We start from the raw sequence: 244455 nt of genomic DNA, 5'->3' as shown, positions 1-244455 counted from the left end.
TCTGTATGGAGATGAAATATCAATAAGTTAGTTTGAAGCGACTCCATCGGGCTCTAGCAGTGCAGTGGTGAAACCTTTGGCACACAAACAGGTCGTGAAGCCATCGTAGAGGAGATGTTGCTAGAATTACAGATTCAGAATGATAGTGAGACAGCATAATCTTCAAAGACGTTTCAGCTTAGTCAGACTTAGAAAATGTTATAGAGATTATAAAGCATAGGCTTGTAATATGAGCAAGCATTATTTTGACACCTTGCCGAATTAGTAAAATCATGTGAATCCTGCACTTCAAGGATAATAGTTGCGTTTTGATCAATGTGTACTGCCCACCACCATCACTCTGCCTCCTTGAGTCTAGAAAAATATATATATTTGTACATTGTGGCGTCATTAGCCCAAGTCTGGACCTCTTGCCTGAGACCTTGGTGTAGGCTACTAGCCGTCTCCTCTTCCTGTCTTTCTCTGTATCTCTCCTTGTCCAAGGACTTCAACTCTTCCGGAGTCATTGAATTTCCTCAGGACACCTGGAAGACTGTGTTTTCTCTCAAGACCCACCATGACAGCATCCCCTGGTCTTTTCCTCATCAAACACTAGCCCACTAGACAAACACTGAGGATAATGCTGGGGTAGCCAGACAGTCAGGACAATGCTGCAGAATCCCTCTTCTGTAACTGTTCCTTGTTACACACATGTAATGACAATCCATCATTTGTTAGTGATTCTAGATGGATTACACACTTCACAGCATGATAGAAGGTCAAATCAAATCACATTTTATTTGTCACATTCCCCGAATACAACAGGTGTTACCGTGAAATGCTTACTTACAATGCTTAACCAACAATGCAGTTCAAGAAATAGAGTTAAGAAAATATTTACTAAATAAAGTAAAAAATATAATAAAAAGTTACACAATAAAATAACAATAACGAGGCTATACAGGGGGTACCGGTACCGAGTCAATGTGCGGGGATACAGGTTAGTTGAGGTCATTTGTACATGTAGTTAGGGGTAAAGTGACTACATATAGATAATAAACAGCGATCGTCACCATAGTGCTTTAATACACTGCTCAAAAAAATAAAGGGAACACTAAAATAACACATCCTAGATCTGAATGAATGAAATAATCTTATTAAATACTTTTTTCTTTACATAGTTGAATGTGCTGACAACAAAATCACACAAAAATAATCAATGGAAATCCAATTTATCAACCCATGGAGGTCTGGATTTGGAGTCACACTCAAAATTAAAGTGGAAAACCACACTACAGGCTGATCCAACTTTGATGTAATGTCCTTAAAACAAGTCAAAATGAGGCTCAGTAGTGTGTGTGGCCTCCATGTGCCTTTATGACCTCCCTACAACGCCTGGGCATGCTCCTGATGAGGTGGCGGATGGTCTCCTGAGGGATCTCCTCCCAGACCTGGACTAAAGCATCCGCCAACTCCTGGACAGGCTGTGGTGCAACGTGGCGTTGGTGGATGGAGCGAGACATGATGTCCCAGGTGTGCTCAATTGGATTCAGGTCTGGGGAATGGGCGGGCCAGTCCATAGCATCAATGCCTTCCTCTTGCAGGAACTGCTGACACACTCCAGCCACATGAGGTCTAGCATTGTCTTGCATTAGGAGGAACCCAGGGCCAACCGCACCAGCATATGGTCTCACAAGGGGTCTGAGGATCTCATCTCGGTACCTAATGGCAGTCAGGCTACCTCTGGCGAGCACATGGAGGGCTGTGCGGCCCCCCAAAGAAATGCCACCCCACACCATGACTGACCCACCGCCAAACCGGTCATGCTGGAGGATGTTGCAGGCAGCAGAACGTTCTCCACGGCGTCTCCAGACTCTGTCACGTCTGTCACATGTGCTCAGTGTGAACCTGCTTTCATCTGTGAGGAGCACAGGGCGCCAGTGACGAATTTGCCAATCTTGGTGTTCTCTGGCAAATGCCAAACGTCCTGCACGGTGTTGGGCTGTAAGCACAACCCCCACCTGTGGACGTCGGGCCCTCATACCACCCTCATGGAGTCTGTTTCTGACCGTTTGAGCAGACACAAGCCACATTTGTGGCCTGCTGGAGGTCATTTTGCAGGGCTCTGGCAGTGCTCCTCCTGCTCCTCCTTGCACAAAGGCGGAGGTAGCGGTCCTGCTGCTGGGTTGTTGCCCTCCTACGGCCTCCTCCACGTCTCCTGATGTACTGGCCTGTCTCCTGGTAGCGCCTCCATGCTCTGGACACTACGCTGACAGACACAGCAAACCTTCTTGCCACAGCTCGCATTGATGTGCCATCCTGGATGAGCTGCACTACCTGAGCCACTTGTGTGGGTTGTAGACTCCGTCTCATGCTACCACTAGAGTGAAAGCACCGCCAGCATTCAAAAGTGACCAAAACATCAGTCAGGAAGCATAGGAACTGAGAAGTGGTCTGTGGTCACCACCTGCAGAACCACTCCTTTATTGGGGGTGTCTTGCTAATTGCCTATAATTTCCACCTGTTGTCTATTCCATTTGCACAACAGCATGTGAAATTTATTGTCAATCAGTGTTGCTTCCTAAGTGGATAGTTTGATTTCACAGAAGTGTGATTGACTTGGAGTTACATTGTGTTGTTTAAGTGTTCCCTTTATTTTTTTGAGCAGTGTATAATAACATAATATAAAGTGCTACCCACAAACATCTAGAGATAGACCAAATTGCTAATCTTAGACGTACCCTTATGAAAAAAAGATTGCAGTATAACTCCAGTTGGACTACAGTATAACTCCAGTCAGGTTGCAGTATAACTCTAGTTAGAGTGCAGTATAACTGAAGTATGCTGCAAATACTGTGTCCAAAATACCACCATTTTTTTTACTGCAGTAATTTTGCAGTTATTTGCAGTTAGAGTGCAGTAGAACAGCAGTTCAACACTGCAGTTATTCTGCAATTACTGCGTCCAAAATACCACATTGGACTGCAGTTACTGCACTTTTACTGCAGTTTCAAAACTGAAATATTATTTTTGTAAGGGTACACGTAGCATAAGAAAACCCAAAGTTGGATTTTCCATCATTATCAGAAATTGTACTGTACTGTACTGTGAATGTTGTCAGTTCTCCCTAGGAGAGGTGTGGTGTGTTTGGGGGGGGGGGGGGGGGGGGGGGGGGCGTGAAGTCAGGCGCAGGAGACCAAATATGCAAGAGAAGAACGTTTATTCCTGAGTCCAACCAAAAATGAACAGGCACATGACCCGAAATAGAGTCCACCAAAAAGGTCCGGAACGTTCGCCTGTCCACATAAAGACACAGAAAATACAACACAACCCAAAACCACGACAGGTAAAACAAAACAATCCCGCACAAACCCAGACTGGTAGTGCGAGAATAAATAACCCACTAATGAACCTAAACTCAAAACAGTTGAGACACAAGACAGACAAAACCAAACGAAAAGGGATCGGTGGCAGCTAGTAGACCGGCAACGACGACCGCCGAGCGCCGCCCAAACAGGGAGAGGAGCCACCTTCGGTAGAAGTCGTGACAAATGTACTGTACAGCTCAACAATGTCTGAGAACTTGGATGTACTGCGCTGCACCACACTGGCACATAATGTCCCCAGGAAAAAGAGAGAGAGGATTGTAGAGAATTGAAACTCTGTCGGGCCTTTGTTAAGGTTCACCTTGGCTTGGAGCTGTTTTGAGTTGGTTGTGTGTATCGTATGTAATGAGGCTCTGGGATTTTGTGTGGTTTTGAAAGTTTCTATCGCTACTGAATCAACACCGCTGGAGGTCTCAGAGTTTTTGTTTTCCAGAATCAGTATGTCTACAAGTCTGTCTGGTAGGAGAGAGATAGGGAGAGGATGCAACTGTAAGAAGGTGGTTTATTTGATGCGGATATTATGCATGTACTGTATGCTTCATGCATGTGTGCCCTGCACTCTGACATGTACTTTAAATGTGGTGTACCATTCGCATTGTTCACATCAAATATACTGTAACAGAGGCTGCATAATGTAACTGTCTACAGCTGGTACAATAGCCTAATATATAATTCATCCTCTACATTCTTTCAATGTCTGATCACATTTACGTCAGCGGAAATAATAGATTTTGGGATGTTGAATAACCAACCTGCCTTCGGACTGAAAGAACATTTTATTTCAAGATCCATTTTGTACTTTCCTCAGAAGAAAACGTTCTGAAGAAAATGGACACCAAAACAAGTTTAGGCATCTCGATAGCTGATTTTTTAGACACTAAAGTGCATGTCAGCTGCACAATTTAGTTTAATACTAGTAGTGGCTTGACGCCTGTCCTCTCTCTTTTCTTTCTTGTTCTTATCGTCTGTGTGCTTTGATGCCTTTTTCACCTACTTGTTTTTTAAATTCAATTAGCTATTTAACCTTGAGCCTGTGTATCAGCTGCAGACACCTGAATGGAAGTGCAGGGTTTTTTCCGCTCTCTCTACCTACAGTATCTCCTCCATTGTTGCCTAGTATCCAGGAGACGATTTCAAACTTTGGAAGGTCAGAGAGAGAGAGAGAGAGAGAGAGAGAGAGAGAGAGAGAGAGAGAGAGAGAGAGAGAGAGAGAGAGAGAGAGAGAGAGAGAGAGAGAGAGAGAGAGAGAGAGAGAGAGAGAGAGAGAGAGAGAGATGGTATGTGTGTTCTCTTCCTGCTCTGCCAGTGAATGTGTCCACAGATGAGGAGAAATTGAAAAGTATTTGCAGAGCAGTGAAAGAGGCTTTAGAGACTCAAGGCCATGCGAGGCACATAGCGGACTGTGCCTGTTAAAACAAGAGTGCTTTTTATCATGCTGCAATTCACTGGGCCACAATGTCCGACTATGAGGATAAAGGAAACGCTCAGGACATGTCGTGCCTTTCAGGATTCATGCTAAATTGCTCAAAGACATAGCTACATACATGATGTGTCTTGTCCTTTGTAGAAACCTTACAGAATAATTTGAGATATTTTACATATGACACATGATTAAGGCAGTTTTTTCCTTGTTAACTGACATTGGTGATAATACATACAAGTAGACAGGTTGCCTCACTTAAAACAAACAAAAAGACAGACAGATACACACAGGCAGAAAATAGCACCATTTTTTTCTCTGACCGGGGGGAGATTCTTCCAGCACAAAACAACAATACCCCTATGAGAGTGAGGGAGGGGGAAAGAGAGGGAGAGGGTTGAGGAAGGAGATAGAGAGTAAGGAGAAAGAGAGCGAGAGAAGAGACAGGGAATGATAGAGAAAGAGAGAGAGGGGGAGAGGTTGGAGGGGTGAAAGACGGGGGAGGGAGAGATAAGATAAGGGGGGTTAAAGAGGGGGTAAAGAAAGACAGAGGGAGGAGAGAGAAAGAGTGAGGGTAGAGAGAGAGAGTGAGGGAGAGTGAGTTTAGAGAGAGTGAAGGTAGAGAGCAAGGGAGAGTGAGGGTAGAGAGAGAGGGAGAGAGAGGGTGAGGGTAGAGAGAGAGTGAGGGTATAAAGAGGGAGAGTGAGGGTAGAAAGAGGGAGAGAGAGGGAGAGAGAGACTTCTGTCTGGAGAGAGAGTTTGTGAGTTTATGTCTGTTTACGTCTGAGTGGATATGTCTGCCTGCCTGCCTGCCTACCTGCCTGTCTGTCTCCCTGTCTGAGTCTTTCACCAATTTACCCATTGCAGCTTTATCACCTACTTTTTTGCCTTCAATGCAATGTAGTGACTGTATATCTATGCGTCAATATCCTGTCTGTGGAGGCGGGAGAGAGGAGAGCGAGAGGTGGAGGTGGGAGAGAGGAGTGAGAGAGCATGGAGGGGGGAGGAGGAAGTGACAGAGAAGGGGGAGAGAGAGAGGGAGAGGGTGAAGGTGAAAGAGGGGGCAGAGAGAGAGAGCAAGAGAGAAAGAGAGAGAGGAGGGAGAGAAGGGAGGAAGAGAGATATAGAAGAGAGAGTGAGGGGGTTGTTCACCAATTTACCCATTGCAGCTTTATCACCAACTCTTTTGCCTTGAACGCAATGTACTTATATCTGTGTCATTATACAAGGTATTGGCACATACAGTATCTTTTGGCATTGAATGCAATGTATTGACTTATACTCCATTGACTTATATGCCAAAGTAGACAGTGGTATAAAGCAAACACAGTGGTTTAGAAACTCTAAAACAATTGACACATGGAGGAGAATATGAGAGGTGACCAAAGGTCATTGAAGAATGACAGGAAACACCTAAATGACCTGTGTCAGATCCAATTGGCTGGAAATAGAAACAGAAGTTACTTGGCCTTTAGTATGCAATTTGAGAGAAAAAAACTATTTGCAAATCGATTTTAAACTCAGCCTTAGTAAGTGACTTGACGTGGGAGCGTAGATCATCAACAAATTTACTCCAGAGGGATCAGTGTTGCACAGTTTTCAGCAATGTTCCTGCTTTCTTCAACTCTGACTTTCTTGGTCACTTGTTAATTTGTCTTGAGCTTAATTTTTTATCTTGATTGATTGTGAGGCCATGCATGTGTCACATGTTACATGTGGCTGAGGCTGTCACTGAGGTTCCTGGGAGATTTTTGTCCCGTGTGGTCCTATTGGTTGATTCAATGGCGACCTGCCTACAGTGTCCCATGGATCCATTTTACAATATAGATTAATCACAACAAGCACTTTGCTCCTCCGAATCCAGTTCTCCTCTGGCCTTAGATCAACATCATGTTCAGTGCTTGCACAAGAGCTCTCTGGAGCTGAGTACCGGCACCTCAAACTCCTGTTCCTCTTATATAATATTAGCTCAAAAGTATTGTGGAACTCCTGCACCTGAATGTAAACAATACTGGCACCTAAAATGAGTACCGGCACCTATTTCAGTCCAAGTCAAGCACTGATCATGTTTTTACACATACATCAGGAGATACTCTGCTGCCAATGACTGTTCTCTGCTCCCAATGACTGGAACAAATTGCAAAAATCGCTGAAGTTGGAGACTTATATCTCCCTCACTAACTTTAAGCATCAGCTATCTGAGCAGCTTACCGATCGCTGCAGCTGTACACAGCCCATCTGTAAATAGCCCATCCAATCTACCTACCTCATCCCCATATTGTTTTTATTTACTTTCTTGCTCTTTTGCACACCAGTATTTCTACTTGCACATCATCATCTGCACATCTATCACTCCAGTGTTAATTTGATAAATTGTAATTACTTCGTAAACTATGGCCTATTTATTGCCTTACTTCCTCACACCATTTGCACACACTGTATATATACTTTTTCTATTGTGTTATTGACTATACGTTTGTTTATTCCATGTGTAACTCTGTGTTGTTGTTTGTGTCGCACTGCTTTGCTTTATCTTGGCCAGGTCGCAGTTGTAAATGAGAACTTGTTCTCAACTGGCCTACCTGGTTAAATAAAGGACGAAATAAAATAAAAAATGAATTTTAAAAATCAGTTTTTTATAAGGCTTGTGATTTCATGCATGTTACATTACCAACACATATAGTCATACGTTATGCACATACAAACACAAATAAAGTAGAATTAGACCTACAACCAGTACATGCAAGCACGCACAGTATACATTATGCAAAATGCATACAGTATAATTCACATACTGTAAATCGACTACCTACTCATAAGGTACATTAGCTAAAATATGTGATAATAATGTAAATACTAACACACATTTTCCAGGAACTACATTCCCAGAGAACTTGTTTATAAATGGAAGTGATCATTTATTACATCTTCATTTATTTTCTATGACTGTGTTTGTACCAATATACACTGCCAAGTCAATTATCACACTAATTGTTTTCCCATGCCTAAAGTGGTTCCTCCTTTAATAATTGCGAGCTTACGCCGCGGGACTCAGACATAATTTGTGGTTTAGTACGGTACCCTGCGTCACCACTTCATTGCTTCAGACCAGCGCTAGGGGGAGTTAGAGCACTGATTATGCTTTTGGGTCCTACGGTGTCTCTAACTGACAATGAATGGGCGACATAAACCTAAATAGAAACTGATAATTGTGCACGACTTCAGTATTACTTACTAAAACTGCTGTTACACTAAGGTTTTTATTATTTTATTTTGTTATGAATATTTTGCTGTTACTGTAGTACTGTAGCCCACTCCCGACCTGTCATGTGGAATAGTGCTTGAGTGGCGCTGTGGTCTAAGACACTGCATAGCAGATCAAGCCTGTGCCGGCCTTGACTGGGAGACCCATGAGATGACTGAAGGTTCTCGGTTTTTCTCCCTCTAAAAACATAAATAAATTATTCTAAATAACGAACTGGCTTTATTTACAAATTAGTAACAACGTCTCTCCCTATGTTCAAGAATGGCCTTTTTCTCGCTCATTTTACGTTATTTGAAAACAAAATAATCTCCAAAATATTTAAGGGGCATTGCACTAATAATGGCACTGACTTGGGAAACGTTCCCGCTGTTCTTAGTGCCAGTCTGCACATTCAAACTAAAACAATGTAACTAATAATGGCATCTTTATGCTTTCATTAATAAAATAAAGATAAAAATACTCTTTCAAAATGCCGATGTTTATTTAGTTATGGATCTATTACGAATTACTATGGGAATAAATATCACTGAATTACAGAAATATCCTCCTATCCTCTATAAGTAATTATTGGCAGAGAGTCAAGTCATATTGTTTTGAAATACTGTAGGTCTACCGTAGGTGACGAGTCTCACTAGTGTTGAGTAATGTGCTGTTAAAAGTGGTGTAGGTCTTATTTATTTAAAGAGCATATTGAAGTTAGAAGCAATAGCCTACAATTATTTTAGCACCGTTTCACGCTGCTCTGAGACAAGGATGGGGACTGGTCTTGATAAATCAATGAGATTTTTATTTTCACTTAATCTCCATTTGCGTATTGGTTAGACTAGAATTAGAAATTTAGGGTGCAGAAACATTATGCTCTTAGTGTAACCTTTATTTAACTAGGCAAGTCAGTTAAGAACAAATTCTTAATTACAAGGGAAACCTACTCCTTCCTCCCCTGTCGGGGAATTGAACCCAGTCTCTCGTGTGCCCTGCCCACACAACATTTGGACTCTTTAGCTAAATAGCCCAGTACTGTACTGCCGACTGTCACGTTGTACAGCACCATATCTTCCGTTCCATCCTAACGGAAACCCAGAGGGTTTTTTGTTTTTCATGGAATAAAAACACCATAATATTAGCAAGTACCAATCAAAAGTTTGGACAGACCAACTCATTCCAGGGTTTTTCTTTATTTTTACTATTTTCTACATTGTAGAATAATAGAGAAGACATCACAACTAACACATATGGAATCATTTAAGAACAAGCTCTTATTTACTTCCTCCCCATCGGGGTATTGAACCCCAGTCTCCCGCGTGCCCTAGCACAGCCATTATTTAAGATACTTGAGGTTACCGAGGAAGTCTGAACATAGCCTTCTCTCCCTTACGCAAGGAATTAGGCACTTTCCCATGTTTACTACAGTATGTATTGCAGGCTATGTTTACTTGTCAGACTGCACAGTAGCCTAATAAACAAATGCAGGTGGCTTATATCTTCTAGTTATGGATCCATAACGAATTAATATGGGATTAAATATCACTGAATTACAGAAATATTGGAACAAAGTTGTCTAATGAAGGCAAACAAATTGTTGCTTACTGGAAAATACGATTTCAAACACACATGGTCACATTGTACAGCGTCATTATGGCTATTAGCAGGGCTATATTTAGGCCTTTGTAAACATTATTTTGGTCTTTATTCAGATTACAATCACTCACTGTCGTTTAAAAAAACCCGAAATAATCTCAAAAATATCATTATATATAGCCTTATATATAGCCTAGAGACAGGCATGGAGAAACGAAAATGTTCAATTATATTCCATGATACTCTTAAGATATATGTGTTTACTGAATATAAGCAAGTGATGTCTGCTAAATAATCAAGTTAGGTTTCTCCAGAATTAAATAATTCTAAATAACAAACTGGCTTTATTTACAAATGAGTGAGAATGTCTCACCCCATGTTCAAGAATTGCCTTTTTATCGCTCACTCTAGGTTAAATGAAAATGAAATCTCCAAAATATCGTTACTTTTTAAACAAAGCGATTATTATTATTATTAATTAATAATTAATTAATTAATAATTAATAATTAAAGTTAGAATTATAAAAAAGCCCCTTAGATATTCTCACAGATCCTAACGGAAAATGCCCTAATTTCGAATCCTCCAATCCTCTAAATGTAATTATTGGCGGCGAGTCAAGTCATTTCATTTTTTTGTTGTTGATATAGTGTAGGCCTATCATAGGCGAAATGAGTATAGGTTACACTAAAATTAGGGTGTGGAAATGTTATGCCTCTTAGATATTAATTTAGAATCCTCAAATCCTCTTATGCTGTAGCCTACTATTATTATTATTTGACCCTGCTGGTCATCTATGAACATTTGAACATCTTGGCCATATTCTGTTGTAATCCCCAGCTGGCACAGCCAGAAGAGGACTGGCCACCCCTCATTGCCTGGTTCCTCTCTAGGTTTCTTCCTAGGTTCTGGCCTTTCAAGGGAGTTTTTCATATCCACCATGCTTCTACACCTGCATTGCTTGCTGTTTGGGGGTTTAGGCTGGGTTTCTGTACAGCACTTTGTAACATCAGCTGATGTAAGAAGGGCTTTATAAATACATTTGATTTGATTTGATACTCCCGGCCATCACGTTGTATATTTTTCATTCAGGGCTTTTCATTTTCACGTATAGAAACACCATAATATTAATCAAATTAATGAAGCCAAATTTCTTAAAATCAATCCCATGTACTATGTTATTACAAAAAAGTTTTTAAATTCTCTAGTAATGCCAATATGGGACACTATAAAATGCTTCTCAAAGTTGTCCTCTGGTGGTCAAACTAGCACTAACTTGCATTAACGTAAAAAATGTCTGACAATTAAATAACGTGCCATAGAATGCTGCTGCAGCAGCCCGCAAGGTGTGCTGCAGCATGACACAAGTTTTTAAGGAGGAACCACTGTAAGTGGCAACAGTGAAACAGTATCAGGATCATAGGCCTGATCACCGACAACGATGAGACAGTCTATAGGGAGGAAGTCAGAGACCTGGCCGGGTGGTGCCAGAATAACAACCTATCCCTCAACGTAACCAAGACTAAGGAGATTATTGTGGACTACAGGAAAAGGAGGACCAAGCACGCCCCCATTCCCTTCGACGGGGCTGTAGTGGAGCAGGTTGAGAGCTTCAAGTTCCTTGGTGTCCACATCAACAACAAACTAGAATGGTCCAAACACACCAAGACAGTCGTGAAGAGGGCATGACAAAGCCTATTCCCCCTCAGGAAACTAAAAAGATTTTGCATGGATCCTGAGATCCTCAAAAGGTTCTACAGCTGCAACATCGAGAGCATCCTGACTGGTTGCATCACTGCCTGGTACGGCAATTGCTCGGCCTCTGACTGCAAGGCACTACAGAGGGTAGTGTGTATGGCTCAGTACATCACTGGGGCTAAGCTGCCTGCCATCCAGGACCTCTACAGCAGGCAGTGTCAGAAGAAGGCCCTAAATATTGTCAAAGACCCCAGCCACCCCAGTCATAGACTGTTCTCTCTACTACCGCATGGCAAGTGGTACCGGAGTGCCAAGTCTAGGACAAAAAGGCTTCTCAACAGTTTTTAACCCCCAAGGCATAAGACTCCTGAACAGGTAATCAAATGGCTACCCGGACTATTTGCATTGTGTGCCCCCCCAACCCCTCTTTTTACGCTGCTGCTACTCTCTGTTTATCATATATGCATAGTCACTTTAACTATATATTCATGTACATACTACCTCAATTGGGCCGACCAACCAGTGCTCCCGCACATTGGCTAACCGGGCTATCTGCATTGTGTACCACCCACCACCCACCAACCCCTCTTTTACGCTACTGCTACTCTCTGTTTATCATATATGCATAGTCACTTTAACCATATCTACATGTACATACTACCTCAATCAGCCTGACTAACCGGTGTCTGTATGTAGCCTCGCTACTTCTATAGCCTTGCTACTGTAAATAGCCTGTATTTTTACTGTTGTTTTATTTATTTACCTACCTATTGTTCACCTAATACCTTTTTTGCACTATTGGTTAGAGCCTGTAAGTAAGCATTTCACTGTAAGGTCTACACCTGTTGTATTCAGTGCACGTGACAAATAAATGTTGAATTGATTTGATTTAATCACATAACCATCATCCTGTTTATGTATTTATGATGGTTAATTGTCCATGTTATATCACATTACTGTCATGACTTGATTTCACTTGTTTTCATCAATACACACAACTGCATATCTTGTTTTCATTTGTATCCTAAACTCACCAAACAACATAGATTGAATGTTCTCTTGATTACTGGTTCACATTTTAAAAATGTCTTGCCCGGTCTGCTTAACTCTAACTGAGTTCTTCGAGCCCATTAAATCCAGAGATGCTACAACAAAACACTCCCAACCTAACTGTGATTTCTTCTTCCTGTCCTGTGGGAAATAGCCCTCCATTACATGTAACTCTATCGACCACACATTCATTAATGAAATTGTTCCCCCTGGTTAACTTCTCTTGGGTAGGGGGCAGTATTTTCACGTCCGGATGAAAAGCATGCCCAAAGTAAACTGCCTGTTACTCAGGCCCAGAAGCTAGGATATGCAGATAATTGGTAGATTTGGATAGAAAACACTCTAAAGTTTCTAAAACTGTTAAAATAATGTCTGTGAGTATAACAGAACTGATAAGGTAGGCGAAACCCCGAGGACAAACCATAAAAAAAAAAAATTCAGCCTACCACTATTTTCAATGGCTGTCACTTTTATTATAAGGCGAAGTCCTCCCAGATTGCAGTTCCTAGGGCTTCCACTAGATGTCAACAGTCTTTAGGAAGAGTTTCAGGCTGGTTTTTGGAAACATTAGTGGCTCCCATTTTGACTGTAGTGTTTCCAAGCGCGTGAATGAGAGCGCGTTCTTTGGTATTTTTCTCCGGTAAAGACAATAACGATTCTCCGTCTTAAATTTTATCGTTTATTTACATATTAGGGTACCTAAGATTTGATTATAAACATTGTTTGACTTGTTTGGAAAAGTTTATTAGTAACGTTTGGGATTCATTTTGTATGCATTTTGATGGAGGGAAACTGGGTGGATTATTGACAGAAGCGCGCCAGCTAAACTAAGTTTTATGGATATAAAGAAGGACATTATCGAACAAAAGGACCATTTGTGATGTAACTGGGACCTTTTGGAGTGCCAACAGAAGAAGATCATCAAAGCTAAGGCATTTTTTATATCGCTATTTCTGACTTTCGTGTCGCACCTGCCGGGTTGAAATATGTTTTTCATGGTTTTGTATGTGGGGCGCTGTCCTCAGATAATCGCATGGTGTGCTTTTGCCGTAAAGCCTTTTTGAAATCTGACACAGCGGCTGAATTAATAAGAAGTTAAGCTTTATTTAGATGTATTATACTTGTGATTTTATGAAAGTTAAATATTTATAAATTCTGTAATTTGAATTTCACCGGATGTTGGCCAGGTGGGACGCTACCATCTACCGAGCTACCTTACCATAGAGAGAAAGATTACCCTTTGCTCCGGCATCTCTGAGTCACAGGCAGCTGTGCAGAGCCTGGCTGTCACAGGTCTTGTCCAAACATGGCATATTCATATGTATACATAAATCCTCATTTTAGCTTCCAATCTAGATGTTATAAAGTCTCAGCAGAAACTGAATGAGTCAATTATTTATCAACACCAATTCTAAAGTTTTCATTTAGCTAGGCAAGTCAGTTAAGAACACATTTTTATTTACAATGATGGCCTACCCCAGATGACACTGGGCCAATTGTGCACCACCCTATAGGACTCCCAATCACAGCCAATCACATACAGCCTGGAATCGTACCAGGGTCTGTAGTGATACCTGTTAGGACTGAGATGCAGTGCCTTAGACCTCTGTGCCACTCGGGAGCCCAAGAAAAATTTACTTTGACTTTGACTTTGATAACGGTCAAAGTCAAATGATGAAGTCCTCATACTAATCAGAGGACACTGGCACTCCACTTTGCATGTATGTATGACGTTGCTTTATTTGATATGCTCTGGTCTTGACTTAAAGGGTGATTTTGTTTGTTTCCTACTCCAAATAAAAGGCTAAATGGATCCACCTCTTAGATACATTCGCTCCCCATGGTTTAAACGAACAACTAGAGCTAACCTATTTTCTCTAGTATCTAGACCTTCCTAGACTTGACCAGTATATAGCCTTTTGTGTATTTTCCTTGGTTTTTGATAATCACCATGGTGTGAGTCTTTTTCTTTATGCATTAGTGCATATACCATTTTTTTACACAAGCAACTCTGATAGATTATCCCTTTACGCACTTCCTTTGTATACATTCCTGTGCTTTATTTTTCATGTTTCCTCTATACACTGACGTGATAATGTTGTATATAGTTTATTTTCGTGTCATGTGACATTTACTTGTCCCCACCTCTTATTTCTAGAGACACGTCAGTTTATGTCCACAACGCTAGTAGTCGAAAAGGATTGCGGATGTGCGTCCTGGTGTACAATGCCGACTGTTCCTATATGTATTATTTTATTGCAGTGTACTGTCTGCCTACTCCTCTTCTTTCTTGACTTAAAGGAAAAATCCACCCAAGAACTATCTTTTGGTCTTTTTTTCATTAGTCCACTGTTGATACTGTCCCAAAATGTTTTGCTTGTCAGCAGTCAAGTTTTCAAGATATTGGACTTTCAAGAAGCAAAGTGTCACTTGCCACAACATCATGAAGATAGTTTTTGAGTGGAGTTTTCCTTTAAGGACCATGAGGTGACCCAGACCTAGCTCATGCTATGTGACAGCTGACGTGTGGTGCCATTCATACCAGATATGCCTGTGCAAAGGTTGATGTATTACCAGGCCTGGAGGTCACAAAAAGTCTTTACTCCACCTAGTTTGTTGTCTTCTTTTACTAAATCAGAAGTTATTATCCTGGGTGACCTAAATTGTGATTGGGAAATGCAGACTTCAGACCATCTGTGTAATGATCTAAACCTAACCCAGCTGGTGACTAAGCCTACAGTGCCCAACCCTAAAGATCCTTCAAAGTCAACTCTGAATGTTTTAACAAATACACCAGAGAAATATGCTTCTAAAGGTGTCTTTGCCAAAGACATTACTGACCAATGCCCAGTTGTTTGTGTTAAAGATGTGAGAATGCATAAATCTAAGCCTCGTTTCATCACAAAGAGGAACTTTAAAAACTTCAGTGAACAGGCTTTTTTACATTATATTTATTTTAGTGACCTTGATTGTATTTAAGATATCCTGAACCTGATTTAGCTTTAAGCATTTTTGTAAATGTCTTCAACACTATGTAGATAATCATCATTGAATACTCAGAGAGTTAAAGGTATCTCAAGTGCCTGGTTCAGTCCTGAATTATCTGAAGTCATTCGTAAGAAAAATGTTGCCTGGGTACAGGCCAGGAATCCGGGCTTAGGCCCGGATTGGCAATCTTTTAAGCAACTGAGGAATCAATGTATAAAACTAATCAGAACGGCTAAATCTGTTTATGTAACCACTTTCAGATTGTCAGGGAAATCTGGCTAAATTCAGGAAAACTGTCAAATCTCTGAAGGGTTGTACTTCCTACACTCTGGCCCCATTACGGACAAAAATGCCAACATAGATGCATTTAATCGTCATTTTATTTCAGCGCACTCTCTCTGAGATTGCACTCTCTTTCAGCACAATCTCTAACATTTTGGCAATTCACAGAAAAATAAGTCCTTGCCTTACTTGCTATAGATACCAAGAAATCCACAGGGGCTGAACAATTGGAGCCGGGTATGCTCAAGTGTGCTGCCCCCTTCATTGCTGGCTCAGTAATCCATATTTTAAATCTAACATTGTTATCAGGAAATATTCCTAAAGTATGGAAAACATCTTATGTTCTGCCACTCCATAAGGGCAGGGACAGCAGAGATCTTAATAATTATCGTCCCATCGCCAGGCTTCCCTGTCTAGCTAAGATTATTGAATCTTTGGAAAATAAGCAACTTTGCTCTTTTTGATCTGAGCATTGTATTTTGAAAATAAATAGGCCAGGGCACAGCACTATCACAGCAACCACATTAGTTGTCAATGTTTTAAACGTTAAAATTCATTGTGCTGCCTTGTTTGTGGACTTGGTTTGACCTTCTTTTGATCATTTTACCTTGTTTTTACTTTTAGATTTGTGTGTTTTGTTGTGAATTGTTAGATACTACTGCATTGTTGGAGCTAGGAACACAAGCATTTCCCTACAACCACAATAACATCTGATAAATATGTGTATATGACGAATCAAATTTGATTTGACCTGTCAAAGGCATTTGAACTGTTGATCATGCTATTTTATTGAACAAGTTGTCCTCGATTGGCCTGAGCTCTGACGCCTGCTCATAGTTTCATGATTATCTTAGTGACAGAACTCAGGCCATTGTGATTGATTGGGCTAAGTCTGAAATTCTTGACGTACATAAAGGTGTTCTGCAGGGGTTGACACTAGGACCTGTTCTTTTGACTATTTATATAAATGCCTTTGGTCAATCTTTTAAACATTTTACATTTCATCAATATGGGGATTTATACTATTATGTACGCAATTGCCCTGACTGCTGACCTGGCTGTGACAAGGCTACTGTCTGACTTTGGAGCTGTACAGGAAGCCCTTCGTTATGTCCTTTGTTGGAATGAGACCAAGGTGCAGCATGGTAGGCGTACATTTTACTTTTATTAATAATGACACCGGAAAAAACAACAAAATACAAAAACGAACATAAAGATACATGCAGTGCAGAAAGCAACTACACACAAACAAGATCCCACAATCACAGCTGGGAAGAAGGGCTACCTAAGTATGATCCCCAATCAGAGACAACGATAAACAGCTGCCTCTGATTGGGAACCATACTAGGCCAACAAAGAAATAGAAACATAGATATGCCCACCCAAGTCACACCCTGACCTAACAAAATAAAGAATAAAAAAGGCTCTCTAAGGTCAGGGTGTGACACCCTTACTGAGTTAATATGGGAAAAACTAAATACATGATGTTTTCAAGTTCTCATAAGATTGTCTCAGATGGATTACACCTTCACTAATTGGATGATTCTGCATACAATACCTTGGTATTTGGATGGCCAATGATTTAAAGTTTAAAAAGCATACACATGAGCTTGTTAAGAAGCTAAGATTCAAAACAGGCTTTTATTTATAGAAACAGATCTGGCCTGTTTCAGCAGGAAGCAGATTGTGCAGTCAACCTTTCTACCTGTTCTTGATTATGATGATACTATTTATCAAAGTGCAGCTGCCTTTGCTCTTAAACCCCTGGATGCGGTTTATCATAGCGCCCTTTGTTTTATCACAGGATACAGTTTTATTACTCATCACCGCATTCCTTACTTAAAAGGTTGGATGGACCTCTTTAAATTCATGTAGATCACATCATTACGCTCTTTTTGTTTACAAGGCCCTGTTCCATAAGCTTCCGACTTACCCAACATCACTGTTAAGACTTAAAATGACAAGTAATCAAACCTGTTCACAGGGTTGGTTAACTTTGGAGACTCCTTTGGTGTCTACAGAATTAGGTAAATCAGCCTTTAATTTCTTTGTACCATACTGTATGTTTGGAATAATCTCCAAAATAGGTTTATAAGGCAATTTAAACAGCTGACAGAGGATTTTTATAATGATGAATGTGTTCATTTTAATTGACTGTGTTATGAATCTTAATGTGTATTTAATGTGTATATTGTCTATATTTATGTTTATCTATACTTGCCTGTTGTATGTGGTTAGTTTTGTATTGGGCAGGGCTCATTTGTAAAAGAGACTTCAGTCTAAATATGACTTCCCTGTTCAAATAAAAGTAAATATAAATATAATGATATATATTTTTATTGTTTTATTTTATTTCACCTTTATTTAACCAGGTAGGCCAGTTGAGAACAAGTTCTCATTTAAAACTGCGATCTGGCCAAGATAAAGCAAAGCAGTGCGACACAAACAATACAGAGTCACACATGGGATAAACAAACGTACAGTAAACAACACAATAGAAAAATCTATATACAGTGTGTGCAAATGTAGTAGATTAGGGAGGTAAGGCAATAAATAGGCCATAGTGGCAAAATAATTACAATTTAGCAATTAAACACTGGAGTGATAGATGTGCAGAAGATGAATGTGAAAGTAGAGCTACTGGGGTGGAAAGGAGAAAAAATGATGTTTAAAGTTAGTGAGGGAGATGTTTAAAGTTAGTGAGGGAGATATAAGACTCCAGCTTCAGTGATTTTTGCAATTCGTTCCAGTCATTGGCAGCAGAGACATGGAAGGAAAGGTGGCCAAAGGAGGAGTTGGCTTTGGGGATGACCAGTGAAATATACCTGCTGGAATGCGTGCTATGGGTGGGTGCTGCTATGCTGACCAGTGAGCTGAGATAAGCCGGGGCTTTACCAAGCAAAGACTTCTAGATGATCTGGAGCCAGTGGGTTTGGCAACGAATATGAAGTGATGGCCAGCCAACGAGAGCATACAGGTCGCAGCGCTGGGTAGTATATGGGGCTTTGGTGACAAAACGAATGGCACTGTGATAGACTACATCCAATTTGCTGAGTAGAGTGTTGCAGGCTATTTTGTAAATGACATCGCCGAAATCAAGGATCAGTAGGATAGTCAGTTTTACGAGGGTATGTTGGGCAGCATGAGTGAAGGATGCGTTGTTGCAAAATAGGAAGCCGATTCTAGATTTAATTTTGGATTGGAGATGCTTAGTGTGAGTCTGGAAGGAGAGTTTACAGTCTAACCAGACACCTAGGTGTTTGTAGTTGTCCACATATTCTAAGTCAGAACCGTCCAGAGTATTGATGCTGGACGGGCAGGCAGGTGTGGGCAGCGATCGGTTGAAGAGCATGCATTTAGTTTTACTTGCATTTAAGGGCAGTTGGAGGCCACGGAAGAAGAGTTATATGGCATTGAAGCTCGTCTAGAGGTTAGTTAACACAGTGTCCAAAGAAGGGCCACAAGTATACAGAATGGGGTCGTCTGCGTAGAGGTGGATCAGAGAATCACCAGCAGCAAGAGTGACATCATTGATGTATACAGAGAAAAGAGTTGGCCTGAGAATTGAACCCTGTGGCACACCCATAGAGAGTGCCAGAGGTCCGGACAACAGGCCCTCTGATTTGACACACTGAACTCTATCTGAGAAGTAGTTGGTGAACCAGGCAAGGCAGTCATTTGAGAAACCAAGGCTGTTGAGTCTGCCGATAAGAATGCGATGATTGACAGAGTCAAAAGCCTTGGCCAGGTCGATGAAGACGGCTGCACAGTTTTGACTTTTATCGATGGCGGTTATGATATCGTTTAGGACATTGAGCGTGGCTGAAGTGCACCCATGACCCACTCGGAAACCAGATTGCATAGCGGAGAAGGTACGGTGGGATTCGAAATGGTCGGTGATCTGTTTGTTAACTTGGCTTTCAAAGCCTTAATAAAGGAAGGGTAGGATAGATAAAGGTCTGTAACAGTTTGGGTCTAGAGTGTCTCCCCCTTTGAAGAGGGGGATGTCCACGGCAGCTTTTCAATCTTTAGAGATCGCAGACAATACAAAAGAGAGGTTAAAAAGTCTAGTAATAGGGTTTTCAAAAATTGTGGCGGATCATTTTAGAAGGAGAGGGTGCAGATTGTCTAGCCCAGCTGATTTGTAGGGGTCCATATTTTGCAGCTCTTTCAGAACATCAGCTATCTGGATTTGGGTGAAGGAGAAATGGGGGACATTTTTTGAATGGGGCATGCTTATTTAACATGGTGAGGAAAGCACTTTTAAAGAATAACCAGGCATCCTCTACTGACGGAATGAGGTCAATATCCTTCCAGATACCCAGGCCAGAACGATTAGAAAGGCTGCTCGCTGAAGTGCTTTAGGGAGCGTTTGACAGTGATGAGGGGTGGTCATTTGACCGCGGACCCATTACGGACACAGGCAATGAGGCAGTGATCGCTAAGATCCTGGTTGAAGACAGCAGAGGAGTATTTAGAGGTCAGGTTGGACAGGATGATATCTATGAGGGTGCCCGTGTTTATGGATTTAGGGTTGTACCTGGTAGGTTCCTTGATAATTTGTGTGAGATTGAGGGCATCTAGCTTAGATTGTAGGATGGCCGGGGTGTTAAGCATATCCCAGTTTAGGTCACCTAACAGTACACACTCTGAAGATAAATGGGGAGCAATTAATTTACATACGGTGTCCAGGACACAGCTGGGGGCTGAGGGGGGTCTATAACAGGCAGCAACAGTGGGAGACTTATTTCTGGAAAGGTGGATTTTTAAAAGAAAAAGCTTAAAATGTTTGGGCACAGCCCTGGATAGCATTTATTTTATTTAACAAGGCAAGTCAGTAAAGAACAAAATATTTAAGAATATTCTTATTTTCAATGGCAGCCTAGGAATGGTGCCTTGTTCAGGGGCAGAACAACAGATTTTTATCTTGTCAGCTCAGGAATTTGATCTTGCAACCTTTACAATTACTAGTCCAACACTCTAACCACTAGGCTACCTGCCGCCCATGACAGAACGTTGCAGCAGATTGCAACTCCAACCCCTTTGGCAGTTCTATCTTGGAGGAAAATGTTGTAGTTGGGGATGGACATTTCAGAAATTTTGATAGCCTTCCTAAGCCAGGATTCAGAAACGGCTAGGACATCAGGGTTGGCGGAGTGTGCTAAAGCAGTGAATAAAACAAACTTAGGGAGGAGGCTTCTGATGTTGACATGCATGAAACCAAGGCTTTTATGGTTACAGAAGTCAACAAAAGATAACGCCTGGGGAATAGGAGTGGAACTCGGGACTACAGGGCCTGAGTTAAGCTCTACATCACCAGAGGATCAGAGGAGGACTGGGATAAGGGTATGGCTAAAGGCTATAAAAGCTGGTCGTCTAGTGCGTTGGGGACAGAGAATAAAAGGAGCAGATTTCTGGGCATGGTAGAATAGATTCAGGGCATAATGTACAGACAATGGTATGGTAGGATGTGAGTGCAGTGGAGGTATACCTAGGCGTTGAGTGACGATGAGAGAGGTTTTGTCTCTGGAGGCACCAGTTAAGCCAGGTGAGTTCTCCGTATGTGTGTGGGGTGGGACAAAAGAGCTATCTAAGGCATTTTGAGCAGGACTGAGGGCTCTACAGTGAAATAAAACAGTAAGAACTAGCCAAGACAGCAGTAGACAAGGCATATTGACATTAGAGAGAGGCATAAAGCAATCACAGGTGTTGATCAGGAGAGCTAAGACAACAACGGGTAAATGGTGATGAATGGGCAGAGCGGGTTGGTTAGGTACATACAGGACCTGAGTTTGAGGCTGGAGCCGACAGGTAAACAAAATGAGGTACCGTGTTATTAAAACAGTCCAGGGGGCATCAGCTGTGTAGCCGAGTGATCATAGGGTCAAAAGAGCAGCAATAGGTGAGTCAGGGTTCTGTTCGGTAGTCACTACTACGTTAGGTGAGCAGGGGACACAGCGTTCAGAAAAGCTAGCGGGCCGGGGCTAGTAGATGGTTCTTCGACATCATCGTAACAGAATAGCCTGTTGAGACCCCCTCGGACGGTTACGTCGGTAGACCAGTCGTGATGGATCGGCGGGGCTCCGTGTCAGCAGTAAAAGGGTCCAGTCCAATTGGCAAAATAGGTATTGTAGCCCAAGAATTGGCTGAAGGACCTCTTCGGCTAGCTGGGAGATGGGCCTAGCTCCAGGCTAGCTCCAGGCTAACTGATGCTTGCTTCGGGACAGAGACGTTAGCCAGGAGTAGCCACTTGGATAGCAGCTAGCTAGCTGCGATGATCGGGTGTAAAGGTTCAGAGCTTGCGGTAGGAATCTGGAGATGTGGTAGAGAAAGCAGTCCGATATGCTCTGGGTTGATATCGTGCTGTGCAGACTGGCAGGAATTGACCGGGCTGAGGCTTACTGATGTCCGAGTTAACGGTGATGACCACTAGCAGTGGCTAACTGTCTACTAGCTAGTAGCTAGTTAGCTGGCTAGCTTCTGATGGGGGTTCCGGTTCTAAAGTGTAAAAAATTGCAGATCCGTACCACATTGGGTGAGGCGGGTTGCAGGAGAGTATGTTCAGTCCGTAGATGGAAATTGAGATAAAAAATATTAAAAATATATACTAAATATTTTTCAAAGAAAACGATATATACATGGGACGGAAGTAAGGGACAGTGTCCCAGGGAGTTTGGGGTGAAGTTGTGACAGTCTTTTCATCACATAAGTTCTAGCTCCCTGACAGCTACTTGATGTGAAATGCAACAATATCACGGTGATCCTCTAACATTTTTATCCAAAACAAAACCGACAGATTGAACAATTTTAAACTTAGCCGTGTTCAGCCATACCCTCTCCAGATCTCTCTCCCTGGTACCCTGTTAAAATATGTTGCATGTATTACCAACTCCCTATAGTACTGGAATAAGATCAGCCCTTTCTGACCATTTTAAATATTAAAGCAATCAGACTCTCATTCTGTCCTTGAAGCTTTTATTGAATTTTAAATAAGTGTACAGCCTTTAATACACACCTGCATGTATAGCTCAATTTGGATCGGTTGAAATGAAATCAAAAGATTTACATACGGAGCTACCAGATGAAGGTTGTTTGCACTTTCTGTTTTCACGTCTGACTTTCCATCATAGGCCATTACACCTTGGCAGGACTCCCTCAGGCAATCAACACTGTGAGTGGATTTGGGTTTTTATCTGCTGAAAAGAAAGTGCCAAAGTTGAGAACGTGATATGATTTTCATTAAACAATGTCCAACTACCAGACACATTTCTTTAGTCAATCAGAGTGCATTTAACGTTTGTATGCTATTACAATGTAACAATATCTGTGTCAGTGTGAATGTGACTGACTGAGTGAGTGAGTGTGTGTGTGTGTGTGTGTGTGTGTGTGTGTGTGTGTGTGTGTGTGTGTGTGTGTGTGTGTGTGTGTGTGTGTGTGTGTGTGTGTGTGTGTGCGGCTGTGTGCGATGTTATATAATGGCTATTTTCGGTTTCAGTTTCCTCATGTCAGTCCAGTTATATGAGCAAAGCTGACGCTTTAAGCAACTCTCTAAAACTTGGAGAGATGTTTAGGTTTGCTGTCTCAAAAAAAGTAAATCTGCCGATATTCTCTCCATAGGGAGATTATAACGATTAATACATTTAAACATTTTTTTTATTAAATAAATAAAAGCTTAGCCTATTTCTCTTCACTGATGATATATTGTCCATGACTTCAATGAAAGGTGAGGACCTCCAAATGATCATTTTGGGATGTTTAATCAATGAAATAGTGGACTAAAAGAAATAGGTTGCAGCTATAACATGGCTACATGGGGTTCCAATCAGTCTGACTCTTGTTGATGTGCTGTGGTCTTTTCAGGTTGTTTCGCTCTTAAGCCTGGGCTGTCTAGTACATTTTAGGATGACAGGTTCCCATCAAATTGAGCCTCATTACTTCTCTCCTCTCTCTTTAAACTAAGCTAAGATCAAGTATTTTCTTCTCTGTCCATTAGGTTCAACTACTAGCCACAATTCTGATATGAAAATATCTCTGTTGTATGGCTATTCCTATTACTATAAAAAAAGGTATGAAAATCCTTTTTAACAGCGTTCTATTTTATATGCAATCTGTCCAACATTCTATGAATAGAACACTAATCTATGGTATTACAATGTTTCCCAAATCTCTCCCAAAAAAAAGATCCTTCAGCAAGAAAAGTATATTACCCCTGGAGTTCACGGAGAAGTTTTTCTGCTTTTTCTGTACTAAGGGTCATAATTGAGTTTTTAAGTTTTCTACAAATCTCTGCTAATGTTGTTCTAATACCCGAGGGATTGGAGGAACTTGATTAAAGATCCAGGGACCCAATGGCTTGGGCATTGTGATATAAATGAATGTCTGTAATGCAGAAAAGATATTGAGGACTTCATTAAACCCTTCTGACCTAGGATTTTGACTTGATTAAAATTATCCATTAGAAGGCAATTGATGTTCCAGAGGAGCTAATTTTACAGAGATATGGATACAGTAAAAGTAATTTATTGGATAAATATCAGATGAAAATGTCTCTGATGTACATAGGAAGAGGGCCTCCATAAGCTAGTTGCAGCTAGCCTACTGCCAGAACTGGGAAGTCAAATCAAATCAAAGTTGATTGGTCGCACACACAGTTTTGCACAAGTTATAGCGGTTGCAGCAAAAATATTATGTTACTAGCTCCGAACAATAAAGTAAAATGTCAACAAGTACACAAATAATCTCAAATGTTTTTTAAATATTATTTGTATACTTTTGAAATGTCAAAATGAATTAACCCAAATAGCACTATAACAGTAATCCAATTGCAATCTATACGTATTTACTGTACACAGGATGAATTTACACAAGATTTACTAAGAATGATATGTGCAGCGGTAGATATATTAGAGTGAGACATGTCAAGAATCCAGTATGTAAATAAATATGCGATGTGTATAAACAGTGAAACTACAATGCAATGTACAGTAGTAGAAATAATAAAATGAGCTATGTCGATAATAGAGTATTTAAATACACAGAACAATACCCCACGGCAAAATAGATAGAATTGCAATAATTTTGCTTCTGGACCAGAGTACAGAACATAAATATATATTTATGTGAATGGTATGTATATACAGTATGGACAGTATATGAATATAAAAGTTATGTTCAGTTATATAAAATGAGCCATGCCTAGAATACAGTGTATACATATAAAGTGGGTAAAACAGTATGTAAACATTATTAAAGTGACCAGTGTTTAAATGCTAAAGACACATTTCATTTGAAGGCATTCAGTTGTACAACAGACTAAATATCCCCTTTCCCTTCCTTCAATGACTCTACGGACATAGGGCAGCAGTTTAACAACTGTGTTTGCAGTGCCGTGAATTACAGGGCAAAGGTGAGACAGGCATCAATGTTACAGTAAGCTGCCTTAAGATAATTAGCACAGTACAGGGCTGACTCAGTCTCCATACTTCACATACTGTACCTCCTTTTGAAGCAGCTACAATGTTCTTTGTAGCATATAGTAACAATGGCCCCCATTTAGGAACCACTCTGCTCCATGTTTTGTACGGTATCCTTGTTATTCCTAATCATTGTACAGTAGCCTTTAGGCTCTAGAACAGGGATGGCGAACTTTGATGGGGGTGGGGCCACAAAACATCTGAACTCATCATGAGGGGCCATTGTGGCTCGAGGGTCTGCGTACCCACATCCATACCCACATCCGTATCCACATCCCCCAACCCCTCTTTTTACACTGCTGCTACACTCTGTTTATCATATATGAATAGTCACTTTAACTATACATTCATGTACATACTACCTCAATTGGGCCGACCAACCAGTGCTCCCGCACATTGGGTATCCGGGCTATCTGCATTGTGTCCCGCCACCCACCACCCGCCAACCCCTCTTTTACGCTACTGCTACTCTCTGTTCATCATATATGCACTGTCACTTTAACCATATCTACATGTACATACTACCTCAATCAGCCTGACTAACCGGTGTCTGTATGTAGCCTCGCTACTTTTATAGCCTCGCTACTGTATATAGCCTGTCTTTTTACTGTTGTTTTATTTATTTACCTACCTATTGTTCACCTAATACCTTTTTTGCACTATTGGTTAGAGCCTGTAAGTAAGCATTTCACTGTAAGGTCTACACCTGTTGTATTCGGCACATGTGACAAATAAACTTTGATTTGATTTGAAACATGCAGGCAAAATTGCAAAACCTTCTCTTCGCCCCATGGCAAACTGCAGAATTGCAGAAAACTTTATTTTAAAGTACAACATTTTCTCTACGCCCCATTGCAAAATATGTCGAATTTCCGGAAATGTACTCTAAAAAGTATATTTTTTCTCTCTGCTGTCAAGAGTGGGGCGGACAAAGAATATTTTGCTCGCACTTAAGGCAAGGGCCGTTAAAACTTCTTAGGGCTAGGCCACTTTTCTTCTCCATTTCCGCCTGAATGACGTGCCCAAAGTAAAATGCCTGTTGCTCAGGCCCTGAAGCCAGGAAATGCATATAATTGGTACCATTGGAAAGAAAACAATTTGAAGTTTGTAGAAATGTTAAAATAATGTATATAACACAATATACAGTTGAAGTCAGAAGTTTACATACAACTTAACCAAATTCATTTAAACTCAGTTTTTCACAATTCCTGACATTTTATCCTAGTAAAAATCCCTGTCTTAGGTCAGTTAGGATCACCATTTTATTTTAAGAATGTGAAATGTCAGAATAATAGTAGAGAGAATTAATTATTTCAGCTTTTATTTCTTTCATCACATTCCCAGTGGGTCATAAGTTTACATACACTCAATTAGCATTCGGTAGCATTGCCTTTAAATTGTTTAACTTGGGTCAAACGTTTCGGTAGCCTTCCACAAGCTTCCCACAATAAGTTGGGTGAAGTTTGGCCCATTCCTCCTGACAGAGCTGGTGTAACGGAGTCAGGTTTGTAGGCCTCCTTGCTCGCACACGCTTTTTCAGTTCTGCTCACAAATTTTCTATAGGATTGAGGTCAGGGCTTTGTGATGGCCACTACAATACCTTGACTTTGTTTTCCTTAAGCCATTTTGCCACAACTTTGGAAGTATGTTTGGGGTCATTGTCCATTTGGAAGACCCATTTGCAACCAAGCTTTAACTTCCTGACTGATGTCTTCAGATTTTGCTTCAATATATCCACATAATTTTCTTTCCTCATGAAGCCATCTATTTTGTGTAGTGCACCAGTCCCTCCTGCAGCAAAGCACCCCCACAACATGATGCTGCCACCCCCGTGCTTCATGGTTGGGATGGTGTTCTTCGGCTTGCAAGCCCCCCCCTTTCCCTCCAAACATAACGATGGTCATTATGGTCAAACAGTTCTATTTTTGTTTCATCAGACCTGAGGACATTTCTACAAAAAGTACGATCTTTGTCCCCATGTGCAGTTGCAAACCATAGTCTGGCTTTTTTATGGCGGTTTTGGAGCAGTTGCTTCTTCCTTGCTGAACGGCCTTTCAGGTTATGTCAATATAGGACTCATTTTACTGTGGATATAGATACTTTTGTACCTGTTTCCTCCAGCATCTTCACAAGGTCCTTTGCTGTTGTTCTGGGATTAATTTGCACTTTTCGCACCAAAGTACGTTCATCTCTAGGAGACAGAACGCGTCTCCTTCCTGAGCGGTATGACGGCTGCGTGGTCCCATGGTGTTTATACTTGCGTACTATTGTTTGTACAGATGAACGTGGTACCTTCAGGTGTTTGGAAATTGCTCCGAAGGATGAACCAGACTTGTGGAGGTCTACAACTTGTTTTCTGAGGTCTATGCTGATTTCTTTTGATTTTCCCATGATGTCAAGCAAAGAGGCACTGAGTTTGAAGGTAGGCCTTGAAATACATCCACAGGTATACCTCCAATTGACTCAAATTATGTAAATTAGCCTATCAGAAGAGTCTAAAGCCATAACATAATTTTCTGGATTTTTCCAAGCTGTTTAAAGGCAGAGTCAACTTAGTGTATGTAAACGTCTGACCCACTGGAATTGTGATACAGTGAATTATAAGTGAAATAATCTGTCTGTAAACAATTGTTGGAAAAATTACTCATGTCATGCACAAAGTAGATGTCCTAACCGACTTGTCAAAACTATAGTTTGTTAACAAGAAATGTGTGGAGTGGTTGAAAAATTAGTTTTAATGACTCCAACCTAAGTGAATGTAAACTTCCAACTTCAACTGTATATGGTAGGAGAAAATCCAAAGAAAACCAACCTGAATTTTTTTGAGGGACCTTCCTCTGCGCCGGTGCCCAGGCCAGGCACGGCGTCCAACCCAGTTCCATGTCCGGAGCCCTCCTCTGCGCCGGTACCCAGTCCAGGCACGGCATCCAGTACCGCTCCAAGGCCGGAGCCTTCCTCTCGCCGATGCCCAGTCCAGGCACGGCGTTCAGCCCGGAGCCATGGCTGGATCCAGGGTCTGGGCAGGGGCGGTGACCCGCACCGGAGCCGCCACCGACACTGGTCACCCCCCTACACTCCCCATTTGGTTTCAGGTTTTGCGGCCGGAGTCCACACCTTTTGGGGGGGGGGGGGGGGAGTACTGTCACGCCCTATTATTCTTGATTTGATCTTGTCTTTACATATACTAAATAATATATGTGTGACATTTGTTTTGATTTAGAATGGACTATTTTCATGAGCCTCAAAACAGTGTCAGCAGAAAACAAATACATGTCTGATATGCACTTACAGTGCCTTCTGAAAGTATTCAGACCCCTTGACTTTTTCCACATTTTGTTAGTTTACATCCTTATTCTAAAATGGATTAAAGAAAAAAAAACTCTGTTGTAGGTCAGGGCGTGACTAGGGGGTGTTCTAGTCTTTTCATTTCTATGTTGGTGCTCTTGGTATGGTTCCCAATTAGAGGCAGCTGATGTTCGTTGTCTCTAATTGGGGATCATACTTAAGTTCTCCATTGTTCCCACCTGGGTTGTGGGATATTGTTTGTGTTAGTGTGTTTAGCACTACGGCTTTCACGTTCGTTTTACGTTTGTTTATGGTTTTGGTAGTTTCACTATATAATAAAGTATGTGGAACTCAACTCACGCTGCGCCTTGGTCCGCTCTGTACGACGAACGTGACACAATGCCCCCTAATGACAAAGCAAAAACAGGTTTTTAGAACGTTTTGCAAATGTATTGCAAATAAAAAACAGAAATACCTTATTTAAATAAGTACTGTAATTAGCCTTCCCTGTAGCTCAGTTGGTAGAGCATGGTGTTTGCAACGCCAGGGTTGTGGGTTTGATTCCCACGGGGGGCCAGCAAAAAAAAATGTATGAAATGTATGCATTCACTACTGTAAGTCGCTCTGGATAAGAGCGTCTGCTAAATGACTTAAAATGTAAAAAAAAATGTAAAATGTACTGTGTTCAGCCCTATTGCTATGAGACTCGAAATGTAGCTCAGGTGCATCCTTTTTCCATTAGTCATAGTTGAGATGTTTCAACAACTTGATTGGTGTCCACCTGTCATAAATTAAATTGATTGGACATGATGTGGAAAGGCACACACCTGTCTATGAGGTCCCATAATTGACAGTGCTTGTCAGAGCAAAAACCATGGAATGAGGTCGAAGGAATTGTCCTTATAGCTCCGAGACAGGATAGTGTCGAGGCACAGATCTGAGGAAGGGTACCAAAAAATGTTGGCAGCATTGAAGCTCCCCAAGAACAAAGTGGCCTCCACCATCCTTAAATGTAAGATGTTCGGAACCACCAATACTCAACCTAGAGCTGACCGCTCAGCCAAACTGAGCAATCGGGGGAGAAGGGCCTTGATCAGGGAGGTGACCAAGAACCTCATGGTCTCTCTGACAGAGCTCTAGAGATCCTCTTTGGAGATTGGACAATCTTCCAGAAGGACAACCATCTCTGCAGCACTCCACCAATAAGGCCTTTAAGGTAGAGTGGCCAGACGGAAGCCACTCCTCAGTAAAATGCACATGACAGCCCGCTTGGAGTTCGCCAAAAGGCCCCTAAAGAGTTGCAGACGATGAGAAACAAGATTCTTTGAACTCTTTGGCCTGAATGGCAAGCGTCACTTCTGGAGGAAACCTGGCACCATCCCTACGGGGAAGCATGGTGGTGGCAGCATCATGCTGTGGGGATGTTATTCAGCGGCAAGGACTGGGAGAATAGTCAGGATCGAGGAAAATATGAATGGAGCAAAGTACAGAGAGATCCTTGATGAAAATCTGATCCAGAGCACTCAGGACTTCAGACTGGGGTGAAGGTTCACCTTCCAACAGGACAACGACCCTAAGCACACAGCCAATACAATGCAGGAGTGGCTTCTGGACAAGTGTCTGAATGTCCTTGAGTGGCCCAGCCAGAGCCCAGACTTGAACCCGATCGAACATCTCTGGAGAGACCTGAAAATAACAATGCAGCAATGCTCCCCATCCAACCTGACAGAGCTTGAGAGAATCTGCCCAGAAGAATGGGAGAAACTCCCCAAATACAGGTATGCCAAGCTTGCAGCGTCATACCCAAGAAGACTCAATGCTGTAATCTCTGCCTAGGTGCTTCAACAAAGTATTGAGTAAAGGGTCTGAATACTTATGTAAATGTGCTATTTAAGTTTTTTGCTTTGTCATTATGGGGTATTATGTTTAGATTGATGAGGAAAAAAGGCGTCTGAATGCTTTCCGAAGGCACTGTAAATTGCAAATGGGGGACACTTTTCTCGTGGTTCATTATCATGCCAGCCAGTTCGGCTATACTCCTGTTTTAAAGAGAAGCAATGTGCTTAATATTAGGAAGGTTGAGAAATAAATATAGTAGGCCTAGCCTATAGAAAGTTGATGGGATCCTCCTCTTTTTAAAAGAGGCCATCACTCTGTTTTCTCACGCAATTGCATAGCCTATAGAAATGTTGCACATCATGAGCTCATGGGCACTCATGAAGTGTTTGATTCAATTTTCAATTACATTTGCATTGATGTCAGAGTGATTTGAGTGACAATAGAGTGCTCAGTACCAGGCAGTTAGCAAGTTTGGTAGACTACTAATTACCATCAGCAGCATCAGAGCTTGGAGAAGCTTAATTACCGTGACTAAACAGTCACTTGGAATTTGACTGCTATCATGACTCATGACCGCTAGTGTGGCGGTAATACGGTCACCATAACAGCCCTACCTCCAACTGCTATTGGGTTTTACTGCAATACTGTCGCAGCCTCTTACAACACAAGCACTGAGCACGATCCTGACATAGCATCTCCCTCAGTGACAGGCTGGTCTGTGATTCCCTGTGTGACCCCCTGTAAGCATGGCAGCATGGCAGTAACCCCCATCAGCTTGCTGTGCAGGGCCACCAGCACAACCAGTGAGCCAGAGCCAGAACCAACGGCAGCAGCTAATCTAATTACCATGGCCGCTGTCAGAGAGCCTCATGTCAACCTGAGTCTCCACACGTCTCACCATGGAGTTCTGTGGAGCTGGCTGCCTGCTGGACGCATTCAGTGTTATATTCCTTGAACCAAATGGTGTTTTAACAGTGTAATTCTGAAGGTAGTGGTACCCTATGTTTTTTTGCAATCAAGTATTTTCTACGAATGACAGGTTTGTATTTATGTATTAGTTGAATTGTAGTGTGAGCCGTAGGAACAGTGTCTTTTGGATAGTACTTTATTCGTCCATTATACAAGGGGAACGTAAATGTCTTTTGTGCGATCTAGATTTTTGAGTGTTGCCTCTCCACTGGGCTGGACGGTGAGTCCTGAGGCTCCCAGCAGCTGTCCAGTAAACAGGAGAGGAATAAAGCCATTCTAGCTTGAGAAGGTAAATGGGAAACTTTAATCATGAACATTTAATTGACTCTCTCACCGCTGGAGGGGATGATTAAAACAGGGATGGGATGGAGGTCTTGTCTTTGTTCAATAGAGTCCAATTAAAGTGAAACTATGCTATAAATAACATACCAGGGATAGACCACCAAAGTCATTTGGATGAAATAAATGAATGGTCTAAGTCACTGACAACAACTGAGATCTGTTGACTAGTGTACCATACCAAATAGTGTTCATGTGTTTGCCCCATTGCAGTAAGTCTTTTTTTTTTTTTTTACATTGAAGCAGACAAATAATGTTATTGTGTAGGTGGTGTTTAGTAGTGCATCAATGCATAAATCAGTGTGTAAATGTGTGCATGCGCGCCTACTTATGTGAGTGTTTGCCTACAGTATGTGATGTGACTGTGTGTAAGAGTGTGAAGCAACCTTCCAAATGATGTTTCGTTGTTTATCCCAGTACCTGTCAAAACTGTCAAGGTGAATTTAGACTCAGAGGGGGGTAAAGGAGAGTTCAGTCAAGAATTCCTTCAATCCTTCCCTCTAGAAACTGATCCTCCTCAAGGTCCTGTCAGAGATAATTTCCAACAGTGCTATGCCCTCTTGCAACAGACAAGCAAGAGAAAGAGAATATCTACAAAACTCATCTTATATTTTAACATCCCTGGGCAAGGTGGCACATTGTCCGATTTCAAAAAGGCTTTACAGCGAAAGCAAAACAGTAGATTATGTCAGGAGAGTACCCTGCCAAAAATAATCACACATCCATTTTCAAAGCAAGCATATATGTCACAAAAACCAAAACCACAGCTAAATGCAGCACTAACCTTTGATGGTCTTCATCAGATGACACTCCTAGGACATTATGTTATACAATACATGCATGTTTTGTTCAATCAAGTTCATATTTATATAAAAAAACCAGCTTTTTACATTAGCATGTGATGTTCAGAACTAGCATACTTCCGGTGAATTTACTAAATTACTAACGATTAACGTTCACAAATACATAACAATTATTTTAAGAATTATAGATACAGAACTCCTTTATGCAATCGCGGTGTCAGATTTTAAAATAGCTTTTCGGCGAAAGCACATTTTGCAATATTCTGAGTAGATAGCCCGGCCATCACGGCTAGCTAATTTGACACCCACCAAGTTTGGCCCTCACCAAACTCAGATTTACTATAAGAAAAATTTGATTAACTTTGCTGTTCTTCGTCAGAATGCACTCCCAGGACTTCTACTTCAACAACAAATGTTGTTTTGGTTCCAAATAATCCATAGTTATATTGAAATAGCTCCGTTTTGTTCGTGCGTTCAGGTCAGTATCCGAAGGGTGACGCGCGAGCGCATTTCGTGACAAAAAAATTCAAAATATTCCATTACCGTACTTCGAAGCATGTCAAACGCTGTTTAAAATCCATTTTTATGCCATTTTTCTCATAAAAAAGCGATAATATTCCGACCGGGAATCTGCGTTTAGGTAAACAGACAAAGGAAAAGAAAGCATTCGGTCGACGCGGGCACGCGCCTAAGCCCATAGTACTCTGAGTGGCCACTTGCCAAAAGCGATAAAGTGTTTCAGCCAGAGCCTGCCTCGATATCGTTCAGCTTTTTCCCGGGCTCTGAGAGCCTATGGAAGCCGTAGGAAGTGTCACGTTATTGCACAGATCCTGAGTCTTCAATAAAAAGAGCCAAGATGAAACACTACTTCTCAGACAGGCCACTTCCTGCATGAAATCTTCTCAGGTTTTGGCCTGCCATATGAGTTCTGTTATACTCACAGACACCATTCAAACAGTTTTAGAAACTTTCGGGTGTTTTCTATCCAAAGCCAATAATTATATGCATATTCTAGTTACTGGGCAGGAGTAGTAACCAGATTAAATCGGGTACGTTGATTTTTTTCGTAAAATAGTGATAATATTCCAACCGGGTGACGTTGTATTCATTCAAAGACTGAAAGAAAAACACGGAGTCGTCTCGTGGACGCGCATCTCCAGTGTCATTGTTCCCTGCCTGACCACTCACAAAAACTCCTGCTGTTTTTCGCCCAGAGACTGCAGAGACGTCATTCCACTTTCTGGCGCCTTCTGAGAGCAAATGGAAGCCTTAGAAAATGTCACGTTACAGCAGAGATGCTGTATTTTTGATAGAGATGCCACAGAAGGAGAACAAATTGTCAGACAGGGCACTTCCTGTATGGAATCTTCTCAGGTTTTGGCCTGCCATATGAGTTCTGTTATACTCACAGACACCATTCAAACAGTTTTAGAAACTTTAGAGTGTTTTCTATCCAAATCTACTAATTATATGCATATTCTCGTTTCTGGGCAAGAGTAGTAACCCGTTTAAATCGGGTACGTTTTTTATCCGGCCGTGCAAATACTGCCCCCTAGCCCCAACAGGTTAAATTAAAGAAATCAACAAAGTTTGATATTCCCTTCATATTCTTAACATTGGCTCTGACAAAAAATCTCAAAGTTAAAATATAACGAAACAGATTTTGATAGAATAAAATACATGAACCAAAACAAACACAATAGTAAAACAACTATCTTGCTGATCACAGGCCAGTGACAAAGTAAGTGATGTAAATACATTAGTCCATAGGCCTAAAGCATGTTAGTCTCAGTGAGAGTGTCTATGTGACCTAGAAGTGCTTCCAGACAGGGAATGTGTAAGAGATAAGAGAGAGTAATTCCATTACACTGATCCCTAGTCTGCTGAAAGCACCTCACAGCCACTTGTGTTTATCTACCGGGCCCCTGTTGCAGCTTGTGAGCTTGTTGCCACGGTAACCAGAGTTTGACGCCAAGGCTGTGTAGGAAGACAGAAGCGACACTTGAAAATGGGCAAACCATTGTAAATATGTACATGTTTACTGAGATACCGCGGCTTATTCATATTTTCCTCCTATGGCAGCTGTTTTACCTGTGCACACACACACCTGTTGTTGTTGTCATTTTCAACTCTCCTTTAAAGTTTGGAAGATTTGCATAAACTTGTGCATTTTGAGAGAATTAGCAAGTGCTTAGACAGAGACCCATGATCATGGAGAGGGAACTGATTAGATTTTTGAATGGAATTGGATTGAAGTGTGTGGGTATTTGAGTTGGAGTATAGGCAAGGGAGAAACATAATCATGCGTTATCTTTGGCCTTTCGACTTCCCTATACAAAACAGACAAAATGGGTGAATGATCAGTCTTCCAAGTGAAATTATTTTAAATCTAGAACTCACATGAAAAAAGATAAAAAGATAAATTTCATTCCCCAAGCAAAATTGTCAGTTAATTGTGCCTGAGGAAACCTTTATTTAGAAATGTTGTGTTATGACAATACATCCTATTTGATTGGGTAACATTTAACTTTGGACAGACCCTCTCTTTCTGTTTGTCTCTGTGTCTCTCTATACCCAACAGAGTCCTTGAGGGTGTTTCCATACACAGTAGCAACAAATGATACTGGATAAATAAATCAACTCTACTAACACATCTGTTCAATAATGTATATATTTAGAGGATAACTGATGTTTCAAACGTATCATTGAGCTAACTTAGGAGTGTTATGTACCTGAGGAAAATCAGTACCGCATGCTATAACGCAGATCTTCTAAATCAGGGGTTGCAACAGTGATTTTTTTTGGGCCCCCCAACATTTTTTTTGGTGTGGATTTTAGTTTTGGGTAAAAAAAGACAGTAAAATCACCAGGAATTCACCTAAAAATGTATTTAATTTAGGAAACATGTTCCTAAGTATTCCCACAAATAGAAAAAGAGACGTGATCATGTCTCAATGTAATCAAGGTATTTATTTTGAAGGTATTTATGTACAAATTAATATAATTATGTTCTGGCTCCCGACCATCCGCTCTGACAAAAATCGTCTCACGGCTGAATGTAGTTGCCCACCCCCATTCTAAAAGCTTGGGGAAAGATGATAAGAGTGGTGTTCTAAGAGACTATAAAGTCTGGGTCAAAAATAAACAGACTTGGGACTGATCAATGGGACTGAAGATTAGTGGACCTGAGTGGGTCTGTTCTCATAATTGCTTTTGTATAGTATTGATTTCGGATTGTGAGTGTTCACACAGTCTTGGGTCAGGAGAATGAAAGAAAGACTTAGCATTGTGTGCATGTTCCAGACATCTGAAGTCACACCTTGAGCATAATTGTCTATAATGCAAATAAGAAGTATAGTAGTAGTATTATATTTATACTTTACCAATGACAATGTATTTATATTGAGGACAGTTGACCAATCAAAATAGTATTTTGTCTTTGTGAGGAAAATTACACAGAGATGCCATTAAGTTGGTATGTCACTTCAAAAACCTCTCCTCTGTCCATTGTCTTAACACACACACACACACACACACACACACACACACACACACACACACACACACACACACACACCACACACACACACACACACACACACACACACACACACACACACACACACACACAAACAATTGTTGATGGAAGTGATAACAAGCAGCATGGGCCCAAAGGTGGTCCACACAAACTCTACATTAGCACAGAGAGTGGACTCTACATTAGCACCAGAGAGTGGACTCTACATTAGCACCAGAGAGTGGACTCTACATTAGCACCAGAGACTGGACTCTACATTAGCACCAGAGAGTGGACTCTACATTAGCACCAGAGAGTGGACTCTACATTAGCACCAGAGAGTGGACTCTACATTAGCACCAGAAAGTGAACTCTACTTTAGCACCAGAGAGTGGACCCTACATTAGCACCAGAGAGTGGACTCTACATTAGCACCAGAGAGTGGACTCTACATTAGCACCAGAGAGTGGACTCTACATTAGCACCAGAAAGTGAACTCTACTTTAGCACCAGGGAGTGGACTCTACATTAGCACCAGAGAATGGACTCTACATTAGCACCAGAAAGTGGACTCTACTTTAGCACCAGAGAGTGGACTCTACATTAGCACCAGAGAGTGGACTCTACATTAGCACCAGAGAATGGACTCTACTTTAGCACCAGAGAGTGGACTCTACATTAGCACCAGAGAGTGGACAGATAAATCACTATTCCACAGGAGCTGTGGTGCTAATTAAAGGGATATGAAACCTTAAAAGCACATGGAGTCTTTGTTGACTATGCGCCGTAGCTAACACATCACTACCGCTGTGTTTAACTGGCAGGCTGATAGATGATGAGCTTCATGAGAATACTTCTCACCAACCCTACTAGAGGAGAGACAATAAACAACATAGCAGTGAGCTGCTGGGCTGGACACTGTGCTTACAGTAAACATTTCTTAACAGGGATTAATATGAGGATCTGGCCAGTCATCCAGGAATGTAGTATCTAAAGGAACAATCCTGTCTTGAGTTAGGAGCTTTTCACAACCCAAGAGGTGTGCAGAGGGAAGCACATCCTGACTGATTCTATCTCCCCTTTCCTCTCAGCGAACCATACTCATGTGAAAAGATGAGAAAAAAAAGTCCTCCACATGATATCAGTATGGCTTTGGAACCTAAGCAAAACATGTGTAAAGTACTTGAGTGTACTAACAATACCTCTTATTGTAAATCTGATTGCTCTTTAGGTATGCCATATAATAATTCACAATTCACAATGACAAAGACAACCATGTTCACAATGACAAAGACAACCACGGATATGCCACCACTAGTGATGACATCGAACTGAACTAGGGCATCTGGTCTAGCTGTGTTGTGGTAACTATGGCAACGTGTGTGTGCAAGATTATATTATTGCTGAGAGCAACAACTGCTTCTGTTGGAAGTGTGAGGTTATCCTCCCTGATGTGCTGCCTGCGCCTCTTACCCCAAGTCCTCCATCTCTGAACTGAGTACCCTGGCACAAAGTTGATTCGCTACATTCAGGGGCCCCGGAGAAACTAACCCTTTAACCAACATGGTGTGTAGGTCTGAAGCACTCCCCCACATAATAAAGGCAGGTCATGTATGATGACTGCGGCCCTAATGATGAGATTTGTTTTTGTGGCCCCTGCCCTCATCAAAGTTGCCCATCCCTGCCTTGAAGAATATATCAGATTTTCAGAATAGTGTCGTGTCTTTGGGCACCTTTAAACTGAAGACATGTTTATCAATTAACTCCCTGTAATTATTATTACGCGATTAAACTGATTAATCGTTTAACTGTAATTAACTAGGAGATCGGGGCACCAAGGAAAATATTCAGATTACAAAGTTATAATTTTCCTAATATAACTTTCCTATATTATAACATTATATATTATATTATATTATAGTATAGGCCGATTATCTTCTGGTTTAAATGGTGTATTTTACCTCGCGTCCAGTCTCATTCCAAACGTCGTAAATTGTTGTATCTGCACGAATCCAGCCTTTACTAAAGTCATCCATACATCAATTGTCTTAAAATAATTTATTTACTAAACTAAGTAATTCACAGAAAGCATACAAACAGTAATTATCGTCACAAAGAATTGGTAGAGTAATGTGCCCTAGTGGGCTAAACAGGCATGGCTGGTGTCTTGTCAAACAAAGGGTCATAAAAGGGCAGCTGAGGAGGCACACAGAGTTCATTAATATTAACAATTGATATGCTAATCCTTTGCACATGAATGCTCACTCATTCGGGAACAATTGCAATAAATATATATTTACGCTCAGTGTGTCGTCGGGATCCTTGTTGGAGAGTCGTTCTGTTGGAGAGTTCTCTCTCTCTCTCTCTCTCTCTCTCTGTTAGAATGGATCTTTCAAAGCGACATTAATTAATGTCGTTATAGAATGGATGTTTCGTTGGTCTTCCCGTTCAATGATATAATTTACTTAGCTGCAGACTAATAATTAATATCAAAGACTTGTTCTTATTCTGTCGGTCTCGATAGTCTAAAAGTTTAACTTTCAGTAGAGGAATTGGGTGGTCAAACCTATTGTCCAACTCGTCATGGAGTGGAGGCCTGGTCTGAAGAAAGTAAATCAGGGTGGGGTTTTATACGTGAACATAGAACAGGCTTGTCACATGACGCCTGGTCCTGTCTGTGTCCCTGGGGGGCGTGCCGATGACTGATCTAAGCTTTTCAACAGAAATACATTCTATCACATTAACATCAGTACATGGCATCTCAACGTATTCCATATAGCTTTATCCTTATTAATACAACCATTGGGATGCAAGTCCCATAGCTGAGGCTATTATATAAACAGTTTTATGGTAATATGGCTATATTGTCTATTCTGAGTATCACAAAATTGTACCAAGCGGAGCAGTTCGTAGCTGGATTCTTCACCAATCTTTTATACCTTCTCCAGAACATAAATGTCATTCGGTTCCCCAATTCTGTGAGTTGGAAGAATTTCCTGTCTCTCTATGGGCCATGTGGCAGGAGATTCTTCCCTAGAATTTTACCACCCCTTCACACAGGGTCTGGGTGGGGGGAGGTAGGTTGGGGGATGGTGCAAGGGGGAGGGGGTCAACTGTCCTCCCTGTACTCAAAAAGGGCAACGTCATGACAATAGCTTGAAAAAAGCTTCTGTCAGGATTGCAATGGGACAAATGAGACCTTGCATAGTAATCTATTGTGTTGAGAGAGTGTCACCAGTGTGACATTTGAGGAACACATTTATTAGAAATGTCTTAAACATGCACCATTATAACTAGCTTGCCATTGGGTCGCGACTGACGCAATGGTTAAATTAAGATCCTGAGGTAAGACCAGTTGAGAACAAGTGCTGAAGGAGTTACTGCACCAGGAGTTACTGCACTGCTCATTCAGTCACTGATGAATTATAGAGTGGCAAGACATGTACCTAGAGAGATGCCGTACTGCCAGGTAGTGCACTACGATTCTTATAAAGATGAACCTGAAGCACGTGAGTTGATACAGGTACATAAGACACTAACTGGAGCTCATCAATCAATACGTGGACTAATGTTTCACACACAGGGATACAGACAGGTATACATTGAAGGAAAGCAAACACAGTTTCTGTGGGACAAAATAGTATTGATGTCTCTTCTGTGCTTCAAGTCTTCAATCATGTTTATAGAGATGCCCATTTTAACGAGGATGTCTGATCCTTTAATCAAGCTCTCTCTCCCATACACAACTGACCCACATAGCCCCCTCTTCACAAATCAAACGTCAAGATTCACTGTCTGTTTGATGTGTTTTATGGATTTACAGAGATGCTAATAATCTTTAAAAAGGGCTTATCTAAAGTTTTCTTTTAAGACCTCTTCAGAAACGGCTTTGATGGCATTGAAGGCCACCATTGACGCTTGCATTTACAAGCATGGCTTCAACCAATCAAAGGTTTCCTTTACAGACACTGGAAAATACTATTGGTTTCTATGACTACAAAGTTGACACATCTGCTGTGAGCATCTTAACAGCCTGGAAAATAAATAATCCTCTTAATAACAACAAATTCAAGCTCGGATGAGAGCTATTACCATTCTACTACACATGTGCTTCAATCCATTGAATACACATTGTGTGTGAGAGAGTGAGAAACTGTCACGTCCTGACCAGTAAAAGGTGTTGTTTGTTATTGTAGTTTGGTCAGGGCGTGGCAGGGGGTGTTTGTTTTATGTGTTCCATTTTTTGGGGGTTAATGTTCTATATTAGTATATTTCTATGTTCGTTCTAGTTTTTCTATTTCTATGTTTAGTTTATTGGGTTGACCTTCAATTGGAGGCAGCCATTACTCGTTGCCTCTAATTGAAGGTCCTATTCAGTAGGGGTGTTTTTCCATGGGTTTTTGTGTGTAGTCTTTCCAAGTGTAGTTGTGTGCCTCACAGGACTGTTTTCTCGTCGTTGTTTTTTTTTGTGTTTATTTTGGTTTTCTTCATAATAAAGAAGATGAGTACTCACATTCCCGCTGCGCCTTGGTCCCATCTTTACGACGAACGTGACAGAAACGGGGATAAGAGAAGAATTTAACTTAATGCTCTCATCACCATTGTTTGTGTCTGTAATTGTCATCAATTTTTGATCATTTAGAATTTGAGCAGATTCAATAAAAAAATAAGAACTTACAGTACTATGAATGGACACACATGTAATGAAAAAAAAGCCTGTGTTGACTGGATGCATGCAGCCATGGTAACATACTGACGCAACAGCAGAGCTAGAGCTGTTTAGTTGAGCCGTCACAGCGGCTGAGTGATGTAGATAGATCCCACTTTCATGTCCACTGCTCCAGCAACACAGACAGCCAGCTCATGGCTAATTAAAACGGATATATTGTAGATCACATTAAAGGAACACACTGCATGGATATTGATGGAGACAATTCCCAATGGGGACAATTGAGCTAAGGGTGTTCTTCATCGTAATGATATTTTTTGTAAATCTCCATGGAAAACCATTCGAACATTCTAGGAAAACATCACTCGAATAATGTGTAAGGAACCGCAGGGAAAGCAGATTGCATATCATATCATCACTCAAAGGGCTGTCGCATCAATTAATCGATGGTGATCGATTAGCGATGTATCAGACATTAGCAGGAAAGATTCAAGCTGACTTTTCACATGAAAAGTGTGTGAATAAAGTAAAAGGAACAATAGGAAAAACACACGATGTGACAAGCGATGTGATTTTGAATTATCATCAGAGAAATTTCAAATAAGGAGAATAAGGCTCACTATTTATTCCAACCTACTCCCCATCTATCGAGCACAGCTGCCAACGTTGGGAGACAGGCGTTCTAATTGAATTATGGCTGTGTTAATAAAGAGCAGAGAGAGAGAAAGAGAGAGAGAGAGAGAGAGAGACATCTCCAATGCAGGTTGGCAAGCACGCTCTTTAGAGGAAGTGGATGGCAGTTTGTACTTCGCCAGAGAAAAGCATCACCCAACATGGGGCTCAAACACACAAGCCTGAGATTAGGAGTCTAATGCTCTACCAACTGAGTTAGCTGGCTGTTCAACTGCAAACTGGCTTTGGACCAAATATAATACAACTGTGTTCGTGCAAAAAAATGGTGTTCAGCGAGAGTGCTTAAATGTCTCCAATGGTACAATTGGTTAGCGTGTGGTACTTATACCGCAGTATGCATCAAAGCAATGCTGAGCCTCACCAGGAGCAGGGATCTTTCTTGAACCCTCTGCCTGTCTGTTTCTTGTCCAGAAAATTTGCACTTTTCACTCCATTTAGGAGGACGTTTCATAAGTAATAGGTATGTCATTTTGATAACAGGTCAGAGTGCAGGCATTGCTGGGATTCAAACCCAGGGACTCCTGTTTCACCAGCAAACCCGATATGTCTGCAATGCAGGTTGGCAAGACCACTCTTTAGAGGAAGTGGATGGCAGTTTGCAAAGTGAGTTGGTGTTTCCTAGGAGAAAAGTATTTCCCAACATGGGGCTCAAACCCACGACCCTGAGATTAAGAGTTTCATCAAATCAAATTAAAATGTATTTATCACATGCGCTGAATACAACAGGTATACTTTTGATACTCACTCCCATTAATAAAGTATAACCTTTATTATGATTATAGTATTACCATACTAATTGGATTGTACAACCCAGAATGAAGGGTTTGAAATTATGAAGTGTCTGGGTTTATTTCTGTGTTGATTTCCCTTATTTTAAGAGTATAGAATATTTTTATATAGAAGCTACAATCTAAATGCTTACATTTCATCCGCCCTGGCATGCTGTCAATTAACTTCTGGGCCACATCCTGACTGATGGCAGCCCATTCTTGCATAATCAATGCTTGGCGTTTGTCAGAATTTGTTTTTTTTTGTTTGTCCACTCACCTCTTGAGGATTGACCACAAGTTCTCAATGGGATTAAGGTCTGGGGAGTTTCCTGGCAATGGACCAAAAATATCGATGTTTTGTTCCCTGAGCCACTTAGTTAGCACTTTTGCCTTATGGCAAGGTGCTCCATCATGCTGGAAAAGGCATTGTTCATCACCAAACTGTTACTGGATGGTTGGGAGAAGTTGCTCTCGGAGGATGTGTTGGTACCATTCTTTATTCATGGCTGTGTTCTTAGGCAAAATTGTGAGTGAGCCCACTCCCTTGGCTGAGAAGCAACCCCACACATGAATGGTCTCAGGATGTTTTACTTTTGGCATGACACAGGACTGATGGTAGCGCTCACCTTGTCTTCTCCGGACAAGCTTTTTTCCAGATGCCCCAAACAATCGGAAAGGGGATTCATCAAAGACAATTACTTTACCCCAGTCCTCAGCAGTCCAATCCCTGTAGACCTTTTGCAGAATATCAGTCTGTCCCTGATGTTTTTCCTGGAGAGAAGTGGCTTCTTTGCTGCCCTTCTTGACACCAGGCCATCCTCCAAAAGTATTTGCCTCACTGTGTGTGTAGATGCACTCACGCCTGCCTGCTGCCATTCCTGAGCAAGCTCTGTACCGGTGGTATAGAACAGCACATGAATAGAACACAGAAATTAGTGATAAGAAAGGGACAAACATTAAAATGACATTCCATCCTCTTATCATCTGTGTGATAATAGTCAGTACTTTGAAATGTAAGCATTTAGATTGTAGCTCCTACATAAAAATATTCTATACTCAATAATATAAGGGAAATCAACACAGAAAAAACCCCAGACACTTCATTATTTCAAACCCTTCATTCTGGGTTGTACAATCCAATTAGTATGGTAATACTATAATCATAATAAAGGTTATACTTTATTAATGGGAGTGAGTATAAAAAAAATACACAAATACACAACGGATCTGTAGATTCAGAGGTGAATAAATCTCTCAGTGTTAACCATTGTTTTCATATTACTTACCACAGTCGGGTTGCTTGACCTATGTTTTCACTAACTGTCCCTGGGACATCCACCTAGTTAAAATGTAAAGCCCAGTTGTTTAACTTGCTCATCAGCTCACTGTTCCATATAATGTAAACAGGTTAAGGGTTTAGATGACCTTACCCTCAACTTGTTAAAAGCAAACAACCTTCAATCATGACTCATTGTCTGTACTTACAGGGGCAAATGGGGACTCATTCAGAGTTGGCATCTAACTGTTTCACTATCCTTTGGAGGATTAGAAAACAAGATAGCTGCAGAAATCTTATCAGCCAGAGAGGCCTTACAGCCTTACAGTATTACACGCCTTACAGCATGTTAATAACATTTCACAGGGAAGAGAAAGAGAACACGTTATAACAATTTCACACCAACCTTGCTAAGAAGGAGATTGGGGCAAGGGTAGCCCAAGCTACAATCTAGTGTCTCCTTTTTTTAGGGCACAGCTCTGTCTCTAGAAACATTGTCTTTCCAAATCATAATTATAATTATTGATAAATTATCCAACCCAAATATAGAATGACAGTCCTTAGTGCTTCACGTTGGTTCAATCACTTTAATTTAAAGGTCTAAGCCTTTCTCCTGCGATTACTCTCCTTAATCTCGCTCCCTTTGACTCTGCCTCTCTCTTTCTTTCCCGATTGTCGCACCTGTTCTTCCCCTTATGTTTGCAATTTCGGTGGTTGTGTACTACTCGGTCACAATGTTTACAGGGAGCCTTACACTCCCGGGCGAAATGTCCTGTCTTATCACAATTGAAACACTTTCTATCGTCAGGTCCTATGCATTTTCTTTTTCCTTCTATCTTGAACACCGTTACCTTGATAGGTACTGCTAAATGCTCTGACTCCACCTTTTCTCTCTTTTTACAGTGTCGGTGATTATGCGGTGATTATTGCGTTTGTTATTATGCTTCTTCTCACAATCTATGTGTACATGATATTAACCTCTATGTGTGTGCTTTATACCGTTATTATCCTTAACCTATTTTGAAAAATACCTACCGTTAATCTTTCCTAGAATTTAGGAAAAATTATTTGTATGAATCCTGATACATTATTTACATCTCACACGTATACGACCATAAATAATGCTTATTTTTATGATGTTCCTTGCGACTTTTGACTGATCAATATATCTATCTCACACGCAAATAATTATCTTCTTATTCTATGTGCTTTTTAAAACTCTGATTCAATTATCTCTTACCTACTGGTAATTTTCTCTAGGATCTCAGAATAATTACTTTTATGACTTTTGATAGATTATTGGGTCTCACATGTATCCAACAATAAGCTATTACCCAGAGGTTTTAAGGCCCTGGTCAACAGTCCATTTTTGCATTGTTACTTATGGATTTTGACTGGTCAATATATCTATCTCACACGCAATTATCCTCTTACCCCTGTGGAAACTTCCCAATGTGTCTATGTGTCTTCTTCTACCTACTGTTAATTTCCTCTAGGATCTCAGAATAATTACTTTTATGACTTTTGATAGATCTATTAGGTCTCACATGTATCCAACAATAAGCTATTTTCCAGAGGTTTTAAGGCCCCCTATCTATCTCACACGCAATTATCCTCCTACCCCTGTGGAAATTTCCCAATGTGTACTTCTATGTGTATCTCTTTCTTGAAACTTTATCTATAGAGGTGAGTTTTGATCAGACATTAGGTCGCACACGTCTACGACTATAAGCTATTTTCCAGGGACCATAAAGCCCTAGTTAACAGCCTATTTTTCTGTCGTTCCTTGCAATTATTGACTCGTTAATATCATGTATCTCACTCCGCTATATTCGGTTTCCCTTCTTCAATGGATAATCAGACCTAGATGTGCGCCTCTGGAAGATCTGACCACCCCCTTCTATCGTCGTTATTTAGACAGGCGACCTATATTAATATAATCATGTCTCTGACCTCCTCTCTCATAATTCTATTATTATATTTCACCTTCCAATTCACAAATTTCTTAGGTAGTTTATATTGGTAGTGGCCACAGATACCTTGGAGTCATTTCGGACCCCTCTTCTTACTTTGTTGAATTTACAACTAATTCCTGTCTTCCATTTGCATAGAATACTTGGTTCCCTTTAAAACATTTTTCTCCACACAAAATTAGAAAGACTGATCACCAGATATAAACTCCTTCTGGATATTCCAGCGCCTAACACCCAGAGTACATTAAAAGCCTTTATAAACGCTCCCGCCTTTTACTCTCACATCACTCATTTCAACATTTAATGCAATCATACAGGTGCTATCCCCCCAAAAACGGAATAAAGCGCACTGACCTTATTTTTTGCAGCTGAGGTTTCAATGTTGGTAGGATCTCGTCACCGCTTCTGTCGTATAATTGTTATACTCACAGACACCATTCAAACAGTTTTAGAAACTTTCGGGTGTTTTCTATCCAAAGCCAATAATTATATGCATATTCTAGTTACTGGGCAGGAGTAGTAACCAGATTAAATCGGGTACGTTTTTTATCCGGCTGTGTCAATACTGCCCCCTAGCCCTAACAGGTTAAGGAAAAGTTGTTAGTCCTGGTGAGGTTTGAACTCACAACCTCAGCACTGCATCGCTGCATACTGCTGTATAAATACAAAACACTAACCAATTGCGCCACAGGAGCCGTTCGTAGCACTCAACCTGATCACCACATTTTGCACAAACAGAGCTGTATGATATTCGGTCCAAGACAGTGTCACCATCGAGCTTCCCGGCTAGCTCAGTCGGTAGAGCATGACATTGTTAATCTCAGACTAGTGTGTTTGAGCCACACTTTGGGTGATACTTTTTTCTGCCGAAGCACCACCTTAAGATGCAAACAGCCATCCTCTTGGACTTTCGAGAAGGCTTGCAACCCTGCATTGCTGACGTGTCAGGCTCAGCTGGTGATACAGGAGAATATTGGTTTGAATCCTAGCTCTGCCTGCACTCTGACCTCTTATCTAAATGACATACCATTTACTTGTGAAACGTCCTCCTAAATGGAGTGAAAAATGCTGCTTTTCTGGAGAAGAAATAGACAGGCAGAGGGTTCAAGAAAATGACTTGTTCCTGGTGAGGCTTGAACTCACAACCTCAGCATTGTTTATAGGCATACGGTTGTATAAGTACCACACGCTAACCGATTGCGCCACAGGTCCCACGAAAAGCACTCTCGCTGATCAAGATATTTAGCACAAACAGAGCTGTACGATATTCGGTCCAAGTCAGTACTACAATTGAGCTTCCTGGCTAGCTCAGTCGGTAGAGCATGTAATTCTTTATCTCAGATTTGTGTGTTTGAGCCACATGTTGGTAGATTATTTTCCTCGCCGAAGCACCAACTCACTTTGCAAACAGCCATCCGCTTGGACTTTCGAGCAGGCTTGCAACCCTGCATTGCTGATGTGTCAGGCATAGCTGGTGATACAGGAGAATATGTGTTTGAATCCTAGCTGTGCCTGCACTCTGATCTCTTATCTAAATGACATACCATTTACTTGTGAAACGTCCTCCAAATTGGATTGAGATATCCTCCTTTTCTGGAAAAGAAATAGACAGGCAGAGGGTTCAAGAAAAGTGCTTGCTTCTGGTGAGGGTCAAACTCACAACCTCGGCATTGCTTCGCTGCATACTGTTGTATAAGTACTACGTGCTAACCGATTGCCCCACAGGAGCCATTAAATGCACTCTCGCTGATCACCATATTTTGCACAAACAGAGCTGAACGATATTTGGTCCAAGTCAGTACTACAATTAAACTTCCTGGATACCTCAGTCGGTAGAGCATGAGACTCTAATCTAAGGGTACTGGGTTCGACCCTCACGGTGGGTTATTTTTTTCTCCGCCGAAGCACCAAATACTTTGCAAACAGCCATGCTCTTGGACATTCGAGCAGGATTGCCACCATGCATTGCTGACATGTCAGGCTAAGCTGTTGATACAGGAGATAATGGGTTTGAATCCTAGCTGTGCCTGCTCTCTGACCTCTTACCTAAATGACATACCATTTACTTGTGAAACGTCCTCCTAAATGGAGTGAAAAGTGCTCCTCTTCTGGACAAGAAATAGACAGGCAGAGGGTTCAAGAATATTACTTGGGATAACCGGATGCTGGAGTGAGGAGTCGTGCTGTACTTCGCTCCGCTGGTAATATAACATTTATTGCATTTCATTACATTAGAACGGAACGATTTGATTAGTGTAATGTTAGCTGGTAATGTTAGCTAGCTACATAGTTGTCTTTCCTGTCTTTGCATCAAAGATAGAGGTGTAGCTTTGAGAAACGAACAAGGTTAGCTAGCCGAGCTGTACTCGTTCACAGCGACGCGCGTTTTACAAAGCCAACACCACAGCCACTGCTAGCTAGCCAGCTTTACCAACTAGCAGTACAGTATAAACTAAATACATTACAACGAAACGATTTGATTAGTGTAATGTTAGCTAGCTACATAGTTGACTTTGTATCATATATAAAGGTGTTGTACAGAGTAGCTATTGAGGTTAGCTAGCCAGCTACATTTTCAAACAAAGTCAACACCGCAGCCACTGCTAGCTAGCCAACTCTACCAGCGAGCAGTACTGTATCATTTTAGTCAACAAGATTTTTGCAAAGTAAGCTTAACTTTCTGAACATTCGAGATGTGTAGTCCACTTGTGTAGCTAGCAGGACTGACTTTGTGTTAGCTAGCCAACGTTTAATCACTTCTGCATTATGAAAGATACCAGACACGGACACGAATGATCCATTGGTAGTTTGTTGTAACCAAGTATTGGTGCTAACCGTGTGTTATTGGATGCTAGCATGCTAGTTAGCAACGGCGTCATAGGACACGGTACACTGGAAGAAGCTGGAAGAATACTGTACCAAGTTATCTAGCTGAATAAACTAAGTTTGAGCCTATTCCTGGTAACATTGAACCACTGTAGTTTACATCAATTATAATTTCTAAAGTGGAAGTTGGAAAGTTGTATTTGAGTGTCATTGAGTATTCATTCCAATCTCCTTTGCATTAGCGTAGCCTCTCCTGTAGCCTGTCAACCATGTGTCTGCCTATCCCTGTTCTCTCCTCTCTGCACAGGCCACACAAACGCTCTCCACCGCGTGGCCGCTGCCACTCTAACCTGGTGGTCCCAGTGCGCACGACCCACGTGGAGTTCCAGGTCTCCGGCAGCCTCTGGAACTGCCGGTCTGCGGCCAACAAGGCAGAGTTCATCTCAGCCTATGCTACCCTCCAGTCCCTCGACTTCATGGCGCTGACGGAAACATGGATTACCACAGAAAACACTGCTAGTCCTACTGCTCTCTCCTCGTCTGACCACGTGTTCTCGCATACCCCGAGAGCATCTGGTCAGCGGGGTGGTGTCACTGGAATCCTCATCTCTAGCAAGTGGACGTTCTCTCTTTCTCCACTGACCCATCTGTCTATCTCCTCATTTGAATTCCATGCTGTCACAGTCACTAGCCCATTCAAGCTTAACATCCTTATCATTTATCGCCCTCCAGGTTCCCTTGGAGAGTTCATCAATGAGCTTGACGCCTTGATAAGTTCCTTTCCTGAGGATGGCTCACCCCTCACAGTTCTGGGTGACTGTAACCTCCCTACGTCTACCTTTGACTCATTTCTCTCTGCCTCCTTCTTTCCACTCCTCTCCTCTTTTGACCTCACCCTCTCACCGTCCCCCCCTATTCACAAGGCAGGCAACACGCTTGACCTCATCTTTACTAGATGCTGTTCTTCTACTAATCTCACTGCAACTCCCCTCCAAGTCTCCGACCACTACCTTGTATCCTTTTCCCTCTCGCTCTCCTCCAACACTACTCACTCTGCCCCTACTCAGATGGTATTGCGCCGTCGCAACCTTCGCTCTCTCTCTCCTGCTACTATCTCCTCTTCCATCCTATCATCTCTTCCCTCTGCTCAATACTTCTCCAACCAATCTCCTGATTCTGCCTCCTCAACCCTCCTCTCCTCCCTTTCTGCATCCTTTGACTCTCTATGTCACCTATCCTCCCGGCCGGCTCGGTCCTCCCGTCCTGCTCCGTGGCTTGACGACTCATTGCGAGCTCACATAACAGGTCTCCGAGCAGCCGAGCGGAAATGGAGGAAAACTAGCCTCCCTGCGAACCTGGCATCTTTTCACTCCCTCCTCTCTACATTTTCTTCCTCTGTTTCTGCTGCTAAAGCCACTTTCTACCACTCTAAATTCCAAGCATCTGCCTCTAACCGTAGGAAGCTCTTTGCCACCTTCTCCTCCCTCCTGAATCCTCCTCCCCCTCCCCCCTTCCTCCTTCTCTGCGGATGACTTCGTCAACCATTTTGAAAAGAAGGTTGACGACATTCAATCCTCGTTTGTTAACCTGTTATGGCTAGGGGGCAGTATTTTCACGGCTGGATAAAAAACGTACCCGATTTAATCTGATTATTACTCCTGCCCAGAAACTAGAATATGCATATAATTATTAGCTTTGGATAGAAAACACTCCAAAGTTTCTAAAACTGTTTGAATGGTGTCTGTGAGTATAACAGAACTCATTTGGCAGGCCAAAACCTGAGAAGATTCTGTACAGGAAGTACCCTGTCTGACCATTTCTTGAACTTCTTTGCCATCTCTATCCATTACAAAGGATCTCTGCTGTTACGTGACACTTCCTACGGCTCCAATGGGCTCTCAGAGCCCGGGAAAAAGCTGAATGACGTAATTCAAAGCCCTGGCTGAAACACATTATCGCGTTTGTCAAGTGGCCGATCAGGGAACAGTGGGCTTAGGCGCGTGCACTGGCTGCCCCCGTCTTTCTGTTTTTCCCTCTATTTATCGAAACGCAGATTCCCGGTCGGAATATTATCGCTTTTTTACGAGAAAAATGGCATAAAAATTGATTTTAAACAGCGGTTGACATGCTTCGAAGTACGGTAATGAAATATTTAGAAATCTTTTGTCACGAAATGCGCCATGCGCACGACCCTTATTTACCATTCGGATAGTGTCTAGAACGCATGAACAAAACGCCGCTATTTGGATATAACGATGGATTATTTTGGACCAAACCAACATTTGTTATTGAAGTAGCAGTCCTGGGAGTGCATTCTGATGAAGAACATCAAAGGTAATCAAACTTTTCTAATAGTAAATCTGATTTTGGTCAGGGCTAAACTTGGTCGGTGTCTAAATGGCTAGCCATGATGGGAATATATCTACTGAGAATATTGCAAAATGTGCTTTCACTGAAAAGCTATTTTAAAATCGGACATATCGAGTGCATAGAGGAGTTCTGTATCTATAATTCTTAAAATAATTGTTATGTTTTTTGTGAACGTTTATCGTGAGTAATTTAGTAAATTCACCGGAGGTTTGCGGGGGGTATGCTAGTTCTGAACGTCACATGCTAATGTAAAAAAGCTGGTTTTTGATATAAATATGAACTTGATTGAACAAAACATGCATGCATTGTATAACATAATGTCCTAGGGTTGTCATCTGATGAAGATCATCAAAGGTTAGTGCTGCATTTAGCTGTGGTTTTGTTTTTTGTGACATTATATGCTAGCTTGAAAAATGGGTAGTCTGATTATTTCTGGCTGGGTACTCTGCTGACATAATCTAATGTTTTGCTTTCGCTGTATAGCCTTTTTGAAATCGGACAGTGTGGTTAGATTAACGAGAGTCTTGTCTTTAAAATGCTGTAAAATAGTCATATGTTTGAAAAATGGAAGTTTTTGGATTTTAGAGGAATTTGTATTTCGCGCCATGCCCATCATTGGATATTGGAGCAGGTGTTCCGCTAGCGGAACGTCTAGATGTAAGAGGTTAAGTCAAACGACACCGCTGGTCCTGCTCACGTTGCCCTACCCTATGCTTTGACCTCTTTCTCCCCTCTCTCTCCAGATGAAATCTTGCGACTTGTGATGGCCGACCGCCCAACAACCTGCCCGCTTGATCCTATCCCCTCCTCTCTTCTCCAGACCATTTCCGGAGACCTTCTCCCCTACCTCACCTCGCTCATCAACTCATCCTTGACCGCTGGCTACGACCCTTCCGTCTTCAAGAGAGCGAGAGTTGCACCCCTTCTCAAAAAACCTACACTCGATCCTTCTGATGTCAACAACTACAGACCAGTATCCCTTCTTTCTTTTCTCTCCAAAACTATTGAGCGTGCCGTCCTTGGCCAGCTCTCTTGCTATCTCTCTCAGAATGACCTTCTTGATCCAAATCAGTCAGGTTTCAAGACTGGCCATTCAACTGAGACCGCTCTTCTCTGTGTCACGGAGGCTCTCCCCACTGCTAAAGCTAACTCTCTCTCCTCTGCTCTCATCCTTCTAGACCTATCTGCTGCCTTTGATACTGTGAACGTTCAGATCCTCCTCTCCATCCTCTTCGAGTTGGGCATCTCCGGCGCGGCTCACTCTTGGATTGCGTCCTAACTGACAGGTTGCTCCTACCAGGTGGCGTTGCGAGAATCCGTCTCCGCACCACGTGCTTTCACCACTGGTGTCCCCCAGGGCTCAGTTCTAGGCCCTCTCCTATTCTCGCTATACACCAAGTCACTTGGCTCTGTCATATCCTCACATGGTCTCTCCTATCATTGCTACTCAGACGACACACAATTAATCTTCTCCTTTCCCCCTTCTGATAACCAGGTGGCGAATCGCATCTCTGCATGTCTGGCAGACATATCAGTGTGGATGACGGATCACCACCTCAAGCTGAACCTCGGCAAGACGGAGCTGTTCTTCCTCCCGGGGAGGACTGCCCGTTCCATGATCTCGCCATCACGGTTGACATCTCCATTGTGTCCTCCTCCCAGAGTGCTAAGAGCTTTGGCGTGACCCTGGACAACACCCTGTCGTTCTCAGCTAACATAAAGGCGGTGACCCGATCCTGTAGGTTCATGCTCTACAACATTCGCAGTGTACGACCCTGCCTTACACAGGAAGCGGCGCAGGTCCTAATCCAGGCACTTGTCATCTCCCGTCTGGATTACTGCAACTCGCTGCAGGCGGGGCTCCCTGCCTGTGCCATTAAACCCTTACAACTCATCCAGAACGCCGCAGCCCGTCTGGTGTTCAACCTTCCCAAGTTCACGCATGTCACCCCGCTCCTCCGCACACCCCACTGGCTTCCAGTTGAAGCTCGCATCTGCTACAAGACCATGGTGCTTGCCTACGGAGCTGTGAGGGGAACGGCACCTCCGTACCTTCAGGCTCTGATCAGTCCCTACACCCAAAGAAGGGCACTGCGTTCATCCACCTCTGGCCTGCTCGCCTCCTTACCTCTGTGGAAGCACAGTTCCCGCTCAGCCCAGTCAAAACTGTTCGCTGCTCTGGCACCCCAATGGTGGAACGAGCACCCTCACGACGCCAGGACAGCGGAGTCAATCACCACCTTCCGGAGACACCTGAAACCCCACCTCTTTAAGGAATACCTGGGATAGGATAAAGTAATCCTTCTACCCCCCCCCCCCAAAAGATATAGATGTACTATTGTAAAGTGGTTGTTCCACTGGATATCATAAGTTGAATGCACCAATTTGAAAGTCGCTCTGGATAAGAGCGTCTGCTAAATGACGTAAATGTAAAATGTACTTGGTCCTGGTGAGGCTCGAACTCACAACCTCGGCAATGCTTTGCTGTGTATTGCTGTAAAGGTTCCCAAAGCTACCCGATTGCTCCACAGGACCCACTAAAATCACTCTCGCTGATCAACATATTTTGCAGAAACAGAGCTGTACGATATTCAGTCCAAGTCAGTACTACATTTGAGCTTCCTGGCTACCTCAGTCGGTAGAGCATGAGGCTCATAATCTCAGAGTCATTGGTTCGACCCTCATGGTGGGCGAGTTCTTTCTCCGCCGATGCACCAACTCACTTTGCAAACAGCCTTGTGCTTGGACATTTGAGCAGGCTTGCCACCATGCATTGCTGATGTGTCAGGCTTAGCTGGTGATACAGGAAAATATGGGTTTGAATCCTAGCTGTTCCTGCACTCTGACCTGTTATCCTAATAACGTACCTATTACTTGTGAAACGTCCTCCAAAATGGATTGAAAAATCCTCCTTTCAGGTACAACAAATAGACAGGCAGAGGTTTCAAGAAAAGTACTTGCTGCTGGTGAGGCTCGAAGTCACGACCTCAGCATTGCTTCGATGCATACTGCTGTATAATTACCACTTGCTAACCGATTGCACCGCAGGATTCAACAACAACACACTCACTGATCACCATATTTTGCACAAAAAGAGTTGTACGATGTTCGGACCAAGTCAATATTACTATTGAGGTACCTGACTAGCTTAGTGGGTAGAGCATTAGACTCTTAATCTCAGAGTTGCGGTTTTGACCCCCACGTTGGGCTATTCTTTACTCCGTCGAAGCACCAACTGTTTCCATTTGCAAACAGCCATCCGCTTGGACTTTCGAGGAGGCTTGCCACCCTGCATTGCTGATGTGTCAGGCAAAGCTGGTGATACAGGAGAATATGGGTTTGAATCATAGCTGTGCCTGCACTCTGACCTGTTATCCTGATAAAGTACCTATTACTTGTGAAAAGTCATCCTAATTGGATTGAAAAATCTTTATTTTCTGGACAAGAAAAAGACAGGCAGAGGGTTCAAGAAAATGTCTTGTCCCTGGTGAGGCTCGAACTCAAGACCTTGGCATTGCTTCGCTGAATACTGTTGTTTTAGTACCATAGGATAATCGCTTGCGCCACAGGAGCCTTTAAGTGGAAGCTTGCTGATCACCATATTTTGCACAAACAGAACTGTACGATATTCATTCCAAGTCAGTACTTCAATTGAGCTTCCTGGCTATCTCAGTCTGTAGAGCAAGAGACACAAAATATCTGAGTCGTTGGTGTGAGCCACACTTGGAGTGATTATCTTCTCCGCCGAAGAACCAACTAACTTTGCAAATAGCCATCCGCTTGGACTTTCAAGCAGGCTTGCCACCCTGCATTTCTGATGTGTCAGGCTTAGCTGGTGATACAGGAGAATATGGGTTTCAATGCTAGCTGTGCCTCCACTCTGACATGTTATCCTAATAAAGTACCTGTTACTTATGAAATGTCCTCCTAAATGGATAGAACAATCCTCCTTTTCTGGAAAAGAAATTGACAGGCAGAGGGCCCAAGAAAATTACTTGCTCCTGGTGAGGGTCGAACTCACAACCTCAGCATTGCTTCGATGCATACTGTTGTATAAGTACCACGCACTAACCGATTGCACCACAGAATTCGTCGACAACACACTCACTGATCACCATATTTTGCCCAAAAAGAGCTGTACGATATTCGGACCAAGTCAATATTACAATTGAGGTACCTGGCTAGCTCAATCGGTAGAGCATGATACTCTTAATCTCAGGGTTGCGGTTTTGACCCCCACGTTGGGCGATTCTTTTCTCCGTCGAAGCACCAACTGTTTCCATTTGCAAACAGCCATCCGCTTGGACTTTCGAGCAGGCTTGCCACCCTGCATTGCTGACGTGTCAGGCAAACCTTGTGATACAGGAGAATTTGGGTTTGAATCATAGCTGTGCCTGCACTCTGACATGTTATCCTAATAAAGTACCTGATACTTGTGAAACTTCCTCCTAAATGGATTGAAAAATCCTCCTTTTCTGGAAAAGAAATTGACAGGCAGAGGGTTCAACAAAGTTACTTACTCCTGGTGAGGATTGAACTCACAACCTCAGCATTGCTTCACTGCATACTGTTGTATAAGTACCAGGCGCTAACCGATTGCGGCACAGGAGCTGTTAAAGGTACTCTCGCTGATCACCATATTTTGCACAAACAGAGCTATACGGTGTTCGGTCCAAGTCAGTACTACAAATGAGCTTCCTGGCTACCTCAGTCGGTAGAGCATGAGACTCATAATCTCAGAGTCGTTGGTTCGACCCTCATGGTGGGCGATTTTTTTTATCCGCCGATGCACCAACTCACTTTGCAAACAGCCTTGCGCTTGGACATTCAAGCAGGCTTGCCACCATACATTGCTGAAGTGTCAGGCTTAGCTGGTGATACAGGAGAATATGCGTTTGAATCCTAGCTGTGCCTGCACTCTGAGCTGTTATCCTAATAACGTACCTATTACTTGTGAAACGTCCTCCTAAATGGATTGAAAAATCCTCCTTTCAGGTACAAGAAATTGACAGGCAGAGGCTTTAAGTAAGTGACTTGCTCCTGGTGAAGCTTGAACTCACAACCTCGGCATTGATTCACTGCATACTGTTGTATAAGTACCACACGCAATCCGATTGCGCCACAGGAGCCACTAAAAGCACTCTCGCTGATCACCATATTTTGCACAAACAGAGCTGTACGATATTCGGTGAAAGTCAGTACTTCAATTGAGCTTCTTAGCTACCTCAGTCGGTAGAGCAAAAGACTCAAAATGTCTGAGTCGTGGGTTCGAGCCACACCTTGAGTGGTTCTTTTCTCCGCCGAAGCACCAACTCACTTTGCAAATTGCCATCAGCTTGGACTTTTGAGCAGGCTTGCCACCCTGCACTGCTGACGTGTTAGGCATTGCTGGTGATACAGGAGAATATGGGTTTGAATCATAGCTGTGCCTGCACTCTGACCGGTTATCCTGATAAAGTACCTATTACTTGTGAAACGTCCTCCTAAATGGATTGAAAAATGCTCCTTTTCTGGAAAAGAAATTGACAGGCAGAGGGTTCAAGAAAATGATTTGTTCCTGGTGAGGCTCGAACTCACAACCTCGGCATTGCTTCGCTGCATACTGTTGTATAAGTACCACGCGCTAACCGATTGCGCCACAGGAGCTGTTAAAGACACTCTCGCTGATCACCATAATTTGCAAAAAAAGAGGTATACGGTGTTCGGTCGAAGTCAGTTCTACAATTGAGCTTCCTGGCTAACTCAGTCGGTAGAGCACGAGACTCATATTCTCAGAGTCGTTGGTTTGACCCTTATGGTGGGCGATTTTTTTTTATCCGCCGATGCACCAACTCACTTTGCAAACAGCCTTGCACTTGGACATTCGAGCAGGCTTGCCACCATGCATTGCTGACGTGTTAGGCTTAGCTGGTGATACAGGAGAATATGGGTTTGAATCCTAGCTGTGCCTGCACTCTGACCGGTTATCCTGATAAAGTACCTATTACTTGTGAAACGTCCTCCTAAATGGATTGAAAAATGCTCCTTTTCTGGAAAAGAAATTGACAGGCAGAGGGTTCAAGAAAATTATTTGTTCCTGGTGAGGCTCGAACTCACAAGCTCGGCATTGCTTCGCTGCATACTGTTGTATAAGTACCACGCGCTAACCGATTGCGCCACAGGAGCTGTTAAAGGAACTCTCGCTGATCACCATATTTTGCAAAAAAAGAGGTATTCGGTCGAAGTCAGTTCTACAATTGAGCTTCCTGGCTAACTCAGTCGGTAGAGCACGAGACTCATATTCTCAGAGTCGTTGGTTTGACCTTTATGGTGGGCGATTTTTTTTTATCCGCCGATGCACCAACTCACTTTGCAAACAGCCTTGCACTTGGACATTCGAGCAGGCTTGCCACCATGCATTGCTGACGTGTCAGGCTTAGCTGGTGATACAGGAGAATATGGGTTTGAATCCTAGCTGTGCCTGCACTCTGACCTGTTATCCTGATAAAGTACCTATTACTTGTGAAACGTCCTCCTAAATGGATTGAAAAATGCTCCTTTTCTGGAAAAGAAATTGACAGGCAGAGGGTTCAAGAAAATTATTTGTTCCTGGTGAGGCTCGAACTCACAACCTCAGCATTGCTTCGCTGCATACTGTTGTATAAGTACCACGGGCTAACCGATTGCGCCACAGGAGCTGTTAAAGGAACTCTCGCTGATCACCATATTTTGCAAAAAAAGAGGTATACGGTGTTTGGTGGAAGTCAGTTCTACAATTGAGCTTCCTGGCTAACTCAGTCGGTAGAGCACGAGACTCATATTCTCAGAGTCGTTGGTTTGACCCTTATGGTGGACGATTTTTTTTTATCCGCCGATGCACCAACTCACTTTGCAAACAGCCTTGCACTTGGACATTCGAGCAGGCTTGCCACCATGCATTGCTGACGTGTCAGGCTTAGCTGGTGATACAGGAGAATATGGGTTTGAATCCTAGCTGTGCCTGCACTCTGACCTGTTATCCTAATAACGTACCTATTACTTGTGAAACGTCCTCCTAAATGGATTGAAAAATCCTCCTTTCAGGTACAAGTAATTGACAGGCAGAGGCTTTAAGTAAGTGACTTGCTCCTGGTGAAGGTTGAACTCACAAACTCGGCATTGATTCACTGCATACTGTTGTATAAGTACCACACGCAATCCGATTGCGCCACAGGAGCCACTAAAAGCACTCTCGCTGATCACCATATTTTGCACAAACAGAGCTGTACGATTTTCGGTGCAAGTCAGTACTTCAATATAGCTTCCTGGCTACCTCAGTCGGTAGAGCAAGAGACGCAAAATATCAGATTCGTGGGTTCGAAGCACACCTTGAGTGCTTCTTTTCTCCGCCGATGCACCAACTCACTTTGCAAACAGCCTTGCACTTGGACATTCGAGCAGGCTTGCCACCATGCATTGCTGACGTGTCAGGCTTAGCTGGTGATACAGGAGAATATGGGTTTGAATCCTAGCTGTGCCTGCACTCTGACCTGTTATCCTGATAAAGTACCTATTACTTGTGAAACGTCCTCCTAAATGGATTGAAAAATGCTCCTTTTCTGGAAAAGAAATTGACAGGCAGAGGGTTCAAGAAAATTATTTGCTCCTGGTGAGGCTCGAACTCACAACCTCAGCATTGCTTCGCTGCATACTGTTGTATAAGTACCACGCGCTAACCGATTGCGCCACAGGAGCTGTTAAAGGAAGTCTCGCTGATCACCATATTTTGCAAAAAAAGAGGTATACGGTGTTTGGTTGAAGTCAGTTCTACAATTGAGCTTCCTGGCTAACTCAGTCGGTAGAGCACGAGACTCATATTCTCAGAGTCGTTGGTTTGACCCTTATGGTGGGCGATTCTTTTTTATCCGCCGATGCACCAACTCACTTTGCAAACAGCCTTGCACTTGGACATTCGAGCAGGCTTGCCACCATGCATTGCTGACGTGTCAGGCTTAGCTGGTGATACAGGAGAATATGGGTTTGAATCCTAGCTGTGCCTGCACTCTGACCTGTTATCCTAATAACGTACCTATTACTTGTGAAACGTCCTCCTAAATGGATTGAAAAATCCTCCTTTCAGGTACAAGTAATTGACAGGCAGAGCCTTTAAGTAAGTGACTTGCTCCTGGTGAAGCTTGAACTCACAAACTCGGCATTGATTCACTGCATACTGTTGTATAAGTACCACACGCAATCCGATTGCGCCACAGGAGCCACTAAAAGCACTCTCGCTGATCACCATATTTTGCACAAACAGAGCTGTACGATTTTCGGTGCAAGTCAGTACTTCAATATAGCTTCCTGGCTACCTCAGTCGGTAGAGCAAGAGACGCAAAATATCTGATTCGTGGGTTCGAAGCACACCTTGAGTGCTTATTTTTTCCGCCGAAGCACCAACTCACTTTGCAAATTGCCATCAGCTTGGACTTTCGAGCAGGCTTGCCACCCTGCACTGCTGACGTGTCAGGCATTGCTGGTGATACAGGAGAATATGGGTTTGAATCATAGCTGTGCCTGCACTCTGACCGGTTATCCTGATAAAGTACCTATTACTTGTGAAACGTCCTCCTAAATGGATTGAAAAATGCTCCTTTTCTGGAAAAGAAATTGACAGGCAGAGGGTTCAAGAAAATTATTTGTTCCTGGTGAGGCTCGAACTCATAACCTCGGCATTGCTTCGCTGCATACTGTTGTATAAGTACCACGCGCTAACCGATTGCGCCACAGGAGCTGTTAAAGGAACTCTCGCTGATCACCATATTTTGCAAAAAAAGAGTTATACGGTGTTTGGTTGAAGTCAGTTCTACAATTGAGCTTCCTGGCTAACTCAGTCGGTAGAGCACGAGACTCATATTCTCAGAGTCGTTGGTTTGACCCTTATGGTGGGCGATTCTTTTTTATCCGCCGATGCACCAACTCACTTTGCAAACAGCCTTGCATTTGGACATTCGAGCAGGCTTGCCACCATGCATTGCTGACGTGTCAGGCTTAGCTGGTGATACAGGAGAATATGGGTTTGAATCCTAGCTGTGCCTGCACTCTGACCTGTTATCCTAATAACGTACCTATTACTTGTGAAACGTCCTCCTAAATGGATTGAAAAATCCTCCTTTCAGGTACAAGTAATTGACAGGCAGAGGCTTTAAGTAAGTGACTTGCTCCTGGTGAAGCTTGAACTCACAAACTCGGCATTGATTCACTGCATACTGTTGTATAAGTACCACACGCAATCCGATTGCGCCACAGGAGCCACTAAAAGCACTCTCGCTGATCACCATATTTTGCACAAACAGAGCTGTACGATTTTCGGTGCAAGTCAGTACTTCAATATAGCTTCCTGGCTACCTCAGTCGGTAGAGCAAGAGACGCAAAATATCAGATTCGTGGGTTCGAAGCACACCTTGAGTGCTTCTTTTCTCCGCCGAAGCACCAACTCACTTTGCAAATTGCCATCAGCTTGGACTTTCGAGCAGGCTTGCCACCCTGCACTGCTGACGTGTCAGGCATTGCTGGTGATACAGGAGAATATGGGTTTGAATCATAGCTGTGCCTGCACTCTGACCGGTTATCCTGATAAAGTACCTATTACATGTGAAACGTCCTCCTAAATGGATTGAAAAATGCTCCTTTTCTGGAAAAGAAATTGACAGGCAGAGGGTTCAAGAAAATTATTTGTTCCTGGTGAGGCTCGAACTCACAACCTCGGGATTGCTTCGCTGCATACTGTTGTATAAGTACCACGCGCTAACCGATTGCGCCACAGGAGCTGTTAAAGACACGCTCGCTGATCACCATAATTTGCAAAAAAAGAGGTATACGGTGTTCGGTCGAAGTCAGTTCTACAATTGAGCTTCCTGGCTAACTCAGTCGGTAGAGCACGAGACTCATATTCTCAGAGTCGTTGGTTTGACCCTTATGGTGGGCGATTTTTTTTTATCCGCCGATGCACCAACTCACTTTGCAAACAGCCTTGCACTTGGACATTCGAGCAGGCTTGCCACCATGCATTGCTGACGTGTTAGGCTTAGCTGGTGATACAGGAGAATATGGGTTTGAATCCTAGCTGTGCCTGCACTCTGACCGGTTATCCTGATAAAGTACCTATTACTTGTGAAACGTCCTCCTAAATGGATTGAAAAATGCTCCTTTTCTGGAAAAGAAATTGACAGGCAGAGGGTTCAAGAAAATTATTTGTTCCTGGTGAGGCTCGAACTCACAACCTCGGCATTGCTTCGCTGCATACTGTTGTATAAGTACCACGCGCTAACCGATTGCGCCACAGGAGCTGTTAAAGGAACTCTCGCTGATCACCATATTTTGCAAAAAAAGAGGTATTCGGTCGAAGTCAGTTCTACAATTGAGCTTCCTGGCTAACTCAGTCGGTAGAGCACGAGACTCATATTCTCAGAGTCGTTGGTTTGACCTTTATGGTGGGCGATTTTTTTTTATCCGCCGATGCACCAACTCACTTTGCAAACAGCCTTGCACTTGGACATTCGAGCAGGCTTGCCACCATGCATTGCTGACGTGTCAGGCTTAGCTGGTGATACAGGAGAATATGGGTTTGAATCCTAGCTGTGCCTGCACTCTGACCTGTTATCCTGATAAAGTACCTATTACTTGTGAAACGTCCTCCTAAATGGATTGAAAAATGCTCCTTTTCTGGAAAAGAAATTGACAGGCAGAGGGTTCAAGAAAATTATTTGTTCCTGGTGAGGCTCGAACTCACAACCTCAGCATTGCTTCGCTGCATACTGTTGTATAAGTACCACGGGCTAACCGCTTGCGCCACAGGAGCTGTTAAAGGAACTCTCGCTGATCACCATATTTTGCAAAAAAAGAGGTATACGGTGTTTGGTGGAAGTCAGTTCTACAATTGAGCTTCCTGGCTAACTCAGTCGGTAGAGCACGAGACTCATATTCTCAGAGTCGTTGGTTTGACCCTTATGGTGGACGATTTTTTTTTATCCGCCGATGCACCAACTCACTTTGCAAACAGCCTTGCACTTGGACATTCGAGCAGGCTTGCCACCATGCATTGCTGACGTGTCAGGCTTAGCTGGTGATACAGGAGAATATGGGTTTGAATCCTAGCTGTGCCTGCACTCTGACCTGTTATCCTAATAACGTACCTATTACTTGTGAAACGTCCTCCTAAATGGATTGAAAAATCCTCCTTTCAGGTACAAGTAATTGACAGGCAGAGGCTTTAAGTAAGTGACTTGCTCCTGGTGAAGGTTGAACTCACAAACTCGGCATTGATTCACTGCATACTGTTGTATAAGTACCACACGCAATCCGATTGCGCCACAGGAGCCACTAAAAGCACTCTCGCTGATCACCATATTTTGCACAAACAGAGCTGTACGATTTTCGGTGCAAGTCAGTACTTCAATATAGCTTCCTGGCTACCTCAGTCGGTAGAGCAAGAGACGCAAAATATCAGATTCGTGGGTTCGAAGCACACCTTGAGTGCTTCTTTTCTCCGCCGATGCACCAACTCACTTTGCAAACAGCCTTGCACTTGGACATTCGAGCAGGCTTGCCACCATGCATTGCTGACGTGTCAGGCTTAGCTGGTGATACAGGAGAATATGGGTTTGAATCCTAGCTGTGCCTGCACTCTGACCTGTTATCCTGATAAAGTACCTATTACTTGTGAAACGTCCTCCTAAATGGATTGAAAAATGCTCCTTTTCTGGAAAAGAAATTGACAGGCAGAGGGTTCAAGAAAATTATTTGCTCCTGGTGAGGCTCGAACTCACAACCTCAGCATTGCTTCGCTGCATACTGTTGTATAAGTACCACGCGCTAACCGATTGCGCCACAGGAGCTGTTAAAGGAAGTCTCGCTGATCACCATATTTTGCAAAAAAAGAGGTATACGGTGTTTGGTTGAAGTCAGTTCTACAATTGAGCTTCCTGGCTAACTCAGTCGGTAGAGCACGAGACTCATATTCTCAGAGTCGTTGGTTTGACCCTTATGGTGGGCGATTCTTTTTTATCCGCCGATGCACCAACTCACTTTGCAAACAGCCTTGCACTTGGACATTCGAGCAGGCTTGCCACCATGCATTGCTGACGTGTCAGGCTTAGCTGGTGATACAGGAGAATATGGGTTTGAATCCTAGCTGTGCCTGCACTCTGACCTGTTATCCTAATAACGTACCTATTACTTGTGAAACGTCCTCCTAAATGGATTGAAAAATCCTCCTTTCAGGTACAAGTAATTGACAGGCAGAGCCTTTAAGTAAGTGACTTGCTCCTGGTGAAGCTTGAACTCACAAACTCGGCATTGATTCACTGCATACTGTTGTATAAGTACCACACGCAATCCGATTGCGCCACAGGAGCCACTAAAAGCACTCTCGCTGATCACCATATTTTGCACAAACAGAGCTGTACGATTTTCGGTGCAAGTCAGTACTTCAATATAGCTTCCTGGCTACCTCAGTCGGTAGAGCAAGAGACGCAAAATATCTGATTCGTGGGTTCGAAGCACACCTTGAGTGCTTATTTTTTCCGCCGAAGCACCAACTCACTTTGCAAATTGCCATCAGCTTGGACTTTCGAGCAGGCTTGCCACCCTGCACTGCTGACGTGTCAGGCATTGCTGGTGATACAGGAGAATATGGGTTTGAATCATAGCTGTGCCTGCACTCTGACCGGTTATCCTGATAAAGTACCTATTACTTGTGAAACGTCCTCCTAAATGGATTGAAAAATGCTCCTTTTCTGGAAAAGAAATTGACAGGCAGAGGGTTCAAGAAAATTATTTGTTCCTGGTGAGACTCGAACTCATAACCTCGGCATTGCTTCGCTGCATACTGTTGTATAAGTACCACGCGCTAACCGATTGCGCCACAGGAGCTGTTAAAGAAACTCTCGCTGATCACCATAATTTGCAAAAAAAGAGGTATACGGTGTTCGGTCGAAGTCAGTTCTACAATTGAGCTTCCTGGCTAACTCAGTCGGTAGAGCACGAGACTCATATTCTCAGAGTCGTTGGTTTGACCCTTATGGTGGGCGATTTTTTTTTATCCGCCGATGCACCAACTCACTTTGCAAACAGCCTTGCACTTGGACATTCGAGCAGGCTTGCCACCATGCATTGCTGACGTGTCAGGCTTAGCTGGTGATACAGGAGAATATGGGTTTGAATCCTAGCTGTGCCTGCACTCTGACCTGTTATCCTGATAAAGTACCTATTACTTGTGAAACGTCCTCTTAAATGGATTGATAAATGCTCCTTTTCTGGAAAAGAAATTGACAGGCAGAGGGTTCAAGAAATTTATTTGTTCCTGGTGAGGCTCGAACTCACAACCTCGGCATTGCTTCGCTGCATACTGTTGTATAAGTATCACGCGCTAACCGATTGCGCCACAGGAGCTGTTAAAGACACTCTCGCTGATCACCATAATTTGCAAAAAAAGAGGTATACGGTGTTCGGTCGAAGTCAGTTCTACAATTGAGCTTCCTGGCTAACTCAGTCGGTAGAGCACGAGACTCATATTCTCAGAGTCGTTGGTTTGACCCTTATGGTGGGCAATTTTTTTTATCCGCCGATGCACCAACTCACTTTGCAAACAGCCTTGCACTTGGACATTCGAGCAGGCTTGCCACCATGCATTGCTGACGTGTCAGGCTTAGCTGGTGATACAGGAGAATATGGGTTTGAATCCTAGCTGTGCCTGCACTCTGACCTGTTATCCTGATAAAGTACCTATTACTTGTGAAACGTCCTCCTAAATGGATTGAAAAATGCTCCTTTTCTGGAAAAGAAATTGACAGGCAGAGGGTTCAAGAAAATTATTTGTTCCTGGTGAGGCTCGAACTCACAACCTCGGCATTGCTTCGCTGCATACTGTTGTATAAGTACCACGCACTAACCGATTGCGCCACAGGAGCTGTTAAAGGAACTCTCGCTGATCACCATATTTTGCAAAAAAAGAGGTATACGGTGTTTGGTTGAAGTCAGTTCTACAATTGAGCTTCCTGGCTAACTCAGTCGGTAGAGCACGAGACTCATATTCTCAGAGTCGTTGGTTTGACCCTTATGGTGGGCGATTTTTTTTTATCCGCCGATGCACCAACTCACTTTGCAAACAGCCTTGCACTTGGACATTCGAGCAGGCTTGTCACCATGCATTGCTGACGTGTCAGGCTTAGCTGGTGATACAGGAGAATATGGGTTTGAATCCTAGCTGTGCCTGCACTCTGACCTGTTATCCTAATAACGTACCTATTACTTGTGAAACGTCCTCCTAAATGGATTGAAAAATCCTCCTTTCAGGTACAAGAAATTGACAGGCAGAGGGTTCAAGAAAATTATTTGTTCCTGGTGAGGGTCGAACTCACAACCTCGGCATTGCTTCGCTGCATACTGTTGTATAAGTACCACGCGCTAACCGATTGCGCCACAGGAGCTGTTAAAGACACTCTCGCTGATCACCATAATTTGCAAAAAAAGAGGTATACGGTGTTCGGTCGAAGTCAGTTCTACAATTGAGCTTCCTGGCTAACTCAGTCGGTAGAGCACGAGACTCATATTCTCAGAGTCGTTGGTTTGACCCTTATGGTGGGCGATTTTTTTTTATCCGCCGATGCACCAACTCACTTTGCAAACAGCCTTGCACTTGGACATTCGAGCAGGCTTGCCACCATGCATTGCTGACGTGTCAGGCTTAGCTGGTGATACAGGAGAATATGGGTTTGAATCCTAGCTGTGCCTGCACTCTGACCTGTTATCCTGATAAAGTACCTATTACTTGTGAAACGTCCTCCTAAATGGATTGAAAAATGCTCCTTTTCTGGAAAAGAAATTGACAGGCAGAGGGTTCAAGAAATTTATTTGTTCCTGGTGAGGCTCGAACTCACAACCTCGGCATTGCTTCGCTGCATACTGTTGTATAAGTATCACGCGCTAACCGATTGCGCCACAGGAGCTGTTAAAGACACTCTCGCTGATCACCATAATTTGCAAAAAAAGAGGTATACGGTGTTCGGTCGAAGTCAGTTCTACAATTGAGCTTCCTGGCTAACTCAGTCGGTAGAGCACGAGACTCATATTCTCAGAGTCGTTGGTTTGACCCTTATGGTGGGCAATTTTTTTTTATCCGCCGATGCACCAACTCACTTTGCAAACAGCCTTGCACTTGGACATTCGAGCAGGCTTGCCACCATGCATTGCTGACGTGTCAGGCTTAGCTGGTGATACAGGAGAATATGGGTTTGAATCCTAGCTGTGCCTGCACTCTGACCTGTTATCCTGATAAAGTACCTATTACTTGTGAAACGTCCTCCTAAATGGATTGAAAAATGCTCCTTTTTTGGAAAAGAAATTGACAGGCAGAGGGTTCAAGAAAATGATTTGTTCCTGGTGAGGCTCGAACTCACAACCTCGGCATTGCTTCGCTTCATACTGTTGTATAAGTACCACGCACTAACCGATTGCGCCACAGGAGCTGTTAAAGGAACTCTCGCTGATCACCATATTTTGCAAAAAAAAGAGGTATACGGTGTTTGGTGGAAGTCAGTTCTACAATTGAGCTTCCTGGCTAACTCAGTCGGTAGAGCACGAGACTCATATTCTCAGAGTTGTTGGTTTGACCCTTATGGTGGGCGATTTTTTTTTATCCGCCGATGCACCAACTCACTTTGTAAACAGCCTTGCACTTGGACATTCGAGCAGGCTTGCCACCATGCATTGCTGACGTGTCAGGCTTAGCTGGTGATACAGGAGAATATGGGTTTGAATCCTAGCTGTGCCTGCACTCTGACCTGTTATCCTGATAAAGTACCTATTACTTGTGAAACGTCCTCCTAAATGGATTGAAAAATGCTCCTTTTCTGGAAAAGAAATTGACAGGCAGAGGGTTCAAGAAAATTATTTGTTCCTGGTGAGGCTCGAACTCACAACCTCGGCATTGCTTCGCTGCATACTGTTGTATAAGTACCACGCGCTAACCGATTGCGCCACAGGAGCTGTTAAAGGAACTCTCGCTGATCACCATATTTTGCAAAAAAAGAGGTATACGGTGTTTGGTTGAAGTCAGTTCTACAATTGAGCTTCCTGGCTAACTCAGTCGGTAGAGCACGAGACTCATATTCTCAGAGTCGTTGGTTTGACCCTTATGGTGGGCGATTCTTTTTTATCCGCCGATGCACCAACTCACTTTGCAAACAGCCTTGCACTTGGACATTCGAGCAGGCTTGCCACCATGCATTGCTGACGTGTCAGGCTTAGCTGGTGATACAGGAGAATATGGGTTTGAATCCTAGCTGTGCCTGCACTCTGACCTGTTATCCTAATAACGTACCTATTACTTGTGAAACGTCCTCCTAAATGGATTGAAAAATCCTCCTTTCAGGTACAAGAAATTGACAGGCAGAGGCTTTAAGTAAGTGACTTGCTCCTGGTGAAGCTTGAACTCACAAACTCGGCATTGATTCACTGCATACTGTTGTATAAGTACCACACGCAATCCGATTGCGCCACAGGAGCCACTAAAAGCACTCTCGCTGATCACCATATTTTGCACAAACAGAGCTGTACGATTTTCGGTGCAAGTCAGTACTTCAATATAGTTTCCTGGCTACCTCAGTCGGTAGAGCAAGAGACGCAAAATATCAGATTCGTGGGTTCGAAGCACACCTTGAGTGCTTCTTTTCTCCGCCGAAGCACCAACTCACTTTGCAAATTGCCATCAGCTTGGACTTTCGAGCAGGCTTGCCACCCTGCACTGCTGACGTGTCAGGCATTGCTGGTGATACAGGAGAATATGGGTTTGAATCATAGCTGTGCCTGCACTCTGACCGGTTATCCTGATAAAGTACCTATTACTTGTGAAACGTCCTCCTAAATGGATTGAAAAATGCTCCTTTTCTGGAAAAGAAATTGACAGGCAGAGGGTTCAAGAAAATTATTTGTTCCTGGTGAGGCTCGAACTCACAACCTCGGCATTGCTTCGCTGCATACTGTTGTATAAGTACCACGCGCTAACCGATTGCGCCACAGGAGCTGTTAAAGGAACTCTCGCTGATCACCATATTTTGCAAAAAAAGAGGTATACGGTGTTCGGTCGAAGTCAGTTCTACAATTGAGCTTCCTGGCTAACTTAGTCGGTAGAGCACGAGACTCATATTCTCAGAGTCGTTGGTTTGACCCTTATGGTGGGCGATTTTTTTTTATCCGCCGATGCACCAACTCACTTTGCAAACAGCCTTGCACTTGGACATTCGAGCAGGCTTGCCACCATGCATTGCTGACGTGTCAGGCTTAGCTGGTGATACAGGAGAATATGGGTTTGAATCCTAGCTGTGCCTGCACTCTGACCTGTTATCCTAATAACGTACCTATTACTTGTGAAACGTCCTCCTAAATGGATTGAAAAATCCTCCTTTCAGGTACAAGAAATTGACAGGCAGAGGCTTTAAGTAAGTGACTTGCTCCTGGTGAAGCTTGAACTCACAAACTCGGCATTGATTCACTGCATACTGTTGTATAAGTACCACACGCAATCCGATTGCGCCACAGGAGCCACTAAAAGCACTTTCGCTGATCACCATATTTTGCACAAACAGAGCTGTACGATTTTCGGTGCAAGTCAGTACTTCAATATAGCTTCCTGGCTACCTCAGTCGGTAGAGCAAGAGACGCAAAATATCTGATTCGTGTGTTCGAAGCACACCTTGAGTGCTTCTTTTCTCCGCCGAAGCACCAACTCACTTTGCAAATTGCCATCAGCTTGGACTTTCGAGCAGGCTTGCCACCCTGCACTGCTGACGTGTCAGGCATTGCTGGTGATACAGGAGAATATGGGTTTGAATCATAGCTGTGCCTGCACTCTGACCGGTTATCCTGATAAAGTACCTATTACTTGTGAAACGTCCTCCTAAATGGATTGAAAAATGCTCCTTTTCTGGAAAAGAAATTGACAGGCAGAGGGTTCAAGAAAATTATTTGTTCCTGGTGAGGCTCGAACTCACAACCTCGGCATTGCTTCGCTGCATACTGTTGTATAAGTACCACGCGCTAACCGATTGCGCCACAGGAGCTGTTAAAGGAACTCTCGCTGATCACCATATTTTGCAAAAAAAGAGGTATACGGTGTTCGGTCGAAGTCAGTTCTACAATTGAGCTTCCTGGCTAACTCAGTCGGTAGAACACGAGACTCATATTCTCAGAGTCGTTGGTTTGACCCTTATGTTGGGCGATTTTTTTTTATCCGCCGATGCACCAACTCACTTTGCAAACAGCCTTGCACTTGGACATTCGAGCAGGCTTGCCACCATGCATTGCTGACGTGTCAGGCTTAGCTGGTGATACAGGAGAATATGGGTTTGAATCCTAGCTGTGCCTGCACTCTGACCTGTTATCCTAATAACGTACCTATTACTTGTGAAACGTCCTCCTAAATGGATTGAAAAATCCTCCTTTCAGGTACAAGAAATTGACAGGCAGAGGGTTCAAGAAAATTATTTGTTCCTGGTGAGGCTCGAACTCACAACCTCGGCATTGCTTCGCTGCATACTGTTGTATAAGTACCACGCGCTAACCGATTGCGCCACAGGAGCTGTTAAAGGAACTCTCGCTGATCACCATATTTTGCAAAAAAATAGGAATATACGGTGTTTGGTTGAAGTCAGTTCTACAATTGAGCTTCCTGGCTAACTCAGTCGGTAGAGCACGAGACTCATATTCTCAGAGTCGTTGGTTTGACCCTTATGGTGGGCGATATTTTTTATCCGCCGATGCACCAACTCACTTTGCAAACAGCCTTGCACTTGGACATTCGAGCAGGCTTGCCACCATGCATTGCTGACGTGTCAGGCTTAGCTGGTGATACAGGAGAATATGGGTTTGAATCCTAGCTGTGCCTGCACTCTGACCTGTTATCCTAATAACGTACCTATTACTTGTGAAACGTCCTCCTAAATGGATTGAAAAATCCTCCTTTCAGGTACAAGAAATTGACAGGCAGAGGCTTTAAGTAAGTGACTTGCTCCTGGTAAAGCTTGAACTCACAAACTCGGCATTGATTCACTGCATACTGTTGTATAAGTACCACACGCAATGCGATTGCGCCACAGGAGCCACTAAAAGCACTCTCGCTGATCACCATATTTTGCACAAACAGAGCTGTACGATTTTCGGTGCAAGTCAGTACTTCAATATAGCTTCCTGGCTACCTCAGTCGGTAGAGCAAGAGACGCAAAATATCAGATTCGTGGGTTCGAAGCACACCTTGAGTGCTTCTTTTCTCCGCCGAAGCACCAACTCACTTTGCAAATTGCCATCAGCTTGGACTTTCGAGCAGGCTTGCCACCCTGCACTGCTGACGTGTCAGGCATTGCTGGTGATACAGGAGAATATGGGTTTGAATCATAGCTGTGCCTGCACTCTGACCGGTTATCCTGATAAAGTACCTATTACTTGTGAAACGTCCTCCTAAATGGATTGAAAAATGCTCCTTTTCTGGAAAAGAAATTGACAGGCAGAGGGTTCAAGAAAATTATTTGTTCCTGGTGAGGCTCGAACTCACAACCTCGGCATTGCTTCGCTGCATACTGTTGTATAAGTACCACGCGCTAACCGATTGCGCCACAGGAGCTGTTAAAGGAACTCTCGCTGATCACCATATTTTGCAAAAAAAGAGGTATACGGTGTTCGGTCGAAGTCAGTTCTACAATTGAGCTTCCTGGCTAACTCAGTCGGTAGAGCACGAGACTCATATTCGTTGGTTTGACCCTTATGGTGGGCGATTTTTTTTTATCCGCCGATGCACCAACTCACTTTGCAAACAGCCTTGCACTTGGACATTCGAGCAGGATTGCCACCATGCATTGCTGACGTGTCAGACTTAGCTGGTGATACAGGAGAATATGGGTTTGAATTCTAGCTGTGCCTGCACTCTGACCTGTTATCCTAATAACGTACCTATTACTTGTGAAACGTCCTCCGAAATGGATTGAAAAATCCTCCTTTCAAGTACAAGAAATTGACAGGCAGAGGGTTCAAGTAAGTGACTTGCTCCTGGTGAAGCTTGAACTCACAACCTCGGCATTGATTCACTGCATACTGTCGTATAAGTACCACACGCAATCCGATTGCGCCACAGGAGCCACTAAAAGCACTCTCGCTGATCACCATATTTTGCACAAACAGAGCTGTACGATATTCGGTGAAAGTCAGTACTTCAATTGAGCTTCTTGGCTACCTCAGTCGGTAGAGCAAGAGACGCAAAATGTCTGAGTCGTGGGTTCGAGCCACACCTTGAGTGGTTCTTTTCTCCGCCGAAGCACCAACTCACTTTGCAAATTGCCATCAGCTTGGACTTTCGAGCAGGCTTGCCACCCTGCACTGCTGACGTGTCAGGCATTGCTGGTGATACAGGAGAATATGGGTTTGAATCATAGCTGTGCCTGCACTCTGACCGGTTATCCTGATAAAGTACCTATTACTTGTGAAACGTCCTCCTAAATGGATTGAAAAATGCTCCTTTTCTGGAAAAGAAATTGACAGGCAGAGGGTTCAAGAAAATTATTTGTTCCTGGTGAGGCTCGATCTCACAACCTCAGCATTGCTTCGCTGCATACTGTTGTATAAGTACCACGCGCTAACCGATTGCGCCACAGGAGCTGTTAAAGACACTCTCGCTGATCACCATATTTTGCAAAAAAAGAGGTATTCGGTCAAAGTCAGTTCTACAATTGAGCTTCCTGGCTAACTCAGTCGGTAGAGCACGAGACTCATATTCTCAGAGTCGTTGGTTTGACCTTTATGGTGGGCGATTTTTTTTTATCCGCCGATGCACCAACTCACTTTGCAAACAGCCTTGCACTTGGACATTCGAGCAGGCTTGCCACCATGCATTGCTGACGTGTCAGGCTTAGCTGGTGATACAGGAGAATATGGGTTTGAATCCTAGCTGTGCCTGCACTCTGACCTGTTATCCTGATAAAGTACCTATTACTTGTGAAACGTCCTCCTAAATGGATTGAAAAATGCTCCTTTTCTGGAAAAGAAATTGACAGGCAGAGGGTTCAAGAAAATTCTTTGTTCCTGGTGAGGCTCGAACTCACAACCTCGGCATTGCTTCGCTGCATACTGTTGTATAAGTACAACGCGCTAACCGATTGCGCCACAGGAGCTGTTAAAGACACTCTCGCTGATCACCATATTTTGCAAAAAAAGAGGTATACGGTGTTCGGTCGAAGTCAGTTCTACAATTGAGCTTCCTGGCTAACTCAGTCGGTAGAACACGAGACTCATATTCTCAGAGTCGTTGGTTTGACCCTTATGTTGGGCGATTTTTTTTTATCCGCCGATGCACCAACTCACTTTGCAAACAGCCTTGCACTTGGACATTCGAGCAGGCTTGCCACCATGCATTGCTGACGTGTCAGGCTTAGCTGGTGATACAGGAGAATATGGGTTTGAATCCTAGCTGTGCCTGCACTCTGACCTGTTATCCTAATAACGTACCTATTACTTGTGAAACGTCCTCCTAAATGGATTGAAAAATCCTCCTTTCATGTACAAGAAATTGACAGGCAGAGGCTTTAAGTAAGTGACTTGCTCCTGGTGAAGCTTGAACTCACAAACTCGGCATTGATTCACTGCATACTGTTGTATAAGTACCACACGCAATCCGATTGCGCCACAGGAGCCACTAAAAGCACTCTCGCTGATCACCATATTTTGCACAAACAGAGCTGTACGATTTTCGGTGCAAGTCAGTACTTCAATATAGCTTCCTGGCTACCTCAGTCGGTAGAGCAAGAGACGCAAAATATCTGATTCGTGGGTTCGAAGCACACCTTGAGTGCTTCTTTTCTCCGCCGAAGCACCAACTCACTTTGCAAATTGCCATCAGCTTGGACTTTCGAGCAGGCTTGCCACCCTGCACTGCTGACGTGTCAGGCATTGCTGGTGATACAGGAGAATATGGGTTTGAATCATAGCTGTGCCTGCACTCTGACCGGTTATCCTGATAAAGTACCTATTACTTGTGAAACGTCCTCCTAAATGGATTGAAAAATGCTCCTTTTCTGGAAAAGAAATTGACAGGCAGAGGGTTCAAGAAAATGATTTGTTCCTGGTGAGGCTCGAACTCACAACCTCGGCATTGCTTCGCTGCATACTGTTGTATAAGTACCACGCGCTAACCGATTGCGCCACAGGAGCTGTTAAAGACACTCTCGCTGATCACCATATTTTGCAAAAAAAGAGGTATACGGTGTTCGGTCGAAGTCAGTTCTACAATTGAGCTTCCTGGCTAACTCAGTCGGTAGAGCACGAGACTCATATTCTCAGAGTCGTTGGTTTGACCCTTATGGTGGGCGATTTTTTTTTATCCGCCGATGCACCAACTCACTTTGCAAACAGCCTTGCACTTGGACATTCGAGCAGGCTTGCCACCATGCATTGCTGACGTGTCAGGCTTAGCTGGTGATACAGGAGAATATGGGTTTGAATCCTAGCTGTGCCTGCACTCTGACCTGTTATCCTGATAAAGTACCTATTACTTGTGAAACGTCCTCCTAAATGGATTGAAAAATGCTCCTTTTCTGGAAAAGAAATTGACAGGCAGAGGGTTCAAGAAAATTATTTGTTCCTGGTGAGGCTCGAACTCACAACCTCGGCATTGCTTCGCTGCATACTGTTGTATAAGTACCACGCGCTAACCGATTGCGCCACAGGAGCTGTTAAAGGAACTCTCGCTGATCACCATATTTTGCAAAAAAAGAGGAATATACGGTGTTTGGTTGAAGTCAGTTCTACAATTGAGCTTCCTGGCTAACTCAGTCGGTAGAGCACGAGACTCATATTCTCAGAGTCGTTGGTTTGACCCTTATGGTGGGCGATATTTTTTATCCGCCGATGCACCAACTCACTTTGCAAACAGCCTTGCACTTGGACATTCGAGCAGGCTTGCCACCATGCATTGCTGACGTGTCAGGCTTAGCTGGTGATACAGGAGAATATGGGTTTGAATCCTAGCTGTGCCTGCACTCTGACCTGTTATCCTAATAACGTACCTATTACTTGTGAAACGTCCTCCTAAATGGATTGAAAAATCCTCCTTTCAGGTACAAGAAATTGACAGGCAGAGGCTTTAAGTAAGTGACTTGCTCCTGGTGAAGCTTGAACTCACAAACTCGGCATTGATTCACTGCATACTGTTGTATAAGTACCACACGCAATCCGATTGCGCCACAGGAGCCACTAAAAGCACTCTCGCTGATCACCATATTTTGCACAAACAGAGCTGTACGATTTTCGGTGCAAGTCAGTACTTCAATATAGCTTCCTGGCTACCTCAGTCGGTAGAGCAAGAGACGCAAAATATCAGATTCGTGGGTTCGAAGCACACCTTGAGTGCTTCTTTTCTCCGCCGAAGCACCAACTCACTTTGCAAATTGCCATCAGCTTGGACTTTCGAGCAGGCTTGCCACCCTGCACTGCTGACGTGTCAGGCATTGCTGGTGATACAGGAGAATATGGGTTTGAATCATAGCTGTGCCTGCACTCTGACCGGTTATCCTGATAAAGTACCTATTACTTGTGAAACGTCCTCCTAAATGGATTGAAAAATGCTCCTTTTCTGGAAAAGAAATTGACAGGCAGAGGGTTCAAGAAAATTATTTGTTCCTGGTGAGGCTCGAACTCACAACCTCGGCATTGCTTCGCTGCATACTGTTGTATAAGTACCACGCGCTAACCGATTGCGCCACAGGAGCTGTTAAAGGAACTCTCGCTGATCACCATATTTTGCAAAAAAAGAGGTATACGGTGTTCGGTCGAAGTCAGTTCTACAATTGAGCTTCCTGGCTAACTCAGTCGGTAGAGCACGAGACTCATATTCGTTGGTTTGACCCTTATGGTGGGCGATTTTTTTTTATCCGCCGATGCACCAACTCACTTTGCAAACAGCCTTGCACTTGGACATTCGAGCAGGATTGCCACCATGCATTGCTGACGTGTCAGACTTAGCTGGTGATACAGGAGAATATGGGTTTGAATTCTAGCTGTGCCTGCACTCTGACCTGTTATCCTAATAACGTACCTATTACTTGTGAAACGTCCTCCGAAATGGATTGAAAAATCCTCCTTTCAAGTACAAGAAATTGACAGGCAGAGGGTTCAAGTAAGTGACTTGCTCCTGGTGAAGCTTGAACTCACAACCTCGGCATTGATTCACTGCATACTGTCGTATAAGTACCACACGCAATCCGATTGCGCCACAGGAGCCACTAAAAGCACTCTCGCTGATCACCATATTTTGCACAAACAGAGCTGTACGATATTCGGTGAAAGTCAGTACTTCAATTGAGCTTCTTGGCTACCTCAGTCGGTAGAGCAAGAGACGCAAAATGTCTGAGTCGTGGGTTCGAGCCACACCTTGAGTGGTTCTTTTCTCCGCCGAAGCACCAACTCACTTTGCAAATTGCCATCAGCTTGGACTTTCGAGCAGGCTTGCCACCCTGCACTGCTGACGTGTCAGGCATTGCTGGTGATACAGGAGAATATGGGTTTGAATCATAGCTGTGCCTGCACTCTGACCGGTTATCCTGATAAAGTACCTATTACTTGTGAAACGTCCTCCTAAATGGATTGAAAAATGCTCCTTTTCTGGAAAAGAAATTGACAGGCAGAGGGTTCAAGAAAATTATTTGTTCCTGGTGAGGCTCGATCTCACAACCTCAGCATTGCTTCGCTGCATACTGTTGTATAAGTACCACGCGCTAACCGATTGCGCCACAGGAGCTGTTAAAGACACTCTCGCTGATCACCATATTTTGCAAAAAAAGAGGTATTCGGTCAAAGTCAGTTCTACAATTGAGCTTCCTGGCTAACTCAGTCGGTAGAGCACGAGACTCATATTCTCAGAGTCGTTGGTTTGACCTTTATGGTGGGCGATTTTTTTTTATCCGCCGATGCACCAACTCACTTTGCAAACAGCCTTGCACTTGGACATTCGAGCAGGCTTGCCACCATGCATTGCTGACGTGTCAGGCTTAGCTGGTGATACAGGAGAATATGGGTTTGAATCCTAGCTGTGCCTGCACTCTGACCTGTTATCCTGATAAAGTACCTATTACTTGTGAAACGTCCTCCTAAATGGATTGAAAAATGCTCCTTTTCTGGAAAAGAAATTGACAGGCAGAGGGTTCAAGAAAATTCTTTGTTCCTGGTGAGGCTCGAACTCACAACCTCGGCATTGCTTCGCTGCATACTGTTGTATAAGTACCACGCGCTAACCGATTGCGCCACAGGAGCTGTTAAAGACACTCTCGCTGATCACCATAATTTGCAAAAAAAGAGGTATACGGTGTTCGGTCGAAGTCAGTTCTACAATTGAGCTTCCTGGCTAACTCAGTCGGTAGAGCACGAGACTCATATTCTCAGAGTCGTTGGTTTGACCCTTATGGTGGGCGATATTTTTTATCCGCCGATGCACCAACTCACTTTGCAAACAGCCTTGCACTTGGACATTCGAGCAGGCTTGCCACCATGCATTGCTGACGTGTCAGGCTTAGCTGGTGATACAGGAGAATATGGGTTTGAATCCTAGCTGTGCCTGCACTCTGACCTGTTATCCTAATAACGTACCTATTACTTGTGAAACGTCCTCCTAAATGGATTGAAAAATCCTCCTTTCAGGTACAAGAAATTGACAGGCAGAGGCTTTAAGTAAGTGACTTGCTCCTGGTGAAGCTTGAACTCACAAACTCGGCATTGATTCACTGCATACTGTTGTATAAGTACCACACGCAATCCGATTGCGCCACAGGAGCCACTAAAAGCACTCTCGCTGATCACCATATTTTGCACAAACAGAGCTGTACGATTTTCGGTGCAAGTCAGTACTTCAATATAGCTTCCTGGCTACCTCAGTCGGTAGAGCAAGAGACGCAAAATATCTGATTCGTGGGTTCGAAGCACACCTTGAGTGCTTCTTTTCTCCGCCGAAGCACCAACTCACTTTGCAAATTGCCATCAGCTTGGACTTTCGAGCAGGCTTGCCACCCTGCACTGCTGACGTGTCAGGCATTGCTGGTGATACAGGAGAATATGGGTTTGAATCATAGCTGTGCCTGCACTCTGACCGGTTATCCTGATAAAGTACCTATTACTTGTGAAACGTCCTCCTAAATGGATTGAAAAATGCTCCTTTTCTGGAAAAGAAATTGACAGGCAGAGGGTTCAAGAAAATTATTTGTTCCTGGTGAGGCTCGAACTCACAACCTCGGCATTGCTTCGCTGCATACTGTTGTATAAGTACCACGCGCTAACCGATTGCGCCACAGGAGCTGTTAAAGGAACTCTCGCTGATCACCATATTTTGCAAAAAAAGAGGTATACGGTGTTCGGTCGAAGTCAGTTCTACAATTGAGCTTCCTGGCTAACTCAGTCGGTAGAACACGAGACTCATATTCTCAGAGTCGTTGGTTTGACCCTTATGTTGGGCGATTTTTTTTTATCCGCCGATGCACCAACTCACTTTGCAAACAGCCTTGCACTTGGACATTCGAGCAGGCTTGCCACCATGCATTGCTGACGTGTCAGGCTTAGCTGGTGATACAGGAGAATATGGGTTTGAATCCTAGCTGTGCCTGCACTCTGACCTGTTATCCTAATAACGTACCTATTACTTGTGAAACGTCCTCCTAAATGGATTGAAAAATCCTCCTTTCATGTACAAGAAATTGACAGGCAGAGGCTTTAAGTAAGTGACTTGCTCCTGGTGAAGCTTGAACTCACAAACTCGGCATTGATTCACTGCATACTGTTGTATAAGTACCACACGCAATCCGATTGCGCCACAGGAGCCACTAAAAGCACTCTCGCTGATCACCATATTTTGCACAAACAGAGCTGTACGATTTTCGGTGCAAGTCAGTACTTCAATATAGCTTCCTGGCTACCTCAGTCGGTAGAGCAAGAGACGCAAAATATCTGATTCGTGGGTTCGAAGCACACCTTGAGTGCTTCTTTTCTCCGCCGAAGCACCAACTCACTTTGCAAATTGCCATCAGCTTGGACTTTCGAGCAGGCTTGCCACCCTGCACTGCTGACGTGTCAGGCATTGCTGGTGATACAGGAGAATATGGGTTTGAATCATAGCTGTGCCTGCACTCTGACCGGTTATCCTGATAAAGTACCTATTACTTGTGAAACGTCCTCCTAAATGGATTGAAAAATGCTCCTTTTCTGGAAAAGAAATTGACAGGCAGAGGGTTCAAGAAAATGATTTGTTCCTGGTGAGGCTCGAACTCACAACCTCGGCATTGCTTCGCTGCATACTGTTGTATAAGTACCACGCGCTAACCGATTGCGCCACAGGAGCTGTTAAAGACACTCTCGCTGATCACCATATTTTGCAAAAAAAGAGGTATACGGTGTTCGGTCGAAGTCAGTTCTACAATTGAGCTTCCTGGCTAACTCAGTCGGTAGAGCACGAGACTCATATTCTCAGAGTCGTTGGTTTGACCCTTATGGTGGGCGATTTTTTTTTATCCGCCGATGCACCAACTCACTTTGCAAACAGCCTTGCACTTGGACATTCGAGCAGGCTTGCCACCATGCATTGCTGACGTGTCAGGCTTAGCTGGTGATACAGGAGAATATGGGTTTGAATCCTAGCTGTGCCTGCACTCTGACCTGTTATCCTGATAAAGTACCTATTACTTGTGAAACGTCCTCCTAAATGGATTGAAAAATGCTCCTTTTCTGGAAAAGAAATTGACAGGCAGAGGGTTCAAGAAAATTATTTGTTCCTGGTGAGGCTCGAACTCACAACCTCGGCATTGCTTCGCTGCATACTGTTGTATAAGTACCACGCGCTAACCGATTGCGCCACAGGAGCTGTTAAAGGAACTCTCGCTGATCACCATATTTTGCAAAAAAAGAGGAATATACGGTGTTTGGTTGAAGTCAGTTCTACAATTGAGCTTCCTGGCTAACTCAGTCGGTAGAGCACGAGACTCATATTCTCAGAGTCGTTGGTTTGACCCTTATGGTGGGCGATATTTTTTATCCGCCGATGCACCAACTCACTTTGCAAACAGCCTTGCACTTGGACATTCGAGCAGGCTTGCCACCATGCATTGCTGACGTGTCAGGCTTAGCTGGTGATACAGGAGAATATGGGTTTGAATCCTAGCTGTGCCTGCACTCTGACCTGTTATCCTAATAACGTACCTATTACTTGTGAAACGTCCTCCTAAATGGATTGAAAAATCCTCCTTTCAGGTACAAGAAATTGACAGGCAGAGGCTTTAAGTAAGTGACTTGCTCCTGGTGAAGCTTGAACTCACAAACTCGGCATTGATTCACTGCATACTGTTGTATAAGTACCACACGCAATCCGATTGCGCCACAGGAGCCACTAAAAGCACTCTCGCTGATCACCATATTTTGCACAAACAGAGCTGTACGATTTTCGGTGCAAGTCAGTACTTCAATATAGCTTCCTGGCTACCTCAGTCGGTAGAGCAAGAGACGCAAAATATCAGATTCGTGGGTTCGAAGCACACCTTGAGTGCTTCTTTTCTCCGCCGAAGCACCAACTCACTTTGCAAATTGCCATCAGCTTGGACTTTCGAGCAGGCTTGCCACCCTGCACTGCTGACGTGTCAGGCATTGCTGGTGATACAGGAGAATATGGGTTTGAATCATAGCTGTGCCTGCACTCTGACCGGTTATCCTGATAAAGTACCTATTACTTGTGAAACGTCCTCCTAAATGGATTGAAAAATGCTCCTTTTCTGGAAAAGAAATTGACAGGCAGAGGGTTCAAGAAAATTATTTGTTCCTGGTGAGGCTCGAACTCACAACCTCGGCATTGCTTCGCTGCATACTGTTGTATAAGTACCACGCGCTAACCGATTGCGCCACAGGAGCTGTTAAAGGAACTCTCGCTGATCACCATATTTTGCAAAAAAAGAGGTATACGGTGTTCGGTCGAAGTCAGTTCTACAATTGAGCTTCCTGGCTAACTCAGTCGGTAGAGCACGAGACTCATATTCTCAGAGTCGTTGGTTTGGCCCTTATGGTGGGCGATTTTTTTTTATCCGCCGATGCACCAACTCACTTTGCAAACAGCCTTGCACTTGGACATTCGAGCAGGATTGCCACCATGCATTGCTGACGTGTCAGACTTAGCTGGTGATACAGGAGAATATGGGTTTGAATTCTAGCTGTGCCTGCACTCTGACCTGTTATCCTAATAACGTACCTATTACTTGTGAAACGTCCTCCTAAATGGATTGAAAAATCCTCCTTTCAGGTACAAGAAATTGACAGGCAGCGGCTTTAAGTAAGTGACTTGCTCCTGGTGAAGCTTGAACTCACAAACTCGGCATTGATTCACTGCATACTGTTGTATAAGTACCACACGCAATCCGATTGCGCCACAGGAGCCACTAAAAGCACTCTCGCTGATCACCATATTTTGCACAAACAGAGCTGTACGATTTTCGGTGCAAGTCAGTACTTCAATATAGCTTCCTGGCTACCTCAGTCGGTAGAGCAAGAGACGCAAAATATCAGATTCGTGGGTTCGAAGCACACCTTGAGTGCTTCTTTTCTCCGCCGAAGCACCAACTCACTTTGCAAATTGCCATCAGCTTGGACTTTCGAGCAGGCTTGCCACCCTGCACTGCTGACGTGTCAGGCATTGCTGGTGATACAGGAGAATATGGGTTTGAATCATAGCTGTGCCTGCACTCTGACCGGTTATCCTGATAAAGTACCTATTACTTGTGAAACGTCCTCCTAAATGGATTGAAAAATGCTCCTTTTCTGGAAAAGAAATTGACAGGCAGAGGGTTCAAGAAAATTATTTGTTCCTGGTGAGGCTCGAACTCACAACCTCGGCATTGCTTCGCTGCATACTGTTGTATAAGTACCACGCGCTAACCGATTGCGCCACAGGAGCTGTTAAAGGAACTCTCGCTGATCACCATATTTTGCAAAAAAAGAGGTATACGGTGTTCGGTCGAAGTCAGTTCTACAATTGAGCTTCCTGGCTAACTCAGTCGGTAGAGCACGAGACTCATATTCTCAGAGTCGTTGGTTTGACCCTTATGGTGGGCGATTTTTTTTTATCCGCCGATGCACCAACTCACTTTGCAAACAGCCTTGCACTTGGACATTCGAGCAGGATTGCCACCATGCATTGCTGACGTGTCAGACTTAGCTGGTGATACAGGAGAATATGGGTTTGAATTCTAGCTGTGCCTGCACTCTGACCTGTTATCCTAACAACGTACCTATTACTTGTGAAACGTCCTCCGAAATGGATTGAAAAATCCTCCTTTCAAGTACAAGAAATTGACAGGCAGAGGCTTTAAGTAAGTGACTTGCTCCTGGTGAAGCTTGAACTCACAACCTCGGCATTGATTCACTGCATACTGTTGTATAAGTACCACACGCAATCCGATTGCGCCACAGGAGCCACTAAAAGCACTCTCGCTGATCACCATATTTTGCACAAACAGAGCTGTACGATATTCGGTGAAAGTCAGTACTTCAATTGAGCTTCTTGGCTACCTCAGTCGGTAGAGCAAGAGACGCAAAATGTCTGAGTCGTGGGTTCGAGCCACACCTTGAGTGGTTCTTTTCTCCGCCGAAGCACCAACTCACTTTGCAAATTGCCATCCGCTTGGACTTTCGAGCAGGCTTGCCACCCTGCACTGCTGACGTGTCAGGCATTGCTGGTGATACAGGAGAATATGGGTTTGAATCATAGCTGTGCCTGCACTCTGACCGGTTATCCTGATAAAGTACCTATTACTTGTGAAACGTCCTCCTAAATGGATTGAAAAATGCTCCTTTTCTGGAAAAGAAATTGACAGGCAGAGGGTTCAAGAAAATTATTTGTTCCTGGTGAGGCTCGAACTCACAACCTCAGCATTGCTTCGCTGCATACTGTTGTATAAGTACCACGCGCTAACCGATTGCGCCACAGGAGCTGTTAAAGACACTCTCACTGATCACCATAATTTGCAAAAAAAGAGGTATACGGTGTTCGGTCGAAGTCAGTTCTACAATTGAGCTTCCTGGCTAACTCAGTCGGTAGAGCACGAGACTCATATTCTCAGAGTCGTTGGTTTGACCTTTATGGTGGGCGATTTTTTTTTATCCGCCGATGCACCAACTCACTTTGCAAACAGCCTTGCACTTGGACATTCGAGCAGGCTTGCCACCATGCATTGCTGACGTGTCAGGCTTAGCTGGTGATACAGGAGAATATGGGTTTGAATCCTAGCTGTGCCTGCACTCTGACCTGTTATCCTGATAAAGTACCTATTACTTGTGAAACGTCCTCCTAAATGGATTGAAAAATGCTCCTTTTCTGGAAAAGAAATTGACAGGCAGAGGGTTCAAGAAAATTATTTGTTCCTGGTGAGGCTCGAACTCACAACCTCGGCATTGCTTCGCTGCATACTGTTGTATAAGTACCACGCGCTAACCGATTGCGCCACAGGAGCTGTTAAAGACACTCTCGCTGATCACCATAATTTGCAAAAAAAGAGGTATACGGTGTTCGGTCGAAGTCAGTTCTACAATTGAGCTTCCTGGCTAACTCAGTCGGTAGAGCACGAGACTCATATTCTCAGAGTCGTTGGTTTGACCCTTATGGTGGGCGATTTTTTTTTATCCGCCGATGCACCAACTCACTTTGCAAACAGCCTTGCACTTGGACATTCGAGCAGGCTTGCCACCATGCATTGCTGACGTGTCAGGCTTAGCTGGTGATACAGGAGAATATGGGTTTGAATCCTAGCTGTGCCTGCACTCTGACCTGTTATCCTGATAAAGTACCTATTACTTGTGAAACGTCCTCCTAAATGGATTGAAAAATGCTCCTTTTCTGGAAAAGAAATTGACAGGCAGAGGGTTCAAGAAAATTATTTGTTCCTGGTGAGGCTCGAACTCACAACCTCGGCATTGCTTCGCTGCATACTGTTGTATAAGTACCACAGGCTAACCGATTGCGCCACAGGAGCTGTTAAAGGAACTCTCGCTGATCACCATATTTTGCAAAAAAAGAGGTATACGGTGTTTGGTGGAAGTCAGTTCTACAATTGAGCTTCCTGGCTAACTCAGTCGGTAGAGCACGAGACTCATATTCTCAGAGTCGTTGGTTTGACCCTTATGGTGGACGATTTTTTTTTATCCGCCGATGCACCAACTCACTTTGCAAACAGCCTTGCACTTGGACATTCGAGCAGGCTTGCCACCATGCAATGCTGACGTGTCAGGCTTAGCTGGTGATACAGGAGAATATGGGTTTGAATCCTAGCTGTGCCTGCACTCTGACCTGTTATCCTAATAACGTACCTATTACTTGTGAAACGTCCTCCTAAATGGATTGAAAAATCCTCCTTTCAGGTACAAGTAATTGACAGGCAGAGGCTTTAAGTAAGTGACTTGCTCCTGGTGAAGGTTGAACTCACAAACTCGGCATTGATTCACTGCATACTGTTGTATAAGTACCACACGCAATCCGATTGCGCCACAGGAGCCACTAAAAGCACTCTCGCTGATCACCATATTTTGCACAAACAGAGCTGTACGATTTTCGGTGCAAGTCAGTACTTCAATATAGCTTCCTGGCTACCTCAGTCGGTAGAGCAAGAGACGCAAAATATCAGATTCGTGGGTTCGAAGCACACCTTGAGTGCTTCTTTTCTCCGCCGATGCACCAACTCACTTTGCAAACAGCCTTGCACTTGGACATTCGAGCAGGCTTGCCACCATGCATTGCTGACGTGTCAGGCTTAGCTGGTGATACAGGAGAATATGGGTTTGAATCCTAGCTCTGCCTGCACTCTGACCTGTTATCCTGATAAAGTACCTATTACTTGTGAAACGTCCTCCTAAATGGATTGAAAAATGCTCCTTTTCTGGAAAAGAAATTGACAGGCAGAGGGTTCAAGAAAATTATTTGCTCCTGGTGAGGCTCGAACTCACAACCTCAGCATTGCTTCGCTGCATACTGTTGTATAAGTACCACGCGCTAACCGATTGCGCCACAGGAGCTGTTAAAGGAAGTCTCGCTGATCACCATATTTTGCAAAAAAAGAGGTATACGGTGTTTGGTTGAAGTCAGTTCTACAATTGAGCTTCCTGGCTAACTCAGTCGGTAGAGCACGAGACTCATATTCTCAGAGTCGTTGGTTTGACCCTTATGGTGGGCGATTCTTTTTTATCCGCCGATGCACCAACTCACTTTGCAAACAGCCTTGCACTTGGACATTCGAGCAGGATTGCCACCATGCATTGCTGACGTGTCAGACTTAGCTGGTGATACAGGAGAATATGGGTTTGAATTCTAGCTGTGCCTGCACTCTGACCTGTTATCCTAATAACGTACCTATTACTTGTGAAACGTCCTCCGAAATGGATTGAAAAATCCTCCTTTCAAGTACAAGAAATTGACAGGCAGAGGCTTCAAGTAAGTGACTTGCTCCTGGTGAAGCTTGAACTCACAACCTCGGCATTGATTCACTGCATACTGTTGTATAAGTACCACACGCAATCCGATTGCGCCACAGGAGCCACTAAAAGCACTCTCGCTGATCACCATATTTTGCACAAACAGAGCTGTACGATATTCGGTGAAAGTCAGTACTTCAATTGAGCTTCTTGGCTACCTCAGTCGGTAGAGCAAGAGACGCAAAATGTCTGAGTCGTGGGTTCGAGCCACACCTTGAGTGGTTCTTTTCTCCGCCGAAGCACCAACTCACTTTGCAAATTGCCATCAGCTTGGACTTTCGAGCAGGCTTGCCACCCTGCACTGCTGACGTGTCAGGCATTGCTGGTGATACAGGAGAATATGGGTTTGAATCATAGCTGTGCCTGCACTCTGACCGGTTATCCTGATAAAGTACCTATTACTTGTGAAACGTCCTCCTAAATGGATTGAAAAATGCTCCTTTTCTGGAAAAGAAATTGACAGGCAGAGGGTTCAAGAAAATTATTTGTTCCTGGTGAGGCTCGAACTCACAACCTCGGCATTGCTTCGCTGCATACTGTTGTATAAGTACCACGCGCTAACCGATTGCGCCACAGGAGCTGTTAAAGACACTCTCGCTGATCACCATATTTTGCAAAAAAAGAGGTTACGGTGTTCGGTCGAAGTCAGTTCTACAATTGAGCTTCCTGGCTAACTCAGTCGGTAGAGCACGAGACTCATATTCTCAGAGTCGTTGGTTTGACCCTTATGGTGGGCGATTTTTTTTTATCCGCCGATGCACCAACTCACTTTGCAAACAGCCTTGCACTTGGACATTCGAGCAGGCTTGCCACCATGCATTGCTGACGTGTCAGGCTTAGCTGGTGATACAGGAGAATATGGGTTTGAATCCTAGCTGTGCCTGCACTCTGACCTGTTATCCTAATAACGTACCTATTACTTGTGAAACGTCCTCCGAAATGGATTGAAAAATCCTCCTTTCAGGTACAAGAAATTGACAGGCAGAGGCTTTAAGTAAGTGACTTGCTCCTGGTGAAGCTTGAACTCACAACCTCGGCATTGATTCACTGCATACTGTTGTATAAGTACCACACGCAATCCGATTGCGCCACAGGAGCCACTAAAAGCACTCTCGCTGATCACAATATTTTGCACAAACAGAGCTGTACGATATTCGGTGAAAGTCAGTACTTCAATTGAGCTTCTTAGCTACCTCAGTCAGTAGAGCAAGAGACGCAAAATGTCTGAGTCGTGGGTTCGAGCCACACCTTGAGTGGTTCTTTTCTCCGCCGAAGCACCAACTCACTTTGCAAATTGCCATCAGCTTGGACTTTTGAGCAGGCTTGCCACCCTGCACTGCTGACGTGTCAGGCATTGCTGGTGATACAGGAGAATATGGGTTTGAATCATAGCTGTGCCTGCACTCTGACCGGTTATCCTGATAAAGTACCTATTACTTGTGAAACGTCCTCCTAAATGGATTGAAAAATGCTCCTTTTCTGGAAAAGAAATTGACAGGCAGAGGGTTCAAGAAAATTATTTGTTCCTGGTGAGGCTCGAACTCACAACCTCGGCATTGCTTCGCTGCATACTGTTGTATAAGTACCACGCGCTAACCGATTGCGCCACAGGAGCTGTTAAAGACACTCTCGCTGATCACCATAATTTGCAAAAAAAGAGGTATACGGTGTTCGGTCGAAGTCAGTTCTACAATTGAGCTTCCTGGCTAACTCAGTCGGTAGAGCACGAGACTCATATTCTCAGAGTCGTTGGTTTGACCCTTATGGTGGGCGATTTTTTTTTATCCGCCGATGCACCAACTCACTTTGCAAACAGCCTTGCACTTGGACATTCGAGCAGGCTTGCCACCATGCATTGCTGACGTGTCAGGCTTAGCTGGTGATACAGGAGAATATGGGTTTGAATCCTAGCTGTGCCTGCACTCTGACCTGTTATCCTGATAAAGTACCTATTACTTGTGAAACGTCCTCCTAAATGGATTGAAAAATGCTCCTTTTCTGGAAAAGAAATTGACAGGCAGAGGGTTCAAGAAAATTATTTGTTCCTGGTGAGGCTCGAACTCACAACCTCGGCATTGCTTCGCTGCATACTGTTGTATAAGTACCACGCGCTAACCGATTGCGCCACAGGAGCTGTTAAAGACACTCTCGCTGATCACCATAATTTGCAAAAAAAGAGGTATACGGTGTTCGGTCGAAGTCAGTTCTACAATTGAGCTTCCTGGCTAACTCAGTCGGTAGAGCACGAGACTCATATTCTCAGAGTCGTTGGTTTGACCCTTATGGTGGGCGATTTTTTTTTATCCGCCGATGCACCAACTCACTTTGCAAACAGCCTTGCACTTGGACATTCGAGCAGGCTTGCCACCATGCATTGCTGACGTGTCAGGCTTAGCTGGTGATACAGGAGAATATGGGTTTGAATCCTAGCTGTGCCTGCACTCTGACCTGTTATCCTGATAAAGTACCTATTACTTGTGAAACGTCCTCCTAAATGGATTGAAAAATGCTCCTTTTCTGGAAAAGAAATTGACAGGCAGAGGGTTCAAGAAAATTATTTGTTCCTGGTGAGGCTCGAACTCACAACCTCGGCATTGCTTCGCTGCATACTGTTGTATAAGTACCACGGGCTAACCGATTGCGCCACAGGAGCTGTTAAAGGAACTCTCGCTGATCACCATATTTTGCAAAAAAAGAGGTATACGGTGTTTGGTGGAAGTCAGTTCTACAATTGAGCTTCCTGGCTAACTCAGTCGGTAGAGCACGAGACTCATATTCTCAGAGTCGTTGGTTTGACCCTTATGGTGGACGATTTTTTTTTATCCGCCGATGCACCAACTCACTTTGCAAACAGCCTTGCACTTGGACATTCGAGCAGGCTTGCCACCATGCATTGCTGACGTGTCAGGCTTAGCTGGTGATACAGGAGAATATGGGTTTGAATCCTAGCTGTGCCTGCACTCTGACCTGTTATCCTAATAACGTACCTATTACTTGTGAAACGTCCTCCTAAATGGATTGAAAAATCCTCCTTTCAGGTACAAGTAATTGACAGGCAGAGGCTTTAAGTAAGTGACTTGCTCCTGGTGAAGGTTGAACTCACAAACTCGGCATTGATTCACTGCATACTGTTGTATAAGTACCACACGCAATCCGATTGCGCCACAGGAGCCACTAAAAGCACTCTCGCTGATCACCATATTTTGCACAAACAGAGCTGTACGATTTTCGGTGCAAGTCAGTACTTCAATATAGCTTCCTGGCTACCTCAGTCGGTAGAGCAAGAGACGCAAAATATCAGATTCGTGGGTTCGAAGCACACCTTGAGTGCTTCTTTTCTCCGCCGATGCACCAACTCACTTTGCAAACAGCCTTGCACTTGGACATTCGAGCAGGCTTGCCACCATGCATTGCTGACGTGTCAGGCTTAGCTGGTGATACAGGAGAATATGGGTTTGAATCCTAGCTGTGCCTGCACTCTGACCTGTTATCCTGATAAAGTACCTATTACTTGTGAAACGTCCTCCTAAATGGATTGAAAAATGCTCCTTTTCTGGAAAAGAAATTGACAGGCAGAGGGTTCAAGAAAATTATTTGCTCCTGGTGAGGCTCGAACTCACAACCTCAGCATTGCTTCGCTGCATACTGTTGTATAAGTACCACGCGCTAACCGATTGCGCCACAGGAGCTGTTAAAGGAAGTCTCGCTGATCACCATATTTTGCAAAAAAAGAGGTATACGGTGTTTGGTTGAAGTCAGTTCTACAATTGAGCTTCCTGGCTAACTCAGTCGGTAGAGCACGAGACTCATATTCTCAGAGTCGTTGGTTTGACCCTTATGGTGGGCGATTCTTTTTTATCCGCCGATGCACCAACTCACTTTGCAAACAGCCTTGCACTTGGACATTCGAGCAGGCTTGCCACCATGCATTGCTGACGTGTCAGGCTTAGCTGGTGATACAGGAGAATATTGGTTTGAATCCTAGCTGTGCCTGCACTCTGACCTGTTATCCTAATAACGTACCTATTACTTGTGAAACATCCTCCTAAATGGATTGAAAAATCATCCTTTCAGGTACAAGTAATTGACAGGCAGAGGCTTTAAGTAAGTGACTTGCTCCTGGTGAAGCTTGAACTCACAAACTCGGCATTGATTCACTGCATACTGTTGTATAAGTACCACACGCAATCCGATTGCGCCACAGGAGCCACTAAAAGCACTCTCGCTGATCACCATATTTTGCACAAACAGAGCTGTACGATTTTCGGTGCAAGTCAGTACTTCAATATAGCTTCCTGGCTACCTCAGTCGGTAGAGCAAGAGACGCAAAATATCAGATTCGTGGGTTCGAAGCACACCTTGAGTGCTTCTTTTCTCCGCCGATGCACCAACTCACTTTGCAAACAGCCTTGCACTTGGACATTCGAGCAGGCTTGCCACCATGCATTGCTGACGTGTCAGGCTTAGCTGGTGATACAGGAGAATATGGGTTTGAATCCTAGCTGTGCCTGCACTCTGACCTGTTATCCTGATAAAGTACCTATTACTTGTGAAACGTCCTCCTAAATGGATTGAAAAATGCTCCTTTTCTGGAAAAGAAATTGACAGGCAGAGGGTTCAAGAAAATTATTTGCTCCTGGTGAGGCTCGAACTCACAACCTCAGCATTGCTTCGCTGCATACTGTTGTATAAGTACCACGCGCTAACCGATTGCGCCACAGGAGCTGTTAAAGGAAGTCTCGCTGATCACCATATTTTGCAAAAAAAGAGGTATACGGTGTTTGGTTGAAGTCAGTTCTACAATTGAGCTTCCTGGCTAACTCAGTCGGTAGAGCACGAGACTCATATTCTCAGAGTCGTTGGTTTGACCCTTATGGTGGGCGATTCTTTTTTATCCGCCGATGCACCAACTCACTTTGCAAACAGCCTTGCACTTGGACATTCGAGCAGGCTTGCCACCATGCATTGCTGACGTGTCAGGCTTAGCTGGTGATACAGGAGAATATTGGTTTGAATCCTAGCTGTGCCTGCACTCTGACCTGTTATCCTAATAACGTACCTATTACTTGTGAAACATCCTCCTAAATGGATTGAAAAATCATCCTTTCAGGTACAAGTAATTGACAGGCAGAGGCTTTAAGTAAGTGACTTGCTCCTGGTGAAGCTTGAACTCACAAACTCGGCATTGATTCACTGAATACTGTTGTATAAGTACCACACGCAATCCGATTGCGCCACAGGAGCCACTAAAAGCACTCTCGCTGATCACCATATTTTGCACAAACAGAGCTGTACGATTTTCAGTGCAAGTCAGTACTTCATTATAGCTTCCTGGCTACCTCAGTCGGTAGAGCAAGAGACGCAAAATATCTGATTCGTGGGTTCGAAGCACACCTTGAGTGCTTCTTTTCTCCGCCGAAGCACCAACTCACTTTGCAAATTGCCATCAGCTTGGACTTTCGAGCAGGCTTGCCACCCTGCACTGCTGACGTGTCAGGCATTGCTGGTGATACAGGAGAATATGGGTTTGAATCATAGCTGTGCCTGCACTCTGACCGGTTATCCTGATAAAGTACGTATTACTTGTGAAACGTCCTCCTAAATGGATTGAAAAATGCTCCTTTTCTGGAAAAGAAATTGACAGGCAGAGGGTTCAAGAAAATTATTTGTTCCTGGTGAGGCTCGAACTCACAACCTCGGCATTGCTTCGCTGCATACTGTTGTATAAGTACCACGCGCTAACCGATTGCGCCACAGGAGCTGTTAAAAACACTCTCGCTGATCACCATAATTTGCAAAAAAAGAGATATACGGTGTTCGGTCGAAGTCAGTTCTACAATTGAGCTTCCTGGCTAACTCAGTCGGTAGAGCACGAGACTCATATTCTCAGAGTCGTTGGTTTGACCCTTATGGTGGGCGATTTTTTTTTATCCGCCGATGCACCAACTCACTTTGCAAACAGCCTTGCACTTGGACATTCGAGCAGGCTTGCCACCATGCATTGCTGACGTGTCAGGCTTAGCTGGTGATACAGGAGAATATGGGTTTGAATCCTAGCTGTGCCTGCACTCTGACCTGTTATCCTGATAAAGTACCTATTACTTGTGAAACGTCCTCCTAAATGGATTGAAAAATGCTCCTTTTCTGGAAAAGAAATTGACAGGCAGAGGGTTCAAGAAAATTATTTGTTCCTGGTGAGGCTCGAACTCACAACCTCGGCATTGCTTCGCTGCATACTGTTGTATAAGTACCACGCGCTAACCGATTGCGCCACAGGAGCTGTTAAAGGAACTCTCGCTGATCACCATATTTTGCAAAAAAAGAGGTATACGGTGTTTGGTGGAAGTCAGTTCTACAATTGAGCTTCCTGGCTAACTCAGTCGATAGAGCACGAGACTCATATTCTCAGAGTTGTTGGTTTGACCCTTATGGTGGGCGATTTTTTTTTATCCGCCGATGCACCAACTCACTTTGCAAACAGCCTTGCACTTGGACATTCGAGCAGGCTTGCCACCATGCATTGCTGACGTGTCAGGCTTAGCTGGTGATACAGGAGAATATGGGTTTGAATCCTAGCTGTGCCTGCACTCTGACCTGTTATCCTGATAAAGTACCTATTACTTGTGAAACGTCCTCCTAAATGGATTGAAAAATGCTCCTTTTCTGGAAAAGAAATTGACAGGCAGAGGGTTCAAGAAAATTATTTGTTCCTGGTGAGGCTCGAACTCACAACCTCGGCATTGCTTCGCTGCATACTGTTGTATAAGTACCACGCGCTAACCAATTGCGCCACAGGAGCTGTTAAAGGAACTCTCGCTGATCACCATATTTTGCAAAAAAAGAGGTATACGGTGTTTGGTTGAAGTCAGTTCTACAATTGAGCTTCCTGGCTAACTCAGTCGGTAGAGCACGAGACTCATATTCTCAGAGTCGTTGGTTTGACCCTTATGGTGGGCGATTTTTTTTATCCGCCGATGCACCAACTCACTTTGCAAACAGCCTTGCACTTGGACATTCGAGCAGGCTTGCCACCATGTCAGGCTTAGCTGGTGATACAGGAGAATATGGGTTTGAATCCTAGCTGTGCCTGCACTCTGACCTGTTATCCTAATAACGTACCTATTACTTGTGAAACGTCCTCCTAAATGGATTGAAAAATCCTCCTTTCAGGTACAAGAAATTGACAGGCAGAGGCTTTAAGTAAGTGACTTGCTCCTGGTGAAGCTTGAACTCACAAACTCGGCATTGATTCACTGCATACTGTTGTATAAGTACCACACGCAATCCGATTGCGCCACAGGAGCCACTAAAAGCACTCTCGCTGATCACCATATTTTGCACAAACAGAGCTGTACGATTTTCGGTGCAAGTCAGTACTTCAATATAGCTTCCTGGCTACCTCAGTCGGTAGAGCAAGAGACGCAAAATATCAGATTCGTGGGTTCGAAGCACACCTTGAGTGCTTCTTTTCTCCGCCGAAGCACCAACTCACTTTGCAAATTGCCATCAGCTTGGACTTTCGAGCAGGCTTGCCACCCTGCACTGCTGACGTGTCAGGCATTGCTGGTGATACAGGAGAATATGGGTTTGAATCATAGCTGTGCCTGCACTCTGACCGGTTATCCTGATAAAGTACCTATTACTTGTGAAACGTCCTCCTAAATGGATTGAAAAATGCTCCTTTTCTGGAAAAGAAATTGACAGGCAGAGGGTTCAAGAAAATTATTTGTTCCTGGTGAGGCTCGAACTCACAACCTCGGCATTGCTTCGCTGCATACTGTTGTATAAGTACCACGCGCTAACCGATTGCGCCACAGGAGCTGTTAAAGACACTCTCGCTGATCACCATATTTTGCAAAAAAAGAGGTATACGGTGTTCGGTCGAAGTCAGTTCTACAATTGAGCTTCCTGGCTAACTCAGTCGGTAGAGCACGAGACTCATATTCTCAGAGTCGTTGGTTTGACCCTTATGGTGGGCGATTTTTTTTTATCCGCCGATGCACCAACTCACTTTGCAAACAGCCTTGCACTTGGACATTCGAGCAGGCTTGCCACCATGCATTGCTGACGTGTCAGGCTTAGCTGGTGATACAGGAGAATATGGGTTTGAATCCTAGCTGTGCCTGCACTCTGACCTGTTATCCTAATAACGTACCTATTACTTGTGAAACGTCCTCCGAAATGGATTGAAAAATCCTCCTTTCAAGTACAAGAAATTGACAGGCAGAGGCTTCAAGTAAGTGACTTGCTCCTGGTGAAGCTTGAACTCACAACCTCGGCATTGATTCACTGCATACTGTTGTATAAGTACCACACGCAATCCGATTGCGCCACAGGAGCCACTAAAAGCACTCTCGCTGATCACCATATTTTGCACAAACAGAGCTGTACGATATTCGGTGAAAGTCAGTACTTCAATTGAGCTTCTTGGCTACCTCAGTCGGTAGAGCAAGAGACGCAAAATGTCTGAGTCGTGGGTTCGAGCCACACCTTGAGTGGTTCTTTTCTCCGCCGAAGCACCAACTCACTTTGCAAATTGCCATCAACTTGGACTTTTGAGCAGGCTTGCCACCCTGCACTGCTGACGTGTCAGGCATTGCTGGTAATACAGGAGAATATGGGTTTGAATCATAGCTGTGCCTGCACTCTGACCGGTTATCCTGATAAAGTACCTATTACCTGTGAAACGTCCTCCTAAATGGATTGAAAAATGCTCCTTTTCTGGAAAAGAAATTGACAGGCTATCCGCCGATGCACCAACTCACTTTGCAAACAGCCTTGCACTTGGACATTCGAGCAGGCTTGCCACCATGCATTGCTGACGTGTCAGGCTTAGCTGGTGATACAGGAGAATATGGGTTTGAATCCTAGCTGTGCCTGCACTCTGACCTGTTATCCTAATAACGTACCTATTACTTGTGAAACGTCCTCCTAAATGGATTGAAAAATCATCCTTTCAGGTACAAGAAATTGACAGGCAGAGGCTTTAAGTAAGTGACTTGCTCCTGGTGAAGCTTGAACTCACAAACTCGGCATTGATTCACTGCATACTGTTGTATAAGTACCACACGCAATCCGATTGCGCCACAGGAGCCACTAAAAGCACTCTCGCTGATCACCATATTTTGCACAAACAGAGCTGTACGATTTTCGGTGCAAGTCAGTACTTCAATATAGCTTCCTGGCTACCTCAGTCGGTAGAGCAAGAGACGCAAAATATCAGATTCGTGGGTTCGAAGCACACCTTGAGTGCTTCTTTTCTCCGCCGAAGCACCAACTCACTTTGCAAATTGCCATCAGCTTGGACTTTCGAGCAGGCTTGCCACCCTGCACTGCTGACGTGTCAGGCATTGCTGGTGATACAGGAGAATATGGGTTTGAATCATAGCTGTGCCTGCACTCTGACCGGTTATCCTGATAAAGTACCTATTACTTGTGAAACGTCCTCCTAAATGGATTGAAAAATGCTACTTTTCTGGAAAAGAAATTGACAGGCAGAGGGTTCAAGAAAATTATTTGTTCCTGGTGAGGCTCGAACTCACAACCTCGGCATTGCTTCGCTGCATACTGTTGTATAAGTACCACGCGCTAACCGATTGCGCCACAGGAGCTGTTAAAGACACTCTCGCTGATCACCATAATTTGCAAAAAAGAGGTATACGGTGTTCGGTCGAAGTCAGTTCTACAATTGAGCTTCCTGGCTAACTCAGTCGGTAGAGCACGAGACTCATATTCTCAGAGTCGTTGGTTTGACCTTTATGGTGGGCGATTTTTTTTTATCCGCCGATGCACCAACTCACTTTGCAAACAGCCTTGCACTTGGACATTCGAGCAGGCTTGCCACCATGCATTGCTGACGTGTCAGGCTTAGCTGGTGATACAGGAGAATATGGGTTTGAATCCTAGCTGTGCCTGCACTCTGACCTGTTATCCTGATAAAGTACCTATTACTTGTGAAAGGTCCTCCTAAATGGATTGAAAAATGCTCCTTTTCTGGAAAAGAAATTGACAGGCAGAGGGTTCAAGAAAATTATTTGTTCCTGGTGAGGCTCGAACTCACAACCTCGGCATTGCTTCGCTGCATACTGTTGTATAAGTACCACGCGCTAACCGATTGCGCCACAGGAGCTGTTAAAGACACTCTCGCTGATCACCATAATTTGCAAAAAAAGAGGTATACGGTGTTCGGTCGAAGTCAGTTCTACAATTGAGCTTCCTGGCTAACTCAGTCGGTAGAGCACGAGACTCATATTCTCAGAGTCGTTGGTTTGACCCTTATGGTGGGCGATTTTTTTTTATCCGCCGATGCACCAACTCACTTTGCAAACAGCCTTGCACTTGGACATTCGAGCAGGCTTGCCACCATGCATTGCTGACGTGTCAGGCTTAGCTGGTGATACAGGAGAATATGGGTTTGAATCCTAGCTGTGCCTGCACTCTGACCTGTTATCCTGATAAAGTACCTATTACTTGTGAAACGTCCTCCTAAATGGATTGAAAAATGCTCCTTTTCTGGAAAAGAAATTGACAGGCAGAGGGTTCAAGAAAATTATTTGTTCCTGGTGAGGCTCGAACTCACAACCTCGGCATTGCTTCGCTGCATACTGTTGTATAAGTACCACGCGCTAACCGATTGCGCCACAGGAGCTGTTAAAGGAACTCTCGCTGATCACCATATTTTGCAAAAAAAGAGGTATACGGTGTTTGGTGGAAGTCAGTTCTACAATTGAGCTTCCTGGCTAACTCAGTCGATAGAGCACGAGACTCATATTCTCAGAGTTGTTGGTTTGACCCTTATGGTGGGCGATTTTTTTTTATCCGCCGATGCACCAACTCACTTTGCAAACAGCCTTGCACTTGGACATTCGAGCAGGCTTGCCACCATGCATTGCTGACGTGTCAGGCTTAGCTGGTGATACAGGAGAATATGGGTTTGAATCCTAGCTGTGCCTGCACTCTGACCTGTTATCCTGATAAAGTACCTATTACTTGTGAAACGTCCTCCTAAATGGATTGAAAAATGCTCCTTTTCTGGAAAAGAAATTGACAGGCAGAGGGTTCAAGAAAATTATTTGTTCCTGGTGAGGCTCGAACTCACAACCTCGGCATTGCTTCGCTGCATACTGTTGTATAAGTACCACGCGCTAACCGATTGCGCCACAGGAGCTGTTAAAGGAACTCTCGCTGATCACCATATTTTGCAAAAAAAGAGGTATACGGTGTTTGGTTGAAGTCAGTTCTACAATTGAGCTTCCTGGCTAACTCAGTCGGTAGAGCACGAGACTCATATTCTCAGAGTCGTTGGTTTGACCCTTATGGTGGGCGATTTTTTTTTATCCGCCGATGCACCAACTCACTTTGCAAACAGCCTTGCACTTGGACATTCGAGCAGGCTTGCCACCATGCATTGCTGACGTGTCAGGCTTAGCTGGTGATACAGGAGAATATGGGTTTGAATCCTAGCTGTGCCTGCACTCTGACCTGTTATCCTAATAACGTACCTATTACTTGTGAAACGTCCTCCTAAATGGATTGAAAAATCCTCCTTTCAGGTACAAGAAATTGACAGGCAGAGGCTTTAAGTAAGTGACTTGCTCCTGGTGAAGCTTGAACTCACAAACTCGGCATTGATTCACTGCATACTGTTGTATAAGTACCACACGCAATCCGATTGCGCCACAGGAGCCACTAAAAGCACTCTCGCTGATCACCATATTTTGCACAAACAGAGCTGTACGATTTTCGGTGCAAGTCAGTACTTCAATATAGCTTCCTGGCTACCTCAGTCGGTAGAGCAAGAGACGCAAAATATCAGATTCGTGGGTTCGAAGCACACCTTGAGTGCTTCTTTTCTCCGCCGAAGCACCAACTCACTTTGCAAATTGCCATCAGCTTGGACTTTCGAGCAGGCTTGCCACCCTGCACTGCTGACGTGTCAGGCATTGCTGGTGATACAGGAGAATATGGGTTTGAATCATAGCTGTGCCTGCACTCTGACCGGTTATCCTGATAAAGTACCTATTACTTGTGAAACGTCCTCCTAAATGGATTGAAAAATGCTCCTTTTCTGGAAAAGAAATTGACAGGCAGAGGGTTCAAGAAAATTATTTGTTCCTGGTGAGGCTCGAACTCACAACCTCGGCATTGCTTCGCTGCGTACTGTTGTATTAGTACGACGCGCTAACCGATTGCGCCACAGGAGCTGTTAAAGGAACTCTCGCTGATCACCATATTTTGCAAAAAAAGAGGTATACGGTGTTCGGTCGAAGTCAGTTCTACAATTGAGCTTCCTGGCTAACTTAGTCGGTAGAGCACGAGACTCATATTCTCAGAGTCGTTGGTTTGACCCTTATGGTGGGCGATTTTTTTTTATCCGCCGATGCACCAACTCACTTTGCAAACAGCCTTGCACTTGGACATTCGAGCAGGCTTGCCACCATGCATTGCTGACGTGTCAGGCTTAGCTGGTGATACAGGAGAATATGGGTTTGAATCCTAGCTGTGCCTGCACTCTGACCTGTTATCCTAATAACGTACCTATTACTTGTGAAACGTCCTCCTAAATGGATTGAAAAATCCTCCTTTCAGGTACAAGAAATTGACAGGCAGAGGCTTTAAGTAAGTGACTTGCTCCTGGTGAAGCTTGAACTCACAAACTCGGCATTGATTCACTGCATACTGTTGTATAAGTACCACACGCAATCCGATTGCGCCACAGGAGCCACTAAAAGCACTCTCGCTGATCACCATATTTTGCACAAACAGAGCTGTACGATTTTCGGTGCAAGTCAGTACTTCAATATAGCTTCCTGGCTACCTCAGTCGGTAGAGCAAGAGACGCAAAATATCTGATTCGTGGGTTCGAAGCACACCTTGAGTGCTTCTTTTCTCCGCCGAAGCACCAACTCACTTTGCAAATTGCCATCAGCTTGGACTTTCGAGCAGGCTTGCCACCCTGCACTGCTGACGTGTCAGGCATTGCTGGTGATACAGGAGAATATGGGTTTGAATCATAGCTGTGCCTGCACTCTGACCGGTTATCCTGATAAAGTACCTATTACTTGTGAAAGGTCCTCCTAAATGGATTGAAAAATGCTCCTTTTCTGGAAAAGAAATTGACAGGCAGAGGGTTCAAGAAAATTATTTGTTCCTGGTGAGGCTCGAACTCACAACCTCGGCATTGCTTCGCTGCATACTGTTGTATAAGTACCACGCGCTAACCGATTGCGCCACAGGAGCTGTTAAAGACACTCTCGCTGATCACCATATTTTGCAAAAAAAGAGGTATACGGTGTTCGGTCGAAGTCAGTTCTACAATTGAGCTTCCTGGCTAACTCAGTCGGTAGAGCACGAGACTCATATTCTCAGAGTCGTTGGTTTGACCCTTATGGTGGGCGATTTTTTTTTATCCGCCGATGCACCAACTCACTTTGCAAACAGCCTTGCACTTGGACATTCGAGCAGGCTTGCCACCATGCATTGCTGACGTGTCAGGCTTAGCTGGTGATACAGGAGAATATGGGTTTGAATCCTAGCTGTGCCTGCACTCTGACCTGTTATCCTGATAAAGTACCTATTACTTGTGAAACGTCCTCCTAAATGGATTGAAAAATGCTCCTTTTCTGGAAAAGAAATTGACAGGCAGAGGCTTTAAGTAAGTGACTTGCTCCTGGTGAAGCTTGAACTCACAAACTCGGCATTGATTCACTGCATACTGTTGTATAAGTACCACACGCAATCCGATTGCGCCACAGGAGCCACTAAAAGCACTCTCGCTGATCACCATATTTTGCACAAACAGAGCTGTACGATTTTCGGTGCAAGTCAGTACTTCAATATAGCTTCCTGGCTACCTCAGTCGGTAGAGCAAGAGACGCAAAATATCAGATTCGTGGGTTCGAAGCACACCTTGAGTGCTTCTTTTCTCCGCCGAAGCACCAACTCACTTTGCAAACAGCCTTGCACTTGGACATTCGAGCAGGATTGCCACCATGCATTGCTGACGTGTCAGACTTAGCTGGTGATACAGGAGAATATGGGTTTGAATTCTAGCTGTGCCTGCACTCTGACCTGTTATCCTAATAACGTACCTATTACTTGTGAAACGTCCTCCGAAATGGATTGAAAAATCCTCCTTTCAAGTACAAGAAATTGACAGGCAGAGGCTTCAAGTAAGTGACTTGCTCCTGGTGAAGCTTGAACTCACAACCTCGGCATTGATTCACTGCATACTGTTGTATAAGTACCACACGCAATCCGATTGCGCCACAGGAGCCACTAAAAGCACTCTCGCTGATCACCATATTTTGCACAAACAGAGCTGTACGATATTCGGTGAAAGTCAGTACTTCAATTGAGCTTCTTGGCTACCTCAGTCGGTAGAGCAAGAGACGCAAAATGTCTGAGTCGTGGGTTCGAGCCACACCTTGAGTGGTTCTTTTCTCCGCCGAAGCACCAACTCACTTTGCAAATTGCCATCAGCTTGGACTTTTGAGCAGGCTTGCCACCCTGCACTGCTGACGTGTCAGGCATTGCTGGTAATACAGGAGAATATGGGTTTGAATCATAGCTGTGCCTGCACTCTGACCGGTTATCCTGATAAAGTACCTATTACTTGTGAAACGTCCTCCTAAATGGATTGAAAAATGCTCCTTTTCTGGAAAAGAAATTGACAGGCAGAGGGTTCAAGAAAATTATTTGTTCCTGGTGAGGCTCGAACTCACAACCTCGGCATTGCTTCGCTGCATACTGTTGTATAAGTACCACGCGCTAACCGATTGCGCCACAGGAGCTGTTAAAGACACTCTCGCTGATCACCATATTTTGCAAAAAAAGAGGTATACGGTGTTCGGTCGAAGTCAGTTCTACAATTGAGCTTCCTGGCTAACTCAGTCGGTAGAGCACGAGACTCATATTCTCAGAGTCGTTGGTTTGACCCTTATGGTGGGCGATTTTTTTTTATCCGCCGATGCACCAACTCACTTTGCAAACAGCCTTGCACTTGGACATTCGAGCAGGCTTGCCACCATGCATTGCTGACGTGTCAGGCTTAGCTGGTGATACAGGAGAATATGGGTTTGAATCCTAGCTGTGCCTGCACTCTGACCTGTTATCCTAATAACGTACCTATTACTTGTGAAACGTCCTCCTAAATGGATTGAAAAATCCTCCTTTCAGGTACAAGAAATTGACAGGCAGAGGCTTTAAGTAAGTGACTTGCTCCTGGTGAAGCTTGAACTCACAAACTCGGCATTGATTCACTGCATACTGTTGTATAAGTACCACACGCAATCCGATTGCGCCACAGGAGCCACTAAAAGCACTCTCGCTGATCACCATATTTTGCACAAACAGAGCTGTACGATTTTCGGTGCAAGTCAGTACTTCAATATAGCTTCCTGGCTACCTCAGTCGGTAGAGCAAGAGACGCAAAATATCAGATTCGTGGGTTCGAAGCACACCTTGAGTGCTTCTTTTCTCCGCCGAAGCACCAACTCACTTTGCAAATTGCCATCAGCTTGGACTTTTGAGCAGGCTTGCCACCGTGCACTGCTGACGTGTCAGGCATTGCTGGTGATACAGGAGAATATGGGTTTGAATCATAGCTGTGCCTGCACTCTGACCGGTTATCCTGATAAAGTACCTATTACTTGTGAAACGTCCTCCTAAATGGATTGAAAAATGCTCCTTTTCTGGAAAAGAAATTGACAGGCAGAGGGTTCAAGAAAATTATTTGTTCCTGGTGAGGCTCGAACTCACAACCTCGGCATTGCTTCGCTGCATACTGTTGTATTAGTACGACGCGCTAACCGATTGCGCCACAGGAGCTGTTAAAGGAACTCTCGCTGATCACCATATTTTGCAAAAAAAGAGGTATACGGTGTTCGGTCAAAGTCAGTTCTACAATTGAGCTTCCTGGCTAACTTAGTCGGTAGAGCACGAGACTCATATTCTCAGAGTCGTTGGTTTGACCCTTATGGTGGGCGATTTTTTTTTATCCGCCGATGCACCAACTCACTTTGCAAACAGCCTTGCACTTGGACATTCGAGCAGGCTTGCCACCATGCATTGCTGACGTGTCAGGCTTAGCTGGTGATACAGGAGAATATGGGTTTGAATCCTAGCTGTGCCTGCACTCTGACCTGTTATCCTAATAACGTACCTATTACTTGTGAAACGTCCTCCTAAATGGATTGAAAAATCCTCCTTTCAGGTACAAGAAATTGACAGGCAGAGGCTTTAAGTAAGTGACTTTCTCCTGGTGAAGCTTGAACTCACAAACTCGGCATTGATTCACTGCATACTGTTGTATAAGTACCACACGCAATCCGATTGCGCCACAGGAGCCACTAAAAGCACTCTCGATGATCACCATATTTTGCACAAACAGAGCTGTACGATTTTCGGTGCAAGTCAGTACTTCAATATAGCTTCCTGGCTACCTCAGTCGGTAGAGCAAGAGACGCAAAATATCAGATTCGTGGGTTCGAAGCACACCTTGAGTGCTTCTTTTCTCCGCCGAAGCACCAACTCACTTTGCAAATTGCCATCAGCTTGGACTTTCGAGCAGGCTTGCCACCCTGCACTGCTGACGTGTCAGGCATTGCTGGTGATACAGGAGAATATGGGTTTGAATCATAGCTGTGCCTGCACTCTGACCGGTTATCCTGATAAAGTACCTATTACTTGTGAAACGTCCTCCTAAATGGATTGAAAAATGCTCCTTTTCTGGAAAAGAAATTGACAGGCAGAGGGTTCAAGAAAATTATTTGTTCCTGGTGAGGCTCGAACTCACAACCTCGGCATTGCTTCGCTGCATACTGTTGTATAAGTACCACGCGCTAACCGATTGCGCCACAGGAGCTGTTAAAGGAACTCTCGCTGATCACCATATTTTGCAAAAAAAGAGGTATACGGTGTTCGGTCGAAGTCAGTTCTACAATTGAGCTTCCTGGCTAACTCAGTCGGTAGAACACGAGACTCATATTCTCAGAGTCGTTGGTTTGACCCTTATGGTGGGCGATTTTTTTTTATCCGCCGATGCACCAACTCACTTTGCAAACAGCCTTGCACTTGGACATTCGAGCAGGCTTGCCACCATGCATTGCTGACGTGTCAGGCTTAGCTGGTGATACAGGAGAATATGGGTTTGAATCCTAGCTGTGCCTGCACTCTGACCTGTTATCCTAATAACGTACCTATTACTTGTGAAACGTCCTCCTAAATGGATTGAAAAATCCTCCTTTCAGGTACAAGAAATTGACAGGCAGAGGCTTTAAGTAAGTGACTTGCTCCTGGTGAAGCTTGAACTCACAAACTCGGCATTGATTCACTGCATACTGTTGTATAAGTACCACACGCAATCCGATTGCGCCACAGGAGCCACTAAAAGCACTCTCGCTGATCACCATATTTTGCACAAACAGAGCTGTACGATTTTCGGTGCAAGTCAGTACTTCAATATAGCTTCCTGGCTACCTCAGTCGGTAGAGCAAGAGACGCAAAATATCTGATTCGTGGGTTCGAAGCACACCTTGAGTGCTTCTTTTCTCCGCCGAAGCACCAACTCACTTTGCAAATTGCCATCAGCTTGGACTTTCGAGCAGGCTTGCCACCCTGCACTGCTGACGTGTCAGGCATTGCTGGTGATACAGGAGAATATGGGTTTGAATCATAGCTGTGCCTGCACTCTGACCGGTTATCCTGATAAAGTACCTATTACTTGTGAAACGTCCTCCTAAATGGATTGAAAAATGCTCCTTTTCTGGAAAAGAAATTGACAGGCAGAGGGTTCAAGAAAATTATTTGTTCCTGGTGAGGCTCGAACTCACAACCTCGGCTGCATACTGTTGTATAAGTACCACGCGCTAACCGATTGCGCCACAGGAGCTGTTAAAGACACTCTCGCTGATCACCATATTTTGCAAAAAAAGAGGTATACGGTGTTCGGTCGAAGTCAGTTCTACAATTGAGCTTCCTGGCTAACTCAGTCGGTAGAGCACGAGACTCATATTCTCAGAGTCGTTGGTTTGACCCTTATGGTGGGCGATTTTTTTTTATCCGCCGATGCACCAACTCACTTTGCAAACAGCCTTGCACTTGGACATTCGAGCAGGCTTGCCACCATGCATTGCTGACGTGTCAGGCTTAGCTGGTGATACAGGAGAATATGGGTTTGAATCCTAGCTGTGCCTGCACTCTGACCTGTTATCCTGATAAAGTACCTATTACTTGTGAAACGTCCTCCTAAATGGATTGAAAAATGCTCCTTTTCTGGAAAAGAAATTGACAGGCAGAGGCTTTAAGTAAGTGACTTGCTCCTGGTGAAGCTTGAACTCACAAACTCGGCATTGATTCACTGCATACTGTTGTATAAGTACCACACGCAATCCGATTGCGCCACAGGAGCCACTAAAAGCACTCTCGCTGATCACCATATTTTGCACAAACAGAGCTGTACGATTTTCGGTGCAAGTCAGTACTTCAATATAGCTTCCTGGCTACCTCAGTCGGTAGAGCAAGAGACGCAAAATATCAGATTCGTGGGTTCGAAGCACACCTTGAGTGCTTCTTTTCTCCGCCGAAGCACCAACTCACTTTGCAAACAGCCTTGCACTTGGACATTCGAGCAGGATTGCCACCATGCATTGCTGACGTGTCAGACTTAGCTGGTGATACAGGAGAATATGGGTTTGAATTCTAGCTGTGCCTGCACTCTGACCTGTTATCCTAATAACGTACCTATTACTTGTGAAACGTCCTCCGAAATGGATTGAAAAATCCTCCTTTCAAGTACAAGAAATTGACAGGCAGAGGCTTCAAGTAAGTGACTTGCTCCTGGTGAAGCTTGAACTCACAACCTCGGCATTGATTCACTGCATACTGTTGTATAAGTACCACACGCAATCCGATTGCGCCACAGGAGCCACTAAAAGCACTCTCGCTGATCACCATATTTTGCACAAACAGAGCTGTATGATATTCGGTGAAAGTCTGTACTTCAATTGAGCTTCTTGGCTACCTCAGTCGGTAGAGCAAGAGACGCAAAATGTCTGAGTCATGGGTTCGAGCCACACCTTGAGTGGTTCTTTTCTCCGCCGAAGCACCAACTCACTTTGCAAATTGCCATCAGCTTGGACTTTTGAGCAGGCTTGCCACCCTGCACTGCTGACGTGTCAGGCATTGCTGGTAATACAGGAGAATATGGGTTTGAATCATAGCTGTGCCTGCACTCTGACCGGTTATCCTGATAAAGTACCTATTACCTGTGAAACGTCCTCCTAAATGGATTGAAAAATGCTCCTTTTCTGGAAAAGAAATTGACAGGCAGAGGGTTCAAGAAAATTATTTGTTCCTGGTGAGGCTCGAACTCACAACCTCGGCATTGCTTCGCTGCATACTGTTGTATAAGTACCACGCGCTAACCGATTGCGCCACTGGAGCTGTTAAAGTCACTCTCGCTGATAACCATAATTTGCAAAAAAAGAGGTATACGGTGTTCGGTCGAAGTCAGTTCTACAATTGAGCTTCCTGGCTAACTCAGTCGGTAGAACACGAGACTCATATTCTCAGAGTCGTTGGTTTGACCCTTATGGTGGGCGATTTTTTTTTATCCGCCGATGCACCAACTCACTTTGCAAACAGCCTTGCACTTGGACATTCGAGCAGGCTTGCCACCATGCATTGCTGACGTGTCAGGCTTAGCTGGTGATACAGGAGAATATGGGTTTGAATCCTAGCTGTGCCTGCACTCTGACCTGTTATCCTAATAACGTACCTATTACTTGTGAAACGTCCTCCTAAATGGATTGAAAAATCCTCCTTTCAGGTACAAGAAATTGACAGGCAGAGGCTTTAAGTAAGTGACTTGCTCCTGGTGAAGCTTGAACTCACAAACTCGGCATTGATTCACTGCATACTGTTGTATAAGTACCACACGCAATCCGATTGCGCCACAGGAGCCACTAAAAGCACTCTCGATGATCACCATATTTTGCACAAACAGAGCTGTACGATTTTCGGTGCAAGTCAGTACTTCAATATAGCTTCCTGGCTACCTCAGTCGGTAGAGCAAGAGACGCAAAATATCAGATTCGTGGGTTCGAAGCACACCTTGAGTGCTTCTTTTCTCCGCCGAAGCACCAACTCACTTTGCAAATTGCCATCAGCTTGGACTTTCGAGCAGGCTTGCCACCCTGCACTGCTGACGTGTCAGGCATTGCTGGTGATACAGGAGAATATGGGTTTGAATCATAGCTGTGCCTGCACTCTGACCGGTTATCCTGATAAAGTACCTATTACTTGTGAAACGTCCTCCTAAATGGATTGAAAAATGCTCCTTTTCTGGAAAAGAAATTGACAGGCAGAGGGTTCAAGAAAATTATTTGTTCCTGGTGAGGCTCGAACTCACAACCTCGGCATTGCTTCGCTGCATACTGTTGTATAAGTACCACGCGCTAACCGATTGCGCCACAGGAGCTGTTAAAGGAACTCTCGCTGATCACCATATTTTGCAAAAAAAGAGGTATACGGTGTTCGGTCGAAGTCAGTTCTACAATTGAGCTTCCTGGCTAACTCAGTCGGTAGAACACGAGACTCATATTCTCAGAGTCGTTGGTTTGACCCTTATGGTGGGCGATTTTTTTTTATCCGCCGATGCACCAACTCACTTTGCAAACAGCCTTGCACTTGGACATTCGAGCAGGCTTGCCACCATGCATTGCTGACGTGTCAGGCTTAGCTGGTGATACAGGAGAATATGGGTTTGAATCCTAGCTGTGCCTGCACTCTGACCTGTTATCCTAATAACGTACCTATTACTTGTGAAACGTCCTCCTAAATGGATTGAAAAATCCTCCTTTCAGGTACAAGAAATTGACAGGCAGAGGCTTTAAGTAAGTGACTTGCTCCTGGTGAAGCTTGAACTCACAAACTCGGCATTGATTCACTGCATACTGTTGTATAAGTACCACACGCAATCCGATTGCGCCACAGGAGCCACTAAAAGCACTCTCGCTGATCACCATATTTTGCACAAACAGAGCTGTACGATTTTCGGTGCAAGTCAGTACTTCAATATAGCTTCCTGGCTACCTCAGTCGGTAGAGCAAGAGACGCAAAATATCTGATTCGTGGGTTCGAAGCACACCTTGAGTGCTTCTTTTCTCCGCCGAAGCACCAACTCACTTTGCAAATTGCCATCAGCTTGGACTTTCGAGCAGGCTTGCCACCCTGCACTGCTGACGTGTCAGGCATTGCTGGTGATACAGGAGAATATGGGTTTGAATCATAGCTGTGCCTGCACTCTGACCGGTTATCCTGATAAAGTACCTATTACTTGTGAAACGTCCTCCTAAATGGATTGAAAAATGCTCCTTTTCTGGAAAAGAAATTGACAGGCAGAGGGTTCAAGAAAATTATTTGTTCCTGGTGAGGCTCGAACTCACAACCTCGGCATTGCTTCGCTGCATACTGTTGTATAAGTACCACGCGCTAACCGATTGCGCCACAGGAGCTGTTAAAGACACTCTCGCTGATCACCATATTTTGCAAAAAAAGAGGTATACGGTGTTCGGTCGAAGTCAGTTCTACAATTGAGCTTCCTGGCTAACTCAGTCGGTAGAGCACGAGACTCATATTCTCAGAGTCGTTGGTTTGACCCTTATGGTGGGCGATTTTTTTTTATCCGCCGATGCACCAACTCACTTTGCAAACAGCCTTGCACTTGGACATTCGAGCAGGCTTGCCACCATGCATTGCTGACGTGTCAGGCTTAGCTGGTGATACAGGAGAATATGGGTTTGAATCCTAGCTGTGCCTGCACTCTGACCTGTTATCCTGATAAAGTACCTATTACTTGTGAAACGTCCTCCTAAATGGATTGAAAAATGCTCCTTTTCTGGAAAAGAAATTGACAGGCAGAGGCTTTAAGTAAGTGACTTGCTCCTGGTGAAGCTTGAACTCACAAACTCGGCATTGATTCACTGCATACTGTTGTATAAGTACCACACGCAATCCGATTGCGCCACAGGAGCCACTAAAAGCACTCTCGCTGATCACCATATTTTGCACAAACAGAGCTGTACGATTTTCGGTGCAAGTCAGTACTTCAATATAGCTTCCTGGCTACCTCAGTCGGTAGAGCAAGAGACGCAAAATATCAGATTCGTGGGTTCGAAGCACACCTTGAGTGCTTCTTTTCTCCGCCGAAGCACCAACTCACTTTGCAAACAGCCTTGCACTTGGACATTCGAGCAGGCTTGCCACCATGCATTGCTGACGTGTCAGGCTTAGCTGGTGATACAGGAGAATATGGGTTTGAATCCTAGCTGTGCCTGCACTCTGACCTGTTATCCTAATAACGTACCTATTACTTGTGAAACGTCCTCCTAAATGGATTGAAAAATCCTCCTTTCAGGTACAAGAAATTGACAGGCAGAGGCTTTAAGTAAGTGACTTGCTCCTGGTGAAGCTTGAACTCACAAACTCGGCATTGATTCACTGCATACTGTTGTATAAGTACCACACGCAATCCGATTGCGCCACAGGAGCCACTAAAAGCACTCTCGCTGATCACCATATTTTGCACAAACAGAGCTGTACGATTTTCGGTGCAAGTCAGTACTTCAATATAGCTTCCTGGCTACCTCAGTCGGTAGAGCAAGAGACGCAAAATATCAGATTCGTGGGTTCGAAGCACACCTTGAGTGCTTCTTTTCTCCGCCGAAGCACCAACTCACTTTGCAAATTGCCATCAGCTTGGACTTTCGAGCAGGCTTGCCACCATGCATTGCTGACGTGTCAGACTTAGCTGGTGATACAGGAGAATATGGGTTTGAATCCTAGCTGTGCCTGCACTCTGACCTGTTATCCTAATAACGTACCTATTACTTGTGAAACGTCCTCCGAAATGGATTGAAAAATCCTCCTTTCAAGTACAAGAAATTGACAGGCAGAGGCTTCAAGTAAGTGACTTGCTCCTGGTGAAGCTTGAACTCACAACCTCGGCATTGATTCACTGCATGCTGTTGTATAAGTACCACACGCAATCCGATTGCGCCACAGGAGCCACTAAAAGCACTCTCGCTGATCACCATATTTTGCACAAACAGAGCTGTACGATATTCGGTGAAAGTCAGTACTTCAATTGAGCTTCTTGGCTACCTCAGTCGGTAGAGCAAGAGACGCAAAATGTCTGAGTCGTGGGTTCGAGCCACACCTTGAGTGGTTCTTTTCTCCGCCGAAGCACCAACTCACTTTGCAAATTGCCATCAGCTTGGACTTTTGAGCAGGCTTGCCACCCTGCACTGCTGACGTGTCAGGCATTGCTGGTAATACAGGAGAATATGGGTTTGAATCATAGCTGTGCCTGCACTCTGACCGGTTATCCTGATAAAGTACCTATTACTTGTGAAACGTCCTCCTAAATGGATTGAAAAATGCTCCTTTTCTGGAAAAGAAATTGACAGGCAGAGGGTTCAAGAAAATTATTTGTTCCTGGTGAGGCTCGAACTCACAACCTCGGCATTGCTTCGCTGCATACTGTTGTATAAGTACCACGCGCTAACCGATTGCGCCACAGGAGCTGTTAAAGACACTCTCGCTGATAACCATAATTTGCAAAAAAAGAGGTATACGGTGTTCGGTCGAAGTCAGTTCTACAATTGAGCTTCCTGGCTAACTCAGTCGGTAGAGCACGAGACTCATATTCTCAGAGTCGTTGGTTTGACCCTTATGGTGGGCGATTTTTTTTTATCCGCCGATGCACCAACTCACTTTGCAAACAGCCTTGCACTTGGACATTCGAGCAGGCTTGCCACCATGCATTGCTGACGTGTCAGGCTTAGCTGGTGATACAGGAGAATATGGGTTTGAATCCTAGCTGTGCCTGCACTCTGACCTGTTATCCTGATAAAGTACCTATTACTTGTGAAACGTCCTCCTAAATGGATTGAAAAATGCTCCTTTTCTGGAAAAGAAATTGACAGGCAGAGGGTTCAAGAAAATTATTTGTTCCTGGTGAGGCTCGAACTCACAACCTCGGCATTGCTTCGCTGCATACTGTTGTATAAGTACCACGCGCTAACCGATTGCGCCACAGGAGCTGTTAAAGACACTCTCGCTGATAACCATAATTTGCAAAAAAAGAGGTATACGGTGTTCGGTCGAAGTCAGTTCTACAATTGAGCTTCCTGGCTAACTCAGTCGGTAGAGCACGAGACTCATATTCTCAGAGTCGTTGGTTTGACCCTTATGGTGGGCGATTTTTTTTTATCCGCCGATGCACCAACTCACTTTGCAAACAGCCTTGCACTTGGACATTCGAGCAGGCTTGCCACCATGCATTGCTGACGTGTCAGGCTTAGCTGGTGATACAGGAGAATATGGGTTTGAATCCTAGCTGTGCCTGCACTCTGACCTGTTATCCTAATAACGTACCTATTACTTGTGAAACGTCCTCCTAAATGGATTGAAAAATCCTCCTTTCAGGTACAAGTAATTGACAGGCAGAGGCTTTAAGTAAGTGACTTGCTCCTGGTGAAGGTTGAACTCACAAACTCGGCATTGATTCACTGCATACTGTTGTATAAGTACCACACGCAATCCGATTGCGCCACAGGAGCCACTAAAAGCACTCTCGCTGATCACCATATTTTGCACAAACAGAGCTGTACGATTTTCGGTGCAAGTCAGTACTTCAATATAGCTTCCTGGCTACCTCAGTCGGTAGAGCAAGAGACGCAAAATATCAGATTCGTGGGTTCGAAGCACACCTTGAGTGCTTCTTTTCTCCGCCGATGCACCAACTCACTTTGCAAACAGCCTTGCACTTGGACATTCGAGCAGGCTTGCCACCATGCATTGCTGACGTGTCAGGCTTAGCTGGTGATACAGGAGAATATGGGTTTGAATCCTAGCTGTGCCTGCACTCTGACCTGTTATCCTGATAAAGTACCTATTACTTGTGAAACGTCCTCCTAAATGGATTGAAAAATGCTCCTTTTCTGGAAAAGAAATTGACAGGCAGAGGGTTCAAGAAAATTATTTGTTCCTGGTGAGGCTCGAACTCACAACCTCGGCATTGCTTCGCTGCATACTGTTGTATAAGTACCACGCGCTAACCGATTGCGCCACAGGAGCTGTTAAAGACACTCTCGCTGATCACCATAATTTGCAAAAAAAGAGGTATACGGTGTTCGGTCGAAGTCAGTTCTACAATTGAGCTTCCTGGCTAACTCAGTCGGTAGAGCACGAGACTCATATTCTCAGAGTCGTTGGTTTGACCCTTATGGTGGGCGATTTTTTTTTATCCGCCGATGCACCAACTCACTTTGCAAACAGCCTTGCACTTGGACATTCGAGCAGGCTTGCCACCATGCATTGCTGACGTGTCAGGCTTAGCTGGTGATACAGGAGAATATGGGTTTGAATCCTAGCTGTGCCTGCACTCTGACCTGTTATCCTGATAAAGTACCTATTACTTGTGAAACGTCCTCCTAAATGGATTGAAAAATGCTCCTTTTCTGGAAAAGAAATTGACAGGCAGAGGGTTCAAGAAAATTATTTGTTCCTGGTGAGGCTCGAACTCACAACCTCGGCATTGCTTCGCTGCATACTGTTGTATAAGTACCACGCGCTAACCGATTGCGCCACAGGAGCTGTTAAAGACACTCTCGCTGATAACCATAATTTGCAAAAAAAGAGGTATACGGTGTTCGGTCGAAGTCAGTTCTACAATTGAGCTTCCTGGCTAACTCAGTCGGTAGAGCACGAGACTCATATTCTCAGAGTCGTTGGTTTGACCCTTATGGTGGGCGATTTTTTTTTATCCGCCGATGCACCAACTCACTTTGCAAACAGCCTTGCACTTGGACATTCGAGCAGGCTTGCCACCATGCATTGCTGACGTGTCAGGCTTAGCTGGTGATACAGGAGAATATGGGTTTGAATCCTAGCTGTGCCTGCACTCTGACCTGTTATCCTAATAACGTACCTATTACTTGTGAAACGTCCTCCTAAATGGATTGAAAAATCCTCCTTTCAGGTACAAGTAATTGACAGGCAGAGGCTTTAAGTAAGTGACTTGCTCCTGGTGAAGGTTGAACTCACAAACTCGGCATTGATTCACTGCATACTGTTGTATAAGTACCACACGCAATCCGATTGCGCCACAGGAGCCACTAAAAGCACTCTCGCTGATCACCATATTTTGCACAAACAGAGCTGTACGATTTTCGGTGCAAGTCAGTACTTCAATATAGCTTCCTGGCTACCTCAGTCGGTAGAGCAAGAGACGCAAAATATCTGATTCGTGGGTTCGAAGCACACCTTGAGTGCTTCTTTTCTCCGCCGAAGCACCAACTCACTTTGCAAATTGCCATCAGCTTGGACTTTCGAGCAGGCTTGCCACCCTGCACTGCTGACGTGTCAGGCATTGCTGGTGATACAGGAGAATATGGGTTTGAATCATAGCTGTGCCTGCACTCTGACCGGTTATCCTGATAAAGTACCTATTACTTGTGAAACGTCCTCCTAAATGGATTGAAAAATGCTCCTTTTCTGGAAAAGAAATTGACAGGCAGAGGGTTCAAGAAAATTATTTGTTCCTGGTGAGGCTCGAACTCACAACCTCGGCATTGCTTCGCTGCATACTGTTGTATAAGTACCACGCGCTAACCGATTGCGCCACAGGAGCTGTTAAAGACACTCTCGCTGATCACCATCATTTGCAAAAAAAGAGGTATACGGTGTTCGGTCGAAGTCAGTTCTACAATTGAGCTTCCTGGCTAACTCAGTCGGTAGAGCACGAGACTCATATTCTCAGAGTCGTTGGTTTGACCCTTATGGTGGGCGATTTTTTTTTATCCGCCGATGCACCAAATCACTTTGCAAACAGCCTTGCACTTGGACATCCGAGCAGGCTTGCCACCATGCATTGCTGACGTGTCAGGCTTAGCTGGTGATACAGGAGAATATGGGTTTGAATCCTAGCTGTGCCTGCACTCTGACCTGTTATCCTGATAAAGTACCTATTACTTGTGAAACGTCCTCCTAAATGGATTGAAAAATGCTCCTTTTCTGGAAAAGAAATTGACAGGCAGAGGGTTCAAGAAAATTATTTGTTACTGGTGAGGCTCGAACTCACAACCTCGGCATTGCTTCGCTGCATACTGTTGTATAAGTACCACGCGCTAACCGATTGCGCCACAGGAGCTGTTAAAGACACTCTCGCTGATCACCATCATTTGCAAAAAAAGAGGTATACGGTGTTCGGTCGAAGTCAGTTCTACAATTGAGCTTCCTGGCTAACTCAGTCGGTAGAGCACGAGACTCATATTCTCAGAGTCGTTGGTTTGACCCTTATGGTGGGCGATTCTTTTTTATCCGCCGATGCACCAACTCACTTTGCAAACAGCCTTGCACTTGGACATTCGAGCAGGCTTGCCACCATGCATTGCTGACGTGTCAGGCTTAGCTGGTGATACAGGAGAATATGGGTTTGAATCCTAGCTGTGCCTGCACTCTGACCTGTTATCCTAATAACGTACCTATTACTTGTGAAACGTCCTCCTAAATGGATTGAAAAATCCTCCTTTCAGGTACAAGTAATTGACAGGCAGAGGCTTTAAGTAAGTGACTTGCTCCTGGTGAAGCTTGAATTCACAAACTCGGCATTGATTCACTGCATACTGTTGTATAAGTACCACACGCAATCCGATTGCGCCACAGGAGCCACTAAAAGCACTCTCGCTGATCACCATATTTTGCACAAACAGAGCTGTACGATTTTCGGTGCAAGTCAGTACTTCAATATAGCTTCCTGGCTACCTCAGTCGGTAGAGCAAGAGACGCAAAATATCTGATTCGTGGGTTCGAAGCACACCTTGAGTGCTTCTTTTCTCCGCCGAAGCACCAACTCACTTTGCAAATTGCCATCAGCTTGGACTTTCGAGCAGGCTTGCCACCCTGCACTGCTGACGTGTCAGGCATTGCTGGTGATACAGGAGAATATGGGTTTGAATCATAGCTGTGCCTGCACTCTGACCGGTTATCCTGATAAAGTACCTATTACTTGTGAAACGTCCTCCTAAATGGATTGAAAAATGCTCCTTTTCTGGAAAAGAAATTGACAGGCAGAGGGTTCAAGAAAATTATTTGTTCCTGGTGAGGCTCGAACTCACAACCTCGGCATTGCTTCGCTGCATACTGTTGTATAAGTACCACGCGCTAACCGATTGCGCCACAGGAGCTGTTAAAGACACTCTCGCTGATCACCATAATTTGCAAAAAAAGAGGTATACGGTGTTCGGTCGAAGTCAGTTCTACAATTGAGCTTCCTGGCTAACTCAGTCGGTAGAGCACGAGACTCATATTCTCAGAGTCGTTGGTTTGACCCTTATGGTGGGCGATTTTTTTTTATCCGCCGATGCACCAAATCACTTTGCAAACAGCCTTGCACTTGGACATCCGAGCAGGCTTGCCACCATGCATTGCTGACGTGTCAGGCTTAGCTGGTGATACAGGAGAATATGGGTTTGAATCCTAGCTGTGCCTGCACTCTGACCTGTTATCCTGATAAAGTACCTATTACTTGTGAAACGTCCTCCTAAATGGATTGAAAAATGCTCCTTTTCTGGAAAAGAAATTGACAGGCAGAGGGTTCAAGAAAATTATTTGTTCCTGGTGAGGCTCGAACTCACAACCTCGGCATTGCTTCGCTGCATACTGTTGTATAAGTACCACGCGCTAACCGATTGCGCCACAGGAGCTGTTAAAGACACTCTCGCTGATCACCATAATTTGCAAAAAAAGAGGTATACGGTGTTCGGTCGAAGTCAGTTCTACAATTGAGCTTCCTGGCTAACTCAGTCGGTAGAGCACGAGACTCATATTCTCAGAGTCGTTGGTTTGACCCTTATGGTGGGCGATTTTTTTTTATCCGCCGATGCACCAACTCACTTTGCAAACAGCCTTGCACTTGGACATTCGAGCAGGCTTGCCACCATGCATTGCTGACGTGTCAGGCTTAGCTGGTGATACAGGAGAATATGGGTTTGAATCCTAGCTGTGCCTGCACTCTGACCTGTTATCCTGATAAAGTACCTATTACTTGTGAAACGTCCTCCTAAATGGATTGAAAAATGCTCCTTTTCTGGAAAAGAAATTGACAGGCAGAGGGTTCAAGAAAATTATTTGTTCCTGGTGAGGCTCGAACTCACAACCTCGGCATTGCTTCGCTGCATACTGTTGTATAAGTACCACGCGCTAACCGATTGCGCAACAGGAGCTGTTAAAGGAACTCTCGCTGATCACCATATTTTGCAAAAAAAGAGGTATACGGTGTTTGGTTGAAGTCAGTTCTACAATTGAGCTTCCTGGCTAACTCAGTCGGTAGAGCACGAGACTCATATTCTCAGAGTTGTTGGTTTGACCCTTATGGTGGGCGATTTTTTTTTATCCGCCGATGCACCAACTCACTTTGCAAACAGCCTTGCACTTGGACATTCGAGCAGGCTTGCCACCATGCATTGCTGACGTGTCAGGCTTAGCTGGTGATACAGGAGAATAGGGGTTTGAATCCTAGCTGTGCCTGCACTCTGACCTGTTATCCTAATAACGTACCTATTACTTGTGAAACGTCCTCCTAAATGGATTGAAAAATCCTCCTTTCAGGTACAAGAAATTGACAGGCAGAGGCTTTAAGTAAGTGACTTGCTCCTGGTGAAGCTTGAACTCACAAACTCGGCATTGATTCACTGCATACTGTTGTATAAGTACCACACGCAATCCGATTGCGCCACAGGAGCCACTAAAAGCACTCTCGCTGATCACCATATTTTGCACAAACAGAGCTGTACGATTTTCGGTGCAAGTCAGTACTTCAATATAGCTTCCTGGCTACCTCAGTCGGTAGAGCAAGAGACGCAAAATATCAGATTCGTGGGTTCGAAGCACACCTTGAGTGCTTCTTTTCTTCGCCGAAGCACCAACTCACTTTGCAAATTGCCATCAGCTTGGACTTTCGAGCAGGCTTGCCACCCTGCACTGCTGACGTGTCAGGCATTGCTGGTGATACAGGAGAATATGGGTTTGAATCATAGCTGTGCCTGCACTCTGACCGGTTATCCTGATAAAGTACCTATTACTTGTGAAACGTCCTCCTAAATGGATTGAAAAATGCTCCTTTTCTGGAAAAGAAATTGACAGGCAGAGGGTTCAAGAAAATTATTTGTTCCTGGTGAGGCTCGAACTCACAACCTCGGCATTGCTTCGCTGCATACTGTTGTATAAGTACCACGCGCTAACCGATTGCGCCACAGGAGCTGTTAAAGACACTCTCGCTGATCACCATATTTTGCAAAAAAAGAGGTATACGGTGTTCGGTCGAAGTCAGTTCTACAATTGAGCTTCCTGGCTAACTCAGTCGGTAGAGCACGAGACTCATATTCTCAGAGTCGTTGGTTTGACCCTTATGGTGGGCGATTTTTTTTTATCCGCCGATGCACCAACTCACTTTGCAAACAGCCTTGCACTTGGACATTCGAGCAGGCTTGCCACCATGCATTGCTGACGTGTCAGGCTTAGCTGGTGATACAGGAGAATATGGGTTTGAATCCTAGCTGTGCCTGCACTCTGACCTGTTATCCTAATAACGTACCTATTACTTGTGAAACGTCCTCCGAAATGGATTGAAAAATCCTCCTTTCAGGTACAAGAAATTGACAGGCAGAGGCTTTAAGTAAGTGACTTGCTCCTGGTGAAGCTTGAACTCACAACCTCGGCATTGATTCACTGCATACTGTTGTATAAGTACCACACGCAATCCGATTGCGCCACAGGAGCCACTAAAAGCACTCTCGCTGATCACCATATTTTGCACAAACAGAGCTGTACGATTTTCGGTGCAAGTCAGTACTTCAATATAGCTTCCTGGCTACCTCAGTCGGTAGAGCAAGAGACGCAAAATATCAGATTCGTGGGTTCGAAGCACACCTTGAGTGCTTCTTTTCTCCGCCGAAGCACCAACTCACTTTGCAAATTGCCATCAGCTTGGACTTTTGAGCAGGCTTGCCACCGTGCACTGCTGACGTGTCAGGCATTGCTGGTGATACAGGAGAATATGGGTTTGAATCATAGCTGTGCCTGCACTCTGACCGGTTATCCTGATAAAGTACCTATTACTTGTGAAACGTCCTCCTAAATGGATTGAAAAATGCTCCTTTTCTGGAAAAGAAATTGACAGGCAGAGGGTTCAAGAAAATTATTTGTTCCTGGTGAGGCTCGAACTCACAACCTCGGCATTGCTTCGCTGCATACTGTTGTATAAGTACCACGCGCTAACCGATTGCGCCACAGGAGCTGTTAAAGGAACTCTCGCTGATCACCATATTTTGCAAAAAAAGAGGTATACGGTGTTCGGTCGAAGTCAGTTCTACAATTGAGCTTCCTGGCTAACTCAGTCGGTAGAGCACGAGACTCATATTCTCAGAGTCGTTGGTTTGACCCTTATGGTGGGCGATTTTTTTTTATCCGCCGATGCACCAACTCACTTTGCAAACAGCCTTGCACTTGGACATTCGAGCAGGCTTGCCACCATGCATTGCTGACGTGTCAGGCTTAGCTGGTGATACAGGAGAATATGGGTTTGAATCCTAGCTGTGCCTGCACTCTGACCTGTTATCCTAATAACGTACCTATTACTTGTGAAACGTCCTCCTAAATGGATTGAAAAATCCTCCTTTCAGGTACAAGAAATTGACAGGCAGAGGCTTTAAGTAAGTGACTTGCTCCTGGTGAAGCTTGAACTCACAAACTCGGCATTGATTCACTGCATACTGTTGTATAAGTACCACACGCAATCCGATTGCGCCACAGGAGCCACTAAAAGCACTCTCAATGATCACCATATTTTGCACAAACAGAGCTGTACGATTTTCGGTGCAAGTCAGTACTTCAATATAGCTTCCTGGCTACCTCAGTCGGTAGAGCAAGAGATGCAAAATATCAGATTCGTGGGTTCGAAGCACACCTTGAGTGCTTCTTTTCTCCGCCGAAGCACCAACTCACTTTGCAAATTGCCATCAGCTTGGACTTTCGAGCAGGCTTGCCACCCTGCACTGCTGACGTGTCAGGCATTGCTGGTGATACAGGAGAATATGGGTTTGAATCATAGCTGTGCCTGCACTCTGACCGGTTATCCTGATAAAGTACGTATTACTTGTGAAACGTCCTCCTAAATGGATTGAAAAATGCTCCTTTTCTGGAAAAGAAATTGACAGGCAGAGGGTTCAAGAAAATTATTTGTTCCTGGTGAGGCTCGAACTCACAACCTCAGCATTGCTTCGCTGCATACTGTTGTATAAGTACCACGCGCTAACCGATTGCGCCACAGGAGCTGTTAAAGGAACTCTCGCTGATCACCATATTTTGCAAAAAAAGAGGTATACGGTGTTCGGTCGAAGTCAGTTCTACAATTGAGCTTCCTGGCTAACTCAGTCGGTAGAACACGAGACTCATATTCTCAGAGTCGTTGGTTTGACCCTTATGGTGGGCGATTTTTTTTTATCCGCCGATGCACCAACTCACTTTGCAAACAGCCTTGCACTTGGACATTCGAGCAGGCTTGCCACCATGCATTGCTGACGTGTCAGGCTTAGCTGGTGATACAGGAGAATATGGGTTTGAATCCTAGCTGTGCCTGCACTCTGACCTGTTATCCTAATAACGTACCTATTACTTGTGAAACGTCCTCCTAAATGGATTGAAAAATCCTCCTTTCAGGTACAAGAAATTGACAGGCAGAGGCTTTAAGTAAGTGACTTGCTCCTGGTGAAGCTTGAACTCACAAACTCGGCATTGATTCACTGCATACTGTTGTATAAGTACCACACGCAATCCGATTGCGCCACAGGAGCCACTAAAAGCACTCTCGATGATCACCATATTTTGCACAAACAGAGCTGTACGATTTTCGGTGCAAGTCAGTACTTCAATATAGCTTCCTGGCTACCTCAGTCGGTAGAGCAAGAGATGCAAAATATCAGATTCGTGGGTTCGAAGCACACCTTGAGTGCTTCTTTTCTCCGCCGAAGCACCAACTCACTTTGCAAATTGCCATCAGCTTGGACTTTCGAGCAGGCTTGCCACCCTGCACTGCTGACGTGTCAGGCATTGCTGGTGATACAGGAGAATATGGGTTTGAATCATAGCTGTGCCTGCACTCTGACCGGTTATCCTGATAAAGTACGTATTACTTGTGAAACGTCCTCCTAAATGGATTGAAAAATGCTCCTTTTCTGGAAAAGAAATTGACAGGCAGAGGGTTCAAGAAAATTATTTGTTCCTGGTGAGGCTCGAACTCACAACCTCAGCATTGCTTCGCTGCATACTGTTGTATAAGTACCACGCGCTAACCGATTGCGCCACAGGAGCTGTTAAAGGAACTCACGCTGATCACCATATTTTGCAAAAAAAGAGGTATACGGTGTTCGGTCGAAGTCAGTTCTACAATTGAGCTTCCTGGCTAACTCAGTCGGTAGAACACGAGACTCATATTCTCAGAGTCGTTGGTTTGACCCTTATGGTGGGCGATTTTTTTTTATCCGCCGATGCACCAACTCACTTTGCAAACAGCCTTGCACTTGGACATTCGAGCAGGCTTGCCACCATGCATTGCTGACGTGTCAGGCTTAGCTGGTGATACAGGAGAATATGGGTTTGAATCCTAGCTGTGCCTGCACTCTGACCTGTTATCCTAATAACGTACCTATTACTTGTGAAACGTCCTCCTAAATGGATTGAAAAATCCTCCTTTCAGGTACAAGAAATTGACAGGCAGAGGCTTTAAGTAAGTGACTTGCTCCTGGTGAAGCTTGAACTCACAAACTCGGCATTGATTCACTGCATACTGTTGTATAAGTACCACACGCAATCCGATTGCGCCACAGGAGCCACTAAAAGCACTCTCGCTGATCACCATATTTTGCACAAACAGAGCTGTACGATTTTCGGTGCAAGTCAGTACTTCAATATAGCTTCCTGGCTACCTCAGTCGGTAGAGCAAGAGACGCAAAATATCTGATTCGTGGGTTCGAAGCACACCTTGAGTGCTTCTTTTCTCCGCCGAAGCACCAACTCACTTTGCAAATTGCCATCAGCTTGGACTTTCGAGCAGGCTTGCCACCCTGCACTGCTGACGTGTCAGGCATTGCTGGTGATACAGGAGAATATGGGTTTGAATCATAGCTGTGCCTGCACTCTGACCGGTTATCCTGATAAAGTACCTATTACTTGTGAAACGTCCTCCTAAATGGATTGAAAAATGCTCCTTTTCTGGAAAAGAAATTGACAGGCAGAGGGTTCAAGAAAATTATTTGTTCCTGGTGAGGCTCGAACTCACAACCTCGGCATTGCTTCGCTGCATACTGTTGTATAAGTACCACGCGCTAACCGATTGCGCCACAGGAGCTGTTAAAGGAACTCTCGCTGATCACCATATTTTGCAAAAAAAGAGGTATACGGTGTTCGGTCGAAGTCAGTTCTACAATTGAGCTTCCTGGCTAACTCAGTCGGTAGAGCACGAGACTCATATTCTCAGAGTCGTTGGTTTGACCCTTATGGTGGGCGATTTTTTTTTATCCGCCGATGCACCAACTCACTTTGCAAACAGCCTTGCACTTGGACATTCGAGCAGGCTTGCCACCATGCATTGCTGACGTGTCAGGCTTAGCTGGTGATACAGGAGAATATGGGTTTGAATCCTAGCTGTGCCTGCACTCTGACCTGTTATCCTAATAACGTACCTATTACTTGTGAAACGTCCTCCTAAATGGATTGAAAAATCCTCCTTTCAGGTACAAGAAATTGACAGGCAGAGGCTTTAAGTAAGTGACTTGCTCCTGGTGAAGCTTGAACTCACAAACTCGGCATTGATTCACTGCATACTGTTGTATAAGTACCACACGCAATCCGATTGCGCCACAGGAGCCACTAAAAGCACTCTCGCTGATCACCATATTTTGCACAAACAGAGCTGTACGATTTTCGGTGCAAGTCAGTACTTCAATATAGCTTCCTGGCTACCTCAGTCGGTAGAGCAAGAGACGCAAAATATCTGATTCGTGGGTTCGAAGCACACCTTGAGTGCTTCTTTTCTCCGCCGAAGCACCAACTCACTTTGCAAATTGCCATCAGCTTGGACTTTCGAGCAGGCTTGCCACCCTGCACTGCTGACGTGTCAGGCATTGCTGGTGATACAGGAGAATATGGGTTTGAATCATAGCTGTGCCTGCACTCTGACCGGTTATCCTGATAAAGTACCTATTACTTGTGAAACGTCCTCCTAAATGGATTGAAAAATGCTCCTTTTCTGGAAAAGAAATTGACAGGCAGAGGGTTCAAGAAAATTATTTGTTCCTGGTGAGGCTCGAACTCACAACCTCGGCATTGCTTCGCTGCATACTGTTGTATAAGTACCACGCGCTAACCGATTGCGCCACAGGAGCTGTTAAAGACGCTCTCGCTGATCACCATATTTTGCAAAAAAAGAGGTATACGGTGTTCGGTCGAAGTCAGTTCTACAATTGAGCTTCCTGGCTAACTCAGTCGGTAGAGCACGAGACTCATATTCTCAGAGTCGTTGGTTTGACCCTTATGGTGGGCGATTTTTTTTTATCCGCCGATGCACCAACACACTTTGCAAACAGCCTTGCACTTGGACATTCGAGCAGGCTTGCCACCATGCATTGCTGACGTGTCAGGCTTAGCTGGTGATACAGGAGAATATGGGTTTGAATCCTAGCTGTGCCTGCACTCTGACCTGTTATCCTGATAAAGTACCTATTACTTGTGAAACGTCCTCCTAAATGGATTGAAAAATGCTCCTTTTCTGGAAAAGAAATTGACAGGCAGAGGGTTCAAGAAAATTATTTGTTCCTGGTGAGGCTCGAACTCACAACCTCGGCATTGCTTCGCTGCATACTGTTGTATAAGTACCACGCGCTAACCGATTGCGCCACAGGAGCTGTTAAAGGAACTCTCGCTGATCACCATATTTTGCAAAAAAAGAGGTATATACGGTGTTTGGTTGAAGTCAGTTCTACAATTGAGCTTCCTGGCTAACTCAGTCGGTAGAGCACGAGACTCATATTCTCAGAGTCGTTGGTTTGACCCTTATGGTGGGCGATATTTTTTATCCGCCGATGCACCAACTCACTTTGCAAACAGCCTTGCACTTGGACATTCGAGCAGGCTTGCCACCATGCATTGCTGACGTGTCAGGCTTAGCTGGTGATACAGGAGAATATGGGTTTGAATCCTAGCTGTGCCTGCACTCTGACCTGTTATCCTAATAACGTACCTATTACTTGTGAAACGTCCTCCTAAATGGATTGAAAAATCCTCCTTTCAGGTACAAGAAATTGACAGGCAGAGGCTTTAAGTAAGTGACTTGCTCCTGGTGAAGCTTGAACTCACAAACTCGGCATTGATTCACTGCATACTGTTGTATAAGTACCACACGCAATCCGATTGCGCCACAGGAGCCACTAAAAGCACTCTCGCTGATCACCATATTTTGCACAAACAGAGCTGTACGATTTTCGGTGCAAGTCAGTACTTCAATATAGCTTCCTGGCTACCTCAGTCGGTAGAGCAAGAGACGCAAAATATCTGATTCGTGGGTTCGAAGCACACCTTGAGTGCTTCTTTTCTCCACCGAAGCACCAACTCACTTTGCAAATTGCCATCAGCTTGGACTTTCGAGCAGGCTTGCCACCCTGCACTGCTGACGTGTCAGGCATTGCTGGTGATACAGGAGAATATGGGTTTGAATCATAGCTGTGCCTGCACTCTGACCGGTTATCCTGATAAAGTACCTATTACTTGTGAAACGTCCTCCTAAATGGATTGAAAAATGCTCCTTTTCTGGAAAAGAAATTGACAGGCAGAGGGTTCAAGAAAATTATTTGTTCCTGGTGAGGCTCGAACTCACAACCTCGGCATTGCTTCGCTGCATACTGTTGTATAAGTACCACGCGCTAACCGATTGCGCCACAGGAGCTGTTAAAGACGCTCTCGCTGATCACCATATTTTGCAAAAAAAGAGGTATACGGTGTTCGGTCGAAGTCAGTTCTACAATTGAGCTTCCTGGCTAACTCAGTCGGTAGAGCACGAGACTCATATTCTCAGAGTCGTTGGTTTGACCCTTATGGTGGGCGATTTTTTTTTATCCGCCGATGCACCAACACACTTTGCAAACAGCCTTGCACTTGGACATTCGAGCAGGCTTGCCACCATGCATTGCTGACGTGTCAGGCTTAGCTGGTGATACAGGAGAATATGGGTTTGAATCCTAGCTGTGCCTGCACTCTGACCTGTTATCCTGATAAAGTACCTATTACTTGTGAAACGTCCTCCTAAATGGATTGAAAAATGCTCCTTTTCTGGAAAAGAAATTGACAGGCAGAGGGTTCAAGAAAATTATTTGTTCCTGGTGAGGCTCGAACTCACAACCTCGGCATTGCTTCGCTGCATACTGTTGTATAAGTACCACGCGCTAACCGATTGCGCCACAGGAGCTGTTAAAGGAACTCTCGCTGATCACCATATTTTGCAAAAAAAGAGGTATATACGGTGTTTGGTTGAAGTCAGTTCTACAATTGAGCTTCCTGGCTAACTCAGTCGGTAGAGCACGAGACTCATATTCTCAGAGTCGTTGGTTTGACCCTTATGGTGGGCGATATTTTTTATCCGCCGATGCACCAACTCACTTTGCAAACAGCCTTGCACTTGGACATTCGAGCAGGCTTGCCACCATGCATTGCTGACGTGTCAGGCTTAGCTGGTGATACAGGAGAATATGGGTTTGAATCCTAGCTGTGCCTGCACTCTGACCTGTTATCCTAATAACGTACCTATTACTTGTGAAACGTCCTCCGAAATGGATTGAAAAATCCTCCTTTCAAGTACAAGAAATTGACAGGCAGAGGCTTCAAGTAAGTGACTTGCTCCTGGTGAAGCTTGAACTCACAACCTCGGCATTGATTCACTGCATACTGTTGTATAAGTACCACACGCAATCCGATTGCGCCACAGGAGCCACTAAAAGCACTCTCGCTGATCACCATATTTTGAAAAACAGAGCTGTACGATATTCGGTGAAAGTCAGTACTTCAATTGAGCTTCTTGGCTACCTCAGTCGGTAGAGCAAGAGACGCAAGATGTCTGAGTCGTGGGTTCGAGCCACACCTTGAGTGGTTCTTTTCTCAGCCGAAGCACCAACTCACTTTGCAAATTGCCATCAGCTTGGACTTTTGAGCAGGCTTGCCACCCTGCACTGCTGACGTGTCAGGCATTGCTGGTAATACAGGAGAATATGGGTTTGAATCATAGCTGTGCCTGCACTCTGACCGGTTATCCTGATAAAGTACGTATTACTTGTGAAACGTCCTCCTAAATGGATTGAAAAATGCTCCTTTTCTGGAAAAGAAATTGACAGGCAGAGGGTTCAAGAAAATTATTTGTTCCTGGTGAGGCTCGAACTCACAACCTCAGCATTGCTTCGCTGCATACTGTTGTATAAGTACCACGCGCTAACCGATTGCGCCACAGGAGCTGTTAAAGGAACTCTCGCTGATCACCATATTTTGCAAAAAAAGAGGTATACGGTGTTCGGTCGAAGACAGTTCTACAATTGAGCTTCCTGGCTAACTCAGTCGGTAGAACACGAGACTCATATTCTCAGAGTCGTTGGTTTGACCCTTATGGTGGGCGATTTTTTTTTATCCGCCGATGCACCAACTCACTTTGCAAACAGCCTTGCACTTGGACATTCGAGCAGGCTTGCCACCATGCATTGCTGACGTGTCAGGCTTAGCTGGTGATACAGGAGAATATGGGTTTGAATCCTAGCTGTGCCTGCACTCTGACCTGTTATCCTAATAACGTACCTATTACTTGTGAAACGTCCTCCTAAATGGATTGAAAAATCCTCCTTTCAGGTACAAGAAATTGACAGGCAGAGGCTTTAAGTAAGTGACTTGCTCCTGGTGAAGCTTGAACTCACAAACTCGGCATTGATTCACTGCATACTGTTGTATAAGTACCACACGCAATCCGATTGCGCCACAGGAGCCACTAAAAGCACTCTCGCTGATCACCATATTTTGCACAAACAGAGCTGTACGATTTTCGGTGCAAGTCAGTACTTCAATATAGCTTCCTGGCTACCTCAGTCGGTAGAGCAAGAGACGCAAAATATCTGATTCGTGGGTTCGAAGCACACCTTGAGTGCTTCTTTTCTCCGCCGAAGCACCAACTCACTTTGCAAATTGCCATCAGCTTGGACTTTCGAGCAGGCTTGCCACCCTGCACTGCTGACGTGTCAGGCATTGCTGGTGATACAGGAGAATATGGGTTTGAATCATAGCTGTGCCTGCACTCTGACCGGTTATCCTGATAAAGTACGTATTACTTGTGAAACGTCCTCCTAAATGGATTGAAAAATGCTCCTTTTCTGGAAAAGAAATTGACAGGCAGAGGGTTCAAGAAAATTATTTGTTCCTGGTGAGGCTCGAACTCACAACCTCGGCATTGCTTCGCTGCATACTGTTGTATAAGTACCACGCGCTAACCGATTGCGCCACAGGAGCTGTTAAAGACGCTCTCGCTGATCACCATATTTTGCAAAAAAAGAGGTATACGGTGTTCGGTCGAAGTCAGTTCTACAATTGAGCTTCCTGGCTAACTCAGTCGGTAGAACACGAGACTCATATTCTCAGAGTCGTTGGTTTGACCCTTATGGTGGGCGATTTTTTTTTATCCGCCGATGCACCAACACACTTTGCAAACAGCCTTGCACTTGGACATTCGAGCAGGCTTGCCACCATGCATTGCTGACGTGTCAGGCTTAGCTGGTGATACAGGAGAATATGGGTTTGAATCCTAGCTGTGCCTGCACTCTGACCTGTTATCCTGATAAAGTACCTATTACTTGTGAAACGTCCTCCTAAATGGATTGAAAAATGCTCCTTTTCTGGAAAAGAAATTGACAGGCAGAGGGTTCAAGAAAATTATTTGTTCCTGGTGAGGCTCGAACTCACAACCTCGGCATTGCTTCGCTGCATACTGTTGTATAAGTACCACGCGCTAACCGATTGCGCCACAGGAGCTGTTAAAGGAACTCTCGCTGATCACCATATTTTGCAAAAAAAGAGGTATATACGGTGTTTGGTTGAAGTCAGTTCTACAATTGAGCTTCCTGGCTAACTCAGTCGGTAGAGCACGAGACTCATATTCTCAGAGTCGTTGGTTTGACCCTTATGGTGGGCGATATTTTTTATCCGCCGATGCACCAACTCACTTTGCAAACAGCCTTGCACTTGGACATTCGAGCAGGCTTGCCACCATGCATTGCTGACGTGTCAGGCTTAGCTGGTGATACAGGAGAATATGGGTTTGAATCCTAGCTGTGCCTGCACTCTGACCTGTTATCCTAATAACGTACCTATTACTTGTGAAACGTCCTCCTAAATGGATTGAAAAATCCTCCTTTCAGGTACAAGAAATTGACAGGCAGAGGCTTTAAGTAAGTGACTTGCTCCTGGTGAAGCTTGAACTCACAAACTCGGCATTGATTCACTGCATACTGTTGTATAAGTACCACACGCAATCCGATTGCGCCACAGGAGCCACTAAAAGCACTCTCGCTGATCACCATATTTTGCACAAACAGAGCTGTACGATTTTCGGTGCAAGTCAGTACTTCAATATAGCTTCCTGGCTACCTCAGTCGGTAGAGCAAGAGACGCAAAATATCTGATTCGTGGGTTCGAAGCACACCTTGAGTGCTTCTTTTCTCCACCGAAGCACCAACTCACTTTGCAAATTGCCATCAGCTTGGACTTTCGAGCAGGCTTGCCACCCTGCACTGCTGACGTGTCAGGCATTGCTGGTGATACAGGAGAATATGGGTTTGAATCATAGCTGTGCCTGCACTCTGACCGGTTATCCTGATAAAGTACCTATTACTTGTGAAACGTCCTCCTAAATGGATTGAAAAATGCTCCTTTTCTGGAAAAGAAATTGACAGGCAGAGGGTTCAAGAAAATTATTTGTTCCTGGTGAGGCTCGAACTCACAACCTCGGCATTGCTTCGCTGCATACTGTTGTATAAGTACCACGCGCTAACCGATTGCGCCACAGGAGCTGTTAAAGACGCTCTCGCTGATCACCATATTTTGCAAAAAAAGAGGTATACGGTGTTCGGTCGAAGTCAGTTCTACAATTGAGCTTCCTGGCTAACTCAGTCGGTAGAGCACGAGACTCATATTCTCAGAGTCGTTGGTTTGACCCTTATGGTGGGCGATTTTTTTTTATCCGCCGATGCACCAACACACTTTGCAAACAGCCTTGCACTTGGACATTCGAGCAGGCTTGCCACCATGCATTGCTGACGTGTCAGGCTTAGCTGGTGATACAGGAGAATATGGGTTTGAATCCTAGCTGTGCCTGCACTCTGACCTGTTATCCTAATAACGTACCTATTACTTGTGAAACGTCCTCCTAAATGGATTGAAAAATGCTCCTTTTCTGGAAAAGAAATTGACAGGCAGAGGGTTCAAGAAAATGATTTGTTCCTGGTGAGGCTCGAACTCACACCACGGCATTGCTTCGCTGCATACTGTTGTATAAGTACCACCAAACAGCCTTGCACTTGGACATTCGAGCAGGCTTGCCACCATGCATTGCTGACGTGTCAGGCTTAGCTGGTGATACAGGAGAATATGGGTTTGAATCCTAGCTGTGCCTGCACTCTGACCTGTTATCCTAATAACGTACCTATTACTTGTGAAACGTCCTCCGAAATGGATTGAAAAATCCTCCTTTCAAGTACAAGAAATTGACAGGCAGAGGCTTCAAGTAAGTGACTTGCTCCTGGTGAAGCTTGAACTCACAACCTCGGCATTGATTCACTGCATACTGTTGTATAAGTACCACACGCAATCCGATTGCGCCACAGGAGCCACTAAAAGCACTCTCGCTGATCACCATATTTTGAAAAACAGAGCTGTACGATATTCGGTGAAAGTCAGTACTTCAATTGAGCTTCTTGGCTACCTCAGTCGGTAGAGCAAGAGACGCAAGATGTCTGAGTCGTGGGTTCGAGCCACACCTTGAGTGGTTCTTTTCTCAGCCGAAGCACCAACTCACTTTGCAAATTGCCATCAGCTTGGACTTTTGAGCAGGCTTGCCACCCTGCACTGCTGACGTGTCAGGCATTGCTGGTAATACAGGAGAATATGGGTTTGAATCATAGCTGTGCCTGCACTCTGACCGGTTATCCTGATAAAGTACGTATTACTTGTGAAACGTCCTCCTAAATGGATTGAAAAATGCTCCTTTTCTGGAAAAGAAATTGACAGGCAGAGGGTTCAAGAAAATTATTTGTTCCTGGTGAGGCTCGAACTCACAACCTCAGCATTGCTTCGCTGCATACTGTTGTATAAGTACCACGCGCTAACCGATTGCGCCACAGGAGCTGTTAAAGGAACTCTCGCTGATCACCATATTTTGCAAAAAAAGAGGTATACGGTGTTCGGTCGAAGACAGTTCTACAATTGAGCTTCCTGGCTAACTCAGTCGGTAGAACACGAGACTCATATTCTCAGAGTCGTTGGTTTGACCCTTATGGTGGGCGATTTTTTTTTATCCGCCGATGCACCAACTCACTTTGCAAACAGCCTTGCACTTGGACATTCGAGCAGGCTTGCCACCATGCATTGCTGACGTGTCAGGCTTAGCTGGTGATACAGGAGAATATGGGTTTGAATCCTAGCTGTGCCTGCACTCTGACCTGTTATCCTAATAACGTACCTATTACTTGTGAAACGTCCTCCTAAATGGATTGAAAAATCCTCCTTTCAGGTACAAGAAATTGACAGGCAGAGGCTTTAAGTAAGTGACTTGCTCCTGGTGAAGCTTGAACTCACAAACTCGGCATTGATTCACTGCATACTGTTGTATAAGTACCACACGCAATCCGATTGCGCCACAGGAGCCACTAAAAGCACTCTCGCTGATCACCATATTTTGCACAAACAGAGCTGTACGATTTTCGGTGCAAGTCAGTACTTCAATATAGCTTCCTGGCTACCTCAGTCGGTAGAGCAAGAGACGCAAAATATCTGATTCGTGGGTTCGAAGCACACCTTGAGTGCTTCTTTTCTCCGCCGAAGCACCAACTCACTTTGCAAATTGCCATCAGCTTGGACTTTCGAGCAGGCTTGCCACCCTGCACTGCTGACGTGTCAGGCATTGCTGGTGATACAGGAGAATATGGGTTTGAATCATAGCTGTGCCTGCACTCTGACCGGTTATCCTGATAAAGTACCTATTACTTGTGAAACGTCCTCCTAAATGGATTGAAAAATGCTCCTTTTCTGGAAAAGAAATTGACAGGCAGATGGTTCAAGAAAATTATTTGTTCCTGGTGAGGCTCGAACTCACAACCTCGGCATTGCTTCGCTGCATACTGTTGTATAAGTACCACGCGCTAACCGATTGCGCCACAGGAGCTGTTAAAGACGCTCTCGCTGATCACCATATTTTGCAAAAAAAGAGGTATACGGTGTTCGGTCGAAGTCAGTTCTACAATTGAGCTTCCTGGCTAACTCAGTCGGTAGAACACGAGACTCATATTCTCAGAGTCGTTGGTTTGACCCTTATGGTGGGCGATTTTTTTTTATCCGCCGATGCACCAACTCACTTTGCAAACAGCCTTGCACTTGGACATTCGAGCAGGCTTGCCACCATGCACTGCTGACGTGTCAGGCTTAGCTGGTGATACAGGAGAATATGGGTTTGAATCCTAGCTGTGCCTGCACTCTGACCTGTTATCCTGATAAAGTACCTATTACTTGTGAAACGTCCTCCTAAATGGATTGAAAAATGCTCCTTTTCTGGAAAAGAAATTGACAGGCAGAGGGTTCAAGAAAATTATTTGTTCCTGGTGAGGCTCGAACTCACAACCTCGGCATTGCTTCGCTGCATACTGTTGTATAAGTACCACGCGCTAACCGATTGCGCCACAGGAGCTGTTAAAGGAACTCTCGCTGATCACCATATTTTGCAAAAAAAGAGGTATATACGGTGTTTGGTTGAAGTCAGTTCTACAATTGAGCTTCCTGGCTAACTCAGTCGGTAGAGCACGAGACTCATATTCTCAGAGTCGTTGGTTTGACCCTTATGGTGGGCGATATTTTTTATCCGCCGATGCACCAACTCACTTTGCAAACAGCCTTGCACTTGGACATTCGAGCAGGCTTGCCACCATGCATTGCTGACGTGTCAGGCTTAGCTGGTGATACAGGAGAATATGGGTTTGAATCCTAGCTGTGCCTGCACTCTGACCTGTTATCCTAATAACGTACCTATTACTTGTGAAACGTCCTCCTAAATGGATTGAAAAATCCTCCTTTCAGGTACAAGAAATTGACAGGCAGAGGCTTTAAGTAAGTGACTTGCTCCTGGTGAAGCTTGAACTCACAAACTCGGCATTGATTCACTGCATACTGTTGTATAAGTACCACACGCAATCCGATTGCGCCACAGGAGCCACTAAAAGCACTCTCGCTGATCACCATATTTTGCACAAACAGAGCTGTACGATTTTCGGTGCAAGTCAGTACTTCAATATAGCTTCCTGGCTACCTCAGTCGGTAGAGCAAGAGACGCAAAATATCAGATTCGTGGGTTCGAAGCACACCTTGAGTGCTTCTTTTCTCCGCCGAAGCACCAACTCACTTTGCAAATTGCCATCAGCTTGGACTTTCGAGCAGGCTTGCCACCCTGCACTGCTGACGTGTCAGGCATTGCTGGTGATACAGGAGAATATGGGTTTGAATCATAGCTGTGCCTGCACTCTGACCGGTTATCCTGATAAAGTACCTATTACTTGTGAAACGTCCTCCTAAATGGATTGAAAAATGCTCCTTTTCTGGAAAAGAAATTGACAGGCAGAGGGTTCAAGAAAATTATTTGTTCCTGGTGAGGCTCGAACTCACAACCTCGGCATTGCTTCGCTGCATACTGTTGTATAAGTACCACGCGCTAACCGATTGCGCCACAGGAGCTGTTAAAGACACTCTCGCTGATCACCATATTTTGCAAAAAAAGAGGTATACGGTGTTCGGTCGAAGTCAGTTCTACAATTGAGCTTCCTGGCTAACTCAGTCGGTAGAGCACGAGACTCATATTCTCAGAGTCGTTGGTTTGACCCTTATGGTGGGCGATTTTTTTTTATCCGCCGATGCACCAACTCACTTTGCAAACAGCCTTGCACTTGGACATTCGAGCAGGCTTGCCACCATGCATTGCTGACGTGTCAGGCTTAGCTGGTGATACAGGAGAATATGGGTTTGAATCCTAGCTGTGCCTGCACTCTGACCTGTTATCCTAATAACGTACCTATTACTTGTGAAACGTCCTCCTAAATGGATTGAAAAATCCTCCTTTCAGGTACAAGAAATTGACAGGCAGAGGCTTTAAGTAAGTGACTTGCTCCTGGTGAAGCTTGAACTCACAAACTCGGCATTGATTCACTGCATACTGTTGTATAAGTACCACACGCAATCCGATTGCGCCACAGGAGCCACTAAAAGCACTCTCGCTGATCACCATATTTTGCACAAACAGAGCTGTACGATTTTCGGTGCAAGTCAGTACTTCAATATAGCTTCCTGGCTACCTCAGTCGGTAGAGCAAGAGACGCAAAATATCAGATTCGTGGGTTCGAAGCACACCTTGAGTGCTTCTTTTCTCCGCCGAAGCACCAACTCACTTTGCAAATTGCCATCAGCTTGGACTTTCGAGCAGGCTTGCCACCCTGCACTGCTGACGTGTCAGGCATTGCTGGTGATACAGGAGAATATGGGTTTGAATCATAGCTGTGCCTGCACTCTGACCGGTTATCCTGATAAAGTACCTATTACTTGTGAAACGTCCTCCTAAATGGATTGAAAAATGCTCCTTTTCTGGAAAAGAAATTGACAGGCAGAGGGTTCAAGAAAATTATTTGTTCCTGGTGAGGCTCGAACTCACAACCTCGGCATTGCTTCGCTGCATACTGTTGTATAAGTACCACGCGCTAACCGATTGCGCCACAGGAGCTGTTAAAGGAACTCTCGCTGATCACCATATTTTGCAAAAAAAGAGGTATACGGTGTTTGGTTGAAGTCAGTTCTACAATTGAGCTTCCTGGCTAACTCAGTCGGTAGAGCACGAGACTCATATTCTCAGAGTCGTTGGTTTGACCCTTATGGTGGGCGATTTTTTTTTATCCGCCGATGCACCAACTCACTTTGCAAACAGCCTTGCACTTGGACATTCGAGCAGGCTTGCCACCATGCATTGCTGACGTGTCAGGCTTAGCTGGTGATACAGGAGAATATGGGTTTGAATCCTAGCTGTGCCTGCACTCTGACCTGTTATCCTAATAACGTACCTATTACTTGTGAAACGTCCTCCTAAATGGATTGAAAAATCCTCCTTTCAGGTACAAGAAATTGACAGGCAGAGGCTTTAAGTAAGTGACTTGCTCCTGGTGAAGCTTGAACTCACAAACTCGGCATTGATTCACTGCATACTGTTGTATAAGTACCACACGCAATCCGATTGCGCCACAGGAGCCACTAAAAGCACTCTCGCTGATCACCATATTTTGCACAAACAGAGCTGTACGATTTTCGGTGCAAGTCAGTACTTCAATATAGCTTCCTGGCTACCTCAGTCGGTAGAGCAAGAGACGCAAAATATCAGATTCGTGGGTTCGAAGCACACCTTGAGTGCTTCTTTTCTCCGCCGAAGCACCAACTCACTTTGCAAATTGCCATCAGCTTGGACTTTCGAGCAGGCTTGCCACCCTGCACTGCTGACGTGTCAGGCATTGCTGGTGATACAGGAGAATATGGGTTTGAATCATAGCTGTGCCTGCACTCTGACCGGTTATCCTGATAAAGTACCTATTACTTGTGAAACGTCCTCCTAAATGGATTGAAAAATGCTCCTTTTCTGGAAAAGAAATTGACAGGCAGAGGGTTCAAGAAAATTATTTGTTCCTGGTGAGGCTCGAACTCACAACCTCGGCATTGCTTCGCTGCATACTGTTGTATAAGTACCACGCGCTAACCGATTGCGCCACAGGAGCTGTTAAAGACACTCTCGCTGATCACCATATTTTGCAAAAAAAGAGGTATACGGTGTTCGGTCGAAGTCAGTTCTACAATTGAGCTTCCTGGCTAACTCAGTCGGTAGAGCACGAGACTCATATTCTCAGAGTCGTTGGTTTGACCCTTATGGTGGGCGATTTTTTTTTTATCCGCCGATGCACCAACTCACTTTGCAAACAGCCTTGCACTTGGACATTCGAGCAGGCTTGCCACCATGCATTGCTGACGTGTCAGGCTTAGCTGGTGATACAGGAGAATATGGGTTTAAATCCTAGCTGTGCCTGCACTCTGACCTGTTATCCTAATAACGTACCTATTACTTGTGAAACGTCCTCCTAAATGGATTGAAAAATCCTCCTTTCAGGTACAAGAAATTGACAGGCAGAGGCTTTAAGTAAGTGACTTGCTCCTGGTGAAGCTTGAACTCACAAACTCGGCATTGATTCACTGCATACTGTTGTATAAGTACCACACGCAATCCGATTGCGCCACAGGAGCCACTAAAAGCACTCTCGCTGATCACCATATTTTGCACAAACAGAGCTGTACGATTTTCGGTGCAAGTCAGTACTTCAATATAGCTTCCTGGCTACCTCAGTCGGTAGAGCAAGAGACGCAAAATATCAGATTCGTGGGTTCGAAGCACACCTTGAGTGCTTCTTTTCTCCGCCGAAGCACCAACTCACTTTGCAAATTGCCATCAGCTTGGACTTTCGAGCAGGCTTGCCACCCTGCACTGCTGACGTGTCAGGCATTGCTGGTGATACAGGAGAATATGGGTTTGAATCATAGCTGTGCCTGCACTCTGACCGGTTATCCTGATAAAGTACCTATTACTTGTGAAACGTCCTCCTAAATGGATTGAAAAATGCTCCTTTTCTGGAAAAGAAATTGACAGGCAGAGGGTTCAAGAAAATTATTTGTTCCTGGTGAGGCTCGAACTCACAACCTCGGCATTGCTTCGCTGCATACTGTTGTATAAGTACCACGCGCTAACCGATTGCGCCACAGGAGCTGTTAAAGGAACTCTCGCTGATCACCATATTTTGCAAAAAAAGAGGTATACGGTGTTCGGTCGAAGTCAGTTCTACAATTGAGCTTCCTGGCTAACTCAGTCGGTAGAGCACGAGACTCATATTCTCAGAGTCGTTGGTTTGACCCTTATGGTGGGCGATTTTTTTTTATCCGCCGATGCACCAACTCACTTTGCAAACAGCCTTGCACTTGGACATTCGAGCAGGCTTGCCACCATGCATTGCTGACGTGTCAGGCTTAGCTGGTGATACAGGAGAATATGGGTTTGAATCCTAGCTGTGCCTGCACTCTGACCTGTTATCCTAATAACGTACCTATTACTTGTGAAACGTCCTCCTAAATGGATTGAAAAATCCTCCTTTCAGGTACAAGAAATTGACAGGCAGAGGCTTTAAGTAAGTGACTTGCTCCTGGTGAAGCTTGAACTCATAAACTCGGCATTGATTCACTGCATACTGTTGTATAAGTACCACACGCAATCCGATTGCGCCACAGGAGCCACTAAAAGCACTCTCGCTGATCACCATATTTTGCACAAACAGAGCTGTACGATTTTCGGTGCAAGTCAGTACTTCAATATAGCTTCCTGGCTACCTCAGTCGGTAGAGCAAGAGACGCAAAATATCAGATTCGTGGGTTCGAAGCACACCTTGAGTGCTTCTTTTCTCCGCCGAAGCACCAACTCACTTTGCAAATTGCCATCAGCTTGGACTTTCGAGCAGGCTTGCCACCCTGCACTGCTGACGTGTCAGGCATTGCTGGTGATACAGGAGAATATGGGTTTGAATCATAGCTGTGCCTGCACTCTGACCGGTTATCCTGATAAAGTACCTATTACTTGTGAAACGTCCTCCGAAATGGATTGAAAAATGCTCCTTTTCTGGAAAAGAAATTGACAGGCAGAGGGTTCAAGAAAATTATTTGTTCCTGGTGAGGCTCGAACTCACAACCTCGGCATTGCTTCGCTGCATACTGTTGTATAAGTACCACGCGCTAACCGATTGCGCCACAGGAGCTGTTAAAGGAACTCTCGCTGATCACCATATTTTGCAAAAAAAGAGGTATACGGTGTTTGGTTGAAGTCAGTTCTACAATTGAGCTTCCTGGCTAACTCAGTCGGTAGAGCACGAGACTCATATTCTCAGAGTCGTTGGTTTGACCCTTATGGTGGGCGATTTTTTTTTATCCGCCGATGCACCAACTCACTTTGCAAACAGCCTTGCACTTGGACATTCGAGCAGGCTTGCCACCATGCATTGCTGACGTGTCAGGCTTAGCTGGTGATACAGGAGAATATGGGTTTGAATCCTAGCTGTGCCTGCACTCTGACCTGTTATCCTAATAACGTACCTATTACTTGTGAAACGTCCTCCTAAATGGATTGAAAAATCCTCCTTTCAGGTACAAGAAATTGACAGGCAGAGGCTTTAAGTAAGTGACTTGCTCCTGGTGAAGCTTGAACTCACAAACTCGGCATTGATTCACTGCATACTGTTGTATAAGTACCACACGCAATCCGATTGCGCCACAGGAGCCACTAAAAGCACTCTCGCTGATCACCATATTTTGCACAAACAGAGCTGTACGATTTTCGGTGCAAGTCAGTACTTCAATATAGCTTCCTGGCTACCTCAGTCGGTAGAGCAAGAGACGCAAAATATCAGATTCGTGGGTTCGAAGCACACCTTGAGTGCTTCTTTTCTCCGCCGAAGCACCAACTCACTTTGCAAATTGCCATCAGCTTGGACTTTCGAGCAGGCTTGCCACCCTGCACTGCTGACGTGTCAGGCATTGCTGGTGATACAGGAGAATATGGGTTTGAATCATAGCTGTGCCTGCACTCTGACCGGTTATCCTGATAAAGTACCTATTACTTGTGAAACGTCCTCCTAAATGGATTGAAAAATGCTCCTTTTCTGGAAAAGAAATTGACAGGCAGAGGGTTCAAGAAAATTATTTGTTCCTGGTGAGGCTCGAACTCACAACCTCGGCATTGCTTCGCTGCATACTGTTGTATAAGTACCACGCGCTAACCGATTGCGCCACAGGAGCTGTTAAAGGAACTCTCGCTGATCACCATATTTTGCAAAAAAAGAGGTATACGGTGTTTGGTTGAAGTCAGTTCTACAATTGAGCTTCCTGGCTAACTCAGTCGGTAGAGCACGAGACTCATATTCTCAGAGTCGTTGGTTTGACCCTTATGGTGGGCGATTTTTTTTTATCCGCCGATGCACCAACTCACTTTGCAAACAGCCTTGCACTTGGACATTCGAGCAGGCTTGCCACCATGCATTGCTGACGTGTCAGGCTTAGCTGGTGATACAGGAGAATATGGGTTTGAATCCTAGCTGTGCCTGCACTCTGACCTGTTATCCTAATAACGTACCTATTACTTGTGAAACGTCCTCCTAAATGGATTGAAAAATCCTCCTTTCAGGTACAAGTAATTGACAGGCAGAGGCTTTAAGTAAGTGACTTGCTCCTGGAGAAGCTTGAACTCACAAACTCGGCATTGATTCACTGCATACTGTTGTTTAAGTACCACACGCAATCCGATTGCGCCACAGGAGCCACTAAAAGCACTCTCGCTGATCACCATATTTTGCACAAACAGAGCTGTACGATTTTCGGTGCAAGTCAGTACTTCAATATAGCTTCCTGGCTACCTCAGTCGGTAGAGCAAGAGACGCAAAATATCAGATTCGTGGGTTCGAAGCACACCTTGAGTGCTTCTTTTCTCCGCCGAAGCACCAACTCACTTTGCAAATTGCCATCAGCTTGGACTTTCGAGCAGGCTTGCCACCCTGCACTGCTGACGTGTCAGGCATTGCTGGTGATACAGGAGAATATGGGTTTGAATCATAGCTGTGCCTGCACTCTGACCGGTTATCCTGATAAAGTACCTATTACTTGTGAAACGTCCTCCGAAATGGATTGAAAAATGCTCCTTTTCTGGAAAAGAAATTGACAGGCAGAGGGTTCAAGAAAATTATTTGTTCCTGGTGAGGCTCGAACTCACAACCTCGGCATTGCTTCGCTGCATACTGTTGTATACGTACCACGCGCTAACCGATTGCGCCACAGGAGCTGTTAAAGGAACTCTCGCTGATCACCATATTTTGCAAAAAAAGAGGTATACGGTGTTTGGTTGAAGTCAGTTCTACAATTGAGCTTCCTGGCTAACTCAGTCGGTAGAGCACGAGACTCATTATCTCAGAGTCGTTGGTTTGACCCTTATGGTGGGCGATTTTTTTTTATCCGCCGATGCACCAACTCACTTTGCAAACAGCCTTGCACTTGGACATTCGAGCAGGCTTGCCACCATGCATTGCTGACGTGTCAGGCTTAGCTGGTGATACAGGAGAATATGGGTTTGAATCCTAGCTGTGCCTGCACTCTGACCTGTTATCCTAATAACGTACCTATTACTTGTGAAACGTCCTCCTAAATGGATTGAAAAATCCTCCTTTCAGGTACAAGAAATTGACAGGCAGAGGCTTTAAGTAAGTGACTTGCTCCTGGTGAAGCTTGAACTCACAACCTCGGCATTGCTTCGCTGCATACTGTTGTATAAGTACCACACGCAATCCGATTGCGCCACAGGAGCCACTAAAAGCACTCTCGCTGATCACCATATTTTGCACAAACAGAGCTGTACGATTTTCGGTGCAAGTCAGTACTTCAATATAGCTTCCTGGCTACCTCAGTCGGTAGAGCAAGAGACGCAAAATATCAGATTCGTGGGTTCGAAGCACACCTTGAGTGCTTCTTTTCTCCGCCGAAGCACCAACTCACTTTGCAAATTGCCATCAGCTTGGACTTTCGAGCAGGCTTGCCACCCTGCACTGCTGACGTGTCAGGCATTGCTGGTGATACAGGAGAATATGGGTTTGAATCATAGCTGTGCCTGCACTCTGACCTGTTATCCTGATAAAGTACGTATTACTTGTGAAACGTCCTCCTAAATGGATTGAAAAATCCTCCTTTCAGGTACAAGTAATTGACAGGCAGAGGCTTTAAGTAAGTGACTTGCTCCTGGAGAAGCTTGAACTCACAAACTCGGCATTGATTCACTGCATACTGTTGTTTAAGTACCACACGCAATCCGATTGCGCCACAGGAGCCACTAAAAGCACTCTCGCTGATCACCATATTTTGCACAAACAGAGCTGTACGATTTTCGGTGCAAGTCAGTACTTCAATATAGCTTCCTGGCTACCTCAGTCGGTAGAGCAAGAGACGCAAAATATCAGATTCGTGGGTTCGAAGCACACCTTGAGTGCTTCTTTTCTCCGCCGAAGCACCAACTCACTTTGCAAATTGCCATCAGCTTGGACTTTCGAGCAGGCTTGCCACCCTGCACTGCTGACGTGTCAGGCATTGCTGGTGATACAGGAGAATATGGGTTTGAATCATAGCTGTGCCTGCACTCTGACCGGTTATCCTGATAAAGTACCTATTACTTGTGAAACGTCCTCCGAAATGGATTGAAAAATGCTCCTTTTCTGGAAAAGAAATTGACAGGCAGAGGGTTCAAGAAAATTATTTGTTCCTGGTGAGGCTCGAACTCACAACCTCGGCATTGCTTCGCTGCATACTGTTGTATACGTACCACGCGCTAACCGATTGCGCCACAGGAGCTGTTAAAGGAACTCTCGCTGATCACCATATTTTGCAAAAAAAGAGGTATACGGTGTTTGGTTGAAGTCAGTTCTACAATTGAGCTTCCTGGCTAACTCAGTCGGTAGAGCACGAGACTCATTATCTCAGAGTCGTTGGTTTGACCCTTATGGTGGGCGATTTTTTTTTATCCGCCGATGCACCAACTCACTTTGCAAACAGCCTTGCACTTGGACATTCGAGCAGGCTTGCCACCATGCATTGCTGACGTGTCAGGCTTAGCTGGTGATACAGGAGAATATGGGTTTGAATCCTAGCTGTGCCTGCACTCTGACCTGTTATCCTAATAACGTACCTATTACTTGTGAAACGTCCTCCTAAATGGATTGAAAAATCCTCCTTTCAGGTACAAGAAATTGACAGGCAGAGGCTTTAAGTAAGTGACTTGCTCCTGGTGAAGCTTGAACTCACAAACTCGGCATTGCTTCACTGCATACTGTTGTATAAGTACCACACGCAATCCGATTGCGCCACAGGAGCCACTAAAAGCACTCTCGCTGATCACCATATTTTGCACAAACAGAGCTGTACGATATTCGGTGAAAGTCAGTACTTCAATTGAGCTTCTTGGCTACCTCAGTCGGTAGAGCAAGAGACGCAAAATGTCTGAGTCGTGGGTTCGAGCCACACCTTGAGTGGTTCTTTTCTCCGCCGAAGCACCAACTCACTTTGCAAATTGCCATCAGCTTGGACTTTTGAGCAGGCTTGCCACCCTGCACTGCTGACGTGTCAGGCATTGCTGGTGATACAGGAGAATATGGGTTTGAATCATAGCTGTGCCTGCACTCTGACCGGTTATCCTGATAAAGTACCTATTACTTGTGAAACGTCCTCCTAAATGGATTGAAAAATGCTCCTTTTCTGGAAAAGAAATTGACAGGCAGAGGGTTCAAGAAAATGATTTGTTCCTGGTGAGGCTCGAACTCACAACCTCGGCATTGCTTCGCTGCATACTGTTGTATAAGTACCACGCGCTAACCGATTGCGCCACAGGAGCTGTTAAAGACACTCTCGCTGATCACCATAATTTGCAAAAAAAGAGGTATACGGTGTTCGGTCGAAGTCAGTTCTACAATTGAGCTTCCTGGCTAACTCAGTCGGTAGAGCACGAGACTCATATTCTCAGAGTCGTTGGTTTGACCCTTATGGTGGGCGATTTTTTTTTATCCGCCGATGCACCAACTCACTTTGCAAACAGCCTTGCATTTGGACATTCGAGCAGGCTTGCCACCATGCATTGCTGACGTGTCAGGCTTAGCTGGTGATACAGGAGAATATGGGTTTGAATCCTAGCTGTGCCTGCACTCTGACCTGTTATCCTAATAACGTACCTATTACTTGTGAAACGTCCTCCGAAATGGATTGAAAAATCCTCCTTTCAGGTACAAGAAATTGACAGGCAGAGGCTATAAGTAAGTGACTTGGTCCTGGTGAAGCTTGAACTCACAACCTCGGCATTGATTCACTGCATACTGTTGTATAAGTACCACACGCAATCCGATTGCGCCACAGGAGCCACTAAAAGCACTCTCGCTGATTACCATATTTTGCACAAACAGAGCTGTACGATTTTCGGTGCAAGTCAGTACTTCAATATAGCTTCCTGGCTACCTCAGTCGGTAGAGCAAGAGACGCAAAATATCAGATTCGTGGGTTCGAAGCACACCTTGAGTGCTTCTTTTCTCCGCCGAAGCACCAACTCACTTTGCAAATTGCCATCAGCTTGGACTTTCGAGCAGGCTTGCCACCCTGCACTGCTGACGTGTCAGGCATTGCTGGTGATACAGGAGAATATGGGTTTGAATCATAGCTGTCCCTGCACTCTGACCGGTTATCCTGATAAAGTACCTATTACTTGTGAAACGTCCTCCTAAATGGATTGAAAAATCCTCCTTTCAGGTACAAGTAATTGACAGGCAGAGGCTTTAAGTAAGTGACTTGCTCCTGGTGAAGGTTGAACTCACAAACTCGGCATTGATTCACTGCATACTGTTGTATAAGTACCACACGCAATCCGATTGCGCCACAGGAGCCACTAAAAGCACTCTCGCTGATCACCATATTTTGCACAAACAGAGCTGTACGATTTTCGGTGCAAGTCAGTACTTCAATATAGCTTCCTGGCTACCTCAGTCGGTAGAGCAAGAGACGCAAAATATCAGATTCGTGGGTTCGAAGCACACCTTGAGTGCTTCTTTTCTCCGCCGAAGCACCAACTCACTTTGCAAATTGCCATCAGCTTGGACTTTCGAGCAGGCTTGCCACCCTGCACTGCTGACGTGTCAGGCATTGCTGGTGATACAGGAGAATATGGGTTTGAATCATAGCTGTGCCTGCACTCTGACCGGTTATCCTGATAAAGTACCTATTACTTGTGAAACGTCCTCCTAAATGGATTGAAAAATGCTCCTTTTCTGGAAAAGAAATTGACAGGCAGAGGGTTCAAGAAAATTATTTGTTCCTGGTGAGGCTCGAACTCACAACCTCGGCATTGCTTCACTGCATACTGTTGTATAAGTACCACGCGCTAACCGATTGCGCCACAGGAGCTGTTAAAGACACTCTCGCTGATCACCATATTTTGCAAAAAAAGAGGTATACGGTGTTCGGTCGAAGTCAGTTCTACAATTGAGCTTCCTGGCTAACTCAGTCGGTAGAGCACGAGACTCATATTCTCAGAGTCGTTGGTTTGACCCTTATGGTGGGCGATTTTTTTTTATCCGCCGATGCACCAACTCACTTTGCAAACAGCCTTGCACTTGGACATTCGAGCAGGCTTGCCACCATGCATTGCTGACGTTTCAGGCTTAGCTGGTGATACAGGAGAATATGGGTTTGAATCCTAGCTGTGCCTGCACTCTGACCTGTTATCCTAATAACGTACCTATTACTTGTGAAACGTCCTCCGAAATGGATTGAAAAATCCTCCTTTCAGGTACAAGAAATTGACAGGCAGAGGCTTTAAGTAAGTGACTTGGTCCTGGTGAAGCTTGAACTCACAACCTCGGCATTGATTCACTGCATACTGTTGTATAAGTACCACACGCAATCCGATTGCGCCACAGGAGCCACTAAAAGCACTCTCGCTGATTACCATATTTTTCACAAACAGAGCTGTACGATTTTCGGTGCAAGTCAGTACTTCAATATAGCTTCCTGGCTACCTCAGTCGGTAGAGCAAGAGACGCAAAATATCAGATTCGTGGGTTCGAAGCACACCTTGAGTGCTTCTTTTCTCCGCCGAAGCACCAACTCACTTTGCAAATTGCCATCAGCTTGGACTTTTGAGCAGGCTTGCCACCGTGCACTGCTGACGTGTCAGGCATTGCTGGTGATACAGGAGAATATGGGTTTGAATCATAGCTGTGCCTGCACTCTGACCGGTTATCCTGATAAATTAGCTATTACTTGTGAAACGTCCTCCTAAATGGATTGAAAAATGCTCCTTTTCTGGAAAAGAAATTGACAGGCAGAGGGTTCAAGAAAATTATTTGTTCCTGGTGAGGCTCGAACTCACAACCTCGGCATTGCTTCGCTGCATACTGTTGTATAAGTACCACGCGCTAACCGATTGCGCCACAGGAGCTGTTAAAGGAACTCTCGCTGATCACCATATTTTGCAAAAAAAGAGGTATACGGTGTTCGGTCGAAGTCAGTTCTACAATTGAGCTTCCTGGCTAACTCAGTCGGTAGAGCACGAGACTCATATTCTCAGAGTCGTTGGTTTGACCCTTATGGTGGGCGATTTTTTTTTATCCGCCGATGCACCAACTCACTTTGCAAACAGCCTTGCACTTGGACATTCGAGCAGGCTTGCCACCATGCATTGCTGACGTGTCAGGCTTAGCTGGTGATACAGGAGAATATGGGTTTGAATCCTAGCTGTGCCTGCACTCTGACCTGTTATCCTAATAACGCACCTATTACTTGTGAAACGTCCTCCTAAATGGATTGAAAAATCCTCCTTTCAGGTACAAGAAATTGACAGGCAGAGGCTTTAAGTAAGTGACTTGGTCCTGGTGAAGCTTGAACTCACAACCTCGGCATTGATTCACTGCATACTGTTGTATAAGTACCACACGCAATCCGATTGCGCCACAGGAGCCACTAAAAGCACTCTCGCTGATTACCATATTTTGCACAAACAGAGCTGTACGATTTTCGGTGCAAGTCAGTACTTCAATATAGCTTCCTGGCTACCTCAGTCGGTAGAGCAAGAGAGGCAAAATATCAGATTCGTGGGTTCGAAGCACACCTTGAGTGCTTCTTTTCTCCGCCGAAGCACCAACTCACTTTGCAAATTGCCATCAGCTTGGACTTTCGAGCAGGCTTGCCACCCTGCACTGCTGACGTGTCAGGCATTGCTGGTGATACAGGAGAATATGGGTTTGAATCATAGCTGTCCCTGCACTCTGACCGGTTATCCTGATAAAGTACCTATTACTTGTGAAACGTCCTCCTAAATGGATTGAAAAATCCTCCTTTCAGGTACAAGTAATTGACAGGCAGAGGCTTTAAGTAAGTGACTTGCTCCTGGTGAAGGTTGAACTCACAAACTCGGCATTGATTCACTGCATACTGTTGTATAAGTACCACACGCAATCCGATTGCGCCACAGGAGCCACTAAAAGCACTCTCGCTGATCACCATATTTTGCACAAACAGAGCTGTACGATTTTCGGTGCAAGTCAGTACTTCAATATAGCTTCCTGGCTACCTCAGTCGGTAGAGCACGAGACTCATATTCTGAGTCGTGGGTTCGAGCCACACCTTGAGTGCTTCTTTTCTCCGCCGAAGCACCAACTCACTTTGCAAATTGCCATCAGCTTGGACTTTCGAGCAGGCTTGCCACCCTGCATTGCTGACGTGTCAGGCTTAGCTGGTGATACAGGAGAATATGGGTTTGAATCCTAGCTGTGCCTGCACTCTGACCTGTTATCCTGATAAAGTACCTATTACTTGTGAAACGTCCTCCTAAATGGATTGAAAAATGCTCCTTTTCTGGAAAAGAAATTGACAGGCAGAGGGTTCAAGAAAATTATTTGTTCCTGATGAGGCTCGAACTCACAACCTCAGCATTGCTTCGCTGAATACTGTTGTATAAGTACCACGCGCTAACCGATTGCGCCACAGGAGCTGTTAAAGGAACTCTCGCTGATCACCATATTTTGCAAAAAAAGAGGTATACGGTGTTTGGTTGAAGTCAGTTCTACAATTGAGCTTCCTGGCTAACTCAGTCGGTAGAGCACGAGACTCATATTCTCAGAGTCGTTGGTTTGACCCTTATGGTGGGCGATATTTTTTATCCGCCGATGCACCAACTCACTTTGCAAACAGCCTTGCACTTGGACATTCGAGCAGGCTTGCCACCATGCATTGCTGACGTGTCAGGCTTAGCTGGTGATACAGGAGAATATGGGTTTGAATCCTAGCTGTGCCTGCACTCTGACCTGTTATCCTAATAACGTACCTATTACTTGTGAAACGTCCTCCTAAATGGATTGAAAAATCCTCCTTTCAGGTACAAGAAATTGACTGGCAGAGGCTTTAAGTAAGTGACTTGCTCCTGGTGAAGCTTGAACTCACAAACTCGGCATTGATTCACTGCATACTGTTGTATAAGTACCACACGCAATCCGATTGCGCCACAGGAGCCACTAAAAGCACTCTCGCTGATCACCATATTTTGCACAAACAGAGCTGTACGATTTTCGGTGCAAGTCAGTACTTCAATATAGCTTCCTGGCTACCTCAGTCGGTAGAGCAAGAGACGCAATATATCAGATTCGTGGGTTTGAAGCACACCTTGAGTGCTTCTTTTCTCCGCCGAAGCACCAACTCACTTTGCAAATTGCCATCAGCTTGGACTTTCGAGCAGGCTTGCCACCCTGCACTGCTGACGTGTCAGGCATTGCTGGTGATACAGGAGAATATGGGTTTGAATCATAGCTGTGCCTGCACTCTGACCGGTTATCCTGATAAAGTACCTATTACTTGTGAAACGTCCTCCTAAATGGATTGAAAAATGCTCCTTTTCTGGAAAAGAAATTGACAGGCAGAGGGTTCAAGAAAATTATTTGTTCCTGGTGAGGCTCGAACTCACAACCTCGGCATTGCTTCGCTGCATACTGTTGTATAAGTACCACGCGCTAACCGATTGCGCCACAGGAGCTGTTAAAGACACTCTCGCTGATCACCATATTTTGCAAAAAAAGAGGTATACGGTGTTCGGTCGAAGTCAGTTCTACAATTGAGCTTCCTGGCTAACTCAGTCGGTAGAGCACGAGACTCATATTCTCAGAGTCGTTGGTTTGACCCTTATGGTGGGCGATTTTTTTTTATCCGCCGATGCACCAACTCACTTTGCAAACAGCCTTGCACTTGGACATTCGAGCAGGATTGCCACCATGCATTGCTGACGTGTCAGGCTTAGCTGGTGATACAGGAGAATATGGGTTTGAATCCTAGCTGTGCCTGCACTCTGACCTGTTATCCTAATAACGTACCTATTACTTGTGAAACGTCCTCCTAAATGGATTGAAAAATCCTCCTTTCAGGTACAAGTAATTGACAGGCAGAGGCTTTAAGTAAGTGACTTGCTCCTGGTGAAGCTTGAACTCACAAACTCGGCATTGATTCACTGCATACTGTTGTATAAGTACCACACGCAATCCGATTGCGCCACAGGAGCCACTAAAAGCACTCTCGCTGATCACCATATTTTGCACAAACAGAGCTGTACGATTTTCGGTGCAAGTCAGTACTTCAATATAGCTTCCTGGCTACCTCAGTCGGTAGAGCAAGAGACGCAAAATATCAGATTCGTGGGTTCGAAGCACACCTTGAGTGCTTCTTTTCTCCGCCGAAGCACCAACTCACTTTGCAAATTGCCATCAGCTTGGACTTTCGAGCAGGCTTGCCACCATGCATTGCTGACGTGTCAGGCTTAGCTGGTGATACAGGAGAATATGGGTTTGAATCCTAGCTGTGCCTGCACTCTGACCTGTTATCCTGATAAAGTACCTATTACTTGTGAAACGTCCTCCTAAATGGATTGATAAATGCTCCTTTTCTGGAAAAGAAATTGACAGGCAGAGGGTTCAAGAAAATTATCTGTTCCTGGTGAGGCTCGAACTCACAACCTCGGCATTGCTTCGCTGCATACTGTTGTATAAGTACCACGCGCTAACCGATTGCGCCACAGGAGCTGTTAAAGACACTCTCGCTGATCACCATATTTTGCAAAAAAAGAGGTATACGGTGTTCGGTCGAAGTCAGTTCTACAATTGAGCTTCCTGGCTAACTCAGTCGGTAGAGCACGAGACTCATATTCTCAGAGTCGTTGGTTTGACCCTTATGGTGGGCGATTTTTTTTTATCCGCCGATGCACCAACTCACTTTGCAAACAGCCTTGCACTTGGACATTCGAGCAGGCTTGCCACCATGCATTGCTGACGTGTCAGGCTTAGCTGGTGATACAGGAGAATATGGGTTTGAATCCTAGCTGTGCCTGCACTCTGACCTGTTATCCTGATAAAGTACCTATTACTTGTGAAACGTCCTCCTAAATGGATTGAAAAATGCTCCTTTTCTGGAAAAGAAATTGACAGGCAGAGGGTTCAAGAAAATTACTTGCTCCTGGTGAAGCTTGAACTCACAAACTCGGCATTGATTCACTGCATACTGTTGTATAAGTACCACACACAATCCGATTGCGCCACAGGAGCCACTAAAAGCACCCTCGCTGATCACCATATTTTGCACAAACAGAGCTGTACGATTTTCGGTGCAAGTCAGTACTTCAATATAGCTTCCTGGCTACCTCAGTCGGTAGAGCAAGAGATGCAAAATATCAGATTCGTGGGTTCGAAGCACACCTTGAGTGCTTCTTTTCTCCGCCGAAGCACCAACTCACTTTGCAAATTGCCATCAGCTTGGACTTTCGAGCAGGCTTGCCACCCTGCACTGCTGACGTGTCAGGCATTGCTGGTGATACAGGAGAATATGGGTTTGAATCATAGCTGTGCCTGCACTCTGACCGGTTATCCTGATAAAGTACCTATTACTTGTGAAACGTCCTCCTAAATGGATTGAAAAATGCTCCTTTTCTGGAAAAGAAATTGACAGGCAGAGGGTTCAAGAAAATGATTTGTTCCTGGTGAGGCTCGAACTCACAACCTCGGCATTGCTTCGCTGCATACTGTTGTATAAGTACCACGCGCTAACCGATTGCGCCACAGGAGCTGTTAAAGACACTCTCGCTGATCACCATATTTTGCAAAAAAAGAGGTATACGGTGTTCGGTCGAAGTCAGTTCTACAATTGAGCTTCCTGGCTAACTCAGTCGGTAGAGCACGAGACTCATATTCTCAGAGTCGTTGGTTTGACCCTTATGGTGGGCGATTTTTTTTTATCCGCCGATGCACCAACTCACTTTGCAAACAGCCTTGCACTTGGACATTCGAGCAGGCTTGCCACCATGCATTGCTGACGTGTCAGGCTTAGCTGGTGATACAGGAGAATATGGGTTTGAATCCTAGCTGTGCCTGCACTCTGACCTGTTATCCTGATAAAGTACCTATTACTTGTGAAACGTCCTCCTAAATGGATTGAAAAATGCTCCTTTTCTGGAAAAGAAATTGACAGGCAGAGGGTTCAAGAAAATTACTTGCTCCTGGTGAAGCTTGAACTCACAAACTCGGCATTGATTCACTGCATACTGTTGTATAAGTACCACACGCAATCCGATTGCGCCACAGGAGCCACTAAAAGCACCCTCGCTGATCACCATATTTTGCACAAACAGAGCTGTACGATTTTCGGTGCAAGTCAGTACTTCAATATAGCTTCCTGGCTACCTCAGTCGGTAGAGCAAGAGATGCAAAATATCAGATTCGTGGGTTCGAAGCACACCTTGAGTGCTTCTTTTCTCCGCCGAAGCACCAACTCACTTTGCAAATTGCCATCAGCTTGGACTTTCGAGCAGGCTTGCCACCCTGCACTGCTGACGTGTCAGGCATTGCTGGTGATACAGGAGAATATGGGTTTGAATCATAGCTGTGCCTGCACTCTGACCGGTTATCCTGATAAAGTACCTATTACTTGTGAAACGTCCTCCTAAATGGATTGAAAAATGCTCCTTTTCTGGAAAAGAAATTGACAGGCAGAGGGTTCAAGAAAATTATTTGTTCCTGGTGAGGCTCGAACTCACAACCTCGGCATTGCTTCGCTGCATACTGTTGTATAAGTACCACGGGCTAACCGATTGCGCCACAGGAGCTGTTAAAGACACTCTCGCTGATCACCATAATTTGCAAAAAAAGAGGTATACGGTGTTCGGTCGAAGTCAGTTCTACAATTGAGCTTCCTGGCTAACTCAGTCGGTAGAGCACGAGACTCATATTCTCAGAGTCGTTGGTTTGACCCTTATGGTGGGCGATTTTTTTTTATCCGCCGATGCACCAACTCACTTTGCAAACAGCCTTGCACTTGGACATTCGAGCAGGCTTGCCACCATGCATTGCTGACGTGTCAGGCTTAGCTGGTGATACAGGAGAATATGGGTTTGAATCCTAGCTGTGCCTGCACTCTGACCTGTTATCCTGATAAAGTACCTATTACTTGTGAAACGTCCTCCTAAATGGATTGAAAAATGCTCCTTTTCTGGAAAAGAAATTGACAGGCAGAGGGTTCAAGAAATTTATTTGTTCCTGGTGAGGCTCGAACTCACAACCTCGGCATTGCTTCGCTGCATACTGTTGTATAAGTACCAGGCGCTAACCGATTGCGCCACAGGAGCTGTTAAAGGAACTCTCGCTGATCACCATATTTTGCAAAAAAAGAGGTATACGGTGTTTGGTGGAAGTCAGTTCTACAATTGAGCTTCCTGGCTAACTCAGTCGGTAGAGCACGAGACTCATATTCTCAGAGTCGTTGGTTTGACCCTTATGGTGGGCGATTTTTTTTTATCCGCCGATGCACCAACTCACTTTGCAAAGAGCCTTGCACTTGGACATTCGAGCAGGCTTGCCACCATGCATTGCTGACGTGTCAGGCTTAGCTGGTGATACAGGAGAATATGGGTTTGAATCCTAGCTGTGCCTGCACTCTGACCTGTTATCCTAATAACGTACCTATTACTTGTGAAACGTCCTCCTAAATGGATTGAAAAATCCTCCTTTCAGGTACAAGAAATTGACAGGCAGAGGCTTTAAGTAAGTGACTTGCTCCTGGTGAAGCTTGAACTCACAAACTCGGCATTGATTCACTGCATACTGTTGTATAAGTACCACACGCAATCCGATTGCGCCACAGGAGCCACTAAAAGCACTCTCGCTGATCACCATATTTTGCAAAAAAAGAGGTATACGGTGTTCGGTCGAAGTCAGTTCTACAATTGAGCTTCCTGGCTAACTCAGTCGGTAGAGCACGAGACTCATATTCTCAGAGTCGTTGGTTTGACCCTTATGGTGGGCGATTTTTTTTTATCCGCCGATGCACCAACTCACTTTGCAAACAGCCTTGCACTTGGACATTCGAGCAGGCTTGCCACCATGCATTGCTGACGTGTCAGGCTTAGCTGGTGATACAGGAGAATATGGGTTTGAATCCTAGCTGTGCCTGCACTCTGACCTGTTATCCTGATAAAGTACCTATTACTTGTGAAACGTCCTCCTAAATGGATTGAAAAATGCTCCTTTTCTGGAAAAGAAATTGACAGGCAGAGGGTTCAAGAAAATTACTTGCTCCTGGTGAAGCTTGAACTCACAAACTCGGCATTGATTCACTGCATACTGTTGTATAAGTACCACACACAATCCGATTGCGCCACAGGAGCCACTAAAAGCACCCTCGCTGATCACCATATTTTGCACAAACAGAGCTGTACGATTTTCGGTGCAAGTCAGTACTTCAATATAGCTTCCTGGCTACCTCAGTCGGTAGAGCAAGAGATGCAAAATATCAGATTCGTGGGTTCGAAGCACACCTTGAGTGCTTCTTTTCTCCGCCGAAGCACCAACTCACTTTGCAAATTGCCATCAGCTTGGACTTTCGAGCAGGCTTGCCACCCTGCACTGCTGACGTGTCAGGCATTGCTGGTGATACAGGAGAATATGGGTTTGAATCATAGCTGTGCCTGCACTCTGACCGGTTATCCTGATAAAGTACCTATTACTTGTGAAACGTCCTCCTAAATGGATTGAAAAATGCTCCTTTTCTGGAAAAGAAATTGACAGGCAGAGGGTTCAAGAAAATTATTTGTTCCTGGTGAGGCTCGAACTCACAACCTCGGCATTGCTTCGCTGCATACTGTTGTATAAGTACCACGCGCTAACCGATTGCGCCACAGGAGCTGTTAAAGACACTCTCGCTGATCACCATAATTTGCAAAAAAAGAGGTATACGGTGTTCGGTCGAAGTCAGTTCTACAATTGAGCTTCCTGGCTAACTCAGTCGGTAGAGCACGAGACTCATATTCTCAGAGTCGTTGGTTTGACCCTTATGGTGGGCGATTTTTTTTTATCCGCCGATGCACCAACTCACTTTGCAAACAGCCTTGCGCTTGGACATTCGAGCAGGCTTGCCACCATGCATTGCTGACGTGTCAGGCTTAGCTGGTGATACAGGAGAATATGGGTTTGAATCCTAGCTGTGCCTGCACTCTGACCTGTTATCCTGATAAAGTACCTATTACTTGTGAAACGTCCTCCTAAATGGATTGAAAAATGCTCCTTTTCTGGAAAAGAAATTGACAGGCAGAGGGTTCAAGAAATTTATTTGTTCCTGGTGAGGCTCGAACTCACAACCTCGGCATTGCTTCGCTGCATACTGTTGTATAAGTACCACGCGCTAACCGATTGCGCCACAGGAGCTGTTAAAGGAACTCTCGCTGATCACCATATTTTGCAAAAAAAGAGGTATACGGTGTTTGGTGGAAGTCAGTTCTACAATTGAGCTTCCTGGCTAACTCAGTCGGTAGAGCACGAGACTCATATTCTCAGAGTCGTTGGTTTGACCCTTATGGTGGGCGATTTTTTTTTATCCGCCGATGCACCAACTCACTTTGCAAAGAGCCTTGCACTTGGACATTCGAGCAGGCTTGCCACCATGCATTGCTGACGTGTCAGGCTTAGCTGGTGATACAGGAGAATATGGGTTTGAATCCTAGCTGTGCCTGCACTCTGACCTGTTATCCTAATAACGTACCTATTACTTGTGAAACGTCCTCCTAAATGGATTGAAAAATCCTCCTTTCAGGTACAAGAAATTGACAGGCAGAGGCTTTAAGTAAGTGACTTGCTCCTGGTGAAGCTTGAACTCACAAACTCGGCATTGATTCACTGCATACTGTTGTATAAGTACCACACGCAATCCGATTGCGCCACAGGAGCCACTAAAAGCACTCTCGCTGATCACCATATTTTGCAAAAAAAGAGGTATACGGTGTTCGGTCGAAGTCAGTTCTACAATTGAGCTTCCTGGCTAACTCAGTCGGTAGAGCACGAGACTCATATTCTCAGAGTCGTTGGTTTGACCCTTATGGTGGGCGATTTTTTTTTATCCGCCGATGCACCAACTCACTTTGCAAACAGCCTTGCACTTGGACATTCGAGCAGGCTTGCCACCATGCATTGCTGACGTGTCAGGCTTAGCTGGTGATACAGGAGAATATGGGTTTGAATCCTAGCTGTGCCTGCACTCTGACCTGTTATCCTGATAAAGTACCTATTACTTGTGAAACGTCCTCCTAAATGGATTGAAAAATGCTCCTTTTCTGGAAAAGAAATTGACAGGCAGAGGGTTCAAGAAAATTACTTGCTCCTGGTGAGGCTTGAACTCACAAACTCGGCATTGATTCACTGCATACTGTTGTATAAGTACCACGCGCAATCCGATTGCGCCACAGGAGCCACTAAAAGCACCCTCGCTGATCACCATATTTTGCACAAACAGAGCTGTACGATTTTCGGTGCAAGTCAGTACTTCAATATAGCTTCCTGGCTACCTCAGTCGGTAGAGCAAGAGATGCAAAATATCAGATTCGTGGGTTCGAAGCACACCTTGAGTGCTTCTTTTCTCCGCCGAAGCACCAACTCACTTTGCAAATTGCCATCAGCTTGGACTTTCGAGCAGGCTTGCCACCCTGCACTGCTGACGTGTCAGGCATTGCTGGTGATACAGGAGAATATGGGTTTGAATCATAGCTGTGCCTGCACTCTGACCGGTTATCCTGATAAAGTACCTATTACTTGTGAAACGTCCTCCTAAATGGATTGAAAAATGCTCCTTTTCTGGAAAAGAAATTGACAGGCAGAGGGTTCAAGAAAATTATTTGTTCCTGGTGAGGCTCGAACTCACAACCTCGGCATTGCTTCGCTGCATACTGTTGTATAAGTACCACGCGCTAACCGATTGCGCCACAGGAGCTGTTAAAGACACTCTCGCTGATCACCATATTTTGCACAAACAGAGGTATACGGTGTTCGGTCCAAGTCAGTACTACAATTGAGCTTCCTGGCTAACTCAGTCGGTAGAGCACGAGACTCATATTCTCAGAGTCGTTGGTTTGACCCTCATGGTGGGCGATTTTTTTTTATCCGCCGATGCACCAACTCACTTTGCAAACAGCCTTGCGCTTGGACATTCGAGCAGGCTTGCCACCATGCATTGCTGACGTGTCAGGCTTAGCTGGTGATACAGGAGAATATGGGTTTGAATCCTAGCTGTGCCTGCACTCTGACCTGTTATCCTGATAAAGTACCTATTACTTGTGAAACGTCCTCCTAAATGGATTGAAAAATGCTCCTTTTCTGGAAAAGAAATTGACAGGCAGAGGGTTCAAGAAAATTACTTGCTCCTGGTGAGGCTCGAACTCACAACCTCGGCATTGCTTCGCTGCATACTGTTGTATAAGTACCACGCGCTAACCGATTGCGCCACAGGAGCTGTTAAAGGAACTCTCGCTGATCACCATATTTTGCAAAAAAAGAGGTGTACGGTGTTCGGTCGAAGTCAGTATCTACAATTGAGCTTCCTGGCTAACTCAGTCGGTAGAGCACGAGACTCATATTCTCAGAGTCGTTCGGTTTGACCCTTATGGTGGGCGATTTTTTTTTATCCGCCGATGCACCAACGTCACTTTGCAAAGAGCCTTGCACTTGGACATTCGAGCAGGCTTGCCACCATGCATTGCTGACGTGTCAGGCTTAGCTGGTGATACAGGAGAATATGGGTTTGAATCCTAGCTGTGCCTGCACTCTGACCTGTTATCCTAATAACGTACCTATTACTTGTGAAACGTCCTCCTAAATGGATTGAAAAATCCTCCTTTTCTGGAAAAGAAATTGACAGGCAGAGGCTTCAAGTAAGTGACTTGCTCCTGGTGAAGCTTGAACTCACAAACTCGGCATTGCTTCACTGCATACTGTTGTATAAGTACCACGCGCTAATCCGATTGCGCCACAGGAGCCACTAAAAGCACTCTCGCTGATCACCATATTTTGCACAAACAGAGCTGTACGATATTCGGTGCAAGTCAGTACTTCAATATGAGCTTCCTGGCTACCTCAGTCGGTAGAGCAAGAGACGCAAAATATAAGATTCGTGGGTTCGAAGCACACCTTGAGTGCTTCTTTTCTCCGCCGAAGCACCAACTCACTTTGCAAATTGCCATCAGCTTGGACTTTCGAGCAGGCTTGCCACCCTGCACTGCTGACGTGTCAGGCATTGCTGGTGATACAGGAGAATATGGGTTTGAATCATAGCTGTGCCTGCACTCTGACCTGTTATCCTGATAAAGTACCTATTACTTGTGAAACGTCCTCCTAAATGGATTGAAAAATGCTCCTTTTCTGGAAAAGAAATTGACAGGCAGAGGGTTCAAGAAAATTATTTGTTCCTGGTGAGGCTCGAACTCACAACCTCGGCATTGCTTCGCTGCATACTGTTGTATAAGTACCACGCGCTAACCGATTGCGCCACAGGAGCTGTTAAAGGCACTCTCGCTGATCACCATATTTTGCACAAACAGAGGTATACGGTGTTCGGTCGAAGTCAGTACTACAATTGAGCTTCCTGGCTACCTCAGTCGGTAGAGCACGAGACTCATAATCTCAGAGTCGTTGGTTTGACCCTTATGGTGGGCGATTTTTTTTATCCGCCGATGCACCAACTCACTTTGCAAACAGCCTTGCACTTGGACATTCGAGCAGGCTTGCCACCATGCATTGCTGACGTGTCAGGCTTAGCTGGTGATACAGGAGAATATGGGTTTGAATCCTAGCTGTGCCTGCACTCTGACCTGTTATCCTGATAAAGTACCTATTACTTGTGAAACGTCCTCCTAAATGGATTGAAAAATGCTCCTTTTCTGGAAAAGAAATTGACAGGCAGAGGGTTCAAGAAAATTACTTGTTCCTGGTGAGGCTCGAACTCACAACCTCGGCATTGCTTCGCTGCATACTGTTGTATAAGTACCACGCGCTAACCGATTGCGCCACAGGAGCTGTTAAAGAAACTCTCGCTGATCACCATATTTTGCACAAACAGAGCTATACGGTGTTCGGTCCAAGTCAGTATTACAATTGAGCTTCCTGGCTAACTCAGTCGGTAGAGCATGAGACTCATAATCTCAGAGTCGTTGGTTTGACCCTCATGGTGGGCGATTTTTTTTATCCGCCGATGCACCAACTCACTTTGCAAACAGCCTTGCACTTGGACATTCGAGCAGGCTTGCCACCATGCATTGCTGACGTGTCAGGCTTAGCTGGTGATACAGGAGAATATGGGTTTGAATCCTAGCTGTGCATGCACTCTGACCTGTTATCCTAATAACGTACCTATTACTTGTGAAACGTCCTCCTAAATGGATTGAAAAATCCTCCTTTTCAGGTACAAGAAATTGACAGGCAGAGGGTTCAAGAAAGTGACTTGCTCCTGGTGAGGCTTGAACTCACAACCTCGGCATTGCTTCACTGCATACTGTTGTATAAGTACCACGCGCAATCCGATTGCGCCACAGGAGCCACTAAAAGCACTCTCGCTGATCACCATATTTTGCACAAACAGAGCTGTACGATTTTCGGTGCAAGTCAGTACTTCAATATAGCTTCCTGGCTACCTCAGTCGGTAGAGCAAGAGACGCAAAATATCAGATTCGTGGGTTCGAAGCACACCTTGAGTGCTTCTTTTCTCCGCCGAAGCACCAACTCACTTTGCAAATTGCCATCAGCTTGGACTTTCGAGCAGGCTTGCCACCCTGCACTGCTGACGTGTCAGGCATTGCTGGTGATACAGGAGAATATGGGTTTGAATCATAGCTGTGCCTGCACTCTGACCTGTTATCCTGATAAAGTACCTATTACTTGTGAAACGTCCTCCTAAATGGATTGAAAAATGCTCCTTTTCTGGAAAAGAAATTGACAGGCAGAGGGTTCAAGAAAATTACTTGCTCCTGGTGAGGCTCGAACTCACAACCTCGGCATTGCTTCGCTGCATACTGTTGTATAAGTACCACGCGCTAACCGATTGCGCCACAGGAGCTGTTAAAGGAGCTCTCGCTGATCACCATATTTTGCAAAAACAGAGCTATACGGTGTTCGGTCCAAGTCAGTTCTACAATTGAGCTTCCTGGCTAACTCAGTCGGTAGAGCACGAGACTCATTATCTCAGAGTCGTTGGTTTGACCCTTATGGTGGGCGATTTTTTTTTATCCGCCGATGCACCAACTCACTTTGCAAACAGCCTTGCGCTTGGACATTCGAGCAGGCTTGCCACCATGCATTGCTGACGTGTCAGGCTTAGCTGGTGATACAGGAGAATATGGGTTTGAATCCTAGCTGTGCCTGCACTCTGACCTGTTATCCTAATAACGTACCTATTACTTGTGAAACGTCCTCCTCAATGGATTGAAAAATCCTCCTTTTCAGGTACAAGAAATTGACAGGCAGAGGGTTCAAGAAAGTGACTTGCTCCTGGTGAGGCTTGAACTCACAACCTCGGCATTGCTTCGCTGCATACTGTTGTATAAGTACCACGCGCTAATCCGATTGCGCCACAGGAGCCACTAAAAGCACTCTCGCTGATCACCATATTTTGCACAAACAGAGCTGTACGATATTCGGTGCAAGTCAGTACTTCAATTGAGCTTCCTGGCTACCTCAGTCGGTAGAGCAAGAGACGCAAAATATCTGAGTCGTGGGTTCGAGCCACACCTTGAGTGCTTCTTTTCTCCGCCGAAGCACCAACTCACTTTGCAAATTGCCATCAGCTTGGACTTTCGAGCAGGCTTGCCACCCTGCACTGCTGACGTGTCAGGCATTGCTGGTGATACAGGAGAATATGGGTTTGAATCATAGCTGTGCCTGCACTCTGACCTGTTATCCTGATAAAGTACCTATTACTTGTGAAACGTCCTCCTAAATGGATTGAAAAATGCTCCTTTTCTGGAAAAGAAATTGACAGGCAGAGGGTTCAAGAAAATTACTTGTTCCTGGTGAGGCTCGAACTCACAACCTCGGCATTGCTTCGCTGCATACTGTTGTATAAGTACCACGCGCTAACCGATTGCGCCACAGGAGCTGTTAAAGACACTCTCGCTGATCACCATATTTTGCACAAACAGAGCTATACGGTGTTCGGTCCAAGTCAGTACTACAATTGAGCTTCCTGGCTACCTCAGTCGGTAGAGCATGAGACTCATAATCTCAGAGTCGTTGGTTCGACCCTCATGGTGGGCGATTTTTTTTATCCGCCGATGCACCAACTCACTTTGCAAACAGCCTTGCGCTTGGACATTCGAGCAGGCTTGCCACCATGCATTGCTGACGTGTCAGGCTTAGCTGGTGATACAGGAGAATATGGGTTTGAATCCTAGCTGTGCCTGCACTCTGACCTGTTATCCTAATAACGTACCTATTACTTGTGAAACGTCCTCCTAAATGGATTGAAAAATCCTCCTTTTCTGGTAAAAGAAATTGACAGACAGAGGGTTCAAGAAAATTACTTGCTCCTGGTGAGGCTCGAACTCACAACCTCGGCATTGCTTCGCTGCATACTGTTGTATAAGTACCACGCGCTAACCGATTGCGCCACAGGAGCTGTTAAAGAAACTCTCGCTGATCACCATATTTTGCACAAACAGACCTGTACGATATTCGGACCAAGTCAGTACTTACAATTGAGGTACCTGGCTAGCTCAGTCGGTAGAGCAAGATACTCTTAATCTCAGGGTTCGGTTTTCGACCCACACGTTGGGCGATTCTTTTCTCCGCCGAAGCACCAACAGTTTCCACTTTGCAAATAGCCATCAGCTTGGACTTTCGAGCAGGCTTGCCACCCTGCATTGCTGACGTGTCAGGCAAACCTTGTGATACAGGAGAATTTGGGTTTGAATCATAGCTGTGCCTGCACTCTAACATGTTATCCTAATAAAGTACCTGTTACTTGTGAAACGTCCTCCTGAATGGATTGAAAAATCCTCCTTTTCTGGAAAAGAAATTGACAGGCAGAGGGTTCAAGAAAATTACTTGCTCCTGGTGAGGCTCGAACTAACAACCTCGGCATTGCTTCGCTGCATACTGTTGTATAAGTACCACGCGCTAACCGATTGCACCACAGGAGCCACTAAAAGCACTCTCGCTGATCACCATATTTTGCACAAACAGACCTGTACGATATTCGGACCAAGTCAATATTACAATTGAGGTACCTGGCTAGCTCAATCGGTAGAGCATGATACTCTTAATCTCAGGGTTGCGGTTTTGACCCACACGTTGGGCGATTCTTTTCTCCGTCGAAGCACCAACAGTTTCCATTTGCAAACAGCCATCCGCTTGGACTTTCGAGCAGGCTTGCCACCCTGCATTGCTGACGTGTCAGGCAAACCTTGTGATACAGGAGAATTTGGGTTTGAATCATAGCTGTGCCTGCACTCTAACATGTTATCCTAATAAAGTACCTGTTACTTGTGAAACGTCCTCCTGAATGGATTGAAAAATCCTCCTTTTCTGGAAAAGAAATTGACAGGCAGAGGGTTCAAGAAAATTACTTGCTCCTGGTGAGGCTCGAACTAACAACCTCGGCATTGCTTCGCTGCATACTGTTGTATAAGTACCACGCGCTAACCGATTGCACCACAGGAGCCACTAAAAGCACTCTCGCTGATCACCATATTTTGCACAAACAGAGCTGTACGATATTCGGTGCAAGTCAGTACTTCAATTGAGCTTCCTGGCTACCTCAGTCGGTAGAGCAAGAGACGCAAAATATCTGGGTCGTGGGTTCGAGCCACACCTTGAGTGGTTCTTTTCTCCGCCGAAGCACCAACTCACTTTGCAAATTGCCATCAGCTTGGACTTTCCAGCAGGCTTGCCACCCTGCACTGCTGACGTGTCAGGCATTGCTGGTGATACAGGAGAATATGGGTTTGAATCATAGCTGTGCCTGCACTCTGACCTGTTATCCTGATAAAGTACCTATTACTTGTGAAACGTCCTCCTAAATGGATTGAAAAATGCTCCTTTTCTGGAAAAGAAATTGACAGGCAGAGGGTTCAAGAAAATTACTTGTTCCTGGTGAGGCTCGAACTCACAACCTCGGCATTGCTTCGCTGCATACTGTTGTATAAGTACCACGCGCTAACCGATTGCGCCACAGGAGCTGTTAAAGGTACTCTCGCTGATCACCATATTTTGCACAAACAGAGCTATACGGTGTTCGGTCCAAGTCAGTACTACAATTGAGCTTCCTGGCTACCTCAGTCGGTAGAGCATGAGACTCATAATCTCAGAGTCGTTGGTTCGACCCTCATGGTGGGCGATTTTTTTTATCCGCCGATGCACCAACTCACTTTGCAAACAGCCTTGCGCTTGGACATTCGAGCAGGCTTGCCACCATGCATTGCTGACGTGTCAGGCTTAGCTGGTGATACAGGAGAATATGGGTTTGAATCCTAGCTGTGCCTGCACTCTGACCTGTTATCCTAATAACGTACCTATTACTTGTGAAACGTCCTCCTAAATGGATTGAAAAATCCTCCTTTGCTCCTTTTCTGGAAAAGAAATTGACAGACAGAGGGTTCAAGAAAATTACTTGCTCCTGGTGAGGCTCGAACTCACAACCTCGGCATTGCTTCGCTGCATACTGTTGTATAAGTACCACGCGCTAACCGATTGCGCCACAGGAGCTGTTAAAGAAATTCTCGCTGATCACCATATTTTGCACAAACAGACCTGTACGATATTCGGACCAAGTCAATATTACAATTGAGGTACCTGGCTAGCTCAATCGGTAGAGCATGATACTCTTAATCTCAGGGTTTCGGTTTTGACCCACACGTTGGGCGATTCTTTTCTCCGTCGAAGCACCAACAGTTTCCATTTGCAAACAGCCATCTGCTTGGACTTTCGAGCAGGCTTGCCACCCTGCATTGCTGACGTGTCAGGCAAACCTTGTGATACAGGAGAATTTGGGTTTGAATCATAGCTGTGCCTGCACTCTAACATGTTATCCTAATAAAGTACCTGTTACTTGTGAAACGTCCTCCTGAATGGATTGAAAAATCCTCCTTTTCTGGAAAAGAAATTGACAGGCAGAGGGTTCAAGAAAATGACTTGCTCCTGGTGAGGCTTGAACTAACAACCTCGGCATTGCTTCGCTGCATACTGTTGTATAAGTACCACGCGCTAACCGATTGCACCACAGGAGCCACTAAAAGCACTCTCGCTGATCACCATATTTTGCACAAACAGACCTGTACGATATTCGGACCAAGTCAATATTACAATTGAGGTACCTGGCTAGCTCAATCGGTAGAGCATGATACTCTTAATCTCAGGGTTGCGGTTTTGACCCACACGTTGGGCGATTCTTTTCTCCGTCGAAGCACCAACAGTTTCCATTTGCAAACAGCCATCCGCTTGGACTTTCGAGCAGGCTTGCCACCCTGCATTGCTGACGTGTCAGGCAAACCTTGTGATACAGGAGAATTTGGGTTTGAATCATAGCTGTGCCTGCACTCTAACATGTTATCCTAATAAAGTACCTGTTACTTGTGAAACGTCCTCCTGAATGGATTGAAAAATCCTCCTTTTCTGGAAAAGAAATTGACAGGCAGAGGGTTCAAGAAAATTACTTGCTCCTGGTGAGGCTCGAACTAACAACCTCGGCATTGCTTCGCTGCATACTGTTGTATAAGTACCACGCGCTAACCGATTGCACCACAGGAGCCACTAAAAGCACTCTCGCTGATCACCATATTTTGCACAAACAGAGCTGTACGATATTCGGTGCAAGTCAGTACTTCAATTGAGCGTCCTGGCTGCCTCAGTCGGTAGAGCAAGAGACGCAAAATATCTGGGTCGTGGGTTACGAGCCACACCTTGAGTGGTTCTTTTCTCCGCCGAAGCACCAACTCACTTTGCAAATTGCCATCAGCTTGGACTTTCCAGCAGGCTTGCCACCCTGCACTACTGACGTGTCAGGCATTGCTGGTGATACAGGAGAATATGGGTTTGAATCATAGCTGTGCCTTCACTCTGACCTGTTATCCTGATAAAGTACCTATTACTTGTGAAACGTCCTCCTAAATGGTTTGAAAAATGCTCCTTTTCTGGAAAAGAAATTGAAAGGCAGAGGGTTAAAGAAAATTACTTTTCCTGGTGAGGCTCAAACTCACAACCTTGTCATCGATTTGATGCATACTGATGTATAACTACTACACGCTAACGATTGCACCACAGGATCCATTAAAAACACTCTCACTGATCACCATATTTTGCACAAACAGAGCTGTTCGATATTCGAACCAAGTCAATAATACATGGAGGTGCCTGGCTAGCTCAGTCGGTAGGGCATGAGACTCTTAATCTCAGGGTCGTGGGTTCGAGCCCCACGTTGGGCGGTCCTTTTCTCCGCCGAAGCACCAACTCACTTTGCAAACAGCCATTCGTTTGGACTTTCGAGCAAGCTTGCCACCCTGCATTGCTGAAGTGTCAGGCATAGCTGGTGATACAGAAGACTATGAATTTGAATCCTAGCTTTGCCTGCTCTCTGACATTTTATCTCAATGACATACCTATTAGTTATGAAACGTCCTCCTAAATGGCTGGAATAAATGCTCCTTTACTGGACAAGAAATAGATAAGCAGAGTGTTCAAGAAAAATACTTGCTCCTGGTGAGGCTCAAACTCACAACCTTGTCATCGATTTGATGCATACTGATGTATAACTACTACACGCTAACGATTGCACCACAGGATCCATTAAAAACACTCTCACTGATCACCATATTTTTGCACAAACAGAGCTGTTCGATATTCGAACCAAGTCAATAAACTATGGAGATGCCTGGCTAGCTCAGTCGGTAGAGCATGAGACTCTTAATCTCAGGTTCGTGGGTTCGAGCCCCACGTTGGGCACTCCTTTTCTCTGCCGAAGAACCAACTCACTTTGCAAACAGCCATTCGTTTGGACTTTCGAGCAGGCTTGCCACCCTGCATTGCTGAAGTGTCAGGCATTGCTGGTGATACAGAAGACTATGAATTTGAATCCTAGCTTTGCCTGCTCTCTGACATTTTATCTCAATGACATACCTATTATTTATGAAACGTCCTCCTAAATGGCTGGAATAAATGCTCCTTTACTGGACAAGAAATAGATAAGCAGAGTGTTCAAGAAAAATACTTGCTCCTGGTGAGGCTCAAACTCACAACCTTGTCATGGATTTGATGCATACTGATGTATAACTACTACACGCTAACGATTGCACCACAGGATCCATTAAAAACACTCTCACTGATCACCATATTTTGCACAAACAGAGCTGTTCGATATTCGAAACAAGTCATTAATATCATTGAGGTGCCTGGCTAGCTCAGTCGGTAGAGCATGAGACTCTTTATCTGAGGGTCCTGGCTTCGAGCCCCACGTTGGGCGCTCCTTTTCTCTGCCGAAGAACCAACTCACTTTGCAAACAGCCATTCGTTTCGACTTTCGAGCAGGCTTGCCACCCTGCATTGCTGAAGTGTCAGGCATTGCTGGTGATACAGAAGACTATGAATTTGAATCCTAGCTTTGCCTGCTCTCTGACATTTTATCTCAATGACATACCTATTACTTATGAAACGTCCTCCGAAATGGATTGAATAAATGCTCCTTTACTGGACAAGAAATAGATGAGCAGAGTGTTCAAGAAAAATACTTGCTCCTGGTGAGGCTCAAACTCACAACGTTGTCATCGATTTGATGCATACTGATGTATAAGTACCTCACGCTAACGATTGCACCACAGGATCCATTAAAAACACTCTCACTGATCACCATATATTTGCACAAACAGAGCTGTTCGATATTCGAAACAAGTCAATAAACGATTGAGATGCCTGGCTAGCTCAGTCGGTAGAGCATGAGACTCTTAATCTCAGGGTCGTGGGTTCGAGCCCCACGTTGGGCGGTATGTTTTCTCCGCCGAAGCACCAACTCACTTTGCAAACCGCCATTCGTTTGGACTTTCGAGCAGGCTTGCCACCCTGCGTTGCTGAAGTGTCAGGCATAGCTGGTGATACAGAAGACTATGAATTTGAATCCTAGCTTTGCCTGCTCTCTGACATTTTATCTCAATGACATACCTATTACTTATGAAACGTCCTCCTAAATGGCTGGAATAAATGCTCCTTTACTGGACAAGAAATAGATAAGCAGAGTGTTCAAGAAAAATACTTGCTCCTGGTGAGGCTCAAACTCACAACCTTGTCATCGATTTGATGCATACTGATGTATAACTACTACACGCTAACGATTGCACCACAGGATCCATTAAAAACACTCTCACTGATCACCATATTTTGCACAAACAGAGCTGTTCGATATTCGAAACAAGTCATTAATATCATCGAGGTGCCTGGCTAGCTCAGTCGGTAGGGCATGAGACTCTTAATCTCAGGGTCGTGGGTTCGAGCCCCACGTTGGGCGGTCCTTTTCTCCGCCGAAGCACCAACTCACTTTGCAAACAGCCATTCGTTTGGACTTTCGAGCAAGCTTGCCACCCTGCATTGCTGAAGTGTCAGGCATAGCTGGTGATACAGAAGACTATGAATTTGAATCCTAGCTTTGCCTGCTCTCTGACATTTTATCTCAATGACATACCTATTAGTTATGAAACGTCCTCCTAAATGGCTGGAATAAATGCTCCTTTACTGGACAAGAAATAGATAAGCAGAGTGTTCAAGAAAAATACTTGCTCCTGGTGAGGCTCAAACTCACAACCTTGTCATCGATTTGATGCATACTGATGTATAACTACTACACGCTAACGATTGCACCACAGGATCCATTAAAAACACTCTCACTGATCACCATATTTTTGCACAAACAGAGCTGTTCGATATTCGAACCAAGTCAATAAACTATGGAGATGCCTGGCTAGCTCAGTCGGTAGAGCATGAGACTCTTAATCTCAGGGTCGTGGGTTCGAGCCCCACGTTGGGCACTCCTTTTCTCTGCCGAAGAACCAACTCACTTTGCAAACAGCCATTCGTTTGGACTTTCGAGCAGGCTTGCCACCCTGCATTGCTGAAGTGTCAGGCATTGCTGGTGATACAGAAGACTATGAATTTGAATCCTAGCTTTGCCTGCTCTCTGACATTTTATCTCAATGACATACCTATTATTTATGAAACGTCCTCCTAAATGGCTGGAATAAATGCTCCTTTACTGGACAAGAAATAGATAAGCAGAGTGTTCAAGAAAAATACTTGCTCCTGGTGAGGCTCAAACTCACAACCTTGTCATGGATTTGATGCATACTGATGTATAACTACTACACGCTAACGATTGCACCACAGGATCCATTAAAAACACTCTCACTGATCACCATATTTTGCACAAACAGAGCTGTTCGATATTCGAAACAAGTCATTAATATCATTGAGGTGCCTGGCTAGCTCAGTCGGTAGAGCATGAGACTCTTTATCTGAGGGTCCTGGGTTCGAGCCCCACGTTGGGCGCTCCTTTTCTCTGCCGAAGAACCAACTCACTTTGCAAACAGCCATTCGTTTCGACTTTCGAGCAGGCTTGCCACCCTGCATTGCTGAAGTGTCAGGCATTGCTGGTGATACAGAAGACTATGAATTTGAATCCTAGCTTTGCCTGCTCTCTGACATTTTATCTCAATGACATACCTATTACTTATGAAACGTCCTCCGAAATGGATTGAATAAATGCTCCTTTACTGGACAAGAAATAGATGAGCAGAGTGTTCAAGAAAAATACTTGCTCCTGGTGAGGCTCAAACTCACAACGTTGTCATCGATTTGATGCATACTGATGTATAAGTACCTCACGCTAACGATTGCACCACAGGATCCATTAAAAACACTCTCACTGATCACCATATATTTGCACAAACAGAGCTGTTCGATATTCGAAACAAGTCAATAAACGATTGAGATGCCTGGCTAGCTCAGTCGGTAGAGCATGAGACTCTTAATCTCAGGGTCGTGGGTTCGAGCCCCACGTTGGGCGGTATGTTTTCTCCGCCGAAGCACCAACTCACTTTGCAAACCGCCATTCGTTTGGACTTTCGAGCAGGCTTGCCACCCTGCGTTGCTGAAGTGTCAGGCATAGCTGGTGATACAGAAGACTATGAATTTGAATCCTAGCTTTGCCTGCTCTCTGACATTTTATCTCAATGACATACCTATTACTTATGAAACGTCCTCCTAAATGGCTGGAATAAATGCTCCTTTACTGGACAAGAAATAGATAAGCAGAGTGTTCAAGAAAAATACTTGCTCCTGGTGAGGCTCAAACTCACAACCTTGTCATCGATTTGATGCATACTGATGTATAACTACTACACGCTAACGATTGCACCACAGGATCCATTAAAAACACTCTCACTGATCACCATATTTTGCACAAACAGAGCTGTTCGATATTCGAAACAAGTCATTAATATCATCGAGGTGCCTGGCTAGCTCAGTCGGTAGGGCATGAGACTCTTAATCTCAGGGTCGTGGGTTCGAGCCCCACGTTGGGCGGTCCTTTTCTCCGCCGAAGCACCAACTCACTTTGCAAACAGCCATTCGTTTGGACTTTCGAGCAAGCTTGCCACCCTGCATTGCTGAAGTGTCAGGCATAGCTGGTGATACAGAAGACTATGAATTTGAATCCTAGCTTTGCCTGCTCTCTGACATTTTATCTCAATGACATACCTATTACTTATGAAACGTCCTCCTAAATGGCTGGAATAAATGCTCCTTTACTGGACAAGAAATAGATAAGCAGAGTGTTCAAGAAAAATACTTGCTCCTGGTGAGGCTCAAACTCACAACCTTGTCATCGATTTGATGCATACTGATGTATAACTACTACACGCTAACGATTGCACCACAGGATCCATTAAAAACACTCTCACTGATCACCATATTTTTGCACAAACAGAGCTGTTCGATATTCGAACCAAGTCAATAAACTATGGAGATGCCTGGCTAGCTCAGTCGGTAGAGCATGAGACTCTTAATCTCAGGGTCGTGGGTTCGAGCCCCACGTTGGGCACTCCTTTTCTCTGCCGAAGAACCAACTCACTTTGCAAACAGCCATTCGTTTGGACTTTCGAGCAGGCTTGCCACCCTGCATTGCTGAAGTGTCAGGCATTGCTGGTGATACAGAAGACTATGAATTTGAATCCTAGCTTTGCCTGCTCTCTGACATTTTATCTCAATGACATACCTATTATTTATGAAACGTCCTCCTAAATGGCTGGAATAAATGCTCCTTTACTGGACAAGAAATAGATAAGCAGAGTGTTCAAGAAAAATACTTGCTCCTGGTGAGGCTCAAACTCACAACCTTGTCATGGATTGCCATTCTTTTCGACTTTCGAGCAGGCTTGCCACCCAGCATTGCTGACGTGTCAGGCATTGCTGGTGATAGAGGAGAATATGGGTATGAATCCTAGCTGTGCCTGCACTCTGACCTGTTATCCTAATAACGTACCTATTACTTGTGAAACGTCCTCCTAAATGGATTGAAAAATCCTCCTTTCAGGTACAAGAAATAGACAGGCAGAGGGTTCAAGAAAATGACTTGCTCTTGGTGAGGCTCGAAGTCACCACCTCAGCATTTCTTCGCTGCATACTGCTGTATAAGTACCACGGGCTAACCGATTGCACCACAGGATTCATCAACAACACACTCACTTATCACCATATTTTGCACAAAAAGAGCTGTTCGATATTCGAACCAAGTCGTTAATACAATTGAGGTGACTGGCTAGCTCAGTCGGTAGAGCATAAGCCTCTTAATCTCAGGGTCGTGGGTTTGAGCTCCACGTTGTGTGGTGCTTTTCTCTGCTGAAGCACCAACTCACTTTGCAAACAGCCATTTGTTTGGACTTCCGAGCAGGCTTGCCACCCTGCATTGCTGAAGTGTCAGGCATAGCTGGTGATACAGAAGACTATGAATTTTAATCCTAGCTTTGCCTGCTCTCTGCCATTTTATCTCAATGACATACCTATTACTTATGAAACGTCCTCCTAAATGGATTGAATAAATGCTCCTTTACTGGACAAGAAATAGATAAGCAGAGTGTTCAAGAAAAATACTTGCTCCTGGTGAGGCTCAAACTCACAACCTTGTCATCGATTTGATGCATACTGATGTATAAGTACTACACGCTAACGATTGCACCACTGGATCCATTAAAAACACTCTCACTGATCACCATATTTTGCACAAACAGAGCTGATCGATATTCGAACCAAGTCATTAATACCATTTAGGTGCCTGGCTAGCTCTGTCGGTAGAGCATGAGACTCTTAATCTCAGGGTTGTGGGTTCGAGCTCCACGTTGGGCTGTCCTTTTCTCCGCCGAAGCACCAACTCACTTTGCAAACAGCCATTCGTTTCGACTTTCGAGCAGGCTTGCCACCCTGCTTTGCTGAAGTGTCAGGCATAGCTGGTGATACAGAAGACTATGAATTTGAATCCTAGCTTTGCCTGCTCTCTGACATTTTATCTCAATGACATACCTATTACTTATGAAACGTCCTCCTAAATGGATTGAATAAATGCTCCTTTACTGGACAAGAAATAGATAAGCAGAGTGTTCAAGAAAAATACTTGCTCCTGGTGAGGCTCAAACTCACAACCTTGTCATCGATTTGATGCATACTGATGTATAAGTACTACACGCTAACGATTGCACCACTGGATCCATTAAAAACACTCACTGATCACCATATTTTGCACAAACAGAGCTGTTCGATTTTCGAACCAAGTCATTAGTACCATTTAGGTGCCTGGCTAGCTCAGTCGGTAGAGCATGAGACTCTTAATCTCAGGGTCGTGGGTTCGAGCTCCACGTTGGGCTGTCCTTTTCTCCGCCGAAGCACCAACTCACTTTGCAAACAGCTATTCGTTTGGACTTTCGAGCAGGCTTGCCACCCTGCATTGCTGAAGTGTCAGGCATAGCTAGCTGGTGATACAGAAGACTATGAATTTGAATCCTAGCTTTGCCTGCTCTCTGACATTTTATCTCAATGACATACCTATTACTTATGAAACGTCCTCCTAAATGGATTGAATAAATGCTCCTTTACTGGACAAGAAATAGATAAGCAGAGTGTTCAAGAAAAATACTTGCTCCTGGTGAGGCTCAAACTCACAACCTTGTCATCGATTTGATGCATACTGATGTATAAGTACTACACGCTAACGATTGCACCACTGGATCCATTAAAAACACTCTCACTGATCACCATATTTTGCACAAACAGAGCTGATCAATATTCGAACCAAGTCATTAGTACCATTTAGGTACCTGGCTAGCTCAGATGGTAGAGCATGAGACTCTCAGGGTCGTGGGTTCGAGCCCCACGTTGGGCGGATCTTTTCTGCCGAAGAACCAACTCACTTTGCAAACAGCCATTTGTTTTGACTTTCGAGCAGGCTTACCACCCTGCATTGCTGAAGTGTCAGGCATTGCTGGTGATACAGAAGACTATGAATTTTAATCCTAGCTTTGCCTGCTCTCTGACATTTTATCTCAATGACATACCTATTACTTATGAAACGTCCTCCTAAATGGATTGAATAAATGCTCCTTTACTGGACAAGAAATAGATAAGCAGAGTGTTCAAGAAAAATACTTGCTCCTGGTGAGGCTCAAACTCACAACCTTGTCATCGATTTGATGCATACTGATGTATAAGTACTACACGCTAACGATTGCACCACAGGATCCATTAAAAACACTCTCCCTGATCACCATATTTTGCCCAACAGAGCTGTTCGATATTCGAACCAAGTCATTAATACCATTGAGGTCCCTGGCTAGCTCTGTCGGTAGAGCATGAGACTCTTAATCTCAGGGTCGTGGGTTCGAGCCCCACGTTGGGCTGACCTTTTCTCGGCCGAAGCACCAACTCACTTTGCAAACAGCCATTCGTTTGGACTTTAGAGCAGGCTTGCCACCCTGCATTGCTGAAGTGTCAGGCATAGCTGGTGATACCGAAGACTATGAATTTGAATCCTAGCTTTGCATGATCTTTGATTTTTTATCTCAATGACATACCTATTACTTATGAAACGTCCTCCTAAATGGATTGAATAAATGCTCCTTCACTGGACAAGAAATAGATAAGCAGAGTGTTCAAGAAAATTACTTGCTCCTGGTGAGGCTCAAACTCACAACCTTGTCATCGATTTGATGCATACTGATGTATAAGTACTACACGCTAACGATTGCACCACAGGATCCATTAAAAACACTCTCACTGATCACCATATTTTGCACAAACAGAGCTGTTCGATATTCGAACCAAGTCATTAAAACTATTGAGATGCCTGGCTAGCTCAGTCGGTAGAGCATGAGACTCTTAATCTCAGGGTCGTGGGTGTGAGCCCCATGTTGGGTGGTCCATTTCTCCGCCGAAGCACCAACTCACTTTGCAAACAGCCATTCATTTGGACTTTCGAGCAGGCTTGCCACCCTGCATTGCTGAAGTGTCAAGCATAGCTGGTGATACAGAAGACAATGAATTTGAATCCTAGCTTTGCCTGCTCTCTGACATTTTATCTCAATGACATACCTATTACTTATGAAACGTCCTCCTAAATGGCTGGAATAAATGCTCCTTTACTGGACAAGAAATAGATAAGCAGAGTGTTCAAGAAAAATACTTGCTCCTGGTGAGGCTCAAACTCACAACCTTGTCATCGATTTGATGCATACTGATGTATAACTACTACACGCTAACGATTGCACCACAGGATCCATTAAAAACACTCTCACTGATCACCATATTTTGCACAAACAGAGCTGTTCGATATTCGAAACAAGTCATTAATATCATTGAGGTGCCTGGCTAGCTCAGTCGGTAGAGCATGAGACTCTTAATCTCAGGGTCGTGGGTTCGAGCCCCACGTTGGGCGCTCCTTTTCTCTGCCGAAGAACCAACTCACTTTGCAAACAGCCATTCGTTTGGACTTTCGAGCAGGCTTGCCACCCTGCATTGCTGAAGTGTCAGGCATTGCTGGTGATACAGAAGACTATGAATTTGAATCCTAGCTTTGCCTGCTCTCTGACATTTTATCTCAATGACATACCTATTACTTATGAAACGTCCTCCGAAATGGATTGAATAAATGCTCCTTTACTGGACAAGAAATAGATGAGCAGAGTGTTCAAGAAAAATACTTGCTCCTGGTGAGGCTCAAACTCACAACGTTGTCATCGATTTGATGCATACTGATGTATAAGTACCTCACGCTAACGATTGCACCACAGGATCCATTAAAAACACTCTCACTGATCACCATATATTTGCACAAACAGAGCTGTTCGATATTCGAAACAAGTCAATAAACGATTGAGATGCCTGGCTAGCTCAGTCGGTAGAGCATGAGACTCTTAATCTCAGGGTCGTGGGTTCGAGCCCCACGTTGGGCGGTCCTTTTCTCCGCCGAAGCACCAACTCACTTTGCAAACCGCCATTCGTTTGGACTTTCGAGCAGGCTTGCCACCCTGCGTTGCTGAAGTGTCAGGCATAGCTGGTGATACAGAAGACTATGAATTTGAATCCTAGCTTTGCCTGCTCTCTGACATTTTATCTCAATGACATACCTATTACTTATGAAACGTCCTCCTAAATGGCTGGAATAAATGCTCCTTTACTGGACAAGAAATAGATAAGCAGAGTGTTCAAGAAAAATACTTGCTCCTGGTGAGGCTCAAACTCACAACCTTGTCATCGATTTGATGCATACTGATGTATAACTACTACACGCTAACGATTGCACCACAGGATCCATTAAAAACACTCTCACTGATCACCATATTTTGCACAAACAGAGCTGTTCGATATTCGAAACAAGTCATTAATATCATCGAGGTGCCTGGCTAGCTCAGTCGGTAGAGCATGAGACTCTTAATCTCAGGGTCGTGGGTTCGAGCCCCACGTTGGGCGGTCCTTTTCTCCGCCGAAGCACCAACTCACTTTGCAAACAGCCATTCGTTTCGACTTTCGAGCAGGCTTGCCACCCTGCATTGCTGAAGTGTCAGGCATTGCTGGTGATACAGAAGACTATGAATTTGAATCCTAGCTTTGCCTGCTCTCTGACATTTTATCTCAATGACATACCTATTACTTATGAAACGTCCTCCTAAATGGCTGGAATAAATGCTCCTTTACTGGACAAGAAATAGATAAGCAGAGTGTTCAAGAAAAATACTTGCTCCTGGTGAGGCTCAAACTCACAACCTTGTCATCGATTTGATGCATACTGATGTATAACTACTACACGCTAACGATTGCACCACAGGATCCATTAAAAACACTCTCACTGATCACCATATTTTGCACAAACAGAGCTGTTCGATATTCGAACCAAGTCAATAAACTATTGAGATGCCTGGCTAGCTCAGTCGGTAGAGCATGAGACTCTTAATCTCAGGGTCGTGGGTTCGAGCCCCACGTTGGGCGGTCCTTTTCTCCGCCGAAGCACCAACTCACTTTGCAAACAGCCATTCGTTTGGACTTTCGAGCAGGCTTGCCACCCTGCGTTGCTGAAGTGTCAGGCATAGCTGGTGATACAGAAGACTATGAATTTGAATCCTAGCTTTGCCTGCTCTCTGACATTTTATCTCAATGACATACCTATTACTTATGAAACGTCCTCCTAAATGGCTGGAATAAATGCTCCTTTACTGGACAAGAAATAGATAAGCAGAGTGTTCAAGAAAAATACTTGCTCCTGGTGAGGCTCAAACTCACAACCTTGTCATCGATTTGATGCATACTGATGTATAACTACTACACGCTAACGATTGCACCACAGGATCCATTAAAAACACTCTCACTGATCACCATATTTTGCACAAACAGAGCTGTTCGATATTCGAAACAAGTCATTAATATCATCGAGGTGCCTGGCTAGCTCAGTCGGTAGAGCATGAGACTCTTAATCTCAGGGTCGTGGGTTCGAGCCCCACGTTGGGCGCTCCTTTTCTCCGCCGAAGCACCAACTCACTTTGCAAACAGCCATTCGTTTCGACTTTCGAGCAGGCTTGCCACCCTGCATTGCTGAAGTGTCAGGCATTGCTGGTGATACAGAAGACTATGAATTTGAATCCTAGCTTTGCCTGCTCTCTGACATTTTATCTCAATGACATACCTATTACTTATGAAACGTCCTCCGAAATGGATTGAATAAATGCTCCTTTACTGGACAAGAAATAGATGAGCAGAGTGTTCAAGAAAAATACTTGCTCCTGGTGAGGCTCAAACTCACAACGTTGTCATCGATTTGATGCATACTGATGTATAAGTACCTCACGCTAACGATTGCACCACAGGATCCATTAAAAACACTCTCACTGATCACCATATTTTTGCACAAACAGAGCTGTTCGATATTCGAAACAAGTCAATAAACGATTGAGATGCCTGGCTAGCTCAGTCGGTAGAGCATGAGACTCTTAATCTCAGGGTCGTGGGTTCGAGCCCCACGTTGGGCGGTCCTTTTCTCCGCCGAAGCACCAACTCACTTTGCAAACCGCCATTCGTTTGGACTTTCGAGCAGGCTTGCCACCCTGCGTTGCTGAAGTGTCAGGCATAGCTGGTGATACAGAAGACTATGAATTTGAATCCTAGCTTTGCCTGCTCTCTGACATTTTATCTCAATGACATACCTATTACTTATGAAACGTCCTCCTAAATGGCTGGAATAAATGCTCCTTTACTGGACAAGAAATAGATAAGCAGAGTGTTCAAGAAAAATACTTGCTCCTGGTGAGGCTCAAACTCACAACCTTGTCATCGATTTGATGCATACTGATGTATAACTACTACACGCTAACGATTGCACCACAGGATCCATTAAAAACACTCTCACTGATCACCATATTTTGCACAAACAGAGCTGTTCGATATTCGAAACAAGTCATTAATATCATCGAGGTGCCTGGCTAGCTCAGTCGGTAGAGCATGAGACTCTTAATCTCAGGGTCGTGGGTTCGAGCCCCACGTTGGGCGGTCCTTTTCTCCGCCGAAGCACCAACTCACTTTGCAAACAGCCATTCGTTTCGACTTTCGAGCAGGCTTGCCACCCTGCATTGCTGAAGTGTCAGGCATTGCTGGTGATACAGAAGACTATGAATTTGAATCCTAGCTTTGCCTGCTCTCTGACATTTTATCTCAATGACATACCTATTACTTATGAAACGTCCTCCGAAATGGATTGAATAAATGCTCCTTTACTGGACAAGAAATAGATAAGCAGAGTGTTCAAGAAAAATACTTGCTCCTGGTGAGGCTCAAACTCACAACCTTGTCATCGATTTGATGCATACTGATGTATAACTACTACACGCTAACGATTGCACCACAGGATCCATTAAAAACACTCTCACTGATCACCATATTTTGCACAAACAGAGCTGTTCGATATTCGAAACAAGTCATTAATATCATCGAGGTGCCTGGCTAGCTCAGTCGGTAGAGCATGAGACTCTTAATCTCAGGGTCGTGGGTTCGAGCCCCACGTTGGGCGGTCCTTTTCTCCGCCGAAGCACCAACTCACTTTGCAAACAGCCATTCGTTTCGACTTTCGAGCAGGCTTGCCACCCTGCATTGCTGAAGTGTCAGGCATTGCTGGTGATACAGAAGACTATGAATTTGAATCCTAGCTTTGCCTGCTCTCTGACATTTTATCTCAATGACATACCTATTACTTATGAAACGTCCTCCTAAATGGCTGGAATAAATGCTCCTTTACTGGACAAGAAATAGATAAGCAGAGTGTTCAAGAAAAATACTTGCTCCTGGTGAGGCTCAAACTCACAACCTTGTCATCGATTTGATGCATACTGATGTATAACTACTACACGCTAACGATTGCACCACAGGATCCATTAAAAACACTCTCACTGATCACCATATTTTGCACAAACAGAGCTGTTCGATATTCGAACCAAGTCAATAAACTATTGAGATGCCTGGCTAGCTCAGTCGGTAGAGCATGAGACTCTTAATCTCAGGGTCGTGGGTTCGAGCCCCACGTTGGGCGGTCCTTTTCTCCGCCGAAGCACCAACTCACTTTGCAAACAGCCATTCGTTTGGACTTTCGAGCAGGCTTGCCACCCTGCGTTGCTGAAGTGTCAGGCATAGCTGGTGATACAGAAGACTATGAATTTGAATCCTAGCTTTGCCTGCTCTCTGACATTTTATCTCAATGACATACCTATTACTTATGAAACGTCCTCCTAAATGGCTGGAATAAATGCTCCTTTACTGGACAAGAAATAGATAAGCAGAGTGTTCAAGAAAAATACTTGCTCCTGGTGAGGCTCAAACTCACAACCTTGTCATCGATTTGATGCATACTGATGTATAACTACTACACGCTAACGATTGCACCACAGGATCCATTAAAAACACTCTCACTGATCACCATATTTTGCACAAACAGAGCTGTTCGATATTCGAAACAAGTCATTAATATCATCGAGGTGCCTGGCTAGCTCAGTCGGTAGAGCATGAGACTCTTAATCTCAGGGTCGTGGGTTCGAGCCCCACGTTGGGCGGTCCTTTTCTCCGCCGAAGCACCAACTCACTTTGCAAACAGCCATTCGTTTGGACTTTCGAGCAGGCTTGCCACCCTGCATTGCTGAAGTGTCAGGCATTGCTGGTGATACAGAAGACTATGAATTTGAATCCTAGCTTTGCCTGCTCTCTGACATTTTATCTCAATGACATACCTATTACTTATGAAACGTCCTCCTAAATGGCTGGAATAAATGCTCCTTTACTGGACAAGAAATAGATAAGCAGAGTGTTCAAGAAAAATACTTGCTCCTGGTGAGGCTCAAACTCACAACCTTGTCATCGATTTGATGCATACTGATGTATAACTACTACACGCTAACGATTGCACCACAGGATCCATTAAAAACACTCTCACTGATCACCATATTTTGCACAAACAGAGCTGTTCGATATTCGAAACAAGTCATTAATATCATCGAGGTGCCTGGCTAGCTCAGTCGGTAGAGCATGAGACTCTTAATCTCAGGGTCGTGGGTTCGAGCCCCACGTTGGGCGGTCCTTTTCTCCGCCGAAGCACCAACTCACTTTGCAAACAGCCATTCGTTTGGACTTTCGAGCAGGCTTGCCACCCTGCATTGCTGAAGTGTCAGGCATTGCTGGTGATACAGAAGACTATGAATTTGAATCCTAGCTTTGCCTGCTCTCTGACATTTTATCTCAATGACATACCTATTACTTATGAAACGTCCTCCTAAATGGCTGGAATAAATGCTCCTTTACTGGACAAGAAATAGATAAGCAGAGTGTTCAAGAAAAATACTTGCTCCTGGTGAGGCTCAAACTCACAACCTTGTCATCGATTTGATGCATACTGATGTATAACTACTACACGCTAACGATTGCACCACAGGATCCATTAAAAACACTCTCACTGATCACCATATTTTGCACAAACAGAGCTGTTCGATATTCGAAACAAGTCATTAATATCATCGAGGTGCCTGGCTAGCTCAGTCGGTAGAGCATGAGACTCTTAATCTCAGGGTCGTGGGTTCGAGCCCCACGTTGGGCGCTCCTTTTCTCCGCCGAAGAACCAACTCACTTTGCAAACAGCCATTCGTTTCGACTTTCGAGCAGGCTTGCCACCCTGCATTGCTGAAGTGTCAGGCATTGCTGGTGATACAGAAGACTATGAATTTGAATCCTAGCTTTGCCTGCTCTCTGACATTTTATCTCAATGACATACCTATTACTTATGAAACGTCCTCCTAAATGGCTGGAATAAATGCTCCTTTACTGGACAAGAAATAGATAAGCAGAGTGTTCAAGAAAAATACTTGCTCCTGGTGAGGCTCAAACTCACAACCTTGTCATCGATTTGATGCATACTGATGTATAACTACTACACGCTAACGATTGCACCACAGGATCCATTAAAAACACTCTCACTGATCACCATATTTTGCACAAACAGAGCTGTTCGATATTCGAAACAAGTCATTAATATCATCGAGGTGCCTGGCTAGCTCAGTCGGTAGAGCATGAGACTCTTAATCTCAGGGTCGTGGGTTCGAGCCCCACGTTGGGCGCTCCTTTTCTCTGCCGAAGAACCAACTCACTTTGCAAACAGCCATTCGTTTGGACTTTCGAGCAGGCTTGCCACCCTGCATTGCTGAAGTGTCAGGCATTGCTGGTGATACAGAAGACTATGAATTTGAATCCTAGCTTTGCCTGCTCTCTGACATTTTATCTCAATGACATACCTATTACTTATGAAACGTCCTCCTAAATGGCTGGAATAAATGCTCCTTTACTGGACAAGAAATAGATAAGCAGAGTGTTCAAGAAAAATACTTGCTCCTGGTGAGGCTCAAACTCACAACCTTGTCATCGATTTGATGCATACTGATGTATAACTACTACACGCTAACGATTGCACCACAGGATCCATTAAAAACACTCTCACTGATCACCATATTTTGCACAAACAGAGCTGTTCGATATTCGAAACAAGTCATTAATATCATCGAGGTGCCTGGCTAGCTCAGTCGGTAGAGCATGAGACTCTTAATCTCAGGGTCGTGGGTTCGAGCCCCACGTTGGGCGGTCCTTTTCTCCGCCGAAGCACCAACTCACTTTGCAAACAGCCATTCGTTTGGACTTTCGAGCAGGCTTGCCACCCTGCGTTGCTGAAGTGTCAGGCATAGCTGGTGATACAGAAGACTATGAATTTGAATCCTAGCTTTGCCTGCTCTCTGACATTTTATCTCAATGACATACCTATTACTTATGAAACGTCCTCCTAAATGGCTGGAATAAATGCTCCTTTACTGGACAAGAAATAGATAAGCAGAGTGTTCAAGAAAAATACTTGCTCCTGGTGAGGCTCAAACTCACAACCTTGTCATCGATTTGATGCATACTGATGTATAACTACTACACGCTAACGATTGCACCACAGGATCCATTAAAAACACTCTCACTGATCACCATATTTTGCACAAACAGAGCTGTTCGATATTCGAAACAAGTCATTAATATCATCGAGGTGCCTGGCTAGCTCAGTCGGTAGAGCATGAGACTCTTAATCTCAGGGTCGTGGGTTCGAGCCCCACGTTGGGCGGTCCTTTTCTCCGCCGAAGAACCAACTCACTTTGCAAACAGCCATTCGTTTGGACTTTCGAGCAGGCTTGCCACCCTGCGTTGCTGAAGTGTCAGGCATAGCTGGTGATACAGAAGACTATGAATTTGAATCCTAGCTTTGCCTGCTCTCTGACATTTTATCTCAATGACATACCTATTACTTATGAAACGTCCTCCTAAATGGCTGGAATAAATGCTCCTTTACTGGACAAGAAATAGATAAGCAGAGTGTTCAAGAAAAATACTTGCTCCTGGTGAGGCTCAAACTCACAACCTTGTCATCGATTTGATGCATACTGATGTATAACTACTACACGCTAACGATTGCACCACAGGATCCATTAAAAACACTCTCACTGATCACCATATTTTGCACAAACAGAGCTGTTCGATATTCGAAACAAGTCATTAATATCATCGAGGTGCCTGGCTAGCTCAGTCGGTAGAGCATGAGACTCTTAATCTCAGGGTCGTGGGTTCGAGCCCCACGTTGGGCGCTCCTTTTCTCTGCCGAAGAACCAACTCACTTTGCAAACAGCCATTCGTTTGGACTTTCGAGCAGGCTTGCCACCCTGCATTGCTGAAGTGTCAGGCATTGCTGGTGATACAGAAGACTATGAATTTGAATCCTAGCTTTGCCTGCTCTCTGACATTTTATCTCAATGACATACCTATTACTTATGAAACGTCCTCCTAAATGGCTGGAATAAATGCTCCTTTACTGGACAAGAAATAGATAAGCAGAGTGTTCAAGAAAAATACTTGCTCCTGGTGAGGCTCAAACTCACAACCTTGTCATCGATTTGATGCATACTGATGTATAACTACTACACGCTAACGATTGCACCACAGGATCCATTAAAAACACTCTCACTGATCACCATATTTTGCACAAACAGAGCTGTTCGATATTCGAAACAAGTCATTAATATCATCGAGGTGCCTGGCTAGCTCAGTCGGTAGAGCATGAGACTCTTAATCTCAGGGTCGTGGGTTCGAGCCCCACGTTGGGCGGTCCTTTTCTCCGCCGAAGCACCAACTCACTTTGCAAACAGCCATTCGTTTGGACTTTCGAGCAGGCTTGCCACCCTGCGTTGCTGAAGTGTCAGGCATTGCTGGTGATACAGAAGACTATGAATTTGAATCCTAGCTTTGCCTGCTCTCTGACATTTTATCTCAATGACATACCTATTACTTATGAAACGTCCTCCTAAATGGCTGGAATAAATGCTCCTTTACTGGACAAGAAATAGATAAGCAGAGTGTTCAAGAAAAATACTTGCTCCTGGTGAGGCTCAAACTCACAACCTTGTCATCGATTTGATGCATACTGATGTATAACTACTACACGCTAACGATTGCACCACAGGATCCATTAAAAACACTCTCACTGATCACCATATTTTGCACAAACAGAGCTGTTCGATATTCGAAACAAGTCATTAATATCATCGAGGTGCCTGGCTAGCTCAGTCGGTAGAGCATGAGACTCTTAATCTCAGGGTCCTGGGTTCGAGCCCCACGTTGGGCGCTCCTTTTCTCTGCCGAAGAACCAACTCACTTTGCAAACAGCCATTCGTTTCGACTTTCGAGCAGGCTTGCCACCCTGCATTGCTGAAGTGTCAGGCATTGCTGGTGATACAGAAGACTATGAATTTGAATCCTAGCTTTGCCTGCTCTCTGACATTTTATCTCAATGACATACCTATTACTTATGAAACGTCCTCCGAAATGGATTGAATAAATGCTCCTTTACTGGACAAGAAATAGATGAGCAGAGTGTTCAAGAAAAATACTTGCTCCTGGTGAGGCTCAAACTCACAACCTTGTCATCGATTTGATGCATACTGATGTATAAGTACTACACGCTAACGATTGCACCACAGGATCCATTAAAAACACTCTCACTGATCACCATATTTTTGCACAAACAGAGCTGTTCGATATTCGAACCAAGTCAATAAACTATTGAGATGCCTGGCTAGCTCAGTCGGTAGAGCATGAGACTCTTAATCTCAGGGTCGTGGGTTCGAGCCCCACGTTGGGCGGTCCTTTTCTCCGCCGAAGCACCAACTCACTTTGCAAACAGCCATTCGTTTGGACTTTCGAGCAGGCTTGCCACCCTGCATTGCTGAAGTGTCAGGCATTGCTGGTGATACAGAAGACTATGAATTTGAATCCTAGCTTTGCCTGCTCTCTGACATTTTATCTCAATGACATACCTATTACTTATGAAACGTCCTCCTAAATGGCTGGAATAAATGCTCCTTTACTGGACAAGAAATAGATAAGCAGAGTGTTCAAGAAAAATACTTGCTCCTGGTGAGGCTCAAACTCACAACCTTGTCATCGATTTGATGCATACTGATGTATAACTACTACACGCTAACGATTGCACCACAGGATCCATTAAAAACACTCTCACTGATCACCATATTTTGCACAAACAGAGCTGTTCGATATTCGAAACAAGTCATTAATATCATCGAGGTGCCTGGCTAGCTCAGTCGGTAGAGCATGAGACTCTTAATCTCAGGGTCGTGGGTTCGAGCCCCACGTTGGGCGGTCCTTTTCTCCGCCGAAGCACCAACTCACTTTGCAAACAGCCATTCGTTTCGACTTTCGAGCAGGCTTGCCACCCTGCATTGCTGAAGTGTCAGGCATTGCTGGTGATACAGAAGACTATGAATTTGAATCCTACCTTTGCCTGCTCTCTGACATTTTATCTCAATGACATACCTATTACTTGTGAAACGTCCTCCTAAATGGCTGGAATAAATGCTCCTTTACTGGACAAGAAATAGATAAGCAGAGTGTTCAAGAAAAATACTTGCTCCTGGTGAGGCTCAAACTCACAACCTTGTCATCGATTTGATGCATACTGATGTATAACTACTACACGCTAACGATTGCACCACAGGATCCATTAAAAACACTCTCACTGATCACCATATTTTGCACAAACAGAGCTGTTCGATATTCGAACCAAGTCAATAAACTATTGAGATGCCTGGCTAGCTCAGTCGGTAGAGCATGAGACTCTTAATCTCAGGGTCGTGGGTTCGAGCCCCACGTTGGGCGGTCCTTTTCTCCGCCGAAGCACCAACTCACTTTGCAAACAGCCATTCGTTTGGACTTTCGAGCAGGCTTGCCACCCTGCGTTGCTGAAATGTCAGGCATAGCTGGTGATACAGAAGACTATGAATTTGAATCCTAGCTTTGCCTGCTCTCTGACATTTTATCTCAATGACATACCTATTACTTATGAAACGTCCTCCTAAATGGCTGGAATAAATGCTCCTTTACTGGACAAGAAATAGATAAGCAGAGTGTTCAAGAAAAATACTTGCTCCTGGTGAGGCTCAAACTCACAACCTTGTCATCGATTTGATGCATACTGATGTATAACTACTACACGCTAACGATTGCACCACAGGATCCATTAAAAACACTCTCACTGATCACCATATTTTGCACAAACAGAGCTGTTCGATATTCGAAACAAGTCATTAATATCATCGAGGTTCCTGGCTAGCTCAGTCGGTAGAGCATGAGACTCTTAATCTCAGGGTCGTGGGTTCGAGCCCCACGTTGGGCGGTCCTTTTCTCCGCCGAAGCACCAACTCACTTTGCAAACAGCCATTCGTTTGGACTTTCGAGCAGGCTTGCCACCCTGCATTGCTGAAGTGTCAGGCATTGCTGGTGATACAGAAGACTATGAATTTGAATCCTAGCTTTGCCTGCTCTCTGACATTTTATCTCAATGACATACCTATTACTTATGAAACGTCCTCCTAAATGGCTGGAATAAATGCTCCTTTACTGGACAAGAAATAGATAAGCAGAGTGTTCAAGAAAAATACTTGCTCCTGGTGAGGCTCAAACTCACAACCTTGTCATCGATTTGATGCATACTGATGTATAACTACTACACGCTAACGATTGCACCACAGGATCCATTAAAAACACTCTCACTGATCACCATATTTTGCACAAACAGAGCTGTTCGATATTCGAAACAAGTCATTAATATCATCGAGGTGCCTGGCTAGCTCAGTCGGTAGAGCATGAGACTCTTAATCTCAGGGTCGTGGGTTCGAGCCCCACGTTGGGCGCTCCTTTTCTCTGCCGAAGAACCAACTCACTTTGCAAACAGCCATTCGTTTGGACTTTCGAGCAGGCTTGCCACCCTGCATTGCTGAAGTGTCAGGCATTGCTGGTGATACAGAAGACTATGAATTTGAATCCTAGCTTTGCCTGCTCTCTGACATTTTATCTCAATGACATACCTATTACTTATGAAACGTCCTCCTAAATGGCTGGAATAAATGCTCCTTTACTGGACAAGAAATAGATAAGCAGAGTGTTCAAGAAAAATACTTGCTCCTGGTGAGGCTCAAACTCACAACCTTGTCATCGATTTGATGCATACTGATGTATAACTACTACACGCTAACGATTGCACCACAGGATCCATTAAAAACACTCTCACTGATCACCATATTTTGCACAAACAGAGCTGTTCGATATTCGAAACAAGTCATTAATATCATCGAGGTGCCTGGCTAGCTCAGTCGGTAGAGCATGAGACTCTTAATCTCAGGGTCGTGGGTTCGAGCCCCACGTTGGGCGGTCCTTTTCTCCGCCGAAGCACCAACTCACTTTGCAAACAGCCATTCGTTTCGACTTTCGAGCAGGCTTGCCACCCTGCATTGCTGAAGTGTCAGGCATTGCTGGTGATACAGAAGACTATGAATTTGAATCCTACCTTTGCCTGCTCTCTGACATTTTATCTCAATGACATACCTATTACTTGTGAAACGTCCTCCTAAATGGCTGGAATAAATGCTCCTTTACTGGACAAGAAATAGATAAGCAGAGTGTTCAAGAAAAATACTTGCTCCTGGTGAGGCTCAAACTCACAACCTTGTCATCGATTTGATGCATACTGATGTATAACTACTACACGCTAACGATTGCACCACAGGATCCATTAAAAACACTCTCACTGATCACCATATTTTGCACAAACAGAGCTGTTCGATATTCGAAACAAGTCATTAATATCATCGAGGTGCCTGGCTAGCTCAGTCGGTAGAGCATGAGACTCTTAATCTCAGGGTCGTGGGTTCGAGCCCCACGTTGGGCGGTCCTTTTCTCCGCCGAAGCACCAACTCACTTTGCAAACAGCCATTCGTTTGGACTTTCGAGCAGGCTTGCCACCCTGCGTTGCTGAAGTGTCAGGCATAGCTGGTGATACAGAAGACTATGAATTTGAATCCTAGCTTTGCCTGCTCTCTGACATTTTATCTCAATGACATACCTATTACTTATGAAACGTCCTCCTAAATGGCTGGAATAAATGCTCCTTTACTGGACAAGAAATAGATAAGCAGAGTGTTCAAGAAAAATACTTGCTCCTGGTGAGGCTCAAACTCACAACCTTGTCATCGATTTGATGCATACTGATGTATAACTACTACACGCTAACGATTGCACCACAGGATCCATTAAAAACACTCTCACTGATCACCATATTTTGCACAAACAGAGCTGTTCGATATTCGAAACAAGTCATTAATATCATCGAGGTGCCTGGCTAGCTCAGTCGGTAGAGCATGAGACTCTTAATCTCAGGGTCGTGGGTTCGAGCCCCACGTTGGGCGGTCCTTTTCTCCGCCGAAGCACCAACTCACTTTGCAAACAGCCATTCGTTTGGACTTTCGAGCAGGCTTGCCACCCTGCATTGCTGAAGTGTCAGGCATTGCTGGTGATACAGAAGACTATGAATTTGAATCCTAGCTTTGCCTGCTCTCTGACATTTTATCTCAATGACATACCTATTACTTATGAAACGTCCTCCTAAATGGCTGGAATAAATGCTCCTTTACTGGACAAGAAATAGATAAGCAGAGTGTTCAAGAAAAATACTTGCTCCTGGTGAGGCTCAAACTCACAACCTTGTCATCGATTTGATGCATACTGATGTATAACTACTACACGCTAACGATTGCACCACAGGATCCATTAAAAACACTCTCACTGATCACCATATTTTGCACAAACAGAGCTGTTCGATATTCGAAACAAGTCATTAATATCATCGAGGTGCCTGGCTAGCTCAGTCGGTAGAGCATGAGACTCTTAATCTCAGGGTCGTGGGTTCGAGCCCCACGTTGGGCGCTCCTTTTCTCTGCCGAAGAACCAACTCACTTTGCAAACAGCCATTCGTTTCGACTTTCGAGCAGGCTTGCCACCCTGCATTGCTGAAGTGTCAGGCATTGCTGGTGATACAGAAGACTATGAATTTGAATCCTAGCTTTGCCTGCTCTCTGACATTTTATCTCAATGACATACCTATTACTTGTGAAACGTCCTCCTAAATGGCTGGAATAAATGCTCCTTTACTGGACAAGAAATAGATAAGCAGAGTGTTCAAGAAAAATACTTGCTCCTGGTGAGGCTCAAACTCACAACCTTGTCATCGATTTGATGCATACTGATGTATAACTACTACACGCTAACGATTGCACCACAGGATCCATTAAAAACACTCTCACTGATCACCATATTTTGCACAAACAGAGCTGTTCGATATTCGAACCAAGTCAATAAACTATTGAGATGCCTGGCTAGCTCAGTCGGTAGAGCATGAGACTCTTAATCTCAGGGTCGTGGGTTCGAGCCCCACGTTGGGCGGTCCTTTTCTCCGCCGAAGCACCAACTCACTTTGCAAACAGCCATTCGTTTGGACTTTCGAGCAGGCTTGCCACCCTGCGTTGCTGAAATGTCAGGCATAGCTGGTGATACAGAAGACTATGAATTTGAATCCTAGCTTTGCCTGCTCTCTGACATTTTATCTCAATGACATACCTATTACTTATGAAACGTCCTCCTAAATGGCTGGAATAAATGCTCCTTTACTGGACAAGAAATAGATAAGCAGAGTGTTCAAGAAAAATACTTGCTCCTGGTGAGGCTCAAACTCACAACCTTGTCATCGATTTGATGCATACTGATGTATAACTACTACACGCTAACGATTGCACCACAGGATCCATTAAAAACACTCTCACTGATCACCATATTTTGCACAAACAGAGCTGTTCGATATTCGAAACAAGTCATTAATATCATCGAGGTGCCTGGCTAGCTCAGTCGGTAGAGCATGAGACTCTTAATCTCAGGGTCGTGGGTTCGAGCCCCACGTTGGGCGCTCCTTTTCTCTGCCGAAGAACCAACTCACTTTGCAAACAGCCATTCGTTTGGACTTTCGAGCAGGCTTGCCACCCTGCATTGCTGAAGTGTCAGGCATTGCTGGTGATACAGAAGACTATGAATTTGAATCCTAGCTTTGCCTGCTCTCTGACATTTTATCTCAATGACATACCTATTACTTATGAAACGTCCTCCTAAATGGCTGGAATAAATGCTCCTTTACTGGACAAGAAATAGATAAGCAGAGTGTTCAAGAAAAATACTTGCTCCTGGTGAGGCTCAAACTCACAACCTTGTCATCGATTTGATGCATACTGATGTATAACTACTACACGCTAACGATTGCACCACAGGATCCATTAAAAACACTCTCACTGATCACCATATTTTGCACAAACAGAGCTGTTCGATATTCGAAACAAGTCATTAATATCATCGAGGTGCCTGGCTAGCTCAGTCGGTAGAGCATGAGACTCTTAATCTCAGGGTCGTGGGTTCGAGCCCCACGTTGGGCGCTCCTTTTCTCTGCCGAAGAACCAACTCACTTTGCAAACAGCCATTCGTTTGGACTTTCGAGCAGGCTTGCCACCCTGCATTGCTGAAGTGTTAGGCATTGCTGGTGATACAGAAGACTATGAATTTGAATCCTATCTTTGCCTGCTCTCTGACATTTTATCTCAATGACATACCTATTACTTATGAAACGTCCTCCTAAATGGCTGGAATAAATGCTCCTTTACTGGACAAGAAATAGATAAGCAGAGTGTTCAAGAAAAATACTTGCTCCTGGTGAGGCTCAAACTCACAACCTTGTCATCGATTTGATGCATACTGATGTATAACTACTACACGCTAACGATTGCACCACAGGATCCATTAAAAACACTCTCACTGATCACCATATTTTTGCCCAAACAGAGCTGTTCGATATTCGAAACAAGTCATTAATATCATCGAGGTGCCTGGCTAGCTCAGTCGGTAGAGCATGAGACTCTTAATCTCAGGGTCCTGGGTTCGAGCCCCACGTTGGGCGCTGCTTTTCTCTGCCGAAGAACCAACTCACTTTGCAAACAGCCATTCGTTTCGACTTTCGAGCAGGCTTGCCACCCTGCATTGCTGAAGTGTCAGGCATTGCTGGTGATACAGAAGACTATGAATTTGAATCCTACCTTTGCCTGCTCTCTGACATTTTATCTCAATGACATACCTATTACTTGTGAAACGTCCTCCTAAATGGCTGGAATAAATGCTCCTTTACTGGACAAGAAATAGATAAGCAGAGTGTTCAAGAAAAATACTTGCTCCTGGTGAGGCTCAAACTCACAACCTTGTCATCGATTTGATGCATACTGATGTATAACTACTACACGCTAACGATTGCACCACAGGATCCATTAAAAACACTCTCACTGATCACCATATTTTGCACAAACAGAGCTGTTCGATATTCGAACCAAGTCAATAAACTATTGAGATGCCTGGCTAGCTCAGTCGGTAGAGCATGAGACTCTTAATCTCAGGGTCGTGGGTTCGAGCCCCACGTTGGGCGCTCCTTTTCTCTGCCGAAGAACCAACTCACTTTGCAAACAGCCATTCGTTTGGACTTTCGAGCAGGCTTGCCACCCTGCATTGCTGAAGTGTCAGGCATTGCTGGTGATACAGAAGACTATGAATTTGAATCCTAGCTTTGCCTGCTCTCTGACATTTTATCTCAATGACATACCTATTACTTATGAAACGTCCTCCTAAATGGCTGGAATAAATGCTCCTTTACTGGACAAGAAATAGATAAGCAGAGTGTTCAAGAAAAATACTTGCTCCTGGTGAGGCTCAAACTCACAACCTTGTCATCGATTTGATGCATACTGATGTATAACTACTACACGCTAACGATTGCACCACAGGATCCATTAAAAACACTCTCACTGATCACCATATTTTGCACAAACAGAGCTGTTCGATATTCGAAACAAGTCATTAATATCATCGAGGTTCCTGGCTAGCTCAGTCGGTAGAGCATGAGACTCTTAATCTCAGGGTCGTGGGTTCGAGCCCAACGTTGGGCGGTCCTTTTCTCCGCCGAAGCACCAACTCACTTTGCAAACAGCCATTCGTTTGGACTTTCGAGCAGGCTTGCCACCCTGCGTTGCTGAAATGTCAGGCATAGCTGGTGATACAGAAGACTATGAATTTGAATCCTAGCTTTGCCTGCTCTCTGACATTTTATCTCAATGACATACCTATTACTTATGAAACGTCCTCCTAAATGGCTTGAATAAATGCTCCTTTACTGGACAAGAAATAGATAAGCAGAGTGTTCAAGAAAAATACTTGCTCCTGGTGAGGCTCAAACTCACAACCTTGTCATCGATTTGATGCATACTGATGTATAACTACTACACGCTAACGATTGCACAACAGGATCCATTAAAAACACTCTCACTGATCACCATATTTTGCACAAACAGGGCTGTTCGATATTCGAAACAAGTCATAAATATCATCGAGGTGCCTGGCTAGCTCAGTCGGTACAGCATGAGACTCTTAATCTCAGGGTCGTGGGTTCGAGCCCCACGTTGGGCGCTCCTTTTCTCTGCCGAAGAACCAACTCACTTTGCAAACAGCCATTCGTTTGGACTTTCGAGCAGGCTTGCCACCCTGCATTGCTGAAGTGTTAGGCATTGCTGGTGATACAGAAGACTATGAATTTGAATCCTATCTTTGCCTGCTCTCTGACATTTTATCTCAATGACATACCTATTACTTATGAAACGTCCTCCTAAATGGCTGGAATAAATGCTCCTTTACTGGACAAGAAATAGATAAGCAGAGTGTTCAAGAAAAATACTTGCTCCTGGTGAGGCTCAAACTCACAACCTTGTCATCGATTTGATGCATACTGATGTATAACTACTACACGCTAACGATTGCACCACAGGATCCATTAAAAACACTCTCACTGATCACCATATTTTTGCCCAAACAGAGCTGTTCGATATTCGAAACAAGTCATTAATATCATCGAGGTGCCTGGCTAGCTCAGTCGGTAGAGCATGAGACTCTTAATCTCAGGGTCGTGGGTTCGAGCCCCACGTTGGGCGGTCCTTTTCTCCGCCGAAGCACCAACTCACTTTGCAAACAGCCATTCGTTTGGACTTTCGAGCAGCCTTGCCACCCTGCGTTGCTGAAATGTCAGGCATAGCTGGTGATACAGAAGACTATGAATTTGAATCCTAGCTTTGCCTGCTCTCTGACATTTTATCTCAATGACATACCTATTACTTATGAAACGTCCTCCTAAATGGCTGGAATAAATGCTCCTTTACTGGACAAGAAATAGATAAGCAGAGTGTTCAAGAAAAATACTTGCTCCTGGTGAGGCTCAAACTCACAACCTTTTCATCGATTTGATGCATACTGATGTATAACTACTACACGCTAACGATTGCACCACAGGATCCATAAAAAACACTCTCACTGATCACCATATTTTGCACAAACAGAGCTGTTCGATATTCGAAACAAGTCATTAATATCATCGAGGTGCCTGGCTAGCTCAGTCGGTAGAGCATGAGACTCTCAAGGTCGTGGGTTCGAGCCCCACGTTGGGCGCTCCTTTTCTCCGCCGAAGCACCAACTCACTTTGCAAACAGCCATTCGTTTCGACTTTCGAGCAGGCTTGCCACCCTGCATTGCTGAAGTGTCAGGCATTGCTGGTGATACAGAAGACTATGAATTTGAATCCTACCTTTGCCTGCTCTCTAACATTTTATCTCAATGACATACCTATTACTTGTGAAACGTCCTCCTAAATGGCTGGAATAAATGCTCCTTTACTGGACAAGAAATAGATAAGCAGAGTGTTCAAGAAAAATACTTGCTCCTGGTGAGGCTCAAACTCACAACCTTGTCATCGATTTGATGCATACTGATGTATAACTACTACACGCTAACGATTGCACCACAGGATCCATTAAAAACACTCTCACTGATCACCATATTTTGCACAAACAGAGCTGTTCGATATTCGAACCAAGTCAATAAACTATTGAGATGCCTGGCTAGCTCAGTCGGTAGAGCATGAGACTCTTAATCTCAGGGTCGTGGGTTCGAGCCCCACGTTGGGCGGTCCTTTTCTCCGCCGAAGCACCAACTCACTTTGCAAACAGCCATTCGTTTGGACTTTCGAGCAGGCTTGCCACCCTGCGTTGCTGAAATGTCAGGCATAGCTGGTGATACAGAAGACTATGAATTTGAATCCTAGCTTTGCCTGCTCTCTGACATTTTATCTCAATGACATACCTATTACTTATGAAACGTCCTCCTAAATGGCTGGAATAAATGCTCCTTTACTGGACAAGAAATAGATAAGCAGAGTGTTCAAGAAAAATACTTGCTCCTGGTGAGGCTCAAACTCACAACCTTGTCATCGATTTGATGCATACTGATGTATAACTACTACACGCTAACGATTGCACCACAGGATCCATTAAAAACACTCTCACTGATCACCATATTTTGCACAAACAGAGCTGTTCGATATTCGAAACAAGTCATTAATATCATCGAGGTTCCTGGCTAGCTCAGTCGGTAGAGCATGAGACTCTTAATCTCAGGGTCGTGGGTTCGAGCCCCACGTTGGGCGGTCCTTTTCTCCGCCGAAGCACCAACTCACTTTGCAAACAGCCATTCGTTTGGACTTTCGAGCAGGCTTGCCACCCTGCGTTGCTGAAATGTCAGGCATAGCTGGTGATACAGAAGACTATGAATTTGAATCCTAGCTTTGCCTGCTCTCTGACATTTTATCTCAATGACATACTTATTACTTATGAAACGTCCTCCTAAATGGCTGGAATAAATGCTCCTTTACTGGACAAGAAATAGATAAGCAGAGTGTTCAAGAAAAATACTTGCTCCTGGTGAGGCTCAAACTCACAACCTTGTCATCGATTTGATGCATACTGATGTATAACTACTACACGCTAACGATTGCACCACAGGATCCATTAAAAACACTCTCACTGATCACCATATTTTGCACAAACAGAGCTGTTCGATATTCGAAACAAGTCATTAATATCAACGAGGTGCCTGGCTAGCTCAGTCGGTAGAGCATGAGACTCTTAATCTCAGGGTCGTGGGTTCGAGCCCCACGTTGGGAGCTCCTTTTCTCTGCCGAAGAACCAACTCACTTTGCAAACAGCCATTCGTTTGGACTTTCGAGCAGGCTTGCCACCCTGCATTGCTGAAGTGTCAGGCATTGCTGGTGATACAGAAGACTATGAATTTGAATCCTACCTTTGCCTGCTCTCTAACATTTTATCTCAATGACATACCTATTACTTGTGAAACGTCCTCCTAAATGGCTGGAATAAATGCTCCTTTACTGGACAAGAAATAGATAAGCAGAGTGTTCAAGAAAAATACTTGCTCCTGGTGAGGCTCAAACTCACAACCTTGTCATCGATTTGATGCATACTGATGTATAACTACTACACGCTAACGATTGCACCACAGGATCCATTAAAAACACTCTCACTGATCACCATATTTTGCACAAACAGAGCTGTTCGATATTCGAACCAAGTCAATAAACTATTGAGATGCCTGGCTAGCTCAGTCGGTAGAGCATGAGACTCTTAATCTCAGGGTCGTGGGTTCGAGCCCCACGTTAGGCGGTCCTTTTCTCCGCCGAAGCACCAACTCACTTTGCAAACAGCCATTCGTTTGGACTTTCGAGCAGGCTTGCCACCCTGCGTTGCTGAAATGTCAGGCATAGCTGGTGATACAGAAGACTATGAATTTGAATCCTAGCTTTGCCTGCTCTCTGACATTTTATCTCAATGACATACCTATTACTTATGAAACGTCCTCCTAAATGGCTGGAATAAATGCTCCTTTACTGGACAAGAAATAGATAAGCAGAGTGTTCAAGAAAAATACTTGCTCCTGGTGAGGCTCAAACTCACAACCTTGTCATCGATTTGATGCATACTGATGTATAACTACTACACGCTAACGATTGCACCACAGGATCCATTAAAAACACTCTCACTGATCACCATATTTTGCACAAACAGAGCTGTTCGATATTCGAAACAAGTCATTAATATCATCGAGGTTCCTGGCTAGCTCAGTCGGTAGAGCATGAGACTCTTAATCTCAGGGTCGTGGGTTCGAGCCCCACGTTGGGCGGTCCTTTTCTCCGCCGAAGCACCAACTCACTTTGCAAACAGCCATTCGTTTGGACTTTCGAGCAGGCTTGCCACCCTGCGTTGCTGAAATGTCAGGCATAGCTGGTGATACAGAAGACTATGAATTTGAATCCTAGCTTTCCCTGCTCTCTGACATTTTATCTCAATGACATACTTATTACTTATGAAACGTCCTCCTAAATGGCTGGAATAAATGCTCCTTTACTGGACAAGAAATAGATAAGCAGAGTGTTCAAGAAAAATACTTGCTCCTGGTGAGGCTCAAACTCACAACCTTGTCATCGATTTGATGCATACTGATGTATAACTACTACACGCTAACGATTGCACCACAGGATCCATTAAAAACACTCTCACTGATCACCATATTTTGCACAAACAGAGCTGTTCGATATTCGAAACAAGTCATTAATATCAACGAGGTGCCTGGCTAGCTCAGTCGGTAGAGCATGAGACTCTTAATCTCAGGGTCGTGGGTTCGAGCCCCACGTTGGGAGCTCCTTTTCTCTGCCGAAGAACCAACTCACTTTGCAAACAGCCATTCGTTTGGACTTTCGAGCAGGCTTGCCACCCTGCATTGCTGAAGTGTCAGGCATTGCTGGTGATACAGAAGACTATGAATTTGAATCCTAGCTTTGCCTGCTCTCTGACATTTTATCTCAATGACATACCTATTACTTATGAAACGTCCTCCTAAATGGCTGGAATAAATGCTCCTTTACTGGACAAGAAATAGATAAGCAGAGTCTTCAAGAAAAATACTTGCTCCTGGTGAGGCTCAAACTCACAACCTTGTCATCGATTTGATGCATACTGATGTATAACTACTACACGCTAACGATTGCACCACAGGATCCATTAAAAACACTCTCACTGATCACCATATTTTGCACAAACAGAGCTGTTCGATATTCGAAACAAGTCATAAATATCATCGAGGTGCCTGGCTAGCTCAGTCGGTAGAGCATGAGACTCTTAATCTCAGGGTCGTGGGTTCGAGCCCCACGTTGGGCGCTCCCTTTCTCTGCCGAAGAACCAACTCACTTTGCAAACAGCCATTCGTTTGGACTTTCGAGCAGGCTTGCCACCCTGCATTGCTGAAGTGTTAGGCATTGCTGGTGATACAGAAGACTATGAATTTGAATCCTATCTTTGCCTGCTCTCTGACATTTTATCTCAATGACATACCTATTACTTATGAAACGTCCTCCTAAATGGCTGGAATAAATGCTCCTTTACTGGACAAGAAATAGATAAGCAGAGTGTTCAAGAAAAATACTTGCTCCTGGTGAGGCTCAAACTCACAACCTTGTCATCGATTTGATGCATACTGATGTATAACTACTACACGCTAACGATTGCACCACAGGATCCATTAAAAACACTCTCACTGATCACCATATTTTTGCCCAAACAGAGCTGTTCGATATTCGAAACAAGTCATTAATATCATCGAGGTGCCTGGCTAGCTCAGTCGGTAGAGCATGAGACTCTTAATCTCAGGGTCCTGGGTTCGAGCCCCACGTTGGGCGGTCCTTTTCTCCGCCGAAGCACCAACTCACTTTGCAAACAGCCATTCGTTTGGACTTTCGAGCAGCCTTGCCACCCTGCGTTGCTGAAATGTCAGGCATAGCTGGTGATACAGAAGACTATGAATTTGAATCCTAGCTTTGCCTGCTCTCTGACATTTTATCTCAATGACATACCTATTACTTATGAAACGTCCTCCTAAATGGCTGGAATAAATGCTCCTTTACTGGACAAGAAATAGATAAGCAGAGTGTTCAAGAAAAATACTTGCTCCTGGTGAGGCTCAAACTCACAACCTTGTCATCGATTTGATGCATACTGATGTATAACTACTACACGCTAACGATTGCACCACAGGATCCATTAAAAACACTCTCACTGATCACCATATTTTGCACAAACAGAGCTGTTCGATATTCGAAACAAGTCATAAATATCATCGAGGTGCCTGGCTAGCTCAGTCGGTAGAGCATGAGACTCTTAATCTCAGGGTCGTGGTTCGAGCCCCACGTTGGGCGCTCCTTTTCTCTGCCGAAGAACCAACTCACTTTGCAAACAGCCATTCATTTGGACTTTCGAGCAGGCTTGCCACCCTGCATTGCTGAAGTGTTAGGCATTGCTGGTGATACAGAAGACTATGAATTTGAATCCTATCTTTGCCTGCTCTCTGACATTTTATCTCAATGACATACCTATTACTTATGAAACGTCCTCCTAAATGGCTGGAATAAATGCTCCTTTACTGGACAAGAAATAGATAAGCAGAGTGTTCAAGAAAAATGTTTGCTCCTGGTGAGGCTCAAACTCACAACCTTGTCATTGATTTGATGCATACTGATGTATAACTACTACACGCTAACGATTGCACCACAGGATCCATTAAAAACACTCTCACTGATCACCATATTTTGCACAAACAGAGCTGTTCGATATTCGAAACAAGTCATTAATATCATCGAGGTGCCTGGCTAGCTCAGTCGGTAGAGCATGAGACTCTTAATCTCAGGGTCGTGGTTCGAGCCCCACGTTGGGCGCTGCTTTTCTCTGCCGAAGAACCAACTCACTTTGCAAACAGCCATTCATTTGGACTTTCGAGCAGGCTTGCCACCCTGCATTGCTGAAGTGTTAGGCATTGCTGGTGATACAGAAGACTATGAATTTGAATCCTATCTTTGCCTGCTCTCTGACATTTTATCTCAATGACATACCTATTACTTATGAAACGTCCTCCTAAATGGCTGGAATAAATGCTCCTTTACTGGACAAGAAATAGATAAGCAGAGTGTTCAAGAAAAATATTTGCTCCTGGTGAGGCTCAAACTCACAACCTTGTCATTGATTTGATGCATACTGATGTATAACTACTACACGCTAACGATTGCACCACAGGATCCATTAAAAACACTCTCACTGATCACCATATTTTGCACAAACAGAGCTGTTCGATATTCGAAACAAGTCATTAATATCATCGAGGTTCCTGGCTAGCTCAGTCGGTAGAGCATGAGACTCTTAATCTCAGGGTCGTGGGTTCGAGCCCCACGTTGGGCGGTCCTTTTCTCCGCCGAAGCACCAACTCACTTTGCAAACAGCCATTCGTTTGGACTTTCGAGCAGCCTTGCCACCCTGCGTTGCTGAAATGTCAGGCATAGCTGGTGATACAGAAGACTATGAATTTGAATCCTAGCTTTGCCTGCTCTCTGACATTTTATCTCAATGACATACCTATTACTTATGAAACGTCCTCCTAAATGGCTGGAATAAATGCTCCTTTACTGGACAAGAAATAGATAAGCAGAGTGTTCAAGAAAAATACTTGCTCCTGGTGAGGCTCAAACTCACAACCTTGTCATCGATTTGATGCATACTGATGTATAACTACTACACGCTAACGATTGCACCACAGGATCCATTAAAAACACTCTCACTGATCACCATATTTTGCACAAACAGAGCTGTTCGATATTCGAAACAAGTCATTAATATCATCGAGGTGCCTGGCTAGCTCAGTTGGTAGAGCATGAGACTCTTAATCTCAGGGTCGTGGGTTCGAGCCCCACGTTGGGAGCTCCTTTTCTCTGCCGAAGAACCAACTCACTTTGCAAACAGCCATTCGTTTGGACTTTCGGGCAGGCTTGCCACCCTGCATTGCTGAAGTGTCAGGCATTGCTGGTGATACAGAAGACTATGAATTTGAATCCTAGCTTTGCCTGCTCTCTGACATTTTATCTCAATGACATACCTATTACTTATGAAACGTCCTCCTAAATGGCTGGAATAAATGCTCCTTTACTGGACAAGAAATAGATAAGCAGAGTGTTCAAGAAAAATACTTGCTCCTGGTGAGGCTCAAACTCACAACCTTGTCATCGATTTGATGCATACTGGTGTATAAGTACTACACGCTAACGATTGCACCACAGGATCCATTAAAAACACTCTCACTGATCACCATATTTTTGCACAAACAGAGCTGTTCGATATTCGAACCAAGTCAATAAACTATTGAGATGCCTTGCTAGCTCAGTCGGTAGAGCATGAGACTCTTAATCTCAGGGTCGTGGGTTCGAGCCCCACGTTGGGCGGTCCTTTTCTCCGCCGAAGCACCAACTCACTTTGCAAACAGCCATTCGTTTGGACTTTCGAGCAGGCTTGCCACCCTGCGTTGCTGAAGTGTCAGGCATAGCTGGTGATACAGAAGACTATGAATTTGAATCCTATCTTTGCCTGCTCTCTGACATTTTATCTCAATGACATACCTATTACTTATGAAACGTCCTCCTAAATGGCTGGAATAAATGCTCCTTTACTGGACAAGAAATAGATAAGCAGAGTGTTCAAGAAAAATATTTGCTCCTGGTGAGGCTCAAACTCACAACCTTGTCATTGATTTGATGCATACTGATGTATAACTACTACACGCTAACGATTGCACCACAGGATCCATTAAAAACACTCTCACTGATCACCATATTTTGCACAAACAGAGCTGTTCGATATTCGAAACAAGTCATTAATATCATCGAGGTTCCTGGCTAGCTCAGTCGGTAGAGCATGAGACTCTTAATCTCAGGGTCGTGGGTTCGAGCCCCACGTTGGGCGGTCCTTTTCTCCGCCGAAGCACCAACTCACTTTGCAAACAGCCATTCGTTTGGACTTTCGAGCAGCCTTGCCACCCTGCGTTGCTGAAATGTCAGGCATAGCTGGTGATACAGAAGACTATGAATTTGAATCCTAGCTTTGCCTGCTCTCTGACATTTTATCTCAATGACATACCTATTACTTATGAAACGTCCTCCTAAATGGCTGGAATAAATGCTCCTTTACTGGACAAGAAATAGATAAGCAGAGTGTTCAAGAAAAATACTTGCTCCTGGTGAGGCTCAAACTCACAACCTTGTCATCGATTTGATGCATACTGATGTATAACTACTACACGCTAACGATTGCACCACAGGATCCATTAAAAACACTCTCACTGATCACCATATTTTGCACAAACAGAGCTGTTCGATATTCGAAACAAGTCATTAATATCATCGAGGTGCCTGGCTAGCTCAGTTGGTAGAGCATGAGACTCTTAATCTCAGGGTCGTGGGTTCGAGCCCCACGTTGGGAGCTCCTTTTCTCTGCCGAAGAACCAACTCACTTTGCAAACAGCCATTCGTTTGGACTTTCGGGCAGGCTTGCCACCCTGCATTGCTGAAGTGTCAGGCATTGCTGGTGATACAGAAGACTATGAATTTGAATCCTAGCTTTGCCTGCTCTCTGACATTTTATCTCAATGACATACCTATTACTTATGAAACGTCCTCCTAAATGGCTGGAATAAATGCTCCTTTACTGGACAAGAAATAGATAAGCAGAGTGTTCAAGAAAAATACTTGCTCCTGGTGAGGCTCAAACTCACAACCTTGTCATCGATTTGATGCATACTGGTGTATAAGTACTACACGCTAACGATTGCACCACAGGATCCATTAAAAACACTCTCACTGATCACCATATTTTTGCACAAACAGAGCTGTTCGATATTCGAACCAAGTCAATAAACTATTGAGATGCCTTGCTAGCTCAGTCGGTAGAGCATGAGACTCTTAATCTCAGGGTCGTGGGTTCGAGCCCCACGTTGGGCGGTCCTTTTCTCCGCCGAAGCACCAACTCACTTTGCAAACAGCCATTCGTTTGGACTTTCGAGCAGGCTTGCCACCCTGCGTTGCTGAAGTGTCAGGCATAGCTGGTGATACAGAAGACTATGAATTTGAATCCTAGCTTTGCCTGCTCTCTGACATTTTATCTCAATGACATACCTATTACTTATGAAACGTCCTCCTAAATGGCTGGAATAAATGCTCCTTTACTGGACAAGAAATAGATAAGCAGAGTGTTCAAGAAAAATACTTGCTCCTGGTGAGGCTCAAACTCACAACCTTTTCATCGATTTGATGCATACTGATGTATAACTACTACACGCTAACGATTGCACCACAGGATCCATTAAAAACACTCTCACTGATCACCATATTTTGCACAAACAGAGCTGTTCGATATTCGAAACAAGTCATAAACATCATCGAGGTGCCTGGCTAGCTCAGTCGGTAGAGCATGAGACTCTTAATCTCAGGGTCGTGGGTTCGAGCCCCACGTTGGGCGCTCCTTTTCTCTGCCGAAGAACCAACTCACTTTGCAAACAGCCATTCGTTTGGACTTTCGAGCAGGCTTGCCACCCTGCATTGCTGAAGTTTTAGGCATTGCTGGTGATACAGAAGACTATGAATTTGAATCCTATCTTTGCCTGCTCTCTGACATTTTATCTCAATGACATACCTATTACTTATGAAACGTCCTCCTAAATGGCTGGAATAAATGCTCCTTTACTGGACAAGAAATAGATAAGCAGAGTGTTCAAGAAAAATACTTGCTCCTGGTGAGGCTCAAACTCACAACCTTGTCATTGATTTGATGCATACTGATGTATAACTACTACACGCTAACGATTGCACCACAGGATCCATTAAAAACACTCTCACTGATCACCATATTTTGCACAAACAGAGCTGTTCGATATTCGAAACAAGTCATTAATATCATCCAGGTGCCTGGCTAGCTCAGTCGGTAGAGCATGAGACTCTTAATCTCAAGGTCGTGGGTTCGAGCCCCACGTTGGGCGGTCCTTTTCTCCGCCGAAGCACCAACTCACTTTGCAAACAGCCATTCGTTTGGACTTTCGAGCAGGCTTGCCACCCTGTATTGCTGAAGTGTCAGGCATTGCTGGTGATACAGAAGACTATGAATTTGAATCCTAGCTTTGCCTGCTCTCTGACATTTTATCTCAATGACATACCTATTACTTATGAAACGTCCTCCTAAATGGCTGGAATAAATGCTCCTTTACTGGACAAGAAATAGATAAGCAGAGTGTTCAAGAAAAATGCTTGCTCCTGGTGAGGCTCAAACTCACAACCTTGTCATCGATTTGATGCATACTGATGTATAACTACTACACGCTAACGATTGCACCACAGGATCCATTAAAAACACTCTCACTGATCACCATATTTTGCACAAACAGAGCTGTTCGATATTCGAAACAAGTCATAAATATCATCGAGGTGCCTGGCTAGCTCAGTCGGTAGAGCATGAGACTCTTAATCTCAGGGTCGTGGGTTCGAGCCCCACGTTGGGCGCTCCTTTTCTCTGCCGAAGAACCAACTCACTTTGCAAACAGCCATTCGTTTGGACTTTCGAGCAGGCTTGCCACCCTGCATTGCTGAAGTGTCAGGCATTGCTGGTGATACAGAAGACTATGAATTTGAATCCTAGCTTTGCCTGCTCTCTGACATTTTATCTCAATGACATACCTATTACTTATGAAACGTCCTCCTAAATGGCTGGAATAAATGCTCCTTTACTGGACAAGAAATAGATAAGCAGAGTGTTCAAGAAAAATACTTGCTCCTGGTGAGGCTCAAACTCACAACCTTGTCATCGATTTGATGCATACTGATGTATAACTACTACACGCTAACGATTGCACCACAGGATCCATTAAAAACACTCTCACTGATCACCATATTTTGCACAAACAGAGCTGTTCGATATTCGAACCAAGTCAATAAACTATTGAGATGCCTGGCTAGCTCAGTCGGTAGAGCATGAGATTCTTAATCTCAGGGTCGTGGGTTCGAGCCCCACGTTGGGCAGTCCTTTTCTCCGCCGAAGCACCAACTCACTTTGCAAACAGCCATTCGTTTGGACTTTCGAGCAGGCTTGCCACCCTGCATTGCTGAAGTGTCAGGCATTGCTGGTGATACAGAAGACTATGAATTTGAATCCTAGCTTTGCCTGCTCTCTGACATTTTATCTCAATGACATACCTATTACTTATGAAACGTCCTCCTAAATGGCTGGAATAAATGCTCCTTTACTGGACAAGAAATAGATAAGCAGAGTGTTCAAGAAAAATACTTGCTCCTGGTGAGGCTCAAACTCACAACCTTGTCATCGATTTGATGCATACTGATGTATAACTACTACACGCTAACGATTGCACCACAGGATCCATTAAAAACACTCTCACTGATCACCATATTTTGCACAAACAGAGCTGTTCGATATTCGAACCAAGTCAATAAACTATTGAGATGCCTGGCTAGCTCCGTCGGTAGAGCATGAGACTCTTAATCTCAGGGTCGTGGGTTCGAGCCCCACGTTGGGCAGTCCTTTTCTCCGCCGAAGCACCAACTCACTTTGCAAACAGCCATTCGTTTGGACTTTCGAGCAGGCTTGCCACCCTGCGTTGCTGAAATGTCAGGCATAGCTGGTGATACAGAAGACTATGAATTTGAATCCTAGCTTTGCCTGCTCTCTGACATTTTATCTCAATGACATACCTATTACTTATGAAACGTCCTCCTAAATGGCTGGAATAAATGCTCCTTTACTGGACAAGAAATAGATAAGCAGAGTGTTCAAGAAAAATGCTTGCTCCTGGTGAGGCTCAAACTCACAACCTTGTCATCGATTTGATGCATACTGATGTATAACTACTACACGCTAACGATTGCACCACAGGATCCATTAAAAACACTCTCACTGATCACCATATTTTGCACAAACAGAGCTGTTCGATATTCGAAACAAGTCATAAATATCATCGAGGTGCCTGGCTAGCTCAGTCGGTAGAGCATGAGACTCTTAATCTCAGGGTCGTGGGTTCGAGCCCCACGTTGGGCGCTCCTTTTCTCTGCCGAAGAACCAACTCACTTTGCAAACAGCCATTCGTTTGGACTTTCGAGCAGGCTTGCCACCCTGCATTGCTGAAGTGTCAGGCATTGCTGGTGATACAGAAGACTATGAATTTGAATCCTAGCTTTGCCTGCTCTCTGACATTTTATCTCAATGACATACCTATTACTTATGAAACGTCCTCCTAAATGGCTGGAATAAATGCTCCTTTACTGGACAAGAAATAGATAAGCAGAGTGTTCAAGAAAAATACTTGCTCCTGGTGAGGCTCAAACTCACAACCTTGTCATCGATTTGATGCATACTGATGTATAACTACTACACGCTAACGATTGCACCACAGGATCCATTAAAAACACTCTCACTGATCACCATATTTTGCACAAACAGAGCTGTTCGATATTCGAACCAAGTCAATAAACTATTGAGATGCCTGGCTAGCTCAGTCGGTAGAGCATGAGATTCTTAATCTCAGGGTCGTGGGTTCGAGCCCCACGTTGGGCAGTCCTTTTCTCCGCCGAAGCACCAACTCACTTTGCAAACAGCCATTCGTTTGGACTTTCGAGCAGGCTTGCCACCCTGCATTGCTGAAGTGTCAGGCATTGCTGGTGATACAGAAGACTATGAATTTGAATCCTAGCTTTGCCTGCTCTCTGACATTTTATCTCAATGACATACCTATTACTTATGAAACGTCCTCCTAAATGGCTGGAATAAATGCTCCTTTACTGGACAAGAAATAGATAAGCAGAGTGTTCAAGAAAAATACTTGCTCCTGGCGAGGCTCAAACTCACAACCTTGTCATCGATTTGATGCATACTGATGTATAACTACTACACGCTAACGATTGCACCACAGGATCCATTAAAAACACTCTCACTGATCACCATATTTTGCACAAACAGAGCTGTTCGATATTCGAACCAAGTCAATAAACTATTGAGATGCCTGGCTAGCTCCGTCGGTAGAGCATGAGACTCTTAATCTCAGGGTCGTGGGTTCGAGCCCCACGTTGGGCAGTCCTTTTCTCCGCCGAAGCACCAACTCACTTTGCAAACAGCCATTCGTTTGGACTTTCGAGCAGGCTTGCCACCCTGCGTTGCTGAAATGTCAGGCATAGCTGGTGATACAGAAGACTATGAATTTGAATCCTAGCTTTGCCTGCTCTCTGACATTTTATCTCAATGACATACCTATTACTTATGAAACGTCCTCCTAAATGGCTGGAATAAATGCTCCTTTACTGGACAAGAAATAGATAAGCAGAGTGTTCAAGAAAAATACTTGCTCCTGGTGAGGCTCAAACTCACAACCTTGTCATCGATTTGATGCATACTGATGTATAACTACTACACGCTAACGATTGCACCACAGGATCCATTAAAAACACTCTCACTGATCACCATATTTTGCACAAACAGAGCTGTTCGATATTCGAAACAAGTCATTAATATCATCGAGGTGCCTGGCTAGCTCAGTCGGTAGAGCATGAGACTCTTAATCTCAGGGTCGTGGGTTCGAGCCCCACGTTGGGCGCTCCTTTTCTCTGCCGAAGAACCAACTCACTTTGCAAACAGCCATTCGTTTGGACTTTCGAGCAGGCTTGCCACCCTGCATTGCTGAAGTGTCAGGCATTGCTGGTGATACAGAAGACTATGAATTTGAATCCTAGCTTTGCCTGCTCTCTGACATTTTATCTCAATGACATACCTATTACTTATGAAACGTCCTCCTAAATGGCTGGAATAAATGCTCCTTTACTGGACAAGAAATAGATAAGCAGAGTGTTCAAGAAAAATACTTGCTCCTGGTGAGGCTCAAACTCACAACCTTGTCATCGATTTGATGCATACTGATGTATAACTACTACACGCTAACGATTGCACCACAGGATCCATTAAAAACACTCTCACTGATCACCATATTTTGCACAAACAGAGCTGTTCGATATTCGAACCAAGTCAATAAACTATTGAGATGCCTGGCTAGCTCAGTCGGTAGAGCATGAGATTCTTAATCTCAGGGTCGTGGGTTCGAGCCCCACGTTGGGCAGTCCTTTTCTCCGCCGAAGCACCAACTCACTTTGCAAACAGCCATTCGTTTGGACTTTCGAGCAGGCTTGCCACCCTGCATTGCTGAAGTGTCAGGCATTGCTGGTGATACAGAAGACTATGAATTTGAATCCTAGCTTTGCCTGCTCTCTGACATTTTATCTCAATGACATACCTATTACTTATGAAACGTCCTCCTAAATGGCTGGAATAAATGCTCCTTTACTGGACAAGAAATAGATAAGCAGAGTGTTCAAGAAAAATACTTGCTCCTGGTGAGGCTCAAACTCACAACCTTGTCATCGATTTGATGCATACTGATGTATAACTACTACACGCTAACGATTGCACCACAGGATCCATTAAAAACACTCTCACTGATCACCATATTTTGCACAAACAGAGCTGTTCGATATTCGAACCAAGTCAATAAACTATTGAGATGCCTGGCTAGCTCCGTCGGTAGAGCATGAGACTCTTAATCTCAGGGTCGTGGGTTCGAGCCCCACGTTGGGCAGTCCTTTTCTCCGCCGAAGCACCAACTCACTTTGCAAACAGCCATTCGTTTGGACTTTCGAGCAGGCTTGCCACCCTGCGTTGCTGAAATGTCAGGCATAGCTGGTGATACAGAAGACTATGAATTTGAATCCTAGCTTTGCCTGCTCTCTGACATTTTATCTCAATGACATACCTATTACTTATGAAACGTCCTCCTAAATGGCTGGAATAAATGCTCCTTTACTGGACAAGAAATAGATAAGCAGAGTGTTCAAGAAAAATACTTGCTCCTGGTGAGGCTCAAACTCACAACCTTGTCATCGATTTGATGCATACTGATGTATAACTACTACACGCTAACGATTGCACCACAGGATCCATTAAAAACACTCTCACTGATCACCATATTTTGCACAAACAGAGCTGTTCGATATTCGAAACAAGTCATAAATATCATCGAGGTGCCTGGCTAGCTCAGTCGGTAGAGCATGAGACTCTTAATCTCAGGGTCGTGGGTTCGAGCCCCACGTTGGGCGCTCCTTTTCTCTGCCGAAGAACCAACTCACTTTGCAAACAGCCATTCGTTTGGACTTTCGAGCAGGCTTGCCACCCTGCATTGCTGAAGTGTCAGGCATTGCTGGTGATACAGAAGACTATGAATTTGAATCCTAGCTTTGCCTGCTCTCTGACATTTTATCTCAATGACATACCTATTACTTATGAAACGTCCTCCTAAATGGCTGGAATAAATGCTCCTTTACTGGACAAGAAATAGATAAGCAGAGTGTTCAAGAAAAATACTTGCTCCTGGTGAGGCTCAAACTCACAACCTTGTCATCGATTTGATGCATACTGATGTATAACTACTACACGCTAACGATTGCACCACAGGATCCATTAAAAACACTCTCACTGATCACCATATTTTGCACAAACAGAGCTGTTCGATATTCGAACCAAGTCAATAAACTATTGAGGTGCCTGGCTAGCTCAGTCGGTAGAGCATGAGACTCTTAATCTCAGGGTCGTGGGTTCGAGCCCCACGTTGGGCAGTCCTTTTCTCCGCCGAAGCACCAACTCACTTTGCAAACAGCCATTCGTTTGGACTTTCGAGCAGGCTTGCCACCCTGCATTGCTGAAGTGTCAGGCATTGCTGGTGATACAGAAGACTATGAATTTGAATCCTAGCTTTGCCTGCTCTCTGACATTTTATCTCAATGACATACCTATTACTTATGAAACGTCCTCCTAAATGGCTGGAATAAATGCTCCTTTACTGGACAAGAAATAGATAAGCAGAGTGTTCAAGAAAAATACTTGCTCCTGGTGAGGCTCAAACTCACAACCTTGTCATCGATTTGATGCATACTGATGTATAACTACTACACGCTAACGATTGCACCACAGGATCCATTAAAAACACTCTCACTGATCACCATATTTTGCACAAACAGAGCTGTTCGATATTCGAACCAAGTCAATAAACTATTGAGATGCCTGGCTAGCTCAGTCGGTAGAGCATGAGACTCTTAATCTCAGGGTCGTGGGTTCGAGCCCCACGTTGGGCAGTCCTTTTCTCCGCCGAAGCACCAACTCACTTTGCAAACAGCCATTCGTTTGGACTTTCGAGCAGGCTTGCCACCCTGCGTTGCTGAAATGTCAGGCATAGCTGGTGATACAGAAGACTATGAATTTGAATCCTAGCTTTGCCTGCTCTCTGACATTTTATCTCAATGACATACCTATTACTTATGAAACGTCCTCCTAAATGGCTGGAATAAATGCTCCTTTACTGGACAAGAAATAGATAAGCAGAGTGTTCAAGAAAAATACTTGCTCCTGGTGAGGCTCAAACTCACAACCTTGTCATCGATTTGATGCATACTGATGTATAACTACTACACGCTAACGATTGCACCACAGGATCCATTAAAAACACTCTCACTGATCACCATATTTTGCACAAACAGAGCTGTTCGATATTCGAAACAAGTCATTAATATCATCGAGGTGCCTGGCTAGCTCAGTCGGTAGAGCATGAGACTCTTAATCTCAGGGTCGTGGGTTCGAGCCCCACGTTGGGAGCTCTTTTTCTCTGCCGAAGAACCAACTCACTTTGCAAACAGCCATTCGTTTGGACTTTCGAGCAGGCTTGCCACCCTGCATTGCTGAAGTGTCAGGCATTGCTGGTGATACAGAAGACTATGAATTTGAATCCTAGCTTTGCCTGCTCTCTGACATTTTATCTCAATGACATACCTATTACTTATGAAACGTCCTCCTAAATGGCTGGAATAAATGCTCCTTTACTGGACAAGAAATAGATAAGCAGAGTGTTCAAGAAAAATACTTGCTCCTGGTGAGGCTCAAACTCACAACCTTGTCATCGATTTGATGCATACTGATGTATAACTACTACACGCTAACGATTGCACCACAGGATCCATTAAAAACACTCTCACTGATCACCATATTTTGCACAAACAGAGCTGTTCGATATTCGAAACAAGTCATTAATATCATCGAGGTGCCTGGCTAGCTCAGTCGGTAGAGCATGAGACTCTTAATCTCAGGGTCGTGGGTTCGAGCCCCACGTTGGGCGCTCCTTTTCTCTGCCGAAGAACCAACTCACTTTGCAAACAGCCATTCGTTTGGACTTTCGAGCAGGCTTGCCACCCTGCATTGCTGAAGTGTCAGGCATTGCTGGTGATACAGAAGACTATGAATTTGAATCCTAGCTTTGCCTGCTCTCTGACATTTTATCTCAATGACATACCTATTACTTATGAAACGTCCTCCTAAATGGCTGGAATAAATGCTCCTTTACTGGACAAGAAATAGATAAGCAGAGTGTTCAAGAAAAATACTTGCTCCTGGTGAGGCTCAAACTCACAACCTTGTCATCGATTTGATGCATACTGATGTATAACTACTACACGCTAACGATTGCACCACAGGATCCATTAAAAACACTCTCACTGATCACCATATTTTGCACAAACAGAGCTGTTCGATATTCGAAACAAGTCATTAATATCATCGAGGTGCCTGGCTAGCTCAGTCGGTAGAGCATGAGACTCTTAATCTCAGGGTCGTGGGTTCGAGCCCCACGTTGGGCGGTCCTTTTCTCCGCCGAAGCACCAACTCACTTTGCAAACAGCCATTCGTTTGGACTTTCGAGCAGGCTTGCCACCCTGCATTGCTGAAGTGTCAGGCATTGCTGGTGATACAGAAGACTATGAATTTGAATCCTATCTTTGCCTGCTCTCTGACATTTTATCTCAATGACATACCTATTACTTATGAAACGTCCTCCTAAATGGCTGGAATAAATGCTCCTTTACTGGACAAGAAATAGATAAGCAGAGTGTTCAAGAAAAATACTTGCTCCTGGTGAGGCTCAAACTCACAACCTTGTCATCGATTTGATGCATACTGATGTATAACTACTACACGCTAACGATTGCACCACAGGATCCATTAAAAACACTCTCACTGATCACCATATTTTTGCCCAAACAGAGCTGTTCGATATTCGAAACAAGTCATTAATATCATCGAGGTGCCTGGCTAGCTCAGTCGGTAGAGCATGAGACTCTTAATCTCAGGGTCCTGGGTTCGAGCCCCACGTTGGGCGGTCCTTTTCTCCGCCGAAGCACCAACTCACTTTGCAAACAGCCATTCGTTTCGACTTTCGAGCAGGCTTGCCACCCTGCATTGCTGAAGTGTCAGGCATTGCTGGTGATACAGAAGACTATGAATTTGAATCCTACCTTTGCCTGCTCTCTGACATTTTATCTCAATGACATACCTATTACTTGTGAAACGTCCTCCTAAATGGCTGGAATAAATGCTCCTTTACTGGACAAGAAATAGATAAGCAGAGTGTTCAAGAAAAATACTTGCTCCTGGTGAGGCTCAAACTCACAACCTTGTCATCGATTTGATGCATACTGATGTATAACTACTACACGCTAACGATTGCACCACAGGATCCATTAAAAACACTCTCACTGATCACCATATTTTGCACAAACAGAGCTGTTCGATATTCGAACCAAGTCAATAAACTATTGAGATGCCTGGCTAGCTCAGTCGGTAGAGCATGAGACTCTTAATCTCAGGGTCGTGGGTTCGAGCCCCACGTTGGGCGGTCCTTTTCTCCGCCGAAGAACCAACTCACTTTGCAAACAGCCATTCGTTTGGACTTTCGAGCAGGCTTGCCACCCTGCATTGCTGAAGTGTCAGGCATTGCTGGTGATACAGAAGACTATGAATTTGAATCCTAGCTTTGCCTGCTCTCTGACATTTTATCTCAATGACATACCTATTACTTATGAAACGTCCTCCTAAATGGCTGGAATAAATGCTCCTTTACTGGACAAGAAATAGATAAGCAGAGTGTTCAAGAAAAATACTTGCTCCTGGTGAGGCTCAAACTCACAACCTTGTCATCGATTTGATGCATACTGATGTATAACTACTACACGCTAACGATTGCACCACAGGATCCATTAAAAACACTCTCACTGATCACCATATTTTGCACAAACAGAGCTGTTCGATATTCGAAACAAGTCATTAATATCATCGAGGTGCCTGGCTAGCTCAGTCGGTAGAGCATGAGACTCTTAATCTCAAGGTCGTGGGTTCGAGCCCCACGTTGGGCGGTCCTTTTCTCCGCCGAAGCACCAACTCACTTTGCAAACAGCCATTCGTTTGGACTTTCGAGCAGGCTTGCCACCCTGCATTGCTGAAGTGTCAGGCATTGCTGGTGATACAGAAGACTATGAATTTGAATCCTAGCTTTGCCTGCTCTCTGACATTTTATCTCAATGACATACCTATTACTTATGAAACGTCCTCCTAAATGGCTGGAATAAATGCTCCTTTACTGGACAAGAAATAGATAAGCAGAGTGTTCAAGAAAAATACTTGCTCCTGGTGAGGCTCAAACTCACAACCTTGTCATCGATTTGATGCATACTGATGTATAACTACTACACGCTAACGATTGCACCACAGGATCCATTAAAAACACTCTCACTGATCACCATATTTTGCACAAACAGAGCTGTTCGATATTCGAAACAAGTCATAAATATCATCGAGGTGCCTGGCTAGCTCAGTCGGTAGAGCATGAGACTCTTAATCTCAGGGTCGTGGGTTCGAGCCCCACGTTGGGCGCTCCTTTTCTCTGCCGAAGAACCAACTCACTTTGCAAACAGCCATTCGTTTGGACTTTCGAGCAGGCTTGCCACCCTGCATTGCTGAAGTGTTAGGCATTGCTGGTGATACAGAAGACTATGAATTTGAATCCTATCTTTGCCTGCTCTCTGACATTTTATCTCAATGACATACCTATTACTTATGAAACGTCCTCCTAAATGGCTGGAATAAATGCTCCTTTACTGGACAAGAAATAGATAAGCAGAGTGTTCAAGAAAAATACTTGCTCCTGGTGAGGCTCAAACTCACAACCTTGTCATCGATTTGATGCATACTGATGTATAACTACTACACGCTAACGATTGCACCACAGGATCCATTAAAAACACTCTCACTGATCACCATATTTTGCACAAACAGAGCTGTTCGATATTCGAAACAAGTCATTAATATCATCGAGGTGCCTGGCTAGCTCAGTCGGTAGAGCATGAGACTCTTAATCTCAGGGTCGTGGGTTCGAGCCCCACGTTGGGCGCTCCTTTTCTCTGCCGAAGAACCAACTCACTTTGCAAACAGCCATTCGTTTGGACTTTCGAGCAGGCTTGCCACCCTGCATTGCTGAAGTGTCAGGCATTGCTGGTGATACAGAAGACTATGAATTTGAATCCTATCTTTGCCTGCTCTCTGACATTTTATCTCAATGACATACCTATTACTTATGAAACGTCCTCCTAAATGGCTGGAATAAATGCTCCTTTACTGGACAAGAAATAGATAAGCAGAGTGTTCAAGAAAAATACTTGCTCCTGGTGAGGCTCAAACTCACAACCTTGTCATCGATTTGATGCATACTGATGTATAACTACTACACGCTAACGATTGCACCACAGGATCCATTAAAAACACTCTCACTGATCACCATATTTTGCACAAACAGAGCTGTTCGATATTCGAAACAAGTCATTAATATCATCGAGGTGCCTGGCTAGCTCAGTCGGTAGAGCATGAGACTCTTAATCTCAGGGTCGTGGGTTCGAGCCCCACGTTGGGCGGTCCTTTTCTCCGCCGAAGCACCAACTCACTTTGCAAACAGCCATTCGTTTGGACTTTCGAGCAGGCTTGCCACCCTGCATTGCTGAAGTGTCAGGCATTGCTGGTGATACAGAAGACTATGAATTTGAATCCTAGCTTTGCCTGCTCTCTGACATTTTATCTCAATGACATACCTATTACTTATGAAACGTCCTCCTAAATGGCTGGAATAAATGCTCCTTTACTGGACAAGAAATAGATAAGCAGAGTGTTCAAGAAAAATACTTGCTCCTGGTGAGGCTCAAACTCACAACCTTGTCATCGATTTGATGCATACTGATGTATAACTACTACACGCTAACGATTGCACCACAGGATCCATTAAAAACACTCTCACTGATCACCATATTTTGCACAAACAGAGCTGTTCGATATTCGAAACAAGTCATAAATATCATCGAGGTGCCTGGCTAGCTCAGTCGGTAGAGCATGAGACTCTTAATCTCAGGGTCGTGGGTTCGAGCCCCACGTTGGGCGCTCCTTTTCTCTGCCGAAGAACCAACTCACTTTGCAAACAGCCATTCGTTTGGACTTTCGAGCAGGCTTGACCGCCCTGCATTGCTGAAGTGTTAGGCATTGCTGGTGATACAGAAGACTATGAATTTGAATCCTATCTTTGCCTGCTCTCTGACATTTTATCTCAATGACATACCTATTACTTATGAAACGTCCTCCTAAATGGCTGGAATAAATGCTCCTTTACTGGACAAGAAATAGATAAGCAGAGTGTTCAAGAAAAATACTTGCTCCTGGTGAGGCTCAAACTCACAACCTTGTCATCGATTTGATGCATACTGATGTATAACTACTACACGCTAACGATTGCACCACAGGATCCATTAAAAACACTCTCACTGATCACCATATTTTTGCCCAAACAGAGCTGTTCGATATTCGAAACAAGTCATTAATATCATCGAGGTGCCTGGCTAGCTCAGTCGGTAGAGCATGAGACTCTTAATCTCAGGGTCCTGGGTTCGAGCCCCACGTTGGGCGCTGCTTTTCTCTGCCGAAGAACCAACTCACTTTGCAAACAGCCATTCGTTTCGACTTTCGAGCAGGCTTGCCACCCTGCATTGCTGAAGTGTCAGGCATTGCTGGTGATACAGAAGACTATGAATTTGAATCCTACCTTTGCCTGCTCTCTGACATTTTATCTCAATGACATACCTATTACTTGTGAAACGTCCTCCTAAATGGCTGGAATAAATGCTCCTTTACTGGACAAGAAATAGATAAGCAGAGTGTTCAAGAAAAATACTTGCTCCTGGTGAGGCTCAAACTCACAACCTTGTCATCGATTTGATGCATACTGATGTATAACTACTACACGCTAACGATTGCACCACAGGATCCATTAAAAACACTCTCACTGATCACCATATTTTGCACAAACAGAGCTGTTCGATATTCGAACCAAGTCAATAAACTATTGAGATGCCTGGCTAGCTCAGTCGGTAGAGCATGAGACTCTTAATCTCAGGGTCGTGGGTTCGAGCCCCACGTTGGGCAGTCCTTTTCTCCGCCGAAGCACCAACTCACTTTGCAAACAGCCATTCGTTTGGACTTTCGAGCAGGCTTGCCACCCTGCGTTGCTGAAATGTCAGGCATAGCTGGTGATACAGAAGACTATGAATTTGAATCCTACCTTTGCCTGCTCTCTGACATTTTATCTCAATGACATACCTATTACTTGTGAAACGTCCTCCTAAATGGCTGGAATAAATGCTCCTTTACTGGACAAGAAATAGATAAGCAGAGTGTTCAAGAAAAATACTTGCTCCTGGTGAGGCTCAAACTCACAACCTTGTCATCGATTTGATGCATACTGATGTATAACTACTACACGCTAACGATTGCACCACAGGATCCATTAAAAACACTCTCACTGATCACCATATTTTGCACAAACAGAGCTGTTCGATATTCGAACCAAGTCAATAAACTATTGAGATGCCTGGCTAGCTCAGTCGGTAGAGCATGAGACTCTTAATCTCAGGGTCGTGGGTTCGAGCCCCACGTTGGGCAGTCCTTTTCTCCGCCGAAGCACCAACTCACTTTGCAAACAGCCATTCGTTTGGACTTTCGAGCAGGCTTGCCACCCTGCGTTGCTGAAATGTCAGGCATAGCTGGTGATACAGAAGACTATGAATTTGAATCCTAGCTTTGCCTGCTCTCTGACATTTTATCTCAATGACATACCTATTACTTATGAAACGTCCTCCTAAATGGCTGGAATAAATGCTCCTTTACTGGACAAGAAATAGATAAGCAGAGTGTTCAAGAAAAATACTTGCTCCTGGTGAGGCTCAAACTCACAACCTTGTCATCGATTTGATGCATACTGATGTATAACTACTACACGCTAACGATTGCACCACAGGATCCATTAAAAACACTCACTGATCACCATATTTTGCACAAACAGAGCTGTTCGATATTCGAACCAAGTCAATAAACTATTGAGATGCCTGGCTAGCTCAGTCGGTAGAGCATGAGACTCTTAATCTCAGGGTCGTGGGTTCGAGCCCCACGTTGGGCAGTCCTTTTCTCCGCCGAAGCACCAACTCACTTTGCAAACAGCCATTCGTTTGGACTTTCGAGCAGGCTTGCCACCCTGCGTTGCTGAAATGTCAGGCATAGCTGGTGATACAGAAGACTATGAATTTGAATCCTAGCTTTGCCTGCTCTCTGACATTTTATCTCAATGACATACCTATTACTTATGAAACGTCCTCCTAAATGGCTGGAATAAATGCTCCTTTACTGGACAAGAAATAGATAAGCAGAGTGTTCAAGAAAAATACTTGCTCCTGGTGAGGCTCAAACTCACAACCTTGTCATCGATTTGATGCATACTGATGTATAACTACTACACGCTAACGATTGCACCACAGGATCCATTAAAAACACTCACTGATCACCATATTTTGCACAAACAGAGCTGTTCGATATTCGAAACAAGTCATTAATATCATCGAGGTGCCTGGCTAGCTCAGTCGGTAGAGCATGAGACTCTTAATCTCAGGGTCGTGGGTTCGAGCCCCACGTTGGGAGCTCCTTTTCTCTGCCGAAGAACCAACTCACTTTGCAAACAGCCATTCGTTTGGACTTTCGAGCAGGCTTGCCACCCTGCATTGCTGAAGTGTCAGGCATTGCTGGTGATACAGAAGACTATGAATTTGAATCCTAGCTTTGCCTGCTCTCTGACATTTTATCTCAATGACATACCTATTACTTATGAAACGTCCTCCTAAATGGCTGGAATAAATGCTCCTTTACTGGACAAGAAATAGATAAGCAGAGTGTTCAAGAAAAATACTTGCTCCTGGTGAGGCTCAAACTCACAACCTTGTCATCGATTTGATGCATACTGATGTATAACTACTACACGCTAACGATTGCACCACAGGATCCATTAAAAACACTCTCACTGATCACCATATTTTGCACAAACAGAGCTGTTCGATATTCGAAACAAGTCATAAATATCATCGAGGTGCCTGGCTAGCTCAGTCGGTAGAGCATGAGACTCTTAATCTCAGGGTCGTGGGTTCGAGCCCCACGTTGGGCGCTCCTTTTCTCTGCCGAAGAACCAACTCACTTTGCAAACAGCCATTCGTTTGGACTTTCGAGCAGGCTTGCCACCCTGCATTGCTGAAGTGTTAGGCATTGCTGGTGATACAGAAGACTATGAATTTGCATCCTATCTTTGCCTGCTCTCTGACATTTTATCTCAATGACATACCTATTACTTATGAAACGTCCTCCTAAATGGCTGGAATAAATGCTCCTTTACTGGACAAGAAATAGATAAGCAGAGTGTTCAAGAAAAATACTTGCTCCTGGTGAGGCTCAAACTCACAACCTTGTCATCGATTTGATGCATACTGATGTATAACTACTACACGCTAACGATTGCACCACAGGATCCATTAAAAACACTCTCACTGATCACCATATTTTTGCCCAAACAGAGCTGTTCGATATTCGAAACAAGTCATTAATATCATCGAGGTGCCTGGCTAGCTCAGTCGGTAGAGCATGAGACTCTTAATCTCAAGGGTGTTCTGATCACTGATCACTGATATTGCACCACAGGATCCATTAAAAACACTCTCACTGATCACCATATTTTGCACAAACAGAGCTGTTCGATATTCGAACCAAGTCAATAAACTATCGAGATGCCTGGCTAGCTCAGTCGGTAGAGCATGAGACTCTTAATCTCAGGGTCGTGGGTTCGAGCCCCACGTTGGGCGGTCCTTTTCTCCGCCGAAGCACCAACTCACTTTGCAAACAGCCATTCGTTTCGACTTTCGAGCAGGCTTGCCACCCTGCATTGCTGAAGTGTCAGGCATTGCTGGTGATACAGAAGACTATGAATTTGAATCCTACCTTTGCCTGCTCTCTGACATTTTATCTCAATGACATACCTATTACTTGTGAAACGTCCTCCTAAATGGCTGGAATAAATGCTCCTTTACTGGACAAGAAATAGATAAGCAGAGTGTTCAAGAAAAATACTTGCTCCTGGTGAGGCTCAAACTCACAACCTTGTCATCGATTTGATGCATACTGATGTATAACTACTACACGCTAACGATTGCACCACAGGATCCATTAAAAACACTCTCACTGATCACCATATTTTGCACAAACAGAGCTGTTCGATATTCGAACCAAGTCAATAAACTATTGAGATGCCTGGCTAGCTCAGTCGGTAGAGCATGAGACTCTTAATCTCAGGGTCGTGGGTTCGAGCCCCACGTTGGGCGGTCCTTTTCTCCGCCGAAGCACCAACTCACTTTGCAAACAGCCATTCGTTTGGACTTTCGAGCAGGCTTGCCACCCTGCGTTGCTGAAATGTCAGGCATAGCTGGTGATACAGAAGACTATGAATTTGAATCCTAGCTTTGCCTGCTCTCTGACATTTTATCTCAATGACATACCTATTACTTATGAAACGTCCTCCTAAATGGCTGGAATAAATGCTCCTTTACTGGACAAGAAATAGATAAGCAGAGTGTTCAAGAAAAATACTTGCTCCTGGTGAGGCTCAAACTCACAACCTTGTCATCGATTTGATGCATACTGATGTATAACTACTACACGCTAACGATTGCACCACAGGATCCATTAAAAACACTCTCACTGATCACCATATTTTGCACAAACAGAGCTGTTCGATATTCGAAACAAGTCATTAATATCATCGAGGTGCCTGGCTAGCTCAGTCGGTAGAGCATGAGACTCTTAATCTCAGGGTCGTGGGTTCGAGCCCCACGTTGGGCGGTCCTTTTCTCCGCCGAAGCACCAACTCACTTTGCAAACAGCCATTCGTTTGGACTTTCGAGCAGGCTTGCCACCCTGCATTGCTGAAGTGTCAGGCATTGCTGGTGATACAGAAGACTATGAATTTGAATCCTAGCTTTGCCTGCTCTCTGACATTTTATCTCAATGACATACCTATTACTTATGAAACGTCCTCCTAAATGGCTGGAATAAATGCTCCTTTACTGGACAAGAAATAGATAAGCAGAGTGTTCAAGAAAAATACTTGCTCCTGGTGAGGCTCAAACTCACAACCTTGTCATCGATTTGATGCATACTGATGTATAACTACTACACGCTAACGATTGCACCACAGGATCCATTAAAAACACTCTCACTGATCACCATATTTTGCACAAACAGAGCTGTTCGATATTCGAAACAAGTCATTAATATCATCGAGGTGCCTGGCTAGCTCAGTCGGTAGAGCATGAGACTCTTAATCTCAGGGTCGTGGGTTCGAGCCCCACGTTGGGCGCTCCTTTTCTCTGCCGAAGAACCAACTCACTTTGCAAACAGCCATTCGTTTGGACTTTCGAGCAGGCTTGCCACCCTGCATTGCTGAAGTGTCAGGCATTGCTGGTGATACAGAAGACTATGAATTTGAATCCTAGCTTTGCCTGCTCTCTGACATTTTATCTCAATGACATACCTATTACTTATGAAACGTCCTCCTAAATGGCTGGAATAAATGCTCCTTTACTGGACAAGAAATAGATAAGCAGAGTGTTCAAGAAAAATACTTGCTCCTGGTGAGGCTCAAACTCACAACCTTGTCATCGATTTGATGCATACTGATGTATAACTACTACACGCTAACGATTGCACCACAGGATCCATTAAAAACACTCTCACTGATCACCATATTTTGCACAAACAGAGCTGTTCGATATTCGAAACAAGTCATAAATATCATCGAGGTGCCTGGCTAGCTCAGTCGGTAGAGCATGAGACTCTTAATCTCAGGGTCGTGGGTTCGAGCCCCACGTTGGGCGCTCCTTTTCTCTGCCGAAGAACCAACTCACTTTGCAAACAGCCATTCGTTTGGACTTTCGAGCAGGCTTGCCACCCTGCATTGCTGAAGTGTCAGGCATTGCTGGTGATACAGAAGACTATGAATTTGAATCCTAGCTTTGCCTGCTCTCTGACATTTTATCTCAATGACATACCTATTACTTATGAAACGTCCTCCTAAATGGCTGGAATAAATGCTCCTTTACTGGACAAGAAATAGATAAGCAGAGTGTTCAAGAAAAATACTTGCTCCTGGTGAGGCTCAAACTCACAACCTTGTCATCGATTTGATGCATACTGATGTATAACTACTACACGCTAACGATTGCACCACAGGATCCATTAAAAACACTCTCACTGATCACCATATTTTGCACAAACAGAGCTGTTCGATATTCGAAACAAGTCAATAATATCATCGAGGTGCCTGGCTAGCTCAGTCGGTAGAGCATGAGACTCTTAATCTCAGGGTCGTGGGTTCGAGCCCCACGTTGGGCGGTCCTTTTCTCCGCCGAAGCACCAACTCACTTTGCAAACAGCCATTCGTTTGGACTTTCGAGCAGGCTTGCCACCCTGCATTGCTGAAGTGTCAGGCATTGCTGGTGATACAGAAGACTATGAATTTGAATCCTAGCTTTGCCTGCTCTCTGACATTTTATCTCAATGACATACCTATTACTTATGAAACGTCCTCCTAAATGGCTGGAATAAATGCTCCTTTACTGGACAAGAAATAGATAAGCAGAGTGTTCAAGAAAAATACTTGCTCCTGGTGAGGCTCAAACTCACAACCTTGTCATCGATTTGATGCATACTGATGTATAACTACTACACGCTAACGATTGCACCACAGGATCCATTAAAAACACTCTCACTGATCACCATATTTTGCACAAACAGAGCTGTTCGATATTCGAACCAAGTCAATAAACTATTGAGATGCCTGGCTAGCTCAGTCGGTAGAGCATGAGACTCTTAATCTCAGGGTCGTGGGTTCGAGCCCCACGTTGGGCGGTCCTTTTCTCCGCCGAAGCACCAACTCACTTTGCAAACAGCCATTCGTTTGGACTTTCGAGCAGGCTTGCCACCCTGCGTTGCTGAAGTGTCAGGCATAGCTGGTGATACAGAAGACTATGAATTTGAATCCTAGCTTTGCCTGCTCTCTGACATTTTATCTCAATGACATACCTATTACTTATGAAACGTCCTCCTAAATGGCTGGAATAAATGCTCCTTTACTGGACAAGAAATAGATAAGCAGAGTGTTCAAGAAAAATACTTGCTCCTGGTGAGGCTCAAACTCACAACCTTGTCATCGATTTGATGCATACTGATGTATAACTACTACACGCTAACGATTGCACCACAGGATCCATTAAAAACACTCTCACTGATCACCATATTTTGCACAAACAGAGCTGTTCGATATTCGAAACAAGTCATTAATATCATCGAGGTGCCTGGCTAGCTCAGTCGGTAGAGCATGAGACTCTTAATCTCAGGGTCGTGGGTTCGAGCCCCACGTTGGGCGCTCCTTTTCTCTGCCGAAGAACCAACTCACTTTGCAAACAGCCATTCGTTTCGACTTTCGAGCAGGCTTGCCACCCTGCATTGCTGAAGTGTCAGGCATTGCTGGTGATACAGAAGACTATGAATTTGAATCCTAGCTTTGCCTGCTCTCTGACATTTTATCTCAATGACATACCTATTACTTATGAAACGTCCTCCTAAATGGCTGGAATAAATGCTCCTTTACTGGACAAGAAATAGATAAGCAGAGTGTTCAAGAAAAATACTTGCTCCTGGTGAGGCTCAAACTCACAACCTTGTCATCGATTTGATGCATACTGATGTATAACTACTACACGCTAACGATTGCACCACAGGATCCATTAAAAACACTCTCACTGATCACCATATTTTGCACAAACAGAGCTGTTCGATATTCGAACCAAGTCAATAAACTATTGAGATGCCTGGCTAGCTCAGTCGGTAGAGCATGAGACTCTTAATCTCAGGGTCGTGGGTTCGAGCCCCACGTTGGGCGGTCCTTTTCTCCGCCGAAGCACCAACTCACTTTGCAAACAGCCATTCGTTTGGACTTTCGAGCAGGCTTGCCACCCTGCGTTGCTGAAGTGTCAGGCATAGCTGGTGATACAGAAGACTATGAATTTGAATCCTAGCTTTGCCTGCTCTCTGACATTTTATCTCAATGACATACCTATTACTTATGAAACGTCCTCCTAAATGGCTGGAATAAATGCTCCTTTACTGGACAAGAAATAGATAAGCAGAGTGTTCAAGAAAAATACTTGCTCCTGGTGAGGCTCAAACTCACAACCTTGTCATCGATTTGATGCATACTGATGTATAACTACTACACGCTAACGATTGCACCACAGGATCCATTAAAAACACTCTCACTGATCACCATATTTTGCACAAACAGAGCTGTTCGATATTCGAAACAAGTCATTAATATCATCGAGGTGCCTGGCTAGCTCAGTCGGTAGAGCATGAGACTCTTAATCTCAGGGTCGTGGGTTCGAGCCCCACGTTGGGCGGTCCTTTTCTCCGCCGAAGCACCAACTCACTTTGCAAACAGCCATTCGTTTGGACTTTCGAGCAGGCTTGCCACCCTGCATTGCTGAAGTGTCAGGCATTGCTGGTGATACAGAAGACTATGAATTTGAATCCTAGCTTTGCCTGCTCTCTGACATTTTATCTCAATGACATACCTATTACTTATGAAACGTCCTCCTAAATGGCTGGAATAAATGCTCCTTTACTGGACAAGAAATAGATAAGCAGAGTGTTCAAGAAAAATACTTGCTCCTGGTGAGGCTCAAACTCACAACCTTGTCATCGATTTGATGCATACTGATGTATAACTACTACACGCTAACGATTGCACCACAGGATCCATTAAAAACACTCTCACTGATCACCATATTTTGCACAAACAGAGCTGTTCGATATTCGAAACAAGTCATTAATATCATCGAGGTGCCTGGCTAGCTCAGTCGGTAGAGCATGAGACTCTTAATCTCAGGGTCGTGGGTTCGAGCCCCACGTTGGGCGGTCCTTTTCTCCGCCGAAGCACCAACTCACTTTGCAAACAGCCATTCGTTTGGACTTTCGAGCAGGCTTGCCACCCTGCATTGCTGAAGTGTCAGGCATTGCTGGTGATACAGAAGACTATGAATTTGAATCCTAGCTTTGCCTGCTCTCTGACATTTTATCTCAATGACATACCTATTACTTATGAAACGTCCTCCTAAATGGCTGGAATAAATGCTCCTTTACTGGACAAGAAATAGATAAGCAGAGTGTTCAAGAAAAATACTTGCTCCTGGTGAGGCTCAAACTCACAACCTTGTCATCGATTTGATGCATACTGATGTATAACTACTACACGCTAACGATTGCACCACAGGATCCATTAAAAACACTCTCACTGATCACCATATTTTGCACAAACAGAGCTGTTCGATATTCGAAACAAGTCATTAATATCATCGAGGTGCCTGGCTAGCTCAGTCGGTAGAGCATGAGACTCTTAATCTCAGGGTCGTGGGTTCGAGCCCCACGTTGGGCGCTCCTTTTCTCTGCCGAAGAACCAACTCACTTTGCAAACAGCCATTCGTTTGGACTTTCGAGCAGGCTTGCCACCCTGCATTGCTGAAGTGTCAGGCATTGCTGGTGATACAGAAGACTATGAATTTGAATCCTAGCTTTGCCTGCTCTCTGACATTTTATCTCAATGACATACCTATTACTTATGAAACGTCCTCCTAAATGGCTGGAATAAATGCTCCTTTACTGGACAAGAAATAGATAAGCAGAGTGTTCAAGAAAAATACTTGCTCCTGGTGAGGCTCAAACTCACAACCTTGTCATCGATTTGATGCATACTGATGTATAACTACTACACGCTAACGATTGCACCACAGGATCCATTAAAAACACTCTCACTGATCACCATATTTTGCACAAACAGAGCTGTTCGATATTCGAAACAAGTCATTAATATCATCGAGGTGCCTGGCTAGCTCAGTCGGTAGAGCATGAGACTCTTAATCTCAGGGTCGTGGGTTCGAGCCCCACGTTGGGCGGTCCTTTTCTCCGCCGAAGCACCAACTCACTTTGCAAACAGCCATTCGTTTGGACTTTCGAGCAGGCTTGCCACCCTGCATTGCTGAAGTGTCAGGCATTGCTGGTGATACAGAAGACTATGAATTTGAATCCTAGCTTTGCCTGCTCTCTGACATTTTATCTCAATGACATACCTATTACTTATGAAACGTCCTCCTAAATGGCTGGAATAAATGCTCCTTTACTGGACAAGAAATAGATAAGCAGAGTGTTCAAGAAAAATACTTGCTCCTGGTGAGGCTCAAACTCACAACCTTGTCATCGATTTGATGCATACTGATGTATAACTACTACACGCTAACGATTGCACCACAGGATCCATTAAAAACACTCTCACTGATCACCATATTTTGCACAAACAGAGCTGTTCGATATTCGAAACAAGTCATTAATATCATCGAGGTGCCTGGCTAGCTCAGTCGGTAGAGCATGAGACTCTTAATCTCAGGGTCGTGGGTTCGAGCCCCACGTTGGGCGGTCCTTTTCTCCGCCGAAGCACCAACTCACTTTGCAAACAGCCATTCGTTTGGACTTTCGAGCAGGCTTGCCACCCTGCATTGCTGAAGTGTCAGGCATTGCTGGTGATACAGAAGACTATGAATTTGAATCCTAGCTTTGCCTGCTCTCTGACATTTTATCTCAATGACATACCTATTACTTATGAAACGTCCTCCTAAATGGCTGGAATAAATGCTCCTTTACTGGACAAGAAATAGATAAGCAGAGTGTTCAAGAAAAATACTTGCTCCTGGTGAGGCTCAAACTCACAACCTTGTCATCGATTTGATGCATACTGATGTATAACTACTACACGCTAACGATTGCACCACAGGATCCATTAAAAACACTCTCACTGATCACCATATTTTGCACAAACAGAGCTGTTCGATATTCGAAACAAGTCATAAATATCATCGAGGTGCCTGGCTAGCTCAGTCGGTAGAGCATGAGACTCTTAATCTCAGGGTCGTGGGTTCGAGCCCCACGTTGGGCGCTCCTTTTCTCTGCCGAAGAACCAACTCACTTTGCAAACAGCCATTCGTTTGGACTTTCGAGCAGGCTTGCCACCCTGCATTGCTGAAGTGTCAGGCATTGCTGGTGATACAGAAGACTATGAATTTGAATCCTAGCTTTGCCTGCTCTCTGACATTTTATCTCAATGACATACCTATTACTTATGAAACGTCCTCCTAAATGGCTGGAATAAATGCTCCTTTACTGGACAAGAAATAGATAAGCAGAGTGTTCAAGAAAAATACTTGCTCCTGGTGAGGCTCAAACTCACAACCTTGTCATCGATTTGATGCATACTGATGTATAACTACTACACGCTAACGATTGCACCACAGGATCCATTAAAAACACTCTCACTGATCACCATATTTTTGCACAAACAGAGCTGTTCGATATTCGAAACAAGTCATTAATATCATCGAGGTGCCTGGCTAGCTCAGTCGGTAGAGCATGAGACTCTTAATCTCAGGGTCGTGGGTTCGAGCCCCACGTTGGGCGGTCCTTTTCTCCGCCGAAGCACCAACTCACTTTGCAAACAGCCATTCGTTTCGACTTTCGAGCAGGCTTGCCACCCTGCATTGCTGAAGTGTCAGGCATTGCTGGTGATACAGAAGACTATGAATTTGAATCCTAGCTTTGCCTGCTCTCTGACATTTTATCTCAATGACATACCTATTACTTATGAAACGTCCTCCTAAATGGCTGGAATAAATGCTCCTTTACTGGACAAGAAATAGATAAGCAGAGTGTTCAAGAAAAATACTTGCTCCTGGTGAGGCTCAAACTCACAACCTTGTCATCGATTTGATGCATACTGATGTATAACTACTACACGCTAACGATTGCACCACAGGATCCATTAAAAACACTCTCACTGATCACCATATTTTGCACAAACAGAGCTGTTCGATATTCGAAACAAGTCATTAATATCATCGAGGTGCCTGGCTAGCTCAGTCGGTAGAGCATGAGACTCTTAATCTCAGGGTCGTGGGTTCGAGCCCCACGTTGGGCGGTCCTTTTCTCCGCCGAAGCACCAACTCACTTTGCAAACAGCCATTCGTTTGGACTTTCGAGCAGGCTTGCCACCCTGCGTTGCTGAAGTGTCAGGCATAGCTGGTGATACAGAAGACTATGAATTTGAATCCTAGCTTTGCCTGCTCTCTGACATTTTATCTCAATGACATACCTATTACTTATGAAACGTCCTCCTAAATGGCTGGAATAAATGCTCCTTTACTGGACAAGAAATAGATAAGCAGAGTGTTCAAGAAAAATACTTGCTCCTGGTGAGGCTCAAACTCACAACCTTGTCATCGATTTGATGCATACTGATGTATAACTACTACACGCTAACGATTGCACCACAGGATCCATTAAAAACACTCTCACTGATCACCATATTTTGCACAAACAGAGCTGTTCGATATTCGAAACAAGTCATTAATATCATCGAGGTGCCTGGCTAGCTCAGTCGGTAGAGCATGAGACTCTTAATCTCAGGGTCGTGGGTTCGAGCCCCACGTTGGGCGCTCCTTTTCTCTGCCGAAGAACCAACTCACTTTGCAAACAGCCATTCGTTTGGACTTTCGAGCAGGCTTGCCACCCTGCATTGCTGAAGTGTCAGGCATTGCTGGTGATACAGAAGACTATGAATTTGAATCCTAGCTTTGCCTGCTCTCTGACATTTTATCTCAATGACATACCTATTACTTATGAAACGTCCTCCGAAATGGATTGAATAAATGCTCCTTTACTGGACAAGAAATAGATGAGCAGAGTGTTCAAGAAAAATACTTGCTCCTGGTGAGGCTCAAACTCACAACGTTGTCATCGATTTGATGCATACTGATGTATAAGTACCTCACGCTAACGATTGCACCACAGGATCCATTAAAAACACTCTCACTGATCACCATATATTTGCACAAACAGAGCTGTTCGATATTCGAAACAAGTCAATAAACGATTGAGATGCCTGGCTAGCTCAGTCGGTAGAGCATGAGACTCTTAATCTCAGGGTCGTGGGTTCGAGCCCCACGTTGGGCGGTCCTTTTCTCCGCCGAAGCACCAACTCACTTTGCAAACCGCCATTCGTTTGGACTTTCGAGCAGGCTTGCCACCCTGCGTTGCTGAAGTGTCAGGCATAGCTGGTGATACAGAAGACTATGAATTTGAATCCTAGCTTTGCCTGCTCTCTGACATTTTATCTCAATGACATACCTATTACTTATGAAACGTCCTCCTAAATGGCTGGAATAAATGCTCCTTTACTGGACAAGAAATAGATAAGCAGAGTGTTCAAGAAAAATACTTGCTCCTGGTGAGGCTCAAACTCACAACCTTGTCATCGATTTGATGCATACTGATGTATAACTACTACACGCTAACGATTGCACCACAGGATCCATTAAAAACACTCTCACTGATCACCATATTTTGCACAAACAGAGCTGTTCGATATTCGAAACAAGTCATTAATATCATCGAGGTGCCTGGCTAGCTCAGTCGGTAGAGCATGAGACTCTTAATCTCAGGGTCGTGGGTTCGAGCCCCACGTTGGGCGGTCCTTTTCTCCGCCGAAGCACCAACTCACTTTGCAAACAGCCATTCGTTTGGACTTTCGAGCAGGCTTGCCACCCTGCATTGCTGAAGTGTCAGGCATTGCTGGTGATACAGAAGACTATGAATTTGAATCCTAGCTTTGCCTGCTCTCTGACATTTTATCTCAATGACATACCTATTACTTATGAAACGTCCTCCTAAATGGCTGGAATAAATGCTCCTTTACTGGACAAGAAATAGATAAGCAGAGTGTTCAAGAAAAATACTTGCTCCTGGTGAGGCTCAAACTCACAACCTTGTCATCGATTTGATGCATACTGATGTATAACTACTACACGCTAACGATTGCACCACAGGATCCATTAAAAACACTCTCACTGATCACCATATTTTGCACAAACAGAGCTGTTCGATATTCGAACCAAGTCAATAAACTATTGAGATGCCTGGCTAGCTCAGTCGGTAGAGCATGAGACTCTTAATCTCAGGGTCGTGGGTTCGAGCCCCACGTTGGGCGGTCCTTTTCTCCGCCGAAGCACCAACTCACTTTGCAAACAGCCATTCGTTTGGACTTTCGAGCAGGCTTGCCACCCTGCGTTGCTGAAGTGTCAGGCATAGCTGGTGATACAGAAGACTATGAATTTGAATCCTAGCTTTGCCTGCTCTCTGACATTTTATCTCAATGACATACCTATTACTTATGAAACGTCCTCCTAAATGGCTGGAATAAATGCTCCTTTACTGGACAAGAAATAGATAAGCAGAGTGTTCAAGAAAAATACTTGCTCCTGGTGAGGCTCAAACTCACAACCTTGTCATCGATTTGATGCATACTGATGTATAACTACTACACGCTAACGATTGCACCACAGGATCCATTAAAAACACTCTCACTGATCACCATATTTTGCACAAACAGAGCTGTTCGATATTCGAAACAAGTCATTAATATCATCGAGGTGCCTGGCTAGCTCAGTCGGTAGAGCATGAGACTCTTAATCTCAGGGTCGTGGGTTCGAGCCCCACGTTGGGCGCTCCTTTTCTCTGCCGAAGAACCAACTCACTTTGCAAACAGCCATTCGTTTGGACTTTCGAGCAGGCTTGCCACCCTGCATTGCTGAAGTGTCAGGCATTGCTGGTGATACAGAAGACTATGAATTTGAATCCTAGCTTTGCCTGCTCTCTGACATTTTATCTCAATGACATACCTATTACTTATGAAACGTCCTCCGAAATGGATTGAATAAATGCTCCTTTACTGGACAAGAAATAGATGAGCAGAGTGTTCAAGAAAAATACTTGCTCCTGGTGAGGCTCAAACTCACAACCTTGTCATCGATTTGATGCATACTGATGTATAAGTACTACACGCTAACGATTGCACCACAGGATCCATTAAAAACACTCTCACTGATCACCATATTTTGCACAAACAGAGCTGTTCGATATTCGAAACAAGTCAATAAACTATTGAGATGCCTGGCTAGCTCAGTCGGTAGAGCATGAGACTCTTAATCTCAGGGTCGTGGGTTCGAGCCCCACGTTGGGCGGTCCTTTTCTCCGCCGAAGCACCAACTCACTTTGCAAACAGCCATTCGTTTGGACTTTCGAGCAGGCTTGCCACCCTGCGTTGCTGAAGTGTCAGGCATAGCTGGTGATACAGAAGACTATGAATTTGAATCCTAGCTTTGCCTGCTCTCTGACATTTTATCTCAATGACATACCTATTACTTATGAAACGTCCTCCTAAATGGCTGGAATAAATGCTCCTTTACTGGACAAGAAATAGATAAGCAGAGTGTTCAAGAAAAATACTTGCTCCTGGTGAGGCTCAAACTCACAACCTTGTCATCGATTTGATGCATACTGATGTATAACTACTACACGCTAACGATTGCACCACAGGATCCATTAAAAACACTCTCACTGATCACCATATTTTGCACAAACAGAGCTGTTCGATATTCGAAACAAGTCATTAATATCATCGAGGTTCCTGGCTAGCTCAGTCGGTAGAGCATGAGACTCTTAATCTCAGGGTCGTGGGTTCGAGCCCCACGTTGGGCGCTCCTTTTCTCTGCCGAAGAACCAACTCACTTTGCAAACAGCCATTCGTTTGGACTTTCGAGCAGGCTTGCCACCCTGCATTGCTGAAGTGTCAGGCATTGCTGGTGATACAGAAGACTATGAATTTGAATCCTAGCTTTGCCTGCTCTCTGACATTTTATCTCAATGACATACCTATTACTTATGAAACGTCCTCCGAAATGGATTGAATAAATGCTCCTTTACTGGACAAGAAATAGATGAGCAGAGTGTTCAAGAAAAATACTTGCTCCTGGTGAGGCTCAAACTCACAACGTTGTCATCGATTTGATGCATACTGATGTATAAGTACCTCACGCTAACGATTGCACCACAGGATCCATTAAAAACACTCTCACTGATCACCATATTTTTGCACAAACAGAGCTGTTCGATATTCGAAACAAGTCAATAAACGATTGAGATGCCTGGCTAGCTCAGTCGGTAGAGCATGAGACTCTTAATCTCAGGGTCGTGGGTTCGAGCCCCACGTTGGGCGGTCCTTTTCTCCGCCGAAGCACCAACTCACTTTGCAAACCGCCATTCGTTTGGACTTTCGAGCAGGCTTGCCACCCTGCGTTGCTGAAGTGTCAGGCATAGCTGGTGATACAGAAGACTATGAATTTGAATCCTAGCTTTGCCTGCTCTCTGACATTTTATCTCAATGACATACCTATTACTTATGAAACGTCCTCCTAAATGGCTGGAATAAATGCTCCTTTACTGGACAAGAAATAGATAAGCAGAGTGTTCAAGAAAAATACTTGCTCCTGGTGAGGCTCAAACTCACAACCTTGTCATCGATTTGATGCATACTGATGTATAACTACTACACGCTAACGATTGCACCACAGGATCCATTAAAAACACTCTCACTGATCACCATATTTTGCACAAACAGAGCTGTTCGATATTCGAAACAAGTCATTAATATCATCGAGGTGCCTGGCTAGCTCAGTCGGTAGAGCATGAGACTCTTAATCTCAGGGTCGTGGGTTCGAGCCCCACGTTGGGCGGTCCTTTTCTCCGCCGAAGCACCAACTCACTTTGCAAACAGCCATTCGTTTCGACTTTCGAGCAGGCTTGCCACCCTGCATTGCTGAAGTGTCAGGCATTGCTGGTGATACAGAAGACTATGAATTTGAATCCTAGCTTTGCCTGCTCTCTGACATTTTATCTCAATGACATACCTATTACTTATGAAACGTCCTCCGAAATGGATTGAATAAATGCTCCTTTACTGGACAAGAAATAGATAAGCAGAGTGTTCAAGAAAAATACTTGCTCCTGGTGAGGCTCAAACTCACAACCTTGTCATCGATTTGATGCATACTGATGTATAACTACTACACGCTAACGATTGCACCACAGGATCCATTAAAAACACTCTCACTGATCACCATATTTTGCACAAACAGAGCTGTTCGATATTCGAAACAAGTCATTAATATCATCGAGGTGCCTGGCTAGCTCAGTCGGTAGAGCATGAGACTCTTAATCTCAGGGTCGTGGGTTCGAGCCCCACGTTGGGCGGTCCTTTTCTCCGCCGAAGAACCAACTCACTTTGCAAACAGCCATTCGTTTGGACTTTCGAGCAGGCTTGCCACCCTGCGTTGCTGAAGTGTCAGGCATAGCTGGTGATACAGAAGACTATGAATTTGAATCCTAGCTTTGCCTGCTCTCTGACATTTTATCTCAATGACATACCTATTACTTATGAAACGTCCTCCTAAATGGCTGGAATAAATGCTCCTTTACTGGACAAGAAATAGATAAGCAGAGTGTTCAAGAAAAATACTTGCTCCTGGTGAGGCTCAAACTCACAACCTTGTCATCGATTTGATGCATACTGATGTATAACTACTACACGCTAACGATTGCACCACAGGATCCATTAAAAACACTCTCACTGATCACCATATTTTGCACAAACAGAGCTGTTCGATATTCGAAACAAGTCATAAATATCATCGAGGTGCCTGGCTAGCTCAGTCGGTAGAGCATGAGACTCTTAATCTCAGGGTCGTGGGTTCGAGCCCCACGTTGGGCGCTCCTTTTCTCTGCCGAAGAACCAACTCACTTTGCAAACAGCCATTCGTTTGGACTTTCGAGCAGGCTTGCCACACTGCATTGCTGAAGTGTCAGGCATTGCTGGTGATACAGAAGACTATGAATTTGAATCCTAGCTTTGCCTGCTCTCTGACATTTTATCTCAATGACATACCTATTACTTATGAAACGTCCTCCGAAATGGATTGAATAAATGCTCCTTTACTGGACAAGAAATAGATGAGCAGAGTGTTCAAGAAAAATACTTGCTCCTGGTGAGGCTCAAACTCACAACGTTGTCATCGATTTGATGCATACTGATGTATAAGTACCTCACGCTAACGATTGCACCACAGGATCCATTAAAAACACTCTCACTGATCACCATATATTTGCACAAACAGAGCTGTTCGATATTCGAAACAAGTCAATAAACGATTGAGATGCCTGGCTAGCTCAGTCGGTAGAGCATGAGACTCTTAATCTCAGGGTCGTGGGTTCGAGCCCCACGTTGGGTGATCCTTTTCTCCGCCGAAGCACCAACTCACTTTGCAAACCGCCATTCGTTTGGACTTTCGAGCAGGCTTGCCACCCTGCGTTGCTGAAGTGTCAGGCATAGCTGGTGATACAGAAGACTATGAATTTGAATCCTAGCTTTGCCTGCTCTCTGACATTTTATCTCAATGACATACCTATTACTTATGAAACGTCCTCCTAAATGGCTGGAATAAATGCTCCTTTACTGGACAAGAAATAGATAAGCAGAGTGTTCAAGAAAAATACTTGCTCCTGGTGAGGCTCAAACTCACAACCTTGTCATCGATTTGATGCATACTGATGTATAACTACTACACGCTAACGATTGCACCACAGGATCCATTAAAAACACTCTCACTGATCACCATATTTTGCACAAACAGAGCTGTTCGATATTCGAAACAAGTCATTAATATCATCGAGGTGCCTGGCTAGCTCAGTCGGTAGAGCATGAGACTCTTAATCTCAGGGTCGTGGGTTCGAGCCCCACGTTGGGCGGTCCTTTTCTCCGCCGAAGCACCAACTCACTTTGCAAACAGCCATTCGTTTGGACTTTCGAGCAGGCTTGCCACCCTGCGTTGCTGAAGTGTCAGGCATAGCTGGTGATACAGAAGACTATGAATTTGAATCCTAGCTTTGCCTGCTCTCTGACATTTTATCTCAATGACATACCTATTACTTATGAAACGTCCTCCTAAATGGCTGGAATAAATGCTCCTTTACTGGACAAGAAATAGATAAGCAGAGTGTTCAAGAAAAATACTTGCTCCTGGTGAGGCTCAAACTCACAACCTTGTCATCGATTTGATGCATACTGATGTATAACTACTACACGCTAACGATTGCACCACAGGATCCATTAAAAACACTCTCACTGATCACCATATTTTGCACAAACAGAGCTGTTCGATATTCGAAACAAGTCATAAATATCATCGAGGTGCCTGGCTAGCTCAGTCGGTAGAGCATGAGACTCTTAATCTCAGGGTCGTGGGTTCGAGCCCCACGTTGGGCGCTCCTTTTCTCTGCCGAAGAACCAACTCACTTTGCAAACAGCCATTCGTTTGGACTTTCGAGCAGGCTTGCCACACTGCATTGCTGAAGTGTCAGGCATTGCTGGTGATACAGAAGACTATGAATTTGAATCCTAGCTTTGCCTGCTCTCTGACATTTTATCTCAATGACATACCTATTACTTATGAAACGTCCTCCGAAATGGATTGAATAAATGCTCCTTTACTGGACAAGAAATAGATGAGCAGAGTGTTCAAGAAAAATACTTGCTCCTGGTGAGGCTCAAACTCACAACGTTGTCATCGATTTGATGCATACTGATGTATAAGTACCTCACGCTAACGATTGCACCACAGGATCCATTAAAAACACTCTCACTGATCACCATATATTTGCACAAACAGAGCTGTTCGATATTCGAAACAAGTCAATAAACGATTGAGATGCCTGGCTAGCTCAGTCGGTAGAGCATGAGACTCTTAATCTCAGGGTCGTGGGTTCGAGCCCCACGTTGGGTGATCCTTTTCTCCGCCGAAGCACCAACTCACTTTGCAAACCGCCATTCGTTTGGACTTTCGAGCAGGCTTGCCACCCTGCGTTGCTGAAGTGTCAGGCATAGCTGGTGATACAGAAGACTATGAATTTGAATCCTAGCTTTGCCTGCTCTCTGACATTTTATCTCAATGACATACCTATTACTTATGAAACGTCCTCCTAAATGGCTGGAATAAATGCTCCTTTACTGGACAAGAAATAGATAAGCAGAGTGTTCAAGAAAAATACTTGCTCCTGGTGAGGCTCAAACTCACAACCTTGTCATCGATTTGATGCATACTGATGTATAACTACTACACGCTAACGATTGCACCACAGGATCCATTAAAAACACTCTCACTGATCACCATATTTTGCACAAACAGAGCTGTTCGATATTCGAAACAAGTCATTAATATCATCGAGGTGCCTGGCTAGCTCAGTCGGTAGAGCATGAGACTCTTAATCTCAGGGTCGTGGGTTCGAGCCCCACGTTGGGCGGTCCTTTTCTCCGCCGAAGCACCAACTCACTTTGCAAACAGCCATTCGTTTGGACTTTCGAGCAGGCTTGCCACCCTGCATTGCTGAAGTGTCAGGCATTGCTGGTGATACAGAAGACTATGAATTTGAATCCTAGCTTTGCCTGCTCTCTGACATTTTATCTCAATGACATACCTATTACTTATGAAACGTCCTCCTAAATGGCTGGAATAAATGCTCCTTTACTGGACAAGAAATAGATAAGCAGAGTGTTCAAGAAAAATACTTGCTCCTGGTGAGGCTCAAACTCACAACCTTGTCATCGATTTGATGCATACTGATGTATAACTACTACACGCTAACGATTGCACCACAGGATCCATTAAAAACACTCTCACTGATCACCATATTTTGCACAAACAGAGCTGTTCGATATTCGAAACAAGTCAATAAACTATTGAGATGCCTGGCTAGCTCAGTCGGTAGAGCATGAGACTCTTAATCTCAGGGTCGTGGGTTCGAGCCCCACGTTGGGCGGTCCTTTTCTCCGCCGAAGCACCAACTCACTTTGCAAACAGCCATTCGTTTGGACTTTCGAGCAGGCTTGCCACCCTGCGTTGCTGAAGTGTCAGGCATAGCTGGTGATACAGAAGACTATGAATTTGAATCCTAGCTTTGCCTGCTCTCTGACATTTTATCTCAATGACATACCTATTACTTATGAAACGTCCTCCTAAATGGCTGGAATAAATGCTCCTTTACTGGACAAGAAATAGATAAGCAGAGTGTTCAAGAAAAATACTTGCTCCTGGTGAGGCTCAAACTCACAACCTTGTCATCGATTTGATGCATACTGATGTATAACTACTACACGCTAACGATTGCACCACAGGATCCATTAAAAACACTCTCACTGATCACCATATTTTGCACAAACAGAGCTGTTCGATATTCGAAACAAGTCATTAATATCATCGAGGTGCCTGGCTAGCTCAGTCGGTAGAGCATGAGACTCTTAATCTCAGGGTCGTGGGTTCGAGCCCCACGTTGGGCGCTCCTTTTCTCTGCCGAAGAACCAACTCACTTTGCAAACAGCCATTCGTTTCGACTTTCGAGCAGGCTTGCCACCCTGCATTGCTGAAGTGTCAGGCATTGCTGGTGATACAGAAGACTATGAATTTGAATCCTAGCTTTGCCTGCTCTCTGACATTTTATCTCAATGACATACCTATTACTTATGAAACGTCCTCCGAAATGGATTGAATAAATGCTCCTTTACTGGACAAGAAATAGATGAGCAGAGTGTTCAAGAAAAATACTTGCTCCTGGTGAGGCTCAAACTCACAACGTTGTCATCGATTTGATGCATACTGATGTATAAGTACCTCACGCTAACGATTGCACCACAGGATCCATTAAAAACACTCTCACTGATCACCATATTTTTGCACAAACAGAGCTGTTCGATATTCGAAACAAGTCAATAAACGATTGAGATGCCTGGCTAGCTCAGTCGGTAGAGCATGAGACTCTTAATCTCAGGGTCGTGGGTTCGAGCCCCACGTTGGGCGGTCCTTTTCTCCGCCGAAGCACCAACTCACTTTGCAAACCGCCATTCGTTTGGACTTTCGAGCAGGCTTGCCACCCTGCGTTGCTGAAGTGTCAGGCATAGCTGGTGATACAGAAGACTATGAATTTGAATCCTAGCTTTGCCTGCTCTCTGACATTTTATCTCAATGACATACCTATTACTTATGAAACGTCCTCCTAAATGGCTGGAATAAATGCTCCTTTACTGGACAAGAAATAGATAAGCAGAGTGTTCAAGAAAAATACTTGCTCCTGGTGAGGCTCAAACTCACAACCTTGTCATCGATTTGATGCATACTGATGTATAACTACTACACGCTAACGATTGCACCACAGGATCCATTAAAAACACTCTCACTGATCACCATATTTTGCACAAACAGAGCTGTTCGATATTCGAAACAAGTCATTAATATCATCGAGGTGCCTGGCTAGCTCAGTCGGTAGAGCATGAGACTCTTAATCTCAGGGTCGTGGGTTCGAGCCCCACGTTGGGCGGTCCTTTTCTCCGCCGAAGCACCAACTCACTTTGCAAACAGCCATTCGTTTGGACTTTCGAGCAGGCTTGCCACCCTGCATTGCTGAAGTGTCAGGCATTGCTGGTGATACAGAAGACTATGAATTTGAATCCTAGCTTTGCCTGCTCTCTGACATTTTATCTCAATGACATACCTATTACTTATGAAACGTCCTCCTAAATGGCTGGAATAAATGCTCCTTTACTGGACAAGAAATAGATAAGCAGAGTGTTCAAGAAAAATACTTGCTCCTGGTGAGGCTCAAACTCACAACCTTGTCATCGATTTGATGCATACTGATGTATAACTACTACACGCTAACGATTGCACCACAGGATCCATTAAAAACACTCTCACTGATCACCATATTTTGCACAAACAGAGCTGTTCGATATTCGAAACAAGTCATTAATATCATTGAGGTGCCTGGCTAGCTCAGTCGGTAGAGCATGAGACTCTTAATCTCAGGGTCGTGGGTTCGAGCCCCACGTTGGGCGGTCCTTTTCTCCGCCGAAGCACCAACTCACTTTGCAAACAGCCATTCGTTTGGACTTTCGAGCAGGCTTGCCACCCTGCATTGCTGAAGTGTCAGGCATAGCTGGTGATACAGAAGACTATGAATTTGAATCCTAGCTTTGCCTGCTCTCTGACATTTTATCTCAATGACATACCTATTACTTATGAAACGTCCTCCTAAATGGCTGGAATAAATGCTCCTTTACTGGACAAGAAATAGATAAGCAGAGTGTTCAAGAAAAATACTTGCTCCTGGTGAGGCTCAAACTCACAACCTTGTCATCGATTTGATGCATACTGATGTATAACTACTACACGCTAACGATTGCACCACAGGATCCATTAAAAACACTCTCACTGATCACCATATTTTGCACAAACAGAGCTGTTCGATATTCGAAACAAGTCATTAATATCATCGAGGTGCCTGGCTAGCTCAGTCGGTAGAGCATGAGACTCTTAATCTCAGGGTCGTGGGTTCGAGCCCCACGTTGGGCGCTCCTTTTCTCTGCCGAAGAACCAACTCACTTTGCAAACAGCCATTCGTTTGGACTTTCGAGCAGGCTTGCCACCCTGCATTGCTGAAGTGTCAGGCATTGCTGGTGATACAGAAGACTATGAATTTGAATCCTAGCTTTGCCTGCTCTCTGACATTTTATCTCAATGACATACCTATTACTTATGAAACGTCCTCCTAAATGGATTGAATAAATGCTCCTTTACTGGACAAGAAATAGATAAGCAGAGTGTTCAAGAAAAATACTTGCTCCTGGTGAGGCTCAAACTCACAACCTTGTCATCGATTTGATGCATACTGATGTATAAGTACTACACGCTAACGATTGCACCACAGGATCCATTAAAAACACTCTCACTGATCACCATATTTTGCACAAACAGAGCTGTTCGATATTCGAAACAAGTCATTAATACCATCGAGGTGCCTGGCTAGCTCAGTCGGTAGAGCATGAGACTCTTAATCTCAGGGTCGTGGGTTCGAGCCCCACGTTGGGCGGTCCTTTTCTCCGCCGAAGCACCAACTCACTTTGCAAACAGCCATTCGTTTGGACTTTCGAGCAGGCTTGCCACCCTGCATTGCTGAAGTGTCAGGCATAGCTGGTGATACAGAAGACTATGAATTTGAATCCTAGCTTTGCCTGCTCTCTGACATTTTATCTCAATGACATACCTATTACTTATGAAACGTCCTCCTAAATGGCTGGAATAAATGCTCCTTTACTGGACAAGAAATAGATAAGCAGAGTGTTCAAGAAAAATACTTGCTCCTGGTGAGGCTCAAACTCACAACCTTGTCATCGATTTGATGCATACTGATGTATAACTACTACACGCTAACGATTGCACCACAGGATCCATTAAAAACACTCTCACTGATCACCATATTTTGCACAAACAGAGCTGTTCGATATTCGAACCAAGTCATTAATATCATTGAGGTGCCTGGCTAGCTCAGTCGGTAGAGCATGAGACTCTTAATCTCAGGGTCGTGGGTTCGAGCCCCACGTTGGGCGCTCCTTTTCTCTGCCGAAGAACCAACTCACTTTGCAAACAGCCATTCGTTTGGACTTTCGAGCAGGCTTGCCACCCTGCGTTGCTGAAGTGTCAGGCATAGCTGGTGATACAGAAGACTATGAATTTGAATCCTAGCTTTGCCTGCTCTCTGACATTTTATCTCAATGACATACCTATTACTTATGAAACGTCCTCCTAAATGGCTGGAATAAATGCTCCTTTACTGGACAAGAAATAGATAAGCAGAGTGTTCAAGAAAAATACTTGCTCCTGGTGAGGCTCAAACTCACAACCTTGTCATCGATTTGATGCATACTGATGTATAACTACTACACGCTAACGATTGCACCACAGGATCCATTAAAAACACTCTCACTGATCACCATATTTTGCACAAACAGAGCTGTTCGATATTCGAAACAAGTCATTAATATCATTGAGGTGCCTGGCTAGCTCAGTCGGTAGAGCATGAGACTCTTAATCTCAGGGTCGTGGGTTCGAGCCCCACGTTGGGCGCTCCTTTTCTCTGCCGAAGAACCAACTCACTTTGCAAACAGCCATTCGTTTGGACTTTCGAGCAGGCTTGCCACCCTGCATTGCTGAAGTGTCAGGCATTGCTGGTGATACAGAAGACTATGAATTTGAATCCTAGCTTTGCCTGCTCTCTGACATTTTATCTCAATGACATACCTATTACTTATGAAACGTCCTCCTAAATGGCTGGAATAAATGCTCCTTTACTGGACAAGAAATAGATAAGCAGAGTGTTCAAGAAAAATACTTGCTCCTGGTGAGGCTCAAACTCACAACCTTGTCATCGATTTGATGCATACTGATGTATAAGTACTACACGCTAACGATTGCACCACAGGATCCATTAAAAACACTCTCACTGATCACCATATTTTGCACAAACAGAGCTGTTCGATATTCGAAACAAGTCAATAATATCATTGAGGTGCCTGGCTAGCTCAGTCGGTAGAGCATGAGACTCTTAATCTCAGGGTCGTGGGTTCGAGCCCCACGTTGGGCGGTCCTTTTCTCCGCCGAAGCACCAACTCACTTTGCAAACAGCCATTCGTTTGGACTTTCGAGCAGGCTTGCCACCCTGCATTGCTGAAGTGTCAGGCATAGCTGGTGATACAGAAGACTATGAATTTGAATCCTAGCTTTGCCTGCTCTCTGACATTTTATCTCAATGACATACCTATTACTTATGAAACGTCCTCCTAAATGGCTGGAATAAATGCTCCTTTACTGGACAAGAAATAGATAAGCAGAGTGTTCAAGAAAAATACTTGCTCCTGGTGAGGCTCAAACTCACAACCTTGTCATCGATTTGATGCATACTGATGTATAACTACTACACGCTAACGATTGCACCACAGGATCCATTAAAAACACTCTCACTGATCACCATATTTTGCACAAACAGAGCTGTTCGATATTCGAACCAAGTCAATAAACTATTGAGATGCCTGGCTAGCTCAGTCGGTAGAGCATGAGACTCTTAATCTCAGGGTCGTGGGTTCGAGCCCCACGTTGGGCGGTCCTTTTCTCCGCCGAAGCACCAACTCACTTTGCAAACAGCCATTCGTTTGGACTTTCGAGCAGGCTTGCCACCCTGCATTGCTGAAGTGTCAGGCATTGCTGGTGATACAGAAGACTATGAATTTGAATCCTAGCTTTGCCTGCTCTCTGACATTTTATCTCAATGACATACCTATTACTTATGAAACGTCCTCCTAAATGGCTGGAATAAATGCTCCTTTACTGGACAAGAAATAGATAAGCAGAGTGTTCAAGAAAAATACTTGCTCCTGGTGAGGCTCAAACTCACAACCTTGTCATCGATTTGATGCATACTGATGTATAACTACTACACGCTAACGATTGCACCACAGGATCCATTAAAAACACTCTCACTGATCACCATATTTTGCACAAACAGAGCTGTTCGATATTCGAAACAAGTCATTAATATCATTGAGGTGCCTGGCTAGCTCAGTCGGTAGAGCATGAGACTCTTAATCTCAGGGTCGTGGGTTCGAGCCCCACGTTGGGCGCTCCTTTTCTCCGCCGAAGAACCAACTCACTTTGCAAACAGCCATTCGTTTCGACTTTCGAGCAGGCTTGCCACCCTGCATTGCTGAAGTGTCAGGCATTGCTGGTGATACAGAAGACTATGAATTTGAATCCTAGCTTTGCCTGCTCTCTGACATTTTATCTCAATGACATACCTATTACTTATGAAACGTCCTCCGAAATGGATTGAATAAATGCTCCTTTACTGGACAAGAAATAGATGAGCAGAGTGTTCAAGAAAAATACTTGCTCCTGGTGAGGCTCAAACTCACAACGTTGTCATCGATTTGATGCATACTGATGTATAAGTACCTACACGCTAACGATTGCACCACAGGATCCATTAAAAACACTCTCACTGATCACCATATATTTGCACAAACAGAGCTGTTCGATATTCGAAACAAGTCAATAAACGATTCGAGATGCCTGGCTAGCTCAGTCGGTAGAGCATGAGACTCTTAATCTCAGGGTCGTGGGTTCGAGCCCCACGTTGGGCGGTCCTTTTCTCCGCCGAAGCACCAACTCACTTTGCAAACAGCCATTCGTTTGGACTTTCGAGCAGGCTTGCCACCCTGCGTTGCTGAAGTGTCAGGCATAGCTGGTGATACAGAAGACTATGAATTTGAATCCTAGCTTTGCCTGCTCTCTGACATTTTATCTCAATGACATACTTATGAAACGTCCTCCTAAATGGATTGAATAAATGCTCCTTTACTGGACAAGAAATAGATAAGCAGAGTGTTCAAGAAAATTACTTGCTCCTGGTGAGGCTCAAACTCACAACCTTGTCATCGATTTGATGCACAATGATGTATAAGTACTACACGCTAACGATTGCACCACAGGATCCATTAAAAACACTCTCACTGATCACCATATTTTCCACAAACAGAGCTGTTCGATATTCGAACCAAGTCATTAATACCATCGAGGTGCCTGGCTAGCTCAGTCGGTAGAGCATGAAACTCTTAATCTCAGGGTCGTGGGTTTGAGCCCGACGTTGGGCGGTCCTTTTCTCCGCCGAAGCACCAACTCACTTTGCAAACAGCCATTCGTTTGGACTTCCGAGCAGGCTTGCCACCCTGCGTTGCTGAAGTGTCAGATATAGCTGGTGATACAGAAGACTATGAATTTGAATCCTTGCTTTGCCTGCACTCTGACCTGTTATCTCAATGACATACCTATTACTTAGGAAACGTCTTCCTAAATGGATTGAATAAGTTTTCCTTTACTGGACAAGAAATAGATAAGCAGAGGGTTCAAGAAAAATACTTGCTCCTGGTGAGTGTAATAAAGATAATCTAACGTTTTACCTAATGATATATAAGGAGGGCATTTGCACAACATGTTTCACAACAGCACACAACAAAATTCCAGAGACATATTGAGCAACCAACTGATACCAATCACGACCACACCTAGAGACAGATGGCTGACTTAAGCCCTAGCCACACGAACTGACCACTGGTGTAAAGAACAACATTCCATGAATATCGCAAAGCACCCAGACACGAATTACCAGAAATACACACACACACACACACACACTTAGGTGTGTTGGACTCCGAGGACAAAGGACACTGCCAAGGGCCAATGGGAAGTCGACACCACCTGGAGAGTGGACCGTCCCTCCACTCATCGACCAGTCAGGAGAGCGGACCTACTAGACTCAACGTCAACACACTGTTATTTCATTGTATAAATTGGATGTATACTATGTTTCGGGGCTCTCTTCTGCTAGTTCCCTATGAGCTAAACGAAGGAGTCCGTGCACGCTCAGCCAAATATCTTTGTCTCATAATAAACTGCCTTACTATAAACTGAATCCACCTGGTACAGCGTCTTGACTTGGTCTCCTTCTCAAATAACTAATCATCAACATGAGGCTCAAACTCACAACCTTGTCATCGATTTGATGCATACTGATGTATAAGTACTACACGCTAACGATTGCACCACAGGTTCCATTAAAAACACTCTCACTGATCACCATATTTTGCACAAACTGAGCTGTTCGATATTCGAACCAAGTCATTAATACCATTGAGGTGCCTGGCTAGCTCAGTCGGTAGAGCATGAGACTCTTAATCTCAGGGTCGTGGGTTCGAGCCCCACGTTGGCCCATCCTTTTCTCTGCCGAAGAACCAACTCACTTTGCAAACAGCCATTCGTTTCGACTTTCGAGCAGGCTTGCCACCCTGCGTTGCTGAAGTGTCAGGCATAGCTGGTGATACAGAAGACTATGAATTTGAATCCTAGCTTTGCCTGCTCTCTGACATTTTATCTCAATGACATACTTATGAAACGTCCTCCTAAATGGATTGAATAAATGCTCCTTTACTGGACAAGAAATAGATAAGCAGAGTGTTCAAGAAAGTTACTTGCTCCTGGTGAGGCTCAAACTCACAACCTTGTCATCAATTTGATGCACACTGATGTATAAGTACTACACGCTAACGATTGCACCACAGGATCCATTAAAAACACTCTCACTGATCACCATATTTTGCATAAACTGAGCTGTTCGATATTCGAACCAAGTCATTAAAACCATTGAGGTGCCTGGCTAGATCAGTCGCTAGAGCATGAGACTCTTAATCTCAGGGTAGTGGGTTCGAACCCCACGTTGGGCGCTCCTTTTCTCTGCCGAAGAACCAACTCACTTTGCAAACAGCCATTCGTTTGGACTTTCGAGCAGGCTTGCCACCCTGCATTGCTGAAGTGTCAGGCATAGCTGGTGATACAGAAGACTATGAATTTGAATCCTAGCTTTGCCTGCACTCTGACATTTTATCTCAATGACATACCTATTACTTAGGAAACGTCTTCCTAAATGGATTGAATAAGTTTTCCTTTACTGGACAAGAAATAGATAAGCAGAGTGTTCAAGAAAAATACTTGCTCCTGGTGAGGCTCAAACTCACAACCTTGTCATCGATTTGATGCATACTGATGTATAAGTACTACACGATAACGATTGCACCACAGGATCCATTAAAAACACTCTCACTGATCACCATATTTTGCACAAACAGAGCTGTTCGATATTCAAACCAAGTCATTAATAGCATTGAGGTCCCTGGCAAGCTCAGTCGGTAGAGCATGAGACTCTTAATCTGAGGGTTGTGGGTTCGAGCCCCACGTTGGCAGCTCCTTTTCTCCGCCGAAGAACCAACTCACTTTGCAAACAGCCATTCGTTTGGACTTTCGAGCAGGCTTGCCACCCTGCATTGCTGAAGTGTCAGGCATAGCTGGTGATACAGAAGACTATGAATTTGAATCCTAGCTTTGCCTGCACTCTGACCTGTTATCTCAATGACATACCTATTACTTAGGAAACGTCTTCCTAAATGGATTGAATAAGTTTTCCTTTACTGGACAAGAAATAGATAAGCAGAGGGTTCAAGAAAAATACTTGCTCCTGGTGAGGCTCAAACTCACAACCTTGTCATCGATTTGATGCACACTGATGTATAAGTACTACACGCTAACGATTGCACCACAGGATCCATTAAAAACACTCTCACTGATCACCATATTTTGCACAAACTGAGCTGTTCGATATTCGAACCAAGTCATTAACACAACTGAGGTGCCTGCCTAGCTCAGTCGGTAGAGCATGAGACACTTAATCTCAGGGTCATGGTTTCGAGCCCCACGTTGGGCGCTCCTTTTCTCTGCCGAAGAACCAACTCACTTTGCAAACAGCCATTCGTTTCGACTTTCGAGCAGGCTTGCCACCTTGCATTGCTGAAGTGTCAGGCATAGCTGGTGATACAGAAGACTATGAATTTGAATCTAGCTTTGCCTGCTCTCTGACATTTTATCTCAATGACATACCTATTACTTATGAAACGTCCTCCTAAATGGCTGGAATAAATGCTCCTTTACTGGACAAGAAATAGATAAGCAGAGTGTTCAAGAAAATTACTTGCTCCTGGTGAGGCTCAAACTCACAACCTTGTCATCGATTTGATGCACACTGATGTATAAGTACTACACGCTAACGATTGCACCACAGGATCCATTAAAAACACTCTCACTGATCACCATATTTTGCACAAACAGAGCTGTTCGATATTTGAACCAAGTCAATAACACCATCAAGGTGCCTGGCTAGCTCAGTCGGTAGAACATGAGACTCTTAATCTCAGGGTCGTGGGTGAGAGCCCCATGTTGGGCGCTCCTTTTCTCTGCCGAAAAATCAACTCACTTTGCAAACAGCCATTCGTTTCGACTTTCGAGCAGGCTTGCCACCCTGCATTGCTGAAGTGTCAGGCATAGCTTGTGATACAGAAGACTATGAAATTGAATCCTAGCTTTGCCTGCTCTCTGACATTTTATCTCAAGGACATACCTATTACTTGTGAAACAACCTCCTAAATGGATTGAAAAATGCTCATTTTCTGGGCAAAAAAAAGACAGGCAGTGGGATAAGTAAAAACACTTGTTCCTTGTCGAACTCACAACTTCGGCATCGCTCTGCTGCATACTGCTATATAAGTTCCGCTTGCTGACCAATTGCACCACAGGAGCCATTGAAAGCACTTTCGCTGATCACCATATTTTGCACAAACAGAGCTGTACGATATTTGATCCATGTCAATTTTTCCGTAGAGATTCCTGGCTAGCTCAGTCGGTAGAGCACTAGAACTTCAATCTCAGAGTTGAGGGTTCGAGACCTGTGTTGGGTTATGTTTTTCTCCGTGAAAGCAACAACTGACTTCGCAATCAGCCATCCACCTTGTCCGCAGAGCAGGCTTGCCACACTGCATTGCTGAGGTGTCAGGCTTAGCTGTTGATACTGGAGACTATGGGTTTGAATCCTGACCTGTTATCTCAATGACATACCTATTACTTGTGAAACAACCTCCTAAATGGAATGAAAAATGCTCCTTTTCTGGACAAGAAATAGACACGCAGAGGGTTCAAGAAAAGTACTTGCTCCTGGTGAGGCTCGACCTCACTTGCATTCAAATCCATAGCCAGCTAAGCCTGACATGTCAGCAAGCCTGCTCGAAAGAACAAGCAGATGGCGGTTTGCAAATTGAGTTGGTGCTTCGGTGGAGAAAAGCATCAACCAACTTGGGGCTCGAACCCACAACTCTAAGATTAAGAGTATCATGCTCTATGTACCTAGCTAGATCATTCCTGATGTTGATTTGGGGCGAATATCATACAGCTCTTTTTGAGCAAAATATGGTAATTAGCTAGAGAGCTTTCAATGGCTCATGTGGTGAAATCGGGAGGTGCTTGGTACTTATGCAGCAAAGCTATGCCGAGGTTCTGAGTTCGAACCTCACCAGTAGCAAGTATTTTTCTTGAACCCTCTGCCTGTCTATTTCTTATCCAGAAAAGGGGCATTTATTCGATCCATTTAGGAGGACATTTCACAAGTAATTGCTTTGTCATTGAGATAGCAGGTCAGAGGGCAGGCACTGCTGGGATTCAAACCCAGAGTCTCCTGTATCACTAGCTAAGCCTGACACGTCAGCAATGCAGGGTGGCAAGCCTGCAAGATAGACCAAGTGGATTGTTGTTAACAATGTGAATTGGTGCTTCGGCGCAGAAAAGCATCGCCCAATTTGGGGCTCTGACCCACAACCCTGAGATTAAGAGTCTCATTCTCAACCTACGTAGCTAGCCAGGCAGATCGTTCTTGATTTGGACTGAATATCGTACAGCTCTGTTTGAACAAAATATGGTGATTAGCTAGAGAGCTTTCAATGGCTCATGTGGCGAAATCGGTTAGCATGTGTGCAAATGCAAACAGTGTGTGCAAATGAGGTAAGATAAGGGAGGTAAGGCAATAAATAGGCCATAGTGGTGAAATAATTACAATTTAGCAATTAAACACTGGAGTGATAAATGTGCAGAAGATGAATGTGCAAGTTGAGATACCGGGGTGCAAAGGAGCAAAAAAAATGTATAACAGTATGGGGATGAGGTAGTTGCGTGGGCTATTTACAGATGGGCTATGTACAGGTGCAGTGATCTGTGAGCTGCTCTGACAGCTGGTGCTTAAAGCTAGAGAGGGAGATATGAGTCTCCAGCTTCAGGGATTTTTGAAATTCGTTCCAGTCATTGGCAGCAGAGAATTGGAAGGAAAGGCGGCCAAAGGGGGAATTGGCTTTGGGGGTGACCCATGAAATATACCTGCTGGAGCACGTGCTACGGGTGGGTGCTGCTATGGTGACCAGTGAGCTGAGATAAGGTGGGGCTTTAACTAGCAAAGACTTATAGATGACCTGGAGCCAGTGGGTTTGGCGACGAATATGAAGCGAGGGCCAGCCAACGAGAGCATACAGGTCGCAGTGGTGGGCAGTGTATGGGGCTTTGGTGACAAAACGGATGGCACTGTGATAGTCTGCATCCTATTTGCTGAGTAGAGTGTTGGAAGCTATTTTGTAAATGACATTGCCGAAGTCAAGGATCGGTAGGATAGTCAGTTTTACGAGGGTATGTTTGGCAGCATGAGTGAAGGATGCTTTGTTGCGAAATAGGAAGCCGATTCTAGATTTAATTTTGGATTGGAGATGCTTAATGTGAGTCTGGAAGGAGAGTTTACAGTCTAACTAGACACCCAGGTATTTGTAGTTGTCCACATATTCTAAGTCAGAACCGTCCAGAGTAGTGATGCTGGACGGGTGGGCAGGTGCAAGCAGCTATCGGTTGAAGAGCATGCATTTAGTTTTACTTGCATTTAAGAGCAATTGGAGGCCATGGAAGGAGAGTTGTATGGCATTCTGGAGGTTAGTTAACACAGTGTCCAAAGTGTCCAAAGAAGGGCCAGAAGTATACAGAATGGTGTCGTCTGCGTAGAGGTGGATCAGAGAATCACCAACAGCAAGAACAACATCATTGATGTATACAGAGAAAAGCGTCGGCCCGAGAATATAACCCTGTGTTACCCCCATAGAGTGCCAGAGCCAGACAACAGGCACTCCGATTTGACACAATGAACTGTGTCTGAGAAGTTGTTGGTGAACCAGGCGAGGCAGTCATTTGAGAAACCAAGGCTATTGAGTCTGCCGATAAGAATGTGGTGATTGACAGTCGAAAGCCTTGGCTAGGTCGATGAGTACAGCTGCACAGTATTGTCTCTTATTGATGGGTGGTTATGATATCGTTTAGGACCTTGAGCGTGGCTGAGGTGCACCCATGGCCAGCTCTGAAACCAGATTGCATAGCGGAGAAGGTACGGTGGGATTCGAAATGGTCGGTGATCTGTTTCTTAACTTGGCTTTCGAAGACCTTAGAAAGGCAGGGTTGGATAGATATAGGTCTGTAACAGTTTGGGTCTAGAGTGTCTCCCCCTTTGAAGAAGGGGATGACCGCGGCAGCTTTCCATTCTTTGGGGATCTCAGACGATACGAAAGAGAGGTTGAACAGACTAGTAATAGGGGTTGCAACAATTGTGGCGGATAATTTTAGGAAGAGAGAGTCCAGATTGTCTAGCCCGGCTGATTTGAAGGGGCCCCGATTTTTCAGCTCTTTCAGAACATCAGCTATCTGGATTTGGGTGAAGGAGAAATGGGCACAGCCCCCACACCACTAGAGGGATACCTTCAACCACCAACTTACTATCCTGAGACAAGGCCGAGTATAACCCACGAAGATCTCCCCCATGGCACCAACCCAAGGGGGGAGCCAACCCGGACAGGAAGATCACGTCAGTGACTCAACCCACTCAAGTGGCGCTCCCCTCCTAGGGACGGCATGGAAGAGTACCAGTAAGCCAGTGACACAGCCCCTGTAATAGGGTTTGAGGCAGAGAATCCCATTGGAGAGAGGGGAACCGGCCAGGCAGAGACAGCAAGGGCGGTTCGTTGCTCCAGTGCCTTTCCATTCACCTTCACACTCCTGGGCCAGACTACACTCAATCATAGGACCTACTGAAGAGATGAGTCTTTAATAAAGACTTAAAGGATGAGACCGGGTCTGCATCTCTCACATGGACAGGCAGACCATTCCATAAAAATTGAGCTCTATAGGAGAAAGCCCTGCCTCCAGCTGTTTGCTTAGAAATTCTAGGGACAGTAAAGAGGCCTACGTCTTGTGACCATAGCATACGTGCAGGTATGTACGGCAGGACGAAATCGGGAAAGATAGGTAGGAGCAAGCCCATGTAATGCTTTGTAGGTCAGCAGTAAAAGCTTGAATTCAGCCCTAGCCTTAACAGGAAGCCAGTGTAGAGAGGCTAGCACTGGAGTAATATGACCAAATTATTTGGTTCTAGTCAAGATTCTAGCAGCCGTGATTAGCATTAACTGAAGTTTATTTAGTACTTTATCCGGGTAGCCGGAAAGTAGAGCATTTGAGTAGTCTAACCTAGAAGTGACAAAAGCATGGATACATTTTTATGCATGATTTTTGGGCAGAAAATTTCAGATTTTTGCAATGTTACGTAGAGGGAAAAAAGCTGTCCTTGAAACAGTCTTGATATGTTCGTCAAAAGAGAGATCAGGGTCCAGAGTAACGTCGAGGTCCTTCACAGTTTTATTTGAGATGACTGTACAACCATCAAGTTTAATTGTCAGATTCAACAGAAGATCTTTTTGTTTCTTGGGACCTAGAACTAGCATCTCTGTTTGGTCTGAGTTTAAAAGTAGAACATTTGCCTCCATCCACTTCCTTATGTCTGAAACACAGGCTTCCAGGGAGGGCAATTTTGGGGCTTCACCATGTTTCATCGAAATGTACAGCTGTGTGTCGTCCGCAGAGCAGTGAAAGTTAACATTATGTTTCCGAATGACATCACCAAGAAGTAAAATATATAGTGAAAACAATAGAGGTCCTAAAACGGAGCCTTGAGGAACACCGAAATTTACAGTTGATTTATCAGAGGACAAACCATCTACAGAGACAAACTGATATCTTTCCAACAGATAAGATCTAAACCAGGCCAGAACTTGTCCGTGTAGACCAATTTGGGTTTCCAATCTCTCCAAATGAATGTGGTGATCGATGGTATCAAAAGAAGCACTAAGGTCTAGGAGCACGAGGACAGATGCAGAGCCTCAGTCTGAAACCCTTAAAAGGTCATTTACCACCTTCACAAGTGCAGTCTCAGTGCTATGATGGGGTCTAAAACCAGACTGAAGCGTTTCGTATACATTGTTTGTCTTCAGGAAGGCAGTGAGTTGCTGCCCAACAGCCTTTTCTAAAATTTGTGAGAGGAATGGGAGATTCGATATAGACCGATAGTTTTTTTTATATTTTCAGGGTCAAGTTTGGCTTCTTCAAGAGAGGCTTTATTACTGCCACTTTTAGTGAGTTTGGTACACATCCGGTGGATAGAGAGCCATTTATTAATTTCAACATTGGAGGGCCAAGCACAGGAAGCAGCTCTTTTAGTAGTTTAGTTGAAATAGGGCCCAGTATGCAGCTTGAAGGTTTAGAGGCCATGATTATTTTCATGAAGCCTGCTTTGTAGACCGAGCGGATGGCTGTTTGCAAAGTGAGTTGGTGCATGGGGGGAGAAAAGCATTCCCCAACGTGGGGCTCAAACCCAATACACTTAGATTAAAAGTCTCAAGCTCTACCAACTGAGCTACCCAGGAAGTTCATTCAAGGTCTTGATTTGGAGTGATGCCGAGGCTGTGAGCGATGCCGGAGGCTGTGAGTTCAAGCCTCCCCAGGAGCGTGTATTTTTCCTGGACCCTCTGCCTGTCTATTTCTTGTCCAGAAAAGGAGAATTTTTCACTCCATTTAGGAGGACGCTTCACAAGTAATAGTTATGTCATTGAGATAAAATGTCAGAGTGCAGGCACTGCTAGGACTCAAACCTAGAGTCTCCCGTTTCATCCGCTAAGCCTGACACGTCCGCAATGCAGGGTGGCAAGCCTGCTCTATAGACCAAGCGGATGGCTGTTTGCAAAGTGAGTTGGTGCTTGGGCAGAGAAATGCATACCCTAACGTGGGGCTCAAAACCCACAACCCTGAGACTAAGAGTCTCATGCTCTACCGACTGAGGTAGCCAGGCAGCTCAGTCAAAATCTTGATTGGTACCGAATATCCTACAGCTCTGTTTGAGCAAAATATGGTAATTAGCTAGAAATGCCGAGGTAGTGGGTTCGAGCCTCACCGGGAACAGGTATTTTTCTTGAACCCTCTGCCTGTCTATTTCTTGTCCAGAAAAGGAGAATTTTTCACTCCATTTTGGAGGACGTATCACAACTAATAGGCATGTCATTGAGATAACAGGTCAGAGTGCAGGTACTGCTTGGACTCAAACCCAGAGTCTCCTGTTTCAACAGATAAGCTAGACACATCAGCAATGCAGGGTGGCAAGCCTGCTCTACAGACCAAGCAGACAACTGGTTGCAAAGTGAGTTTGTGTTTTGGAGAAGAAAAGCAGCGCATAACTTGGGGCTCAAACCCTCTACCCTGAGATTAAGAACCTCATGCTCTACCAACTGAGCTAGCCAGGCTGTTAAATCATGATCTTGCTTTGGATCGAATATTGTACAACTCTCCTGTGCAAAATATGGTGATCAGCTTTCACTTTCTCCTGTGGCGTAATCGGTTTGCATGTGGTACTTATACAACAGTAATCAACAGTAATCAGCAGAGGTTGTGAGATCGAGCCGGAACAGATTAAACAAATCCAATTTTGATAAACTCCCATAACTATTGTGTGAAATATCACAGCAGCAAGATTTGTGACTTGTTTCCACAAGAAGAGGGCAACCAGTGAAGAACAAACACCATTGTAAATACACCCCATATTTATTTATTTTCCCTTTTGTACTTTAACTATTTGCACATCACTACCACACTGTATTTAGACATAATATGACATTTGAAATGTCTTTATTCTTTTGGAACTTGTGTAAGTGTAATATTTTTTATTTAACCTTTGTTTATCCATTTCACTTGCTTTGGCAATGTAAACATCTGTTTCCCATGCCAATAAAGCCCCTTGAATTTATTTGAATAGACAGAAAGACAGAAAGAAAGAGAGAAAGCGAAAAGAGCGATAGAGAGAGAAAGGTAGAGAGTTAGAGAGAGACGCAGATACCGTGCTGCTTAACTCTTTGAGGAAACATAAGAGGGCAGAGGTCAGGACAACATTTCTATGACATTAAAGAGGACTCCAACAATGTTGTGACCCTCCATATTTAAACTTAAATGGCAGAGTTGCAAATGGAACACAAATACTGTCAACAGCATTATAGTTACGGTTGAGATTAAATAAAAAATTAAATACTACCTTCTATGATCGATCACTTTGAAACAAATTAAAACTGCTATTTATTTTCTTTGGCCAACAAATGTAGGTTATATTGTTTAAAAATGAGTATGGACTGAAATGAAACTCCACTGCAAATCATCAAGCGTACTGCTTGTGAGGATTGTGTCACTTGAGGGCAGAGTTAAATGTGCGTCAACGCTGGTTCGCCCACAGTGTTTACACACTGCACTAGCAAGACCATCCAACCCTCCATCTCACTCCCAGCAGGCTTTGCGAACCAGCTGTCTAATTTACCGTGGCTCTCAGCAAGTTGTCTTGAATTATACAAACAAGCAATGTTATAAATATTACAGATGTTGGCCATCTTTAAATGTACCCTACGGTACAGTATGTCAGGGTGGATTTGTCCACCAAAGGAAGGATCAAGGGATCCTATTGTAGATAAGCCAAAAGTTTGTGGTTGGTTGGAGCTCTGCTGGATCACCTTATTGAAAAGTCAGCATTATTCCAAAGTTCCAAAAAGTCCCAAGATGTTACCATGAGCAGTGGAGCCTCAAAGTCATCAGGAAATTGTGTAAATATGTAATTTACTCACACGCTC

General features: G+C 44.4%; 261 non-coding genes across 261 annotated transcripts; 144 read left to right on the top strand and 117 right to left on the bottom strand.

Moving 5' to 3' along the window:
- Positions 1-55998: 55998 nt before the first annotated feature.
- Positions 55999-56092, bottom strand: trnai-uau (transfer RNA isoleucine (anticodon UAU)). Its single transcript has 2 exons — positions 56055-56092; positions 55999-56034 (listed from the first exon to the last, which is right to left on the bottom strand). It is a non-coding gene; the product is annotated as a tRNA-Ile (tRNA).
- A 425-nt stretch (positions 56093-56517) lies between these two features.
- trnai-uau (transfer RNA isoleucine (anticodon UAU)) lies at positions 56518-56611 on the bottom strand. The gene is made up of 2 exons: positions 56574-56611; positions 56518-56553 (listed from the first exon to the last, which is right to left on the bottom strand). It is a non-coding gene; the product is annotated as a tRNA-Ile (tRNA).
- A 1454-nt stretch (positions 56612-58065) lies between these two features.
- On the bottom strand, positions 58066-58159 carry trnai-uau (transfer RNA isoleucine (anticodon UAU)). Its single transcript has 2 exons — positions 58122-58159; positions 58066-58101 (listed from the first exon to the last, which is right to left on the bottom strand). It is a non-coding gene; the product is annotated as a tRNA-Ile (tRNA).
- Positions 58160-59101: 942 nt separating this feature from the next.
- On the bottom strand, positions 59102-59195 carry trnai-uau (transfer RNA isoleucine (anticodon UAU)). Its single transcript has 2 exons — positions 59158-59195; positions 59102-59137 (listed from the first exon to the last, which is right to left on the bottom strand). It is a non-coding gene; the product is annotated as a tRNA-Ile (tRNA).
- Positions 59196-60137: 942 nt separating this feature from the next.
- On the bottom strand, positions 60138-60231 carry trnai-uau (transfer RNA isoleucine (anticodon UAU)). The gene is made up of 2 exons: positions 60194-60231; positions 60138-60173 (listed from the first exon to the last, which is right to left on the bottom strand). It is a non-coding gene; the product is annotated as a tRNA-Ile (tRNA).
- A 425-nt stretch (positions 60232-60656) lies between these two features.
- On the bottom strand, positions 60657-60750 carry trnai-uau (transfer RNA isoleucine (anticodon UAU)). The gene is made up of 2 exons: positions 60713-60750; positions 60657-60692 (listed from the first exon to the last, which is right to left on the bottom strand). It is a non-coding gene; the product is annotated as a tRNA-Ile (tRNA).
- Positions 60751-62204: 1454 nt separating this feature from the next.
- Positions 62205-62298, bottom strand: trnai-uau (transfer RNA isoleucine (anticodon UAU)). Its single transcript has 2 exons — positions 62261-62298; positions 62205-62240 (listed from the first exon to the last, which is right to left on the bottom strand). It is a non-coding gene; the product is annotated as a tRNA-Ile (tRNA).
- A 942-nt stretch (positions 62299-63240) lies between these two features.
- trnai-uau (transfer RNA isoleucine (anticodon UAU)) lies at positions 63241-63334 on the bottom strand. The gene is made up of 2 exons: positions 63297-63334; positions 63241-63276 (listed from the first exon to the last, which is right to left on the bottom strand). It is a non-coding gene; the product is annotated as a tRNA-Ile (tRNA).
- A 425-nt stretch (positions 63335-63759) lies between these two features.
- Positions 63760-63853, bottom strand: trnai-uau (transfer RNA isoleucine (anticodon UAU)). Its single transcript has 2 exons — positions 63816-63853; positions 63760-63795 (listed from the first exon to the last, which is right to left on the bottom strand). It is a non-coding gene; the product is annotated as a tRNA-Ile (tRNA).
- A 424-nt stretch (positions 63854-64277) lies between these two features.
- Positions 64278-64371, bottom strand: trnai-uau (transfer RNA isoleucine (anticodon UAU)). Its single transcript has 2 exons — positions 64334-64371; positions 64278-64313 (listed from the first exon to the last, which is right to left on the bottom strand). It is a non-coding gene; the product is annotated as a tRNA-Ile (tRNA).
- A 425-nt stretch (positions 64372-64796) lies between these two features.
- On the bottom strand, positions 64797-64890 carry trnai-uau (transfer RNA isoleucine (anticodon UAU)). Its single transcript has 2 exons — positions 64853-64890; positions 64797-64832 (listed from the first exon to the last, which is right to left on the bottom strand). It is a non-coding gene; the product is annotated as a tRNA-Ile (tRNA).
- Positions 64891-65315: 425 nt separating this feature from the next.
- trnai-uau (transfer RNA isoleucine (anticodon UAU)) lies at positions 65316-65409 on the bottom strand. Its single transcript has 2 exons — positions 65372-65409; positions 65316-65351 (listed from the first exon to the last, which is right to left on the bottom strand). It is a non-coding gene; the product is annotated as a tRNA-Ile (tRNA).
- A 425-nt stretch (positions 65410-65834) lies between these two features.
- Positions 65835-65928, bottom strand: trnai-uau (transfer RNA isoleucine (anticodon UAU)). Its single transcript has 2 exons — positions 65891-65928; positions 65835-65870 (listed from the first exon to the last, which is right to left on the bottom strand). It is a non-coding gene; the product is annotated as a tRNA-Ile (tRNA).
- A 426-nt stretch (positions 65929-66354) lies between these two features.
- On the bottom strand, positions 66355-66448 carry trnai-uau (transfer RNA isoleucine (anticodon UAU)). Its single transcript has 2 exons — positions 66411-66448; positions 66355-66390 (listed from the first exon to the last, which is right to left on the bottom strand). It is a non-coding gene; the product is annotated as a tRNA-Ile (tRNA).
- A 942-nt stretch (positions 66449-67390) lies between these two features.
- Positions 67391-67484, bottom strand: trnai-uau (transfer RNA isoleucine (anticodon UAU)). The gene is made up of 2 exons: positions 67447-67484; positions 67391-67426 (listed from the first exon to the last, which is right to left on the bottom strand). It is a non-coding gene; the product is annotated as a tRNA-Ile (tRNA).
- Positions 67485-68426: 942 nt separating this feature from the next.
- Positions 68427-68520, bottom strand: trnai-uau (transfer RNA isoleucine (anticodon UAU)). The gene is made up of 2 exons: positions 68483-68520; positions 68427-68462 (listed from the first exon to the last, which is right to left on the bottom strand). It is a non-coding gene; the product is annotated as a tRNA-Ile (tRNA).
- A 425-nt stretch (positions 68521-68945) lies between these two features.
- Positions 68946-69039, bottom strand: trnai-uau (transfer RNA isoleucine (anticodon UAU)). The gene is made up of 2 exons: positions 69002-69039; positions 68946-68981 (listed from the first exon to the last, which is right to left on the bottom strand). It is a non-coding gene; the product is annotated as a tRNA-Ile (tRNA).
- Positions 69040-69982: 943 nt separating this feature from the next.
- trnai-uau (transfer RNA isoleucine (anticodon UAU)) lies at positions 69983-70076 on the bottom strand. The gene is made up of 2 exons: positions 70039-70076; positions 69983-70018 (listed from the first exon to the last, which is right to left on the bottom strand). It is a non-coding gene; the product is annotated as a tRNA-Ile (tRNA).
- Positions 70077-71010: 934 nt separating this feature from the next.
- trnai-uau (transfer RNA isoleucine (anticodon UAU)) lies at positions 71011-71104 on the bottom strand. The gene is made up of 2 exons: positions 71067-71104; positions 71011-71046 (listed from the first exon to the last, which is right to left on the bottom strand). It is a non-coding gene; the product is annotated as a tRNA-Ile (tRNA).
- A 418-nt stretch (positions 71105-71522) lies between these two features.
- On the bottom strand, positions 71523-71616 carry trnai-uau (transfer RNA isoleucine (anticodon UAU)). The gene is made up of 2 exons: positions 71579-71616; positions 71523-71558 (listed from the first exon to the last, which is right to left on the bottom strand). It is a non-coding gene; the product is annotated as a tRNA-Ile (tRNA).
- Positions 71617-72558: 942 nt separating this feature from the next.
- Positions 72559-72652, bottom strand: trnai-uau (transfer RNA isoleucine (anticodon UAU)). The gene is made up of 2 exons: positions 72615-72652; positions 72559-72594 (listed from the first exon to the last, which is right to left on the bottom strand). It is a non-coding gene; the product is annotated as a tRNA-Ile (tRNA).
- A 425-nt stretch (positions 72653-73077) lies between these two features.
- trnai-uau (transfer RNA isoleucine (anticodon UAU)) lies at positions 73078-73171 on the bottom strand. Its single transcript has 2 exons — positions 73134-73171; positions 73078-73113 (listed from the first exon to the last, which is right to left on the bottom strand). It is a non-coding gene; the product is annotated as a tRNA-Ile (tRNA).
- A 943-nt stretch (positions 73172-74114) lies between these two features.
- Positions 74115-74208, bottom strand: trnai-uau (transfer RNA isoleucine (anticodon UAU)). Its single transcript has 2 exons — positions 74171-74208; positions 74115-74150 (listed from the first exon to the last, which is right to left on the bottom strand). It is a non-coding gene; the product is annotated as a tRNA-Ile (tRNA).
- Positions 74209-75142: 934 nt separating this feature from the next.
- On the bottom strand, positions 75143-75236 carry trnai-uau (transfer RNA isoleucine (anticodon UAU)). Its single transcript has 2 exons — positions 75199-75236; positions 75143-75178 (listed from the first exon to the last, which is right to left on the bottom strand). It is a non-coding gene; the product is annotated as a tRNA-Ile (tRNA).
- Positions 75237-75654: 418 nt separating this feature from the next.
- trnai-uau (transfer RNA isoleucine (anticodon UAU)) lies at positions 75655-75748 on the bottom strand. Its single transcript has 2 exons — positions 75711-75748; positions 75655-75690 (listed from the first exon to the last, which is right to left on the bottom strand). It is a non-coding gene; the product is annotated as a tRNA-Ile (tRNA).
- A 941-nt stretch (positions 75749-76689) lies between these two features.
- Positions 76690-76783, bottom strand: trnai-uau (transfer RNA isoleucine (anticodon UAU)). The gene is made up of 2 exons: positions 76746-76783; positions 76690-76725 (listed from the first exon to the last, which is right to left on the bottom strand). It is a non-coding gene; the product is annotated as a tRNA-Ile (tRNA).
- A 942-nt stretch (positions 76784-77725) lies between these two features.
- On the bottom strand, positions 77726-77819 carry trnai-uau (transfer RNA isoleucine (anticodon UAU)). The gene is made up of 2 exons: positions 77782-77819; positions 77726-77761 (listed from the first exon to the last, which is right to left on the bottom strand). It is a non-coding gene; the product is annotated as a tRNA-Ile (tRNA).
- A 425-nt stretch (positions 77820-78244) lies between these two features.
- On the bottom strand, positions 78245-78338 carry trnai-uau (transfer RNA isoleucine (anticodon UAU)). Its single transcript has 2 exons — positions 78301-78338; positions 78245-78280 (listed from the first exon to the last, which is right to left on the bottom strand). It is a non-coding gene; the product is annotated as a tRNA-Ile (tRNA).
- Positions 78339-79281: 943 nt separating this feature from the next.
- On the bottom strand, positions 79282-79375 carry trnai-uau (transfer RNA isoleucine (anticodon UAU)). Its single transcript has 2 exons — positions 79338-79375; positions 79282-79317 (listed from the first exon to the last, which is right to left on the bottom strand). It is a non-coding gene; the product is annotated as a tRNA-Ile (tRNA).
- A 942-nt stretch (positions 79376-80317) lies between these two features.
- trnai-uau (transfer RNA isoleucine (anticodon UAU)) lies at positions 80318-80411 on the bottom strand. The gene is made up of 2 exons: positions 80374-80411; positions 80318-80353 (listed from the first exon to the last, which is right to left on the bottom strand). It is a non-coding gene; the product is annotated as a tRNA-Ile (tRNA).
- Positions 80412-81353: 942 nt separating this feature from the next.
- On the bottom strand, positions 81354-81447 carry trnai-uau (transfer RNA isoleucine (anticodon UAU)). The gene is made up of 2 exons: positions 81410-81447; positions 81354-81389 (listed from the first exon to the last, which is right to left on the bottom strand). It is a non-coding gene; the product is annotated as a tRNA-Ile (tRNA).
- Positions 81448-81872: 425 nt separating this feature from the next.
- Positions 81873-81966, bottom strand: trnai-uau (transfer RNA isoleucine (anticodon UAU)). The gene is made up of 2 exons: positions 81929-81966; positions 81873-81908 (listed from the first exon to the last, which is right to left on the bottom strand). It is a non-coding gene; the product is annotated as a tRNA-Ile (tRNA).
- Positions 81967-82391: 425 nt separating this feature from the next.
- Positions 82392-82485, bottom strand: trnai-uau (transfer RNA isoleucine (anticodon UAU)). Its single transcript has 2 exons — positions 82448-82485; positions 82392-82427 (listed from the first exon to the last, which is right to left on the bottom strand). It is a non-coding gene; the product is annotated as a tRNA-Ile (tRNA).
- A 942-nt stretch (positions 82486-83427) lies between these two features.
- On the bottom strand, positions 83428-83521 carry trnai-uau (transfer RNA isoleucine (anticodon UAU)). The gene is made up of 2 exons: positions 83484-83521; positions 83428-83463 (listed from the first exon to the last, which is right to left on the bottom strand). It is a non-coding gene; the product is annotated as a tRNA-Ile (tRNA).
- A 942-nt stretch (positions 83522-84463) lies between these two features.
- On the bottom strand, positions 84464-84557 carry trnai-uau (transfer RNA isoleucine (anticodon UAU)). The gene is made up of 2 exons: positions 84520-84557; positions 84464-84499 (listed from the first exon to the last, which is right to left on the bottom strand). It is a non-coding gene; the product is annotated as a tRNA-Ile (tRNA).
- A 941-nt stretch (positions 84558-85498) lies between these two features.
- Positions 85499-85592, bottom strand: trnai-uau (transfer RNA isoleucine (anticodon UAU)). The gene is made up of 2 exons: positions 85555-85592; positions 85499-85534 (listed from the first exon to the last, which is right to left on the bottom strand). It is a non-coding gene; the product is annotated as a tRNA-Ile (tRNA).
- A 425-nt stretch (positions 85593-86017) lies between these two features.
- Positions 86018-86111, bottom strand: trnai-uau (transfer RNA isoleucine (anticodon UAU)). The gene is made up of 2 exons: positions 86074-86111; positions 86018-86053 (listed from the first exon to the last, which is right to left on the bottom strand). It is a non-coding gene; the product is annotated as a tRNA-Ile (tRNA).
- Positions 86112-86536: 425 nt separating this feature from the next.
- trnai-uau (transfer RNA isoleucine (anticodon UAU)) lies at positions 86537-86630 on the bottom strand. The gene is made up of 2 exons: positions 86593-86630; positions 86537-86572 (listed from the first exon to the last, which is right to left on the bottom strand). It is a non-coding gene; the product is annotated as a tRNA-Ile (tRNA).
- Positions 86631-87572: 942 nt separating this feature from the next.
- On the bottom strand, positions 87573-87666 carry trnai-uau (transfer RNA isoleucine (anticodon UAU)). Its single transcript has 2 exons — positions 87629-87666; positions 87573-87608 (listed from the first exon to the last, which is right to left on the bottom strand). It is a non-coding gene; the product is annotated as a tRNA-Ile (tRNA).
- Positions 87667-88608: 942 nt separating this feature from the next.
- On the bottom strand, positions 88609-88702 carry trnai-uau (transfer RNA isoleucine (anticodon UAU)). Its single transcript has 2 exons — positions 88665-88702; positions 88609-88644 (listed from the first exon to the last, which is right to left on the bottom strand). It is a non-coding gene; the product is annotated as a tRNA-Ile (tRNA).
- Positions 88703-89644: 942 nt separating this feature from the next.
- trnai-uau (transfer RNA isoleucine (anticodon UAU)) lies at positions 89645-89738 on the bottom strand. The gene is made up of 2 exons: positions 89701-89738; positions 89645-89680 (listed from the first exon to the last, which is right to left on the bottom strand). It is a non-coding gene; the product is annotated as a tRNA-Ile (tRNA).
- Positions 89739-90163: 425 nt separating this feature from the next.
- On the bottom strand, positions 90164-90257 carry trnai-uau (transfer RNA isoleucine (anticodon UAU)). Its single transcript has 2 exons — positions 90220-90257; positions 90164-90199 (listed from the first exon to the last, which is right to left on the bottom strand). It is a non-coding gene; the product is annotated as a tRNA-Ile (tRNA).
- A 425-nt stretch (positions 90258-90682) lies between these two features.
- trnai-uau (transfer RNA isoleucine (anticodon UAU)) lies at positions 90683-90776 on the bottom strand. The gene is made up of 2 exons: positions 90739-90776; positions 90683-90718 (listed from the first exon to the last, which is right to left on the bottom strand). It is a non-coding gene; the product is annotated as a tRNA-Ile (tRNA).
- A 928-nt stretch (positions 90777-91704) lies between these two features.
- Positions 91705-91798, bottom strand: trnai-uau (transfer RNA isoleucine (anticodon UAU)). Its single transcript has 2 exons — positions 91761-91798; positions 91705-91740 (listed from the first exon to the last, which is right to left on the bottom strand). It is a non-coding gene; the product is annotated as a tRNA-Ile (tRNA).
- Positions 91799-93494: 1696 nt separating this feature from the next.
- On the bottom strand, positions 93495-93588 carry trnai-uau (transfer RNA isoleucine (anticodon UAU)). Its single transcript has 2 exons — positions 93551-93588; positions 93495-93530 (listed from the first exon to the last, which is right to left on the bottom strand). It is a non-coding gene; the product is annotated as a tRNA-Ile (tRNA).
- Positions 93589-94012: 424 nt separating this feature from the next.
- On the bottom strand, positions 94013-94106 carry trnai-uau (transfer RNA isoleucine (anticodon UAU)). The gene is made up of 2 exons: positions 94069-94106; positions 94013-94048 (listed from the first exon to the last, which is right to left on the bottom strand). It is a non-coding gene; the product is annotated as a tRNA-Ile (tRNA).
- Positions 94107-94531: 425 nt separating this feature from the next.
- On the bottom strand, positions 94532-94625 carry trnai-uau (transfer RNA isoleucine (anticodon UAU)). Its single transcript has 2 exons — positions 94588-94625; positions 94532-94567 (listed from the first exon to the last, which is right to left on the bottom strand). It is a non-coding gene; the product is annotated as a tRNA-Ile (tRNA).
- A 425-nt stretch (positions 94626-95050) lies between these two features.
- On the bottom strand, positions 95051-95144 carry trnai-uau (transfer RNA isoleucine (anticodon UAU)). Its single transcript has 2 exons — positions 95107-95144; positions 95051-95086 (listed from the first exon to the last, which is right to left on the bottom strand). It is a non-coding gene; the product is annotated as a tRNA-Ile (tRNA).
- Positions 95145-96086: 942 nt separating this feature from the next.
- On the bottom strand, positions 96087-96180 carry trnai-aau (transfer RNA isoleucine (anticodon AAU)). Its single transcript has 2 exons — positions 96143-96180; positions 96087-96122 (listed from the first exon to the last, which is right to left on the bottom strand). It is a non-coding gene; the product is annotated as a tRNA-Ile (tRNA).
- Positions 96181-97122: 942 nt separating this feature from the next.
- Positions 97123-97216, bottom strand: trnai-uau (transfer RNA isoleucine (anticodon UAU)). Its single transcript has 2 exons — positions 97179-97216; positions 97123-97158 (listed from the first exon to the last, which is right to left on the bottom strand). It is a non-coding gene; the product is annotated as a tRNA-Ile (tRNA).
- Positions 97217-98675: 1459 nt separating this feature from the next.
- Positions 98676-98769, bottom strand: trnai-uau (transfer RNA isoleucine (anticodon UAU)). The gene is made up of 2 exons: positions 98732-98769; positions 98676-98711 (listed from the first exon to the last, which is right to left on the bottom strand). It is a non-coding gene; the product is annotated as a tRNA-Ile (tRNA).
- A 942-nt stretch (positions 98770-99711) lies between these two features.
- trnai-aau (transfer RNA isoleucine (anticodon AAU)) lies at positions 99712-99805 on the bottom strand. The gene is made up of 2 exons: positions 99768-99805; positions 99712-99747 (listed from the first exon to the last, which is right to left on the bottom strand). It is a non-coding gene; the product is annotated as a tRNA-Ile (tRNA).
- Positions 99806-100747: 942 nt separating this feature from the next.
- On the bottom strand, positions 100748-100841 carry trnai-uau (transfer RNA isoleucine (anticodon UAU)). Its single transcript has 2 exons — positions 100804-100841; positions 100748-100783 (listed from the first exon to the last, which is right to left on the bottom strand). It is a non-coding gene; the product is annotated as a tRNA-Ile (tRNA).
- A 942-nt stretch (positions 100842-101783) lies between these two features.
- Positions 101784-101867, bottom strand: trnai-uau (transfer RNA isoleucine (anticodon UAU)). The gene is given in 2 exon segments: positions 101784-101822; positions 101830-101867. It is a non-coding gene; the product is annotated as a tRNA-Ile (tRNA).
- Positions 101868-103326: 1459 nt separating this feature from the next.
- Positions 103327-103420, bottom strand: trnai-uau (transfer RNA isoleucine (anticodon UAU)). Its single transcript has 2 exons — positions 103383-103420; positions 103327-103362 (listed from the first exon to the last, which is right to left on the bottom strand). It is a non-coding gene; the product is annotated as a tRNA-Ile (tRNA).
- Positions 103421-104362: 942 nt separating this feature from the next.
- On the bottom strand, positions 104363-104456 carry trnai-uau (transfer RNA isoleucine (anticodon UAU)). Its single transcript has 2 exons — positions 104419-104456; positions 104363-104398 (listed from the first exon to the last, which is right to left on the bottom strand). It is a non-coding gene; the product is annotated as a tRNA-Ile (tRNA).
- Positions 104457-105398: 942 nt separating this feature from the next.
- Positions 105399-105492, bottom strand: trnai-uau (transfer RNA isoleucine (anticodon UAU)). The gene is made up of 2 exons: positions 105455-105492; positions 105399-105434 (listed from the first exon to the last, which is right to left on the bottom strand). It is a non-coding gene; the product is annotated as a tRNA-Ile (tRNA).
- A 1976-nt stretch (positions 105493-107468) lies between these two features.
- trnai-uau (transfer RNA isoleucine (anticodon UAU)) lies at positions 107469-107562 on the bottom strand. Its single transcript has 2 exons — positions 107525-107562; positions 107469-107504 (listed from the first exon to the last, which is right to left on the bottom strand). It is a non-coding gene; the product is annotated as a tRNA-Ile (tRNA).
- Positions 107563-107987: 425 nt separating this feature from the next.
- trnai-uau (transfer RNA isoleucine (anticodon UAU)) lies at positions 107988-108081 on the bottom strand. Its single transcript has 2 exons — positions 108044-108081; positions 107988-108023 (listed from the first exon to the last, which is right to left on the bottom strand). It is a non-coding gene; the product is annotated as a tRNA-Ile (tRNA).
- Positions 108082-109023: 942 nt separating this feature from the next.
- Positions 109024-109117, bottom strand: trnai-uau (transfer RNA isoleucine (anticodon UAU)). The gene is made up of 2 exons: positions 109080-109117; positions 109024-109059 (listed from the first exon to the last, which is right to left on the bottom strand). It is a non-coding gene; the product is annotated as a tRNA-Ile (tRNA).
- A 425-nt stretch (positions 109118-109542) lies between these two features.
- trnai-uau (transfer RNA isoleucine (anticodon UAU)) lies at positions 109543-109636 on the bottom strand. The gene is made up of 2 exons: positions 109599-109636; positions 109543-109578 (listed from the first exon to the last, which is right to left on the bottom strand). It is a non-coding gene; the product is annotated as a tRNA-Ile (tRNA).
- A 942-nt stretch (positions 109637-110578) lies between these two features.
- trnai-uau (transfer RNA isoleucine (anticodon UAU)) lies at positions 110579-110672 on the bottom strand. The gene is made up of 2 exons: positions 110635-110672; positions 110579-110614 (listed from the first exon to the last, which is right to left on the bottom strand). It is a non-coding gene; the product is annotated as a tRNA-Ile (tRNA).
- A 425-nt stretch (positions 110673-111097) lies between these two features.
- trnai-uau (transfer RNA isoleucine (anticodon UAU)) lies at positions 111098-111191 on the bottom strand. The gene is made up of 2 exons: positions 111154-111191; positions 111098-111133 (listed from the first exon to the last, which is right to left on the bottom strand). It is a non-coding gene; the product is annotated as a tRNA-Ile (tRNA).
- Positions 111192-112133: 942 nt separating this feature from the next.
- trnai-uau (transfer RNA isoleucine (anticodon UAU)) lies at positions 112134-112227 on the bottom strand. Its single transcript has 2 exons — positions 112190-112227; positions 112134-112169 (listed from the first exon to the last, which is right to left on the bottom strand). It is a non-coding gene; the product is annotated as a tRNA-Ile (tRNA).
- Positions 112228-112652: 425 nt separating this feature from the next.
- Positions 112653-112746, bottom strand: trnai-uau (transfer RNA isoleucine (anticodon UAU)). The gene is made up of 2 exons: positions 112709-112746; positions 112653-112688 (listed from the first exon to the last, which is right to left on the bottom strand). It is a non-coding gene; the product is annotated as a tRNA-Ile (tRNA).
- A 425-nt stretch (positions 112747-113171) lies between these two features.
- On the bottom strand, positions 113172-113265 carry trnai-uau (transfer RNA isoleucine (anticodon UAU)). Its single transcript has 2 exons — positions 113228-113265; positions 113172-113207 (listed from the first exon to the last, which is right to left on the bottom strand). It is a non-coding gene; the product is annotated as a tRNA-Ile (tRNA).
- Positions 113266-114207: 942 nt separating this feature from the next.
- Positions 114208-114301, bottom strand: trnai-uau (transfer RNA isoleucine (anticodon UAU)). The gene is made up of 2 exons: positions 114264-114301; positions 114208-114243 (listed from the first exon to the last, which is right to left on the bottom strand). It is a non-coding gene; the product is annotated as a tRNA-Ile (tRNA).
- Positions 114302-115243: 942 nt separating this feature from the next.
- On the bottom strand, positions 115244-115337 carry trnai-uau (transfer RNA isoleucine (anticodon UAU)). The gene is made up of 2 exons: positions 115300-115337; positions 115244-115279 (listed from the first exon to the last, which is right to left on the bottom strand). It is a non-coding gene; the product is annotated as a tRNA-Ile (tRNA).
- Positions 115338-116279: 942 nt separating this feature from the next.
- Positions 116280-116373, bottom strand: trnai-uau (transfer RNA isoleucine (anticodon UAU)). Its single transcript has 2 exons — positions 116336-116373; positions 116280-116315 (listed from the first exon to the last, which is right to left on the bottom strand). It is a non-coding gene; the product is annotated as a tRNA-Ile (tRNA).
- A 942-nt stretch (positions 116374-117315) lies between these two features.
- On the bottom strand, positions 117316-117409 carry trnai-uau (transfer RNA isoleucine (anticodon UAU)). The gene is made up of 2 exons: positions 117372-117409; positions 117316-117351 (listed from the first exon to the last, which is right to left on the bottom strand). It is a non-coding gene; the product is annotated as a tRNA-Ile (tRNA).
- Positions 117410-118351: 942 nt separating this feature from the next.
- trnai-uau (transfer RNA isoleucine (anticodon UAU)) lies at positions 118352-118445 on the bottom strand. Its single transcript has 2 exons — positions 118408-118445; positions 118352-118387 (listed from the first exon to the last, which is right to left on the bottom strand). It is a non-coding gene; the product is annotated as a tRNA-Ile (tRNA).
- A 942-nt stretch (positions 118446-119387) lies between these two features.
- Positions 119388-119481, bottom strand: trnai-uau (transfer RNA isoleucine (anticodon UAU)). Its single transcript has 2 exons — positions 119444-119481; positions 119388-119423 (listed from the first exon to the last, which is right to left on the bottom strand). It is a non-coding gene; the product is annotated as a tRNA-Ile (tRNA).
- Positions 119482-119906: 425 nt separating this feature from the next.
- Positions 119907-120000, bottom strand: trnai-uau (transfer RNA isoleucine (anticodon UAU)). Its single transcript has 2 exons — positions 119963-120000; positions 119907-119942 (listed from the first exon to the last, which is right to left on the bottom strand). It is a non-coding gene; the product is annotated as a tRNA-Ile (tRNA).
- Positions 120001-120943: 943 nt separating this feature from the next.
- On the bottom strand, positions 120944-121037 carry trnai-uau (transfer RNA isoleucine (anticodon UAU)). Its single transcript has 2 exons — positions 121000-121037; positions 120944-120979 (listed from the first exon to the last, which is right to left on the bottom strand). It is a non-coding gene; the product is annotated as a tRNA-Ile (tRNA).
- A 425-nt stretch (positions 121038-121462) lies between these two features.
- trnai-uau (transfer RNA isoleucine (anticodon UAU)) lies at positions 121463-121556 on the bottom strand. Its single transcript has 2 exons — positions 121519-121556; positions 121463-121498 (listed from the first exon to the last, which is right to left on the bottom strand). It is a non-coding gene; the product is annotated as a tRNA-Ile (tRNA).
- A 942-nt stretch (positions 121557-122498) lies between these two features.
- Positions 122499-122592, bottom strand: trnai-uau (transfer RNA isoleucine (anticodon UAU)). The gene is made up of 2 exons: positions 122555-122592; positions 122499-122534 (listed from the first exon to the last, which is right to left on the bottom strand). It is a non-coding gene; the product is annotated as a tRNA-Ile (tRNA).
- Positions 122593-123534: 942 nt separating this feature from the next.
- Positions 123535-123628, bottom strand: trnai-uau (transfer RNA isoleucine (anticodon UAU)). Its single transcript has 2 exons — positions 123591-123628; positions 123535-123570 (listed from the first exon to the last, which is right to left on the bottom strand). It is a non-coding gene; the product is annotated as a tRNA-Ile (tRNA).
- A 425-nt stretch (positions 123629-124053) lies between these two features.
- trnai-uau (transfer RNA isoleucine (anticodon UAU)) lies at positions 124054-124147 on the bottom strand. The gene is made up of 2 exons: positions 124110-124147; positions 124054-124089 (listed from the first exon to the last, which is right to left on the bottom strand). It is a non-coding gene; the product is annotated as a tRNA-Ile (tRNA).
- Positions 124148-125090: 943 nt separating this feature from the next.
- On the bottom strand, positions 125091-125184 carry trnai-uau (transfer RNA isoleucine (anticodon UAU)). Its single transcript has 2 exons — positions 125147-125184; positions 125091-125126 (listed from the first exon to the last, which is right to left on the bottom strand). It is a non-coding gene; the product is annotated as a tRNA-Ile (tRNA).
- Positions 125185-126423: 1239 nt separating this feature from the next.
- Positions 126424-126517, bottom strand: trnai-uau (transfer RNA isoleucine (anticodon UAU)). Its single transcript has 2 exons — positions 126480-126517; positions 126424-126459 (listed from the first exon to the last, which is right to left on the bottom strand). It is a non-coding gene; the product is annotated as a tRNA-Ile (tRNA).
- A 942-nt stretch (positions 126518-127459) lies between these two features.
- On the bottom strand, positions 127460-127553 carry trnai-uau (transfer RNA isoleucine (anticodon UAU)). The gene is made up of 2 exons: positions 127516-127553; positions 127460-127495 (listed from the first exon to the last, which is right to left on the bottom strand). It is a non-coding gene; the product is annotated as a tRNA-Ile (tRNA).
- Positions 127554-127978: 425 nt separating this feature from the next.
- Positions 127979-128072, bottom strand: trnai-uau (transfer RNA isoleucine (anticodon UAU)). The gene is made up of 2 exons: positions 128035-128072; positions 127979-128014 (listed from the first exon to the last, which is right to left on the bottom strand). It is a non-coding gene; the product is annotated as a tRNA-Ile (tRNA).
- A 943-nt stretch (positions 128073-129015) lies between these two features.
- Positions 129016-129109, bottom strand: trnai-uau (transfer RNA isoleucine (anticodon UAU)). Its single transcript has 2 exons — positions 129072-129109; positions 129016-129051 (listed from the first exon to the last, which is right to left on the bottom strand). It is a non-coding gene; the product is annotated as a tRNA-Ile (tRNA).
- A 942-nt stretch (positions 129110-130051) lies between these two features.
- trnai-uau (transfer RNA isoleucine (anticodon UAU)) lies at positions 130052-130145 on the bottom strand. The gene is made up of 2 exons: positions 130108-130145; positions 130052-130087 (listed from the first exon to the last, which is right to left on the bottom strand). It is a non-coding gene; the product is annotated as a tRNA-Ile (tRNA).
- A 942-nt stretch (positions 130146-131087) lies between these two features.
- Positions 131088-131181, bottom strand: trnai-uau (transfer RNA isoleucine (anticodon UAU)). Its single transcript has 2 exons — positions 131144-131181; positions 131088-131123 (listed from the first exon to the last, which is right to left on the bottom strand). It is a non-coding gene; the product is annotated as a tRNA-Ile (tRNA).
- A 943-nt stretch (positions 131182-132124) lies between these two features.
- On the bottom strand, positions 132125-132218 carry trnai-uau (transfer RNA isoleucine (anticodon UAU)). The gene is made up of 2 exons: positions 132181-132218; positions 132125-132160 (listed from the first exon to the last, which is right to left on the bottom strand). It is a non-coding gene; the product is annotated as a tRNA-Ile (tRNA).
- A 942-nt stretch (positions 132219-133160) lies between these two features.
- trnai-uau (transfer RNA isoleucine (anticodon UAU)) lies at positions 133161-133254 on the bottom strand. The gene is made up of 2 exons: positions 133217-133254; positions 133161-133196 (listed from the first exon to the last, which is right to left on the bottom strand). It is a non-coding gene; the product is annotated as a tRNA-Ile (tRNA).
- A 942-nt stretch (positions 133255-134196) lies between these two features.
- Positions 134197-134290, bottom strand: trnai-uau (transfer RNA isoleucine (anticodon UAU)). The gene is made up of 2 exons: positions 134253-134290; positions 134197-134232 (listed from the first exon to the last, which is right to left on the bottom strand). It is a non-coding gene; the product is annotated as a tRNA-Ile (tRNA).
- Positions 134291-135232: 942 nt separating this feature from the next.
- Positions 135233-135326, bottom strand: trnai-uau (transfer RNA isoleucine (anticodon UAU)). The gene is made up of 2 exons: positions 135289-135326; positions 135233-135268 (listed from the first exon to the last, which is right to left on the bottom strand). It is a non-coding gene; the product is annotated as a tRNA-Ile (tRNA).
- A 1459-nt stretch (positions 135327-136785) lies between these two features.
- trnai-uau (transfer RNA isoleucine (anticodon UAU)) lies at positions 136786-136879 on the bottom strand. Its single transcript has 2 exons — positions 136842-136879; positions 136786-136821 (listed from the first exon to the last, which is right to left on the bottom strand). It is a non-coding gene; the product is annotated as a tRNA-Ile (tRNA).
- Positions 136880-137821: 942 nt separating this feature from the next.
- On the bottom strand, positions 137822-137915 carry trnai-uau (transfer RNA isoleucine (anticodon UAU)). The gene is made up of 2 exons: positions 137878-137915; positions 137822-137857 (listed from the first exon to the last, which is right to left on the bottom strand). It is a non-coding gene; the product is annotated as a tRNA-Ile (tRNA).
- A 1459-nt stretch (positions 137916-139374) lies between these two features.
- On the bottom strand, positions 139375-139468 carry trnai-uau (transfer RNA isoleucine (anticodon UAU)). The gene is made up of 2 exons: positions 139431-139468; positions 139375-139410 (listed from the first exon to the last, which is right to left on the bottom strand). It is a non-coding gene; the product is annotated as a tRNA-Ile (tRNA).
- Positions 139469-140410: 942 nt separating this feature from the next.
- trnai-uau (transfer RNA isoleucine (anticodon UAU)) lies at positions 140411-140504 on the bottom strand. The gene is made up of 2 exons: positions 140467-140504; positions 140411-140446 (listed from the first exon to the last, which is right to left on the bottom strand). It is a non-coding gene; the product is annotated as a tRNA-Ile (tRNA).
- Positions 140505-141961: 1457 nt separating this feature from the next.
- trnai-uau (transfer RNA isoleucine (anticodon UAU)) lies at positions 141962-142055 on the bottom strand. Its single transcript has 2 exons — positions 142018-142055; positions 141962-141997 (listed from the first exon to the last, which is right to left on the bottom strand). It is a non-coding gene; the product is annotated as a tRNA-Ile (tRNA).
- Positions 142056-142996: 941 nt separating this feature from the next.
- trnai-uau (transfer RNA isoleucine (anticodon UAU)) lies at positions 142997-143090 on the bottom strand. The gene is made up of 2 exons: positions 143053-143090; positions 142997-143032 (listed from the first exon to the last, which is right to left on the bottom strand). It is a non-coding gene; the product is annotated as a tRNA-Ile (tRNA).
- A 942-nt stretch (positions 143091-144032) lies between these two features.
- Positions 144033-144126, bottom strand: trnai-uau (transfer RNA isoleucine (anticodon UAU)). The gene is made up of 2 exons: positions 144089-144126; positions 144033-144068 (listed from the first exon to the last, which is right to left on the bottom strand). It is a non-coding gene; the product is annotated as a tRNA-Ile (tRNA).
- A 942-nt stretch (positions 144127-145068) lies between these two features.
- trnai-uau (transfer RNA isoleucine (anticodon UAU)) lies at positions 145069-145162 on the bottom strand. The gene is made up of 2 exons: positions 145125-145162; positions 145069-145104 (listed from the first exon to the last, which is right to left on the bottom strand). It is a non-coding gene; the product is annotated as a tRNA-Ile (tRNA).
- Positions 145163-146104: 942 nt separating this feature from the next.
- trnai-uau (transfer RNA isoleucine (anticodon UAU)) lies at positions 146105-146198 on the bottom strand. Its single transcript has 2 exons — positions 146161-146198; positions 146105-146140 (listed from the first exon to the last, which is right to left on the bottom strand). It is a non-coding gene; the product is annotated as a tRNA-Ile (tRNA).
- A 425-nt stretch (positions 146199-146623) lies between these two features.
- Positions 146624-146717, bottom strand: trnai-uau (transfer RNA isoleucine (anticodon UAU)). The gene is made up of 2 exons: positions 146680-146717; positions 146624-146659 (listed from the first exon to the last, which is right to left on the bottom strand). It is a non-coding gene; the product is annotated as a tRNA-Ile (tRNA).
- Positions 146718-148178: 1461 nt separating this feature from the next.
- On the bottom strand, positions 148179-148272 carry trnai-uau (transfer RNA isoleucine (anticodon UAU)). Its single transcript has 2 exons — positions 148235-148272; positions 148179-148214 (listed from the first exon to the last, which is right to left on the bottom strand). It is a non-coding gene; the product is annotated as a tRNA-Ile (tRNA).
- Positions 148273-148697: 425 nt separating this feature from the next.
- On the bottom strand, positions 148698-148791 carry trnai-uau (transfer RNA isoleucine (anticodon UAU)). Its single transcript has 2 exons — positions 148754-148791; positions 148698-148733 (listed from the first exon to the last, which is right to left on the bottom strand). It is a non-coding gene; the product is annotated as a tRNA-Ile (tRNA).
- A 944-nt stretch (positions 148792-149735) lies between these two features.
- trnai-uau (transfer RNA isoleucine (anticodon UAU)) lies at positions 149736-149829 on the bottom strand. The gene is made up of 2 exons: positions 149792-149829; positions 149736-149771 (listed from the first exon to the last, which is right to left on the bottom strand). It is a non-coding gene; the product is annotated as a tRNA-Ile (tRNA).
- A 423-nt stretch (positions 149830-150252) lies between these two features.
- On the bottom strand, positions 150253-150346 carry trnai-uau (transfer RNA isoleucine (anticodon UAU)). The gene is made up of 2 exons: positions 150309-150346; positions 150253-150288 (listed from the first exon to the last, which is right to left on the bottom strand). It is a non-coding gene; the product is annotated as a tRNA-Ile (tRNA).
- Positions 150347-150771: 425 nt separating this feature from the next.
- On the bottom strand, positions 150772-150865 carry trnai-uau (transfer RNA isoleucine (anticodon UAU)). Its single transcript has 2 exons — positions 150828-150865; positions 150772-150807 (listed from the first exon to the last, which is right to left on the bottom strand). It is a non-coding gene; the product is annotated as a tRNA-Ile (tRNA).
- Positions 150866-151812: 947 nt separating this feature from the next.
- Positions 151813-151906, bottom strand: trnai-uau (transfer RNA isoleucine (anticodon UAU)). Its single transcript has 2 exons — positions 151869-151906; positions 151813-151848 (listed from the first exon to the last, which is right to left on the bottom strand). It is a non-coding gene; the product is annotated as a tRNA-Ile (tRNA).
- Positions 151907-152330: 424 nt separating this feature from the next.
- On the bottom strand, positions 152331-152424 carry trnai-uau (transfer RNA isoleucine (anticodon UAU)). Its single transcript has 2 exons — positions 152387-152424; positions 152331-152366 (listed from the first exon to the last, which is right to left on the bottom strand). It is a non-coding gene; the product is annotated as a tRNA-Ile (tRNA).
- Positions 152425-152849: 425 nt separating this feature from the next.
- Positions 152850-152943, bottom strand: trnai-uau (transfer RNA isoleucine (anticodon UAU)). The gene is made up of 2 exons: positions 152906-152943; positions 152850-152885 (listed from the first exon to the last, which is right to left on the bottom strand). It is a non-coding gene; the product is annotated as a tRNA-Ile (tRNA).
- A 423-nt stretch (positions 152944-153366) lies between these two features.
- Positions 153367-153460, bottom strand: trnai-uau (transfer RNA isoleucine (anticodon UAU)). The gene is made up of 2 exons: positions 153423-153460; positions 153367-153402 (listed from the first exon to the last, which is right to left on the bottom strand). It is a non-coding gene; the product is annotated as a tRNA-Ile (tRNA).
- A 426-nt stretch (positions 153461-153886) lies between these two features.
- On the bottom strand, positions 153887-153981 carry trnai-uau (transfer RNA isoleucine (anticodon UAU)). Its single transcript has 2 exons — positions 153943-153981; positions 153887-153922 (listed from the first exon to the last, which is right to left on the bottom strand). It is a non-coding gene; the product is annotated as a tRNA-Ile (tRNA).
- A 423-nt stretch (positions 153982-154404) lies between these two features.
- Positions 154405-154498, bottom strand: trnai-uau (transfer RNA isoleucine (anticodon UAU)). Its single transcript has 2 exons — positions 154461-154498; positions 154405-154440 (listed from the first exon to the last, which is right to left on the bottom strand). It is a non-coding gene; the product is annotated as a tRNA-Ile (tRNA).
- A 425-nt stretch (positions 154499-154923) lies between these two features.
- On the bottom strand, positions 154924-155017 carry trnai-uau (transfer RNA isoleucine (anticodon UAU)). The gene is made up of 2 exons: positions 154980-155017; positions 154924-154959 (listed from the first exon to the last, which is right to left on the bottom strand). It is a non-coding gene; the product is annotated as a tRNA-Ile (tRNA).
- Positions 155018-155446: 429 nt separating this feature from the next.
- Positions 155447-155540, bottom strand: trnai-uau (transfer RNA isoleucine (anticodon UAU)). Its single transcript has 2 exons — positions 155503-155540; positions 155447-155482 (listed from the first exon to the last, which is right to left on the bottom strand). It is a non-coding gene; the product is annotated as a tRNA-Ile (tRNA).
- Positions 155541-155967: 427 nt separating this feature from the next.
- Positions 155968-156061, bottom strand: trnai-uau (transfer RNA isoleucine (anticodon UAU)). The gene is made up of 2 exons: positions 156024-156061; positions 155968-156003 (listed from the first exon to the last, which is right to left on the bottom strand). It is a non-coding gene; the product is annotated as a tRNA-Ile (tRNA).
- A 423-nt stretch (positions 156062-156484) lies between these two features.
- trnai-uau (transfer RNA isoleucine (anticodon UAU)) lies at positions 156485-156578 on the bottom strand. Its single transcript has 2 exons — positions 156541-156578; positions 156485-156520 (listed from the first exon to the last, which is right to left on the bottom strand). It is a non-coding gene; the product is annotated as a tRNA-Ile (tRNA).
- Positions 156579-157010: 432 nt separating this feature from the next.
- On the bottom strand, positions 157011-157104 carry trnai-uau (transfer RNA isoleucine (anticodon UAU)). Its single transcript has 2 exons — positions 157067-157104; positions 157011-157046 (listed from the first exon to the last, which is right to left on the bottom strand). It is a non-coding gene; the product is annotated as a tRNA-Ile (tRNA).
- A 427-nt stretch (positions 157105-157531) lies between these two features.
- trnai-uau (transfer RNA isoleucine (anticodon UAU)) lies at positions 157532-157625 on the bottom strand. The gene is made up of 2 exons: positions 157588-157625; positions 157532-157567 (listed from the first exon to the last, which is right to left on the bottom strand). It is a non-coding gene; the product is annotated as a tRNA-Ile (tRNA).
- A 427-nt stretch (positions 157626-158052) lies between these two features.
- trnai-uau (transfer RNA isoleucine (anticodon UAU)) lies at positions 158053-158146 on the bottom strand. Its single transcript has 2 exons — positions 158109-158146; positions 158053-158088 (listed from the first exon to the last, which is right to left on the bottom strand). It is a non-coding gene; the product is annotated as a tRNA-Ile (tRNA).
- A 600-nt stretch (positions 158147-158746) lies between these two features.
- On the top strand, positions 158747-158819 carry trnak-cuu (transfer RNA lysine (anticodon CUU)). Its single transcript has one exon. It is a non-coding gene; the product is annotated as a tRNA-Lys (tRNA).
- Positions 158820-159263: 444 nt separating this feature from the next.
- Positions 159264-159336, top strand: trnak-cuu (transfer RNA lysine (anticodon CUU)). Its single transcript has one exon. It is a non-coding gene; the product is annotated as a tRNA-Lys (tRNA).
- A 961-nt stretch (positions 159337-160297) lies between these two features.
- trnak-cuu (transfer RNA lysine (anticodon CUU)) lies at positions 160298-160370 on the top strand. The gene has a single exon. It is a non-coding gene; the product is annotated as a tRNA-Lys (tRNA).
- A 445-nt stretch (positions 160371-160815) lies between these two features.
- Positions 160816-160888, top strand: trnak-cuu (transfer RNA lysine (anticodon CUU)). The gene has a single exon. It is a non-coding gene; the product is annotated as a tRNA-Lys (tRNA).
- Positions 160889-161332: 444 nt separating this feature from the next.
- Positions 161333-161405, top strand: trnak-cuu (transfer RNA lysine (anticodon CUU)). Its single transcript has one exon. It is a non-coding gene; the product is annotated as a tRNA-Lys (tRNA).
- Positions 161406-161849: 444 nt separating this feature from the next.
- On the top strand, positions 161850-161922 carry trnak-cuu (transfer RNA lysine (anticodon CUU)). The gene has a single exon. It is a non-coding gene; the product is annotated as a tRNA-Lys (tRNA).
- A 444-nt stretch (positions 161923-162366) lies between these two features.
- Positions 162367-162439, top strand: trnak-cuu (transfer RNA lysine (anticodon CUU)). The gene has a single exon. It is a non-coding gene; the product is annotated as a tRNA-Lys (tRNA).
- A 445-nt stretch (positions 162440-162884) lies between these two features.
- On the top strand, positions 162885-162957 carry trnak-cuu (transfer RNA lysine (anticodon CUU)). The gene has a single exon. It is a non-coding gene; the product is annotated as a tRNA-Lys (tRNA).
- A 444-nt stretch (positions 162958-163401) lies between these two features.
- trnak-cuu (transfer RNA lysine (anticodon CUU)) lies at positions 163402-163474 on the top strand. Its single transcript has one exon. It is a non-coding gene; the product is annotated as a tRNA-Lys (tRNA).
- A 1228-nt stretch (positions 163475-164702) lies between these two features.
- trnak-cuu (transfer RNA lysine (anticodon CUU)) lies at positions 164703-164775 on the top strand. Its single transcript has one exon. It is a non-coding gene; the product is annotated as a tRNA-Lys (tRNA).
- Positions 164776-165217: 442 nt separating this feature from the next.
- trnak-cuu (transfer RNA lysine (anticodon CUU)) lies at positions 165218-165290 on the top strand. The gene has a single exon. It is a non-coding gene; the product is annotated as a tRNA-Lys (tRNA).
- Positions 165291-166246: 956 nt separating this feature from the next.
- trnak-cuu (transfer RNA lysine (anticodon CUU)) lies at positions 166247-166319 on the top strand. The gene has a single exon. It is a non-coding gene; the product is annotated as a tRNA-Lys (tRNA).
- A 444-nt stretch (positions 166320-166763) lies between these two features.
- On the top strand, positions 166764-166836 carry trnak-cuu (transfer RNA lysine (anticodon CUU)). The gene has a single exon. It is a non-coding gene; the product is annotated as a tRNA-Lys (tRNA).
- Positions 166837-167280: 444 nt separating this feature from the next.
- Positions 167281-167353, top strand: trnak-cuu (transfer RNA lysine (anticodon CUU)). Its single transcript has one exon. It is a non-coding gene; the product is annotated as a tRNA-Lys (tRNA).
- A 444-nt stretch (positions 167354-167797) lies between these two features.
- trnak-cuu (transfer RNA lysine (anticodon CUU)) lies at positions 167798-167870 on the top strand. The gene has a single exon. It is a non-coding gene; the product is annotated as a tRNA-Lys (tRNA).
- A 444-nt stretch (positions 167871-168314) lies between these two features.
- Positions 168315-168387, top strand: trnak-cuu (transfer RNA lysine (anticodon CUU)). The gene has a single exon. It is a non-coding gene; the product is annotated as a tRNA-Lys (tRNA).
- A 443-nt stretch (positions 168388-168830) lies between these two features.
- trnak-cuu (transfer RNA lysine (anticodon CUU)) lies at positions 168831-168903 on the top strand. Its single transcript has one exon. It is a non-coding gene; the product is annotated as a tRNA-Lys (tRNA).
- A 444-nt stretch (positions 168904-169347) lies between these two features.
- Positions 169348-169420, top strand: trnak-cuu (transfer RNA lysine (anticodon CUU)). The gene has a single exon. It is a non-coding gene; the product is annotated as a tRNA-Lys (tRNA).
- A 444-nt stretch (positions 169421-169864) lies between these two features.
- trnak-cuu (transfer RNA lysine (anticodon CUU)) lies at positions 169865-169937 on the top strand. The gene has a single exon. It is a non-coding gene; the product is annotated as a tRNA-Lys (tRNA).
- Positions 169938-170381: 444 nt separating this feature from the next.
- Positions 170382-170454, top strand: trnak-cuu (transfer RNA lysine (anticodon CUU)). Its single transcript has one exon. It is a non-coding gene; the product is annotated as a tRNA-Lys (tRNA).
- A 444-nt stretch (positions 170455-170898) lies between these two features.
- Positions 170899-170971, top strand: trnak-cuu (transfer RNA lysine (anticodon CUU)). Its single transcript has one exon. It is a non-coding gene; the product is annotated as a tRNA-Lys (tRNA).
- A 443-nt stretch (positions 170972-171414) lies between these two features.
- Positions 171415-171487, top strand: trnak-cuu (transfer RNA lysine (anticodon CUU)). The gene has a single exon. It is a non-coding gene; the product is annotated as a tRNA-Lys (tRNA).
- Positions 171488-171931: 444 nt separating this feature from the next.
- On the top strand, positions 171932-172004 carry trnak-cuu (transfer RNA lysine (anticodon CUU)). Its single transcript has one exon. It is a non-coding gene; the product is annotated as a tRNA-Lys (tRNA).
- A 444-nt stretch (positions 172005-172448) lies between these two features.
- On the top strand, positions 172449-172521 carry trnak-cuu (transfer RNA lysine (anticodon CUU)). Its single transcript has one exon. It is a non-coding gene; the product is annotated as a tRNA-Lys (tRNA).
- Positions 172522-172965: 444 nt separating this feature from the next.
- Positions 172966-173038, top strand: trnak-cuu (transfer RNA lysine (anticodon CUU)). The gene has a single exon. It is a non-coding gene; the product is annotated as a tRNA-Lys (tRNA).
- A 444-nt stretch (positions 173039-173482) lies between these two features.
- On the top strand, positions 173483-173555 carry trnak-cuu (transfer RNA lysine (anticodon CUU)). Its single transcript has one exon. It is a non-coding gene; the product is annotated as a tRNA-Lys (tRNA).
- A 444-nt stretch (positions 173556-173999) lies between these two features.
- On the top strand, positions 174000-174072 carry trnak-cuu (transfer RNA lysine (anticodon CUU)). The gene has a single exon. It is a non-coding gene; the product is annotated as a tRNA-Lys (tRNA).
- Positions 174073-174516: 444 nt separating this feature from the next.
- Positions 174517-174589, top strand: trnak-cuu (transfer RNA lysine (anticodon CUU)). The gene has a single exon. It is a non-coding gene; the product is annotated as a tRNA-Lys (tRNA).
- A 444-nt stretch (positions 174590-175033) lies between these two features.
- On the top strand, positions 175034-175106 carry trnak-cuu (transfer RNA lysine (anticodon CUU)). Its single transcript has one exon. It is a non-coding gene; the product is annotated as a tRNA-Lys (tRNA).
- Positions 175107-175550: 444 nt separating this feature from the next.
- trnak-cuu (transfer RNA lysine (anticodon CUU)) lies at positions 175551-175623 on the top strand. Its single transcript has one exon. It is a non-coding gene; the product is annotated as a tRNA-Lys (tRNA).
- A 444-nt stretch (positions 175624-176067) lies between these two features.
- Positions 176068-176140, top strand: trnak-cuu (transfer RNA lysine (anticodon CUU)). Its single transcript has one exon. It is a non-coding gene; the product is annotated as a tRNA-Lys (tRNA).
- Positions 176141-176584: 444 nt separating this feature from the next.
- Positions 176585-176657, top strand: trnak-cuu (transfer RNA lysine (anticodon CUU)). Its single transcript has one exon. It is a non-coding gene; the product is annotated as a tRNA-Lys (tRNA).
- A 444-nt stretch (positions 176658-177101) lies between these two features.
- On the top strand, positions 177102-177174 carry trnak-cuu (transfer RNA lysine (anticodon CUU)). Its single transcript has one exon. It is a non-coding gene; the product is annotated as a tRNA-Lys (tRNA).
- A 443-nt stretch (positions 177175-177617) lies between these two features.
- Positions 177618-177690, top strand: trnak-cuu (transfer RNA lysine (anticodon CUU)). Its single transcript has one exon. It is a non-coding gene; the product is annotated as a tRNA-Lys (tRNA).
- A 444-nt stretch (positions 177691-178134) lies between these two features.
- Positions 178135-178207, top strand: trnak-cuu (transfer RNA lysine (anticodon CUU)). The gene has a single exon. It is a non-coding gene; the product is annotated as a tRNA-Lys (tRNA).
- Positions 178208-178651: 444 nt separating this feature from the next.
- On the top strand, positions 178652-178724 carry trnak-cuu (transfer RNA lysine (anticodon CUU)). Its single transcript has one exon. It is a non-coding gene; the product is annotated as a tRNA-Lys (tRNA).
- Positions 178725-179168: 444 nt separating this feature from the next.
- Positions 179169-179241, top strand: trnak-cuu (transfer RNA lysine (anticodon CUU)). The gene has a single exon. It is a non-coding gene; the product is annotated as a tRNA-Lys (tRNA).
- Positions 179242-179685: 444 nt separating this feature from the next.
- trnak-cuu (transfer RNA lysine (anticodon CUU)) lies at positions 179686-179758 on the top strand. Its single transcript has one exon. It is a non-coding gene; the product is annotated as a tRNA-Lys (tRNA).
- A 444-nt stretch (positions 179759-180202) lies between these two features.
- Positions 180203-180275, top strand: trnak-cuu (transfer RNA lysine (anticodon CUU)). Its single transcript has one exon. It is a non-coding gene; the product is annotated as a tRNA-Lys (tRNA).
- A 444-nt stretch (positions 180276-180719) lies between these two features.
- On the top strand, positions 180720-180792 carry trnak-cuu (transfer RNA lysine (anticodon CUU)). Its single transcript has one exon. It is a non-coding gene; the product is annotated as a tRNA-Lys (tRNA).
- Positions 180793-181235: 443 nt separating this feature from the next.
- trnak-cuu (transfer RNA lysine (anticodon CUU)) lies at positions 181236-181308 on the top strand. The gene has a single exon. It is a non-coding gene; the product is annotated as a tRNA-Lys (tRNA).
- A 444-nt stretch (positions 181309-181752) lies between these two features.
- On the top strand, positions 181753-181825 carry trnak-cuu (transfer RNA lysine (anticodon CUU)). The gene has a single exon. It is a non-coding gene; the product is annotated as a tRNA-Lys (tRNA).
- A 444-nt stretch (positions 181826-182269) lies between these two features.
- On the top strand, positions 182270-182342 carry trnak-cuu (transfer RNA lysine (anticodon CUU)). The gene has a single exon. It is a non-coding gene; the product is annotated as a tRNA-Lys (tRNA).
- A 445-nt stretch (positions 182343-182787) lies between these two features.
- trnak-cuu (transfer RNA lysine (anticodon CUU)) lies at positions 182788-182860 on the top strand. The gene has a single exon. It is a non-coding gene; the product is annotated as a tRNA-Lys (tRNA).
- Positions 182861-183303: 443 nt separating this feature from the next.
- Positions 183304-183376, top strand: trnak-cuu (transfer RNA lysine (anticodon CUU)). Its single transcript has one exon. It is a non-coding gene; the product is annotated as a tRNA-Lys (tRNA).
- A 444-nt stretch (positions 183377-183820) lies between these two features.
- Positions 183821-183893, top strand: trnak-cuu (transfer RNA lysine (anticodon CUU)). The gene has a single exon. It is a non-coding gene; the product is annotated as a tRNA-Lys (tRNA).
- A 444-nt stretch (positions 183894-184337) lies between these two features.
- Positions 184338-184410, top strand: trnak-cuu (transfer RNA lysine (anticodon CUU)). The gene has a single exon. It is a non-coding gene; the product is annotated as a tRNA-Lys (tRNA).
- A 445-nt stretch (positions 184411-184855) lies between these two features.
- trnak-cuu (transfer RNA lysine (anticodon CUU)) lies at positions 184856-184928 on the top strand. Its single transcript has one exon. It is a non-coding gene; the product is annotated as a tRNA-Lys (tRNA).
- A 954-nt stretch (positions 184929-185882) lies between these two features.
- trnak-cuu (transfer RNA lysine (anticodon CUU)) lies at positions 185883-185955 on the top strand. Its single transcript has one exon. It is a non-coding gene; the product is annotated as a tRNA-Lys (tRNA).
- Positions 185956-186399: 444 nt separating this feature from the next.
- Positions 186400-186472, top strand: trnak-cuu (transfer RNA lysine (anticodon CUU)). The gene has a single exon. It is a non-coding gene; the product is annotated as a tRNA-Lys (tRNA).
- A 444-nt stretch (positions 186473-186916) lies between these two features.
- Positions 186917-186991, top strand: trnak-cuu (transfer RNA lysine (anticodon CUU)). Its single transcript has one exon. It is a non-coding gene; the product is annotated as a tRNA-Lys (tRNA).
- A 441-nt stretch (positions 186992-187432) lies between these two features.
- On the top strand, positions 187433-187505 carry trnak-cuu (transfer RNA lysine (anticodon CUU)). Its single transcript has one exon. It is a non-coding gene; the product is annotated as a tRNA-Lys (tRNA).
- A 444-nt stretch (positions 187506-187949) lies between these two features.
- On the top strand, positions 187950-188022 carry trnak-cuu (transfer RNA lysine (anticodon CUU)). The gene has a single exon. It is a non-coding gene; the product is annotated as a tRNA-Lys (tRNA).
- Positions 188023-188466: 444 nt separating this feature from the next.
- Positions 188467-188541, top strand: trnak-cuu (transfer RNA lysine (anticodon CUU)). Its single transcript has one exon. It is a non-coding gene; the product is annotated as a tRNA-Lys (tRNA).
- Positions 188542-188983: 442 nt separating this feature from the next.
- On the top strand, positions 188984-189056 carry trnak-cuu (transfer RNA lysine (anticodon CUU)). Its single transcript has one exon. It is a non-coding gene; the product is annotated as a tRNA-Lys (tRNA).
- A 445-nt stretch (positions 189057-189501) lies between these two features.
- trnak-cuu (transfer RNA lysine (anticodon CUU)) lies at positions 189502-189574 on the top strand. Its single transcript has one exon. It is a non-coding gene; the product is annotated as a tRNA-Lys (tRNA).
- Positions 189575-190018: 444 nt separating this feature from the next.
- Positions 190019-190090, top strand: trnak-cuu (transfer RNA lysine (anticodon CUU)). Its single transcript has one exon. It is a non-coding gene; the product is annotated as a tRNA-Lys (tRNA).
- A 444-nt stretch (positions 190091-190534) lies between these two features.
- Positions 190535-190606, top strand: trnak-cuu (transfer RNA lysine (anticodon CUU)). The gene has a single exon. It is a non-coding gene; the product is annotated as a tRNA-Lys (tRNA).
- A 444-nt stretch (positions 190607-191050) lies between these two features.
- On the top strand, positions 191051-191123 carry trnak-cuu (transfer RNA lysine (anticodon CUU)). Its single transcript has one exon. It is a non-coding gene; the product is annotated as a tRNA-Lys (tRNA).
- A 444-nt stretch (positions 191124-191567) lies between these two features.
- trnak-cuu (transfer RNA lysine (anticodon CUU)) lies at positions 191568-191642 on the top strand. The gene has a single exon. It is a non-coding gene; the product is annotated as a tRNA-Lys (tRNA).
- A 442-nt stretch (positions 191643-192084) lies between these two features.
- Positions 192085-192157, top strand: trnak-cuu (transfer RNA lysine (anticodon CUU)). Its single transcript has one exon. It is a non-coding gene; the product is annotated as a tRNA-Lys (tRNA).
- A 444-nt stretch (positions 192158-192601) lies between these two features.
- Positions 192602-192674, top strand: trnak-cuu (transfer RNA lysine (anticodon CUU)). The gene has a single exon. It is a non-coding gene; the product is annotated as a tRNA-Lys (tRNA).
- Positions 192675-193118: 444 nt separating this feature from the next.
- Positions 193119-193193, top strand: trnak-cuu (transfer RNA lysine (anticodon CUU)). The gene has a single exon. It is a non-coding gene; the product is annotated as a tRNA-Lys (tRNA).
- Positions 193194-193635: 442 nt separating this feature from the next.
- On the top strand, positions 193636-193708 carry trnak-cuu (transfer RNA lysine (anticodon CUU)). Its single transcript has one exon. It is a non-coding gene; the product is annotated as a tRNA-Lys (tRNA).
- Positions 193709-194152: 444 nt separating this feature from the next.
- trnak-cuu (transfer RNA lysine (anticodon CUU)) lies at positions 194153-194225 on the top strand. Its single transcript has one exon. It is a non-coding gene; the product is annotated as a tRNA-Lys (tRNA).
- Positions 194226-194669: 444 nt separating this feature from the next.
- On the top strand, positions 194670-194742 carry trnak-cuu (transfer RNA lysine (anticodon CUU)). The gene has a single exon. It is a non-coding gene; the product is annotated as a tRNA-Lys (tRNA).
- A 444-nt stretch (positions 194743-195186) lies between these two features.
- trnak-cuu (transfer RNA lysine (anticodon CUU)) lies at positions 195187-195259 on the top strand. The gene has a single exon. It is a non-coding gene; the product is annotated as a tRNA-Lys (tRNA).
- Positions 195260-195702: 443 nt separating this feature from the next.
- Positions 195703-195775, top strand: trnak-cuu (transfer RNA lysine (anticodon CUU)). Its single transcript has one exon. It is a non-coding gene; the product is annotated as a tRNA-Lys (tRNA).
- A 443-nt stretch (positions 195776-196218) lies between these two features.
- trnak-cuu (transfer RNA lysine (anticodon CUU)) lies at positions 196219-196291 on the top strand. The gene has a single exon. It is a non-coding gene; the product is annotated as a tRNA-Lys (tRNA).
- A 444-nt stretch (positions 196292-196735) lies between these two features.
- trnak-cuu (transfer RNA lysine (anticodon CUU)) lies at positions 196736-196808 on the top strand. Its single transcript has one exon. It is a non-coding gene; the product is annotated as a tRNA-Lys (tRNA).
- Positions 196809-197251: 443 nt separating this feature from the next.
- On the top strand, positions 197252-197324 carry trnak-cuu (transfer RNA lysine (anticodon CUU)). Its single transcript has one exon. It is a non-coding gene; the product is annotated as a tRNA-Lys (tRNA).
- A 443-nt stretch (positions 197325-197767) lies between these two features.
- trnak-cuu (transfer RNA lysine (anticodon CUU)) lies at positions 197768-197840 on the top strand. Its single transcript has one exon. It is a non-coding gene; the product is annotated as a tRNA-Lys (tRNA).
- Positions 197841-198284: 444 nt separating this feature from the next.
- trnak-cuu (transfer RNA lysine (anticodon CUU)) lies at positions 198285-198357 on the top strand. Its single transcript has one exon. It is a non-coding gene; the product is annotated as a tRNA-Lys (tRNA).
- A 443-nt stretch (positions 198358-198800) lies between these two features.
- trnak-cuu (transfer RNA lysine (anticodon CUU)) lies at positions 198801-198873 on the top strand. The gene has a single exon. It is a non-coding gene; the product is annotated as a tRNA-Lys (tRNA).
- Positions 198874-199316: 443 nt separating this feature from the next.
- trnak-cuu (transfer RNA lysine (anticodon CUU)) lies at positions 199317-199389 on the top strand. Its single transcript has one exon. It is a non-coding gene; the product is annotated as a tRNA-Lys (tRNA).
- A 444-nt stretch (positions 199390-199833) lies between these two features.
- Positions 199834-199906, top strand: trnak-cuu (transfer RNA lysine (anticodon CUU)). Its single transcript has one exon. It is a non-coding gene; the product is annotated as a tRNA-Lys (tRNA).
- Positions 199907-200349: 443 nt separating this feature from the next.
- Positions 200350-200422, top strand: trnak-cuu (transfer RNA lysine (anticodon CUU)). The gene has a single exon. It is a non-coding gene; the product is annotated as a tRNA-Lys (tRNA).
- A 443-nt stretch (positions 200423-200865) lies between these two features.
- Positions 200866-200938, top strand: trnak-cuu (transfer RNA lysine (anticodon CUU)). Its single transcript has one exon. It is a non-coding gene; the product is annotated as a tRNA-Lys (tRNA).
- Positions 200939-201382: 444 nt separating this feature from the next.
- trnak-cuu (transfer RNA lysine (anticodon CUU)) lies at positions 201383-201457 on the top strand. The gene has a single exon. It is a non-coding gene; the product is annotated as a tRNA-Lys (tRNA).
- Positions 201458-201899: 442 nt separating this feature from the next.
- Positions 201900-201972, top strand: trnak-cuu (transfer RNA lysine (anticodon CUU)). The gene has a single exon. It is a non-coding gene; the product is annotated as a tRNA-Lys (tRNA).
- Positions 201973-202416: 444 nt separating this feature from the next.
- Positions 202417-202489, top strand: trnak-cuu (transfer RNA lysine (anticodon CUU)). The gene has a single exon. It is a non-coding gene; the product is annotated as a tRNA-Lys (tRNA).
- A 445-nt stretch (positions 202490-202934) lies between these two features.
- trnak-cuu (transfer RNA lysine (anticodon CUU)) lies at positions 202935-203007 on the top strand. The gene has a single exon. It is a non-coding gene; the product is annotated as a tRNA-Lys (tRNA).
- Positions 203008-203450: 443 nt separating this feature from the next.
- On the top strand, positions 203451-203523 carry trnak-cuu (transfer RNA lysine (anticodon CUU)). Its single transcript has one exon. It is a non-coding gene; the product is annotated as a tRNA-Lys (tRNA).
- A 444-nt stretch (positions 203524-203967) lies between these two features.
- Positions 203968-204040, top strand: trnak-cuu (transfer RNA lysine (anticodon CUU)). The gene has a single exon. It is a non-coding gene; the product is annotated as a tRNA-Lys (tRNA).
- Positions 204041-204484: 444 nt separating this feature from the next.
- trnak-cuu (transfer RNA lysine (anticodon CUU)) lies at positions 204485-204557 on the top strand. The gene has a single exon. It is a non-coding gene; the product is annotated as a tRNA-Lys (tRNA).
- Positions 204558-205001: 444 nt separating this feature from the next.
- On the top strand, positions 205002-205074 carry trnak-cuu (transfer RNA lysine (anticodon CUU)). Its single transcript has one exon. It is a non-coding gene; the product is annotated as a tRNA-Lys (tRNA).
- Positions 205075-205518: 444 nt separating this feature from the next.
- On the top strand, positions 205519-205591 carry trnak-cuu (transfer RNA lysine (anticodon CUU)). The gene has a single exon. It is a non-coding gene; the product is annotated as a tRNA-Lys (tRNA).
- Positions 205592-206035: 444 nt separating this feature from the next.
- On the top strand, positions 206036-206108 carry trnak-cuu (transfer RNA lysine (anticodon CUU)). Its single transcript has one exon. It is a non-coding gene; the product is annotated as a tRNA-Lys (tRNA).
- A 446-nt stretch (positions 206109-206554) lies between these two features.
- Positions 206555-206627, top strand: trnak-cuu (transfer RNA lysine (anticodon CUU)). The gene has a single exon. It is a non-coding gene; the product is annotated as a tRNA-Lys (tRNA).
- A 443-nt stretch (positions 206628-207070) lies between these two features.
- trnak-cuu (transfer RNA lysine (anticodon CUU)) lies at positions 207071-207143 on the top strand. Its single transcript has one exon. It is a non-coding gene; the product is annotated as a tRNA-Lys (tRNA).
- Positions 207144-207586: 443 nt separating this feature from the next.
- trnak-cuu (transfer RNA lysine (anticodon CUU)) lies at positions 207587-207659 on the top strand. The gene has a single exon. It is a non-coding gene; the product is annotated as a tRNA-Lys (tRNA).
- A 441-nt stretch (positions 207660-208100) lies between these two features.
- On the top strand, positions 208101-208173 carry trnak-cuu (transfer RNA lysine (anticodon CUU)). The gene has a single exon. It is a non-coding gene; the product is annotated as a tRNA-Lys (tRNA).
- Positions 208174-208615: 442 nt separating this feature from the next.
- trnak-cuu (transfer RNA lysine (anticodon CUU)) lies at positions 208616-208690 on the top strand. Its single transcript has one exon. It is a non-coding gene; the product is annotated as a tRNA-Lys (tRNA).
- Positions 208691-209132: 442 nt separating this feature from the next.
- Positions 209133-209205, top strand: trnak-cuu (transfer RNA lysine (anticodon CUU)). The gene has a single exon. It is a non-coding gene; the product is annotated as a tRNA-Lys (tRNA).
- Positions 209206-209820: 615 nt separating this feature from the next.
- Positions 209821-209893, top strand: trnak-cuu (transfer RNA lysine (anticodon CUU)). Its single transcript has one exon. It is a non-coding gene; the product is annotated as a tRNA-Lys (tRNA).
- A 443-nt stretch (positions 209894-210336) lies between these two features.
- trnak-cuu (transfer RNA lysine (anticodon CUU)) lies at positions 210337-210409 on the top strand. Its single transcript has one exon. It is a non-coding gene; the product is annotated as a tRNA-Lys (tRNA).
- A 444-nt stretch (positions 210410-210853) lies between these two features.
- Positions 210854-210926, top strand: trnak-cuu (transfer RNA lysine (anticodon CUU)). Its single transcript has one exon. It is a non-coding gene; the product is annotated as a tRNA-Lys (tRNA).
- A 444-nt stretch (positions 210927-211370) lies between these two features.
- trnak-cuu (transfer RNA lysine (anticodon CUU)) lies at positions 211371-211443 on the top strand. Its single transcript has one exon. It is a non-coding gene; the product is annotated as a tRNA-Lys (tRNA).
- Positions 211444-211887: 444 nt separating this feature from the next.
- Positions 211888-211960, top strand: trnak-cuu (transfer RNA lysine (anticodon CUU)). Its single transcript has one exon. It is a non-coding gene; the product is annotated as a tRNA-Lys (tRNA).
- Positions 211961-212404: 444 nt separating this feature from the next.
- trnak-cuu (transfer RNA lysine (anticodon CUU)) lies at positions 212405-212477 on the top strand. Its single transcript has one exon. It is a non-coding gene; the product is annotated as a tRNA-Lys (tRNA).
- A 443-nt stretch (positions 212478-212920) lies between these two features.
- On the top strand, positions 212921-212993 carry trnak-cuu (transfer RNA lysine (anticodon CUU)). Its single transcript has one exon. It is a non-coding gene; the product is annotated as a tRNA-Lys (tRNA).
- Positions 212994-213437: 444 nt separating this feature from the next.
- trnak-cuu (transfer RNA lysine (anticodon CUU)) lies at positions 213438-213510 on the top strand. The gene has a single exon. It is a non-coding gene; the product is annotated as a tRNA-Lys (tRNA).
- A 443-nt stretch (positions 213511-213953) lies between these two features.
- Positions 213954-214026, top strand: trnak-cuu (transfer RNA lysine (anticodon CUU)). The gene has a single exon. It is a non-coding gene; the product is annotated as a tRNA-Lys (tRNA).
- Positions 214027-214470: 444 nt separating this feature from the next.
- On the top strand, positions 214471-214543 carry trnak-cuu (transfer RNA lysine (anticodon CUU)). The gene has a single exon. It is a non-coding gene; the product is annotated as a tRNA-Lys (tRNA).
- Positions 214544-214987: 444 nt separating this feature from the next.
- trnak-cuu (transfer RNA lysine (anticodon CUU)) lies at positions 214988-215060 on the top strand. The gene has a single exon. It is a non-coding gene; the product is annotated as a tRNA-Lys (tRNA).
- A 444-nt stretch (positions 215061-215504) lies between these two features.
- On the top strand, positions 215505-215577 carry trnak-cuu (transfer RNA lysine (anticodon CUU)). Its single transcript has one exon. It is a non-coding gene; the product is annotated as a tRNA-Lys (tRNA).
- A 444-nt stretch (positions 215578-216021) lies between these two features.
- Positions 216022-216094, top strand: trnak-cuu (transfer RNA lysine (anticodon CUU)). Its single transcript has one exon. It is a non-coding gene; the product is annotated as a tRNA-Lys (tRNA).
- A 444-nt stretch (positions 216095-216538) lies between these two features.
- Positions 216539-216611, top strand: trnak-cuu (transfer RNA lysine (anticodon CUU)). Its single transcript has one exon. It is a non-coding gene; the product is annotated as a tRNA-Lys (tRNA).
- A 444-nt stretch (positions 216612-217055) lies between these two features.
- trnak-cuu (transfer RNA lysine (anticodon CUU)) lies at positions 217056-217128 on the top strand. Its single transcript has one exon. It is a non-coding gene; the product is annotated as a tRNA-Lys (tRNA).
- A 445-nt stretch (positions 217129-217573) lies between these two features.
- trnak-cuu (transfer RNA lysine (anticodon CUU)) lies at positions 217574-217646 on the top strand. Its single transcript has one exon. It is a non-coding gene; the product is annotated as a tRNA-Lys (tRNA).
- Positions 217647-218090: 444 nt separating this feature from the next.
- On the top strand, positions 218091-218163 carry trnak-cuu (transfer RNA lysine (anticodon CUU)). Its single transcript has one exon. It is a non-coding gene; the product is annotated as a tRNA-Lys (tRNA).
- A 444-nt stretch (positions 218164-218607) lies between these two features.
- trnak-cuu (transfer RNA lysine (anticodon CUU)) lies at positions 218608-218680 on the top strand. The gene has a single exon. It is a non-coding gene; the product is annotated as a tRNA-Lys (tRNA).
- Positions 218681-219124: 444 nt separating this feature from the next.
- On the top strand, positions 219125-219197 carry trnak-cuu (transfer RNA lysine (anticodon CUU)). The gene has a single exon. It is a non-coding gene; the product is annotated as a tRNA-Lys (tRNA).
- Positions 219198-219641: 444 nt separating this feature from the next.
- Positions 219642-219714, top strand: trnak-cuu (transfer RNA lysine (anticodon CUU)). Its single transcript has one exon. It is a non-coding gene; the product is annotated as a tRNA-Lys (tRNA).
- A 443-nt stretch (positions 219715-220157) lies between these two features.
- trnak-cuu (transfer RNA lysine (anticodon CUU)) lies at positions 220158-220230 on the top strand. Its single transcript has one exon. It is a non-coding gene; the product is annotated as a tRNA-Lys (tRNA).
- A 444-nt stretch (positions 220231-220674) lies between these two features.
- trnak-cuu (transfer RNA lysine (anticodon CUU)) lies at positions 220675-220747 on the top strand. Its single transcript has one exon. It is a non-coding gene; the product is annotated as a tRNA-Lys (tRNA).
- A 443-nt stretch (positions 220748-221190) lies between these two features.
- Positions 221191-221263, top strand: trnak-cuu (transfer RNA lysine (anticodon CUU)). Its single transcript has one exon. It is a non-coding gene; the product is annotated as a tRNA-Lys (tRNA).
- Positions 221264-221707: 444 nt separating this feature from the next.
- trnak-cuu (transfer RNA lysine (anticodon CUU)) lies at positions 221708-221780 on the top strand. Its single transcript has one exon. It is a non-coding gene; the product is annotated as a tRNA-Lys (tRNA).
- Positions 221781-222224: 444 nt separating this feature from the next.
- Positions 222225-222297, top strand: trnak-cuu (transfer RNA lysine (anticodon CUU)). Its single transcript has one exon. It is a non-coding gene; the product is annotated as a tRNA-Lys (tRNA).
- A 444-nt stretch (positions 222298-222741) lies between these two features.
- Positions 222742-222814, top strand: trnak-cuu (transfer RNA lysine (anticodon CUU)). The gene has a single exon. It is a non-coding gene; the product is annotated as a tRNA-Lys (tRNA).
- Positions 222815-223258: 444 nt separating this feature from the next.
- On the top strand, positions 223259-223331 carry trnak-cuu (transfer RNA lysine (anticodon CUU)). The gene has a single exon. It is a non-coding gene; the product is annotated as a tRNA-Lys (tRNA).
- A 444-nt stretch (positions 223332-223775) lies between these two features.
- trnak-cuu (transfer RNA lysine (anticodon CUU)) lies at positions 223776-223848 on the top strand. Its single transcript has one exon. It is a non-coding gene; the product is annotated as a tRNA-Lys (tRNA).
- A 444-nt stretch (positions 223849-224292) lies between these two features.
- On the top strand, positions 224293-224365 carry trnak-cuu (transfer RNA lysine (anticodon CUU)). The gene has a single exon. It is a non-coding gene; the product is annotated as a tRNA-Lys (tRNA).
- A 444-nt stretch (positions 224366-224809) lies between these two features.
- On the top strand, positions 224810-224882 carry trnak-cuu (transfer RNA lysine (anticodon CUU)). The gene has a single exon. It is a non-coding gene; the product is annotated as a tRNA-Lys (tRNA).
- A 444-nt stretch (positions 224883-225326) lies between these two features.
- On the top strand, positions 225327-225399 carry trnak-cuu (transfer RNA lysine (anticodon CUU)). Its single transcript has one exon. It is a non-coding gene; the product is annotated as a tRNA-Lys (tRNA).
- A 444-nt stretch (positions 225400-225843) lies between these two features.
- Positions 225844-225916, top strand: trnak-cuu (transfer RNA lysine (anticodon CUU)). Its single transcript has one exon. It is a non-coding gene; the product is annotated as a tRNA-Lys (tRNA).
- A 444-nt stretch (positions 225917-226360) lies between these two features.
- On the top strand, positions 226361-226433 carry trnak-cuu (transfer RNA lysine (anticodon CUU)). Its single transcript has one exon. It is a non-coding gene; the product is annotated as a tRNA-Lys (tRNA).
- Positions 226434-226876: 443 nt separating this feature from the next.
- trnak-cuu (transfer RNA lysine (anticodon CUU)) lies at positions 226877-226949 on the top strand. Its single transcript has one exon. It is a non-coding gene; the product is annotated as a tRNA-Lys (tRNA).
- Positions 226950-227393: 444 nt separating this feature from the next.
- On the top strand, positions 227394-227466 carry trnak-cuu (transfer RNA lysine (anticodon CUU)). The gene has a single exon. It is a non-coding gene; the product is annotated as a tRNA-Lys (tRNA).
- Positions 227467-227910: 444 nt separating this feature from the next.
- On the top strand, positions 227911-227983 carry trnak-cuu (transfer RNA lysine (anticodon CUU)). Its single transcript has one exon. It is a non-coding gene; the product is annotated as a tRNA-Lys (tRNA).
- Positions 227984-228427: 444 nt separating this feature from the next.
- trnak-cuu (transfer RNA lysine (anticodon CUU)) lies at positions 228428-228500 on the top strand. Its single transcript has one exon. It is a non-coding gene; the product is annotated as a tRNA-Lys (tRNA).
- A 444-nt stretch (positions 228501-228944) lies between these two features.
- trnak-cuu (transfer RNA lysine (anticodon CUU)) lies at positions 228945-229017 on the top strand. The gene has a single exon. It is a non-coding gene; the product is annotated as a tRNA-Lys (tRNA).
- A 444-nt stretch (positions 229018-229461) lies between these two features.
- trnak-cuu (transfer RNA lysine (anticodon CUU)) lies at positions 229462-229534 on the top strand. The gene has a single exon. It is a non-coding gene; the product is annotated as a tRNA-Lys (tRNA).
- A 444-nt stretch (positions 229535-229978) lies between these two features.
- trnak-cuu (transfer RNA lysine (anticodon CUU)) lies at positions 229979-230051 on the top strand. Its single transcript has one exon. It is a non-coding gene; the product is annotated as a tRNA-Lys (tRNA).
- A 444-nt stretch (positions 230052-230495) lies between these two features.
- trnak-cuu (transfer RNA lysine (anticodon CUU)) lies at positions 230496-230568 on the top strand. Its single transcript has one exon. It is a non-coding gene; the product is annotated as a tRNA-Lys (tRNA).
- Positions 230569-231012: 444 nt separating this feature from the next.
- On the top strand, positions 231013-231085 carry trnak-cuu (transfer RNA lysine (anticodon CUU)). The gene has a single exon. It is a non-coding gene; the product is annotated as a tRNA-Lys (tRNA).
- A 444-nt stretch (positions 231086-231529) lies between these two features.
- Positions 231530-231602, top strand: trnak-cuu (transfer RNA lysine (anticodon CUU)). The gene has a single exon. It is a non-coding gene; the product is annotated as a tRNA-Lys (tRNA).
- Positions 231603-232045: 443 nt separating this feature from the next.
- trnak-cuu (transfer RNA lysine (anticodon CUU)) lies at positions 232046-232118 on the top strand. The gene has a single exon. It is a non-coding gene; the product is annotated as a tRNA-Lys (tRNA).
- A 444-nt stretch (positions 232119-232562) lies between these two features.
- On the top strand, positions 232563-232635 carry trnak-cuu (transfer RNA lysine (anticodon CUU)). Its single transcript has one exon. It is a non-coding gene; the product is annotated as a tRNA-Lys (tRNA).
- A 446-nt stretch (positions 232636-233081) lies between these two features.
- trnak-cuu (transfer RNA lysine (anticodon CUU)) lies at positions 233082-233154 on the top strand. The gene has a single exon. It is a non-coding gene; the product is annotated as a tRNA-Lys (tRNA).
- Positions 233155-233591: 437 nt separating this feature from the next.
- On the top strand, positions 233592-233664 carry trnak-cuu (transfer RNA lysine (anticodon CUU)). Its single transcript has one exon. It is a non-coding gene; the product is annotated as a tRNA-Lys (tRNA).
- Positions 233665-234707: 1043 nt separating this feature from the next.
- trnak-cuu (transfer RNA lysine (anticodon CUU)) lies at positions 234708-234780 on the top strand. The gene has a single exon. It is a non-coding gene; the product is annotated as a tRNA-Lys (tRNA).
- A 437-nt stretch (positions 234781-235217) lies between these two features.
- trnak-cuu (transfer RNA lysine (anticodon CUU)) lies at positions 235218-235290 on the top strand. Its single transcript has one exon. It is a non-coding gene; the product is annotated as a tRNA-Lys (tRNA).
- A 1477-nt stretch (positions 235291-236767) lies between these two features.
- Positions 236768-236840, top strand: trnak-cuu (transfer RNA lysine (anticodon CUU)). The gene has a single exon. It is a non-coding gene; the product is annotated as a tRNA-Lys (tRNA).
- The last annotated feature ends 7615 nt before the right edge of the window (positions 236841-244455 follow it).

This window comes from Salmo salar, chromosome 12, assembly GCF_965601325.2.
Source record: "Salmo salar chromosome 12, fSalSal1, whole genome shotgun sequence".
Lineage (NCBI taxonomy): Eukaryota > Metazoa > Chordata > Actinopteri > Salmoniformes > Salmonidae > Salmo > Salmo salar.
This window is presented reverse-complemented; position numbering and strand designations above follow the sequence as displayed.